Genomic DNA, 288358 nt, shown 5'->3' with positions numbered 1-288358 from the left:
CAGTGTGTGTGTGTGTTGGGTACAGTGTGTGTGTGGTGCAACGGTGTTCCGCTGGTGGTACCGTGCAAGAGGCTGGTACCACCAGCGGTTTCCATATTGAGACACCCATCACGTGAGTGTCCCAATATGGAGGTCGGTGAACTTCCGCCGCTTGGAATTCTGGGATCCGGACACATCTGGACGGAACAGGATGTGAAGACACTACAAGGTAAGTATATATTAAGATGTATTGTGAGTTAACTAAGCTCCCAGGTCCATTTACATTACTGTATCCTTGCACTCCTAGAAATGCTCATTTCACAATAATCGTGTGTTATAAGGCTATGTGCACACGTTGCGGATTTGCCTGTGGTATTTTCTGTGCGGATTCTTGGCAGAAAACGCAGGTCAAAATCTGCACGTTTTTTATGCGGATTTTGTGCATTTTACGGCAGATTCTGTGCGGATTGCATGCGTTTTTACCCCTGCGTTTTCCTATAATAGAATAGGTGCAGAAACGCTGCAGAAACGCACAAAGAATTGACATGGTCCTCTTTTTAAACCGCTGCAGATTCCGTGCAGAATTTTCAGCACCATTAGCACAGCATTTTTATTTTCCCATTGATTTACATTGTACTGTAAATCACTTGCGGTTCTGCAGCATTTCTGCACAGAAAAACGCTGCGGATCCGCAGTAAATCCGCAACGTGTGCACATACCCTAAACATGCTGCTGATCACCCGATGAACGAGCGCTTTGCACAAAAGATCATCATTCTAGGCATGAGGGTGGAGAAGGGGGAAGTAGCGCTGCAATAAATTTGCCATATTGAGCCTTCTTAAAGAGGTTTTCCAGGACTATTACACATTTTTGCTATGGGACTAAAAACTAACAGGCAAGTAGTTGCTAACTACCTGTATGTTGTGACCCGTGCCGATCACTGACGGCACAGAGCAGTCACAAACCGCTCCTGCCAGCGGCTTCCACTGACGTTACGTCGACAGAGCAGCAGTTTCTCTTCTGCTCTGTTGCCTGGGTGTGGTTGCCCTGCTGATTGACAGCCGACTCCCCACTACATAAGACCCCCTTCACACATCCTGATGATTCCTGCACAGGAAAAATCAGTGCTGGTGAGATCCGTGGTCTATGTGCCATCTGTATATATGTATGTGACATCTGTGTGACGTCTGTGTATCCGCTTGCTGTCTGTGTGTCACATCCATGTGCCATCCGTGTGGCACATGACCCTACATCATTTTTTTCTGGGTTGTCCCAGAGATTCACCAGTAAAGGCTAAGCAAACAGCTGTGAGCTTTTATTAATAACCTGGGAACCTTTTGGAATATTACCCCTTTTCCCAGATTATTAACATCAGTCCCCAGCCGTGGGTTTCCCTTTGCTGGTAATGTAAATTAAGTCATTTTTTAAATTTAATTCTTAATTTTACACAGGAGGAACACAGCAGGTGCTGAATACAGCTCCCATGATTGTCACCAGGTCACACTAATCTCAGGGAGACCAAGCAACAATGATGAGAGCTCCCTTCAGTAGCCGGCGCCTGGGAACAGCGTGAACTGTACTGCTTCTTACCAAGTGCCAGTACGGGTCACGCTGATGACACACGGATGTGCGCACGTGTCTGACAGTCATTTTGTCTGTACTGCTGATAAAAATCTGACATATCTGAGTGTTTTTCACAAGGACACAGGGTCTGACATGTGTGCACCACTACTGAATACAATGAGTGAGTGTGTCTGTATTTGTGGTCCTTAAAAATCCTTAAAAAATGGATCACATCCAGACACAAACAACAGATGTATGAAGGGGGCCTATCTGCGAGAAGACGACTGTCAATCAGCATGACTTTGGCAGTAGCGCTTTGTCGAAAAGCAGCCTGGAAGAAGAAGAGCTGCTCTTTTCACAAGGAGCAGCTGAATCGCTGGCAGGAGCGGTCAGTGATAGCTCTGAGTTGGTGCCGGGTACAATAAGCAGGTAGTAGTTGTCTCAGTTGGCAACTACCTGACTGCTAGTTTTCAGGCCCATATTAAAAACTAAAAAATAGTCCTTGACAACCACTTTAACTGCTTTTTTTTAACTTTTCTTTTCACTTTGCAGAATATACGACACACCCAGGTTTTGTCAACAGAAAACAAGAATTACTTAATTAAAATCTCCCTGCTGGTCTAAGGTAGAGAAGAGTTCAATGTCACTGACACTTGTGGCATTGGATACAGAGAGGTTAATGGTTAACAGTCAGCTGGTGTCGTCATCTTCTGACCTGTGGAACAAACTGCTATGATGCATATACAAGAGTTGTCCTGTTACATTTGGCTATGAACATAAACCTGTCCTGTCACGTGAGTATTCCGTATTCTTACTTCACTTGTTTTTCTACACCATTTTTGTTTTGCTACAAATTACTTTGAACATTTTTTATTGACGCATACAGATTTCCAATAAAATAAGCAAACACAGCTCTGCAACACTCACACAGCTCTACAGCATGTATATTATACACACACAACTCTGCAGCACACTCTTTCAGACAGACCGCTCTGCTGCATGCTCAAGGACAACATCTGCAAGAAGTTTGTGTGTTCTCCCCGTGTTTGCGTGGATTTCCTCAGGGTTCTCCGGTTTCCTCCCACATTCCAAAGACATACTGACAGGGAACTTGTATTGTGAGCCCCGATGTGGACAGTGATGATGATGTCGGTAAAGCGCTTTGGAATTAATGGCACTATATAAGTGAGTAAAAATATAATTAATAACACTGCAAGAATTGATTGAAGCTTTTGACCATATGTATAAAGCCACTATGTATACTCTACATCAAACAATGTATACAATATAACTGAATATCAAATATGGACGCTGTCATTTCAGCAAACCTTGCATAGATGAACATTATGGAGATAATAGGTTATATTACGAAGTTTCTTAATTAGAAAATCCTTTTTCTTTTCCTATTTATCTGCTCTCTCCCTGACCCTGGGCTTTCTACACCAATCACTTGTTCTTTATTGACAGATAAAATAAAGGAATAAAACAGATTTTCCGCTTCCCTGATCAGGTTACTGCTGCTGCCCTTAGAAATCAAAGAAGAGGGAATGGTTAAGAGGGAGCAGCTGCAGAGAGAGGGAGATAGACTCACAGAGATGCTACTGTTCTGTTTTTGCCTATCTGTTAAATTTTTTATTGCATTCAGTGCTGGATTCACAGCAGCACTGCTTATTACAGCTGTATAATGTCCTCCTTGCGGCTGCTGCTGCATCTGTGTTTGTGATAGAGAGAGGAAATCTGCATCTCCTCAGCTAGTTCTTCCTTGATGCAGTCTCCTAGCCATCATTTATTAATATTATTTATTTTAGAGCACCATTAAAGGGAACCTGTCACCTGAATTTGGCAGGACAGGTTTGCGGTCATATGGGCGGGGTTTTCGGGTGTTTGATTCACCCTTTCCTTACCCGCTGGCTGCATGCTGGCCGCAATATTGGGTTGAAGTTCATGCTGTGTCCTCTGAAGTACACACCTGCGCAAGGCAAGATTGCCTTGCGCAGGTGTGTACTTCGGAGGACACAGCATGAACTTCAACCCAATATTGCGGCCAGCATGCAGCCAGCGGGTAAGGAAAGGGTGAATCAAACACCCGAAAACTCTGCCAATATGACCGCAAACCTGTCCCGCCAAATTCAGGTGACAGGTTCCCTTTAACTCCAAGGTGCTGTGCATTCAAGAGGGTTTATATGCAAATATAAAATACAAGCAAGTATAAAAGTGACAGGGACTCTGCCCTTATGGGTTTACAATCTACAACGTATTTTGGAAAGAGGAGAGTAGCGAAGGGAGAGTTGGATTCATTGGGCAGCTGTGATAAGGTTAGATATTGCAAGAGTTGAGGTGGGAGATGATTAGGGCATGTATTAACATCTTTGTCAATTCGTGGTTGAGGAAAGGTTGGATTCTAAAAACGTTTTTTGAGTTGGAGGCATCAGGAGGTGTGAAAGGCATAGACGTGAGATTTAAAGGACAGAGCAAAAATTACACCTAGGAAGTGGACTTGTGATCTAAGGTGTGGAATTATTTAATGTTATAGATGGATCTGCTAAAGAGGCTTGAGTAAGATAGAGGAAAAATTATGAGTTCAGTTTTGTCCTCTTTCAGTTTTAGAAACCATGATGAGAAGCATACAGGTGGTGCCATAACCATGAAACTTTTTTAAGTTGTCCCGGGCCAAAAAGTGGAGCAGTGTAAAGGTTCCAGGACAGAGCCTTGAGGAGCACCAACAGGGAAAGGATGCGATGAGGAGGCAACATGGGAATGGTAGATGTTAAATGTGCAGCTAGTGAGGTATGAAGAGATCCTGGAAAGGGTCAGGTCTGTGATGCCAAGTAGTCATCTGTGTGGAAGGTGGAGGACAGGTCTAGGAGATGGAGCACAGAGCATGTCGTTTCTGACTTTAGTCAAGGCCTTATTAGTGAAGTGGTGGTGACAAAGTCAGATTGCAGTTGGTCAAAGAGGGTATTGGACGAGAGGTGGGAAGGGGGAGTTTAATGTGGACATGCTGTTCAACTAGTTTTGAGACAAATGGGAGTAGTGATATGGGTTGATCGTTGGATGGATAGAACAGGCCAAGGGATGGACTCTTCATGAGCAGCATCAAATTTTTTGATGTTACACTTTGTGACCTATAGTCAATAAAGGTGAGATATTCACTTGTGCAGTGAGATAGCATTTTGTAAATTTATCAGTTTTGCATTGTGTATGTTACTACTGTCCTCTCATCCAGCAGAAGGGTCTATGAGCTCCAGACATCAGGGCACATGTGTGACTATAACTTTTACAATCTTATACAGAAATGTTGTTGTGAATGTCTATGATTTTTGCATGGATAAACCATTTGCTACATTCATTATAGATGTCATGATGTAAGTAAAAGTCATGTTTTTATCTCGTATGAGGCAATAATTATTATTTTTTTATTAAACAAAAAATATTTCTGCACAGAAATTTAATTGTCCTTCATTTTTTCCCTGAAACTAATGAGGTTTGTGTTTAGCCCCGTTGACTGACTGCCTCTTGCTGTTAGAATGTTAATCTGTCTAAACCCATTCAACTCAAGTTGCCAGCAAGTCAATTACCCAAAGTTATATTTCAAAGCGAGGCCAGCTGATGTGCACAAAGGAGCGAGTCTACGCCATCTAATATGATGAAATGAAGAAATAACTGCCTTACTGCTGAGACTGAAATGCAAACGAAGAAAGAGCAGAACTTATTGGCAAATGCTGGAGCTCAACATCTGTATGTGGAGTTGGAAAGGATTTTTTCTCCTAATATTGGGCAATTATAATTTGCCCCATGAGGTTTTTTCCTTTGAATCATCATGTCAGGTTACAGGTTGAACGTAATCTACTTGTCTCTTTTTCAAACTTTAAGGTAACTTGTCATCTGAATTATGCTACCCAATCATGTCAGCTATCACACCCGTAGGTGTTGCGCGTGGTTTGTGGATCCACTGTGCGAAGGACTGGGCTTACACTGGAGATGCATAACTAACATAGTAACATAGTTAGTAAGGCCGAAAAAAGCCATTTGTCCATCCAATTCAGCCTTTATTCTGTCAGAATAAATCCTCAGATCTACGTCCTTCTAAAGAACCTAATATCTGTAAGATACAATATTGTTACTCTCCAGGAAGACATCCAGGCCTCTCTTGAACCCCTCGACTGAGTTCGTCATCACCACCTCCTCAGGCAAGGAATTCCAGATTCTCACTGCCCTAATAAGGCTGGGTTCCCATTACGTTATGGGACCGCGTTAAACGGACAGCGTTGCACGGCGAAATTAACGCCGTGCAACGTGGCCGTTAACGCGCCGGTGATTCCTGGCGCGCCGCGGACGCTGCTTGCAGCGTCCGTGGCGCGCCCGCGGTCCGTTCCCCGCTCTCGCAGATCGGGGATCTGCGAGAGGGGGGACGTTACCGCGACCCCAGCCCAATAAAAAACATTGCGTTAGCGCAATCCGCTAGCGCTAGCGCTAAACGGATTACACTAACGCAATGTGACCCTAGCCTAACAGTAAAGAATCCTTTTCTATGTTGGTGGAAAAACCTTCTGTCCTCCAGACGCAGAGAATGCCCCTTGTGACCATCACCTTTCTTGGACTAAATAATCCTAATTTTGCTAATCTAAGCATCTACCTTGATTTTCACTGAAGCATCTGATGGTGAGGTCAGGTTTGTGCGGCAGATATCTGCTAGGTGCCATTCCAGGGCAGCGTCCAATAGCAGCAGCTAACAATTCACAAATTGCCAAAGGCAAATAAATCCCAGCTAAGGACCCTAAAAATAACTTTCATTAATCACTTTAAAATGGAAATAATGATTAAAAATTCACACTATCAGTGTGCTTATGCTGGGCCAAGAGTGTACTAGTAGCAGAATTAATATCTCATAGATTTGCTCATAGCCCTAATCATGTCCACTGACAGTATTCAAGGGTATGGGATCAGGTGCGGCCGCTACCTTTATCCCATCTAATCCTACACATTCACTGATAATGCTATTAAAATTGCTCCTAAAGCCTCCCCAACATGTTTCACCAGCTATACTGGCTTCATCATTGCAGCCTCAATCCCTGATGAAGCCAGTATAGCTGGTGAAACATTAAAGGGAACCTGTCACCTGAATTTGGCGGACAGGTTTGCGGTCATATGGGCGGGGTTTTCGGGTGGTTGATTCACCCTTTCCTTACCCACTGGCTGCATGCTGGCCACAATATTGGGTTGAAGTTCATGCTGTGTCCTCCGTAGTACACGCCTGCGCAAGGCAAGATTGTGACCGCGACGTCATCACAGGCCCTGCGCTAGAAAGACCTGCCATGATGTCACGGTCATGTGACCGCGACGTCATCACAGGTCCTGCGCTCATACCAACCCTGGGACCGGAAGCTGCCGTGGACTACAAGGGGCCCGCGGAAAGGTGAGTATATGTTTATTTTTTATTTTTTAACCTGTGACAAACCTGGCTGGGCAATATACTACGTAGCTGGGCAATATACTACGTGACTGGGCAATATACTACGTGGCTCTGTGCTGTACACTACTTCGCTGTGCAATATGCTGCGTGGCTCTGTGCTGTATACTACGTCACTGGGCAATATACTACGTAACTGGGCAATATACTACGTGGCTGGGCAATATACTACGTAACTGGGCAATATACTACGTGGCTGGGCAATATACTACGTCACTGGGCAATATACTACGTGACTGTGCAATATACTACGTGGCTGGGCAATATACTACGTCACTGGGCAATATACTACGTGACTGTGCAATATACTACGTGGCTCTGTGCTGTATACTACGTCACTGGGCAATATACTACGTAACTTGGCAATATACTACGTGGCTCTGTGCTGTATACTACGTCACTGGGCAATATACTACGTCACTGGGCAATATTCTACGTGGCTGCGCAATATACTACCTCACTGGGCAATATACTACGTGGTTGGGCAATATACTATGTCACTGGACAATATACTACGTGGTTGGGCAATATACTACGTCGCTGGGCAATATACTACGTGGTTGGGCAATATACTACGTGGGCTGTGCAATATACTACGTGGACATGCATATTCTAGAATACCCGATGCGTTAGAATCGGGTCACCATCTAGTATAAAATGAATGTAGCAATATACGAAAATATATTGGGCATGAATAAGATCCTGCGTGATCGAAACGCGTTGCCTACATTCATGTAACCACCGGTGTCCTTAGTAACCTGTAAGGATGTCCTTTTAAATGAAGATGGACTAATAAAGATTTTCACCATTTTTTGAGCTGGAGTTTCCACGTTTTCGTATATTGCTGCTGCTTGGCGTCTCGGTCTGGACGCATCTCCGTGCTCAATCATCTATGGTCTGGTTGGTGAGCTGGCTACGGCTTTGTGCCGTTTTTTTCTCTTTATTATATAAAATGAATGTACATGTGCAATGGGGAAAATAAGTATTTGATACACTGCCGATTTTGGAAGTTTTCCCACCTACAAAGAATGGAGAGGTCTGTAATTTTTACAGTAAGTACACTTCACCTGTGAAAGACAGGATCTTAAAAAAATCCAGAAAATCACATTGTATGATTTTTACATAATTAATTAGCTCTTTATTGCATCAAATAAGTATTTGATTGTTTGGAGAAGTGCTGCCATGTGTGTGCAAACTTGGTCAAGAACTACAGGAAACGTCTGACCTCTGTAATTCCAAATAAAGGTTTCGCTACCACATATTAAATTCTGTTTTTCTATTGTATCAAATACTTATTTCATGCAATAAAATGCTAATTAACTATGCAAAAATGATACGATGTGATTTTCTTGACTTTTTTTTTTTTTTTTTTTTTTTAAGATTCTGTCTCTCACAGGTGAAGTGTACCTACGATAAAAATGACAGACCTCTCACATCACACATCACACATGTGCACTGCATCTCTCTTCTAACAGGGGTAAAAGTGCCCCATTCTGCTGAGCGGTGCAAGTCCCAGCAATCGGACCGTTAACAAGGTATCACCTATCCTGTGGATAGGAGATAACTTGTTTTCACAAGACAACCCCTTTAAGCTCAAATCTGTGTAACAAAATTACAGATGACAGTCAAGCAGTGATGAGCGAACACGTATATACATATACTGTAAAAAGTTTGGTTAGGATCCGAACTTGACCTTGAATGTGATCCGAACCCAATAGAAGACAAAGGGGATCCGAACTTCGAAGCTTTAAAATATCTGTAAAATGGTCATAGTTACGGCTAGGGTGGTGCAAAAAGAAGTAAAATGGGGGTAACAGCAGGATAAGTTCCCTGCAAACAAATGTGGATAGGGAAATTACTTAAAATAGAATCGAAAAAATAATCTTGAACTAGGAGGCGGTGGTCCAAGTGGAGGTGGAGGTGGACATGGCAGTGGAGGTGGAAGAGGCAAGGGAGGAGCTATCCAACCCTGTTTTGTGAGGATGGTTGTATTTGTTTTGGAATTGACTTAAAAGAACATAGAATTAAAAAAAAAAATCTAGAACTAGGAGTCGAAGGTCCAAGTGGAGAACGAGGTTGAGGAAGAGGAGGAGATTGAGGTGCAGGTGGAAGAGGTGTAGAAGGAGGAGGTAACCAACAATGTTTTTGAGTTTTGGGGGTTTTTTGCCATGAAAGGAGGCATTGTAATAATCTGCTATGCACTGTCTCTCCGAATTCAGGCCGTGTAATACTCTGCACTTTTTGGGGTTGAAAACAATGTGGAGAGCATCAAATAGGGGACTTGGCCATGCTGTTGCCTTTTGTTGGTGTAGCTGCTGCAGGGAGAGAGAGGATGTGGTCGATCTGTGACTGCTACACGCTCAAATGAAACTCTGGTTCACGAAGGAAACAGGACTTTCTGCGTAATTTTGTAGGCACGAGTATCGCTGAACGAAATCATGAGACCAGAACAAGTAGAGATGGTTTTAGATTGATTAGCTGAGAGTGCCTTCAGTTCCTTCTCTTTGTCTTCCATCTGGTTCCCTGCTGAAACTGCAGATTTTGCACCTGCATCACATGGCCATCTGTCTTCCACCTCACCCCCTTGCAAATCAGGCAAGCAGTCTGAGCCTTAAGTCATGCAGCAGTCACTTCTGCTTTTTGATGACTCTGCTTGCTGTGGTTCCATGGGCCATCCACCTGGCCCTGGCTAACAATTGTAAGAGATTGAGTGCACTGATGCCCAACCACTTGTTCTGTTGAAGTATGAATACGTGTGATAGGTAGTGCAGCGGACCACCGCAGAACATCTCTGCTGATGATGAAACATAGGTGCCAACTGTTGGAGCTTTCTGCTGTGTGTAGTCTGGCAAGGAGGACAAGGGTGAGAACAGGGTTGAATATTATGCGGAGAATTATTATTACTATTAATTTTTTTAGAGTACCATTGCTGTACGTGAGGAAACCGTATATATTCAAAACACAAATAGAAATTACAATGAACAAACTAATAGTGACAGACAGGTGCAGAGGGTTACATTCTACAGGATAATGGGGAAGGAGACAGTAGATTAGAGGGCTGCAGCAGCTCTGGTGTTGATGAGATGGCAGTGGGGTAATTGTAGGCTGTAAGCTGTTCTGAAGATATGGGTTTTCAAGTTCCGCTTGAAAGTTCCAAATATGGGGGATAATAGGATGTGTTGGGCCACAGAATTCTACAGCATGGAGGATACTTGGGAGAAGTCTTGCAGGCGATTGCATAAAGAATGTACAATTGTGGAGGAGAGAAGGAAATTTTGGGAGGACCAGAAATTACGTGGTGGGAGACATCGGGAGATTAGTTCAAAGATACATGGGGAAGACAGATTATAGAGGACTTTGTAGGTCAGTGTTATTAGCTTCAAGTGGATACGTTGTGGAATTGGGAAACAATGAGGGTACTTGCAGATGGGAGCAGCAGAGGAGTAGCGAGGACAGAAGTGGATTAGTATGGAATGCCCCGTCAGGGCAAGGGGGATACTCTGTACCTGGTCCTGTGGTTCACAGGGGGATGTCACGGTGGCTGACCCGGTCCGTGGCCCTGGGACGTCCGTATAAAAGGGGAAGGCCTTTAAAGGGATAAGGTTTATGTTTGTGACGCCGCCTGTGGTATTTGGTCAGGGTGACCGACGATCCTTTAAGGGGTCCGCTGGGGTAATGTTATGGCAGCTAGATGGTATACCTACCCACAGGTGAAGTCTATCCCCAGGGCTTCCCAGTATGTAGATGGTAGAATGGTGAGAGGTGCAGTGAAGAACGAGGACACAGTCTGCAGTCTCTTTACCTTGTTTATTGCTGGTTTCAGCAGCCACAGTCCAGGGCACCAGATCACAGGGCAGGTAGAGTCCGGCCGGTTTGGAGGCAATTCTATAGTCTCCTTGTCCAGGTGGAAATCAATAGCCTTCCCTTGCGCTGTAGTGGTGTAGTCCCTTACTGCATAAGCTTCAAATAAGGTCCTCACAGATGTTCTCTCTCTGTCCCCCGTAGTCGGATAGGACAAAACCCGTATGACTGGTGGCTTGAGGCGGTTTATAGGGACTCTAGCTTGCCCCAGCCTCTGAGGGGTGCCACTGTGCCTCCTGGGTGTAGATGGGGACAGGTAACGTGCAATTAGCTGTCCTGCCGGTCTCTGAAGTAAGGCGTAGAGGTCCTTACTACCTCGGTGTTCCGGCTACCGGTTATCTGTGCCTCAGAAGGAGGCAGCCTGCTTGGGGCTGGTCCCCTTCTGGTATCCTCTCCTGTGCTTTGCTTTCCTGCACGCTCACTGCAACATATTCTGCTTTCTGAAATGTCTCCTTCTGGAAGCTGCAGCTCTTAGGGCATGCACAGCTCTGTTGACCCTCTGTTCTCCTCAGACGGCTGTCTGGATCTTTCTAACTTTCCCTACAGACTACCAGTTTTATAGATATATGAGGAGTCACCTAGTAAATAGGATCAAAAGCTCCCCCTGGTGGCCTGGAGTGTGAATATGTTGCATGCTTGTGGTACCTGGATGCAGTTATCCTTCCTTGCCTCCAAATGTAGCATCACTCTCCCCGAGAGGAAAGCAATGCCACTGTGGCGACCAGGACCCTGGGGTGCCACAAGTATTGCAGCAATGGACAAACTGGAGATGATGTGATGGGAGATGATGAGGTCCTAGACCCCACATAGAGTCAAGGCCATCCGAGTGAAGTGGGCAGTTCAGAGGAAGAAGTGGTGGTCCCCCAGCTGCACATGAAATGAGGGAGCAATGTGTAAAAGCACTGAGGCCAGCCCCTAGCCATTACGTTGGCTCGAAGTGAGCAAAGCGGCCAGTCCCTAGCATTTTTTTTGTCTGATTGGGCCTCCATGTGGTAGGTGTGTGCTGTGTTGCGCTGCTACGAGTACTCCACAAACATGGCCAGTGCTGATGACGCCATCATCAGCAATACTATGCTTCCTTTAAAAAACACTTCAGGCGATGATGGATCAGCTAGTGGCACATGATGAAGAGAAGGAGGAGGAAGATTACTTCTGAGATACATGGGGGAGACAGATTATAGATGGCTTTGTAGGTCAGAGTTAGTAGCTTGAGGTGGATACTTTGTGGAATTGGTAGACAATAAAGGGATTTTCAGATGGGAGAAGCGCCGACAAACTGAGCACACTAAAGCCAGCTAAAAGGAGTTCCCTGACAAGATCTTGGTGGTTTGAACACTGAATCGTCAGAGACTGAAGCGAGGCATAAATGTTTTTAACCTGAGCACCACCTGCATGACGAGGCATCTGAATGCAAAGAACGAGCTGAAAACAAGCCTGAAAAACCAGGAAAGATTCTCTTGCTCCCTATTCTGCTGTACTCTTGGCCTTTTCTTCTGCCTCCAGAGCAACAGGGCCACCTGGCTCCCCTAAAAGAGAGGATGTGACAACACCACCACCAGCAGTGTCATCGAGCATCTCCACATCATCCCATTGAATCGTTCAGCTGAACATTCCCAAAACACTGGATCCCATATTCTCCATGTGGCCTCACAAGTGATTTCTAAAGGGTTAACAATACGTTGAGATCACAGGAACCACAGTACGTGGTTCCCAGCCACCACTACTTTGCCGGCGGACCATCCCTGCACTGCACGATCATGCTGCTTACAAAATCAGGTGTGCATCTCGCAACGCCATCAGTGTAAAGGTTCACATAACCACCGAAACATGGACCAGTAAGCATATGCAGGGACGTTATATCACTCTAAATGCCCACTGGTTAAATGTTGTGGCGGCTGGGCCTGAGGCCAAAAGCATTTTGGTGCATGTACAACCACCGCAGAGGATAGCTGAATGTATTTGGGATATTTCTCCGTCCATGTTGCCTCCTTCTCCTACTCCACTTCCTATAACGGCTCCTCATCCGGTCAGCGTAACATCTGCACCACCAACTTCATCACAGCAAGGAGTAAACTGCAGCAGGCTGTTCTGAAATTCATCTGTTTGTGAGAAAAATCCCACATTGCGCAGGAGCTGCTGATAAAACTGCAGGCCACCTGTGTGCGCTTTGTGCGTTCTCACCCTGATGCTGCCCGCCTGTCCGCGCTGTAGCTTCACTTCTGCCTTCACTCTCATCGCTTCATATGTCTTGTACCCACAAGGTGGAACTCCACCTTGCACATGTTGCAGAGACTGTGCGAGCAGCAGGAGATACTAGAGTTTGAGCTGGAGCACACACGGGTGAGCCGCTCTGCAGAACAACACCACTTCACGACCAACGAGGTGGCCTCCATGCGGGACGTGTGTGCCATGTTGCACTGCTTAGAGTACTCCACGAACATGGCCAGTGCTGATTATGCCATCATCAGCGTTACTATCCCACCTCTATGCTGACTTAGTATCTGCAGCAGCTGGGAGGCAGATGAATAAAAACGTAAGTCTGAGCTACATTGGCCGTAAACCCTTTGAGCAGAACATTATGTATGAGAAGGTGTGTGCTCTCCCCAGCTACGTATGATTGCACCTTTAAGTGTGTAAACAGAGGATGTTTGCGGAGTAGCAGGAACTAAAGCCATGTGACGTGTCAGGATTCATCTCTCACAGGGAACTGTGAATGGTGAAGCTTACACAATCATCTCTTGCTTCACATGAACTGCATTTTAGCATTCATGTCATAAACTAAAGGCATAAACATTTGATATATTAAAAATATCTAAATTATGCCTTAAGGCAGTTGAATGCTTTACAAAAAAAAGATGTCAGAGGGCGAGTGGCAGCGAGGGACATTCAGCAGACCCAAATCCAGGACTGCCCTGATGTATTCGGGATAGTTAGGACTAGAAAAGAGAAGATCGATTCAAGGGACTCAGGGCAGTGGTTCCTGGTAACTGGATGGGAGTCCTGCAAATCTCTTAACTTCTGGCATCATTTGTGCGCCATGCTCATTTCTAATTGGGACCTATGTATTTATTTTTTGTTCCTTGATTAACCCCTTTCTGCCATTAGACGTACTATTGCGTCCATGTAGGGTGGGCTTTACTTCCCAAGGACGCAATAGTACGTCATATGCGATCGGCAGCGCTCACGGGGGGAGCGCCGCCGATCGCGGCCGGGTGTCAGCTGTTTATCGCAGCTGACATCCGGCACTATGTGCCAGGAGCGGTCACGGACCGCCCCCGGCACATTAACCCCCGGCACACCGCGATCAAAGATGATCGCGATGTGCCGGCGGTACAGGGAAGCACCGCGCAGGGAGGGGGCTCCCTGCGGGCTTCCCTGAGCCCCCCGCAGCAACGCGATGTGATAGCGTTGCTGCGAGGGTCTCACCTCCCTCCCTGCTCCCTCCAGCCCCGGATCCAAGATGGCCGCGGATCCGGGTCCTGCAGGGAGGGAGGTGGCTTCACAGAGCCTGCTCAGAGCAGGCACTGTGAAGGCTGCAGCGCTGCATGTCAGATCAGTGATCTGACAGAGTGCTGTGCAAACTGTCAGATCACTGATCTGTGATGTCCCCCCCTGGGACAAAGTAAAAAAGTAAAAAAAAAAATTTCAAATGTGTAAAAAAAAATAAAAAAAAATATTCCAAAATAATGAAAAAAAAAAAAAATATTATTCCCATAAATACATTTCTTTATCTAAATAAAAAAAACAAACAATAAAAGTACACATATTTAGTATCGCCGCGTCCGTAACGGCCCGACCTATAAAACTGGCCCACTAGTTAACCCCTTCAGTAAACACCGTAAGAAAAAAAAAAAAAAAAACGAGGCAAAAAACGCTTTATTATCATACCGCCGAACAAAAAGTGGAATAACACGCGATCAAAAAGACAGATATAACTAACCATGGTACCGCTGAAAACGTCATCTTGTCCCGCAAAAAACGAGCCGCCATACAGCATCATCAGCAAAAAAATAAAAAGTTATAGTCCTGAGAATAAAGCGATGCAAAAATAATTATTTTTTCTATAAAATAGTTTTTATCGTATAAAAGCGCCAAAACATAAAAAAATGATATAAATGAGGTGTAGCTGTAATCGTACTGACCCGAAGAATAAAACTGCTTCATCAATTTTACCAAACGCGGAACGGTATAAACGCCTCCCCCAAAAGAAATTCATGAATAGCTGGTTTTTGGTCTTTCTGCCTCACAAAAATCACAATAAAAAGCGATCAAAAAATGTCACGTGCCCAAAAATGTTACCAATAAAAACATCAACTCGTCCCGCAAAAAACAAGACCTCACATGACTCTGTGGACCAAAATATAGAAAAATTATAGCTCTCAAAATGTGGTAACGCAAAAAATATTTTTTGCAATAAAAAGCGTCTTTCAGTGTGTGACGGCTGCCAATCATAAAAATCCGCTAAAAAACCCGCTATAAAAGTAAATCAAACCCTCCTTCATCACCCCCTTAGTTAGGGAAAAATTAAAAAAAAGTATTTATTTCCATTTTCCCATTAGGGCTAGGGTTAGAGTTAGGGCTAGGGTTAGGGCTAGAGTTAGGGCTAGGGTTAGGGTTAGGGCTAGGGTTAGGGCTAGGGTTAGGGCTAGGGTTAGGGTTAGGGCTAGGGTTAGGGTTAGGGCTAGGTTTAGGGCTAGGGTTAGGGCTAGGGTTAGGGCTAGGGCTAGGGCTAGGGTTAGGGTTAGGGCTAGGGCTAGGGTTAGGGCTAGGGTTAGGATTAGGGTTAGGGCTAGGGTTAGGGCTAGGGCTACAGTTTGGGTTGGGGCTAAAGTTACAGTTAGGGTTTAGATTACATTTACGGTTGGGAATAGGGTTGGGATTAGGGTTAGGGGTGTGTCAGGGTTAGAGGTGTGGTTAGGGTTACTGTTGGGATTAGGGTTAGGGATGTGTTTGGATTAGGGTTTCAGTTATAATTGGGGGGTTTCCACTGTTTAGGCACATCAGGGGCTCTCCAAACGCGACATGGCGTCCGATCTCAATTCCAGCCAATTCTGCGTTGAAAAAGTAAAACAGTGCTTCTTCCCTTCCGAGCTCTCCCGTGTGCCCAAACAGGGGTTTACCCCAACATATGGGGTATCAGCGTACTCAGGACAAATAGGACAACAACTTTTGGGGTCCAATTTCTCCTGCTACCCTTGGTAAAATACAAAACTCGGGGCTAAAACATATTTTTTGTGGGAAAAAAAAAGATTTTTTATTTTCACGGCTCTGCGTTATAAACTGTAGTGAAACACTTGGGGGTTCAAAGTTCTCACAACACATCTAGATTAGTTCCCTGGGGGGTCTAGTTTCCAATATGGGGTCACTTGTGGGGGGTTTCTACTGTTTAGGTACATTAGGGGTTCTGCAAACGCAATGTGACGTCTGCAGACCATTCCATCTAAGTCTGCATTCCAAATGGCGCTCCTTCCCTTCCGAGCCCTCCCATGCGCCCAAACAGTGGTTCCCCCCCCACATATGGGGTATCAGCGCACTCAGGACAAATTGGACAACAAATTGTGGGGTCGAATTTCTCCTGTTACCCTCGGGAAAATACAAAACTGGGGGCTAAAAAATAATTTTTGTGGGAAAAAATTTTTGTTTTATTTTTACGGCTCTCCATTATAAACTTCTGTGAAGCCCTTGGTGGGTCAAAGCGCTCAGCACACATCTAGATAAGTTCCTAAGGGGGTCTACTTTCCAAAATGGTGTCACTTGTGGGGGGTTTCTACTGTTTAGGTACATTAGGGGCTCTGCAAACGCAATGTGACACCTGCAGACCATTCCATCTAAGTCTGCATTCAAATGGCACTCCTTCCCTTCTGAGCCCTCCCATGTGCCCAAACAGTGGTTCCCCCCACATATGGTGTATCATCGCACTCAGGACAAATTGGGCAACAAATTTTGGGGTCCAATTTCTCCTGTTACCCTCAGGAAAATACAAAACAGGGGGCTAAAAAAATAATTTTTGTGGGAAAAAAATTTTGTTTTATTTTTACGGCTCTGCATTATAAACTTCTGTGAAGCACTTGGTGTGTCAAAGTGCTCACCACACCTCTAGATAAGTTCCTTAGGGGGTCTACTTTCCAAAATGGTGTCATTTGTGGGGGGTTTCAATGTTTAGGCACATCAGTGGCTCTTCAAACGCAACATGGCGTCCCATCTCAATTCCTGTCAATTTTGCTTTGAAAAGTCAAACGGCGCTCCTTCCCTTCCGAGCTCTCCCATCCACCCAAACAGTGGTTTACCCCCACATATGGGGTATCAGCGTACTCAGGACAAATTGTACAACAACTTTTGGGGTCCAATTTCTTCTCTTACCTTGGGAAAATAAAAAATTGGGGGCAAAAAGATAATTTTTGTGAAAAAATATGATTTTTTATTTTTACGGTTCTACATTATAAACTTCTGTGAAGCACTTGGTGGGTCAAAGTGCTCACCACACCTCTAGATAAGTTCCTTAGGGGGTCTACTTTCCAAAATGGTGTCACTTGTGGGGGGTTTCAATGTTTAGGCACATCAGTGGCTCTTCAAACGCAACATGACGTCCCATCTCAATTCCTGTCAATTTTGCATTGAAAAGTCAAACGGCGCTCCTTCCCTTCCGAGCTCTCCCATCCGCCCAAACAGTGGTTTACCCCCACATATGGGCTATCAGCGTACTCAGGACAAATTGTACAACAACTTTTGGGGTCCAATTTCTTCTCTTACCCTTGGGAAAATAAAAAATTGGGGGCGAAAAGATAATTTTTGTGAAAAAATATGATTTTTTATTTTTACGGTTCTACATTATAAACTTCTGTGAAGCACTTGTTGGGTCAAAGTGCTCACCACACCTCTAGATAAGTTCCTTAGGGGGTCTACTTTCCAAAATGGTGTCACTTGTGGGGGGTTTCAATGTTTAGCCACATCAGGGGCTCTCCAAACGAAACATGGCGTCCCATCTCAATTCCAGTCAATTTTGCATTGAAAAGTCAAATGGCACTCCTTCGCTTCCGAGCTCTGCCATGCGCCCAAACAGGGGTTTACCCCCACATGTGGGGTATTGGCATACTCAGGACAAATTGTACAACAATGTTTGGGGTCCATTTTCTCCTGTTACCCTTGGTAAAATAAAACAAATTGGAGCTGAATTAAATTTTTTGTGAAAAAAAGTTAAATGTTCATTTTTATTTAAACATTCAAAAAATTCCTGTGAAGCACCAGCAGGGTTAATAAACTTCTTGAATATGGTTTTGAGCACCTTGAGGGGTGTAGTTTTTAGAATGGTGTCACACTTGGGTATTTTCTATCATATAGACCCCTCAAAATGACTTCAAATGAGATGTGGTCCCTAAAATAAAATGGTGTTGTAGAAATGAGAAATTGCTGGTCAACTTTTAACCCTTATAACTCCCTAACAAAAAAAAATTTTGGTTCCAAAATTGTGCTGATGTAAAGTAGACATGTGGGAAATGTTACTTATTAAGTATTTTGTGTGACATATCTCTGTGATTTAATTGCATAAAAATTCAAAGTTGGAAAATTGCGAAATTTTCATAATTTTCGCCAAATTTCCGTTTTTTTCACAAATAAACGCAGGTACTATCAAATAATTTTTACCATTGTCATGAAGTACAATATGTCATGAGAAAACAATGTCAGAATCACCAGGATCCATTGAAGCATTCCAGAGTTATAACCTCATAAAGGGACAGTGGTCAGAATTGTAAAAATTGGCCTGGTCATTAACGTGCAAACCACCCTTGGGGGTAAAGGGGTTAATAGTCATAGCAGCCAGAAATGGCTGATTGGTGCCTGAAATGGCATGTTCACACATTGCATAAATACTGCGTTTTTTTTGTTTTCAACAAGTGTCTGCAGGCAGGGCCGGCTCCATGTTTTCGTGGGCCCTGCCTGCAGACACCTGTGGGAGTAGAGAAGGAGATCGTGTGAGGATCGGAGGTTGTGTGCAGGTAAGTACCGGAAGACGAGGTCACAGATGTATGGAGGACACAAGTTGTGGATGGCTTTGTACGTCATGGTTGTCATAATAAGCCCCATATATTGCTCCATACATAATGCGCCATAGAGTATAATGAGCCACATATATTGCTCCATGCAGTATAATGAGCCCCATATACAGTTGAAACCAGAACTTTACACATATGCATGTTTTTAATATGTAATAAAAATGCCTTAAAACATTCTATCATTATTCTGGCATTTGGCAAATATTAATAATTATGGTAATCCTAATTGACCTAAAATGGGAAACGTTTATTCTGATTTCATGTCAGATATTGAGAAAAACATGCATATGTGTCTTTTCATATAGTGTATGTAAACTTCTGGTTTCAACTACATTGCTCCATATAGAATAGTGAGCCCCATGCATTGCTTTATACAGAATAATGGACCCCATATAATGCTCCATACAGTATAACAAGCCACATATATTGCTCCATACAGTATGTTGAGCCCCATATAATGCACCATACAGTTTATGATGGACCCTATATATTGCTCCATACAGAATGGGCCTCATATAATGATCCATACAAAATAGGCTCCATATAAAGCTCTACACAGTTTATGATGGGACCCATATAATGTTCCATTATATGATGGGCCCCATAAGATGCTCCATATATAATGCTCCTAATAAGATGCTCCATATATGATGGGTCCCACATGATGATTTTTTGCTCCAAACAACAAAAAAATGAAATACCTCTCCTCCCTACTCTACTCCAGACTCCTCAGGGTCGGCATCTTCCGGCTCTCTGCACTGTGACTGTTCAGGTTAGAGGGCGCACACTAGTCATGTCATTGCGCCCTCTGACCTGAAACATCACAGTCAGAGGACGCGGAAGAAGCCACAGCGGAGGAACGTGGAAAGGTAAGTATCGCAAGTATCGGGGTCCTGAACAAGCGGGGGGAGGCCCACCCATGAGAGCTGGCACAGGCACCGAGCCCCCATAGAGCACCAGTGTCTCCGACAGTGAGTGGGGCTCCCCCCGCTCAGGGCCCCGACACTTGCCCGGGTGCCTGCACCAAACTACGCAATAACCATCTTTGGTTATTGCATTTTTGCTTCATTTTGTATGTATTTCCCCTTATTTGATGCACTTTTCGTGCAGATGTGAAGCAGCATTTTAATGTTTTTATAGTGCAAAAAAGCTTTGATTCTGCACTTAAAAGAGTAACTGCAGCTTTTTACATGTGATTTTTTAGACTCCACATAGAAGACTCTAGAGAAAAAAATCACCAAAATTGCACAGTTCAGCAGCATCCTTAGGGTATGTGCACACGTTGCGGATTTGCCTGTGGAATTTTCTGTGCGGATTCTGCATCTCTTGGCAGAAAATGCAGGTCAAAATCTGTGTTTTTTATGCAGATTTTGTGCGTTTTTACTGTGGATTTGCTGCGGTTTTCATGCGTTTTTACCCCTGAGTTTTCCTAGAATGGAATGAAACGCACAAAGAATTGACATGATTCTTTTTTTAATCAGCTGTGTTTTCCGTGTGGAATTTTCCGCACCATAGCACAGCATTTTTATTTTCCCATTGATTTACATTGTACTGTAAATCACTTGCGGTTCAGCACGGAAAAAGCGCTGCGGATCCGCAGTAAATCTGCAATGTGTGCACATAGCCTTAGACGCTCAATGGGCGCAGTTTTCATGAGCTCACATCCAATTTGCTTGGACAGTGAAACACAATAGAATTTCTGTACAAAAAAAAGCAATAGAAAAAAAGCAACATTTACACTACATGCAAACAAGACCTAAATGTCCAAGCAAAGTGGGTGCTATTTCATGAAAATTCCGCCCTTGGCTCGTCTACAGTAAGGACGCTGTTATGCTATGCGGTTTTGGTGCATTTTTACTTTATAGGCTTCTATGTGGAGTCTGAAAAAATGCATTGCATATTGTTGCATTTTAAGTGCATATTCCAAGCTTTTCTGTACTAATAAAAAAACGCGGTTCCACTTCTTCCCCAAAAATACATCAAATACGGAGGAAAAAGCATAAAAGAAACGCAGTAAACACGCAATAATTCAAGAAGATTGTTATTGCATTGTACATGCAGTTTTCCTATTCTCTTATTAGTCTTGTGAAGAAGCCTATAGGAAACACATCAGGCACTTTTTATTCCTGGTACAAAAGAACTACAAATATGTTCAGTGTAAAGGCCGATGCATAGGGCAATATCACAACTCTACTTTGTATGAAGCAATAATAATAGCGCTGCCATAAAGGAATGAAACGTTAATCCTAAAGTAGCAAAGAACTATAAAAAAAAATTAAAGCTATATGGTGAAATTATATTTTTTTTTTTATAAATTACAGTTTAGTGACTATGCAGATAATATTTTATTTTTATCTAGTTTAGCGCCACTTGGATGATGACCATTTATATGAATGGTAAAATGTTACAGCAACACTGCCATCTAGTGTCTCATTTGTAAAGTAGTTGTGCCTTGGTTGTAATTTTAGGGTACTGTGAGGCAGCAAATGTGGAAGGACTTAGAGCAGTCATAGACATGGAGGTAACCACGCTGATAGTAGCGCAAGATTTGTTTTTAATATATTCCATATAGAAAGGACTCAAGTATAAAGTGCATGCATTGCCAGCATCAGCCAGTAACTGCAGCGGGCAGAGTTTGCTCTAATCAGTGCAGTTTAACCATTTAAATGACGCTGTCAGAATCCGGCAAGTGAGGAGGATGTCAGTCATTCCTAGGGGGTGATATTGCAGCAGCAAAGACCAAACTGTCCTCCATGAATAGTCGCCCTGCAAGACGATCAATACAAGCGATACAGGTATTTTTGGCTGTCATGCCAGCAATTATCTGGGTCATCAAGGACTTACTTAAAATTCAGGGATAAAGCTCTAAATTATAATAGATCTGAAAAGTTCCCTGTAATTATAATTTTCTAGATTCTGGTTTACATGTTGCAGCCACATTGTCCATTGAGTCTGCTTAAAGGGGTTGTCCAGGCCAATAGAAAATATACCCATAGGTGGCACTGTGAAGCTGTAAAAAAATTAACTAGGTGATACACACCTATCGGCACCACCTGAATCCAGCGCAGGCTGCTATCAGATCTCCGCTGACACGGGAATAGGAGACATTACTGATCCAATAGGATCACTATGGTCTGCGATGGGCTACAGTGGTCAGGAGACTTGAGTAGCAAGTCATCAGAGAAATACCCAATAATGTTCTGCTCAAGTCTCCTGCCGCCGCAGCTCGTTACGAGCCACAGAGGTCCTGCTGCTGTTGGAATGGTGGTCTCCTCTTACTGTGTCAGCGCAGACCATGGAGCCGCCTGCCCTGGACTTGGGCAGGTGCTGACAGGTATCACTTAGTTTTTGGGGTTTTTTTAACACCTCGAAGCCCCTACGGAACTTTTATTTTTCTCGGGCAACTCCTTTAAAAACATTAATATTTAAGGATGCAGATTTTTATGTTTGCAAAGTGTGTATTCAGAAGTGAATATTGTGTGTGACGTCATATGTCATCATCAGCGCTCTAAGGAATTGTGATTATTGGGTGTGCAAAAGAAAGTTTTCTCTCAGTTGGCCCAGAATAGTTTATCTCATAGATGCTGAATCTACATATAAGTGAATTTCCATGAATTTTACACTAAGTTTTGTCACTGGTTTACCATGACAGAGAGGAGCCAGACGACCACAGCATCTGTCTTCTCTTACTCCTGCACTGATTAGAAGCACTTCACCTTTATATTAAATGGTGTAAATTTATTTTACCAGTGCAGGGGTTAATCTGCTCAGTGGAGCTGAGCTCCTGGAGTTAAGGCTCTCAGCTGTGCACTTTTAGCCACTTCCATCTCTTATATAATCTGGATCCTGGCTAGCACTCATTGTCAGAGCTAGCTTATGCTGCATGGCTTGAGGTTGGTTTCGGTTATTGCTGAAGAAGGCATTTTGTGGATTTATCTGTGACTGTTGCTAAGTTTTCAGTGTGTGATAATTCCCTTTGTTCTTCAGCTTTGGTTTCATCCCATCCTCCACTCTCCAGAGCATTCCTCTGTTATATATGCGTTGTATGATTGGTATTTTTCTTTATCCCTGTTTGTGTTACCTTGTTAGTCTGGTTGGTGTATTACAGTATTTTTCTACTCCCCTCTTCCCTGGGTGGGGGAAGGGTACAGACTGAGGGCGGATTCAGGAGCTAAGGCAAGGTGAGTGTGACACCCCAGGTTCCTGGTTGTTACAGCGGCATTGCTTTCCTCACGGGGAGAGTGATGTCACGCTTGGAAGCGATGAAAGATCTCTTTTTAACCCAAGCAGGGTCCCCAAACTTTTGCATTGGCCCATTTTCCTTTTTGTAATTTTAAAATGTAAAAAATTACTTTTTTTTTTTGCTTAAATAAAAAGTAAATGTGTCATATTTAACTTTAGGCCTTTGAGAGAGGCCTTTAACTTTTAGGCCTTTCTTCAACTTGCTCAACTATTCACATTAACAGTAATTTTGACCAAGGGCACCCAAACTTTTACATGCCACTGTACATGCGATTGCTGCTATTCGTAAGCTTATTGATGATTGAGCAATGTTCTGTCATTCTGAATGCACTTGGATATCATCAATATCCACTGCTGGCAGCTCCCTTTGAAATTAGCTACCAATGATGTCTCAGATGGGAGATACGTTCAGAGATCCTGCATGGTATGGTAGCACATTTTGCCCATGCAGGTTCTTCACAGTAGTATGAGCAACATGCAGCCTGGCATTGTTGAGTTTAAGGACAGCTTTTTGGTCACTTTGTAGAAGTCACAATACCACTGGTTTTGCTATTCTGACTCCATAACTAGGCTGAGAGTGTAGGGCACTTGAGATACTGTTTCTATGGATGTTTCTATGTACCATTACTCACATGAAGAAATTTCATCAGTAGCTTGACTCAACTGCAGAGGCACGTATGAAGATTCTAGAAGAAGGTTTATTTTTAAGCTGAATTCTTGTAGTTATACACAATTACAGTTGGCAATAAAGACTATTCTGAGCCAGAGCTGCAAGACATGAGGTTTTTTGAATGGCAGATGTACAGAGAATGACATCAGAGCTAGGGAGATAGACAAGGAGAAAGGGAGGTCAAACTTCTAAAAGGCAAACCTTATTGCATACTAACGCAACAGCAATTATTAGGTCTGTAGAAGGACGTAGATCTGGGGATTTATTATGATGGAATATAGGCTGAACTGGATGGACAAATGTCTTTTTTCGGCCTTACTAACTATGTTACTATGTTAGCAATGATAGAATACAATACTGTATGATTCCCATGTCGTGGTGCATGACATCTAGCATTGATCCATTCTGTACTGCAAGTGAAATAGGATGTTACATATCAGTCCTAAGGTGTCAAACAGCGTGTACACAAACCATTAGAAGGCGATCACATGACACTGGGTTACGAGCCAGAGTCCAGCTACAGATGTTCCACTGACCTCAGGCAACCACTCTCCGATCTCAATGAGTATAAGAGCAAGACTGGAATGGAGGCTGGAATGGTGGTTTATCCTCTTCAGAGATGAGTTCTGCTCTTGCTTTGGATGCGATAATAGCTGGAGATTCGTCTGGAGACCACATGGGCAACGCCATGGATAGCCTTTCACGAGGGAACATGAAAGTGTCTCATGAGTCATTTTTCAATAGTACAATGCCAGGCTGTAAGTTGAATATGCTGATGTGAGCAGCCTGCGTGGTCTAAATGTGGTACCTTGGCCTGAAACATCTCCAGACTTGTCTACCATTGAACAAATCTGGGACATCATTGTTCAGAAATTGCAAAGGGAGCTGCCACCTTACGATCTTGATGATTTGTGTGGCCAACTGCATTCGCGTGGCAGAACATTTCCCAGACCACCATTAACCCCTTTACCCCCAAGGGTGGTTTGCATGTTAATAACCGGGCCAATTTTTACAATTCTGACCACTGTCCTATTATGAGATTATAACTCTGGAACGCTTCAACAGATCCTGGTGATTCTGACAATGTTTTTTCGGGACATTTTGTACTTCATGTTAATGGTAAAATTTCCTTGACATTACTTGATTTTATTTGTGAAAAAAAACGGAAATTTGGTGAAAATTTTGAAAATTTTGCAATTTTCCAACTTTGTATTTTCATGCCCTTAAATTACAGAGATATGTCACAAAAATACTTAATAAGTAACATTTCCCACATGTCTACTTTACATCAGCACAATTTTGGAGGCAAATTTTTTTTTATTATGGAGTTATAAGGGTTAAAAGTTGACCAGCAATTTCTCATTTTTACACCATTTTTTAGGGACCACATCACATTTGAAGTCACTTTGAGGTGTCTATATGATAGAAAATACCCAAGTCTGACACCATTCTAAAAAAAATGGACCCCTCAAGGTGCTCAAAACCACATTCAAAAAGTTTATTAACCCTTCAGGAATTTTTGAAATGTTTAAAAAAAATGAACATTTAACTTTTTTTTCACAAAAATTCAATTCTGATCCAATTTGTTTTATTTTACCAAGGGTAACAGAAGAAAATGGACCCCAAAAGTTGTTGTATAATTTGTCCTGAGTACGCCGATACCCAGTATGTGGGGGTAAACAGGGGTGAACCTAGCCTCTCTGCTGCCTGAGGCGAACGGAAAAATGGCGCCCCCCCCACAGTCCCTGCCTCACTGCCTGTGCACAGACATCCCTCCACCGGACCCGGTAATCGCCGCTCGCAGTGGCATACCGGCAGAGGTGTATCTAGGGTTTCTGGCACCAGGAACAAGAATTCATTTTGGCGCCCCCCCCTCCACCAAGGACATATGTGATTTGCACACTCAGTCATGTACCCACGAGCCGCTCTCCCTAATGCTCTCAATGTTCAGTGAAAAACTGAGAGAAGCAGAAGAGAAGCTCGTTGTCACAGGACCATAAGTATGAAAATCGCATATGAGTGAAGTGTCCATGTGACGACTACTGGAACCTGCAGAGCTGAATACTGGCATCACCATCTTCTGAATTCTCACAACGCATGCACTGCACACTACTAGGATTCTCCCTTGCCGGTGGACGGTCATGTCAGCACAAGCATGTGATTTGTTTACTTCTGACCACATTCCGCCTAGACGTGCCCGGCCTCGCTCAGTTCATTTTCAATGACGGAGGCTACACATGTCTAGTCAGCACGTGACCGCGTGTATGTAAATCGCCAGCACGAGAGAATCCTGACAGCGTGCAGTTCACAAAGAATGACTGCAGACTCATTACAAACCTGGACATCCCCTTTAAAGCTCCTAACATAAATAAAAACATGAGAATTAGTTAGTATCACAAATAACATTTACATCCAGGTACCTTAGAGATGGCGTTGACTCTGGAGCCGTTCTTCTTTTCTTCATCTTGTCCAGACCCCATGATGAGTTTTCTCAGCCACAGCCGTCTCTGCAGACTTCCATCTTTTCCGCTCTTTTGCAGAAAATCTCCACAAGACGCCCTTAAAGATACAAGTGTCATTATAATGCTCCGGAATAAAAAATTGCCCCTCACTATATTGTCTGCACAAAATATGACCCCCACACTGTCCCTATTATGGTACATGCTCTTCACACTGACCTCTCCTTTCTATACCGGCCCCCTCTTCACACTGTCCTCTCACACTGTGTCCCCCCTATAGGGCCTAGTATTTATACTCCATATTTATACTCCATCCTCCCACCCTGTGTGCATGGCTCCCCCATCCTTCTCCCCTGCGTGCATGGCTCCTCTATCCTCCCACCCTGCGTGCATGGCTCCCCCATCCTTCTCCCCTGCGTTCATGGCTCCCCCATCCTTCTCCCCTGCGTTCATGGCTCCCCCATCCTTCTCCCCTGCATTCATGGCTCCCCCATCCTTCTCCCCTGCGTTCATGGCTCCCCTATCCTTCTCCCCTGCGTTCACAGCTCCCCCATCCTTCTTCCCTGCGTTCACAGCTCCCCCATCCTTCTCCCCTGCGTTCACGGCTCCCCCATCCTTCTTCCCTGCGTGCATGGGTCCCCCATCCTTCTCCCCTGCGTTCACGGCTCCCCCATCCTTCTCCCCTGCGTTCACGGCTCCCCCATCCTTCTCTCCTTCTCCCCTGCGTTCACGGCTCCCCCATCCCTCTCCCCTGAGTTCACGGCTCCCCCATCCTTCTCCCCTGCGTTCACGGCTCCCCCATCCTTCTCCCCTGAGTTCACGGCTCCCCCATCCTTCTCCCCTGCATTCACGGCTCCCCCATCCTTCTCCCCTGCGTTCACAGCTCCCCCATCCTTCTCCCCTGCGTTCACGGCTCCCCCATCCTTCTCCCCTGCGTTCATGGCTCCCCCATCCTTCTCCCCTGCGTTCACGGCTCCCCCATCCTTCTCCCCTGAGTTCACGGCTCCCCCATCCTTCTCCCCTGTGTTCACAGCTCCCCCATCCTTCTCCCCTGCGTTCACGGCTCCCCATCCTTCTCCCCTGCGTTTGCGGCTCCCCATCCTTCTCCCCTGCGTTCGCGGCTCCCCATCCTTCTCCCCTGCGTTCATTGCTCCCCCATCCTTCTCCCCTGCGTGCATGCCTTCCCTATCCTCCCACCCTGCGTGCATGGCTCCCCATCCTTTTTCCCTGTCATACTCACCTCTCACCGCGCGGCACAGAACAGAACTTCCTGGCATCTCTTCTGCATCGTGTTCCTTCCTGTCTTCAGCGGTCACATGATAGCGCTAATTACGGTCATGAATATGCGCATATTCATGACCTTAAATGAGCGGTACCATGTGACCGCTGAAGACAGGACGCGCTGCCGGCTCTGAGACACAGTTGCAGCCACCGCTGGAGGAAGGTGAGTATTACGTCTTCAGGGAGGGGGGGCGGGAAGGAGGGAGGGAGGAGGGAGGCGGGAAGGAGGGAGGGAGGAGGGGGGGGCGGGAAGGAGGGAGGGAGGAGGGGGGGCGGTCACTTGACCCCGGAGTTTTATAAAAAAAAAAAAAACCTAGCAGCGCAAATCCAGTTACTATGGAATCTGCCGCCCCCTCTCTTCTGCCGCCTGAGCCAAAGGGCTCAAATCACCTAATGGAAGCAGCGTCCCTGGGGGTAAAGCACTGTTTGGGTGCATCACACAGCTCAGAAGGGAAGGAGCACCATTTGACTTTTCAATGCAAAATTCGCTGGAATTGACATGTCGCGTTTGGAGAGCCCCTGATGTGCCTAAACAGTGGAAACCCCAAAAAGTAACACCATTTTGTAAAGTAGACCCCCTAACAAACTTATCTAGATGTGTGGTGAGCACTTTGAACCCCCAAGTGCTTCACAGAAGTTTATAATGTAAAGCCGTACAAATAAAAAAAATCTTATTTTTTTCACAAAAATGATTTTTCGCCCCCAATTTTGTATTTTCCCAAAGGTATCTGGAGAAATTGGACCCCAAAAGTTGTTGTGCAATTTGTCCTGAGTACACTGATACCCCATATGTGGGAGAAAACTACTATTTGGGCACATGGCAGAGCTCGGAAGGGAAGAAGTGGCGTTTTGGAATGCAGACTTTGATGGAATGGTCTGCGGGCGTCATGTTGCGTTTGCAAAGCCCCTGATGTACCTAAACAGTAGAAACCCCCAACAAGTGACCCCATATTGGAAACTAGACCCCCCCCAAGGAACTTATCTAGATTGTGGTGATCACTTTGAACCCCCAAGTGTTTCACTAAAGTTTATAACGCAGAGCCGTGAAAATAAAAACTTTTTCAGCGCAGAATTTTATGGAGTGAGATCGGACATCATGTTGAGTTTGCAGAGCCCCTGATGGAAACCTCCCAATTCTAACTCCAACCCTAACCGCAACACACCCCTAACCCCAACACACCCGTAACCCTAATCCCAACCCTAAACACACCCCTAACCCGAACACACCCCTAACCCTAATCCCAACCCTAACCATACCCCTAACCCAACCGTAAACGTAATCCAAACCCTAAAACCATCTCTAGCCCCAACCCTAACTTTAGCCCCAACCCTAACCCTAACACTAATGGGAAAATGGAAATAAATACTTTTTTATTTTAATATTTTTCTCTAACTAAGGCGGTGGATAATGGGAGGTTTGAATTACTATTTATAAGCGGGTTTTTATGTTTGGCAGCTGTAACACACTAAAAGACGCATTTTATTGCAAAAAATATTTTTTGCATTACCACATTCTGAGAGCTCTAATTTTTCCATATTTTGATCCACAGAGTCATGTGAGGTCTTGTTCTTTGCGGGACGAGTTGACGTTTTTATTGGTAACATTTTTGGGCACATGACATTTTTGATCACTTTTTATTGCGATTTTTGTAAGGCAGAATGAACAAAAACCAGCAATTCATGAATTTCTTTTGGGGGGGCGTTTATACTGTTCCGTGTTTGGTAAAATTGATAATGCAGTTTTATTCTTCGGGTCAGTACGATTAAAGGAATACCTCATTTATAACTTTTTTTATGTTTTGGTGCTTTTATACGATAAAAACTATTTTATAGAAAAAATAATTATTTTTGCATCGCTTTATTCTCAGGGCTATAACTTTTTTATCTTTTTGCTGATGATGCTGTATGGTGGCTCGTTTTTTGCGGGACAAGATGACGTTTTCGGTGGTACAAAGTTTATTTATATCCATTTTTTTGATCGCGTGTTATTCCACTTTTTGTTCGGCAGTATGATGATAAAGCATTGTTTTTTTGCCTAGTTTTTTTTTTAACGGTGTTCACTGAAGGGGTTAACTAATGTGACAGTTTTATAGGTCAGGTTGTTATGGTCACGGCAATACTAAATATGTGTACTTTTATTGTTTGTTTTTTTATTTACATAAAGAAATGTATTTATTGGAACAATTTTTTTATTATTATTTAGGATTTACTTTTTTTTTTACACATGTAAATATTTTTTTTTACTTTTTTTATCTGACACTTTGCAATGCACTGTGTCAGATCAGTGATCTGACAGGCACTGCAGGAGGCTTGCCGGCGCCTGCTCAGAGCAGTCGCTTGCAAGTCACCTCCCTGCAGGACCCGGAAGGAGCCACGCGGGGCCTGCAGGGAGGACGGAGGAGACGCTCGGAGGAACGTGATCACATTGGATTGCTCCGAGGGTCTCAGGAAAGCACGCAGGGAGCCCCCTCCCTGTGCGAACCTTCCCTAACGCTGCAATCATGTCCTGGCTGTGATAGTGCCGGATGTCAGCTGCGATAGTCAGCTCACATCTGGCCGCGATCGGCCGCGCTCCCCCCGTGAGGCGCGGCTGATCGTGTTAGACGTACTATCCCGTCGATGGTCATACGGGCCTATACCACCTCGACGGGATAGTACATCTAATTTCAGAAAGGGGTTAATAACCCCAACTGATAGCAGCAAAGGTGTGTAAGTGCGGGGATTTATGTATGTGGCGCTCATAATCAATACTGAATAAATCTAAATGTTTTGAAACTTTTGCTTCTATTTTTTTCATCATTTGCATATCATTAACATGTCTATCCAAACTTTGACTTTTATCATTCATGCCTTTCCTTCTTGGTGATGAGATTTCAATGTTTGGAATCATAAATGTTAAAGTCTGCTGTGATAAAATATAAAATAATTATATTTATACGTTAACCTGCAAAAATAAATAAATGTGAAAATACTTAAAAGAAATGTATCATCAAAAACATTTTTTTTAAATTATGGAAATTTAAGTATTAATGTTTATTGAAAATAAATAAGTAATCATATTTTTTTTATTGTAAAAATATTTAATATGTTCAATTTTTAAACACTAGGGGGAGCAACTGCTGACTTTTGCTATGAAACCTTAGCCTACTGTTTGATGAGTTACAACTGCTGTAATGCCTCGCTCCTATGTTATTAGGTTCTTCAGCGGCTGAAAGTCGTATCTGTTCCTGTCAAAGCTGTCTGTTGCCTGCCACCCAGCTTTCTCAGGAAGATACTGTAGGTTCTTCAGCTACTGTTAATTGCATCTGGGGAAGCTGCATCCTCATTATGAAGTCCTCATGACATTTCTACATTCTAGTGATAATTCCCAAGCCCCCACAAGAAATAACCCCAACCATGATCGCTTAAACAAATTGAGACCCCTAGTTTCCCTCCTACAAGATTAATTTCTAAATTCATATACCTCAGAGCAAAATGTTGCAATCGATGAGTCCTTGATGAGTTACAAGGGCCGTCTGTCGTCTGTCATTCCGCCAATTCGTACCCTCCAAGCGAGACAAATACGGCGTCAAACTGTACAAAATGTGCGAGAGTACATCAGGGTACACATCCAACTTCCTAATATATAAAGGTAGGTACCGCCAAATTAACCCACCAAACTGCCCCCAGACAATTGTCTGTGAGCTAATGACGCCATTTTTACATCAAGGCGTGTGTAGACAGACAACTACTACACAAATACAGGGGCCTGTGGGTCAGTCAGGAAAAAACGAGTAGGTTTTCAGTCAGTTAGTGTCCAGACATTGCAAGTGACCAACTTCTTGAAGTGAAGTGGAATTACAGGAAGGACGTGTACATGTTGACCATGTTGCATGCGGACACCACTGTTACGGTCAGAGACAGGGGCGCCACCAGGTGCAAACAAAAACAAAATCTGCATCACAGATTAGAATAAATTTATGGGTGGCATTGACCTGGCAGACAAGATGCTTCAACCATACCTGGTGAAGCGTAGGACCAGGTCCTGGTATAAAAAGGTCTACTTAATCCAAAGTGCTCCATATAACAGTTTTGTAATATACAAAAATCCCAAGGAGCCCTCACCTCCAGTTCCAAGAGAAAACTGTTGCGTATCCATATTTGATTCAATGGCACAGGAGGAAGCTTTCGAGTCCGAGAATGTCTGGAGACTTGCAGAACGCCATTTTCTTTGCCTCGTCCCTACCACTCCCACCCAAAAGTATGCCAAAAAAAGATGCTGGGTTTGTAGGAAGCACAGTAGAAGGAGTAATTCCCGGTACTATTGCCCCACGTGCCCACCACAACCAGGCCTTTGTATCTCCCCCAAGCATCTTACAATTGATAGGGATTTTTTTATGCTTAGTGGGCCTCAGTACAGTAAGTTTTATGGAACAAGTAATGAAGAAAATATTTTTCACAATTTATTCCAGGACTTGATCACTTACATACCAAACTATTATTCGGACAAATTCTCGTCCACATGCCCACTGCTGTATACCCCAAGTTGTGGACATTTTGACCAATCATCTTAGTTTGACTGTTTTTCGACTGTCTTGCTACACAAAATTTTTATATTAGTTATATATTCATGTTGGTGATACGGGCATGATCATTTTATTGGAGGATCTCTAATAATGAGGAAGTTCCGTACTTATACACTACGGACTTTACTGCATGGTTGTTGCCGAATATCCTGTACCAGACAATACTTTACGGATTCTGTAGGGGATTGGTTGTTTTGTACATATAGTGGTTTCTACCGTGGCACGCGGGAGCCTGCTATGGTGTACCACGTCCATTGCCACATTCGTTTTTCAGATAGGGATTGAAGGAGCTAAGACGTTGTACGACCAGTCTCTGAAAGTGTCTGCCATTCTAGCCCTGCTGGTGTTCTTTCATCTTTGGAACAAACTCCTCTTTGCCACATAGTTGGCTGCATTTTCCTCCACGTTTTGCCCTTCATTCCAGTACAGTTTATTCTTCGTGCTACAATAAGCGCAATAGTGGGATAAATGTTTTGTTAGCAAGACCAATTTTTATAATCGGCGAATGTGTTATTAGGGGCAAGCCTCACTTTGTGAGTAATAATTCCTGGAAGGATTTTTTTTTTGTTCAGTAGCTCAATGCCTCTGTAAGCTTTGAATGTATCCTGGAATTCTGTCAATTTTACCCTAAAGACCAAATGGTGTGTCCAGAACTCACATTGGTGCAATATTGTATGTATTTCTGAACACTGTAAAACTAGTGTAATAAAATTTGAGGTTTGTTCCTCAGAACTTACAAAAAAAGATTTAGAAAAGAGACAGTGAAAAAATAGCAAATTGTAAATTTTCAAACTAGTGTTGCATGAACTGCATAAAAAATGGTGGCATCAAACTACTCATTACCTCCCTAGATAAATACAATAGAGGGTATAATTTAAAAAAAAAAGACATTTATGGGGGATTTCTGTTGCTCTTGAACCACACAGGCTCTGCAAATATTCCAAAAAGAGCAAAATATTGCTCCGTCCTTTCCGAGCCCTGCCGTTTGTCCAAACGGAACTTTGTGACTGTGTGTTGGGTATCGCTGCGCTTATAAGATATTTGTGTCTAAAGCAAGATTTTAGGTAAATTTTACATTTTTTTTTTCATTCCACTTTGCATTAATTCCTTTGTAGCATCTGAAGGGTTAATAGACCTTTTGAATGTGGTTTGGGGGACTTTGAGAGGTGCCATTTTTAGAATGGTGTCACTATTGGGTATTTTCTGTCATATAGGCCCCTCAAAGTCACTTCAAATGTGATGTGGTCCCAAAAAAAAAATGGTCTCGTAAATGTTGGAAAAATGAGAAATCGCTGGTCAACTTTTAACTCTTCAAACTTCCTAACCCAAAAAAATGTATGTTTCAAAAATTGTGCTGATTTGTAAAATGATATTTATTACCTATTTAGTTACATACATAGGTTGAGAAAAGACCTTAGTCCATCAAGTTCAACCTTTCTCAACCAATTGTACATTTTGTCAATAAATTAGCTATAACCCGCAATGTTATGTGTAATGAGGAAATCATCCTGCCCTTGTATAAAAGCTGTTATAGTGTCGGCCATTACTACAGCTTGTGGTAAGACATTCCACAGTCTTACTGCTCTAACTGTAAAGAACCCTTTCCTGTTCATCTGCCAGAATTATCTTTCTTCCACCCGTAATGAGTGTCCCCTGGTCCTTAGTATGGTCTTTGGAAGGAACAAGTCATGCGCCAATCCTCTGTACTGACCACACATGTATTTATACATGTAAATGAGATCTCCTCTGAGGCGTCTTTTTTCTAAGCTAAACAAACCCAACTTTTCCAACCTCTCCTCATACAGTGGGGCAAAAAAGTATTTAGTCAGTCAGCAATAGTGCAAGTTCCACCACTTAAAAAGATGAGAGGCGTCTGTAATTTACATCATAGGTAGACCTCAACTATGGGAGACAAACGGAGAAAAAAAATCCAGAAAATCACATTGTCTGTTTTTTTATCATTTTTTTGCATATTATTGTGGAAAATAAGTATTTGGTCAGAAACAAACAATCAAGATTTCTGGCTCTCACAGACCTGTAACTTCTTCTTTAAGAGTCTCCTCTTTCCTCCACTCATTACCTGTAGTAATGGCACCTGTTTAAACTTGTTATCAGTATAAAAAGACACCGGTGCACACCCTCAAACAGTCTGACTCCAAACTCCACTATGGTGAAGACCAAAGAGCTGTCAAAGGACACCAGAAACAAAATTGTAGCCCTGCACCAGGCTGGGAAGACTGAGTCTGCAATAGCCAACCAGCTTGGAGTGAAGAAATCAACAGTGGGAGCAATAATTAGAAAATGGAAGACATACAAGACCACTGATAATCTCCCTCGATCTGGGGCTCCACGCAAAATCCCACCCCGTGGGGTCAGAATGATCACAAGAACGGTGAGCAAAAATCCCAGAACCACGCGGGGGGACCTAGTGAATGAACTGCAGAGAGCTGGGACCAATGTAACAAGGCCTACCATAAGTAACACACTACGCCACCATAGACTCAGATCCTGCAGTGCCAGACGTGTCCCACTGCTTAAGCCAGTACATGTCCGGGCCCGTCTGAAGTTTGCTAGAGAGCATTTGGATGATCCAGACGAGTTTTGGGAGAATGTCCTATGGTCTGATGAAACCAAACTGGAACTGTTTGGTAGAAACACAACTTGTCGTGTTTGGAGGAAAAAGAATACTGAGTTGCATCCATCAAACACCATACCTACTGTAAAGCATGGTGGTGGAAACATCATGCTTTGGGGCTGTTTCTCTGCAAAGGGGCCAGGACGACTGATCCGGGTGCATGAAAGAATGAATGGGGCCATGTATCGTGAGATTTTGAGTGCAAACCTCCTTCCATCAGCAAGGGCATTGAAGATGAAACGTGGCTGGGTCTTTCAATATGACAATGATCCAAAGCACACCGCCAGGGCAACGAAGGAGTGGCTTCGTAAGAAGCATTTAAAGGTCCTGGAGTGGCCTAGCCAGTCTCCAGATCTCAACCCTATAGAAAACCTTTGGAGGGAGTTGAAAGTCCGTGTTGCCAAGCAAAAAGCCAAAAACATCACTGCTCTAGAGGAGATCTGCATGGAGGAATGGGCCAACATACCAACAACAGTGTGTGGCAAACTTGTGAAGACTTACAGAAAACGTTTGACCTCTGTCATTGCCAACAAAGGATATATTACAAAGTATTGAGATGAAATTTTGTTTCTGACCAAATACTTATTTTCCACCATAATATGCAAATAAAATGCTAAAAAAACAGACAATGTGATTTTCTGGATTTTTTTTTCTCAGTTTGTCTCCCATAGTTGAGGTCTACCTATGATGTAAATTACAGACGCCTCTCATCTTTTTAAGTGGTGGAACTTGCACTATTGCTGACTGACTAAATACTTTTTTGCCCCACTGTATAAGAGGCGTTCCATCCCTTGTAATAGTCTAGTTTCCACCTTTGAGCTGATTCTAACTTCTGAATATCCTTTTTAAAATGTGGAGCTCAAAACTGGATCCCATATTCTAGATGTGGCCTCACCAGTGAGGGGTAATAATATGTTGGGATCGCAGGATTTTGTCTCTTTTTCTAAATCTTAAAATCTTGCTTTGCTTTTGCGGCTGCTGCTTGACATTGAGTACTGCTGCTCAGCTTACTTGTAACCAGAATACCCAAGTCCTTCTCCTGTTCTGTAGTCCCGAGTATACTGACATTTAATGTATATGCAGCAGTAGGATTACTCCGTCCTAGGTGCATTACTTTACATTATCTACATTAAATCTCATTTGCCAAGTGTTTGCCCATTCAGTCTTCTTATTCAGATCGTTTTGCAATATTGTAATGTCAAGGTCAGATTTTAATATCCTACATCGTGTGGTGTTGTCAGAAAAGACTGGCACTTTACTCTCAATCCCATCCACAAGGTCATTAATAAAGAGATTAATAAAGAGATCCCTGTGGTCCCCACTGCTGACTATATCCCATTTAGAGAATGTACCATTTATGACGACTCTTTGTTTCCTGGGGTCTAAGGGGTAACGTTTCTCCTTATGGAGTCCCCTTTTTCTCAGAAGAGGCAGTTTACATATTTGTTTCCTGTCATTTAGCCAATTCCTTACCCATCTGCATACAGTTTCCCCCAGTCCTTGCTTCTGTAGCTTCACTATAAGGCTGTTATGTGGTATAGTATCAAATGTCTTCACAAAATCCAGATAAATCACATCAGCCGCATTACCTACATCAAGATTTGCACTCACCTCCATTCCTCTACATGAATCCATGCAGGTTGTCATTTATTATATTATTATTTTTATTATTATTTCTTATTATTATAGCGCCATTTATTCCATGGCGCTTTACATGTGAGGATGGGTATACATAATAAAAACAAGTAGAATAATCTTAAACAATACAAGTCACAATTGGTACAGGAGGAGAGAGGACCCTGCCCGCGAGGGCTCACAATTATTCTCTGCAATATGTTTCTGCAGCTCATCTCATACAATGCCCGCAAAAATTTTGCATACTACTGATGTCAGGGTCACCTTTTGTGGCATAACTCTCTGATTTAAGGGCATAAAAATTAAAAGTTTGAAAGTTGCAAACATTTTTTGCCAAATTTCTGTTTTTTGCACAAATAAACGCAAGTCAAAACGAACAAATTTTACCACTACTACAAAGTACAATATGTCATGAAAGAAAACAATCTGAGAATCAGTGGGATCCCATGAAGCGTTCCAGAGTTATTACCACATAAAGAGGCACTGGTCAGATTTTTAAAAAAAAAAATGTCGTGACCTGGTCATTAAGGTCAAAATTGGCTCAGTCACTAACAGATTAATGTAGCTGTATGAAAATGGATCGCACACGGATATAAAAAATGGACGGAACATGATAAAATGCAATAAAAAAACGCAAGTAATCTAATTTAGGTAATAGGCGCAGACAATCTGCAACGTCAAAAACTCACTGAGGCTGGTTTCACATTTGCGTTTTTTGCCGCTGCGATTTAGCGCAAAAAAATGCTTTAGTTTTTTTTCCTATATTTAACATTAAAAACGCATGCGTTTTTTTTGTATGCGTTTTGCCGCGTTTGACGACGCATGCGTCGTTTCTATGCTTGCGTTTTGTTGCGGAAATGCAACACATAGTAATTTCTAGAGGCTTTTTTTGCTGCAAAAAAAGCATGCGTTTTTTTGCGGCAAAAAAACGTATTGCTGTCTATATAAACGCATGCGTTTTTAAGCACATGCGTTTGGTTGCGTTCTTTAACGCATGCGTTTCCATAGAAAAAAACAAGTCTACACACTGATAAGCCACCCCCCACCATCAAGGTGATAAAGGGATCCAAACCCTAACCCTAACCCTAACCCTAGGGATCCAAACCCTAACCCTAGCCATTTCTATTTATAGTGGGTTTTCTAGTTGATTTTTATGATTGGCAGCTGTCACACACTAAAGACGCTTTTTATTCCCAAAAATATTTTTTGCATTACCACATTTTGAGAGCTACAATTTTTCCATATTTTGGCCCACAGAGTCATGTCACACGCCCTCTGTAGTCCCATTGGCGGTGTCTGGATCTTGATTTTTCTCTTGTGAAATTTCTCATCATGCGTACCAAAAACGCAAACGCAGGAAAAATGCATGTAAACGCGTAAAAACGCCGCGTTTTTTTAACCGCATGCGAAAACGCATGCGTCTAAAAAACACAGCGTTTGCACGCGTTTACATGCGTTTTTTTCACCACCTGCGTTTGCGTTTTAAACGCTGCGTTTTTAAACGCAAATGTGAAACTAGCCTGAATCAGTAAAAACTTTTTAACTTGTTTTTTTTTCCCAGCACCTCACTTTTTGTTGCGTTACATCCTGGATTGTGCTGAAATGTGATAATTATTTCTCAATCTATCAAATCAGAACAATAATAAACACACTGGTGCTGAGCCACACCGAGAGGTATTATCGCAATTCCCCTTGTGTTCTGTAGTCAGGTAACCAGTCGTCATAAACACTCAGGGAGCATTGTACAAACACAATTAGCTCCTGCTGATGGTGGATGACTTCATGCGAGGAATACACGTAACACAATCCATGCCAGGTATTTCATACTTTGTTTATTGCATTGGTGAAACATTGAGAAATGTCTGTAATTCCTCAGGTTGTGTGCCTGCGGCATGAATGATGTATTGATAGACAAATGTAGTGGGCGTAACAGCGACTGTTAAAAAGTAGATTTTCATCCCTTTACTTTCTTCTCGTGCAAACCAATGATATGATGCATCTATTTGCCCTGTCCTGAAAAAAAAAAATATATATAAATTGCATTGGATTTTTAAGAATTTAAAAGAACTGTTCATTAAAAACTGAAATATTATGCAAGCCAAAATTACCAACACCAGGAAAAATTTACCAATCCACCCAGGAAGGACTGGGCGATTATCCCACTAAGAAACATCACAACAAAGGTATGATAGATTGGGAGGATGGCCGCGTGCTTCGCTCTTTTACACAAGTTTAAGTGAAACTGATCCAAAGTCTCCAATCTTTTTTCTTTCTGCTTTTTTTTTTTACTGCTATCCAATCAAATTCCTGAAAGCAGACCACCAAGCGCAACCATTTGGGAGAGGATTGAACCTGCTTGTGAAAATATATATATATAGTGAATATGAGAAAACCATAAAGACCCCCAAAGTAAATTTTTCCCTGAGAATTTTTTCGCATTTAATACAACAAGTCTATGGAGAAAATCTGCCCATAAAATTCGGTGTCCCCGCAGGGGAATTTGACAAAACGCGCGCCGCAGGTCAGTTTGCACTGCATAAAATAAAAGCAGTGATTCGATTGTCAAATCTGAATAGACGTTTATTCACATTAATGGACAGTACCCCACCAGCAAATTGTAGATAAGTGGGGATTGGGAAAAAAGTATTTAATGTTCATTAAATAATAACATATTAAGAACAATTGAATCTACATACACCCTAACAACGATGTATATTGGGTCATTGCTAAATAAGCTGTGTGGACATCACAGCTTTGTACCAATGAAGTCTTATCATGTGCTAGAATGTTGTGATATTATGAGTATAAATAACAGGATTCCTGACCATTATCCCTTATTAATTAATGGTTGTATTAATTGTGTATTGGGTCACGGATTTATAGAGCCACGTAGGAGATATCAGATAAACATCATTTTCTGTTCCCCCACCACCCCCATTATTGCCCTTTCCACCATCATTGTCCTTTCAACCACCACCATCATTGCATTCTCCCCCACCACCCCATCATTGTTCTTTCCACCACCTTCATCATTGCTTTTTCCCCCCAACACCCCATCATTGCCCTTTCCACCACCTCCATCATTGCTTTCTCCCCTACCAACCCATCATTGCCCTCTCCATCACCCCATCATTGCCCTTTCCACAACCTCCATCAAAGCCTTCTCCTCCACCACCCCCATCATTGCCTCCTTCCTTACCACTCCCACCATCATTGCCTTCTCCCCCACCTCCATCATTGCCTTCTCCCCACCACCCCATCATTGCCCATTCCACCACCTCCATCATTTCCTCCCCCCACCATCATTGCCCATTCCATCACTTCCATCATTTCCTCTTCCCCACCACCCCATCATTGGCCATTCCACCACCTCCATCATTTCCTCCTCCCCACCATCCCATCATTGCCCTCTCCATCACCTAATAATTGCCCTGATGAGGGGCAGTACCCCGAAACACAGTGTCTGCAAATTGAGATTCTGGTTTGGCTATTATCCTAAGTCATGTGACAAGGCTCGTTAAAGGGTCAACATTGACTTGTAGGATTGCTACCTTCCAATAGGTGGGACTAGAGTTCTAGCTCTCTTCCTCTCTGAAGAGACAATTTGCATAATCAGGAAAACAGAGTAACTGTAAGATAAAGTAATCAATATCTATTGACAGAATAATCTTATAGCTTACAGAGTGTTGTAATGTGTTCCCGGTCTCCTGGACAGGGTCCAGAATAAAGCTACAAAGAAAGGTATAATGAATTTAGATACCAACATGCGCTAACGCAGTGGTACAGCTTGACATGCAGCAGACAACCTGATAGTTTGTCTATAAGGCCGGGATCACACACAGCGAGATACGGCCGAGTCTCGCAGGTTAAAACTAAGTTCTGGCACCGGCACTCCAGAGCGGAGCGTGCGGCTGCATAGCAATACATGGAGCTGCATGCTCCGCTCCGGAGAGCCGGTGCCAGAACTTGGTTTTAACCTGCGAGACTCGGCCGTATCTCGCTGTGTGTGATCCCGGCCTATGTGTGCGCTGACTGCTTCTGAGCACCGGCGTCGTCAGTGAGCAAGGGAGACCGCACCTACAGCTGCTATACTCACGTGCGGTCTCTAGCAGCATATACAGTAGATGCGGCTCGTGTGTCAGATCGCAGTGCGACGTGCCTGCTACTAGAGCAGCAGCAGAGTTACACTACGTTATAGCAATTACACATTATACATCTATATCAGCCATTTATAGATCTGATATTTGATACAAGCAGACACTGTTTATCTGATATCTCCTACGCTGCTCTATAATTCCGTGACCCAATACACAATTAATATGGATGTTATTTAACCTAGCACTTAATTAATAAGGGTTAATGGTCAGGGATCCTATTATTTATACTCCTAATATCCCTACATTCTAGCACAATAATCAGTGGTCACAGCTGTGATGCTCACACAACTTATTTAGCAGTGACCCAATATACATTGTTATTTGGGTGTATGTAGATTGAATTCCTTTCCATATATTATTTAATGAAAGTAATAAAATTTATATTTTATTCACATACCTCTTTTCTCCTTACCCTTTCCCAGTTGTCTATAAAATAAAAGCAGTGGGCAGAAGATTTTTATAAATCCATCCACTCTGCTGAAACTAAGACGCTGCGTTTTTGATGCTCAACAAACTCACCAAAAACTCATCATGGGAACACAGCCTTATAATTCCACTAACACCCCAGCCATATGCATTAGACTAAAGTGTACTGAACCCACCTATATCGGTGGACATGGCTCACAGTCTAATGTGTCTGAGGGTCTGGGACTCAGGTCAGGATGGAGATAAAGGTTGGACACCTTGAATTTTCACACCTGACCCTTTTGTTATTCAGGAGATAAGTTGCTGCCAGAGCTGTGGATTTTTTTCTCAATTGGCCAAGGTGAATAGCTATGTGTATAGGTCAGTCAGGAGAGACAGCTGATGGCCGAATAAGTCACTACTTTATATACTGGAAATATATGGTCTTGGTGAAGCTGCATTATTCGTCCCTTAAGTAACATTAGTAGTAACTAGATGGGTATTTCCTGAAGGAACTACAGATAGTGCTTTGGAATGGTGCCCGGGCTGCCCCTGCAAGACTTTCACACTTGGGTGCCCTTCAGGCGCTGATTTGGTGGGTGCGGCCCCTCAGTGTCCGATTTGGTGGGCGGGGCCCCTCAGGGTCCGATTTGGTGGGCGGGGCCCCTCAGGGTCCGATTTGGTGGGCGGGGTCACTCAGGGTCCGATTTGGTGGACGGTGCCCCTCAGGGTCCGATTTGGTGGGCGGGGCCCCTCAGGGTCCGATTTGGTGGGCGGGGTCACTCTGGGTCCGATTTGGTGGGCGGGGTCACTCTGGGTCCGATTTGGTGGGCGGGGTCACTCTGGGTCCGATTTGGTGGGCGGGGTCACTCTGGGTCCGATTTGGTGGGCGGGGTCACTCTGGGTCCGATTTGGTGGGCGGGGTCACTCTGGGTCTGATTTGGTGGGCGGGGTCACTCTGGGTCCGATTTGGTGGGCGGGGTCACTCTGGGTCCGATTTGGTGGGCGGGGTCACTCTGGGTCCGATTTGGTGGGCGGGGTCACTCCGGGTCCGATTTGGTGGGCGGTCACTCCGGGTCCGATTTGGTGGGCGGGGCCACTCCGGGTCCGATTTGGTGGGCGGGGCCACTCCGGGTCCGATTTGGTGGGCGGGGTCACTCCGGGTCCGATTTGGTGGGCGGGGCCACTCCGGGTCCGATTTGGTGGGCGGGGTCACTCCGGGTCCGATTTGGTGGGCGGGGTCACTCCGGGTCCGATTTGGTGGGCGGGGTCACTCTGGGTCCTATTTGGTGGGCGGGGTCACTCTGGGTCCGATTTGGTGGGCGGGGTCACTCTGGGTCCGATTTGGTGGGCGGGGTCTCTCTGGGTCCGATTTGGTGGGCGGGGTCACTCTGGGTCCGATTTGGTGGGCGGGGTCACTCTGGGTCCGATTTGGTGGGCGGGGCCACTCTGGGTCAGATTTGGTGGGCGGGGCCACTCTGGGTCAGATTTGGTGGGCGGGGCCACTCTGGGTCAGATTTGGTGGGCGGGGCCACTCTGGGTCAGATTTGGTGGGCGGGGTTACTCTGGGTCAGATTTGGTGGGCGGGGTCACTCTGGGTCCAATTTGGGGGGCGGGGCCACTCGGGGTCCGATTCGGGGGTCCGGGTCACTCGGGGTCCGATTCGGGGGCGGGGTCACTCAGGGTCCGATTTGGGGGGCGGGGGCGCACTTACTTTTTCACACACGGGACCTGGGTGCACTTACTTTTCACCCACGGGACCAGGGGTGCACTTACTTTTCACCCACGGGATCGGGGGTGCACTTACTTTTCACCCACGGGATCGGGGGTGCACTTACTTTTCACCCATAGGACCGGGGGTGCACTTACTTTTCACACACGGGACCGGGGGTGCACTTACTTTTCACCCACGGGACCGGGGGTGCACTTACTTTTCACCCACAGGACCGGGGGTGCACTTACTTTTCACCCACGGGACCGGGGGTGCACTTACTTTTCACCCACGGGACCGGGTGTGCACTTACTTTTCACCCACGGGACCGGGGGTGCACTTACTTTTCACCCACGGGACCGGGGGTGCACTTACTTTTCACCCACGGGACCGGGGGTGCACTTACTTTTCACCCACGGGTACGGGGGTGCACTTACTTTTCACCCACGAGTCCGGGGGTGCACTTACTTTTCACCCACGGGACCGGGGGTGCACTTACTTTTCACCCACGGGAGCGGGGGTGCACTTACTTTTCACCCATGGGACTGGGGGTGCACTTACTTTTCACCCACGGGACCTGGGGTGCACTTACTTTTCACACCCGGGATCGGGGGTGCACTTACTTTTCACACACGGGAACGGGGGTGCACTTACTTTTCTCTCACGGGAACGGGGGTGCACTTACTTTTCACCCACGGGACCGGGGGTGCACTTACTTTTCACCCACGGGACCGGGGGTGCAATTACTTTTCACCCACGGGACCAGGGGTGCACTTACTTTTCACTCACGGGACCGGAGGTGCACTTACTTTTCACCCACGGGACCGGGGGTGCACTTACTTTTCACCCATGGACCGGGAGTGCACTTACTTTTCACACATGGGGGGGTGCACTTACTTTTCACCCACGGGACAGGGGGTGCACTTACTTTTCACCCATGGGACTGGGGTGCACTTATTTTTCACACACCGGACCGGGGGTGCACTTACTTTTCACCCACGGGACCGGGGGTGCACTTACTTTTCACACCCGGGACCAGGGATGCACTTACTTTTCACACACGGGATCGGGGTGCACTTACTTTTCACCCACGGGACCGAGGGTGCCCTTATTTTTCACACACGGGACCGGGGGTGCACTTACTTTTCAACCACGGGACCGGGGGTGCACTTACTTTTCACACCCGGGACCAGGGATGCACTTACTTTTCACACACGGGACCGGGGTGCACTTACTTTTCACCCACGGGACCGAGGGTGCACTTACTTTTCACTTACGGGACCTGGGGTGCGCTTACTTTTCACACTCAGGACCGGGGGTGCACTTACTTTTCACACACGGGACTGGGGTGCACTTAATTTTCACCCACGGGACTGGGGGTGCACTTACTTTTCACAAACGGGATCGGGGTGCACTTACTTTTCACACAAGGGACCGGGGGTGCACTTACTTTTCACACACATGGGACCGGGGTGCACTTACTTTTCACACCAGGAACGGGGGTGCACTTACTTTTCACACACGGGACTGGGGGTGCACTTACTTTTCACAGACGGGATCGGGGGTGCACTGGGCACCTCAGGGTCAGATTTGGTGTGCGGGTCACTTTAAGAGCTGATATTATCTGGCAAAACTGTGTCCTGGTGGGGTCATGTAGAGTTCGTAGGCGTTGGCATAGTAACTGGGTCTGGCTTCGCATATCAATGAGCTGATCAGCCAGGTGGCAGTTGGCAGTTATTTTTTAAATTGCCTCAGTAATCAGCCATTATACCTTATGGCAAAATTTCCCTATTGAAATGCATTGGCAATGCATTCCAATGAGAGAAAAACAATTTTCAAACGTTAATTGCGCCAAAACTACACATCCGATCGACACGAAAAATACTTAGCACACCTCTCATGGACGCTGGCTTCGAAATGACACCTCACTGGAGTCTGTGCGTGCAGCGGTTCGGGCCGCATTAATTGCGGAAAAAAGCCTAATAATAATAAGAATAAGAAGAACTAGATGGGTATTTCCTGAAGGAACTACAGATAGTGCTTTGGAATGGTGCCCGGGCTGCCCCTGCAAGACTTTCACACTTGGGTGCCCTTCAAGCGCTGATTTGGAGGGTGGGGCCCCTCAGTGTCCGATTTGGTGGGCGGGGCCCCTCAGGGTCCGATTTGGTGGGCGGGGCCCCTCAGGGTCCGATTTGGTGGACGGTGCCCCTCAGGGTCCGATTTGGTGGGCGGGGCCCCTCAGGGTCCGATTTGGTGGGCGTGGTCACTCTGGGTCCGATTTGGTGGGCGGGGTCACTCTGGGTCCGATTTGGTGGGCGGGGTCACTCTGGGTCCGATTTGGTGGGCGGGGTCACTCTGGGTTCGATTTGGTGGGCGGGGTCACTCTGGGTCCGATTTGGTGGGCGGGGTCACTCTGGGTCTGATTTGGTGGGCGGGGTCACTCTGGGTCCGATTTGGTGGGCGGGGTCACTCTGGGTCCGATTTGGTGGGCGGGGTCACTCTGGGTCCGATTTGGTGGGCGGGGTCACTCTGGGTCCGATTTGGTGGGCGGGGTCACTCCGGGTCCGATTTGGTGGGCGGTCACTCCGGGTCCGATTTGGTGGGCGGGGCCACTCTGGGTCAGATTTGGTGGGCGGGGCCACTCTGGGTCAGATTTGGTGGGCGGGGCCACTCTGGGTCAGATTTGGTGGGCGGGGCCACTCTGGGTCAGATTTGGTGGGCGGGGTTACTCTGGGTCAGATTTGGTGGGCGGGGTCACTCTGGGTCCAATTTGGGGGGCGGGGCCACTCGGGGTCCGATTCGGGGGTCCGGGTCACTCGGGGTCCGATTCGGGGGCGGGGTCACTCAGGGTCCGATTTGGGGGGCGGGGGCGCACTTACTTTTTCACACACGGGACCTGGGTGCACTTACTTTTCACCCACGGGACCAGGGGTGCACTTACTTTTCACCCACGGGATCGGGGGTGCACTTACTTTTCACCCACGGGATCGGGGGTGCACTTACTTTTCACCCATAGGACCGGGGGTGCACTTACTTTTCACACACGGGACCGGGGGTGCACTTACTTTTCACCCACGGGACCGGGGGTGCACTTACTTTTCACCCACAGGACCGGGGGTGCACTTACTTTTCACCCACGGGACCGGGGGTGCACTTACTTTTCACCCACGGGACCGGGTGTGCACTTACTTTTCACCCACGGGACCGGGGGTGCACTTACTTTTCACCCACGGGACCGGGGGTGCACTTACTTTTCACCCACGGGACCGGGGGTGCACTTACTTTTCACCCACGGGTACGGGGGTGCACTTACTTTTCACCCACGAGTCCGGGGGTGCACTTACTTTTCACCCACGGGACCGGGGGTGCACTTACTTTTCACCCACGGGAGCGGGGGTGCACTTACTTTTCACCCATGGGACTGGGGGTGCACTTACTTTTCACCCACGGGACCTGGGGTGCACTTACTTTTCACACCCGGGATCGGGGGTGCACTTACTTTTCACACACGGGAACGGGGGTGCACTTACTTTTCTCTCACGGGAACGGGGGTGCACTTACTTTTCACCCACGGGACCGGGGGTGCACTTACTTTTCACCCACGGGACCGGGGGTGCAATTACTTTTCACCCACGGGACCAGGGGTGCACTTACTTTTCACTCACGGGACCGGAGGTGCACTTACTTTTCACCCACGGGACCGGGGGTGCACTTACTTTTCACCCATGGACCGGGAGTGCACTTACTTTTCACACATGGGGGGGTGCACTTACTTTTCACCCACGGGACAGGGGGTGCACTTACTTTTCACCCATGGGACTGGGGTGCACTTATTTTTCACACACCGGACCGGGGGTGCACTTACTTTTCACCCACGGGACCGGGGGTGCACTTACTTTTCACACCCGGGACCAGGGATGCACTTACTTTTCACACACGGGATCGGGGTGCACTTACTTTTCACCCACGGGACCGAGGGTGCCCTTATTTTTCACACACGGGACCGGGGGTGCACTTACTTTTCAACCACGGGACCGGGGGTGCACTTACTTTTCACACCCGGGACCAGGGATGCACTTACTTTTCACACACGGGACCGGGGTGCACTTACTTTTCACCCACGGGACCGAGGGTGCACTTACTTTTCACTTACGGGACCTGGGGTGCGCTTACTTTTCACACTCAGGACCGGGGGTGCACTTACTTTTCACACACGGGACTGGGGTGCACTTAATTTTCACCCACGGGACTGGGGGTGCACTTACTTTTCACAAACGGGATCGGGGTGCACTTACTTTTCACACAAGGGACCGGGGGTGCACTTACTTTTCACACACATGGGACCGGGGTGCACTTACTTTTCACACCAGGAACGGGGGTGCACTTACTTTTCACACACGGGACTGGGGGTGCACTTACTTTTCACAGACGGGATCGGGGGTGCACTGGGCACCTCAGGGTCAGATTTGGTGTGCGGGTCACTTTAAGAGCTGATATTATCTGGCAAAACTGTGTCCTGGTGGGGTCATGTAGAGTTCGTAGGCGTTGGCATAGTAACTGGGTCTGGCTTCGCATATCAATGAGCTGATCAGCCAGGTGGCAGTTGGCAGTTATTTTTTAAATTGCCTCAGTAATCAGCCATTATACCTTATGGCAAAATTTCCCTATTGAAATGCATTGGCAATGCATTCCAATGAGAGAAAAACAATTTTCAAACGTTAATTGCGCCAAAACTACACATCCGATCGACACGAAAAATACTTAGCACACCTCTCATGGACGCTGGCTTCGAAATGACACCTCACTGGAGTCTGTGCGTGCAGCGGTTCGGGCCGCATTAATTGCGGAAAAAAGCCTAATAATAATAAGAATAAGAAGAACTAGATGGGTATTTCCTGAAGGAACTACAGATAGTGCTTTGGAATGGTGCCCGGGCTGCCCCTGCAAGACTTTCACACTTGGGTGCCCTTCAAGCGCTGATTTGGAGGGTGGGGCCCCTCAGTGTCCGATTTGGTGGGCGGGGCCCCTCAGGGTCCGATTTGGTGGGCGGGGCCCCTCAGGGTCCGATTTGGTGGACGGTGCCCCTCAGGGTCCGATTTGGTGGGCGGGGCCCCTCAGGGTCCGATTTGGTGGGCGTGGTCACTCTGGGTCCGATTTGGTGGGCGGGGTCACTCTGGGTCCGATTTGGTGGGCGGGGTCACTCTGGGTCCGATTTGGTGGGCGGGGTCACTCTGGGTTCGATTTGGTGGGCGGGGTCACTCTGGGTCCGATTTGGTGGGCGGGGTCACTCTGGGTCTGATTTGGTGGGCGGGGTCACTCTGGGTCCGATTTGGTGGGCGGGGTCACTCTGGGTCCGATTTGGTGGGCGGGGTCACTCTGGGTCCGATTTGGTGGGCGGGGTCACTCTGGGTCCGATTTGGTGGGCGGGGTCACTCCGGGTCCGATTTGGTGGGCGGTCACTCCGGGTCCGATTTGGTGGGCGGGGCCACTCCGGGTCCGATTTGGTGGGCGGGGCCACTCCGGGTCCGATTTGGTGGGCGGGGTCACTCCGGGTCCGATTTGGTGGGCGGGGCCACTCCGGGTCCGATTTGGTGGGCGGGGTCACTCCGGGTCCGATTTGGTGGGCGGGGTCACTCCGGGTCCGATTTGGTGGGCGGGGTCACTCTGGGTCCTATTTGGTGGGCGGGGTCACTCTGGGTCCGATTTGGTGGGCGGGGTCACTCTGGGTCCGATTTGGTGGGCGGGGTCTCTCTGGGTCCGATTTGGTGGGCGGGGTCACTCTGGGTCCGATTTGGTGGGCGGGGTCACTCTGGGTCCGATTTGGTGGGCGGGGCCACTCTGGGTCAGATTTGGTGGGCGGGGCCACTCTGGGTCAGATTTGGTGGGCGGGGCCACTCTGGGTCAGATTTGGTGGGCAGGGCCACTCTGGGTCAGATTTGGTGGGCGGGGTTACTCTGGGTCAGATTTGGTGGGCGGGGTCACTCTGGGTCCAATTTGGGGGGCGGGGCCACTCGGGGTCCGATTCGGGGGTCCGGGTCACTCGGGGTCCGATTCGGGGGCGGGGTCACTCAGGGTCCGATTTGGGGGGCGGGGGCGCACTTACTTTTTCACACACGGGACCTGGGTGCACTTACTTTTCACCCACGGGACCAGGGGTGCACTTACTTTTCACCCACGGGATCGGGGGTGCACTTACTTTTCACCCACGGGATCGGGGGTGCACTTACTTTTCACCCATAGGACCGGGGGTGCACTTACTTTTCACACACGGGACCGGGGGTGCACTTACTTTTCACCCACGGGACCGGGGGTGCACTTACTTTTCACCCACAGGACCGGGGGTGCACTTACTTTTCACCCACGGGACCGGGGGTGCACTTACTTTTCACCCACGGGACCGGGTGTGCACTTACTTTTCACCCACGGGACCGGGGGTGCACTTACTTTTCACCCACGGGACCGGGGGTGCACTTACTTTTCACCCACGGGACCGGGGGTGCACTTACTTTTCACCCACGGGTACGGGGGTGCACTTACTTTTCACCCACGAGTCCGGGGGTGCACTTACTTTTCACACACGGGATCGGGGTGCAATACTTTTCACCCACGGGAGCGGGGGTGCACTTACTTTTCACCCATGGGACCGGGGGTGCACTTACTTTTCACCCACGGGACCTGGGGTGCACTTACTTTTCACACCCGGGATCGGGGGTGCACTTACTTTTCACACACGGGAACGGGGGTGCACTTACTTTTCTCTCACGGGAACGGGGGTGCACTTACTTTTCACCCACGGGACCGGGGGTGCACTTACTTTTCACCCACGGGACCGGGGGTGCAATTACTTTTCACCCACGGGACCAGGGGTGCACTTACTTTTCACTCACGGGACCGGAGGTGCACTTACTTTTCACCCACGGGACCGGGGGTGCACTTACTTTTCACCCATGGACCGGGAGTGCACTTACTTTTCACACATGGGGGGGTGCACTTACTTTTCACCCACGGGACAGGGGGTGCACTTACTTTTCACCCATGGGACTGGGGTGCACTTATTTTTCACACACCGGACCGGGGGTGCACTTACTTTTCACCCACGGGACCGGGGGTGCACTTACTTTTCACACCCGGGACCAGGGATGCACTTACTTTTCACACACGGGATCGGGGTGCACTTACTTTTCACCCACGGGACCGAGGGTGCCCTTATTTTTCACACACGGGACCGGGGGTGCACTTACTTTTCAACCACGGGACCGGGGGTGCACTTACTTTTCACACCCGGGACCAGGGATGCACTTACTTTTCACACACGGGACCGGGGTGCACTTACTTTTCACCCACGGGACCGAGGGTGCACTTACTTTTCACTTACGGGACCTGGGGTGCGCTTACTTTTCACACTCAGGACCGGGGGTGCACTTACTTTTCACACACGGGACTGGGGTGCACTTAATTTTCACCCACGGGACTGGGGGTGCACTTACTTTTCACAAACGGGATCGGGGTGCACTTACTTTTCACACAAGGGACCGGGGGTGCACTTACTTTTCACACACATGGGACCGGGGTGCACTTACTTTTCACACCAGGAACGGGGGTGCACTTACTTTTCACACACGGGACTGGGGGTGCACTTACTTTTCACAGACGGGATCGGGGGTGCACTGGGCACCTCAGGGTCAGATTTGGTGTGCGGGTCACTTTAAGAGCTGATATTATCTGGCAAAACTGTGTCCTGGTGGGGTCATGTAGAGTTCGTAGGCGTTGTCATAGTAACTGGGTCTGGCTTCGCATATCAATGAGCTGATCAGCCAGGTGGCAGTTGGCAGTTATTTTTTAAATTGCCTCAGTAATCAGCCATTATACCTTATGGCTAAATTTCCCTATTGAAATGCATTGGCAATGCATTCCAATGAGAGAAAAACAATTTTCAAACGTTAATTGCGCCAAAACTACACATCCGATCGACACGAAAAATACTTAGCACACCTCTCATGGACGCTGGCTTCGAAATGACACCTCACTGGAGTCTGTGCGTGCAGCGGTTCGGGCCGCATTAATTGCGGAAAAAAGCCTAATAATAATAAGAATAAGAAGAAGAATAAGAAGTTGTCTACGGGGGAATAACAATATAGTGCTTTTTACAAAAGCACTATAACTAGATGGGTATTTCCTGAAGGAACTACAGATAGTGCTTTGTAATGGTGCCCGGGCTGCCCCTGCAAGACTTTCACACTTGGGTGCCCTTCAGGCGCTGGTTTGGTGGGCGGTGCCCCTCAGGGGATGATTTGGTGGGCGGGGCCACTCTGTGTCCGATTTGGTAGACGGGACCACTCTGGGTCCGATTTGGTGGGCGGGGCCACTCTGGGTCAGATTTGGTGGGCGGGGCCACTCTGGGTCAGATTTGGTGGGCAGAGCACCTCTGGGTCAGATTTGGTGGGTGGGGCACCTCGGTCAGATTTGGTGGGTGGGGCACCTCTGGGTCCGATTTGGTGGGCGGGGCACCTCTGGGTCAGATTTGGTGGGCGGGGCACCTCTGGGTCACATTTGGTGGGCGGGGTCACTCTGGGTCACATTTGGTGGGCGGGGTCACTCTGGGTCACATTTGGTGGGCGGGGTCACTCTGGGTCACATTTGGTGGGCGGGGTCACTCTGGGTCACATTTGGTGGGCGGGGTCACTCTGGGTCACATTTGGTGGGCGGGGTCACTCTGAGTCACATTTGGTGGGCGGGGTCACTCTGGGTCCGATTTGGTGGGCGGGGTCACTCTGGGTCACATTTGGTGGGCGGGGTCACTCTGGGTCACATTTGGTGGGCGGGGTCACTCTGGGTCACATTTGGTGGGCGGGGTCACTCTGGGTCACATTTGGTGGGCGGGGTCACTCTGGGTCACATTTGGTGGGCGGGGTCACTCTGGGTCACATTTGGTGGGCGGGGTCACTCTGGGTCACATTTGGTGGGCGGGGTCACATTTGGTGGGCGGGGTCACTCTGGGTCAAATTTGGAGGGCGGGGTCACTCTAGGTCACATTTGGTGGGCGGGGCCACTCGGGTCCGATTTGGTGGGCTGCGCACCTCAGGTGCCAATTTGGTGCGCGGGTCACTTTAAGAGCTGATATTATCTGGCAAAACTGTGTCCTGGTGGGGTCATGTAGAGTTCGTAGGCGTTGGCATAGTAACTGGATCTGACTTCGCATATCAATGAGCTAATGAGCCAGGTGGCAGTTGGCAGTTATTTTTAAATTGCCTCAGAAATCAGCCATTATACCTTATGGCAAAATTTCCCTATTGAAATGCATAGCGGCAATGCTTTCCAATGAGGGGGAAACAATTTTTAAACGCACATTGCGCCAAAACTACAAATCCGATCGACACGAAAAATACTTAGCACACCTCTCATGGACGCTGGCTTCGAAATGACACCTCACTGGAGTCTGTGCGTGCAGCGGTTCGGGCCGCATTAATTGCGGAAAAAAGCCTAAAAATATTAAGAAGTTAACCACGTTCGGATTACAATAATAATACTAGATGTGTATTTCCTGAAGGAACTACAGATAGTGCTTTGGAATGGTGCCCGAGCTACCCCTGCAAGACTTTCACACTTGGGTGCCCTTCAGGCGCTGGTTTGGTGGGCGGGGCCCCTCAGGGGATGATTTGGTGGGCGGGGCCACTCTGTGTCCGATTTGGTAGACGGGACCACTCTGGGTCCGATTTGGTGGGCGGGGCCACTCTGGGTCAGATTTGATGGGCGGGGCCACTCTGGGTCAGATTTGGTGGGCAGAGCACCTCTGGGTCAGATTTGGTGGGCAGGGCACCTCGGTCAGATTTGGTGGGCGGGGCACCTCTGGGTCAGATTTGGTGGGCGCGGCACCTCTGGGTCACATTTGGTGGGCGGGGCACCTCTGGGTCACATTTGGTGGGCGGGGTCACTCTGGGTCACATTTGGTGGGCGGGGTCACTCTGGGTCACATTTGGTGGGCGGGGTCACTCTGGGTCACATTTGGTGGGCGGGGTCACTCTGAGTCACATTTGGTGGGCGGAGTCACTCTGGGTCCGATTTGGTGGGCGGGGTCACTCTGGGTCACATTTGGTGGGCGGGGTCACTCTGGGTCACATTTGGTGGGCGGGGTCACTCTGGGTCACATTTGGTGGGCGGGGTCACTCTGGGTCACATTTGGTGGGCGGGGTCACTCTGGGTCACATTTGGTGGGCGGGGTCACTCTGGGTCACATTTGGTGGGCGGGGTCACTCTGGGTCACTTTTGGTGGGCGGGGTCACTCTGGGTCACATTTGGTGGGCGGGGTCACTCTGGGTCACATTTGGTGGGCGGGGTCACTCTGGGTCACATTTGGTGGGCGGGGTCACTCTGGGTCCGATTTGGTGGGCGGGGTCACTCTGGGTCCGATTTGGTGGGCGGGGTCACTCTGGGTCCGATTTGGTGGGCGGGGTCACTGGGTCCGATTTGGTGGGCGGGGCACCTCTGGGTCCGATTTGGTGGACGGGGCCACTCGCGGTCCGATTTAGTGGGCGGGGCCACGCGGGGTCACATTTGGTGGGCGGGGTCACATTTGGTGGGCGGGGTCACATTTGGTGGGCGGGGTCATTTTGGGTCACATTTGGTGGGCGGGGTCACTCTGGGTCACCTTTGGTGGGCGGGGTCACTCTGGGTCACATTTGGTGGGCGGGGTCACTCTGGGTCACATTTGGTGGGCGGGGTCACTCTGGGTCACATTTGGTGGGCGGGGTCACTCTGGGTCACATTTGGTGAGCGGGGTCACTCTGGGTCACATTTGGTGGGCGGGGTCACTCTGGGTCACATTTGGTGGGCGGGGTCACTCTGGGTCACATTTGGTGGGCGGGGTCACTCTGGGTCACATTTGGTGGGCGGGGTCACTCTGGGTCACATTTGGTGGGCGGGGTAACTCTGGGACACATTTGGTGGGCGGGGTCACTGGGTCACATTTGGTGGGCGGGGTCACTCTGGGTCACATTTCGTGGGCGGGGTCACGCTGGGTCACATTTGGTGGGGGCGGGGTCACTCTGGGTCCGATTTGGTGGGCGGGGTCACTCTGGGTCCGATTTGGTGGGCGGGGTCACTCTGGGTCACATTTGGTGGGCGGGGTCACTCTGGGTCACATTTGGTGGGCGGGGTCACTCTGGGTCACATTTGGTGGGCGGGGTCACTCTGGGTCACATTTGGTGGGCGGGGTCACTCTGGGTCACATTTGGTGGGCGGGGTCACTCTGGGTCACATTTGGTGGGCGGGGTCACTCTGGGTCACATTTGGTGGGCGGGGTCACTGAGTCACATTTGGTGGGCGGGATCACTGAGTCACATTTGGTGGGCAGGGTCACTCTGGGTCCGATTTGGTGGGCGGGGTCACTCTGGGTCCGATTTGGTGGGCGGGGTCACTCTGGGTCCGATTTGGTGGGCAGAGCCACTCTGGGTCCGATTTGGTGGGCGGGGAACCTCAGGGTCCGATTTGGTGGGCGGGGTCACTCTGGGTCCGATTTGGTGGGCTGGGCACTTCAGGGTCCTATTTGGTGGGCGGATTCATTCTGGGTCCGATTTGGTGGGCGGAGTCACTCTGGGTCTGATTTGGTGGGCGGGGCCACTCAGGGTCCGATATGGTGGGCGAGGCCACTCAGGGTCCGATTTGGTGGGCGGGGCCTCTCTGGGTCAGATTTGGGGGTCTTGGCCACTCGGTGCACTTACTTTTCACCCACGGGATTGGGGTGCACTTACTTTTCACCCACGGGATCAGGGGTGCACTTACTTTTCACACACGGGACGAGAAGGTGTCATAGTCACTTTATTCTAATGTTTGACTTTGATAAATGATCATGTCCTAACACCGTACATTTGCATAGCTGCCATCTTTGCAATGTCAAGTTTTGGGTAATGTACAGTTCGCCATTATTTCCTATGGGAATTTTTTTTTTTTTAAATGCAATTTTTTAAAAAACTACAAATCGGATCGACACGAAAAATACTTAACACACCTCTCGTGGACGCTGGCTTCGAAATGACGCCTCACTGGAGTCTGTGCGTGCAGCGGTTCGGGCCGTATTAATTGCGGAAAAAAACTGAATAAGTTTACCACCTTCGGATTACAAAAATAATACTAGATGGGTATTTCCTGAAGGAACTACAGATAGTGCTTTGGAATGGTGCCCGGGCTGCCCCTGCAAGACTTTCACATTTGGGTGCCCCTCAGGTGCTGATTTGGTGGGCGGGGCCACTCTGGGTCCGATTTGGTGGGCGGGGCCACTCTGGGTCCGATTTGGTGGGCGGGGTCACTCTGGGTCGATTTGGTGGGCGGGGTCACTCTGGGTCCGATTTGGTGGGCGGGGTCACTCTGGGTCCGATTTGGTGGACGGGGCCCCTCAGGGTCCGATTTGGTGGGCGGGGCACCTCAGGGTCCGATTTGGTGGGCGGGGCACCTCAGGGTCCGAATTGGTGGGCGGGGCCCCTCAGGGTCCGATTTGGTGGGCGGGGCCCCTCAGGGTCCGATTTGGTGGGCGGGGCCCCTCAGGATCCGATTTGGTGGGCTGGGCACCTCAGGGTCCAATTTGGTGGGCGGGGCACCTCAGGGTCCAATTTGGTGGGCGGGGCCCCTCAGGGTCCGATTTGGTGGGCGGGGCCCCTCAGGGTCCGATTTGGTGGGCGGTTCCCCTCAGGGTCCGATTTGGTGGACGGGGCCCCCCAGGGTCACATTTGGTGGGCGGGGTCACTCTGGGTCCGATTTGGTGGGCGGGGTCACTCTGGGTCACATTTGGTGGGTGGGGTCACTCTGGGTCACATTTGGTGGGCGGGGTCACTCTGGGTCACATTTGGTGGGCGGGGTCACTCTGGGTCACATTTGGTGGGCGGGGTCACTCTGGGTCACATTTGGTGGGCGGGGTCACTCTGGGTCACATTTGGTGGGCGGGGTCACTCTGGGTCACATTTGGTGGGCGGGGTCACTCTGGGTCACATTTGGTGGGCGGGGTCACTCTGGGTCACATTTGGTGGGCGGGGTCACTCTGGGTCACATTTGGTGGGCGGGGTCACTCTGGGTCACATTTGGTGGGCGGGGTCACTCTGGGTCACATTTGGTGGGCGGGGTCACTCTGGGTCACATTTGGTGGGCGGGGTCACTCTGGATCACATTTGGTGGGCGGGGTCACTCTGGGTCACATTTGGTGGGCGGGGTCACTCTGGGTCACATTTGGTGGGCGGGGTCACTCTGGGTCACATTTGGTGGGCGGGGTCACTCTGGGTCACATTTGGTGGGCGGGGTCACTCTGGGTCACATTTGGTGGGTGGGGTCACTGGGTCACATTTGGTGGGCGGGGTCACTCTGGATCACATTTGGTGGGCGGGGTCACTCTGGGTCCGATTTGGTGGGCGGGGTCACTCTGGGTCCGATTTGGTAGGCGGGGCCACTCTGGGTCCGATTTGGTGGGCGGGGCCACTCGGGTCCGATTTGGTGGGCTGCGCACCTCAGGTGCCAATTTGGTGCGCGGGTCACTTTAAGAGCTGATATTATCTGGCAAAACTGTGTCCTGGTGGGGTCATGTAGAGTTCGTACGCGTTGGCATAGTAACTGGATCTGACTTCGCATATCAATGAGCTGATCAGCCAGGTGGCAGTTGGCAGTTATTTTAAAATTGCCTCAGATATCAGCCATTATACCTTATGTCAAAATTTCTCTATTGAAATGCATAGCGGCAATGCTTTCCATTGAGGGGGAATCAATTTTTAAACGCACATTGCGCCAAAACTACAAATCCGATCGACACGAAAAATACTTAGCACACCTCTCATGGACGCTGGCTTCGAAATGACACCTCACTGGAGTCTGTGCGTGCAGCGGTTCGGGCCGCATTAATTGCGGAAAAAAGCCTAATAATAATAAGAATAATAAGAAGAACTAGATGTGTATTTCCTGAAGGAACTACAGATAGTGCTTTGGAATGGTGCCCGGGCTACCCCTGCAAGACTTTCACACTTGGGTGCCCCTCAGGGTCCGATTTGGTGGGCGGGGCCCCTCAGGGTCCGATTTGGTGGGCGGGGCCACTCTGGGTCCGATTTGGTGGGCGGGGCCACTCTGGGTCCGATTTGGTGGGCGGGGCCACTCTGGGTCCGATTTGGTGGGCGGGGCCACTCTGGGGCCGATTTGGTGGGCGGGGCCACTCTGGGTCCGATTTGGTGGGCGGGGCCACTCTGGGTCCGATTTGGTGGGCGGGGCCACTCTGGGTCCGATTTGGTGGGCGGGGCCACTCTGGGTCCGATTTGGTGGGCGGGGCCACTCTGGGTCAGATTTGGTGGGCGGGGTCACTCTGGGTCAGATTTGGTGGGCGGGGTCACTCTGGGTCAGATTTGGTGGGCGGGGTCACTCGGGGTCAGATTTGGTGGGCGGGGTCACTCAGGGGCCAGATTTGGTGGGCGGGGTCACTCAGGGGCCAGATTTGGTGGGCGGGGTCACTCTGGGTCCGATTTGGTGGGCGGGGTCACTCTGGGTCCGATTTGGTGGGCGGGGTCACTCTGGGTCCGATTTGGTGGGCGGGGTCACTCTGGGTCCGATTTGGTGGGCGGGGTCACTCTGGGTCCGATTTGGTGGGCGGGGTCACTGGGTCCGATTTGGTGGGCGGGGTCACTCTGGGTCCGATTTGGTGGGCGGGGTCACTCTGGGTCAGATTTGGTGGGCGGGGCCACTCTGGGTCAGATTTGGTGGGCGGGGCCACTCTGGGTCAGATTTGGTGGGCGGGGTCACTCTGGGTCCGATTTGGTGGGCGGGGTCACTCTGGGTCACATTTGGTGGGCGGGGTCACTCTGGGTCACATTTGGTGGGCAGGGTCCCTCTGGGTCCGATTTGGTGGGCGGGGTCACTCTGGGTCACATTTGGTGGGCGGGGTCACTCTGGGTCCGATTTGGTGGGCGGGGTCACTCTGGGTCACATTTGGTGGGCGGGGTCACTCTGGGTCACATTTGGTGGGCGGGGTCACTCTGGGTCACATTTGGTGGGCGGGGTCACTCTGGGTCCAATTTGGGGGGCGGGGCCACTCGGGGTCCGATTCGGGGGTCCGGGTCACTCTGGGTCACATTTGGGGGCGGGGTCACTCAGGGTCCGATTTGGGGGGCGGGGGCACACTTTTTCACACACGGGACCTGGGTGCACTTACTTTTCACCCACGGGACCAGGGGTGCACTTACTTTTCACACACGGGACCGGGGTGCACTTACTTTTCACCCACGGGACCGAGGGTGCACTTATTTTTCACACACGGGACCGGGGGTGCACTTACTTTTCAACCACGGGACCGGGGGTGCACTTACTTTTCACACCCGGGACCAGGGATGCACTTACTTTTCACACACGGGACCGGGGTGCACTTACTTTTCACCCACGGGACCGAGGGTGCACTTACTTTTCACTTACGGGACCTGGGGTGCGCTTACTTTTCACACTCAGGACCGGGGGTGCACTTACTTTTCACACACGGGACTGGGGTGCACTTAATTTTCACCCACGGGACTGGGGGTGCACTTAATTTTCACCCACGGGTCCGGGGGTGCACTTACTTTTCACAAACGGGATCGGGGTGCACTTACTTTTCACACACATGGGACCGGGGTGCACTTACTTTTCACACAAGGGACCGGGGGTGCACTTACTTTTCACACCAGGAACGGGGGTGCACTTACTTTTCACACACGGGACCAGGGGTGCACTTACTTTTCACACCAGGAACGGGGGTGCACTTACTTTTCACACACGGGACCAGGGGTGCACTTACTTTTCACCCACGGGACCGGGGGTGCACTTACTTTTCAACCACGGGACCGGGGGTGCACTTACTTTTCACACCCGGGACCAGGGATGCACTTACTTTTCACACACGGGATGGGGTGCACTTACTTTTCACCCACGGGACCGAGGGTGCACTTATTTTTCACACACGGGACCGGGGGTGCACTTACTTTTCACACCCGGGACCAGGGATGCACTTACTTTTCACACACGGGACCGGGGTGCACTTACTTTTCACCCACGGGACCGAGGGTGCACTTACTTTTCACTTACGGGACCTGGGGTGCGCTTACTTTTCACACTCGGGACCGGGGGTGCACTTACTTTTCACACACGGGACTGGGGTGCGCTTAATTTTCACCCACGGGACTGGGGGTGCACTTACTTTTCACAAACGGGATCGGGGTGCACTTACTTTTCACACACATGGGACCGGGGTGCACTTACTTTTCACACAAGGGACCGGGGGTGCACTTACTTTTCACACACATGGGACCGGGGTGCACTTACTTTTCACACCAGGAACGGGGGTGCACTTACTTTTCACACACGGGACCGGGGGTGCACTGGGCACCTCAGGGTCAGATTTGGTGTGCGGGTCACTTTAAGAGCTGATATTATCTGGCAAAACTGTGTCCTGGTGGGGTCATGTAGAGTTCGTAGGCGTTGTCATAGTAACTGGGTCTGACTGCACATCGCAGTGAGCTAATCAGCCAGGTGGCAGTTGGCAGTTAGTTTGAAATTGCCTCAGAAATCAGCCATTATAAGCTTATAGGAAAATTTACCCATAGAGAAATTGCATTCCAATCAGGGGAAAAACGCAAATTGCGCCAAAACTACAAATCCGATCGACACGAAAAATACTTAGCACACCTCTTGGGAACGCTGGCTTCGAAATGACACCTCACTGGAGTCTGTGCGTGCAGCGGTTCGGGCCGCATTAATCGCGGACTGAATAATAATAATAATAATAATAATAAGTTGTCTACGGGGGAATAACAATATAGTGCTTTTTACAAAAGCACTATAACTAGATGGGTATTTCCTGAAGGAACTACAGATAGTGCTTTGGAATGGTGCCCGGGCTGCCCCTGCAAGACTTTCACACTTGGGTAACCCTCAGGCGCTGGTTTGGTGGGCGGGGCTACTCAGGGGCCGATTTGGTGGGCGGGGCAACTCGGGGGCCGATTTGGTGGGGAGGCAATTCGGGGGCCGATTTGGTGGGCGGGGCTACTCGGGGGCCGACTTGGTGGGCGTGGCCACTTGGGGGCCGATTTGGTGGGCGGATCCACTTTGGGGCCCGATTTGGTGGGCGGGGCCTCTCTGGGCCCGATTTGGTGGGCGGGGTCACTCAAGGGCCGATTTGGTAGGCGGGGCCACTCTGGGTCCCATTTGGTGGGCGGGGCCACTCGGGGTCCGATTTGGTGGGCGGGGCCACTCTGGGTCCGATTTGGTGGGCGGGGTCACTCTGAGTCGATTTGGTGGGCGGGGTCACTCTGGGTCGATTTGGTGGGCGGGGTCACTCTGGATCTGATTTGGTGGGCGGGGTCACTCTGGGTCCGAATTGGTGGGCGGGGTCACTCTGGATCCAATTTGGTGGGCGGGGTCACTCTGGGTCACATTTGGTGGGCGGGGTCACTGGGTCACATTTGGTGGGCGGGGTCACTCTGGGTCACATTTGGTGGGCGGGGTCACTCTGGGTCACATTTGGTGGGCGGGGTCACTCTGGGTCACATTTGGTGGGCGGGGTCACTCTGGGTCACATTTGGTGGGCGGGGTCACTCTGGGTCACATTTGGTGGGCGGGGTCACTCTGGGTCACATTTGGTGGGCGGGGTCACTCTGGGTCACATTTGGTGGGCGGGGTCACTCTGGGTCACATTTGGTGGGCGGGGTCACTCTGGGTCACATTTGGTGGGCGGGGTCACTCTGGGTCACATTTGGTGGGCGGGGTCACTCTGGGTCACATTTGGTGGGCGGGGTCACTCTGGGTCACATTTGATGGGTGGGGTCTCTCTGGGTCACATTTGGAGGGCGGGGTCACTCTGGGTCCGATTTGGTGGCCGGGGTCACTCTGGGTCGGATTTGGTGGCCGGGGTCACTCTGGGTCCGATTTGGTGGCCGGGGTCACTCTGGGTCACATTTGGTGGCCGGGGTCACTCTGGGTCCGATTTGGTGGCCGGGGTCACTCTGGGTCTGATTTGGTGGCCGGGCTCACTCTGGGTCACATTTGGTGGGCGGGGTCACTCTGGATCCGATTTGGTGGGCGGGGCACCTCTGGGTCCGATATGGTGGGCGGGGCACCTCTCGGACCGATTTGGTGGGCGGGGCACCACTGGGTCCGATTTGGTGGGCATGGCACCTCTGGGTCCGATTTGGTGGGCGGGGTCACTCTGGGTCCGATTTGGTGGGCGGGGTCACTCTGGGTCCGATTTGGTGGGCGGGGTCACTCTGGGTCACATTTGGTGGGCGGGGTCATTCTGGGTCCGATTTGGTGGGCGGGGTCACTCTGGGTCACATTTGGTGGGCGGGGTCACTCTGGGTCACATTTGGTGGGCGGGGTCACTGAGTCACATTTGGTGGGCGGGGTCAATGAGTCACATTTGGTGGGCGGGGTCAATCTGGGTCCGATTTGGTGGGCGGGGTCACTCTGGGTCACATTTGGTGGGCGGGGTCACTCTGGGTCACATTTGGTGGGCGGGGTCACTGAGTCACATTTGGTGGGCGGGGTCACTCTGGGTCCGATTTGGTGGGCGGGGTCACTCTGGGTCACATTTGGTGGGTGGGGTCACTCTGGGTCACATTTGGTGGGCGGGGTCACTCTGAGTCCGATTTGGTGGGCGGGGTCACTCTGGGTCACATTTGGTGGGCGGGGTCACTCTGGGTCACATTTGGTGGGCGGGGTCACTCTGGGTCACATTTGGTGAGCGGGGTCACTCTGGGTCACATTTGGTGGGCGGGGTCACTCTGGGTCACATTTGGTGGGCGGGGTCACTCTGGGTCACATTTGGTGGGCGGGGTCACTCTGGGTCACATTTGGTGGGCGGGGTCACTCTGGGTCACATTTGGTGGGCGGGGTCACTCTGGGTCACATTTGGTGGGTGGGGTCACTCTGGGTCACATTTGGTGGGCGGGGTCACTCTGGGTCACATTTGGTGGGCAGGGGGCACTCTGGGTCACATTTGGTGGGCGGGGTCACTCTGGGTCACATTTGGTGGGCGGGGTCACTGGGTCACATTTGGTGGGCGGGGTCACTCTGGGTCACATTTGGTGGGCGGGGTCACTCTGGGTCACATTTGGTGGGCGGGGTCACTCTGGGTCACATTTGGTGGGCGGTGTCACTCTGGATCACATTTGGTGGGCGGTGTCACACTGGGTCACATTTGGTGGGCGGGGTCACTCTGGGTCACATTTGGTGGGCGGAGTCACTCTAGGTCACATTTGGTGGGCGAGGTCACTCTGGGTCACATTTGGTGGGCGGGGTCACTCTGCGTCACATTGGGTGGGCGGAGTCACTCTGGGTCCGATTTGGTGGGCGGGGTCACTCTGGGTCCGATTTGGTGGGCGGGGGTCACTCTGGGTCACATTTGGTGGACGGGGTCACTCTGGGTCACATTTGGTGGGCGGGGTCACTCTGGGTCACATTTGGTGGGCGGGGTCACTCTGGGTCACATTTGGAGGGCGGGGTCACTCTGGGTCACATTTGGTGGGCGGGGTCACTCTGGGTCACATTTGGTGGGCGCGGTCACTCTGGGTCCGATTTGGTGGGCGGGGTCACTCTGGGTCCGATTTGGTGGGCGGGGTCACTCTGGGTCCGAATTGGTGGGCGGGGTCACTCTGGGTCCGAATTGGTGGGCGGGGTCACTCTGGGTCCGAATTGGTGGGCGGGGTCACTCTGGGTCCGAATTGGTGGGCGGGGTCACTCGGTGCACTTACTTTTCACACATGGTATCGGGGGTGCACTTACTTTTCACACACGGGATGAGAGGGTGTCATAGTCACTTTATTCTGATGTTTGACTTTGATAAATGATCATGTCCTAAAATGGACACCATATATTTGCATAGCTGCCATCTTTGGAAGGTCAAGTTGGGGGTAATGGAAAGTTTGCCATTATTTCCTATGGGAATTTTTTTTTTTTTAAAAATGCCATTTTAAAAAAAAACTACACATCGGATCGACACGAAAAATACTTAGCACACCTCTCGTGGACGCTGGCTTCGAAATGACGCCTCACTGGAGTCTGTGCGTGCAGCAGTTCGGGCCGCATTAATTGCAGAAAAAAACGGAATAATAATAAGTTTACCACGTTCGGATTACAATAATAATACTAGATGGGTATTTCCTGAAGGAACTACAGATAGTGCTTTGGAATGGTGCCCGGGCTGCCCATGCAAGACTTTCACACTTGCGTGCCCCTCAGGCACTGGTTTGGTAGTTGTAGCCCCTCAGGGTTACACTTACTTTTCACCCACGGGACCTGGGGTGTACTGACTTTTCAAACCCGGGACCAGGGGTGCACTTACTTTTCACTCACAGGACAGGGGTGCACTTACTTTTCACACACGGGACCAGGGGTGCACTTACTTTGCACACACGGGACCGGGGGTGCACTTACTTTTCACCCACGGGACCCGGGGTGCACTTACTTTTCACCCATGGGACCGGAGTGCACTTACTTTTCACCCACGGGACCGGGGGTGCACTTAGTTTTCTCCCACGGGACCTGGGGTGCACTTACTTTTCACCCACGTTACCGGGGGTGCACTTACTTTTCACCCACGGGACCGGGGGTGCTCTTAATTTTCACCCACGGGACCAGGGGTGCTCTTACTTTTCACCCATGGGACCGGGGGTGCACTTACTTTTCACCCACGGGACCGAGGGTGCACTTACTTTTCACCCATGGGACCGGGGGTGCACTTACTTTTCACACCCGGGACAGGGGGTGCACTTACTTTTCACCCACGGGACGGGGGTGCACTTACTTTTCACCCATGGAACCGGGGTGCACTTACTTTTCACCCACGGGACCGGGGGTGCACTTACTTTTCACGCACGGGGCCAGGGGTGCACTTACTTTTCACCCACAGGATCGGGGTGCACTTTCTTTTTACCCACGGGACAGGAGTGTACTTACTTTTCACCCCTGGGACCGGGGGTGCACTTACTTTTCACCCACGGGAATGGGGGTGCACTTACTTTTCACACATGGGGAAGGGGGCGCACTTACTTTTTCACACCCGGGGCCAGGGGCGCACTTACTTTTGCACACCTGGGGCCGGAGTGCACTTACTTTTCACCCACAGGACCGGGGGTGCACTTACTTTTCACACACGGGATCGGGGGCGCACTTACTTTTCACCTACAGGACCGGGGGTGCACTTACTTTTCACACACGGGACCGGGGTGCACTTACTTTTCACCCATGGGAGCGGGGTGCACTTACTTTTCACCCATGGGACCCGGGGTGCACTTACTTTTCACCCAAGGGACCGGGGTGCACTTACTTTTCACCCACGGGACCGGGGGTGCACTTAGTTTTCTCCCACGGGACCTGGGGTGCACTTACTTTTCACCCACGGGACCGGGGGTGTACTTACTTTTCACCCACGGGACCGGGGGTGCTCTTACGTTTCACCCACGGGAACAGGGGTGCACTTACTTTTCACATATGGCAGCGGGGGCGCACTTACTTTTCATCCACGGGATCGGGGGTGCACTTACTTTTCACATATGGGAGCGGGGCTGCACTTACTTTTCACTCACGGGACCGAGGGTGCACTTACTTTTCACACCCGGGACCGGGGGTGCACTTACTTTTCACCCACGGGACCGGGGGTGCACTTACTTTTCACCCACGGGACCGGGGGTGCACTTACTTTTCACCCACGGGACCGGGGGTGCACTTAATTTTCACACACGGGACCGGGGTGCACTTACTTTTCATCCACGGGACCGAGGGGTGCACTTACTTTTCACACACGGGACGAGAGGGTGTCATAGTCACTTTATTCTGATTTTTGACTTTGATAAATGATCATGTTCTAAAATGGATACCGTACATTTGCATAGCTGCCATCTTTGGAAGGTCAAGTTGTGGGTAATGGAAAGTTTGCCATTATTTCCTATGGGAATTTTTTTTTAAAAAAATGCAATTTTTAAAAAAACTACAAATCGGATCGACGCGAAAAATACTTAGCACACCTCTCGTGGACGCTGGCTTCGAAATGACGCCTCACTGGAGTCTGTGCGTGCAGCGGCTCGGGCCGCATTAATTGCGGAAAAAAACTGAATAATAAGTTTACCACGTTCGGATTACAATAATAATACTAGATGGGTATTTCCTGAAGGAACTACAGATAGTGCTTTGTAATGGTGCCCGGGCTGCCCCTGCAAGACTTTCACACTTGGGTGCCCTTCAGGCGCTGGTTTGGTGGGCGGGGCCCCTCAGGGGATGATTTGGTGGGCGGGGCCACTCTGTGTCCGATTTGGTAGACGGGACCACTCTGGGTCCGATTTGGTGGGCGGGGCCACTCTGGGTCAGATTTGATGGGCGGGGCCACTCTGGGTCAGATTTGGTGGGCAGAGCACCTCTGGGTCAGATTTGGTGGGCAGGGCACCTCGGTCAGATTTGGTGGGCGGGGCACCTCTGGGTCAGATTTGGTGGGCGCGGCACCTCTGGGTCACATTTGGTGGGCGGGGCACCTCTGGGTCACATTTGGTGGGCGGGGTCACTCTGGGTCACATTTGGTGGGCGGGGTCACTTTGGGTCACATTTGGTGGGCGGGGTCACTCTGGGTCACATTTGGTGGGCGGGGTCACTCTGGGTCACATTTGGTGGGCGGGGTCACTGGGTCACATTTGGTGGGCGGGGTCACTCTGGGTCACTTTTGGTGGGCGGGGTCACTCTGGGTCACTTTTGGTGGGCGGGGTCACTCTGGGTCACATTTGGTGGGCGGGGTCACTCTGAGTCACATTTGGTGGGCGGGGTCACTCTGAGTCACATTTGGTGGGCGGGGTCACTCTGGGTCACATTTGGTGGGCGGGGTCACTCTGGGTTCGATTTGGTGGGCGGGGTCACTCTGGGTCCGATTTGGTGGGCGGGGTCACTGTGGGTCCGATTTGGTGGGCGGGGCACCTCTGGGTCCGATTTGGTGGGCGGGGCCACTCGCGGTCCGATTTAGTTGGCGGGGCCACTCGGGGTCACATTTGGTGGGCGGGGTCACATTTGGTGGGCGGGGTCACATTTGGTGGGCGGGGTCATTTTGGGTCACATTTGGTGGGCGGGGTCAGTCTGGGTCACCTTTGGTGGGCGGGGTCACTCTGGGTCACATTTGGTGGGCGGGGTCACTCTGGGTCACATTTGGTGGGCGGGGTCACTCTGGGTCACATTTGGTGGGCGGGGTCACTCTGGGTCACATTTGGTGGGCGGGGTCACTCTGGGTCACATTTGGTGGGCGGGGTCACTCTGGGTCACATTTGGTGGGCGGGGTCACTCTGGGTCACATTTGGTGGGCGGGGTCACTCTGGGTCACATTTGGTGGGCGGGGTCACTCTGAGTCACATTTGGTGGGCGGAGTCACTCTGGGTCCGATTTGGTGGGCGGGGTCACTCTGGGTCACATTTGGTGGGCGGGGTCACTCTGGGTCACATTTGGTGGGCGGGGTCACTCTGGGTCACATTTGGTGGGCGGGGTCACTCTGGGTCCGATTTGGTGGGCGGGGTCACTCTGGGTCCGATTTGGTGGGCGGGGTCACTCTGGGTCACATTTGGTGGGCGGGGCACCTCTGGGTCTGATTTGGTGGGCGGGGCCACTCGCGGTCCGATTTAGTGGGCGGGGCCACTCGGGGTCACATTTGGTGGGCGGGGTCACATTTGGTGGGCGGGGTCACTCTGGGTCACATTTGGTGGGCGGGGTCACTCTGGGTCACATTTGGTGGGCGGGGTCACTTTGGGTCACATTTGGTGGGCGGGGTCACTCTGGGTCACCTTTGGTGGGCGGGGTCACTCTGGGTCACATTTGGTGGGCGGGGTCACTCTGGGTCACATTTGGTGGGCGGGGTCACTCTGGGTCACATTTGGTGGGCGGGGTCACTCTGGGTCACATTTGGTGGGCGGGGTCACTCTGGGTCACATTTGGTGGGCGGGGTCACTCTGGGTCACATTTGGTGGGCGGGGTCACTCTGGGTCACATTTGGTGGGCGGGGTCACTCTGGGTCACATTTGGTGGGCGGGGTCACTCTGGGTCACATTTGGTGGGCGGGGTCACTCTGGGTCACATTTGGTGGGCGGGGTCACTCTGGGTCAAATTTGGTGGGCGGGGTCACATTTGGTGGGCGGGGTCACTTTGGGTCACATTTGGTGGGCGGGGTCACTCTGGGTCACATTTGGTGGGCGGGGTCACTCTGGGTCACATTTGGTGGGCGGGGTCACTCTGGGTCACATTTGGTGGGCGGGGTCACTCTGGGTCACATTTGGTGGGCGGGGCCACTCTAGGTCCGATTTGGTGGGCGGGGTCACTCTGGGTCACATTTGGTGGGCGGGGTCACTCTGGGTCACATTTGGTGGGCGGGTTCACTCTGGGTCACATTTGGTGGGCTGGGTCACTCTGGGTCACATTTGGTGGGCGGGGTCACTTTTGGTGGGCGGGGTCACTCTGGGTCACATTTGGTGGGCGGGGTCACTCTGGGTCACATTTGGTGGGCGGGGTCACTCTGGGTCACATTTGGTGGGCGGGGTCACTCTGGGTCACATTTGGTGGGCGGGGTCACTCTGGGTCACATTTGGTGGGCGAGATCACTCTGGGTCACATTTGGTGGGCGGGGTCACTCTGGGTCACATTTGGTGGGCGGGGTCACATTTGGTGGGCGGGGTCACATTTGGTGGGCGGGGTCACATTTGGTGGGCGGGGTCACTCTCGGTCACATTTGGTGGGCGGGGTCACTCTGGGTCACATTTGGTGGGCGGGGTCACTCTGGGTCACATTTGGTGGGCGGGGTCACTCTGGGTCACATTTGGTGGGCGGGGTCACTCTGGGTCACATTTGGTGGGCGGGGTCACTCTGGGTCACATTTGGTGGGCGGGGTCACTCTGGGTCACATTTGGTGGGCGGGGTCACTCTGGGTCACATTTGGTGGGCGGGGTCACTCTGGGTCACATTTGGTGGGCGGGGTCACTCTGGGTCACATTTGGTGGGCGGGGTCACTCTGGGTCACATTTGGTGGGCGGGGTCACTCTGGGTCACATTTGGTGGGCGGGGTCACTCTGGGTCCGATTTGGTGGGCGGGGTCACTCTGGGTCCGATTTGGCGGGCGGGGCCACTCGGGGTCCGATTTGGTGGGCGGGGCCACTCGGGTCCGATTTGGTGGGCTGCGCACCTCAGGTGCCAATTTGGTGCGCGGGTCACTTTAAGAGCTGATATTATCTGGCAAAACTGTGTCCTGGTGGGGTCATGTAGAGTTCGCAGGCGTTGGCATAGTAACTGGGTCTGACTGCACATCGCAATGAGCTAATCAGCCAGGTGGCAGTTGGCAGTTATTTTGAAATTGCCTCAGAAATCAGCCATTATCCCTTATTGTTGGAACAATTTCCCATTGAAATGCATTGAGACGAAATTTTCAAACGCCAATTGCGCCAAAACTACAAATCCGATCGACACGAAAAATACTTAGCACACCTGCCAGGAACGCTGGCTTCGAAATGACACCTCACTGGAGTCTGTGCGTGCAGCGGTTCGGGCCGCATTAATTGCGGACTGAATAATAATAAGAAGAATAAGTTGACTACGGTGGAATAACAATATAGTGCTTTGTCCCAAAGCACTATAACTAGATGGGTATTTCCTGAAGGAACTACAGATAGTGCTTTGTAATGGTGCCCGGGCTGCCCCTGCAAGACTTTCACACTTGGGTGCCCTTCAGGCGCTGGTTTGGTGGGCGGGGCCCCTCAGGGGATGATTTGGTGGGCGGGGCCACTCTGTGTCCGATTTGGTAGACGGGACCACTCTGGGTCCGATTTGGTGGTCGGGGCCCCTCAGGGTCCGATTTGGTGGTCGGGGCCCCTCAGGGTCCGATTTGGTGGTCGGGGCCCCTCAGGGTCCGATTTGGTGGTCGGGGCCCCTCAGGGTCCGATTTGGTGGTCGGGGCCCCTCAGGGTCCGATTTGGTGGTCGGGGCCCCTCAGGGTCCGATTTGGTGGTCGGGGCCCCTCAGGGTCCGATTTGGAGGTCGGGGCCCCTCAGGGTCCGATTTGGAGGTCGGGGCCCCTCAGGGTCCGATTTGGTGGTCGGTGCCCCTCAGGGTCCGATTTGGTGGTCGGGGCCCCTCAGGGTCCGATTTGGTGGTCGGGGCCCCTCAGGGTCCGATTTGGTGGTCGGGGCCCCTCAGGGTCCGATTTGGTGGTCGGGGCCCCTCAGGGTCCGATTTGGTGGTCGGGGCCCCTCAGGGTCCGATTTGGTGGTCGGGGCCCCTCAGGGTCCGATTTGGTGGTCGGGGCCCCTCAGGGTCCGATTTGGTGGTCGGGGCCCCTCAGGGTCCGATTTGGTGGTCGGGGCCCCTCAGGGTCCGATTTGGAGGTCGGGGCCCCTCAGGGTCCGATTTGGAGGTCGGGGCCCCTCAGGGTCCGATTTGGAGGTCGGGGCCCCTCAGGGTCCGATTTGGTGGTCGGGGCCCCTCAGGGTCCGATTTGGTGGTCGGGGCCCCTCAGGGTCCGATTTGGAGGTCGGGGCCCCTCAGGGTCCGATTTGGAGGTCGGGGCCCCTCAGGGTCCGATTTGGAGGTCGGGCCCCTCAGGGTCCGATTTGGAGGTCGGGCCCCTCAGGGTCCGATTTGGTGGTCGGGGCCCCTCAGGGTCCGATTTGGTGGTCGGGGCCCCTCAGGGCCCGATTTGGTGGTCGGGGCCCCTCAGGGCCCGATTTGGAGGTCGGGGCCCCTCAAGGTCCGATTTGGAGGTCGGGGCCCCTCATGGTCCGATTTGGTGGTCGGGGCCCCTCAGGGTCCGATTTGGTGGTCGGGGCCCCTCAGGGTCCGATTTGGTGGTCGGGGCCCCTCAGGGTCCGATTTGGTGGTCGGGGCCCCTCAGGGTCCGATTTGGAGGTCGGGGCCCCTCAGGGTCCGATTTGGAGGTCGGGGCCCCTCAGGGTTCGATTTGGAGGTCGGGGCCCCTCAGGGTCCGATTTGGTGGTCGGGGCCCCTCAGGGTCCGATTTGGTGGTCGGGGCCCCTCAGGGTCCGATTTGGTGGTCGGGGCCCCTCAGGGTCCGATTTGGTGGTCGGGGCCCCTCAGGGCCCGATTTGGTGGTCGGGGCCCCTCAGGGTCCGATTTGGAGGTCGGGGCACCTCAGGGTCCGATTTGGAGGTCGGGGCCCCTCGGCCTCCGATTTGGAGGTCGGGGCCCCTCGGCCTCCGATGTGGTGGTTGGGTCCCCTCGGCCTCCGATGTGGTGGTTGGGGCCCCTCGGCCTCCTATTTGGTGGGCTGGACACCTCAGGTAACAATTTGGTGGGCTGGCACCTCAGGGTCCGATTTGGTGCGCGGGTCACTTTAAGAGCTGATATTATCTGACAAACCTGTGTCCTAGTGGGGTCATGTAGAGTTCATAGGCGTTGGCATAGTAACTGGGTCTGACTTCGCATATCAATGAGCTAATCAGCCAGGTGGCAGTTGGGCTGATTTCTGAGGCAATTTCAAAATAACTGCCATTATAAGCTTATGGCAAGATTTCCCTATTGAAATGCATTGAGACAACATTTTCAAACGCAAATTGCGCCAAAACTACAAATCCGATCAACACGAAAAATACTTAGCACACCTGCCAGGAACGCTGGCTTCGAAATGACACCTCACTGGAGTCTGTGCGTGCAGCGGTTCGGGCCGCATTAATTGCGGACTGAATAATAATAAGAAGAAGAATAAGTTGACTACGGTGGAATAACAATATAGTGCTTTTTACAAAAGCACTATAACTAGATGGGTATTTCCTGAAGGAACTACAGATAGTGCTTTGGAATGGTGCCCGGGCTGCCCCTGGAAGACTTTCACACTTGGGTGCCCCTCAGGCGCTGGTTTGGTAGTTGTAGCCCCTCAGGGTTGAGGATTTAGTGGGCGGGGCCCCTGGGGGTCCGATTTGGTGGGCGGGGCCCCTGGGGGTCCGATTTGGTGGGCAGGGCCCCTGGGGGTCCGATTTGGTGGGCGGGGCACCTCTGGGTCAGATTTGATGGGCGGGGCACCTCTGGGTCAGATTTGGTGGGCAGGGCACCTCTGGGTCAGATTTGGTTGGCGGGGCACCTCTGGGTCAGATTTGGTGGGCGGGGCCCCTCTGGGTCAGATTTGGTGGGCGGGGCCCCTGGGGGTCCGATTTGGTGGGCGGGGCCCCTCTGGGTCAGATTTGGTGGGTGGGGCACCTCTGGGTCAGATTTGGTGGGCAGGGCCCCTGGGGGTCCGATTTGGTGGGCGGGGCACCTCTGGGTCAGGTTTGGTGGGCAGGGCACCTCTGGGTCAGATTTGGTGGGCGGGGCACCTCTGGGTCAGATTTGGTGTGCGGGGCACCTGTGGGTCAGATTTACTGGGCGGGGCACCTCTGGGTCAGATTTGGTGGGCGGGGCACCTCTGGGTCAGATTTGGTTGACGGGGCACCTCTGGGTCAGATTTGGTGGGCGGGGCACCTCTGGGTCAGATTTGGTGGGCGGGGCCCCTGGGGGTCCGATTTGGTGGGCAAGGCCCCTCTGGGTCAGATTTGGTGGGCGGGGCACCTCTGGGTCCGATTTGGTGGGCGGGGCACCTCTGGGTCAGATTTGGTTGGCGGGGCACCTCTGGGTCAGATTTGGTGGGCGGGGCCCCTCTGGGTCAGATTTGGTTGGCGGGGCAACTCTGGGTCAGATTTGGTGAGCGGGGCACCTCTGAGTCAGATTTGATGGGTGGGGCACCTCTGGGTCAGATTTGATGGGCGGGGCACGCCTGGGTCAGATTTGGTGGGCGGGGCACCTCTGGGTCAGATTTGGTGGGCGGGGCACCTCTGGGTCAGATTTAATGGGCGGGGCACCTCTGGGTCAGATTTGGTGGGCGGGGCACCTCTGGGTCAGATTTGGTTGGCGGGGCACCTCTGGGTCAGATTTGGTGGGCGGGGCACCTCTGGGTCAGATTTGGTGGGCGGGGCCCCTGGGGGTCCGATTTGGTGGGCGGGGCCCCTCTGGGTCAGATTTGGTGGGCGGGGCACCTCTGGGTCAGATTTGGTGGGCGGGGCACCTCTGGGTCAGATTTGGTGGGCGGGGCACCTCTGGGTCAGATTTGGGGGGCGGGGCACTTCTGGGTCAGATTTGGTGGGCGGGGCACCTCTGGGTCAGATTTAATGGGCGGGGCACCTCTGGGTCAGATTTGGTGGGCGAGGCACATCTGGGTCAGATTTGGTGGGCGGGGCACCTCTGGGTCAGATTTGGGGGGCGGGGCACTTCTGGGTCAGATTTGGTGGGCGGGGCACCTCTGGGTCAGATTTTGTGGGCGGGGCCCCTGGGGGTCCGATTTGGTGGGCGGGGCCCCTCTGGGTCAGATTTGGTGGGCGGGGCACCTCTGGGTCAGATTTGAGGGGCGGGGCACCTCTGGGTCAGATTTGGTGGGCGGGGCACCTCTGGGTCAGATTTAATGGCCGTGTCACCTCTGGGTCAGATTTGGTGGGCGGGGCACCTCTGGGTCAGATTTGGTGGGCGGGGCCACTCTGGGTCAGATTTGGTGGGCGGGGCCACTCTGGGTCAGATTTGGTGGGCGGGGCCACTCTGGGTCAGATTTGGTGGGCGGGGTCACTCTGGGTCCGATTTTGTGGGCGGGGTCACTTGGGGTCCGATTTGGTGGGCGGGGTCACTCGGGGTCCGATTTGGTGGGCGGGGTCACTCAGGGTAAGATTTGGGGGCCGGGGGCGCACTTACTTTTCACACAGGGGACCGGGGGTGCACTTACTTTTCACCCACGGGACGGGAGGGTGTCATAGTCACTTTATTCTGATGTTTGACTTTGATAAATGATCATGTCATAAAATGGACACTGTACATTTGCATAGCTGTCATCTTTGGAAGGTCAAGTTGGGGGTAATGGAAAGTTCGCCATTATTTCCTATGGGAAATTTTTTTTAAAAAATACGATTTTAAAAAAAACCTACAAATCGGATCAACATGAAAAATACTTAGCACACCTCTCGTGGACGCTGGCTTCAAAACGACACCTCAATGGAGTCTGTGCGTGCAGCGGTTCGGGCCGCATTAATTGCGGAAAAAAGCCTAAAAATAATAAGAAGTTAACCACGTTCGGATTACAATATTAATACTAGATGGGTATTTCCTGAAGGAACTACAGATAGTGCTTTGTAATGGTGCCCGGGCTGCCCCTGCAAGACTTTCACACTTGGGTGCCCTTCAGGCGCTGGTTTGGTGGGCGGGGCCCCTCAGGGGATGATTTGGTGGGCGGGGCCACTCTGTGTCCGATTTGGTGGGCGGGGCCACTCGGGGTCACATTTGGTGGGCGGGGCCACTCGCGGTCCGATTTGGTGGGCGGGGCCACTCGGGGTCACATTTGGTGGGCGGGGTCACATTTGGTGGGCGGGGTCACATTTGGTGGGCGGGGTCACATTTGGTGGGCGGGGTCACTCTGGGTCACATTTGGTGGGCGGGGTCACTCTGGGTCACCTTTGGTGGGCGGGGTCACTCTGGGTCACCTTTGGTGGGCGGGGTCACTCTGGGTCACATTTGGTGGGCGGGGTCACTCTGGGTCACATTTGGTGGGCGGGGTCACTCTGGGTCACATTTGGTGGGCGGGGTCACTCTGGGTCACATTTGGTGGGCGGGGTCACTGGGTCACATTTGGTGGGCGGGGTCACTGGGTCACATTTGGTGGGCGGGGTCACTCTGGGTCACATTTGGTGGGCGGGGTCACTCTGGGTCACATTTGGTGGGCGGGGTCACTCTGGGTCACATTTGGTGGGCGGGGTCACTCTGGGTCACATTTGGTGGGCGGGGTCACTCTGGGTCACATTTGGTGGGCGGGGTCACTCTGGGTCACATTGGGTCACATTTGGTGGGCGGGGCCACTCTGTGTCCGATTTGGTGGGCGGGGCCACTCGGGGTCACATTTGGTGGGCGGGGTCACATTTGGTGGGCGGGGTCACATTTGGTGGGCGGGGTCACATTTGGTGGGCGGGGTCACTCTGGGTCACATTTGGTGGGCGGGGTCACTCTGGGTCACCTTTGGTGGGCGGGGTCACTCTGGGTCACCTTTGGTGGGCGGGGTCACTCTGGGTCACATTTGGTGGGCGGGGTCACTCTGGGTCACATTTGGTGGGCGGGGTCACTCTGGGTCACATTTGGTGGGCGGGGTCACTGGGTCACATTTGGTGGGCGGGGTCACTGGGTCACATTTGGTGGGCGGGGTCACTCTGGGTCACATTTGGTGGGCGGGGTCACTCTGGGTCACATTTGGTGGGCGGGGTCACTCTGGGTCACATTTGGTGGGCGGGGTCACTCTGGGTCACATTTGGTGGGTGGGGTCACTCTGGGTCACATTTGGTGGGCGGGGTCACTCTGTGTCCGATTTGGTGGGCGGGGCCACTCGGGGTCACATTTGGTGGGCGGGGTCACATTTGGTGGGCGGGGTCACATTTGGTGGGCGGGGTCACTCTGGGTCACATTTGGTGGGCGGGGTCACTCTGGGTCACATTTGGTGGGCGGGGTCACTCTGGGTCACATTTGGTGGGCGGGGTCACTCTGGGTCACATTTGGTGGGCGGGGTCACTCTGGGTCACATTTGGTGGGCGGGGTCACTGGGTCACATTTGGTGGGCGGGGTCACTGGGTCACATTTGGTGGGCGGGGTCACTCTGGGTCACATTTGGTGGGCGGGGTCACTCTGGGTCACATTTGGTGGGCGGGGTCACTCTGGGTCACATTTGGTGGGCGGGGTCACTCTGGGTCACATTTGGTGGGCGGGGTCACTCTGGGTCACATTTGGTGGGCGGGGTCACTCTGGGTCACATTTGGTGGGCGGGGTCACTCTGGGTCACATTTGGTGGGCGGGGTCACTCTGGGTCACATTTGGTGGGCGGGGTCACTCTGGGTCACATTTGGTGGGCGGGGTCACTCTGGGTCACATTTGGTGGGCGGGGTCACTCTGGGTCACATTTGGTGGGCGGGGTCACTCTGGGTCACATTTGGTGGGCGGGGTCACTCTGGGTCACATTTGGTGGGCGGGGTCACTCTGGGTCACATTTGGTGGGCGGGGTCACTCTGGGTCACATTTGGTGGGCGGGGTCACTCTGGGTCACATTTGGTGGGCGGGGTCACTCTGGGTCACATTTGGTGGGCGGGGTCACATTTGGTGGGCGGGGTCACTCTGGGTCACATTTGGTGGGCGGGGTCACTCTGGGTCACATTTGGTGGGCGGGGTCACTCGGTCACATTTGGTGGGCGGGGTCACTGGGTCACATTTGGTGGGCGGGGTCACTCTGGGTCACATTTGGTGGGCGGGGTCACTCTGGGTCACATTTGGTGGGCGGGGTCACTCTGGGTCACATTTGGTGGGCGGGGTCACTCTGGGTCACATTTGGTGGGCGGGGTCACTCTGGGTCACATTTGGTGGGCGGGGCCACTCGCGGTCCGATTTAGTGGGCGGGGCCACTCGGGGTCACATTTGGTGGGCGGGGTCACATTTGGTGGGCGGGGTCACTCTGGGTCACATTTGGTGGGCGGGGTCACTCTGGGTCACATTTGGTGGGCGGGGTCACTCTGGGTCACATTTGGTGGGCGGGGTCACTCTGGGTCACATTTGGTGGGCGGGGTCACTCTGGGTCACATTTGGTGGGCGGGGTCACTCTGGGTCACATTTGGTGGGCGGGGTCACTCTGGGTCACATTTGGTGGGCGGGGTCACTCTGGGTCACATTTGGTGGGCGGGGTCACTCTGGGTCACATTTGGTGGGCGGGGTCACTCTGGGTCACATTTGGTGGGCGGGGTCACTCTGGGTCACATTTGGTGGGCGGGGTCACTCTGGGTCACATTTGGTGGGCGGGGTCACTCTGGGTCACATTTGGTGGGCGGGGTCACTCTGGGTCACATTTGGTGGGCGGGGTCACTCTGGGTCACATTTGGTGGGCGGGGTCACTCTGGGTCACATTTGGTGGGCGGGGTCACTCTGGGTCACATTTGGTGGGCGGGGTCACTCTGGGTCACATTTGGTGGGCGGGGTCACTCTGGGTCACATTTGGTGGGCGGGGTCACTCTGGGTCACATTTGGTGGGCGGGGTCACTCTGGGTCACATTTGGTGGGCGGGGTCACTCTGGGTCACATTTGGTGGGCGGGGTCACTCTGGGTCCGATTTGGCGGGCGGGGTCACTCGGGGTCCGATTTGGCGGGCGGGGCCACTCGGGGTCCGATTTGGTGGGCGGGGCCACTCGGGTCCGATTTGGTGGGCTGCGCACCTCAGGTGCCAATTTGGTGCGCGGGTCACTTTAAGAGCTGATATTATCTGGCAAAACTGTGTGCTGGTGGGGTCATGTAGAGTTCGTAGGCGTTGGCATAGTAACTGGGTCTGACTGCACATCGCAATGAGCTAATCAGCCAGGTGGCAGTTGGCAGTTATTTTGAAATTGCCTCAGAAATCAGCCATTATCCCTTATTGTTGGAACAATTTCCCATTGAAATGCATTGAGACGAAATTTTCAAACGCCAATTGCGCCAAAACTACAAATCCGATCGACACGAAAAATACTTAGCACACCTGCCAGGAACGCTGGCTTCGAAATGACACCTCACTGGAGTCTGTGCGTGCAGCGGTTCGGGCCGCATTAATTGCGGACTGAATAATAATAAGAAGAATAAGTTGACTACGGTGGAATAACAATATAGTGCTTTGTCCCAAAGCACTATAACTAGATGGGTATTTCCTGAAGGAACTACAGATAGTGCTTTGGAATGGTGCCCGGGCTGCCCCTGGAAGACTTTCACACTTGGATGCCCCTCAGGCGCTGGTTTGGTAGTTGTAGCCCCTCAGGGTTGAGGATTTAGTGGGCAGGGCCCCTGGGGGTCCGATTTGGTGGGCGGGGCCCTTGGGGGTCCGATTTGGTGGGCGGGCCCCTGGGGGTCCGATTTGGTGGGCGGGGCCCCTGGGGGTCCGATTTGGTGGGAGGGGCCCCTCTGGGTCAGATTTGGTTGGCGGGCACCTCTGGGTCAGATTTGGTGGGCGGGGCACCTCTGGGTCAGATTTGGTGGGCGGGGCCACTCTGGGTCAGATTTGGTGGGCGGGGCACCTCTGGGTCAGATTTAATGGGCGGGGCACCTCTGGGTCAGATTTGGTGGGCGGGGCACCTCTGGGTCAGATTTGGTGGGCGGGGCCACTCTGGGTCAGATTTGGTGGGCGGGGCACGCCTGGGTCAGATTTGGTGGGCGAGGCACCTCTCGGTCAGATTTGGTGGGCGGGGCACCTCTGGGTCAGATTTGGTGGGCGGGGCACCTCTGGGTCAGATTTGGTGGGCGGGGCACCTCTGGGTCAGATTTGGTGGGCGGGGCACCTCTGGGTCAGATTTGGTGGGCGGGGCACCTCTGGGTCAGATTTGGTGGGCGGGGCACCTCTGGGTCAGATTTAATGGGCGGGGCACCTCTGGGTCAGATTTGGTAGGCTGGGCACCTCTGGGTCAGATTTGATGGGCGGGGCGCCTCTGGGTCAGATTTGGTGGGCGGGGCACGCCTGGGTCAGATTTGGTGGGCGGGGCACCTCTCGGTCAGATTTGGTGGGCGGGGCACCTCTGGGTCAGATTTGGTGGGCGGGGCACCTCTGGGTCAGATTTGGTGGGCGGGGCACCTCTGGGTCAGATTTGGTGGGCGGGGCCACTCTGGGTCAGATTTGGTGGGCAGGGTCACACTGGGTCCGATTTGGTGGGCGGGGTCACTCTGGGTCCGATTTGGTGGGCGGGGTCACTCTGGGTCCGATTTGGTGGGCGGGGTCACTCTGGGTCCGATTTGGTGGGCGGGGTCACTCTGGGTCCGATTTGGTGGGCGGGGTCACTCTGGGTCCGATTTGGTGGGCGGGGTCACTCTGGGTCCGTTTTGGTGGGCGGGGTCACTCTGGGTCCGATTTGGTGGGCGGGGTCACTCTGGGTCCGATTTGGTGGGCGGGGTCACTCTGGGTCCGATTTGGTGGGCGGGGTCACTCTGGGTCCGATTTGGTGGGCGGGGTCACTCTGGGTCCGATTTGGTGGGCGGGGTCACTCTGGGTCCGTTTTGGTGGGCGGGGTCACTCTGGGTCCGATTTGGTGGGCGGGGTCACTCTGGGTCCGATTTGGTGGGCGGGGTCACTCTGGGTCCGATTTGGTGGGCGGGGTCACTCTGGGTCCGATTTGGTGGGCGGGGTCACTCTGGGTCAGATTTGGTGGGCGGGGTTACTCTGGGTCAGATTTGGTGGGCGGGGTCACTCTGGGTCCAATTTGGGGGACGGGGCCACTCGGGGTCCGATTCGGGGGTCCGGGTCACTCGGGGTCCGATTCGGGGGCGGGGTCAATCAGGGTCCGATTTGGGGGGCGGGGGCGCACTTACTTTTTCACACACGGGACCTGGGTGCACTTACTTTTCACCCACGGGACCAAGGGTGCACTTACTTTTCACCCACGGGACCAGGGGTGCACTTACTTTTCACCCACGGGATCGGGGGTGCACTTACTTTTCACCCATAGTTCCGGGGGTGCACTTACTTTTCACACACGGGACCGGGGGTGCACTTACTTTTCACCCACAGGACCGGGGTGCACTTACTTTTTACCCACGGGACCGGGGGTGCACTTACTTTTCACCCACGGGACCGGGGGTGCACTTACTTTTCACCCACGGGACCGGGGGTGCACTTACTTTTCACCCACGGGACCGGGGGTGCACTTACTTTTCACCCATGGTACAGTGGGTGCACTTACTTTTCACCCACGAGTCCGGGGGTGCACTTACTTTTCACCCACGGGACCTGGGGTGCACTTACTTTTCACACCCGGGATCGGGGGTGCACTTACTTTTCACACACGGGAACGGGGGTGCACTTACTTTTCACTCGCGGGAACGGGGGTGCACTTACTTTTCACCCACGGGACCGGGGTGCACTTACTTTTCACCCACGGGACCGGGGGTGCAATTACTTTTCACCCACGGGACCGGAGGTGCACTTACTTTTCACCCACGGGACCCGGGGTGCACTTACTTTTCACACATGGGGGGGTGCACTTACTTTTCACCCACGGGACAGGGGGTGCACTTACTTTTCACCCACGGGACTGGGGTGCACTTATTTTTCACACACGGGACCGGGGGTGCACTTACTTTTCACCCACGGGACCGGGGGTGCACTTACTTTTCACACCCTGGACCAGGGATGCACTTACTTTTCACACACGGGATCGGGGTGCACTTACTTTTCACCCACGGGACCGAGGGTGCACTTATTTTTCACACACGGGACCGGGGGTGCACTTACTTTTCAACCACGGGACCGGGGGTGCACTTACTTTTCACACCCGGGACCGGGGATGCACTTACTTTTCACACACGGGACCGGGGTGCACTTACTTTTCACCCACGGGACCGAGGGTGCACTTACTTTTCACTTACGGGACCTGGGGTGCGCTTACTTTTCACTTACGGGACCTGGGGTGCGCTTACTTTTCACACTCAGGACCGGGGGTGCACTTACTTTTCACACACGGGACTGGGGTGCACTTAATTTTCACCCACGGGACTGGGGGTGCACTTACTTTTCACAAACGGGATCGGGGTGCACTTACTTTTCACACACATGGGACCGGGGTGCACTTACTTTTCACACAAGGGACCGGGGGTGCACTTACTTTTTACACACATGGGACCGGGGTGCACTTACTTTTCACACCAGGAACGGGGGTGCACTTACTTTTCACACACGGGACCGGGGGTGCACTTACTTTTCACAGACGGGATCGGGGGTGCACTGGGCACCTCAGGGTCAGATTTGGTGTGCGGGTCACTTTAAGAGCTAATATTATCTGGCAAAACTGTGTCCTGGTGGGGTCATGTAGAGTTCGTAGGCGTTGGCATAGTAACTGGGTCTGGCTTCGCATATCAATGAGCTGATCAGCCAGGTGGCAGTTGGCAGTTATTTTTTAAATTGCCTCAGTAATCAGCCATTATACCTTATGGCAAAATTTCCCTATTGAAATGCATTGGCAATGCATTCCAATGAGAGAAAAACAATTTTCAAACGTTAATTGCGCCAAAACTACAAATCCGATCGACACGAAAAATACTTAGCACACCTCTCATGGACGCTGGCTTCGAAATGACACCTCACTGGAGTCTGTGCGTGCAGCGGTTCGGGCCGCATTAATTGCGGAAAAAAGCCTAATAATAATAAGAATAAGAAGAATAAGAAGTTGTCTACGGGGGAATAACAATATAGTGCTTTTTACAAAAGCACTATAACTAGATGGGTATTTCCTGAAGGAACTACAGATAGTGCTTTGTAATGGTGCCCGGGCTGCCCCTGCAAGACTTTGACACTTGGGTGCCCCTCAGGCGCTGGTTTGGTGGGCGGGGCCCCTCAGGGGATGATTTGGTGGGTGGGGCCACTCTGTGTCCGATTTGGTAGACGGGACCACTCTGGGTCCGATTTGGTGGGCGGGACCACTCTGGGTCCGATTTGGTGGGCGGGGCCACTCTGGGTCAGATTTGGTGGGCAGAGCACCTCTGGGTCAGATTTGGTGGGCGGGGCACCTCTGGGTCAGATTTGGTGGGCGGGGCACCTCTGGGTCAGATTTGGTGGGCGGGGCACCTCTGGGTCAGATTTGGTGGGCGGGGCACCTCTGGGTCACATTTGGTGGGCGGGGCACCTCTGGGTCACATTTGGTGGGCGGGGCACCTCTGGGTCACATTTGGTGGGCGGGGCACCTCTGGGTCACATTTGGTGGGCGGGGCACCTCTGGGTCACATTTGGTGGGCGGGGCACCTCTGGGTCACATTTGGTGGGCGGGGTCACTCTGGGTCACATTTGGTGGGCGGGGTCACTCGGTCACATTTGGTGGGCGGGGTCACTCTGGGTCACATTTGGTGGGCGGGGTCACTCTGGGTCACATTTGGTGGGCGGGGTCACTCTGGGTCACATTTGGTGGGCGGGGTCACTCTGGGTCACATTTGGTGGGCGGGGTCACTCTGGGTCACATTTGGTGGGCGGGGTCACTCTGGGTCACATTTGGTGGGCGGGGTCACTCTGGGTCACATATGGTGGGCGGGGTCACATTTGGTGGGCGGGGTCACATTTGGTGGGCGGGGTCACTCTGGGTCACATTTGGTGGGCGGGGTCACTCTGGGTCACATTTGGTGGGCGGGGTCACTCTGGGTCACATTTGGTGGGCGGGGTCACTCTGGGTCACATTTGGTGGGCGGGGTCACTCTGGGTCACATATGGTGGGCGGGGTCACATTTAGTGGGCGGGGTCACATTTGGTGGGTGGGGTCACTCTGGGTCACATTTGGTGGGCGGGGTCACTCTGGGTCACATTTGGTGGGCGGGGTCATTTTGGGTCACCTTTGGTGGGCGGGGTCACTCTGGGTCACATTTGGTGGGCGGGGTCACTCTGGGTCACATTTGGTGGGCGGGGTCACTCTGGGTCACATTTGGTGGGCGGGGTCACTCTGGGTCACATTTGGTGAGCGGGGTCACTCTGGGTCACATTTGGTGGGCGGGGTCACTCTGGGTCACATTTGGTGGGCGGGGTCACTCTGGGTCACATTTGGTGGGCGGGGTCACTCTGGGTCACATTTGGTGGGCGGGGTCACTCTGGGTCACATTTGGTGGGCGGGGTCACTCTGGGTCACATTTGGTGGGCGGGGTCACTCTGGGTCACATTTGGTGGGCGGGGCCACTCTGGGTCCGATTTGGTGGGCGGGGCCACTCTGGGTCGATTTGGTGGGCGGGGTCACTCTGGGTCTGATTTGGTGGGCGGGGTCACTCTGGGTCCGATTTGGTGGGCGGGGTCACTCTGGATCCGATTTGGTGGGCTGGGTTACTCTGGGTCACATTTGGTGGGCGGGGTCACTCTGGGTCACATTTAGTGGGCGGGGTCACTCTGGGTCACATTTGGTGGGCGGGGTCACTCTGGGTCACATTTGGTGGGCGGGGTCACTCTGGGTCACATTTGGTGGGCGGGGACACTCTGGGTCACATTTGGTGGGCGGGGTCACTCTGGGTCCGATTTGGTGGGCGGGGTCACTCTGGGTCGATTTGGTGGGCGGGGTCACTCTGGGTCGATTTGGTGGGCGGGGTCACTCTGGGTCTGATTTGGTGGGCGGGGTCACTCTGGGTCCGATTTGGTGGGCGGGGTCACTCTGGGTCCGATTTGGTGGGCGGGGTCACTCTGGGTCACATTTGGTGGGCGGGGCCCCTCAGGGGATGATTTGGTGGGCGGGGCCACTCTGTGTCCGATTTGGTAGACGGGACCACTCTGGGTCCGATTTGGTGGGCGGGGCCACTCTGGGTCAGATTTGGTGGGCGGGGTCACTCTGGGTCACATTTGGTGGGCGGGGTCACTCTGGGTCACATTTGGTGGGCGGGGTCACTCTGGGTCACATTTGGTGGGCGGGGTCACTCTGGGTCACATTTGGTGGGCGGGGTCACTCTGGGTCACATTTGGTGGGCGGGGTCACTCTGGGTCACTTTTGGTGGGCGGGGTCACTCTGGGTCACATTTGGTGGGCGGGGTCACTCTGGGTCACATTTGGTGGGCGGGGTCACTCTGAGTCACATTTGGTGGGCGGGGTCACTCTGGGTCACATTTGGTGGGCGGGGTCACTCTGGGTCCGATTTGGTGGGCGGGGTCACTCTGGGTCCGATTTGGTGGGCGGGGTCACTCTGGGTCCGATTTGGTGGGCGGGGCACCTCTGGGTCCGATTTGGTGGGCGGGGCCACTCGCGGTCCGATTTAGTGGGCGGGGCCACTCGGGGTCACATTTGGTGGGCGGGGTCACATTTGGTGGGCGGGGTCACATTTGGTGGGCGGGGTTATTTTGGGTCACATTTGGTGGGCGGGGTCACTCTGGGTCACCTTTGGTGGGCGGGGTCACTCTGGGTCACATTTGGTGGGCGGGGTCACTGGGTCACATTTGGTGGGCGGGGTCACTCTGGGTCACATTTGGTGGGCGGGGTCACTCTGGGTCACATTTGGTGAGCGGGGTCACTCTGGGTCACATTTGGTGGGCGGGGTCACTCTGGGTCACATTTGGTGGGCGGGGTCACTCTGGGTCACATTTGGTGGGCGGGGTCACTCTGGGTCACATTTGGTGGGCGGGGTCACTCTGAGTCACATTTGGTGGGCGGAGTCACTCTGGGTCCGATTTGGTGGGCGGGGTCACTCTGGGTCACATTTGGTGGGCGGGGTCACTCTGGGTCACATTTGGTGGGCGGGGTCACTCTGGGTCACATTTGGTGGGCGGGGTCACTCTGGGTCACATTTGGTGGGCGGGGTCACTCTGGGTCCGATTTGGTGGGCGGGGTCACTCTGGGTCACATTTGGTGGGCGGGGTCACTCTGGGTCACATTTGGTGGGCGGGGTCACTCTGAGTCACATTTGGTGGGCGGGGTCACTCTGGGTCACATTTGGTGGGCGGGGTCACTCTGGGTCCGATTTGGTGGGCGGGGTCACTCTGGGTCACATTTGGTGGGCGGGGTCACTCTGGGTCACATTTGGTGGGCGGGGTCACTCTGGGTCACATTTGGTGGGCGGGGTCACTCTGGGTCACATTTGGTGGGCGGGGTCACTCTGGGTCACATTTGGTGGGCGGGGTCACTCTGGGTCACATTTGGTGGGCGGGGGTCACTCTGGGTCACATTTGGTGGGCGGGGTCACTCTGGGTCACATTTTGTGGGCGGGGTCACTCTGGGTCACATTTGGTGGGCGGGGTCACTCTAGGTCACATTTGGTGGGTGGGGTCACTCTGGGTCACATTTGGTGGGCGGGGTCACTCTGGGTCACATTTGGTGGGCGGGGTCACTCTGGGTTACATTTGGTGGGCGGGGTCACTCTGGGTCACATTTGGTGGGCGGGGTCACATTTGGTGGGCGGGGTCACTTTGGGTCACATTTGGTGGGCGGGGTCACTCTGGGTCACATTTGGTGGGCGGGGTCACTCTGGGTCACATTTGGTGGGCGGGGCCACTCTAGGTCCGATTTGGTGGGCGGGGTCACTCTGGGTCACATTTGGTGGGCGGGGTCACTCTGGGTCACATTTGGTGGGCGGGTTCACTCTGGGTCACATTTGGTGGGCGGGGTCACTCTGGGTCACATTTGGTGGGCGGGGTCACATTTGGTGGGCGGGGTCACTCTGGGTCACATTTGGTGGGCGGGGTCACATTTGGTGGGCGGGGTCACTCTAGGTCACATTTGGTGGGCGGGGTCACTCTGGGTCACATTTGGTGGGCGGGGTCACTCTGGGTCACATTTGGTGGGCGGGGTCACTCTGGGTCACATTTGGTGGGCGGGGTCACTCTGGGTCACATTTGGTGGGCGGGGTCACTCTGGGTCACATTTGGTGGGCGGGGTCACTCTGGGTCACATTTGGTGGGCGGGGTCACATTTGGTGGGCGGGGTCACTTTGGGTCACATTTGGTGGGCGGGGTCACTCTGGGTCACATTTGGTGGGCGGGGTCACTCTGGGTCACATTTGGTGGGCGGGGCCACTCTAGGTCCGATTTGGTGGGCGGGGTCACTCTGGGTCACATTTGGTGGGCGGGGTCACTCTGGGTCACATATGGTGGGCGGGGTCACTCTGGGTCACATTTGGTGGGCGGGGTCACATTTGGTGGGCGGGGTCACTCTGGGTCACATTTGGTGGGCGGGGTCACTCTGGGTCACATTTGGTGGGCGGGGTCACTCTGGGTCACATTTGGTGGGCGGGGTCACTCTGGGTCACATTTGGTGGGTGGGGTCACTCTGGGTCACATTTGGTGGGCGGGGTCACTCTGGGTCACATTTGGTGGGCGGGGTCACTCTGGGTCACATTTGGTGGGCGGGGTCACTCTGGGTCACATTTGGTGGGCGAGATCACTCTGGGTCACATTTGGTGGGCGGGGTCACTCTGGGTCACATTTGGTGGGCGGGGTCACTCTGGGTCCGATTTGGTGGGCGGGGTCACATTTGGTGGGCGGGGTCACATTTTGTGGGCGGGGTCACTCTGGGTCACATTTGGTGGGCGGGGTCACTCTGGGTCACATTTTGTGGGCGGGGTCACTCTGGGTCACATTTGGTGGGCGGGGTCACATTTGGTGGGCGGGGTCACTCTGGGTCACATTTGGTGGGCGGGGTCACTCTGGGTCACATTTGGTGGGCGGGGTCACTCTGGGTCACATTTGGTGGGCGGGGTCACTCTGGGTCACATATGGTGGGCGGGGTCACATTTGGTGGGCGGGGTCACATTTGGTGGGTGGGGTCACTCTGGGTCACATTTGGTGGGCGGGGTCACTCTGGGTCACATTTGGTGGGCGGGGTCATTTTGGGTCACCTTTGGTGGGCGGGGTCACTCTGGGTCACATTTGGTGGGCGGGGTCACTCTGGGTCACATTTGGTGGGCGGGGTCACTCTGGGTCACATTTGGTGGGCGGGGTCACTCTGGGTCACATTTGGTGAGCGGGGTCACTCTGGGTCACATTTGGTGGGCGGGGTCACTCTGGGTCACATTTGGTGGGCGGGGTCACTCTGGGTCACATTTGGTGGGCGGGGTCACTCTGGGTCACATTTGGTGGGCGGGGTCACTCTGGGTCACATTTGGTGGGCGGGGTCACTCTGGGTCACATTTGGTGGGCGGGGTCACTCTGGGTCACATTTGGTGGGCGGGGCCACTCTGGGTCCGATTTGGTGGGCGGGGCCACTCTGGGTCGATTTGGTGGGCGGGGTCACTCTGGGTCTGATTTGGTGGGCGGGGTCACTCTGGGTCCGATTTGGTGGGCGGGGTCACTCTGGATCCGATTTGGTGGGCTGGGTTACTCTGGGTCACATTTGGTGGGCGGGGTCACTCTGGGTCACATTTGGTGGGCGGGGTCACTCTGGGTCACATTTGGTGGGCGGGGTCACTCTGGGTCACATTTGGTGGGCGGGGTCACTCTGGGTCACATTTGGTGGGCGGGGACACTCTGGGTCACATTTGGTGGGCGGGGTCACTCTGGGTCCGATTTGGTGGGCGGGGTCACTCTGGGTCGATTTGGTGGGCGGGGTCACTCTGGGTCGATTTGGTGGGCGGGGTCACTCTGGGTCTGATTTGGTGGGCGGGGTCACTCTGGGTCCGATTTGGTGGGCGGGGTCACTCTGGGTCCGATTTGGTGGGCGGGGTCACTCTGGGTCACATTTGGTGGGCGGGGCCCCTCAGGGGATGATTTGGTGGGCGGGGCCACTCTGTGTCCGATTTGGTAGACGGGACCACTCTGGGTCCGATTTGGTGGGCGGGGCCACTCTGGGTCAGATTTGGTGGGCGGGGTCACTCTGGGTCACATTTGGTGGGCGGGGTCACTCTGGGTCACATTTGGTGGGCGGGGTCACTCTGGGTCACATTTGGTGGGCGGGGTCACTCTGGGTCACATTTGGTGGGCGGGGTCACTCTGGGTCACATTTGGTGGGCGGGGTCACTCTGGGTCACATTTGGTGGGCGGGGTCACTCTGGGTCACATTTGGTGGGCGGGGTCACTCTGGGTCACTTTTGGTGGGCGGGGTCACTCTGGGTCACATTTGGTGGGCGGGGTCACTCTGGGTCACATTTGGTGGGCGGGGTCACTCTGAGTCACATTTGGTGGGCGGGGTCACTCTGGGTCACATTTGGTGGGCGGGGTCACTCTGGGTCCGATTTGGTGGGCGGGGTCACTCTGGGTCCGATTTGGTGGGCGGGGTCACTCTGGGTCCGATTTGGTGGGCGGGGCACCTCTGGGTCCGATTTGGTGGGCGGGGCCACTCGCGGTCCGATTTAGTGGGCGGGGCCACTCGGGGTCACATTTGGTGGGCGGGGTCACATTTGGTGGGCGGGGTCACATTTGGTGGGCGGGGTTATTTTGGGTCACATTTGGTGGGCGGGGTCACTCTGGGTCACCTTTGGTGGGCGGGGTCACTCTGGGTCACATTTGGTGGGCGGGGTCACTGGGTCACATTTGGTGGGCGGGGTCACTCTGGGTCACATTTGGTGGGCGGGGTCACTCTGGGTCACATTTGGTGAGCGGGGTCACTCTGGGTCACATTTGGTGGGCGGGGTCACTCTGGGTCACATTTGGTGGGCGGGGTCACTCTGGGTCACATTTGGTGGGCGGGGTCACTCTGGGTCACATTTGGTGGGCGGGGTCACTCTGAGTCACATTTGGTGGGCGGAGTCACTCTGGGTCCGATTTGGTGGGCGGGGTCACTCTGGGTCACATTTGGTGGGCGGGGTCACTCTGGGTCACATTTGGTGGGCGGGGTCACTCTGGGTCACATTTGGTGGGCGGGGTCACTCTGGGTCACATTTGGTGGGCGGGGTCACTCTGGGTCCGATTTGGTGGGCGGGGTCACTCTGGGTCACATTTGGTGGGCGGGGTCACTCTGGGTCACATTTGGTGGGCGGGGTCACTCTGAGTCACATTTGGTGGGCGGGGTCACTCTGGGTCACATTTGGTGGGCGGGGTCACTCTGGGTCCGATTTGGTGGGCGGGGTCACTCTGGGTCACATTTGGTGGGCGGGGTCACTCTGGGTCACATTTGGTGGGCGGGGTCACTCTGGGTCACATTTGGTGGGCGGGGTCACTCTGGGTCACATTTGGTGGGCGGGGTCACTCTGGGTCACATTTGGTGGGCGGGGTCACTCTGGGTCACATTTGGTGGGCGGGGGTCACTCTGGGTCACATTTGGTGGGCGGGGTCACTCTGGGTCACATTTTGTGGGCGGGGTCACTCTGGGTCACATTTGGTGGGCGGGGTCACTCTAGGTCACATTTGGTGGGTGGGGTCACTCTGGGTCACATTTGGTGGGCGGGGTCACTCTGGGTCACATTTGGTGGGCGGGGTCACTCTGGGTCACATTTGGTGGGCGGGGTCACTCTGGGTCACATTTGGTGGGCGGGGTCACATTTGGTGGGCGGGGTCACTTTGGGTCACATTTGGTGGGCGGGGTCACTCTGGGTCACATTTGGTGGGCGGGGTCACTCTGGGTCACATTTGGTGGGCGGGGCCACTCTAGGTCCGATTTGGTGGGCGGGGTCACTCTGGGTCACATTTGGTGGGCGGGGTCACTCTGGGTCACATTTGGTGGGCGGGTTCACTCTGGGTCACATTTGGTGGGCGGGGTCACTCTGGGTCACATTTGGTGGGCGGGGTCACATTTGGTGGGCGGGGTCACTCTGGGTCACATTTGGTGGGCGGGGTCACATTTGGTGGGCGGGGTCACTCTAGGTCACATTTGGTGGGCGGGGTCACTCTGGGTCACATTTGGTGGGCGGGGTCACTCTGGGTCACATTTGGTGGGCGGGGTCACTCTGGGTCACATTTGGTGGGCGGGGTCACTCTGGGTCACATTTGGTGGGCGGGGTCACTCTGGGTCACATTTGGTGGGCGGGGTCACTCTGGGTCACATTTGGTGGGCGGGGTCACATTTGGTGGGCGGGGTCACTTTGGGTCACATTTGGTGGGCGGGGTCACTCTGGGTCACATTTGGTGGGCGGGGTCACTCTGGGTCACATTTGGTGGGCGGGGCCACTCTAGGTCCGATTTGGTGGGCGGGGTCACTCTGGGTCACATTTGGTGGGCGGGGTCACTCTGGGTCACATATGGTGGGCGGGGTCACTCTGGGTCACATTTGGTGGGCGGGGTCACATTTGGTGGGCGGGGTCACTCTGGGTCACATTTGGTGGGCGGGGTCACTCTGGGTCACATTTGGTGGGCGGGGTCACTCTGGGTCACATTTGGTGGGCGGGGTCACTCTGGGTCACATTTGGTGGGTGGGGTCACTCTGGGTCACATTTGGTGGGCGGGGTCACTCTGGGTCACATTTGGTGGGCGGGGTCACTCTGGGTCACATTTGGTGGGCGGGGTCACTCTGGGTCACATTTGGTGGGCGAGATCACTCTGGGTCACATTTGGTGGGCGGGGTCACTCTGGGTCACATTTGGTGGGCGGGGTCACTCTGGGTCCGATTTGGTGGGCGGGGTCACATTTGGTGGGCGGGGTCACATTTTGTGGGCGGGGTCACTCTGGGTCACATTTGGTGGGCGGGGTCACTCTGGGTCACATTTTGTGGGCGGGGTCACTCTGGGTCACATTTGGTGGGCGGGGTCACATTTGGTGGGCGGGGTCACTCTGGGTCACATTTGGTGGGCGGGGTCACTCTGGGTCACATTTGGTGGGCGGGGTCACTCTGGGTCACATTTGGTGGGCGGGGTCACTCTGGGTCCGATTTGGTGGGCGGGGTCACTCTGGGTCACATTTGGTGGGCGGGGTCACTCTGGGTCACATTTGGTGGGCGGGGTCACTCTGAGTCACATTTGGTGGGCGGGGTCACTCTGGGTCACATTTGGTGGGCGGGGTCACTCTGGGTCCGATTTGGTGGGCGGGGTCACTCTGGGTCCGATTTGGTGGGCGGGGCACCTCTGGGTCTGATTTGGTGGGCGGGGCCACTCGCGGTCCGATTTAGTGGGCGGGGCCACTCGGGGTCACATTTGGTGGGCGGGGTCACATTTGGTGGGCGGGGTCACATTTGGTGGGCGGGGTCACTCTGGGTCACATTTGGTGGGCGGGGTCACTCTGGGTCACCTTTGGTGGGCGGGGTCACTCTGGGTCACATTTGGTGGGCGGGGTCACTCTGGGTCACATTTGGTGGGCGGGGTCACTCTGGGTCACATTTGGTGGGCGGGGTCACTCTGGGTCACATTTGGTGAGCGGGGTCACTCTGGGTCACATTTGGTGGGCGGGGTCACTCTGGGTCACATTTGGTGGGCGGGGTCACTCTGGGTCACATTTGGTGGGCGGGGTCACTCTGGGTCACATTTGGTGGGCGGGGTCACTCTGGGTCACATTTTGTGGGCGGGGTCACTCTGGGTCACATTTGGTGGGCGGGGTCACTCTAGGTCACATTTGGTGGGCGGGGTCACTCTGGGTCACATTTGGTGGGCGGGGTCACTCTGGGTCACATTTGGTGGGCGGGGTCACTCTGGGTCACATTTGGTGGGCGGGGTCACTCTGGGTCACATTTGGTGGGCGGGGTCACTCTGGGTCACATTTGGTGGGCGGGGTCACTCTGGGTCACATTTGGTGGGCGGGGTCACATTTCGTGGGCGGGGTCACTTTGGGTCACATTTGGTGGGCGGGGTCACTCTGGGTCACATTTGGTGGGCGGGGTCACTCTGGGTCACATTTGGTGGGCGGGGTCACTCTGGGTCACATTTGGTGGGCGGGGTCACTCTGGGTCACATTTGGTGGGCGGGGTCACTCTGGGTCACATTTGGTGGGCGGGGTCACTTTGGGTCACATTTGGTGGGCGGGGCCACTCTAGGTCCGATTTGGTGGGCGGGGTCACTCTGGGTCACATTTGGTGGGCGGGGTCACTCTGGGTCACATTTGGTGGGCGGGGTCACTCTGGGTCACATTTTGTGGGCGGGGTCACATTTGGTGGGCGGGGTCACTCTGGGTCACATTTGGTGGGCGGGGTCACTCTGGGTCACATTTGGTGGGCGGGGTCACATTTGGTGGGCGGGGTCACTCTGGGTCACATTTGGTGGGCGGGGTCACTCTGGGTCACATTTGGTGGGCGGGGTCACTCTGGGTCACATTTGGTGGGCGGGGTCACTCTGGGTCACATTTGGTGGGCGGGGTCACTCTGGGTCACATTTGGTGGGCGGGGTCACTCTGGGTCACATTTGGTGGGCGGGGTCACTCTGGGTCACATTTGGTGGGCGAGATCACTCTGGGTCACATTTGGTGGGCGGGGTCACTCTGGGTCACATTTGGTGGGCGGGGTCACTCTGGGTCCGATTTGGTGGGCGGGGTCACATTTGGTGAGCGGGGTCACATTTGGTGGGCGGGGTCACTCTGGGTCACATTTGGTGGGCGGGGTCACTCTGGGTCACATTTGGTGGGCGGGGTCACTCTGGGTCACATTTGGTGGGCGGGGTCACTCTGGGTCACATTTGGTGGGCGGGGTCACTCTGGGTCACATTTGGTGGGCGGGGTCACTCTGGGTCACATTTGGTGGGCGGGGTCACTCTGGGTCACATTTGGTGGGCGGGGTCACTCTGGGTCACATTTGGTGGGCGGGGTCACTCTGGGTCACATTTGGTGGGCGGGGTCACTCTGGGTCACATTTGGTGGGCGGGGTCACTCTGGGTCACATTTGGTGGGCGGGGTCACTCTGGGTCACATTTGGTGGGCGGGGTCACTCTGGGTCACATTTGGTGGGCGGGGTCACTCTGGGTCACATTTGATGGGCGGGGTCTCTCTGGGTCACATTTGGAGGGCGGGGTCACTCTGGGTCCGATTTGGTGGCCGGGGTCACTCTGGGTCGGATTTGGTGTGCGGGTCACTTTAAGAGCTGATATTATCTGGCAAAACTGTGTCCTGGTGGGGTCATGTAGAGTTCGTAGGCGTTGGCATAGTAACTGGGTCTGACTTCGCATATCAATGAGCTAATCAGCCAGGTGGCAGTTGGGCTGATTTCTGAGGCAATTTCCAAATAACTGCCATTATAAGCTTATGGCAAGATTTCCCTATTGAAATGCATTGAGACAACATTTTCAAACGCAAATTGCGCCAAAACTACAAATCCGATCGACACGAAAAATACTTAGCACACCTCCCAGGAACGCTGGCTTCGAAATGACACCTCACTGGAGTCTGTGCGTGCAGCGGTTCGGGCCGCATTAATTGCGGACTGAATAATAATAATAAGAAGAATAAGTTGTCTACGGGGGAATAACAATATAGTGCTTTTTTCAAAAGCACTATAACTAGATGGGTATTTCCTGAAGGAACTACAGATAGTGCTTTGGAATGGTGCCCGGGCTGCCCCTGCAAGACTTTCACACTTGGGTGCCCCTCAGGTGCTGATTTGGTGGGCGGGGCCACTCTGGGTCCGATTTGGTGGGCGGGGCCACTCTGGGTCGATTTGGTGGGCGGGGTCACTCTGGGTCTGATTTGGTGGGCGGGGTCACTCTGGATCCGATTTGGTGGGCGGGGTCACTCTGGATCCGATTTGGTGGGCTGGGTTACTCTGGGTCACATTTGGTGGGCGGGGTCACTCTGGGTCACATTTGGTGGGCGGGGTCACTCTGGGTCACATTTGGTGGGCGGGGTCACTCTGGGTCACATTTGGTGGGCGGGGTCACTCTGGGTCACATTTGGTGGGCGGGGTCACTCTGGGTCACATTTGGTGGGCGGGGTCACTCTGGGTCACATTTGGTGGGCGGGGTCACTCTGGGTCACATTTGGTGGGCGGGGACACTCTGGGTCACATTTGGTGGGCGGGGTCACTCTGGGTCCGATTTGGTGGGCGGGGTCACTCTGGGTCCGATTTGGTGGGCGGGGTCACTCTGGGTCGATTTGGTGGGCGGGGTCACTCTGGGTCGATTTGGTGGGCGGGGTCACTCTGGGTCTGATTTGGTGGGCGGGGTCACTCTGGGTCCGATTTGGTGGGCGGGGTCACTCTGGGTCCGATTTGGTGGGCGGGGTCACTCTGGGTCACATTTGGTGGGCGGGGCCCCTCAGGGGATGATTTGGTGGGCGGGGCCACTCTGTGTCCGATTTGGTAGACGGGACCACTCTGGGTCCGATTTGGTGGGCGGGGCCACTCTGGGTCAGATTTGGTGGGCGGGGTCACTCTGGGTCACATTTGGTGGGCGGGGTCACTCTGGGTCACATTTGGTGGGCGGGGTCACTCTGGGTCACATTTGGTGGGCGGGGTCACTCTGGGTCACATTTGGTGGGCGGGGTCACTCTGGGTCACATTTGGTGGGCGGGGTCACTCTGGGTCACTTTTGGTGGGCGGGGTCACTCTGGGTCACATTTTGTGGGCGGGGTCACTCTGGGTCACATTTGGTGGGCGGGGTCACTCTAGGTCACATTTGGTGGGCGGGGTCACTCTGGGTCACATTTGGTGGGCGGGGTCACTCTGGGTCACATTTGGTGGGCGGGGTCACTCTGGGTCACATTTGGTGGGCGGGGTCACTCTGGGTCACATTTGGTGGGCGGGGTCACTCTGGGTCACATTTGGTGGGCGGGGTCACTCTGGGTCACATTTGGTGGGCGGGGTCACATTTGGTGGGCGGGGTCACTTTGGGTCACATTTGGTGGGCGGGGTCACTCTGGGTCACATTTGGTGGGCGGGGTCACTCTGGGTCACATTTGGTGGGCGGGGTCACTCTGGGTCACATTTGGTGGGCGGGGTCACTCTGGGTCACATTTGGTGGGCGGGGTCACTCTGGGTCACATTTGGTGGGCGGGGTCACTCTGGGTCACATTTGGTGGGCGGGGCCACTCTGGGTCACATTTGGTGGGCGGGGTCACTCTGGGTCACATTTGGTGGGCGGGGTCACTCTGGGTCACATTTGGTGGGCGGGGTCACTCTGGGTCACATTTTGTGGGCGGGGTCACATTTGGTGGGCGGGGTCACTCTGGGTCACATTTGGTGGGCGGGGTCACTCTGGGTCCGATTTGGTGGGCGGGGTCACTCTGGATCCGATTTGGTGGGCTGGGTTACTCTGGGTCACATTTGGTGGGCGGGGTCACTCTGGGTCACATTTGGTGGGCGGGGTCACTCTGGGTCACATTTGGTGGGCGGGGTCACTCTGGGTCACATTTGGTGGGCGGGGTCACTCTGGGTCACATTTGGTGGGCGGGGACACTCTGGGTCACATTTGGTGGGCGGGGTCACTCTGGGTCCGATTTGGTGGGCGGGGTCACTCTGGGTTGATTTGGTGGGCGGGGTCACTCTGGGTCGATTTGGTGGGCGGGGTCACTCTGGGTCTGATTTGGTGGGCGGGGTCACTCTGGGTCCGATTTGGTGGGCGGGGTCACTCTGGGTCCGATTTGGTGGGCGGGGTCACTCTGGGTCACATTTGGTGGGCGGGGCCCCTCAGGGGATGATTTGGTGGGCGGGGCCACTCTGTGTCCGATTTGGTAGACGGGACCACTCTGGGTCCGATTTGGTGGGCGGGGCCACTCTGGGTCAGATTTGGTGGGCGGGGTCACTCTGGGTCACATTTGGTGGGCGGGGTCACTCTGGGTCACATTTGGTGGGCGGGGTCACTCTGGGTCACATTTGGTGGGCGGGGTCACTCTGGGTCACATTTGGTGGGCGGGGTCACTCTGGGTCACATTTGGTGGGCGGGGTCACTCTGGGTCACTTTTGGTGGGCGGGGTCACTCTGGGTCACATTTGGTGGGCGGGGTCACTCTGGGTCACATTTGGTGGGCGGGGTCACTCTGAGTCACATTTGGTGGGCGGGGTCACTCTGGGTCACATTTGGTGGGCAGGGTCACTCTGGGTCCGATTTGGTGGGCGGGGTCACTCTGGGTCCGATTTGGTGGGCGGGGTCACTCTGGGTCCGATTTGGTGGGCGGGGCACCTCTGGGTCCGATTTGGTGGGCGGGGCCACTCGCGGTCCGATTTAGTGGGCGGGGCCACTCGGGGTCACATTTGGTGGGCGGGGTCACATTTGGTGGGCGGGGTCACATTTGGTGGGCGGGGTTATTTTGGGTCACATTTGGTGGGCGGGGTCACTCTGGGTCACCTTTGGTGGGCGGGGTCACTCTGGGTCACATTTGGTGGGCGGGGTCACTGGGTCACATTTGGTGGGCGGGGTCACTCTGGGTCACATTTGGTGGGCGGGGTCACTCTGGGTCACATTTGGTGGGCGGGGTCACTCTGGGTCACATTTGGTGGGCGGGGTCACTCTGGGTCACATTTGGTGGGCGGGGTCACTCTGGGTCACATTTGGTGGGCGGGGTCACTCTGGGTCACATTTGGTGGGCGGGGTCACTCTGGGTCACATTTGGTGGGCGGGGTCACTCTGAGTCACATTTGGTGGGCGGAGTCACTCTGGGTCCGATTTGGTGGGCGGGGTCACTCTGGGTCACATTTGGTGGGCGGGGTCACTCTGGGTCACATTTGGTGGGCGGGGTCACTCTGGGTCACATTTGGTGGGCGGGGTCACTCTGGGTCACATTTGGTGGGCGGGGTCACTCTGGGTCACATTTGGTGGGCGGGGTCACTCTGGGTCACATTTGGTGGGCGGGGTCACTCTGGGTCACATTTGGTGGGCGGGGTCACTCTGAGTCACATTTGGTGGGCGGGGTCACTCTGGGTCACATTTGGTGGGCGGGGTCACTCTGGGTCCGATTTGGTGGGCGGGGTCACTCTGGGTCACATTTGGTGGGCGGGGTCACTCTGGGTCACATTTGGTGGGCGGGGTCACTCTGGGTCACATTTGGTGGGCGGGGTCACTCTGGGTCACATTTGGTGGGCGGGGTCACTCTGGGTCACATTTGGTGGGCGGGGTCACTCTGGGTCACATTTGGTGGGCGGGGTCACTCTGGGTCACATTTGGTGGGCGGGGTCACTCTGGGTCACATTTTGTGGGCGGGGTCACTCTGGGTCACATTTGGTGGGCGGGGTCACTCTAGGTCACATTTGGTGGGTGGGGTCACTCTGGGTCACATTTGGTGGGCGGGGTCACTCTGGGTCACATTTGGTGGGCGGGGTCACTCTGGGTCACATTTGGTGGGCGGGGTCACTCTGGGTCACATTTGGTGGGCGGGGTCACATTTGGTGGGCGGGGTCACTTTGGGTCACATTTGGTGGGCGGGGTCACTCTGGGTCACATTTGGTGGGCGGGGTCACTCTGGGTCACATTTGGTGGGCGGGGCCACTCTAGGTCCGATTTGGTGGGCGGGGTCACTCTGGGTCACATTTGGTGGGCGGGGTCACTCTGGGTCACATTTGGTGGGCGGGTTCACTCTGGGTCACATTTGGTGGGCGGGGTCACTCTGGGTCACATTTGGTGGGCGGGGTCACATTTGGTGGGCGGGGTCACTCTGGGTCACATTTGGTGGGCGGGGTCACATTTGGTGGGCGGGGTCACTCTAGGTCACATTTGGTGGGCGGGGTCACTCTGGGTCACATTTGGTGGGCGGGGTCACTCTGGGTCACATTTGGTGGGCGGGGTCACTCTGGGTCACATTTGGTGGGCGGGGTCACTCTGGGTCACATTTGGTGGGCGGGGTCACTCTGGGTCACATTTGGTGGGCGGGGTCACTCTGGGTCACATTTGGTGGGCGGGGTCACATTTGGTGGGCGGGGTCACTTTGGGTCACATTTGGTGGGCGGGGTCACTCTGGGTCACATTTGGTGGGCGGGGTCACTCTGGGTCACATTTGGTGGGCGGGGCCACTCTAGGTCCGATTTGGTGGGCGGGGTCACTCTGGGTCACATTTGGTGGGCGGGGTCACTCTGGGTCACATTTGGTGGGCGGGTTCACTCTGGGTCACATTTGGTGGGCGGGGTCACTCTGGGTCACATTTGGTGGGCGGGGTCACATTTGGTGGGCGGGGTCACTCTGGGTCACATTTGGTGGGCGGGGTCACTCTGGGTCACATTTGGTGGGCGGGGTCACTCTGGGTCACATTTGGTGGGCGGGGTCACTCTGGGTCACATTTGGTGGGCGGGGTCACTCTGGGTCACATTTGGTGGGCGGGGTCACTCTGGGTCACATTTGGTGGGCGGGGTCACTCTGGGTCACATTTGGTGGGCGGGGTCACTCTGGGTCACATTTGGTGGGCGGGGTCACTCTGGGTCACATTTGGTGGGCGAGATCACTCTGGGTCACATTTGGTGGGCGGGGTCACTCTGGGTCACATTTGGTGGGCGGGGTCACTCTGGGTCCGATTTGGTGGGCGGGGTCACATTTGGTGGGCGGGGTCACATTTTGTGGGCGGGGTCACTCTGGGTCACATTTGGTGGGCGGGGTCACTCTGGGTCACATTTTGTGGGCGGGGTCACTCTGGGTCACATTTGGTGGGCGGGGTCACATTTGGTGGGCGGGGTCACTCTGGGTCACATTTGGTGGGCGGGGTCACTCTGGGTCACATTTGGTGGGCGGGGTCACTCTGGGTCACATTTGGTGGGCGGGGTCACTCTGGGTCCGATTTGGTGGGCGGGGTCACTCTGGGTCACATTTGGTGGGCGGGGTCACTCTGGGTCACATTTGGTGGGCGGGGTCACTCTGAGTCACATTTGGTGGGCGGGGTCACTCTGGGTCACATTTGGTGGGCGGGGTCACTCTGGGTCCGATTTGGTGGGCGGGGTCACTCTGGGTCCGATTTGGTGGGCGGGGTCACTCTGGGTCCGATTTGGTGGGCGGGGCACCTCTGGGTCTGATTTGGTGGGCGGGGCCACTCGCGGTCCGATTTAGTGGGCGGGGCCACTCGGGGTCACATTTGGTGGGCGGGGTCACTCTGAGTCACATTTGGTGGGCGGAGTCACTCTGGGTCCGATTTGGTGGGCGGGGTCACTCTGGGTCACATTTGGTGGGCGGGGTCACTCTGGGTCACATTTGGTGGGCGGGGTCACTCTGGGTCACATTTGGTGGGCGGGGTCACTCTGGGTCACATTTGGTGGGCGGGGTCACTCTGGGTCCGATTTGGTGGGCGGGGTCACTCTGGGTCACATTTGGTGGGCGGGGTCACTCTGGGTCACATTTGGTGGGCGGGGTCACTCTGAGTCACATTTGGTGGGCGGGGTCACTCTGGGTCACATTTGGTGGGCGGGGTCACTCTGGGTCCGATTTGGTGGGCGGGGTCACTCTGGGTCACATTTGGTGGGCGGGGTCACTCTGGGTCACATTTGGTGGGCGGGGTCACTCTGGGTCACATTTGGTGGGCGGGGTCACTCTGGGTCACATTTGGTGGGCGGGGTCACTCTGGGTCACATTTGGTGGGCGGGGTCACTCTGGGTCACATTTTGTGGGCGGGGTCACTCTGGGTCACATTTGGTGGGCGGGGTCACTCTAGGTCACATTTGGTGGGTGGGGTCACTCTGGGTCACATTTGGTGTGCGGGGTCACTCTGGGTCACATTTGGTGGGCGGGGTCACTCTGGGTCACATTTGGTGGGCGGGGTCACTCTGGGTCACATTTGGTGGGCGGGGTCACATTTGGTGGGCGGGGTCACTTTGGGTCACATTTGGTGGGCGGGGTCACTCTGGGTCACATTTGGTGGGCGGGGTCACTCTGGGTCACATTTGGTGGGCGGGGCCACTCTAGGTCCGATTTGGTGGGCGGGGTCACTCTGGGTCACATTTGGTGGGCGGGGTCACTCTGGGTCACATTTGGTGGGCGGGTTCACTCTGGGTCACATTTGGTGGGCGGGGTCACTCTGGGTCACATTTGGTGGGCGGGGTCACATTTGGTGGGCGGGGTCACTCTGGGTCACATTTGGTGGGCGGGGTCACATTTGGTGGGCGGGGTCACTCTAGGTCACATTTGGTGGGCGGGGTCACTCTGGGTCACATTTGGTGGGCGGGGTCACTCTGGGTCACATTTGGTGGGCGGGGTCACTCTGGGTCACATTTGGTGGGCGGGGTCACTCTGGGTCACATTTGGTGGGCGGGGTCACTCTGGGTCACATTTGGTGGGCGGGGTCACTCTGGGTCACATTTGGTGGGCGGGGTCACATTTGGTGGGCGTGGTCACTTTGGGTCACATTTGGTGGGCGGGGTCACTCTGGGTCACATTTGGTGGGCGGGGTCACTCTGGGTCACATTTGGTGGGCGGGGCCACTCTAGGTCCGATTTGGTGGGCGGGGTCACATTTGGTGGGTGGGGTCACTCTAGGTCACATTTGGTGGGCGGGGTCACTCTGGGTCACATTTGGTGGGCGGGGTCACTCTGGGTCACATTTGGTGGGCGGGGTCACTCTGGGTCACATTTGGTGGGCGGGGTCACTCTGGGTCACATTTTGTGGGCGGGGTCACATTTGGTGGGCGGGGTCACTCTGGGTCACATTTGGTGGGCGGGGTCACTCTGGGTCACATTTGGTGGGCGGGGTCACATTTGGTGGGCGGGGTCACTCTGGGTCACATTTGGTGGGCGGGGTCACTCTGGGTCACATTTGGTGGGCGGGGTCACTCTGGGTCACATTTGGTGGGCGGGGTCACTCTGGGTCACATTTGGTGGGCGGGGTCACTCTGGGTCACATTTGGTGGGCGGGGTCACTCTGGGTCACATTTGGTGGGCGGGGTCACTCTGGGTCACATTTGGTGGGCGAGATCACTCTGGGTCACATTTGGTGGGCGGGGTCACTCTGGGTCACATTTGGTGGGCGGGGTCACTCTGGGTCCGATTTGGTGGGCGGGGTCACATTTGGTGAGCGGGGTCACATTTGGTGGGCGGGGTCACTCTGGGTCACATTTGGTGGGCGGGGTCACTCTGGGTCACATTTGGTGGGCGGGGTCACTCTGGGTCACATTTGGTGGGCGGGGTCACTCTGGGTCACATTTGGTTGGCGGGGTCACTCTGGGTCACATTTGGTGGGCGGGGTCACTCTGGGTCACATTTGGTGGGCGGGGTCACTCTGGGTCACATTTGGTGGGCGGGGTCACTCTGGGTCACATTTGGTGGGCGGGGTCACTCTGGGTCACATTTGGTGGGCGGGGTCACTCTGGGTCACATTTGGTGGGCGGGGTCACTCTGGGTCACATTTGGTGGGCGGGGTCACTCTGGGTCACATTTGGTGGGCGGGGTCACTCTGGGTCACATTTGGTGGGCGGGGTCACTCTGGGTCACATTTGGTGGGCGTGGTCACTCTGGGTCACACTTGATGGGCGGGGTCTCTCTGGGTCACATTTGGAGGGCGGGGTCACTCTGGGTCCGATTTGGTGGCCGGGGTCACTCTGGGTCGGATTTGGTGTGCGGGTCACTTTAAGAGCTGATATTATCTGGCAAAACTGTGTCCTGGTGGGGTCATGTAGAGTTCGTAGGCGTTGGCATAGTAACTGGGTCTGACTTCGCATATCAATGAGCTAATCAGCCAGGTGGCAGTTGGGCTGATTTCTGAGGCAATTTCCAAATAACTGCCATTATAAGCTTATGGCAAGATTTCCCTATTGAAATGCATTGAGACAACATTTTCAAACGCAAATTGCGCCAAAACTACAAATCCGATCGACACGAAAAATACTTAGCACACCTCCCAGGAACGCTGGCTTCGAAATGACACCTCACTGGAGTCTGTGCGTGCAGCGGTTCGGGCCGCATTAATTGCGGACTGAATAATAATAATAAGAAGAATAAGTTGTCTACGGGGGAATAACAATATAGTGCTTTTTTCAAAAGCACTATAACTAGATGGGTATTTCCTGAAGGAACTACAGATAGTGCTTTGGAATGGTGCCCGGGCTGCCCCTGCAAGACTTTCACACTTGGGTGCCCCTCAGGTGCTGATTTGGTGGGCGGGGCCACTCTGGGTCCGATTTGGTGGGCGGGGTCACTCTGGGTCACATTTGGTGGGCGGGGTCACTCTGGGTCACATTTGGTGGGCGGGGTCACTCTGGGTCACATTTGGTGGGCGGGGTCACTCTGGGTCACATTTGGTGGGCGGGGTCACTCTGGGTCACATTTGGTGGGCGGGGTCACTCTGGGTCACATTTGGTGGGCGGGGGTCACTCTGGGTCACATTTGGTGGGCGGGGTCACTCTGGGTCACATTTTGTGGGCGGGGTCACTCTGGGTCACATTTGGTGGGCGGGGTCACTCTAGGTCACATTTGGTGGGTGGGGTCACTCTGGGTCACATTTGGTGGGCGGGGTCACTCTGGGTCACATTTGGTGGGCGGGGTCACTCTGGGTCACATTTGGTGGGCGGGGTCACTCTGGGTCACATTTGGTGGGCGGGGTCACATTTGGTGGGCGGGGTCACTTTGGGTCACATTTGGTGGGCGGGGTCACTCTGGGTCACATTTGGTGGGCGGGGTCACTCTGGGTCACATTTGGTGGGCGGGGCCACTCTAGGTCCGATTTGGTGGGCGGGGTCACTCTGGGTCACATTTGGTGGGCGGGGTCACTCTGGGTCACATTTGGTGGGCGGGGTCACTCTGGGTCACATTTGGTGGGCGGGGTCACTCTGGGTCACATTTGGTGGGCGGGGTCACATTTGGTGGGCGGGGTCACTCTGGGTCACATTTGGTGGGCGGGGTCACATTTGGTGGGCGGGGTCACTCTAGGTCACATTTGGTGGGCGGGGTCACTCTGGGTCACATTTGGTGGGCGGGGTCACTCTGGGTCACATTTGGTGGGCGGGGTCACTCTGGGTCACATTTGGTGGGCGGGGTCACTCTGGGTCACATTTGGTGGGCGGGGTCACTCTGGGTCACATTTGGTGGGCGGGGTCACTCTGGGTCACATTTGGTGGGCGGGGTCACATTTGGTGGGCGGGGTCACTTTGGGTCACATTTGGTGGGCGGGGTCACTCTGGGTCACATTTGGTGGGCGGGGTCACTCTGGGTCACATTTGGTGGGCGGGGCCACTCTAGGTCCGATTTGGTGGGCGGGGTCACTCTGGGTCACATTTGGTGGGCGGGGTCACTCTGGGTCACATATGGTGGGCGGGGTCACTCTGGGTCACATTTGGTGGGCGGGGTCACATTTGGTGGGCGGGGTCACTCTGGGTCACATTTGGTGGGCGGGGTCACTCTGGGTCACATTTGGTGGGCGGGGTCACTCTGGGTCACATTTGGTGGGCGGGGTCACTCTGGGTCACATTTGGTGGGTGGGGTCACTCTGGGTCACATTTGGTGGGCGGGGTCACTCTGGGTCACATTTGGTGGGCGGGGTCACTCTGGGTCACATTTGGTGGGCGGGGTCACTCTGGGTCACATTTGGTGGGCGAGATCACTCTGGGTCACATTTGGTGGGCGGGGTCACTCTGGGTCACATTTGGTGGGCGGGGTCACTCTGGGTCCGATTTGGTGGGCGGGGTCACATTTGGTGGGCGGGGTCACATTTTGTGGGCGGGGTCACTCTGGGTCACATTTGGTGGGCGGGGTCACTCTGGGTCACATTTTGTGGGCGGGGTCACTCTGGGTCACATTTGGTGGGCGGGGTCACATTTGGTGGGCGGGGTCACTCTGGGTCACATTTGGTGGGCGGGGTCACTCTGGGTCACATTTGGTGGGCGGGGTCACTCTGGGTCACATTTGGTGGGCGGGGTCACTCTGGGTCCGATTTGGTGGGCGGGGTCACTCTGGGTCACATTTGGTGGGCGGGGTCACTCTGGGTCACATTTGGTGGGCGGGGTCACTCTGAGTCACATTTGGTGGGCGGGGTCACTCTGGGTCACATTTGGTGGGCGGGGTCACTCTGGGTCCGATTTGGTGGGCGGGGTCACTCTGGGTCCGATTTGGTGGGCGGGGCACCTCTGGGTCTGATTTGGTGGGCGGGGCCACTCGCGGTCCGATTTAGTGGGCGGGGCCACTCGGGGTCACATTTGGTGGGCGGGGTCACATTTGGTGGGCGGGGTCACATTTGGTGGGCGGGGTCACTCTGGGTCACATTTGGTGGGCGGGGTCACTCTGGGTCACCTTTGGTGGGCGGGGTCACTCTGGGTCACATTTGGTGGGCGGGGTCACTCTGGGTCACATTTGGTGGGCGGGGTCACTCTGGGTCACATTTGGTGGGCGGGGTCACTCTGGGTCACATTTGGTGAGCGGGGTCACTCTGGGTCACATTTGGTGGGCGGGGTCACTCTGGGTCACATTTGGTGGGCGGGGTCACTCTGGGTCACATTTGGTGGGCGGGGTCACTCTGGGTCACATTTGGTGGGCGGGGTCACTCTGGGTCACATTTTGTGGGCGGGGTCACTCTGGGTCACATTTGGTGGGCGGGGTCACTCTAGGTCACATTTGGTGGGCGGGGTCACTCTGGGTCACATTTGGTGGGCGGGGTCACTCTGGGTCACATTTGGTGGGCGGGGTCACTCTGGGTCACATTTGGTGGGCGGGGTCACTCTGGGTCACATTTGGTGGGCGGGGTCACTCTGGGTCACATTTGGTGGGCGGGGTCACTCTGGGTCACATTTGGTGGGCGGGGTCACATTTCGTGGGCGGGGTCACTTTGGGTCACATTTGGTGGGCGGGGTCACTCTGGGTCACATTTGGTGGGCGGGGTCACTCTGGGTCACATTTGGTGGGCGGGGTCACTCTGGGTCACATTTGGTGGGCGGGGTCACTCTGGGTCACATTTGGTGGGCGGGGTCACTCTGGGTCACATTTGGTGGGCGGGGTCACTTTGGGTCACATTTGGTGGGCGGGGCCACTCTAGGTCCGATTTGGTGGGCGGGGTCACTCTGGGTCACATTTGGTGGGCGGGGTCACTCTGGGTCACATTTGGTGGGCGGGGTCACTCTGGGTCACATTTTGTGGGCGGGGTCACATTTGGTGGGCGGGGTCACTCTGGGTCACATTTGGTGGGCGGGGTCACTCTGGGTCACATTTGGTGGGCGGGGTCACATTTGGTGGGCGGGGTCACTCTGGGTCACATTTGGTGGGCGGGGTCACTCTGGGTCACATTTGGTGGGCGGGGTCACTCTGGGTCACATTTGGTGGGCGGGGTCACTCTGGGTCACATTTGGTGGGCGGGGTCACTCTGGGTCACATTTGGTGGGCGGGGTCACTCTGGGTCACATTTGGTGGGCGGGGTCACTCTGGGTCACATTTGGTGGGCGAGATCACTCTGGGTCACATTTGGTGGGCGGGGTCACTCTGGGTCACATTTGGTGGGCGGGGTCACTCTGGGTCCGATTTGGTGGGCGGGGTCACATTTGGTGAGCGGGGTCACATTTGGTGGGCGGGGTCACTCTGGGTCACATTTGGTGGGCGGGGTCACTCTGGGTCACATTTGGTGGGCGGGGTCACTCTGGGTCACATTTGGTGGGCGGGGTCACTCTGGGTCACATTTGGTGGGCGGGGTCACTCTGGGTCACATTTGGTGGGCGGGGTCACTCTGGGTCACATTTGGTGGGCGGGGTCACTCTGGGTCACATTTGGTGGGCGGGGTCACTCTGGGTCACATTTGGTGGGCGGGGTCACTCTGGGTCACATTTGGTGGGCGGGGTCACTCTGGGTCACATTTGGTGGGCGGGGTCACTCTGGGTCACATTTGGTGGGCGGGGTCACTCTGGGTCACATTTGGTGGGCGGGGTCACTCTGGGTCACATTTGGTGGGCGGGGTCACTCTGGGTCACATTTGATGGGCGGGGTCTCTCTGGGTCACATTTGGAGGGCGGGGTCACTCTGGGTCCGATTTGGTGGCCGGGGTCACTCTGGGTCGGATTTGGTGTGCGGGTCACTTTAAGAGCTGATATTATCTGGCAAAACTGTGTCCTGGTGGGGTCATGTAGAGTTCGTAGGCGTTGGCATAGTAACTGGGTCTGACTTCGCATATCAATGAGCTAATCAGCCAGGTGGCAGTTGGGCTGATTTCTGAGGCAATTTCCAAATAACTGCCATTATAAGCTTATGGCAAGATTTCCCTATTGAAATGCATTGAGACAACATTTTCAAACGCAAATTGCGCCAAAACTACAAATCCGATCGACACGAAAAATACTTAGCACACCTCCCAGGAACGCTGGCTTCGAAATGACACCTCACTGGAGTCTGTGCGTGCAGCGGTTCGGGCCGCATTAATTGCGGACTGAATAATAATAATAAGAAGAATAAGTTGTCTACGGGGGAATAACAATATAGTGCTTTTTTCAAAAGCACTATAACTAGATGGGTATTTCCTGAAGGAACTACAGATAGTGCTTTGGAATGGTGCCCGGGCTGCCCCTGCAAGACTTTCACACTTGGGTGCCCCTCAGGTGCTGATTTGGTGGGCGGGGCCACTCTGGGTCCGATTTGGTGGGCGGGGCCACTCTGGGTCGATTTGGTGGGCGGGGTCACTCTGGGTCTGATTTGGTGGGCGGGGTCACTCTGGATCCGATTTGGTGGGCGGGGTCACTCTGGATCCGATTTGGTGGGCTGGGTTACTCTGGGTCACATTTGGTGGGCGGGGTCACTCTGGGTCACATTTGGTGGGCGGGGTCACTCTGGGTCACATTTGGTGGGCGGGGTCACTCTGGGTCACATTTGGTGGGCGGGGTCACTCTGGGTCACATTTGGTGGGCGGGGTCACTCTGGGTCACATTTGGTGGGCGGGGTCACTCTGGGTCACATTTGGTGGGCGGGGTCACTCTGGGTCACATTTGGTGGGCGGGGACACTCTGGGTCACATTTGGTGGGCGGGGTCACTCTGGGTCCGATTTGGTGGGCGGGGTCACTCTGGGTCGATTTGGTGGGCGGGGTCACTCTGGGTCGATTTGGTGGGCGGGGTCACTCTGGGTCTGATTTGGTGGGCGGGGTCACTCTGGGTCCGATTTGGTGGGCGGGGTCACTCTGGGTCCGATTTGGTGGGCGGGGTCACTCTGGGTCACATTTGGTGGGCGGGGCCCCTCAGGGGATGATTTGGTGGGCGGGGCCACTCTGTGTCCGATTTGGTAGACGGGACCACTCTGGGTCCGATTTGGTGGGCGGGGCCACTCTGGGTCAGATTTGGTGGGCGGGGTCACTCTGGGTCACATTTGGTGGGCGGGGTCACTCTGGGTCACATTTGGTGGGCGGGGTCACTCTGGGTCACATTTGGTGGGCGGGGTCACTCTGGGTCACATTTGGTGGGCGGGGTCACTCTGGGTCACATTTGGTGGGCGGGGTCACTCTGGGTCACTTTTGGTGGGCGGGGTCACTCTGGGTCACATTTTGTGGGCGGGGTCACTCTGGGTCACATTTGGTGGGCGGGGTCACTCTAGGTCACATTTGGTGGGCGGGGTCACTCTGGGTCACATTTGGTGGGCGGGGTCACTCTGGGTCACATTTGGTGGGCGGGGTCACTCTGGGTCACATTTGGTGGGCGGGGTCACTCTGGGTCACATTTGGTGGGCGGGGTCACTCTGGGTCACATTTGGTGGGCGGGGTCACTCTGGGTCACATTTGGTGGGCGGGGTCACATTTGGTGGGCGGGGTCACTTTGGGTCACATTTGGTGGGCGGGGTCACTCTGGGTCACATTTGGTGGGCGGGGTCACTCTGGGTCACATTTGGTGGGCGGGGTCACTCTGGGTCACATTTGGTGGGCGGGGTCACTCTGGGTCACATTTGGTGGGCGGGGTCACTCTGGGTCACATTTGGTGGGCGGGGTCACTCTGGGTCACATTTGGTGGGCGGGGCCACTCTGGGTCACATTTGGTGGGCGGGGTCACTCTGGGTCACATTTGGTGGGCGGGGTCACTCTGGGTCACATTTGGTGGGCGGGGTCACTCTGGGTCACATTTTGTGGGCGGGGTCACATTTGGTGGGCGGGGTCACTCTGGGTCACATTTGGTGGGCGGGGTCACTCTGGGTCCGATTTGGTGGGCGGGGTCACTCTGGATCCGATTTGGTGGGCTGGGTTACTCTGGGTCACATTTGGTGGGCGGGGTCACTCTGGGTCACATTTGGTGGGCGGGGTCACTCTGGGTCACATTTGGTGGGCGGGGTCACTCTGGGTCACATTTGGTGGGCGGGGTCACTCTGGGTCACATTTGGTGGGCGGGGACACTCTGGGTCACATTTGGTGGGCGGGGTCACTCTGGGTCCGATTTGGTGGGCGGGGTCACTCTGGGTTGATTTGGTGGGCGGGGTCACTCTGGGTCGATTTGGTGGGCGGGGTCACTCTGGGTCTGATTTGGTGGGCGGGGTCACTCTGGGTCCGATTTGGTGGGCGGGGTCACTCTGGGTCCGATTTGGTGGGCGGGGTCACTCTGGGTCACATTTGGTGGGCGGGGCCCCTCAGGGGATGATTTGGTGGGCGGGGCCACTCTGTGTCCGATTTGGTAGACGGGACCACTCTGGGTCCGATTTGGTGGGCGGGGCCACTCTGGGTCAGATTTGGTGGGCGGGGTCACTCTGGGTCACATTTGGTGGGCGGGGTCACTCTGGGTCACATTTGGTGGGCGGGGTCACTCTGGGTCACATTTGGTGGGCGGGGTCACTCTGGGTCACATTTGGTGGGCGGGGTCACTCTGGGTCACATTTGGTGGGCGGGGTCACTCTGGGTCACTTTTGGTGGGCGGGGTCACTCTGGGTCACATTTGGTGGGCGGGGTCACTCTGGGTCACATTTGGTGGGCGGGGTCACTCTGAGTCACATTTGGTGGGCGGGGTCACTCTGGGTCACATTTGGTGGGCGGGGTCACTCTGGGTCCGATTTGGTGGGCGGGGTCACTCTGGGTCCGATTTGGTGGGCGGGGTCACTCTGGGTCCGATTTGGTGGGCGGGGCACCTCTGGGTCCGATTTGGTGGGCGGGGCCACTCGCGGTCCGATTTAGTGGGCGGGGCCACTCGGGGTCACATTTGGTGGGCGGGGTCACATTTGGTGGGCGGGGTCACATTTGGTGGGCGGGGTTATTTTGGGTCACATTTGGTGGGCGGGGTCACTCTGGGTCACCTTTGGTGGGCGGGGTCACTCTGGGTCACATTTGGTGGGCGGGGTCACTGGGTCACATTTGGTGGGCGGGGTCACTCTGGGTCACATTTGGTGGGCGGGGTCACTCTGGGTCACATTTGGTGGGCGGGGTCACTCTGGGTCACATTTGGTGGGCGGGGTCACTCTGGGTCACATTTGGTGGGCGGGGTCACTCTGGGTCACATTTGGTGGGCGGGGTCACTCTGGGTCACATTTGGTGGGCGGGGTCACTCTGGGTCACATTTGGTGGGCGGGGTCACTCTGGGTCACATTTGGTGGGCGGGGTCACTCTGAGTCACATTTGGTGGGCGGAGTCACTCTGGGTCCGATTTGGTGGGCGGGGTCACTCTGGGTCACATTTGGTGGGCGGGGTCACTCTGGGTCACATTTGGTGGGCGGGGTCACTCTGGGTCACATTTGGTGGGCGGGGTCACTCTGGGTCACATTTGGTGGGCGGGGTCACTCTGGGTCACATTTGGTGGGCGGGGTCACTCTGGGTCACATTTGGTGGGCGGGGTCACTCTGGGTCACATTTGGTGGGCGGGGTCACTCTGAGTCACATTTGGTGGGCGGGGTCACTCTGGGTCACATTTGGTGGGCGGGGTCACTCTGGGTCCGATTTGGTGGGCGGGGTCACTCTGGGTCACATTTGGTGGGCGGGGTCACTCTGGGTCACATTTGGTGGGCGGGGTCACTCTGGGTCACATTTGGTGGGCGGGGTCACTCTGGGTCACATTTGGTGGGCGGGGTCACTCTGGGTCACATTTGGTGGGCGGGGTCACTCTGGGTCACATTTGGTGGGCGGGGTCACTCTGGGTCACATTTGGTGGGCGGGGTCACTCTGGGTCACATTTTGTGGGCGGGGTCACTCTGGGTCACATTTGGTGGGCGGGGTCACTCTAGGTCACATTTGGTGGGTGGGGTCACTCTGGGTCACATTTGGTGGGCGGGGTCACTCTGGGTCACATTTGGTGGGCGGGGTCACTCTGGGTCACATTTGGTGGGCGGGGTCACTCTGGGTCACATTTGGTGGGCGGGGTCACATTTGGTGGGCGGGGTCACTTTGGGTCACATTTGGTGGGCGGGGTCACTCTGGGTCACATTTGGTGGGCGGGGTCACTCTGGGTCACATTTGGTGGGCGGGGCCACTCTAGGTCCGATTTGGTGGGCGGGGTCACTCTGGGTCACATTTGGTGGGCGGGGTCACTCTGGGTCACATTTGGTGGGCGGGTTCACTCTGGGTCACATTTGGTGGGCGGGGTCACTCTGGGTCACATTTGGTGGGCGGGGTCACATTTGGTGGGCGGGGTCACTCTGGGTCACATTTGGTGGGCGGGGTCACATTTGGTGGGCGGGGTCACTCTAGGTCACATTTGGTGGGCGGGGTCACTCTGGGTCACATTTGGTGGGCGGGGTCACTCTGGGTCACATTTGGTGGGCGGGGTCACTCTGGGTCACATTTGGTGGGCGGGGTCACTCTGGGTCACATTTGGTGGGCGGGGTCACTCTGGGTCACATTTGGTGGGCGGGGTCACTCTGGGTCACATTTGGTGGGCGGGGTCACATTTGGTGGGCGGGGTCACTTTGGGTCACATTTGGTGGGCGGGGTCACTCTGGGTCACATTTGGTGGGCGGGGTCACTCTGGGTCACATTTGGTGGGCGGGGCCACTCTAGGTCCGATTTGGTGGGCGGGGTCACTCTGGGTCACATTTGGTGGGCGGGGTCACTCTGGGTCACATTTGGTGGGCGGGTTCACTCTGGGTCACATTTGGTGGGCGGGGTCACTCTGGGTCACATTTGGTGGGCGGGGTCACATTTGGTGGGCGGGGTCACTCTGGGTCACATTTGGTGGGCGGGGTCACTCTGGGTCACATTTGGTGGGCGGGGTCACTCTGGGTCACATTTGGTGGGCGGGGTCACTCTGGGTCACATTTGGTGGGCGGGGTCACTCTGGGTCACATTTGGTGGGCGGGGTCACTCTGGGTCACATTTGGTGGGCGGGGTCACTCTGGGTCACATTTGGTGGGCGGGGTCACTCTGGGTCACATTTGGTGGGCGGGGTCACTCTGGGTCACATTTGGTGGGCGAGATCACTCTGGGTCACATTTGGTGGGCGGGGTCACTCTGGGTCACATTTGGTGGGCGGGGTCACTCTGGGTCCGATTTGGTGGGCGGGGTCACATTTGGTGGGCGGGGTCACATTTTGTGGGCGGGGTCACTCTGGGTCACATTTGGTGGGCGGGGTCACTCTGGGTCACATTTTGTGGGCGGGGTCACTCTGGGTCACATTTGGTGGGCGGGGTCACATTTGGTGGGCGGGGTCACTCTGGGTCACATTTGGTGGGCGGGGTCACTCTGGGTCACATTTGGTGGGCGGGGTCACTCTGGGTCACATTTGGTGGGCGGGGTCACTCTGGGTCCGATTTGGTGGGCGGGGTCACTCTGGGTCACATTTGGTGGGCGGGGTCACTCTGGGTCACATTTGGTGGGCGGGGTCACTCTGAGTCACATTTGGTGGGCGGGGTCACTCTGGGTCACATTTGGTGGGCGGGGTCACTCTGGGTCCGATTTGGTGGGCGGGGTCACTCTGGGTCCGATTTGGTGGGCGGGGTCACTCTGGGTCCGATTTGGTGGGCGGGGCACCTCTGGGTCTGATTTGGTGGGCGGGGCCACTCGCGGTCCGATTTAGTGGGCGGGGCCACTCGGGGTCACATTTGGTGGGCGGGGTCACTCTGAGTCACATTTGGTGGGCGGAGTCACTCTGGGTCCGATTTGGTGGGCGGGGTCACTCTGGGTCACATTTGGTGGGCGGGGTCACTCTGGGTCACATTTGGTGGGCGGGGTCACTCTGGGTCACATTTGGTGGGCGGGGTCACTCTGGGTCACATTTGGTGGGCGGGGTCACTCTGGGTCCGATTTGGTGGGCGGGGTCACTCTGGGTCACATTTGGTGGGCGGGGTCACTCTGGGTCACATTTGGTGGGCGGGGTCACTCTGAGTCACATTTGGTGGGCGGGGTCACTCTGGGTCACATTTGGTGGGCGGGGTCACTCTGGGTCCGATTTGGTGGGCGGGGTCACTCTGGGTCACATTTGGTGGGCGGGGTCACTCTGGGTCACATTTGGTGGGCGGGGTCACTCTGGGTCACATTTGGTGGGCGGGGTCACTCTGGGTCACATTTGGTGGGCGGGGTCACTCTGGGTCACATTTGGTGGGCGGGGTCACTCTGGGTCACATTTTGTGGGCGGGGTCACTCTGGGTCACATTTGGTGGGCGGGGTCACTCTAGGTCACATTTGGTGGGTGGGGTCACTCTGGGTCACATTTGGTGTGCGGGGTCACTCTGGGTCACATTTGGTGGGCGGGGTCACTCTGGGTCACATTTGGTGGGCGGGGTCACTCTGGGTCACATTTGGTGGGCGGGGTCACATTTGGTGGGCGGGGTCACTTTGGGTCACATTTGGTGGGCGGGGTCACTCTGGGTCACATTTGGTGGGCGGGGTCACTCTGGGTCACATTTGGTGGGCGGGGCCACTCTAGGTCCGATTTGGTGGGCGGGGTCACTCTGGGTCACATTTGGTGGGCGGGGTCACTCTGGGTCACATTTGGTGGGCGGGTTCACTCTGGGTCACATTTGGTGGGCGGGGTCACTCTGGGTCACATTTGGTGGGCGGGGTCACATTTGGTGGGCGGGGTCACTCTGGGTCACATTTGGTGGGCGGGGTCACATTTGGTGGGCGGGGTCACTCTAGGTCACATTTGGTGGGCGGGGTCACTCTGGGTCACATTTGGTGGGCGGGGTCACTCTGGGTCACATTTGGTGGGCGGGGTCACTCTGGGTCACATTTGGTGGGCGGGGTCACTCTGGGTCACATTTGGTGGGCGGGGTCACTCTGGGTCACATTTGGTGGGCGGGGTCACTCTGGGTCACATTTGGTGGGCGGGGTCACATTTGGTGGGCGTGGTCACTTTGGGTCACATTTGGTGGGCGGGGTCACTCTGGGTCACATTTGGTGGGCGGGGTCACTCTGGGTCACATTTGGTGGGCGGGGCCACTCTAGGTCCGATTTGGTGGGCGGGGTCACATTTGGTGGGTGGGGTCACTCTAGGTCACATTTGGTGGGCGGGGTCACTCTGGGTCACATTTGGTGGGCGGGGTCACTCTGGGTCACATTTGGTGGGCGGGGTCACTCTGGGTCACATTTGGTGGGCGGGGTCACTCTGGGTCACATTTTGTGGGCGGGGTCACATTTGGTGGGCGGGGTCACTCTGGGTCACATTTGGTGGGCGGGGTCACTCTGGGTCACATTTGGTGGGCGGGGTCACATTTGGTGGGCGGGGTCACTCTGGGTCACATTTGGTGGGCGGGGTCACTCTGGGTCACATTTGGTGGGCGGGGTCACTCTGGGTCACATTTGGTGGGCGGGGTCACTCTGGGTCACATTTGGTGGGCGGGGTCACTCTGGGTCACATTTGGTGGGCGGGGTCACTCTGGGTCACATTTGGTGGGCGGGGTCACTCTGGGTCACATTTGGTGGGCGAGATCACTCTGGGTCACATTTGGTGGGCGGGGTCACTCTGGGTCACATTTGGTGGGCGGGGTCACTCTGGGTCCGATTTGGTGGGCGGGGTCACATTTGGTGAGCGGGGTCACATTTGGTGGGCGGGGTCACTCTGGGTCACATTTGGTGGGCGGGGTCACTCTGGGTCACATTTGGTGGGCGGGGTCACTCTGGGTCACATTTGGTGGGCGGGGTCACTCTGGGTCACATTTGGTTGGCGGGGTCACTCTGGGTCACATTTGGTGGGCGGGGTCACTCTGGGTCACATTTGGTGGGCGGGGTCACTCTGGGTCACATTTGGTGGGCGGGGTCACTCTGGGTCACATTTGGTGGGCGGGGTCACTCTGGGTCACATTTGGTGGGCGGGGTCACTCTGGGTCACATTTGGTGGGCGGGGTCACTCTGGGTCACATTTGGTGGGCGGGGTCACTCTGGGTCACATTTGGTGGGCGGGGTCACTCTGGGTCACATTTGGTGGGCGGGGTCACTCTGGGTCACATTTGGTGGGCGTGGTCACTCTGGGTCACACTTGATGGGCGGGGTCTCTCTGGGTCACATTTGGAGGGCGGGGTCACTCTGGGTCCGATTTGGTGGCCGGGGTCACTCTGGGTCGGATTTGGTGTGCGGGTCACTTTAAGAGCTGATATTATCTGGCAAAACTGTGTCCTGGTGGGGTCATGTAGAGTTCGTAGGCGTTGGCATAGTAACTGGGTCTGACTTCGCATATCAATGAGCTAATCAGCCAGGTGGCAGTTGGGCTGATTTCTGAGGCAATTTCCAAATAACTGCCATTATAAGCTTATGGCAAGATTTCCCTATTGAAATGCATTGAGACAACATTTTCAAACGCAAATTGCGCCAAAACTACAAATCCGATCGACACGAAAAATACTTAGCACACCTCCCAGGAACGCTGGCTTCGAAATGACACCTCACTGGAGTCTGTGCGTGCAGCGGTTCGGGCCGCATTAATTGCGGACTGAATAATAATAATAAGAAGAATAAGTTGTCTACGGGGGAATAACAATATAGTGCTTTTTACAAAAGCACTATAACTAGATGGGTATTTCCTGAAGGAACTACAGATAGTGCTTTGGAATGGTGCCCGGGCTGCCCCTGCAAGACTTTCACACTTGGGTGCCCCTCAGGTGCTGATTTGGTGGGCGGGGCCACTCTGGGTCCGATTTGGTGGGCGGGGCCACTCTGGGTCGATTTGGTGGGCGGGGTCACTCTGGGTCTGATTTGGTGGGCGGGGTCACTCTGGGTCCGATTTGGTGGGCGGGGTCACTCTGGATCCGATTTGGTGGGCTGGGTTACTCTGGGTCACATTTGGTGGGCGGGGTCACTCTGGGTCACATTTGGTGGGCGGGGTCACTCTGGGTCACATTTGGTGGGCGGGGTCACTCTGGGTCACATTTGGTGGGCGGGGTCACTCTGGGTCACATTTGGTGGGCGGGGACACTCTGGGTCACATTTGGTGGGCGGGGTCACTCTGGGTCCGATTTGGTGGGCGGGGTCACTCTGGGTCGATTTGGTGGGCGGGGTCACTCTGGGTCGATTTGGTGGGCGGGGTCACTCTGGGTCTGATTTGGTGGGCGGGGTCACTCTGGGTCCGATTTGGTGGGCGGGGTCACTCTGGGTCCGATTTGGTGGGCGGGGTCACTCTGGGTCACATTTGGTGGGCGGGGCCCCTCAGGGGATGATTTGGTGGGCGGGGCCACTCTGTGTCCGATTTGGTAGACGGGACCACTCTGGGTCCGATTTGGTGGGCGGGGCCACTCTGGGTCCGATTTGGTGGGCGGGGTCACTCTGGGTCACATTTGGTGGGCGGGGTCACTCTGGGTCACATTTGGTGGGCGGGGTCACTCTGGGTCACATTTGGTGGGCGGGGTCACTCTGGGTCACATTTGGTGGGCGGGGTCACTCTGGGTCACATTTGGTGGGCGGGGTCACTCTGGGTCACATTTGGTGGGCGGGGTCACTCTGGGTCACTTTTGGTGGGCGGGGTCACTCTGGGTCACATTTGGTGGGCGGGGTCACTCTGGGTCACATTTGGTGGGCGGGGTCACTCTGAGTCACATTTGGTGGGCGGGGTCACTCTGGGTCACATTTGGTGGGCGGGGTCACTCTGGGTCCGAATTGGTGGGCGGGGTCACTCTGGGTCCGATTTGGTGGGCGGGGTCACTCTGGGTCCGATTTGGTGGGCGGGGCACCTCTGGGTCCGATTTGGTGGGCGGGGCCACTCGCGGTCCGATTTAGTGGGCGGGGCCACTCGGGGTCACATTTGGTGGGCGGGGTCACATTTGGTGGGCGGGGTCACATTTGGTGGGCGGGGTTATTTTGGGTCACATTTGGTGGGCGGGGTCACTCTGGGTCACCTTTGGTGGGCGGGGTCACTCTGGGTCACATTTGGTGGGCGGGGTCACTGGGTCACATTTGGTGGGCGGGGTCACTCTGGGTCACATTTGGTGGGCGGGGTCACTCTGGGTCACATTTGGTGAGCGGGGTCACTCTGGGTCACATTTGGTGGGCGGGGTCACTCTGGGTCACATTTGGTGGGCGGGGTCACTCTGGGTCACATTTGGTGGGCGGGGTCACTCTGGGTCACATTTGGTGGGCGGGGTCACTCTGGGTCACATTTGGTGGGCGGGGTCACTCTGGGTCACATTTGGTGGGCGGGGTCACTCTGGGTCACATTTGGTGGGCGGGGTCACTCTGAGTCACATTTGGTGGGCGGAGTCACTCTGGGTCCGATTTGGTGGGCGGGGTCACTCTGGGTCACATTTGGTGGGCGGGGTCACTCTGGGTCACATTTGGTGGGCGGGGTCACTCTGGGTCACATTTGGTGGGCGGGGTCACTCTGGGTCACATTTGGTGGGCGGGGTCACTCTGGGTCCGATTTGGTGGGCGGGGTCACTCTGGGTCACATTTGGTGGGCGGGGTCACTCTGGGTCACATTTGGTGGGCGGGGTCACTCTGAGTCACATTTGGTGGGCGGGGTCACTCTGGGTCACATTTGGTGGGCGGGGTCACTCTGGGTCCGATTTGGTGGGCGGGGTCACTCTGGGTCACATTTGGTGGGCGGGGTCACTCTGAGTCACATTTGGTGGGCGGAGTCACTCTGGGTCACATTTGGTGGGCGGGGTCACTCTGGGTCACATTTGGTGGGCGGGGTCACTCTGGGTCACATTTGGTGGGCGGGGTCACTCTGGGTCACATTTGGTGGGCGGGGTCACATTTGGTGGGCGGGGTCACTTTGGGTCACATTTGGTGGGCGGGGTCACTCTGGGTCACATTTGGTGGGCGGGGTCACTCTGGGTCACATTTGGTGGGCGGGGCCACTCTAGGTCCGATTTGGTGGGCGGGGTCACATTTGGTGGGTGGGGTCACTCTAGGTCACATTTGGTGGGCGGGGTCACTCTGGGTCACATTTGGTGGGCGGGGTCACTCTGGGTCACATTTGGTGGGCGGGGTCACTCTGGGTCACATTTGGTGGGCGGGGTCACTCTGGGTCACATTTTGTGGGCGGGGTCACATTTGGTGGGCGGGGTCACTCTGGGTCACATTTGGTGGGCGGGGTCACTCTGGGTCACATTTGGTGGGCGGGGTCACATTTGGTGGGCGGGGTCACTCTGGGTCACATTTGGTGGGCGGGGTCACTCTGGGTCACATTTGGTGGGCGGGGTCACTCTGGGTCACATTTGGTGGGCGGGGTCACTCTGGGTCACATTTGGTGGGCGGGGTCACTCTGGGTCACATTTGGTGGGCGGGGTCACTCTGGGTCACATTTGGTGGGCGGGGTCACTCTGGGTCACATTTGGTGGGCGAGATCACTCTGGGTCACATTTGGTGGGCGGGGTCACTCTGGGTCACATTTGGTGGGCGGGGTCACTCTGGGTCCGATTTGGTGGGCGGGGTCACATTTGGTGAGCGGGGTCACATTTGGTGGGCGGGGTCACTCTGGGTCACATTTGGTGGGCGGGGTCACTCTGGGTCACATTTGGTGGGCGGGGTCACTCTGGGTCACATTTGGTGGGCGGGGTCACTCTGGGTCACATTTGGTGGGCGGGGTCACTCTGGGTCACATTTGGTGGGCGGGGTCACTCTGGGTCACATTTGGTGGGCGGGGTCACTCTGGGTCACATTTGGTGGGCGGGGTCACTCTGGGTCACATTTGGTGGGCGGGGTCACTCTGGGTCACATTTGGTGGGCGGGGTCACTCTGGGTCACATTTGGTGGGCGGGGTCACTCTGGGTCACATTTGGTGGGCGGGGTCACTCTGGGTCACATTTGGTGGGCGGGGTCACTCTGGGTCACATTTGGTGGGCGGGGTCACTCTGGGTCACATTTGGTGGGCGGGGTCACTCTGGGTCACATTTGATGGGCGGGGTCTCTCTGGGTCACATTTGGAGGGCGGGGTCACTCTGGGTCCGATTTGGTGGCCGGGGTCACTCTGGGTCGGATTTGGTGTGCGGGTCACTTTAAGAGCTGATATTATCTGGCAAAACTGTGTCCTGGTGGGGTCATGTAGAGTTCGTAGGCGTTGGCATAGTAACTGGGTCTGACTTCGCATATCAATGAGCTAATCAGCCAGGTGGCAGTTGGGCTGATTTCTGAGGCAATTTCCAAATAACTGCCATTATAAGCTTATGGCAAGATTTCCCTATTGAAATGCATTGAGACAACATTTTCAAACGCAAATTGCGCCAAAACTACAAATCCGATCGACACGAAAAATACTTAGCACACCTCCCAGGAACGCTGGCTTCGAAATGACACCTCACTGGAGTCTGTGCGTGCAGCGGTTCGGGCCGCATTAATTGCGGACTGAATAATAATAATAAGAAGAATAAGTTGTCTACGGGGGAATAACAATATAGTGCTTTTTACAAAAGCACTATAACTAGATGGGTATTTCCTGAAGGAACTACAGATAGTGCTTTGGAATGGTGCCCGGGCTGCCCCTGCAAGACTTTCACACTTGGGTGCCCCTCAGGTGCTGATTTGGTGGGCGGGGCCACTCTGGGTCCGATTTGGTGGGCGGGGCCACTCTGGGTCGATTTGGTGGGCGGGGTCACTCTGGGTCTGATTTGGTGGGCGGGGTCACTCTGGGTCCGATTTGGTGGGCGGGGTCACTCTGGATCCGATTTGGTGGGCTGGGTTACTCTGGGTCACATTTGGTGGGCGGGGTCACTCTGGGTCACATTTGGTGGGCGGGGTCACTCTGGGTCACATTTGGTGGGCGGGGTCACTCTGGGTCACATTTGGTGGGCGGGGTCACTCTGGGTCACATTTGGTGGGCGGGGACACTCTGGGTCACATTTGGTGGGCGGGGTCACTCTGGGTCCGATTTGGTGGGCGGGGTCACTCTGGGTCGATTTGGTGGGCGGGGTCACTCTGGGTCGATTTGGTGGGCGGGGTCACTCTGGGTCTGATTTGGTGGGCGGGGTCACTCTGGGTCCGATTTGGTGGGCGGGGTCACTCTGGGTCCGATTTGGTGGGCGGGGTCACTCTGGGTCACATTTGGTGGGCGGGGCCCCTCAGGGGATGATTTGGTGGGCGGGGCCACTCTGTGTCCGATTTGGTAGACGGGACCACTCTGGGTCCGATTTGGTGGGCGGGGCCACTCTGGGTCCGATTTGGTGGGCGGGGTCACTCTGGGTCACATTTGGTGGGCGGGGTCACTCTGGGTCACATTTGGTGGGCGGGGTCACTCTGGGTCACATTTGGTGGGCGGGGTCACTCTGGGTCACATTTGGTGGGCGGGGTCACTCTGGGTCACATTTGGTGGGCGGGGTCACTCTGGGTCACATTTGGTGGGCGGGGTCACTCTGGGTCACTTTTGGTGGGCGGGGTCACTCTGGGTCACATTTGGTGGGCGGGGTCACTCTGGGTCACATTTGGTGGGCGGGGTCACTCTGAGTCACATTTGGTGGGCGGGGTCACTCTGGGTCACATTTGGTGGGCGGGGTCACTCTGGGTCCGATTTGGTGGGCGGGGTCACTCTGGGTCCGATTTGGTGGGCGGGGTCACTCTGGGTCCGATTTGGTGGGCGGGGCACCTCTGGGTCCGATTTGGTGGGCGGGGCCACTCGCGGTCCGATTTAGTGGGCGGGGCCACTCGGGGTCACATTTGGTGGGCGGGGTCACATTTGGTGGGCGGGGTCACATTTGGTGGGCGGGGTTATTTTGGGTCACATTTGGTGGGCGGGGTCACTCTGGGTCACCTTTGGTGGGCGGGGTCACTCTGGGTCACATTTGGTGGGCGGGGTCACTGGGTCACATTTGGTGGGCGGGGTCACTCTGGGTCACATTTGGTGGGCGGGGTCACTCTGGGTCACATTTGGTGAGCGGGGTCACTCTGGGTCACATTTGGTGGGCGGGGTCACTCTGGGTCACATTTGGTGGGCGGGGTCACTCTGGGTCACATTTGGTGGGCGGGGTCACTCTGGGTCACATTTGGTGGGCGGGGTCACTCTGGGTCACATTTGGTGGGCGGGGTCACTCTGGGTCACATTTGGTGGGCGGGGTCACTCTGGGTCACATTTGGTGGGCGGGGTCACTCTGAGTCACATTTGGTGGGCGGAGTCACTCTGGGTCCGATTTGGTGGGCGGGGTCACTCTGGGTCACATTTGGTGGGCGGGGTCACTCTGGGTCACATTTGGTGGGCGGGGTCACTCTGGGTCACATTTGGTGGGCGGGGTCACTCTGGGTCACATTTGGTGGGCGGGGTCACTCTGGGTCCGATTTGGTGGGCGGGGTCACTCTGGGTCACATTTGGTGGGCGGGGTCACTCTGGGTCACATTTGGTGGGCGGGGTCACTCTGAGTCACATTTGGTGGGCGGGGTCACTCTGGGTCACATTTGGTGGGCGGGGTCACTCTGGGTCCGATTTGGTGGGCGGGGTCACTCTGGGTCACATTTGGTGGGCGGGGTCACTCTGGGTCACATTTGGTGGGCGGGGTCACTCTGGGTCACATTTGGTGGGCGGGGTCACTCTGGGTCACATTTGGTGGGCGGGGTCACTCTGGGTCACATTTGGTGGGCGGGGTCACTCTGGGTCACATTTGGTGGGCGGGGTCACTCTGGGTCACATTTGGTGGGCGGGGTCACTCTGGGTCACATTTTGTGGGCGGGGTCACTCTGGGTCACATTTGGTGGGCGGGGTCACTCTAGGTCACATTTGGTGGGTGGGGTCACTCTGGGTCACATTTGGTGGGCGGGGTCACTCTGGGTCACATTTGGTGGGCGGGGTCACTCTGGGTCACATTTGGTGGGCGGGGTCACTCTGGGTCACATTTGGTGGGCGGGGTCACATTTGGTGGGCGGGGTCACTTTGGGTCACATTTGGTGGGCGGGGTCACTCTGGGTCACATTTGGTGGGCGGGGTCACTCTGGGTCACATTTGGTGGGCGGGGCCACTCTAGGTCCGATTTGGTGGGCGGGGTCACTCTGGGTCACATTTGGTGGGCGGGGTCACTCTGGGTCACATTTGGTGGGCGGGTTCACTCTGGGTCACATTTGGTGGGCGGGGTCACTCTGGGTCACATTTGGTGGGTGGGGTCACATTTGGTGGGCGGGGTCACTCTGGGTCACATTTGGTGGGCGGGGTCACATTTGGTGGGCGGGGTCACTCTAGGTCACATTTGGTGGGCGGGGTCACTCTGGGTCACATTTGGTGGGCGGGGTCACTCTGGGTCACATTTGGTGGGCGGGGTCACTCTGGGTCACATTTGGTGGGCGGGGTCACTCTGGGTCACATTTGGTGGGCGGGGTCACTCTGGGTCACATTTGGTGGGCGGGGTCACTCTGGGTCACATTTGGTGGGCGGGGTCACATTTGGTGGGCGGGGTCACTTTGGGTCACATTTGGTGGGCGGGGTCACTCTGGGTCACATTTGGTGGGCGGGGTCACTCTGGGTCACATTTGGTGGGCGGGGCCACTCTAGGTCCGATTTGGTGGGCGGGGTCACTCTGGGTCACATTTGGTGGGCGGGGTCACTCTGGGTCACATTTGGTGGGCGGGTTCACTCTGGGTCACATTTGGTGGGCGGGGTCACTCTGGGTCACATTTGGTGGGCGGGGTCACATTTGGTGGGCGGGGTCACTCTGGGTCACATTTGGTGGGCGGGGTCACTCTGGGTCACATTTGGTGGGCGGGGTCACTCTGGGTCACATTTGGTGGGCGGGGTCACTCTGGGTCACATTTGGTGGGCGGGGTCACTCTGGGTCACATTTGGTGGGCGGGGTCACTCTGGGTCACATTTGGTGGGCGGGGTCACTCTGGGTCACATTTGGTGGGCGGGGTCACTCTGGGTCACATTTGGTGGGCGAGATCACTCTGGGTCACATTTGGTGGGCGGGGTCACTCTGGGTCACATTTGGTGGGCGGGGTCACTCTGGGTCCGATTTGGTGGGCGGGGTCACATTTGGTGGGCGGGGTCACATTTTGTGGGCGGGGTCACTCTGGGTCACATTTGGTGGGCGGGGTCACTCTGGGTCACATTTTGTGGGCGGGGTCACTCTGGGTCACATTTGGTGGGCGGGGTCACATTTGGTGGGCGGGGTCACTCTGGGTCACATTTGGTGGGCGGGGTCACTCTGGGTCACATTTGGTGGGCGGGGTCACTCTGGGTCCGATTTGGTGGGCGGGGTCACTCTGGGTCCGATTTGGTGGGCGGGGTCACTCTGGGTCACATTTGGTGGGCGGGGTCACTCTGGGTCACATTTGGTGGGCGGGGTCACTCTGAGTCACATTTGGTGGGCGGGGTCACTCTGGGTCACATTTGGTGGGCGGGGTCACTCTGGGTCCGATTTGGTGGGCGGGGTCACTCTGGGTCACATTTGGTGGGCGGGGTCACTCTGGGTCACATTTGGTGGGCGGGGTCACTCTGGGTCACATTTGGTGGGCGGGGTCACTCTGGGTCACATTTGGTGGGCGGGGTCACTCTGGGTCACATTTGGTGGGCGGGGTCACTCTGGGTCACATTTGGTGGGCGGGGTCACTCTGGGTCACATTTTGTGGGCGGGGTCACTCTGGGTCACATTTGGTGGGCGGGGTCACTCTAGGTCACATTTGGTGGGTGGGGTCACTCTGGGTCACATTTGGTGGGCGGGGTCACTCTGGGTCACATTTGGTGGGCGGGGTCACTCTGGGTCACATTTGGTGGGCGGGGTCACTCTGGGTCACATTTGGTGGGCGGGGTCACATTTGGTGGGCGGGGTCACTTTGGGTCACATTTGGTGGGCGGGGTCACTCTGGGTCACATTTGGTGGGCGGGGTCACTCTGGGTCACATTTGGTGGGCGGGGCCACTCTAGGTCCGATTTGGTGGGCGGGGTCACTCTGGGTCACATTTGGTGGGCGGGGTCACTCTGGGTCACATTTGGTGGGCGGGTTCACTCTGGGTCACATTTGGTGGGCGGGGTCACTCTGGGTCACATTTGGTGGGCGGGGTCACATTTGGTGGGCGGGGTCACTCTGGGTCACATTTGGTGGGCGGGGTCACATTTGGTGGGCGGGGTCACTCTAGGTCACATTTGGTGGGCGGGGTCACTCTGGGTCACATTTGGTGGGCGGGGTCACTCTGGGTCACATTTGGTGGGCGGGGTCACTCTGGGTCACATTTGGTGGGCGGGGTCACTCTGGGTCACATTTGGTGGGCGGGGTCACTCTGGGTCACATTTGGTGGGCGGGGTCACTCTGGGTCACATTTGGTGGGCGGGGTCACATTTGGTGGGCGGGGTCACTTTGGGTCACATTTGGTGGGCGGGGTCACTCTGGGTCACATTTGGTGGGCGGGGTCACTCTGGGTCACATTTGGTGGGCGGGGCCACTCTAGGTCCGATTTGGTGGGCGGGGTCACTCTGGGTCACATTTGGTGGGCGGGGTCACTCTGGGTCACATTTGGTGGGCGGGTTCACTCTGGGTCACATTTGGTGGGCGGGGTCACTCTGGGTCACATTTGGTGGGCGGGGTCACATTTGGTGGGCGGGGTCACTCTGGGTCACATTTGGTGGGCGGGGTCACTCTGGGTCACATTTGGTGGGCGGGGTCACTCTGGGTCACATTTGGTGGGCGGGGTCACTCTGGGTCACATTTGGTGGGCGGGGTCACTCTGGGTCACATTTGGTGGGCGGGGTCACTCTGGGTCACATTTGGTGGGCGGGGTCACTCTGGGTCACATTTGGTGGGCGGGGTCACTCTGGGTCACATTTGGTGGGCGAGATCACTCTGGGTCACATTTGGTGGGCGGGGTCACTCTGGGTCACATTTGGTGGGCGGGGTCACTCTGGGTCCGATTTGGTGGGCGGGGTCACATTTGGTGGGCGGGGTCACATTTTGTGGGCGGGGTCACTCTGGGTCACATTTGGTGGGCGGGGTCACTCTGGGTCACATTTTGTGGGCGGGGTCACTCTGGGTCACATTTGGTGGGCGGGGTCACATTTGGTGGGCGGGGTCACTCTGGGTCACATTTGGTGGGCGGGGTCACTCTGGGTCACATTTGGTGGGCGGGGTCACTCTGGGTCACATTTGGTGGGCGGGGTCACTCTGGGTCCGATTTGGTGGGCGGGGTCACTCTGGGTCACATTTGGTGGGCGGGGTCACTCTGGGTCACATTTGGTGGGCGGGGTCACTCTGAGTCACATTTGGTGGGCGGGGTCACTCTGGGTCACATTTGGTGGGCGGGGTCACTCTGGGTCCGATTTGGTGGGCGGGGTCACTCTGGGTCCGATTTGGTGGGCGGGGCACCTCTGGGTCTGATTTGGTGGGCGGGGCCACTCGCGGTCCGATTTAGTGGGCGGGGCCACTCGGGGTCACATTTGGTGGGCGGGGTCACATTTGGTGGGCGGGGTCACATTTGGTGGGCGGGGTCACTCTGGGTCACATTTGGTGGGCGGGGTCACTCTGGGTCACATTTGGTGGGCGGGGTCATTTTGGGTCACATTTGGTGGGCGGGGTCACTCTGGGTCACATTTGGTGGGCGGGGTCACTCTGGGTCACATTTGGTGGGCGGGGTCACTCTGGGTCACATTTGGTGGGCGGGGTCACTCTGGGTCACATTTGGTGAGCTGGGTCACTCTGGGTCACATTTGGTGGGCGGGGTCACTCTGGGTCACATTTGGTGGGCGGGGTCACTCTGGGTCACATTTGGTGGGCGGGGTCACTCTGGGTCACATTTGGTGGGCGGGGTCACTCTGGGTCACATTTTGTGGGCGGGGTCACTCTGGGTCACATTTGGTGGGCGGGGTCACTCTAGGTCACATTTGGTGGGCGGGGTCACTCTGGGTCACATTTGGTGGGCGGGGTCACTCTGGGTCACATTTGGTGGGCGGGGTCACTCTGGGTCACATTTGGTGGGCGGGGTCACTCTGGGTCACATTTGGTGGGCGGGGTCACTCTGGGTCACATTTGGTGGGCGGGGTCACTCTGGGTCACATTTGGTGGGCGGGGTCACATTTGGTGGGCGGGGTCACTTTGGGTCACATTTGGTGGGCGGGGTCACTCTGGGTCACATTTGGTGGGCGGGGTCACTCTGGGTCACATTTGGTGGGCGGGGTCACTCTGGGTCACATTTGGTGGGCGGGGTCACTCTGGGTCACATTTGGTGGGCGGGGTCACTCTGGGTCACATTTGGTGGGCGGGGTCACTCTGGGTCACATTTGGTGGGCGGGGCCACTCTAGGTCCGATTTGGTGGGCGGGGTCACTCTGGGTCACATTTGGTGGGCGGGGTCACTCTGGGTCACATTTGGTGGGCGGGGTCACTCTGGGTCACATTTTGTGGGCGGGGTCACATTTGGTGGGCGGGGTCACTCTGGGTCACATTTGGTGGGCGGGGTCACTCTGGGTCACATTTGGTGGGCGGGGTCACATTTGGTGGGCGGGGTCACTCTGGGTCACATTTGGTGGGCGGGGTCACTCTGGGTCACATTTGGTGGGCGGGGTCACTCTGGGTCACATTTGGTGGGCGGGGTCACTCTGGGTCACATTTGGTGGGCGGGGTCACTCTGGGTCACATTTGGTGGGCGGGGTCACTCTGGGTCACATTTGGTGGGCGGGGTCACTCTGGGTCACATTTGGTGGGCGGGGTCACTCTGGGTCACATTTGGTGGGCGGGGTCACTCTGGGTCACATTTGGTGGGCGAGATCACTCTGGGTCACATTTGGTGGGCGGGGTCACTCTGGGTCACATTTGGTGGGCGGGGTCACTCTGGGTCCGATTTGGTGGGCGGGGTCACATTTGGTGAGCGGGGTCACATTTGGTGGGCGGGGTCACTCTGGGTCACATTTGGTGGGCGGGGTCACTCTGGGTCACATTTGGTGGGCGGGGTCACTCTGGGTCACATTTGGTGGGCGGGGTCACTCTGGGTCACATTTGGTGGGCGGGGTCACTCTGGGTCACATTTGGTGGGCGGGGTCACTCTGGGTCACATTTGGTGGGCGGGGTCACTCTGGGTCACATTTGGTGGGCGGGGTCACTCTGGGTCACATTTGGTGGGCGGGGTCACTCTGGGTCACATTTGGTGGGCGGGGTCACTCTGGGTCACATTTGGTGGGCGGGGTCACTCTGGGTCACATTTGGTGGGCGGGGTCACTCTGGGTCACATTTGGTGGGCGGGGTCACTCTGGGTCACATTTGGTGGGCGGGGTCACATTTGGTGGGCGGGGTCACTTTGGGTCACATTTGGTGGGCGGGGTCACTCTGGGTCACATTTGGTGGGCGGGGTCACTCTGGGTCACATTTGGTGGGCGGGGCCACTCTAGGTCCGATTTGGTGGGCGGGGTCACTCTGGGTCACATTTGGTGGGCGGGGTCACTCTGGGTCACATTTGGTGGGCGGGTTCACTCTGGGTCACATTTGGTGGGCGGGGTCACTCTGGGTCACATTTGGTGGGCGGGGTCACATTTGGTGGGCGGGGTCACTCTGGGTCACATTTGGTGGGCGGGGTCACTCTGGGTCACATTTGGTGGGCGGGGTCACTCTGGGTCACATTTGGTGGGCGGGGTCACTCTGGGTCACATTTGGTGGGCGGGGTCACTCTGGGTCACATTTGGTGGGCGGGGTCACTCTGGGTCACATTTGGTGGGCGGGGTCACTCTGGGTCACATTTGGTGGGCGGGGTCACTCTGGGTCACATTTGGTGGGCGAGATCACTCTGGGTCACATTTGGTGGGCGGGGTCACTCTGGGTCACATTTGGTGGGCGGGGTCACTCTGGGTCCGATTTGGTGGGCGGGGTCACATTTGGTGGGCGGGGTCACATTTTGTGGGCGGGGTCACTCTGGGTCACATTTGGTGGGCGGGGTCACTCTGGGTCACATTTTGTGGGCGGGGTCACTCTGGGTCACATTTGGTGGGCGGGGTCACATTTGGTGGGCGGGGTCACTCTGGGTCACATTTGGTGGGCGGGGTCACTCTGGGTCACATTTGGTGGGCGGGGTCACTCTGGGTCACATTTGGTGGGCGGGGTCACTCTGGGTCACATTTGGTGGGCGGGGTCACTCTGGGTCACATGTGGTGGGCGGGGTCACTCTGGGTCACATTTGGTGGGCGGCGTCACTCTGAGTCACATTTGGTGGGCGGGGTCACTCTGGGTCACATTTGGTGGGCGGGGTCACTCTGGGTCCGATTTGGTGGGCGGGGTCACTCTGGGTCCGATTTGGTGGGCGGGGCACCTCTGGGTCTGATTTGGTGGGCGGGGCCACTCGCGGTCCGATTTAGTGGGCGGGGCCACTCGGGGTCACATTTGGTGGGCGGGGTCACATTTGGTGGGCGGGGTCACATTTGGTGGGCGGGGTCACTCTGGGTCACATTTGGTGGGCGGGGTCACTCTGGGTCACATTTGGTGGGCGGGGTCATTTTGGGTCACATTTGGTGGGCGGGGTCACTCTGGGTCACCTTTGGTGGGCGGGGTCACTCTGGGTCACATTTGGTGGGCGGGGTCACTCTGGGTCACATTTGGTGGGCGGGGTCACTCTGGGTCACATTTGGTGGGCGGGGTCACTCTGGGTCACATTTGGTGAGCTGGGTCACTCTGGGTCACATTTGGTGGGCGGGGTCACTCTGGGTCACATTTGGTGGGCGGGGTCACTCTGGGTCACATTTGGTGGGCGGGGTCACTCTGGGTCACATTTTGTGGGCGGGGTCACTCTGGGTCACATTTGGTGGGCGGGGTCACTCTAGGTCACATTTGGTGGGCGGGGTCACTCTGGGTCACATTTGGTGGGCGGGGTCACTCTGGGTCACATTTGGTGGGCGGGGTCACTCTGGGTCACATTTGGTGGGCGGGGTCACTCTGGGTCACATTTGGTGGGCGGGGTCACTCTGGGTCACATTTGGTGGGCGGGGTCACTCTGGGTCACATTTGGTGGGCGGGGTCACATTTGGTGGGCGGGGTCACTTTGGGTCACATTTGGTGGGCGGGGTCACTCTGGGTCACATTTGGTGGGCGGGGTCACTCTGGGTCACATTTGGTGGGCGGGGTCACTCTGGGTCACATTTGGTGGGCGGGGTCACTCTGGGTCACATTTGGTGGGCGGGGTCACTCTGGGTCACATTTGGTGGGCGGGGTCACTCTGGGTCACATTTGGTGGGCGGGGCCACTCTAGGTCCGATTTGGTGGGCAGGGTCACTCTGGGTCACATTTGGTGGGCGGGGTCACTCTGGGTCACATTTGGTGGGCGGGGTCACTCTGGGTCACATTTTGTGGGCGGGGTCACATTTGGTGGGCGGGGTCACTCTGGGTCACATTTGGTGGGCGGGGTCACTCTGGGTCACATTTGGTGGGCGGGGTCACATTTGGTGGGCGGGGTCACTCTGGGTCACATTTGGTGGGCGGGGTCACTCTGGGTCACATTTGGTGGGCGGGGTCACTCTGGGTCACATTTGGTGGGCGGGGTCACTCTGGGTCACATTTGGTGGGCGGGGTCACTCTGGGTCACATTTGGTGGGCGGGGTCACTCTGGGTCACATTTGGTGGGCGGGGTCACTCTGGGTCACATTTGGTGGGCGGGGTCACTCTGGGTCACATTTGGTGGGCGGGGTCACTCTGGGTCACATTTGGTGGGCGGGGTCACTCTGGGTCACATTTGGTGGGCGAGATCACTCTGGGTCACATTTGGTGGGCGGGGTCACTCTGGGTCACATTTGGTGGGCGGGGTCACTCTGGGTCCGATTTGGTGGGCGGGGTCACATTTGGTGAGCGGGGTCACATTTGGTGGGCGGGGTCACTCTGGGTCACATTTGGTGGGCGGGGTCACTCTGGGTCACATTTGGTGGGCGGGGTCACTCTGGGTCACATTTGGTGGGCGGGGTCACTCTGGGTCACATTTGGTGGGCGGGGTCACTCTGGGTCACATTTGGTGGGCGGGGTCACTCTGGGTCACATTTGGTGGGCGGGGTCACTCTGGGTCACATTTGGTGGGCGGGGTCACTCTGGGTCACATTTGGTGGGCGGGGTCACTCTGGGTCACATTTGGTGGGCGGGGTCACTCTGGGTCACATTTGGTGGGCGGGGTCACTCTGGGTCACATTTGGTGGGCGGGGTCACTCTGGGTCACATTTGGTGGGCGGGGTCACTCTGGGTCACATTTGGTGGGCGGGGTCACTCTGGGTCACATTTGGTGGGCAGGGTCACTCTGGGTCACATTTGGTGGGCGGGGTCACTCTGGGTCACATTTGGTGGGCGGGGTCACTCTGGGTCACATTTTGTGGGCGGGGTCACTCTGGGTCACATTTGGTGGGCGGGGTCACATTTGGTGGGCGGGGTCACTCTGGGTCACATTTGGTGGGCGGGGTCACTCTGGGTCACATTTGGTGGGCGGGGTCACTCTGGGTCACATTTGGTGGGCGGGGTCACTCTGGGTCACATTTGGTGGGCGGGGTCACTCTGGGTCACATTTGGTGGGCGGGGTCACTCTGGGTCACATTTGGTGGGCGGGGTCACTCTGGGTCACATTTGGTGGGCGGGGTCACTCTGAGTCACATTTGGTGGGCGGGGTCACTCTGGGTCACATTTGGTGGGCGGGGTCACTCTGGGTCCGATTTGGTGGGCGGGGTCACTCTGGGTCCGATTTGGTGAGCGGGGTCACTCTGGGTCCGATTTGGTGGGCGGGGCACCTCTGGGTCTGATTTGGTGGGCGGGGCCACTCGCGGTCCGATTTAGTGAGCGGGGCCACTCGGGGTCACATTTGGTGGGCGGGGTCACATTTGGTGGGCGGGGTCACATTTGGTGGGCGGGGTCACTCTGGGTCACATTTGGTGGGCGGGGTCACTCTGGGTCACATTTGGTGGGCGGGGTCATTTTGGGTCACCTTTGGTGGGCGGGGTCACTCTGGGTCACCTTTGGTGGGCGGGGTCACTCTGGGTCACATTTGGTGGGCGGGGTCACTCTGGGTCACATTTGGTGGGCGGGGTCACTCTGGGTCACATTTGGTGAGCGGGGTCACTCTGGGTCACATTTGGTGGGCGGGGTCACTCTGGGTCACATTTGGTGGGCGGGGTCACTCTGGGTCACATTTGGTGGGCGGGGTCACTCTGGGTCACATTTGGTGGGCGGGGTCACTCTGGGTCACATTTGGTGGGCGGGGTCACTCTGGGTCACATTTTGTGGGCGGGGTCACTCTGGGTCACATTTGGTGGGCGGGGTCACTCTAGGTCACATTTGGTGGGCGGGGTCACTCTGGGTCACATTTGGTGGGCGGGGTCACTCTGGGTCACATTTGGTGGGCGGGGTCACTCTGGGTCACATTTGGTGGGCGGGGTCACTCTGGGTCACATTTGGTGGGCGGGGTCACTCTGGGTCACATTTGGTGGGCGGGGTCACTCTGGGTCACATTTGGTGGACGGGGTCACATTTGGTGGGCGGGGTCACTTTGGGTCACATTTGGTGGGCGGGGTCACTCTGGGTCACATTTGGTGGGCGGGGTCACTCTGGGTCACATTTGGTGGGCGGGGTCACTCTGGGTCACATTTGGTGGGCGGGGTCACTCTGGGTCACATTTGGTGGGCGGGGTCACTCTGGGTCACATTTGGTGGGCGGGGTCACTCTGGGTCACATTTGGTGGGCGGGGTCACTCTGGGTCACATTTGGTGGGCGGGGCCACTCTAGGTCCGATTTGGTGGGCGGGGTCACTCTGGGTCACATTTGGTGGGCGGGGTCACTCTGGGTCACATTTGGTGGGCGGGGTCACTCTGGGTCACATTTGGTGGGCGGGGTCACATTTGGTGGGCGGGGTCACTCTGGGTCACATTTGGTGGGCGGGGTCACTCTGGGTCACATTTGGTGGGCGGGGTCACTCTGGGTCACATTTGGTGGGCGGGGTCACTCTGGGTCACATTTGGTGGGCGGGGTCACTCTGGGTCACATTTGGTGGGCGGGGTCACTCTGGGTCACATTTGGTGGGCGGGGTCACTCTGGGTCACATTTGGTGGGCGGGGTCACTCTGGGTCACATTTGGTGGGCGGGGTCACTCTGGGTCACATTTGGTGGGCGGGGTCACTCTGGGTCACATTTGGTGGGCGGGGTCACTCTGGGTCACATTTGGTGGGCGAGATCACTCTGGGTCACATTTGGTGGGCGGGGTCACTCTGGGTCACATTTGGTGGGCGGGGTCACTCTGGGTCCGATTTGGTGGGCGGGGTCACATTTGGTGGGCGGGGTCACATTTGGTGGGCGGGGTCACTCTGGGTCACATTTGGTGGGCGGGGTCACTCTGGGTCACATTTGGTGGGCGGGGTCACTCTGGGTCACATTTGGTGGGCGGGGTCACTCTGGGTCACATTTGGTGGGCGGGGTCACTCTGGGTCACATTTGGTGGGCGGGGTCACTCTGGGTCACATTTGGTGGGCGGGGTCACTCTGGGTCACATTTGGTGGGCGGGGTCACTCTGGGTCCGATTTGGTGGGCGGGGTCACTCTGGGTCCGATTTGGTGGGCGGGGTCACTCTGGGTCCGATTTGGCGGGCGGGGCCACTCGGGGTCCGATTTGGTGGGCGGGGCCACTCGGGTCCGATTTGGTGGGCTGCGCACCTCAGGTGCCAATTTGGTGCGCGGGTCACTTTAAGAGCTGATATTATCTGGCAAAACTGTGTCCTGGTGGGGTCATGTAGAGTTCGTAGGCGTTGGCATAGTAACTGGGTCTGACTGCACATATCAACTAGATGTGTATTTCCTGAAGGAACTACAGATAGTGCTTTGGAATGGTGCCCGGGCTACCCCTGCAAGACTTTCACACTTGGGTGCCCTTCAGGTGCTGATTTGGTGGGCGGGGCCCCTCAGGGTCCAATTTGGTGGGCGGGGCCCCTCAGGGTCCGATTTGGTGGACGGTGCCCCTCAGGGTCCGATTTGGTGGAGGGGGTCCCTCAGGGTCCGATTTGGTGGACGGGGTCCCTCAGGGTCCGATTTGGTAGAAGGGGTCCCTCAGGGTCCGATTTGGTGGACGGGGCCCCACAGGGTCCGATTTGGTGGGCGGGGTCACTCAGGGTCCGATTTGGTGGGCGGGGTCACTCTGGGTCCGATTTGGTGGGCGGGGTCACTCTGGGTCCGATTTGGTGGGCGGGGTCACTCTGGGTCCGATTTGGTGGGCGGGGTCACTCTGGGTCCGATTTGGTAGAAGGGGTCCCTCAGGGTCCGATTTGGTGGACGGGGCCCCACAGGGTCTGATTTGGTGGGCGGGGTCACTCTGGGTCCGATTTGATGGGCGGGGTCACTCTGGGTCCGATTTGGTGGGCGGGGTCACTCTGGGTCCGATTTGGTAGAAGGGGTCCCTCAGAGTCCGATTTGGTGGACGGGGCCCCACAGGGTCCGATTTGGTGGGCGGGGTCACTCAGGGTCCGATTTGGTGGGCGGGGTCACTCTGGGTCCGATTTGGTGGGCGGGGTCACTCTGGGTCCGACTTGGTGGGCGGGGTCCCTCAGGGTCCGATTTGGTGGATGGGGCCCCACAGGGTCCGATTTGGTGGGCGGGGTCACTCAGGGTCCGATTTGGTGGGCGGGGTCACTCTGGGTCCGATTTGGTGGGCGGGGTCACACTGGGTCCGATTTGGTGGGCGGGGTCACTCTGGGTCGGATTTGGTGGGCGGGGTCACTCTGGGTCCGATTTGGTGGGCGGGGTCACTCTGGGTCCGATTTGGTGGGCGGGGTCACTCTGGGTCCGATTTGGTGGGCGGGGTCACTCTGGGTCCGATTTGGTGGGCGGGTTCACTCTGGGTCCGATTTGGTGGGCGGGGTCACTCTGGGTCCGATTTGGTGGGCGGGGTCACTCTGGGTCCGATTTGGTGGGCGGGGCCCCTCCGGGTCCGATTTGGTGGGCGGGGCCCCTCCGGGTCCGATTTGGTGGGCGGGGCCCCTCCGGGTCCGATTTGGTGGGCGGGGCCCCTCAGGGTCCGATTTGGTGGGCGGGGCACCTCTGGGTCCGATTTGGTGGGCGGGGCACATCTGGGTCCGATTTGGTGGGCGGGGCACCTCTGGGTCCGATTCGGTGGGCGGGGCACCTCTGGGTCCGATTCGGTGGGCGGGGCACCTCTGGGTCCGATTCGGTGGGCGGGGCACCTCTGGGTCCGATTCGGTGGGCGGGGTCACTCTGGGTCCGATTCGGTGGGCGGGGTCACTCTGGGTCCGATTTGGTGGGCGGGGTCACTCTGGGTCCGATTTGGTGGGCGGGGTCACTCTGGGTGCGATTTGGTGGGCGGGGTCACTCTGGGTCCGATTTGGTGGGCGGGGTCACTCTGGGTCCGATTTGGTGGGCGGGGTCACTCTGGGTCCGATTTGGTGGGCGGGGACACTCTGGGTCCGATTTGGTGGGCGGGGTCACTCTGGGTCCGATTTGGTGGGCGGGGCACCTCTGGGTCCGATTTGGTGGGCGGGGCACCTCTGGGTCCGATTTGGTGGGCGGGGCACCTCTGGGTCCGATTTGGTGGGCGGGGCACCTCTGGGTCCGATTTGGTGGGCGGGGTCACTCTGGGTCCGATTTGGTGGGCGGGGTCACTCTGGGTCCGATTTGGTGGGCGGGGTCACTCTGGGTCCGATTTGGTGGGCGGGGTCACTCTGGGTCCGATTTGGTGGGCGGGGTCACTCTGGGTCAGATTTGGTGGGCGGGGTCACTCTGGGTCCAATTTGGGGGGCGGGGCCACTCGGGGTCCGATTCGGGGGTCCGGGTCACTCGGGGTCCGATTTGGGGGCGGGGTCACTCAGGGTCCGATTTGGGGGGCGGGGGCACACTTACTTTTTCACACACGGGACCTGGGTGCACTTACTTTTCACCCACGGGACCAGGGGTGCACTTACTTTTCACACTTGGGACCGGGGTGCACTTACTTTTCACCCACGGGACCGAGGGTGCACTTACTTTTCACTTACGGGACCTGGGGTGCGCTTACTTTTCACACTCAGGACCGGGGGTGCACTTACTTTTCACACACGGGACTGGGGTGCACTTAATTTTCACCCACGGGACTGGGGGTGCACTTAATTTTCACCCACGGGACCGGGGGTGCACTTACTTTTCACAAACGGGATCGGGGTGCACTTACTTTTCACACACATGGGACCGGGGTGCACTTACTTTTCACACAAGGGACCGGGGGTGCACTTACTTTTCACACCAGGAACGGGGGTGCACTTACTTTTCACACACGGGACCAGGGGTGCACTTACTTTTCACTCACGGGACCGGGGGTGCACTTACTTTTCACCCACGGGACCGGGGGTGCACTTACTTTTCAACCACGGGACCGGGGGTGCACTTACTTTTCACACCCGGGACCAGGGATGCACTTACTTGTCACACACGGGACCGGGGTGCACTTACTTTTCACCCACGGGACCGAGGGTGCACTTATTTTTCACACACGGGACCAGGGATGCACTTACTTTTCACACACGGGACCGGGGTGCACTTACTTTTCACCCACAGGACCGAGGGTGCACTTACTTTTCACTTACGGGACCTGGGGTGCGCTTACTTTTCACACTCAGGACCGGGGGTGCACTTACTTTTCACACACGGGACCGGGGTGCACTTAATTTTCACCCACGGGACTGGGGGTGCACTTACTTTTCACAAACGGGATCGGGGTGCACTTACTTTTCACACACATGGGACCGGGGTGCACTTACTTTTCACACAAGGGACCTGGGGTGCACTTACTTTTCACACACATGGGACCGGGGTGCACTTACTTTTCACACCAGGAACGGGGGTGCACTTACTTTTCACACACGGGACCGGGGGTGCACTGGGCACCTCAGGGTCAGATTTGGTGTGCGGGTCACTTTAAGAGCTGATATTATCTGGCAAAACTGTGTCCTAGTGAGGTCATGTAGAGTTCGTACTCGTTGGCATAGTAACTGGGTCTGACTGCACATAGCAGTGAGCTAATCAGCCAGGTGGCAGTTGGCAGTTAGTTTGAAATTGCCTCAGAAATCAGCCCATTATAAGCTTATAGGAAAATTTACCCATAGAGAAATTGCATTCCAATCAGGGGAAAAACGCAAATTGCGCCAAAACTACAAATCCGATCGACACGAAAAATACTTAGCACACCTCTTGGGAACGCTGGCTTCGAAATGACACCTCACTGGAGTCTGTGCGTGCAGCGGTTCGGGCCGCATTAATCGCGGACTGAATAATAATAATAATAATAATAACTAGATGGGTATTTCCTGAAGGAACTACAGATAGTGCTTTGGAATGGTGCCCGGGCTGCCCCTGCAAGACTTTCACATTTGGGGGCCCCTCAGGAGCTGGTTTGGTTTGCGGGGTCACTATAGGGCCGGTTTGGTTTGCGGGGTCACTCTGGGGCCGATTTGGTGGGCGGGGTCACTCTGGGTCCGATTGAGAGGTCGGGGCCCCTCGGCCTCCGATTTGGTGGGTGGGGCCCCTCAGGGTCCGATTTGGTGGGCGGGGCCCCTCAGGGTCCGATTTGGTGGGCGGGGCCCCTCAGGGTCCTATTTGGAGGGCGGGGCCCCTCAGGGTCCGATTTGGTGGGTGGGGCCCCTCAGGGTCCGATTTGGTGGGTGGGGCCCCTCAGGGACCGATTTGGTGGGCGGGGCCCCTCAGGGTCCGATTTGGTGGGCGGGGCCCCTCAGGGTCCGATATGGTGGGCGGGGCCACTCTGGGTCCGATTTGGGAGGCAGGGCCACTCGGTGCACTTACTTTTCACACACGGGATCGGGGGTGCACTTACTTTTCACACACGGGATGAGAGGGTGTCATAGTCACTTTAATCTGTTTGATTTTGATAAATGATCATGTCCTAAAATGGACACCGTACATTTGCATAGCTGCCATCTTTAGAAGGTCAAGTTGGGGGTAATGGAAAGTTTGCCATTATTTCCTATGGGAATTTTTTTTTTTTAAATTCAATTTTTTTAAAAAAAAACTACAAATCGGATCAGCACAAAATATACTTAGCACACCTCTCGTGGACGCTGGCTTCGAAATGACGCCTCACTGGAGTCTGTGCGTGCAGTGGTTCGGGCCGCATTAATTGCAGAAAAAAACTGAATAAGTTTACCACGTTCGGATTACAATAATAATACTAGATGGGTATTTCCTGAAGGAACTACAGATAGTGCTTTGTAAAGGTGCCCGGGCTGCCCCTGCAAGACTTTCACACTTGGGTGCCCTTCAGGCGCTGGTTTGGTGGGCGGGGCCCCTCAGGGGATGATTTGGTGGGCGGGGCCACTCTGTGTCCGATTTGGTAGACGGGACCACTCTGGGTCCGATTTGGTGGGCGGGGCCACTCTGGGTCAGATTTGGTGGGCGGGGCCACTCTGGGTCAGATTTGGCGGGCGGGGCACCTCGGTCAGATTTGGTGGGCGGGGCACCTCTGGGTCAGATTTGGTGGGCGGGGCACCTCTGGGTCACATTTGGTGGGCGGGGTCACTCTGGGTCACATTTGGTGGGCGGGGCCACTCGGGGTCACATTTGGTGGGCGAGGTCACATTTGGTGGGCGGGGTCACTCTGGGTCACATTTGGTGGGCGGGGTCACTCTGGGTCACATTTGGTGGGCGGGGTCACTTTGGGTCACATTTGGTGGGCGGGGTCACTCTGGGTCACCTTTGGTGGGCGGGGACACTCTGGGTCACATTTGGTGGGCGGGGTCACTCTGGGTCACATTTGGTGGGCGGGGTCACTCTGGGTCACATTTGGTGGGCGGAGTCACTCTGGGTCACATTTGGTGGGCGGAGTCACTCTGGGTCACATTTGGTGGGCGGGGTCACTCTGGGTCACATTTGGTTGGCGGGGTCACTCTGGGTCACATTTGGTTGGCGGGGTCACTCTGGGTCACATTTGGTGGGCGGGGTCACTCTGGGTCACATTTGGTGGGCGGGGTCACTCTGGGTCACATTTGGTGGGCGGGGTCACTCTGGGTCACATTTGGTGGGCGGGGTCACTCTGGGTCACATTTGGTGGGCGGGGTCACATTTGGTGGGCGGGGTCACTCTGGGTCACATTTGGTGGGCGGGGTCACTCTGGGTCACATTTGGTGGGCGGGGTCACTCTGGGTCACATTTGGTGGGCGGGGTCACTCTGGGTCACATTTGGTGGGCGGGGTCACTCTGGGTCACATTTGGTGGGCGGGGTCACTCTGGGTCACATTTGGTGGGCGGGGTCACTCTGGGTCACATTTGGTGGGCGGGGTCACTCTGGGTCACATTTGGTGGGCGGGGTCACTCTGGGTCACATTTGGTGGGCGGGGTCACTCTGGGTCACATTTGGTGGGCGGGGTCACTCTGGGTCACATTTGGTGGGCGGGGTCACATTTGGTGGGCGGGGTCACATTTGGTGGGCGGGGTCACATTTGGTGGGCGGGGTCACATTTGGTGGGCGGGGTCACTCTGGGTCACATTTGGTGGGCGGGGTCACTCTGGGTCACATTTGGTGGGCGGGGTCACTCTGGGTCACATTTGGTGGGCGGGGTCACTCTGGGTCACATTTGGTGGGCGGGGTCACTCTGGGTCACATTTGGTGGGCGGGGTCACTCTGGGTCACATTTGGTGGGCGGGGTCACTCTGGGTCACATTTGGTGGGCGGGGTCACTCTGGGTCCCATTTGGTGGGCGGGGTCACTCTGGGTCCCATTTGGTGGGCGGGGTCACTCTGGGTCCCATTTGGTGGGCGGGGTCACTCTGGGTCCCATTTGGTGGGCGGGGTCACTCTGGGTCGGATTTGGTGGGCGGAGTCACTCTGGGTCGGATTTGGTGGGCGGGGTCACTCTGGGTCCGATTTGGTGGGCGGGGTCACTCTGGGTCCGATTTGGTGGGCGGGGTCACTCTGGGTCCGATTTGGTGGGCGGGGTCACTCTGGGTCCGATTTGGTGGGCGGGGTCACTCTGGGTCACATTTGGTGGGCGGGGTCACTCTGGGTCACATTTGGTGGGCGGGGTCACTCTGGGTCCCATTTGGTGGGCGGGGTCACTCTGGGTCCCATTTGGTGGGCGGGGTCACTCTGGGTCCCATTTGGTGGGCGGGGTCACTCTGGGTCCCATTTGGTGGGCGGGGTCACTCTGGATCCCATTTGGTGGGCGGGGTCACTCTGGGTCCCATTTGGTGGGCGGGGTCACTCTGGGTCCGATTTGGCGGGCGGGGTCACTCTGGGTCGGATTTGGCGGGCGGGGTCACTCTGGGTCCGATTTGGCGGGCGGGGTCACTCTGGGTCCGATTTGGCGGGCGGGGTCACTCTGGGTCCGATTTGGCGGGCGGGGTCACTCTGGGTCCGATTTGGCGGGCGGGGTCACTCTGGGTCCGATTTGGTGGGCGGGGTCACTCTGGGTCCGATTTGGTGGGCGGGGTCACTCTGGGTCACATTTGGTGGGCGGGGTCACTCTGGGTCACATTTGGTGGTCGGGGCCCCTCAGGGTCCGATTTGGTGGTCGTGGCCCCTCAGGGTCCGATTTGGTGGTCGGGGCCCCTCAGGGTCCGATTTGGTGGTCGGGGCCCCTCAGGGTCCGATTTGGTGGTCGGGGCCCCTCAGGGTCCGATTTGGTGGTCGGGGCCCCTCAGGGTCCGATTTGGTGGTCGGGGCCCCTCAGGGTCCGATTTGGTGGTCGGGGCCCCTCGGCCTCCGATTTGGTGGTCGGGGCCCCTCTGCCTCCTATTTGGTGGGCTGGACACCTCAGGTAACAATTTAACAATTTGGTGGGTTGGTCACTTTAAGAGCTGATATTATCTGGCAAAACTGTGTCCTGGTGGGGTCATGTAGAGTTCGTAGGCGTTGCCATAGTAACTGGGTGTGACTGCACACAGCACTGAGCTAATCAGCCAGGTGGCAGTTGGCAGTTAGTTTGAAATTGCCTCAGAAAACAGCCATTTTACCTTATGGGAAAATTTACCCATTGAGAAATTGCATTCCAATCAGGGGAAAAACGCAAATTGCGCCAAAGCTACAAATCCGATCGACACGAAAAATACTTAGCACACCTCTTGGGGACGCTGGCTTCGAAATGACACCTCACTGGAGTCTGTGCGTGCAGCGGTTTGGGCCGCATTAATCGCGGACTGAATAATAATAATAATAATAATAATAAGTTGTCTACGGGGGAATAACAATATAGTGCTTTTTACAAAAGCACTATAACTAGATGGGTATTTCCTGAAGGAACTACAGATAGTGCTTTGGAATGGTGCCCGGGCTGCCCCTGCAAGACTCACACTTGGGTGTCCCTCAGGCGCTGGTTTTGTGGGTGGAGCCCCTCAGGGTCCGGTTTTGTGGGCGGGGTCACTCTGGGTCCGATTTGGTGGGCGGGGTCACTCTGGGTCAGATTTGGCGGGCGGGGCCACTCGGGGTCCGATTTGGTGGTCGGGGCCCCTCAGGGTCCGATTTGGTGGTCGGGGCCCCTCAGGGTCCGATTTGGTGGTCGGGGCCCCTCAGGGTCCGATTTGGTGGACGGGGCCCCTCAGGGTCCGATTTGGTGGTCGGGGCCCCTCAGGGTCCGATTTGGTGGTCGGGGCCCCTCAGGGTCCGATTTGGTGGTCGGGGCCCCTCAGGGTCCGATTTGGTGGTCGGGGCCCCTCAGGGTCCGATTTGGTGGTCGGGGCCCCTCAGGGTCCGATTTGGTGGTCGGGGCCCCTCAGGGTCCGATTTGGTGGTCGGGGCCCCTCAGGGTCCGATTTGGTGGTCGGGGCCCCTCAGGGTCCGATTTGGTGGTCGGGGCCCCTCAGGGTCCGATTTGGTGGTCGGGGCCCCTCAGGGTCCGATTTGGTGGTCGGGGCCCCTCAGGGTCCGATTTGGTGGTCGGGGCCCCTCAGGGTCCGATTTGGTGGTCGGGGCCCCTCAGGGTCCGATTTGGTGGTCGGGGCCCCTCAGGGTCCGATTTGGAGGTCGGGGCCCCTCAGGGTCCGATTTGGAGGTCGGGGCCCCTCAGGGTCCGATTTGGTGGTCGGGGCCCCTCAGGGTCCGATTTGGTGGTCGGGGCCCCTCAGGGTCCGATTTGGTGGTCGGGGCCCCTCAGGGTCCGATTTGGTGGTCGGGGCCCCTCAGGGTCCGATTTGGTGGTCGGGGCCCCTCAGGGTCCGATTTGGTGGTCGGGGCCCCTCAGGGTCCGATTTGGTGGTCGGGGCCCCTCAGGGTCCGATTTGGTGGTCGGGGCCCCTCAGGGTCCGTTTTGGAGGTCGGGGCCCCTCAGGGTCCGATTTGGTGGTCGGGGCCCCTCAGGGTCCGATTTGGTGGTCGGGGCCCCTCAGGGTCCGATTTGGTGGTCGGGGCCCCTCAGGGTCCGATTTGGTGGTCGGGGCCCCTCAGGGTCCGATTTGGTGGTCGGGGCCCCTCAGGGTCCGATTTGGTGGTCGGGGCCCCTCAGGGTCCGATTTGGTGGTCGGGGCCCCTCAGGGTCCGATTTGGTGGTCGGGGCCCCTCAGGGTCCGATTTGGTGGTCGGGGCCCCTCGGCCTCCGATTTGGTGGTCGGGGCCCCTCGGCCTCCGATTTGGTGGGCTGGACACCTCAGGTAACAATTTAACAATTTGGTGGGTTGGTCACTTTAAGAGCTGATATTATCTGGCAAAACTGTGTCCTGGTGGGGTCATGTAGAGTTCGTAGGCGTTGCCATAGTAACTGGGTGTGACTGCACACAGCACTGAGCTAATCAGCCAGGTGGCAGTTGGCAGTTAGTTTGAAATTGCCTCAGAAAACAGCCATTTTACCTTATGGGAAAATTTACCCATTGAGAAATTGCATTCCAATCAGGGGAAAAACGCAAATTGCGCCAAAGCTACAAATCCGATCGACACGAAAAATACTTAGCACACCTCTTGGGGACGCTGGCTTCGAAATGACACCTCACTGGAGTCTGTGCGTGCAGCGGTTCGGGCCGCATTAATCGCGGACTGAATAATAATAATAATAATAATAATAAGTTGTCTACGGGGGAATAACAATATAGTGCTTTTTACAAAAGCACTATAATAAGTTGTCTACGGGGGAATAACAATATAGTGCTTTTTACAAAAGCACTATAATGAGCTAATCAGCCAGGTGGCAGTTGGCAGTTATTTTGAAATTGCCTCAGAAATCAGCCATTATCCCTTATTGTTGGAACAATTTCCCATTGAAATGCATTGAGACGAAATTTTCAAACGCCAATTGCGCCAAAACTACAAATCCGATCGACACGAAAAATACTTAGCACACCTGCCAGGAACGCTGGCTTCGAAATGACACCTCACTGGAGTCTGTGCGTGCAGCGGTTCGGGCCGCATTAATTGCGGACTGAATAATAATAAGAAGAAGAATAAGTTGACTACGGTGGAATAACAATATAGTGCTTTGTCCCAAAGCACTATAATAATAATAAGTTGTCTACGGGGGAATAACAATATAGTGCTTTTTACAAAAGCACTATAATAAGAAGAATAAGAAGTTGTCTACGGGGGAATAACAATATAGTGCTTTTTACAAAAGCACTATAATAAGAAGTTGTCTACGGGGGAATAACAATATAGTGCTTTTTACAAAAGCACTATAATAATCTTTATCTTCTTTTACTTAGTTTTGTTCAGCATCAGTATAGTGATAATATTTGTTACTTGTATAGAGGTAGCATTGATATATTGGTCTTGGTATACTATATTTTCTTCAGTAACAGTATAGGGGTAATTAATGATACTGGAGGTAGAGTTACGGAAACAGTGGAGACCAGCTGAGCTACGGAAACAGTGGAGACCAGCTGAGCTACGGAAACAGTGGAGACCAGCTGAGCTACGGAAACAGTGGAGACCAGCTGAGCTACGGAAACAGTGGAGACCAGCTGAGCTACGGAAACAGTGGAGACCAGCTGAGCTACGGAAACAGTGGAGACCAGCTGAGCTACGGATACAGTGGAGACCAGCTGAGCTACGGAAACAGTGGAGACCAGCTGAGCTACGGAAACAGTGGAGGCCAGCTGAGCTACGGAAACAGTGGAGACCAGCTGAGCTACGGAAACAGTGGAGGCCAGCTGAGCTACGGAAACAGTGGAGACCAGCTGAGCTACAGAAACAGTGGAGGCCAGCTGAGCTACGGAAACAGTGGAGGCCAGCTGAGCTACGGAAACAGAGGAGACCAGCTGAGCTACGGAAACAGTGGAGGCCAGCTGAGCTACGGAAACAGTGGAGACCAGCTGAGCTACGGAAACAGTGGAGGCCAGCTGAGCTACGGAAACAGTGGAGACCAGCTGAGCTACAGAAACAGTGGAGGCCAGCTGAGCTACGGAAACAGTGGAGGCCAGCTGAGCTACGGAAACAGTGGAGGCCAGCTGAGCTACGGAAACAGTGGAGACCAGCTGAGCTACGGAAACAGTGGAGGCCAGCTGAGCTACGGAAACAGTGGAGACCAGCTGAGCTACAGAAACAGTGGAGGCCAGCTGAGCTACGGAAACAGTGGAGGCCAGCTGAGCTACGGAAACAGAGGAGACCAGCTGAGCTACAGAAACAGTGGAGGCCAGCTGAGCTACGGAAACAGTGGAGGCCAGCTGAGCTACGGAAACAGTGGAGGCCAGCTGAGCTACGGAAACAGTGGAGGCCAGCTGAGCTACGGAAACAGTGGAGGCCAGCTGAGCTACGGAAACAGAGGAGACCAGCTGAGCTACGGAAACAGTGGAGACCAGCTGAGCTACGGAAACAGTGGAGACCAGCTGAGCTACGGAAACAGTGGAGACCAGCTGAGCTACGGATACAGTGGAGACCAGCTGAGCTACGGAAACAGTGGAGACCAGCTGAGCTACGGAAACAGTGGAGACCAGCTGAGCTACGGAAACAGTGGAGACCAGCTGAGCTACGGATACAGTGGAGACCAGCTGAGCTACGGAAACAGTGGAGACCAGCTGAGCTACGGAAACAGTGGAGACCAGCTGAGCTACGGAAACAGTGGAGACCAGCTGAGCTACGGAAACAGTGGAGACCAGCTGAGCTACGGAAACAGTGGAGAGCAGCTGAGCTACGCCGTTTCTGTACATCCTATACAACTGCCTGGGAGAAACAGCATGGCACATCCTGCGCACGCTCATCTAGCACTCCATTCATTGTTTGTGTGACTCCAAAAAACAGCTGAGCAATTTTCTTGGCCTTCTCTGAATGAATGGCACAGAGATTGAGCATGTGCAACTCAGCATTTGAGATGGTGCCAGACCTTACAAAGAGCTCTGTTTTGGGGATCCTAATAGTTGGTCCTCCTGCAATCAAGCAAGATATCTCCTATCCTCAGGATAGGGGATAATTTTCTCATTTTAGAATAACACTTTAAAACTTTTAAATCACCAAAAGCGCATATGAGCCCTATCATCAGACTATAAGTTAATTTTCATGGCAAGGAACAACTTTGCAACTCACCTGATGACTCTTCATAACAATCTAGAGTTAATACAAAATGACACTTTAAAAACTGAAGCAGAAAACTTTGTGAAAGCCTCAAAACATTTAATCATGGCAGTCTTGATGTTTACATGAGATAATTGTATGAAATGAAATGCATATAGTACATTCTGTTAAAAGGGCAGATACATAGAACATAGCATTCCTCTTCATCAAAACTGGCCTGACTGAGCACATCCTGAAACCGACCTGTGATTTCTAGATTGTTCTAAGTGACTTGCGTGCAGGAAATCACCTTATTCACACAGGTAAAGTACTGTATCTATGTACAAAGTACTGTATCTATATACACGACAAGCAAACAATAAAATACAGAAATTATTACACAACCAGAAGTAATGTAAGTAACCAGATCCCCCAGATCAGTTTACACGGCAATCTAATTATAACACCTAATAATCATAAATAAGCATTAATCTTATCATCACTGCACATTCCTGCACGCAAATCAAAGAAAAGGCCTAATAATGCAATGCTGTATATTGTGATGGATTGTGAGCAATCTATGTTGTTGTATACTTGGATACATCACTCTGTGAGCAGCCAGCTTCTTTAGGAATTACCTTTTGTGGCTTACCCTCCTTGTGGAGTGTGTCAATGATTGCCTTCTCGACATCTGTCAAGTCAGCAGTCTTCCCCATGATTGTGGAGCCTACTGAAGCAGACCATGGGACATTATTAAACACTTAGGAAGCCTTTGAAGGTGTTTTTTGTTAATTATTCTAATTTACTGAGATAATGACTTTTGGGTTTGCATTGGCTGTAAGCCATAATCATCAACATTAACAGAAATAAACACCTGAAATAGATCACTCTGTTTGTAATGACTCTATATAATATATGAGTTTCACTTTTTGTAGTGAAGAACTGAAATAAATTAATTTTTGATGATATTCTAATTTAGTGAGAAGCACTTGTACATCCTCAATAATCAAAACCTCCCACTGCCATCTCCAAGACTTCTCGGAGGCTGTGTCAGTTCTCTGTAATGCAATCCTGGTGCCAAGATGTGGAAAGCTCATAGAGACTTATCCAAAGCTACTTGCAGCTGTAATTGCAGCAAAAGGAGGATCTACAAAGTACTGACTTTAGGGGGGTGAATAGTTATGGACACTGAAGTTCTCAGTTATTTTGTCCTATTTGTTATAAAAAGAAGACCAAATGTTCACAGTTGTAGGCATGTTCTTTCCATGAAAAAAACCCAGTAAAATTCCAGGTTGCGAGGTAGCAAAACATGAAAAATGCTAAGGAGGAAGGGGGGAATTCTTTCGGAAGCCACTGTAACTATTCCAGTTTTGACCTACAAGCACTTTTCATTCACCTTTCGTGTCCCCTCTATTTCCTCCTAGAGTGTAAGCTTGCGAGCGGGGTCCTCACTCCTCTGGGTATCGGATTTATGTGTTACTCTATTATGTCTTTGTCTGTACAAGCACCCTCTGTAATGTAAAGTGCTGCGGAATACGATGGCGCCATAGAAATACAGATTGGTATTATTATTATTATTAATAATATTATTGCGGTGTACTATACATAGGTTCTGCTTTTGCAGGATTCAGGGAAAATGTGCCATGTATAGCCCCTGTTACGCACAGGTCTGTCCTTCAGGGCTCTGCTCTCTTCCCATATAGCCGTCGCTCTTTGTTGTGCTCCACATCAGGTTTTATTAGTGGCCCTGCATTCCACAATCACATGATCTCTCATGTCTGATGAGGCCCACTTGGACACAGCCCTGTTTCTGAGTTTTGAGACTATAATGTATTCAGTTGCTGTTGGTTTGGATATTGCCATCATCCAGTTTCTGCTATTGCCATCATGTCCTCAGACTGTATCATGCGACAGCCACCGCCAGCGCCGGCATGATGAATGTAATTTTTTTTTCAAACAATAAGATATTGAGTATGTAAAATAGGGGACAGATCAGTGAGGGATCAGTGATCTGTCAGAAGCCATACTGGTGAATATCTAATCAGAGGCCCACAGGCCGCCCTGGAGCACGGACAACAACCACAAGACGGATTTCATCACCCAGGCATCATTGTAATCAGTATAACAGCGCTGACCTGACACTGCCTGAGGTTACTGAGCACAATCCTGCTGACAGGTTCCCTTTAAAGCACTTTGAGACTCCTTCTTTGTAACTCTTTATTGCCATTATACCTTGGCACTTGTTGTCTGCCAGTGCATATTATTATCTATACTATGGGTGTATTATACATAAATATGTATTTACACATATGTATTTCTCACTTCAGGAGTTTACTGATCTCTTTGCAGATCATAATCCAATACTAACATAATGCATGTATTTTAGCAGTCCAGTCCCTACCTATATGTAATTGTTGCAATTATTTAATAAACATTATATATTAAATATTATATTTTTTGGTTATATATACTATTGGCTGCCACTATGTCCTTTTTCGTCTATTGGGTCTACGATTTATTTCTGTGCTTACATGATAATTCGCATTGGAAAACTTTTTCCGGTCCGACTCGCTTGTAACTTGTCTGCAACTTGGCGGTTTTATTTACAACAAAATCAGAGCTCTAAAATAGTTGCAGTCAAGTTGCACAGAGGTTTTTGTAAAGCAACTTTTCTGAGAATTACTGTGGTGCATCAAATATCACCAAATATAGCCCCTGTAGTGTTTTATATTCAATACTGCAAAGGATTGTGGGAGTTTCCATGTGTATAATTGGTCATAGTTAACAGCAACCAGTGGTGAATAATTGTGGAGTCTTGTTCTACAAGCATGATTTTATCTGGAACTACAACAGTTTGCTATAAAAGGTTTGCTTTGTGCAAAATAAATAAAATCTTTGGAATTATTTGCATCTATCAAGGCGGCTCTGGCAATGCATTTATATTAGAAGCTTGCTTCTGGTAACATTTATGTCATGAGCTTGGTTATGTATTTATGTAGCAATTTTTAGTTTTGGTGCTGTATTTATGTTATGAACTTTTTTCTGGTACCATATTTATATAATGAGTTTTGTTCTGGCACTGTATTTATGCTATATACTTGGCTCTGGTTCTGTATTTATGCTATGTACTTGGCTCTGGTGCTGTATTTATGCTATATATTTGGCTCTGGTGCTGTATTTATGCTATGTGTTTGGCTCTGGTGCTGTATTATGCTATCAGTTTGGCTCTGGTGCTGTATTTATGCTATGTACTTGGCTCTGGTGCTGTATTTATGCTATATACTTGGCTCTGGTGCTGTATTTATGCTATGTGTTTGGCTCTGGTGCTGTATTTATGCTATGAGTTTGGCTCTGGTGCTGTATTTATGCTATGTGTTTGGCTCTGGTGCTGTATTTATGCTATGAGTTTGGCTCTGGTGCTGTATTTATGCTATGTGTTTGGCTCTGGTGCTGTATTTATGCTATGAGTTTGGCTCTGGTGCTGTATTTATGCTATATACTTGGCTCTGGTGAGGCATTTATGCTATCAATTTGGCTCTGGTGCTGTATTTATGCTATATATTTGCCTCTGGTGCTGTATTTATGCTATGAGTTTGGCTCTGGTGCTGTATTTATGCTATCAGTTTGGCTCTGGTGCTGTATTTATGCTATATATTTGGCTCTGGTGCTGTATTTATGCTATGAGTTTGGCTCTGGTGCTGTATTTATGCTATATATTTGGCTCTGGTGCTGTATTTATGCTATGAGTTTGGCTCTGGTGCTGTATTTATGCTATATATTTGGCTCTGGTGCTGTATTTATGCTATATATTTGGCTCTGGTGCTGTATTATGCTATGAGTTTGGCTCTGGTGTTGTGTTTATGCTATGTACTTGGCTCTGGTGCTGTATTTATGCTATATACTTGGCTCTGGTGCTGTATTTATGCTATGTGTTTGGCTCTGGTGCTGTATTTATGCTATGTACTTGGCTCTGGTGCTGTATTTATGCTATGTACTTGGCTCTGGTGCTGTATTTATGCTATGTGTTTGGCTCTGATGCTGTATTATGCTATCAGTTTGGCTCTGGTGCTGTATTTATGCTATCAGTTTGGCTCTGGTGCTGTATTTATCTTAGAAGTTCGGTTCTGGTGCTGTATTTCCATAATGAGTTTCACCCTGGTGCTGTATTTATGTTATGAGCTTGGTTCTGGTTCTATATTTATTTTATGACCATATGCATTTATTTGATGAGTATGGCTCTGGTGTTGTATTTATCTTATGAGTTTGGTGCTCGTTCCATATTTATGTTATGAGCTTGATTCTGTTTCTGTATTTATTTTGTGAGCTTATCTCCTTTGCTGTATTTATGCTATGAATCTTGTTCTATATTTATGTTATGAGGTTGGTTTTGGTGCTGTATTTATGATGCGAACATGATCCTCGTGCTGTATTCATGTTATAAACTTGTTTTTGGTGCTATATTTATATTATGAGCTTGTTTCTAACTCTGTATTTCCATCTTATATTATGAACTTGGTTCTGATGGCGTACAGTTACTAACCGTGTGTATACGAGTATAATGATCTTGGTTTTGATGCTGTATTTATATTATGAGTTTAGTTCTGGTACATATGCTTGCTTTATTTAGATTCTATATTTAAATTGCTCTGCACAAAAACTAAAGTTGTGTATGTCATGCAATTAAAAAGTGAATGCATTGAAAATACCAATAATGGGCCCATTTTGTATCTAACCTGCTCTTAAGGTACCGTCACACATAACGATATCGTTAACTATATCGTTGCTTTTTGTGACGTAGCAACGATATCGTTAAGGAAATCGTTATGTGTGACAGCGACCAACGATCAGGCCCCTGCTGGGAGATCGTTGGTCGCTGAACAAAGTCCAGAACTTTATTTCGTTGCTGGACTTCCCGCTGACATCGCTGGATCGGCGTGTGTGACGCCGATCCAGCGATGTCTTCACTGGTAACCAGGGTAAACATCGGGTTACTAAGCGCAGGGCCGCGCTTAGTAACCCGATGTTTACCCTGGTTACCAGCGTAAATGTTAAAAAAACAAACACTACATATTTACCTTCAGCTGTCTGTCCCTGGCGCTCTGCTTCTCTGCACTCCTCCTGCATCCTGTGTCAGCGCCGGCCAGCCGGAAAGCACAGCGGTGACGTCACCGCTCTGCTTTCCGGCTGACCGGCACTGACAGTGCAGAAGAAATCAGAGCGTCGGAGGACAGACAGCGGAAGTTAAGTATGTAGTGTTTGTTTTTTTAACGTTTATGCTGGTAACCAGGGTAAACATCGGGTTACTAAGCGCGGCCCTGCGCGGTGAGGACTGTTCAGCAAGCCTTTAATATTGAATTCCCATCGCCTCTGTTTCCTGGTGTGCCAGTCAGCTAATCTCTATGATAGATAAGAGTTATGGTGTTGGAGTAATGTGGTCTCTCTACAAGTCACTAGTACAGTCCCACTTGGAATATTGTGTACAGTTTTAGGCTCGAGTGTATAAGAAGGATATAGCTGAACTAGAGTGGGTGCAGAGAAAAGCGAGCAAGGTTTTAAAGAGAATGGGCGGACTTCGGAACCAAGACGGATTATTAAACATGGGGTTATTTGGTTTGGAAATATGAAGGCTTAAGGTAACTTCACACTCAGCAACTTTACAACGAGAATGACAACGATCTGTGACGTTGCAGCGTCCTGGATAGCGATCTCGTTGTGTTTGACACACAGCAGCGATCTGGATCCCGCTGTGACATCGCTGGTCGGAGCTAGAAGTCCAGAACTTTACTTGGTCGTCAGGTCGGCGTGTATCGTCATGTTTGACATCAAAGGCAACGATGCCAGCAATGTTTTACATGGAGCTAACAACCAGCGAGAACGATAAGTGAGTCGCCGTTACGTCACAGGATCGATCCTGCATCGTTCTGGAGTTGCTGTGTTTGACGTCTCTACAGCGACCTAAACAGCGACGCTCCAGCGATCGGCTCGTTGTCTATATCGCTGCAGCGTCGCTGAGTGTGACGGTACCTTTAGGAGTGATCTTTTAACAATGAACAAATATATAAATGGAAAGTAAAAAGAACTGTTTAACGCATTTTTCACACCTAGGTCTATGTGTCTTTTTTTGCCCAAAAAATATTTTAAGAGCACAATAATCACAAAGGAATTTCTTCCACATCTAGAGGAAAGAAGATTTCACCATCATCACCAATGGAGATTCTTTACTGTAAGAGCACTGAGATCGTGGAACTCTCTGACATTTGATATGATAGTTATTTCATTGCACAAATTCAAGGAAGGCTTGGATGTCTATCTTGAAAAATATATTTTTCCAGATTTTGGATACTGATTTTAAAGATGGGACCCTATTCTAGTGGCCGTATTTGGAATCAAGAAGAAATTTCTTTCCCTCATATGGGGCCACTGACATCTGCCTCGTGGGGTTTTCTCTTCCTCTGGACGAACAGTTACAAATGGACCTGGTCGCTGGATCATGGTCCTGTGAATCAATCCACTCATCTCTACATAACCAATAGATAAAAAAACTTTAACATCCTTTTCTTTACAGCAAAGCACAGACACAGACCACAGTGGAGACAATACATGGCCATAAACTATCACTCACTCGCTGCAATGACTGTGCTATGCTATGAATAATGATCAAGCAGACTTTCCACAAAATGCCAATAGTGCAAAACTCTAAGGTTTCATGCAGACGACCGTATTTTCGGAGAGAGTGCAATCCAACAGAACACTGGATCGCTCTCGGACCAATGTTATTCTATGGGATTGTGCACAATTTTTTATTCTGACCAAGTCTGTCTGAGGAAAAAAATAAATAAATAATAATAAATAAAAAAAATAAAAAAATAAAAAAAATAAAAAAAAATCGCACTATACACAATTGGCATCCGTAAATCAGATCACATTCGGATGACATCTGAGTGCAGTCCGATTTCCATAGACTGACACAATGGAGAAAAGGGAGACATTTTTTTTTCCATCTTCTCCACATCTGAGAAAATAGGATCACACTATGATCACACTTTGATCAGGCTCTGATTAGAGTGTAATTAGCGTAATCGGCCTGATTCGCTCGGATGAAAGAAAATACGGTCATGTGACCCAGGCCTTTGGTTAGGATGTAGCCCCAACTTAAAGCAAATGTAATGGGGCTTTATTTCAATACTAGACACAACTCATGGAAAAGAGTAGTACTGATTCTGGAGAATGGCAGCCATGTTTTACTAATCTAGCATACCCCTTTACAATGCATTAACTGCTGTGGGACTAATACTGATGCCAAAATTGGTTAGGGCACTTTCCTTTGGATTCTAAAAATTGCCAAGGGTGACGGAATTACCCTGCGCTGCTGAATAAATGACAAGCTACGATGAAGAAGGTTGGGTTATTGTCATTGTGTTTCAGAGTCACTCCGACTCCTTCTTCAGACAAACGCAAATGAAACCTTCTTTTGGATTCTGTCTATATGTACAGATCAGATTGTCAGTTAGGCCATGTTCACACATTCAGTATTTGGTCAGGATTTTTCCTCAGTATTTGTAACCCAAAATCAGGAGTGTAAGAATCAGAGGAAAAGTATAAAAGAAACACATCACTGCTTCTGTATTTATCACCCACTCCTGGTGATAAAGGGAACCTGTCAGCAGGATTGTGCACAGTAACCTACAGACAGGGTCAGGTCGGCGCCGTTATACTGAATAAAACAGTACCTTGGTTGATATATATAGAATCTATTTGAATTGACAATGAAAGGATAATATCTTATACGTGGCAGCAACAAATTCTGGAACGCAATCAAACCTGCGCTGAGATCTCATCTCCCAGATCTCCATGCCGAGATCTCCATCTGCGCATGCAATGGCCCCGGCAGCCATTTTCCCGGAGTCCACTGCATAGTAAACCATGGAACTGCAGGGGCTCTGGCGTTTCACAAAATGTCGGCAGAGCTCCCGCAGCACCAGAGACACCCACAGCAGCATTGCACCCCTCCGCAGCCCCGTCGGACACACCCGCAGCACCGCCGGGCACCTGCAGCTCTGACAGATACCCCCTCATCCCAGCCTACGGCCTGCAGCAATGGTAGCGGTAAGGTATATCCGCATTATAAAACACATCCTCATTTCCCCCCAAATTTGGGGGAAAAAGTGCGTCTTATAATCCGAAAAATCCGGTAAGTTTTATTATACTCACCCGGGGGGGGGGGGGGGGGGGGGCTGGTCTGATGGGCGTCGCAGGTCTGGGTCTGCCGCCCCCCATCTTCTTGTGATGCCGCCCTCCTGCTTTGCTTCATGGCTCCCCAGCATTGCGCTCCTGCGCAGGCGTAATTATCTGCCCTATTGAGGCGCCGGGAAAGGTCAGAGAGGCCCGGCGCCTGCGCACTGCAGTACTTTGCTCTGCCATCAGCAGGGCAGATTAGTATGCCTGCGCCGGAGAGCCATGAAGCAATCAGGAGGGCGGCGATCATAAGAAGATGGGAGGCGCCGGACCCGGACCTGCAGTATAATAAAACTTAGTTTTCTTATCTTTCAGGATTGGGGGCTTATATACCACATTATGGAATGCTGTAGATAAGCCCTGAAAGGCGGCGGCCGTATCTCATATCGGCCAAATATGGTGACAGGTTCCTAAAGGTTCAAATCTGAAAAGAAAAAAGAAGCAGCATGTGCATGGGATTTCAAAAATATCATATACTTTGCTGATACTGTAAAACGCTGCATTGTTTTTTTTCAGCAGAAAAAAGTGTGATAAAGACACATCATGCAACATCCGACCAAACCCAAACTCTCCGTTTGGAACCTGTGTAAAGAGGTGCCCAGAGCTAAAGAGCATCCTGTAAGTGAAAAGGGTAAATATAAGAGTCTGGTCTGGGGGATGAATATTTCTTCATTATTTGGTCTAGGGTGTGAATTTATTTAGGCTAGTAGTCCATATGGTTGAATTTATTCAGGGGTTTTACCTCTGAAAAAAATCTTCAAACTTTATTTCATATCAAAAGGGGGGAATAAAATTTCCACATGTTGGCAGTAAAACACTGACAACTTTCTAGCACTTGGTGTGCCCTTAGTCATAGAGTATATGACTGGTCTAAAGTCTGAATTTATTTTGGGGTTTGGTCTGGGGTCTAAATCAATTTAGAAGTCTGCACTAGGTTGTACTTTTATTTTGTAGGTCTGGTCCGGGGTCTGAATTTAGTGCCGTACTCTGGAATCTGAATTTATTTGGGGTGACCGGCATGTGTCTAAAGGATGCAAGTGCAAGGGGCCAGATATTTTACCTGCCTAATATGTGGGACAAAATTTCTTAGATTGTTAGACGTAACATAGTAACATAGTTATTAAGGTTCAAGGAAGACTTTAAGGCCGGGGTCACACTTGCGAGTGCAATGCAAGAAACTCACACGAGTCTCTCACATCAATACCCGGCACTGCCGCCGACACTCGGGACCGGAGTGTGCGGCTCCATGTATTTCTAAGCAGCTGGACGCTCCGGTCCCAAGTGCCGGCGGCAGTGACGAGTATTGATGCGAGAGACTCGCACGATTTTTTCACATTTAACTCGCAAGTGTGACCCTGGCCGTAGTCATATCATCTGAGTCAGCTGAAAAAGAAACGGAAGGAGGTCACAAGTAGTATAAGGTATGTGATCACTGTAGCCAAAGGAAACAGATGACCAGAGGGGAGGAGAAAGGAAGAGGCACTGGAACAGAGAGACATAAATCGGTAAGTATTCTTTACTTGTCTTATTTGTATTTGCTGTGGGAAAAAAGTCAAACATTTTAGAAATCCCTTTTAAACCCACTTGTGATGACACTGCAACTTACCTGCTAGAATGAGCATTATAATTTATTTAACTGAAATCCACTTGTGTTTTCATAAAAGATTACCTGGTGTTAAAAACTTGTTGTGTTAAAGGGAACCTGTCACCTCCAAAATCGAAGATGAGCTAAGCCCACCGGCATCAGGGGCTTATCTACAGCATTCTGTAATACTGTAGATAAGCCACCGATGTAACCTGAAAGATGAGAAAGAGGTTAGATTATACTCACCCAGGGGCGGTCCCACTGTGGTCTGGTCCGATGGGCGTCGCGGCCCGGGGCCTCCCATCTTCATAGGATGACGTCCTCTTCTTGTCTTCACGCTCCGGCGCAGGTGTATTTTGTCTGCCCTGTTGAAGGCAGGGCAAAGTACTGCAGTGCGCAGGCGCTGGGCCTCTCTGACCTTTCCCGGCTCCTGCACACTGCAGTACTTTGCTCTGCTCTTAACAGGGAAAACAAAGTACGCCTGCGCTGGAGCCGCAGCATGAAGACAGGAAGAGGACGTCATCGTAAGAAAATAGGAGGCCCCAAACCAGACCGCGACACCCATCTTCCCGGACATCCTGCCCCGGTGAGTATAATATAACCTCTTTTTCTCATCTTTCAGGTTACATCGGGGGCTTATCTACAGCATTCCAGAATGCTGTAGATAAGCCCCTGATGCTGGTGGGCTTAGCTCATCATCGATTTTGGGGGTGACGGGTTCCCTTTAAAGAGCTGGGACGAAACTAAAATTGATTTAATCCTACATGTCTGTTTATTGTAATAATACAATCTCTTTTCTAATATACTTTAAAAAGTCCCTATCATTCCCTCTCTAATCTGGCTATGAGGACTAGAGAAGTGGACCCTCTGGGTCACGGCTTCAGAGCCTCCGAGGGCGAGCGGACCACATGGAGCCACCCTCTGTACAGGGAGCATTAGGGACAGACCCAAGGAGGGTGAAGCCGCAACTGCCGGAGCCAAAGGGACGACTGAGGATAGGACTGAGGGAGAACAGAAGATGGGGGAAGGTCAGAGCTAAAGAGGAGACCAATATGGCAGAGGCACAAGACGGACGGCGGCAGCAAAGATAAAGTACTGACCGGTAAGATGAAAGCACACGTTAGACAGAACACGACAGGATACAGGACTGGTAGGTATGGCGGGAACACAGGACTGGTGAGCACGGCAGGAAACACAGGACTGGCTGGAACGGCAGGAACACAGGACTGGAAGGCACGGCAGGAACGGCAGGACTGACAGGATTGGCAGGAACACTGGACTGGAAGGCACGGCAGGACTGACAGGATTGGCAGGAACACTGGACTGGAAGGCACGGCAGGACTGACAGGATTGGCTGGAACACTGGACTGGAAGGCACGGCAGGAACGGCAGGACTGACAGGAATGGCAGGAACACTGGACTGGAAGACACGGCAGGAACGGCAGGAACACAGGACTGGTGGGCACGGCAGGAAACACAGGACTGGCTAGAACAGCAAGAACACAGGACTGGGATTAATAAGAGTCACAGCAAGGATGCAAGGACTGGAGCAAAAGAACCTACAGAGATGCTGGCAAAAAAACAGCAAACGCAATAGACTCAAAGGCGTCTGAGCAGGGCAGGCGCTGGGAAGAAGTACCCGACGGGCGCTGCCATATTGGAGGCGGAGCCGCTGGGTCACGACCTTCCAGAAGCCCCAGCGATGAAAGGAGCGCGTCTGTGCATGCGCGGACCGCAGAATGGACGAGCGCCGGAGAAGCTGGAAGACAGAGAGCAGGAAGGAGCATCGGGAACGCACTGGCCAGACAGGTAAGTATGAGATAGCGGCGTAACACTGGCTTCTTTATTTTTTTTTTTTACCTACTTCCGTTTTGATTACATTATAGTTGAGTATGCCAGCGTGCAATGAGGATTCTCAAATGGGACATCATTAGGATGCAGAGGCTGTAGTCACTGCCGTAACATCACCACCACCCTAAACTGAAGGACCATCAGTGATGAACATTTCAGGGGCTGGGCTAGTCCCTGCAGTATTTAGCATGCTTCAGTTCTCAATTACAGTGGCTTGCGAAAGTATTCACCCCCTTGGCTTTTAACCTATTTTGCTACATTACAACCTGTGTTTAAATATTTTGTAATCTAATTTGTGTGTGATGCATCAGCAGTAAATAGTCTAAGTTGCAGTGAAGTGAGAAACAGGCATAAATTACATTTATGGGATCAAATAACTAGTTGTCATGTGCATATGTATTCACCCCTTTTGCGATGACGCCCCCAAAAATGTCTGATGCAAGTAATTATTTTCATAAGTCACATGCTTAGTGACAGGACGTCCCACTGTGTGCAATCTAAGTGTCACATGGTCTGTCAGTATATACACACACCTTTTCTGAAAGGCCACAGAGGCAGCAACACTATTAAAGCAAACCTGTCAGCAGTTTTGGGCAATATAAGATACGGCCACCGCCTTTCAGGGCTTATCTACAGCATTCTATAATGCCCCGGTCCAACCTAAAAGATAATAGCGGGGGGAAGGCGGTCCGGGGCGGTCCGATAGATGGTCCGGGTCCGGTGCCTCCCATCTTCTTGCGATGCCATCCTCCTGCTTGCATCATGGCTTCCCAGCACTGCGCTCCTGCGCAGGTGTACTTACAGTAAATGGCTCCCCACTCTCCCCAGTCCCACAAGCTCGCTGCCTCGGGGTAATCCTTGACGCTGATCTCTCCTTCAAACCACATATCCAAGCCTTTTCCACTTCCTGCTGACTTCAACTCAAAAATATTTCACGAATCCGTACATTCCTGAACCAAGAATCTGCAAAAACCCTAGTGCATGCCCTCATCATCTCTCGCCTTGACTACTGCAACCTCCTTCTGCTTTTGAGCGAGCGCCTAAAACTATGCAAATTGTGGATGGTCCTAATATCTTGGGGTAGAGCATTCCAGGGGATTGGCGCAGCGCGGGAGAAGTCTTGGAGTCGGGAGTGGGAGGTACGGATTAGTGCAGAGGTTAGTCGAAAGTCATTTGCAGAGCGCAGCGGTCGGCTAGGCCGATAGACCGAAATGAAGGAGGAGATGTATGGGGGTGCCGCACTGTGGAGAGCTTTGTGGGTGAGAACAAGTACTTAGAATTGTATCCTGTAATGAATGGGCAGCCAGTGTAACGACTGGCGAAGAGCGGACGCGTCCGAGTAATGACTAGCCAGATGGACGACCCTGGCTGCTGCATTAAGGATAGACTGGCTGGAGAGGGGAAAGTCGAGTAAGGGGGAGGCCAATTAGTAGAGCATTACAGTAGTCCAGGCGGAAGTGGATCAGGGTGACTGTGAGGGTTTTTGTTGTTTCCATGTTGAGAAAAGGGCGGATTCTAGAGATGTTCTTTAGGTGTAAGCGGCATGAGCGGGCAAAAGATTGTATATGGGAGGTGAAGGAGAGATCGGAGTCAAACATAACACCCAGACAGCGCGCCTGCTGCCGGGGTGTTATTATGGTGCCAGCCACAGAGAGGGAAATGTCAGACTTATGGTGGTTAGTAGATGGCGGGAGCAGAAGAAGTTCAGTTTTGGAGAGGTTGAATTTCAGATAGAGAGCGGACATGATGTCGGAGACTGCGGACAGACAGTCAGTGGTGTTCTGTAGTACAGCGGGGGTAAGGTCAGGGGAGGATGTGTAAAGTTGTGTATCATCGGCATAAAGATGGTACTGAAAGCCAAATCTGCAGATGGTCTGTCCAATTGGGGCCATGTAGAGAGAGAAGAGAAGGGGGCCAAGGACTGAGCCCTGAGGTTCCCCGACTGTGAGAGGAAGAGGAGATGAAGTGGAGCCAGAGAACAGAACACTGAAGGAGCGGTCAGAAAGATAGGAGGAGAACCAGGAGAGAGCCTTGTCCTTAATGCCAAGTGACTGGAGCCTAGAGAGTAGAGATGGTGGTCAACAGTGTTGAAAGCTGCAGAAAGGTCGAGAAGAATGAGCAGAGAGTGGTCACAGTTACGTTTTGCTGTCAGAAGGTCATTGGTCACTTTGATGAGTGCAGTTTCTGTTGAATGTAGGGGGCGGAAACCGGCCTGTGAAGGGTCTAGGAGGGAGTGAGTGGAGAGGTAAAGGGTAAGGCGGGAGTATATCAGGCGCTCCAAGAGTTTAGAGATGAAGGGGAGATGGGAGATTGGAGACTGGTCTGTAGTTGTTTGTGCAGGATGGGTCGAGGGTGGGTTTCTTTAGTAATGGAGTAATGATAGAGTGTTTGAAGGAGGAGGGGAAAATGCCAGAAGAGAGGGAGAGATTAAAGATTGTAGTTAGGTGAGTTGTGACGACTGGAGAGAGAGACTGGAGGAGATGTGAGGGAATGGGGTCGGTGGTGCATGTAGTCAGACGAGAAGAGGAGAGGAGCCTGGAGACTTCTTCTTCTGTGATGGGATCGAATGTGGAGAGTGAGCCAGGGGAAATGCAAGGAGGGATGGGAGTCACTGAACTTGGTGATTGGGAGCTGATTTCCTGACGGATATTGTCTATTTTCTCTATAAAGTGGGAGGCCAGGTCATCAGCACAAATGTCTGTGATAGGGGCTTGTGCTTTTGGCCTGAGGAGGGAGTGAAAGGTGTCAAAAAGTTTCTTGGGGTTGTTGGATAGTGAGGAGATCAGGGTGGTGAAGTAGGTCTGTTTGGCGAGGTGAAGGGCAGAATTATAGGTCCTTAACAGAAATTTGAAGTGTATGAAGTCTTCTGGTGTGCGTGTTTTCCTCCATAAGCGTTCAGCACACCTAGAGCATCGCTGGAGAAATCGGGTTTGCGATGTGAGCCAGGGCTGTTTCACTTTGTGTTTGGAGGTTCTGAGGGTGAGAGGAGCTACTTGGTCAAGGGTGCTTCTAAGAGTGTAATTGAAGTGATGTACAGCCAGATCAGGACAGGAAAAAGAAGAGATTGGGGACAATGATGAGTGTAGGGAGTCTGAAAATGTATGAGGGTTAATGGCATGTAGATTTCTGACTGAATGGTAGGTAAGAGGGTGCTGGGGTGAGCGAGGATTTGTGAGTGTGAAGGAGAGAATGTTGTGGTCAGAGAGTGGAATCGGTGAGTTACCTAGGTAGGAGATTGAGCAGAGCCGGGCGAAAACCAGGTCCAGGGTGTTACCGTCTTTGTGTGTTTCAGAGGTTGAGAGCTGTGAGAGGCCTAGAGAAGTGGTTAGTGATAGAAGCTGGGATGAGGATGTGGAAGTGGGGCTGTTAATGGGGATGTTGAAGTCTCCCAGGATAAGAGATGGTAGCTCTGAGGACATAAAGTGCGGCAGCCAGGCAGAGAAATGGTCCAGGAAGTGGGTGGGTGAGCCTGGGGGCCGGTATATGACTGCTACTCTGAGGGAGAGTGGACGGAAGAGCCTGATGGTGTGGACTTCAAAAGAAGGGAATGAGAGTGATGGAACTGGGGGTTTGACCTGGAAAGTGCATTGTGGGGACAGGAGTATGCCGACTCCACCACCAGGTCTGTGGGTCTCGGGGAATGGGAGAATTGTAAGCCACCATGGGAAATGGCAGCAGGAGAGACAGTGTCAGAATCCTGAATCCAGGTTTCTGTGAGGGCCAACAGATTCAGAGAGTTTTTCAGAAAGTAATTGTGAAGGAAAGGAAGCTTGTTGCAAACAGACCGTGGATTCCAAAGGGCACAATTAAAAGGAGATGAAGGAGTGCAATTAATATTAGTAAGATTATTAAGGTTTCGATGTGAGGTAGGGTAGGGGTTGAGGTTGGTGGATGGTGCACCGGGGTTGGGGGAGATGTCCCCTGAAATCAGTAGGAGCAGGAAGATAAAGAGCAAGTAGTTTTTGGAATTGTATGAAATTTTTTTGTGCAGTGTGTTTGGGTGAGATGGACTGAGGTTTCTCAAGAAGGTGAGAAGTGCATGGGAGCTGTACATGGGAGAGGGACCCACTCTGGAACCCTCTTCCCTACTCTGGAACCCTCTACCACAACACATCAGACTCTCGCCTACCATCGAAACCTCCAAAAAGAACCTGAAGACCCACCTCTTCCGACAAGCCTACCTGCAGTAACCACCGATCTACCAAACCACTGCATGACCAGCTCTACCCTCGCCTACTGTATTCTCACCCATCCCTTGTAGATTGTGAGCCCTCGCAGGCAGGGTCCTCTCTCCTCCTGTACCAGTTATGACTTGTATTGTTTAAGATTATTGTACTTGTTTTTATTATGTATACCCCTCCTTACATGTAAAGCGCCATGGAATAAATGGCGCTATAACAATAAATAATAATAATACTTATCTGCCCTTTTGAGGGCAGTGTAAAGTACTGCAGTGTGCACGCGCTGGGCCTCTCTGACCTTTCCCAGAGCCTGCGAACTACAGTACTTTGATCTGCCCTCAACAGGGCAGATAAGTACTCCTGCGCAGGAGCGTAATGCCGGGGAGCCATGAAGCAACAGGAGGCCGGCACCGCAAGTCCTGCGACACCCATCGGACCAGACCGCGCCGCGGGTGAGTATAATAAAACTTATTTTTCTTATCTTTTAGGTTAGACCGGGGGCTTATCTACAGCTTTATAGAATGAAAGGTCCTGCAAGGCGGTGGCCGTATCTTATATCAGCCAAAACTGCTGACATATTCCCTTTAAGCAAGAGGCACCACTAACCAAATCATCACTATAAAGACCAAGGAGCTCTCCAAACAAGTCAGGGACAAAGTTTTTGAGAAGTACAAGTTTGGGTTGGGTTATAAAAAAAAATCCCAATCTCTGATGATCCCCCTGAGCACCATCAAAGCCATTATCATCAAATGGAAAGAAGGTACCACAACAAACCTGCTAAGAGACGGCCGCCCACCAAAACTTAGCCCGGGCAAGGAGGGCATTAATCAGAGTGGCAGCACAGATGCAGTGCCCCAGAGTCCTGGTTCGTTGCAGTAATGTTATTCTTCCACCAGGGGGAGTGATGCTACGTCTGAAGGCAATGAAGGAGATCTTCTGTCCCGGTATCACAACCACAAAACACACCTCACACTCCAGTCCGCCAGGGGGAGCCATGCTTCTATCTATTAGGGCACTCCTCACACTTAGGTAAAACTGGTGGGTTGGTTAGGAAGTTAGGCAGAAACTGACTGGGCATCGACCTAGACAGAAGCTGTCTGGGCTTCACCCAGACAGACGCTGACTGGAGGGAGTAGGAGATAGTCAGTGAGTCCCGACCGAGTTTGGCAGAGGCTGGTTGGAGTGGGTTCCAGCCAGCTCCAGACTGCGGCCCGTGGAAGACGAGGGTACACGGAGCTGCACCTGCATCCCATGCAAGGACACGAAAGGAATTGTGTTGCAGTGAGTGAGCAACAAAGTCATAGCAAAAGGAGAGGAACATCAGTGGGAGACCAGCTAGAAGCAGGCTGCCTCCTTCTGAAGCGCAGTACCGGTAGCCAGAACACCGAGGGAGTAAGGATCTCTATGCCGTTACTTCAGAGACTGGCAGGACAGTTAATTCCACGTTAGCTGCCCGACCATTTACCCAGGAGGCAGGGTGGCAACTTGTGGGGGCCGGGGCGTCTCTAGGGTCCCTGTTCTGCCCATCTTAATGTGCAGAGAGTTAATTATCATGTTATTCAAGTTGTGGCCACTGGAGGTCATCAGTTGCCTACTTTTCATGTTGTTTACCAACCTTTCCCTCCTAAGAGCAATGTCTTATGGGTTAGTTCCGCCCACATTCTTCTTGTGAAGACAAGCTTCAGTAGCCATTTTTCCTCAGATCTGCAGAGAGGCACACGTGCTCCTGTCTCGCTTACTTTCTTACCCCTGTCCTAACGGATCTCGGTACGTTTATAAAGATTTAAAGCATCTTATGTTTGTGTTAGTATTTAAGCCTTATTTGGTTATCATCACCCTAATAAATAAGACTTAAGCATCAACACAGTCTGTTTACTGGGATGTGGAAGAAGGTTTAGCCGTATGTTGGAATCCACACAGCATCCTACGTGGAGGAAGACAGAACAGTGAAAAACGAGACCGCCAGTCGCAGGCGGTGATTGTAAAGTAAGAACAGATTAGCTGCCTTCAGTGAAACTGATAGCCGGTCGCGGGCTGTAGTTGTTCAGACTGTACGGAACCGCTAACACCCACACTGCTCCGCATTCGGGTATCACAGCAGCCGCCATACAGCCGCGGGACTATACTGCAGCCCGCCAAGAGGAGCTACATCATTCCCGCCACGCGGAAGCTCACCGCACCTAGACTCAGTTTCCCGCCAAAACACTCAGCAGTACGCAGCTAAGCGCACAATGTCTCGAAACAGCACATCCTCACTCAAGACGAGGTCACGAGCAAGCTCTAACAGGTCATCATTAGCAGAGCTGGCTGCTGTCGCTCGTGCTGAAGCTGAAGCAGCCAAAGCGAAGTCCTCCTTTGCCGAGAAAGAAATGCATCTAAAGCTGAGACAAGCAGAGCATGAGGCAGAAAAGGTACGTTTGCAGGCAGAACAAACTGCACGTTTGCAGGCTGAAACCGCACATTTGCGGGCAGAGCAAGAAGCAGAAGGTGCGCGCCTTCAAGTGTCTCTAGAAAGACTTATGGTAGACAAAGAGGCAGCAGCTGCAATAGCTAAGGCAGAGTACTTGGAAGCCATGAAGGATCCTGATTATGAGAGACGCAGAAACGTTCTTGGAACAGATCTAGAGCAGCAAGATCCAGCTCAGCGCGTCGCAGAGTACGTTCATCGACACTCCAGCATGGACAACACCCTCGACAGACTACAACGATCAGCCTACGCCGATTATCATCGATCCAACCCCGAACTTCACTACTACAAACAAGAAGACGTCCAACACAGAGGAGTCGACCACAGCTACCGTTCCACTGAGAAGGTACAGCTCCCACCTCACCTTAAAGAGACATCTTCTTCACCAGAAAGGTACTATGCAGACTGTCCAAAGCCAAGAGCGTCTCACAGGTATGGTGACGCACCACACACTAGACATGGCTATAACATACCGGCTCGTACCAACACTGATCAAGCCACCATAGACTTGGCAAAGTTCTTTGCCCGCCGAGAACTGGTAACAAAAGGACTTGTAAAGTTCACTGACAAAGCCGAAAACTACAGGTCGTGGCGAGCTTCGTTCCAGAACGCCATTCAGGGACTGGACCTTTCTAGTAGTGAGGAGTTAGATCTCCTGGTAAAGTGGCTTGGAACTGAATCGGTCGAGCATGCTAAAAGACTAAGAGACATTAACATAGAATACCCACACATAGGTTTACGTAAAGTGTGGGAAAGACTTGACGAATGCTATGGGTCCGTAGAAGTAATAGAGAATGCTTTATTCAAAAGAATTGATGATTTCCCTAAGATAGGGCCCAAGGGTTATCAAAGACTTAGAGAATTGAATGATTTATTGATAGAGTTACAGGTCGCCCAGAAGGAAGGTCACTTGGCTGGATTGGCATTCTTAGACACTGCTAGGGGTGTCAATCCAATAGTACAAAAACTTCCTTACAATCTTCAAGAAAGGTGGACTATACATGGTTCACGGTATAAACAAATTCATAACGTACCATTCCCTCCTTTTACTGTATTTGTTGAGTTTGTCACCCAGCAAGCCAAGATCAGAAATGACCCTAGTTTTGATTTCACTCTGTCATGTTCCACTACCCCTGGTGTCAAACCCAGTAAGACAGCCGTGGCAGTCCATAAAACTGATATTGATTCCACAGGTCCTCCACACAAGACAACTAAGCCCCCTACGGAAGAGAGCAAACCTCAGGATGTCAGTAAGCAGTGTCCTCTACACAGGAAACCACATTCTCTACTAAAGTGCAGAGCCTTCAGGGAGAAGACTTTAGAGGATCGCAAAGGTTTCCTCAAGGAAAACAACATCTGCTTCAAATGCTGTGCTACGACCTCTCACTTCGCCAGGAACTGTGGAGCTAGCGTGAAATGTGCAGAATGCAGCAGCACGGATCACAATACAGCCTTGCATCCTGGACCACGTCCAGGAGTGTGGTCACAAGCAGAAGAGCACGATGAGAAACAGAAGAACACCGACGAAGACACCCCTGTGGTCACCTCTCAATGTACGGAGATCTGTAAGGGACTCAAGGGAGGAAGATCCTGCTCAAAAATCTGCCTTGTCCGAGTCTATCCAACATGCCACAGAGACAAAGCGCTCAAGATATATGCAATCCTAGATGACCAAAGTAATAGGTCTTTAGCCAGGTCCATCTTCTTTGACAACTTCAGCATTGTAGGCCCCAGTTCTCCCTACTCCCTTAGGACATGTTCAGGTACCGTCGAGACGGCGGGGAGGAAAGCAACCGGATACAAAGTGGAGTCCATGGATGGCCAGACCTGTCTGTCACTACCGACCATCCTGGAGTGCAACCAGATTCCTGACAACAGGTCTGAGATACCTTCACCAGAGGTGGCAACGTATCACCCCCACCTGAAGCGTATAGCCCACCTGATACCCAAGTTGGAACCAGAATCGCCAATAGCTTTACTTCTGGGAAGAGATATACTACGAGTCCACAAGACTAGAGAATATATCAACGGCTCACTGAATGCTCCATACGCGCAGAGGCAAGACCTTGGATGGGTCATTGTAGGAGATGTCTGTCTAGGAGGAGCACACAAGCCGGTCTCAGTCAACAGTATGCTTACCAGCACACTAGAAAATGGACGTCCATCTCTCTTCCAGCCGTGTCACAATAGTCTGCTGGTAAAGGAACTACCGAGCAGCACTCCCCTACCTTGCCCTTTCTCAGTTCCTATCAACGAAGACCACGCCTGTGAAGGTGAACAAGACCACATAGGATGTACAGTCTTCCACAGGACGAAGGAAGACAACAAGGTAGCGATGTCTATAGAAGTCAAGATATTCCTGGACATCATGGAAGAACAAATAGTCAAGGATACGGCGAATAGTTGGGTCGCACCTCTACCATTTCGACCTCAGAGGAGACGCCTACCCAACAACAAGGAATTGGTCTACAGCAGATTCATCTCCCTAAGACACAAGCTTCAGAAGTCACCTGAGACGAAGGAACATTTCTTTACCTTCATGGGAAAGATATTCCAGAACAACCACGCAGAGATTGCACCTGCACTTCGACACGGAGAGGAGTGTTGGTACCTGCCCATCTTCGGAGTGTACCATCCTAAGAAGCCAGGTCAAATTAGAGTGGTATTCGACTCAAGTGCCAAATGCGAAGACGTGTCATTGAATGATGTCTTACTGTCGGGCTCAGACCTCAACAACAGACTTCTGGAAGTATTACTCTGTTTCCGTAGAGATTCAGTGGCATTTATGGCCGACATACAACAGATGTTCCAGTGTTTTCTCGTCAAAGAGGAACACAGAAACTACCTGAGGTTCTTCTGGTACCGTGACAATGACCCGGACGAAGACATCGCAGAGTACCGGATGCGGGTACACATCTTTGGGAACAGTCCTTCCCCAGCGGTCGCAATCTACGGCCTCCGACATTCTGCCAAAAAGGGTGAATAAGAGTATGGCTCGGACGTCAGGTCCTTTGTGGAAAAGGATTTTTACGAGGATGACTGTTTGAAGTCCACACCGACAAGTGAGGCCGCAATCAGTCTACTAAAGAGGACTCGTGACATGCTCGCTCAGTCTAACCTAAGGTTACACAAGATTTCTTCCAACAGCTGAGAGTTGATGGAAGCCTTTCCCTGTGAAGACTATTCCAGCGATCTAAAGGATTTAGACCTCAGCATCGACCCCCTTCCTATGCAGCGGAGCCTTGGATTGCTGTGGGACCTGAAGACAGATACCTTCACCTTTCAGATCAGCAAGGATGAGAAACCCTTCACGCGCAGATGAGTTCTTTCCTTCGTGAATAGTTTATACGACCCCTTGGGGTTCGTAGCTCCAGTAACCATCCAAGGAAAGCTGATGCTCAGGGACTTCACCCAAGACACTACTGATTGGGATGATCCACTTCCAGCGGGAAAGGCTGACCTGTGGGCAGAGTGGAGGAAGTCTCTTGAAGCCCTGACCAACCTTCGTGTGAAACGACCGTATGCTCCTGTGCCATCCACAGAGGTCAAAACGCAAACACTTTGTATTTTCTGTGATGCATCAGTCAAAGCGATTGCAGCAGTAGCGTACCTCAAATCCACAGACGTAAGCGGACAATGCCATATCGGGTTCGTTATGAGCCGGACGAAATTGGCGCCACTTCTTGAACACACGATACCCAGACAGGAACTCTGTGCTGCTGTCCTCGCAGTTGAGTTGGCCGAGCTGGTCTCGGATGCGATGAGCCTGAAGATCGGGGATGCAGAGTTCTACACCGATAGCAAGGTGGTACTGGGGTACATCTGTAACGAGACACGACGCTTCTACGTCTACGTCAGCAACCGGGTACTTCGGGTAAGAAGATCCACCGACCCTAATCAGTGGCACTACGTACCTACTCATCACAATCCTGCGGACCACGCGACTAGATCCGTTGCACCCAGTCATCTGAAGGACACTTCATGGTTCACAGGTCCTACCTCTTTGTACCGTTCGATGTCCCACATCAGCAGGCCTGAAACTTTCGAACTAGTGGGTCCAGACACAGACAAAGAGATCCGACCTCAAGTGTCTGCTCTACATACAGAGATTTCAAGCTGCCACCTCGAATCTCACCGGTTCAGCAGGTTCTCCACATGGAAGTCACTTGTTCGAGCTATAGCTTGTCTATTTCATGTAACCCAGTCCTACAAGTCAGCACTACCTGATAGCCAGAGACGTTGTAAAGGTTGGCACCACTGCAGGCTTGCGTTTACTGCTCCCGACCTGGAAAGAGCCAAGGTTATAATACTTCGTGCCGTACAAAGAGAAACCTATGGCAGAGAAATAGACAACCTCAACAAGGGACAACCCATTCCTGAGGTCAGTGGGCTGAGGAAGCTCGATCCGATTGTCGATCAAGAAGGGCTGCTGAGAGTCGGTGGTCGTCTTCAAGAAGCTGAGGTAGAAGTTTCAGAGAAGCACCCGGTGATAATTCCTGGACGTCATCACGTAACAACCCTGCTGATTCAACACCATCATGTCTTGGTGAGACACCAAGGCCGTTTGTTCACTGAAGGAAACCTAAGGGCAGCTGGACTATGGATAGTTGGAGCTAAGAGAAGAGTGAGCAAACTCATCTTCGACTGTGTTACGTGTCGCAAACTCCGGGGCACATTCCAAAATCCGAAGATGGCCAATCTTCCACCAGACAGACTCAGTTCTGAACCTCCCTTCACCAACGTTGGACTAGATGTATTCGGTCCTTGGTCTGTGGCTACACGACGGACTAGAAAAATACTTACGGAAGCAAAGTGTTGGGCGGTTCTATTCACGTGTCTGTCCGTCAGAGCCGTTCATATCGAAGTAATCGAATCGATGGACACATCAAGTTTTATAAACGCATTTCGATGCTTCATCGCCATCAAAGGACCTGTGAAGCATATTCGTTCTGACCGAGGTACGAATTTCGTCGGAGCGGCAAGAGAACTCCAAATCCCTTTCAATCTGGACATCGATAATGTGGAAAGGTATCTAGGTGAGCAAGGATGTACCTGGACCTTCAATCCACCACACTCTTCGCACATGGGAGGTGCGTGGGAAAGGATGATAGGGATAGCACGCAGAATATTAGACTCTATCTTCTTGCAAGCTAACACCAGACTTACACAAGAGAGTTTATCCACGTTCTTGGCAGAGGTCTCAGCCATCATGAATGCCAGGCCACTGACAGCACTTTCTAGTGATTCTGGAGATCCATCCTGTTGTGAATTCTGTGGCAGAGCTCCCTCCTGTGGTCACAAGTGGTACTTCGGCTGATTCTCTCTGTGAGCTTCCGTTGGTGGAGGAAAGTGGTACTGCGGCTTCTGAGTTTCCTTCCTCAGGTGATGTGGTGAAGTCGTTAGGTGCTGCTCTATTTAACTCCACCTAGTGCTTTGATCCTGGCCTCCAGTCAATGTTCTAGTATTGGACCTGTTTCTTCCTGGATCGTTCCTGTGGCCTGCTGCTCTGCATAGCTAAGTTCCGCTTTGCTATTTTGTTTTCTGTTTTTTTTTCTGTCCAGCTTGTCTATTTGTTTTTTCCTGCTTTCTGGAAGCTCTGGGACGCAGAGGGTGTACCTCCGTGCCGTTAGTTCGGTACGGAGGGTCTTTTTGCCCCCTTTGCGTGGTTTTTGTAGGGTTTTGTGTTGACCGCAAAGTTACCTTTCCTATCCTCGCTCTGTTCAGAAAGTCGGGCCTCACTTTGCTAAATCTATTTCATCTCTACGTTTGTCTTTTTCATCTTAACTCACAGTCATTATATGTGGGGGCTGCCTTTTCCTTTGGGGTATTTCTCTGAGGCAAGGTAGGCTTATTTTCTTTCTTCAGGCTAGCTAGTTTCTCAGGCTGTGCCGAGTTGCATAGGGAGCGTTAGGCGCAATCCACGGCTGCCTCTAGTGTGGTTGGAGAGGATTAGGGATTGCGGTCAGCAGAGTTCCCACGTCTCAGAGCTCGTTCAATGTTTTTGGGTTATTGTCAGGTCACTGTATGTGTTCTGACCTCTATGTCCATTGTGGTACTGAATTACCGTATCATAACACCATCCATCCTTACTCCTGCAATGTTACTCACACAGAAAACCTGTGTCCCGAAAGCTCCACTTGGAGAATTCAATGACAAAGACCTCTACAGACGACAATGGAGGCAGGTACAAAGCGTGTCCAACGTCTTCTGGAATAGATGGAGGAAACAGTATCTTTCCACTCTGCAAAGCAGGACAAAGTGGCAGAAAGACCGCCCAAACATTCAATCTGGCGATGTTGTACTCGTCAAAGACAGTCAGTCACATCGGAACGAGTGGCCACTCGGCCTAGTCATTAAGACCCTGCCCAGTAAAGATGGGAAAGTGCGGAAAGTAGAGGTCAGAGTGTGCAAGCTTGGAGAAAACAAACTGTTCCTCAGACCCGTTACCGAGCTTGTATTATTATTTTTCCCAAAAGAACCTAATTGTGGCATCTGTTGACGCCAAGCGGGGAGTGTTCTGCCCATCTTAATGTGCAGAGAGTTAATTATCATGTTATTCAAGTTGTGGCCACTGGAGGTCATCAGTTGCCTACTTTTCATGTTGTTTACCAACCTTTCCCTCCTAAGAGCAATGTCTCATGGGTTAGTTCCGCCCACATTCTTCTTGTGAAGACAAGCTTCAGTAGCCATTTTTCCTCAGATCTGCAGAGAGGCACACGTGCTCCTGTCTTGCATACTTTCTTACCCCTGTCCTAACGGATCTCGGTACGTTTATAAAGGTTTAATGCATCTTATGTTTGTGTTAGTATTTAAGCCTTATGCAGCTCCTATAGTCAGATATAGTTAGGCAGATGTGCTTTGCAGCTTGCAGTTAGGTTAATGTGTACTCTGCATTTAGATAGATGCATTCTTGTATAGAATAGGGCAGTGCTGTTAGAATTACTGTGTAATGCACTCTGTATAATTCTTGCTGTTATGTCCCAGTTATTTATGTGATTGCACCCTGTATGTGCATATACTGAAATGCTGTTATTCTTTACAGTTTTTCACAGAGGGACAGAGAGAAGAGACTTAACATCTGAAATAGTTGTGAGGACCTTACCGAGTTGCTCAGCAGGGAGGTACTACAACGCCCAGGCGCTAGAGGAAGGCTATTGAATTCCACCTGGATAAGGGGACTCTGGATTTGCCTTTAGACCGGCCCTGTGGTCCCTACCCTGGAGTGTGGATGCTGAAGCCTTCAGTAAAGGTAAAGAGACTGCAACCTTGTGTCCTCGTTATTCACTGCGCCTTACATCATCCACCATCTACACTCTGGGAAGCCCTGGGGACACACTTCACCTGTGGGAAGGTATACCATCTAGCTGCCATAACATCACCCCAGCGGACCCCTAATCACCGTCGGTCACCCTGACCGAATACCACAGGTGGCGTCACGAACATTATCCCTTTAACCCCTTTCTGACCTCGGACGGGATAGTACGTCCGAGGTCAGATCCCCTGCTTTGATGCAGGGCTCCGCTGACATGTGCCCGTAATAGGCGCGGGCAGAATCGCGATCTGCCCGCACCTATTAACTAGTTAAATGCCGCTGTCAAACGCAGACTGCGGCATTTAACTACCGCTTCCGGCCGGGCGGCCGGAAATGACGTCATCGCCGACCCCCGTCACATGATCGGGGGTCGGCGATGCGTCAGGATGGTAACCATAGAGGTCCTAGAGACCTCTATGGTTACTGATCACCGGTGGCTGTGAGCGCCACCCTGTGGTCGGCGCTCACAGCACACCTCCATTTCTGCTACATAGCAGCGATCAGCAGATCGCTGCTATGTAGCAGAGGCGATCGCGTTGTGCCTGCTTCTAGCCTCCCATGGAGGCTATTGAAGCATGGCAAAAGTAAAAAAAAAAAGTTAAAAAAAAGGTGAAAAAAATAAAAAAAATATAAAAGTTTAAATCACCCCCCTTTCACCCCAATCAAAATAAATCAATAAAAAAAAAAAATCAAATCTACACATATTTGGTATCGCCGCGCTCAGAATCGCCCGATCTATCAATTAAAAAAAAGCATTAACCTGATCGCTAAACGGCGTAGCGAGAAAAAAATTCGAAACGCCAGAATTACGTTTTTTAGGTCGCCGTGACATTGCATTAAAATGCAATAACGGGCGATCAAAAGACCGTATCTGCACCAAAATGCTATCATTAAAAACGTCATCTCGGCCCGCAAAAAATAAACCCTCAACCGACCACAGATCACGAAAAATGGAGACGCTACGAGTATCGGAAAATGGCGCAATTTTTTTTTTTTTTTTTTTTTTTGCAAAGTTTGGAATTTTTTTTCACCACTTCGATAAAAAATAACCTAGTCATGTTAGGTGTCTATGAACTCGTACTGACCTGGAGAATCATAATGGCAGCTTAGTTTTATCATTTAGTGAACCTAGCAAAAAAGCCATACAAAAAACAAGTGTGGGATTGCACTTTTTTTGCAATTTCACCGCACTTGGAATTTTTTTCCCGTTTTCTAGTACAAGACATGCTAAAACCAATGATGTCGTTCAAAAGTACAACTCGTCCCGCAAAAAAATAAGCCCTCACATGGCCATAATGACGGAAAAATAAAAATGTTATGGCTCTGGGAAGGAGGGGAGTGAAAAATGAACACGGAAAAACAAAAAATCCCAAGGTCATGAAGGGGTTAAAGACCTTTCCTCATTTCATCAACAGACCTCTCGAGGGCCACGGACCGGGTCAGCCACTGTAACATCCCCACTGAGAACCGAAGGACCCGGTACCGAGTAACCCCATTGCCCTGACGTGGGGGCGCCCCACAGCGACCAAAGGTAACACTGAAGGAGCTGCAGAATTTCCAAGCACAGACTGGAGTATCTGTTTACACTAATGTGTGATGTGTGTGCTGATACTGGCAGGAGCTGGGGGGCTTGGAAGCAACTGGTGGGGCTTGGCAGGGACTGGGGGGCTAGGCATGAGCTGGCAGGGTTTGGCAGGAGCTGGGGGGGGCTAGATAGGAGCTGGCGGCTTGGCAGGAGCTGGGGGGTTTGGCATGGACTGGCAGGAGCTGGGGGCTTAGCAGGAGCTGGAGGGGCTTGGCAGGGACGGGCAGGAGCTGGAGGGGGCTTGGCAGAAACCCGCAGGAGCTGGGGGCCGGTGGGGCTAGGCAAGGACTGGCAGGAGCTGGGGGGCTTGGCAGGGACGGGCAGGAGCTGGAGGGGGCTTGGCAGAAACCCGCAGGAGCTGGGGGCCGGTGGGGCTAGGCAAGGACTGGCAGGAGCTGGGGGCCGGTGGGGCTAGGCAAGGACTGGCAGGAGCTGGGGGCCGGTGGGGCTAGGCAAGGACTGGCAGGAGCTGGGGGGCTTGGCAGGGACGGGCAGGAGCTGGAGGGGGCTTGGCAGAAACCCGCAGGAGCTGGGGGCCGGTGGGGCTAGGCAAGGACTGGCAGGAGCTGGGGGCCGGTGGGGCTAGGCAAGGACTGGCAGGAGCTGGGGGGCTTGGCAGGGACGGGCAGGAGCTGGAGGGGGCTTGGCAGAAACCCGCAGGAGCTGGGGGCCGGTGGGGCTAGGCAAGGACTGGCAGGAGCTGGGGGCCGGTGGGGCTAGGCAAGGACTGGCAGGAGCTGGGGGCCGGTGGGGCTAGGCAAGGACTGGCAGGAGCTGGGGGCCGGTGGGGCTAGGCAAGGACTGGCAGGAGCTGGGGGCCGGTGGGGCTAGGCAAGGACTGGCAGGAGCTGGGGGGCTTGGCAGGAACCCGCAGGAGCTGGGGGCCGGTGGGGCTAGGCAAGGACTGGCAGGAGATGGGGGCCGGTGGGGCTAGGCAAGGTCTGGCAGGAGCTGGGGGGCCTGGCAGGAACCCGCAGGAGCTGGGGGCCGGTGGTGCTAGGCAAGGACTGGCAGGAGCTGGGGGCCGGTGGGGCTAGGCAAGGACTGGCAGGAGCTGGGGGCCGGTGGGGCTAGGCAAGGACTGGCAGGAGCTGGGGGCCGGTGGGGCTAGGCAAGGACTGGCAGGAGCTGGGGGGCTTGGCAGGGACTGGCAGGAGCTGGGGGCCGGTGGGGCTAGGCAAGGACTGGCAGGAGCTGGGGGCCGGTGGGGCTAGGCAAGGACTGGCAGGAGCTGGGGGCCGGTGGGGCTAGGCAAGGACTGGCAGGAGCTGGGGGCCGGTGGGGCTAGGCAAGGACTGGCAGGAGCTGGGGGGCTTGGCAGGGACTGGCAGGAGCTGGGGGCCGGTGGGGCTCGGCAAGGACTGGCAGGAGCTGGGGGCCGGTGGGGCTCGGCAGGGACTGGCAGGAGCTGGGGGCCGGTGGGGCTCGGCAGGGACTGGCAGGAGCTGGGGGGCTCGGCAGAGACTAGCAATAGCTGGCGGGAGCTGCCAGCTCCATTTCCAGTCACCAGAGCGGTGTCTCAGGCCACGCCCACAGCAATCTCAGCGCCGCCCCGCCCACTGTGATAAATCCTGGGACGCACAGCTGGTTGCCATGGCGATACATCAGCGTTTACCAGCGCAGACCCCGCCTCGTCCAACTCCGGTGTGGCAGCGGCGGGATGTTGTGCCGTGGTCCTGGCTGCTCCCCTGCTCGGTACTGACACCGTCCGGCTGCCCGGCAACAATCAGGCGGCACAGCTGGATCTGACAGGTACTGGGGCTGTTGGGGCCGGAGCCTGGGACTTGTGGGAAACTACAGACTGTGTGATGAGTGCGCTGATATCATGTGTGATGTGTGTGCGCTGATATCATGTGTGATGTGTGTGCGCTGATATACTGTAATGTATGTGTGCGCTGATATCATGTGTGATGTGTGCGCTGATATCATGTGTGATGTGTGCGCTGATATCATGTGTGATGAGTGCGCTGATATCATGTGTGACGAGTGCGCTGATATCATGTGTGATGTGTGTGCTGATATCATGTGTGATGTGTGCGCTGATATCATGTGTGATGTGTGCGCTGATATCATGTGTGACGAGTGCGCTGATATCATGTGTGACGAGTGCGCTGATATCATGTGTGATGTGTGCGCTGATATCATGTGTGATGTGTGCGCTGATATCATGTGTGATGAGTGCGCTGATATCATGTGTGATGTGTGTGCTGATATCATGTGTGATGAGTGCGCTGATATCATGTGTGATGAGTGCGCTGATATCATGTGTGATGTGTGTGCTGATATACTGTAATGTATGTGTGCGCTGATATCATGTGTGATGAGTGCGCTGATATCATGTGTGATGTGTGTGCGCTGATATACTGTAATGTATGTGTGCGCTGATATCATGTGTGATGTGTGCGCTGATATCATGTGTGATGTGTGCGCTGATATCATGTGTGATGTGTGCGCTGATATCATGTGTGATGTGTGCGCTGATATCATGTGTGATGTGTGCGCTGATATCATGTGTGATGTGTGCGCTGATATCATGTGTGATGTGTGCGCTGATATCATGTGTGATGTGTGCGCTGATATCATGTGTGATGTGTGCGCTGTTATCATGTGTGATGTGTGCGCTGATATCATGTGTGATGAGTGTGCGCTGATATCATGTGTGATGTGTGTGCGCTGATATCATGTGTGATGTGTGTGCGCTGATATACTGTAATGTATGTGTGCGCTGATATCATGTGTGATGTGTGCGCTGATATCATGTGTGATGTGTGCGCTGATATCATGTGTGACGAGTGCGCTGATATCATGTGTGACGAGTGCGCTGATATCATGTGTGATGTGTGTGCTGATATCATGTGTGATGAGTGCGCTGATATCATGTGTGATGTGTGTGCTGATATCATGTGTGATGAGTGCGCTGATATCATGTGTGATGAGTGCGCTGATATCATGTGTGATGTGTGTGCTGATATACTGTAATGTATGTGTGCGCTGATATCATGTGTGATGTGTGCGCTGATATCATGTGTGATGTGTGCGCTGATATCATGTGTGATGAGTGCGCTGATATCATGTGTGATGAGTGCGCTGATATCATGTGTGATGTGTGTGCGCTGATATACTGTAATGTATGTGTGCGCTGATATCATGTGTGATGTGTGCGCTGATATCATGTGTGATGTGTGCGCTGATATCATGTGTGATGTGTGCGCTGATATCATGTGTGATGTGTGCGCTGATATCATGTGTGATGTGTGCGCTGATATCATGTGTGATGTGTGCGCTGATATCATGTGTGATGTGTGCGCTGATATCATGTGTGATGTGTGCGCTGATATCATGTGTGATGTGTGCGCTGATATCATGTGTGATGTGTGCGCTGTTATCATGTGTGATGTGTGCGCTGATATCATGTGTGATGAGTGCGCTGATATCATGTGTGATGTGTGCGCTGATATCATGTGTGATGTGTGCGCTGATATCATGTGTGATGTGTGTGCGCTGATATCATGTGTGATGTGTGCGCTGATATCATGTGTGATGTGTGCGCTGATATCATGTGTGATGTGTGCGCTGTTATCATGTGTGATGTGTGCGCTGATATCATGTGTGATGAGTGCGCTGATATCATGTGTGATGTGTGTGCGCTGATATCATGTGTGACGTGTGCGCTGATATCATGTGTGACGTGTGCGCTGATATCATGTGTGATGTGTGCGCTGTTATCATGTGTGATGTGTGCGCTGATATCATGTGTGATGAGTGCGCTGATATCATGTGTGATGTGTGCGCTGATATCATGTGTGATGTGTGCGCTGATATCATGTGTGATGTGTGTGCGCTGATATCATGTGTGATGTGTGCGCTGATATCATGTGTGATGTGTGCGCTGATATCATGTGTGATGTGTGTGCGCTGATATACTGTAATGTATGTGTGCGCTGATATCATGTGTGATGTGTGCGCTGTTATCATGTGTGATGTGTGCGCTGATATCATGTGTGATGAGTGCGCTGATATCATGTGTGATGAGTGCGCTGATATCATGTGTGATGTGTGCGCTGATATCATGTGTGATGTGTGCGCTGATATCATGTGTGATGTGTGCGCTGATATCATGTGTGATGTGTGCGCTGATATCATGTGTGATGTGTGCGCTGATATCATGTGTGATGTGTGCGCTGATATCATGTGTGATGTATGTGCGCTGATATCATGTGTGATGTGTGTGCGCTGATATCATGTGTGATGTGTGTGCGCTGATATCATGTGTGATGTGTGCGCTGATATCATGTGTGATGTGTGTGCGCTGATATACTGTAATGTATGTGTGCGCTGATATCATGTGTGATGTGTGCGCTGTTATCATGTGTGATGTGTGCGCTGATATCATGTGTGATGAGTGCGCTGATATCATGTGTGATGAGTGCGCTGATATCATGTGTGATGTGTGCGCTGATATCATGTGTGATGTGTGCGCTGATATCATGTGTGATGTGTGCGCTGATATCATGTGTGATGTGTGCGCTGATATCATGTGTGATGTGTGCGCTGATATCATGTGTGATGTGTGCGCTGATATCATGTGTGATGTGTGCGCTGATATCATGTGTGATGTGTGTGCGCTGATATCATGTGTGATGTGTGCGCTGATATCATGTGTGATGTGTGCGCTGATGTGATGTGTGATGTGTGCGCTGATATCATGTGTGATGTGTGTGCGCTGATATCATGTGTGATGTGTGCGCTGATATCATGTGTGATGTGTGCGCTGATATCATGTGTGATGAGTGCGCTGATATCATGTGTGATGAGTGCGCTGATATCATGTGTGATGAGTGCGCTGATATCATGTGTGATGTGTGTGCGCTGATATCATGTGTGATGAGTGCGCTGATATCATGTGTGATGTGTGCGCTGATGTGATGTGTGCGCTGATATCATGTGTGATGTGTGTGCGCTGATATCATGTGTGATGAGTGCGCTGATATCATGTGTGATGAGTGCGCTGATATCATGTGTGATGAGTGCGCTGATATCATGTGTGATGAGTGCGCTGATATCATGTGTGATGAGTGCGCTGATATCATGTGTGATGTGTGCGCTGATATCATGTGTGATGTGTGTGCGCTGATATCATGTGTGATGTGTGTGCGCTGATATCATGTGTGATGTGTGCGCTGATATCATGTGTGATGTGTGCGCTGATATCATGTGTGATGTGTGTGCGCTGATATCATGTGTGATGAGTGCGCTGATATCATGTGTGATGTGTGCGCTGATGTGATGTGTGCGCTGATATCATGTGTGATGTGTGTGCGCTGATATCATGTGTGATGAGTGCGCTGATATCATGTGTGATGAGTGCGCTGATATCATGTGTGATGAGTGCGCTGATATCATGTGTGATGAGTGCGCTGATATCATGTGTGATGAGTGCGCTGATATCATGTGTGATGTGTGCGCTGATATCATGTGTGATGTGTGTGCGCTGATATCATGTGTGATGTGTGTGCGCTGATATCATGTGTGATGTGTGCGCTGATATCATGTGTGATGTGTGCGCTGATATCATGTGTGATGTGTGTACGCTGGTATGTGTGATGAGTGCGCTGATATCATGTGTGATGTGTGTGCGCTGATATCATGTGTGATGTGTGTGCGCTGATATCATGTGTGATGTGTGCGCTGATATCATGTGTGATGTGTGCGCTGATATCATGTGTGATGAGTGCGCTGATATCATGTGTGATGTGTGTGCGCTGGTATCATGTGTGATGAGTGCACTGATATCATGTGTGATGTGTGTGCGCTGATATCATGTGTGATGTGTGTGCGCTGATATCATGTGTGATGTGTGCGCTGATATCATGTGTGATGAGTGCGCTGATATCATGTGTGATGTGTGTGCGCTGATATCATGTGTGATGTGTGCGCTGATATCATGTGTGATGAGTGCGCTGATATCATGTGTGATGAGTGCGCTGATATCATGTGTGATGTGTGTGCGCTGATATCATGTGTGATGTGTGTGCGCTGATATCATGTGTGATGTGTGCGCTGATATCATGTGTGATGTGTGCGCTGATATCATGTGTGACGAGTGCGCTGATATCATGTGTGATGTGTGTGCGCTGATATCATGTGTGATGTGTGTGCGCTGATATGTGTGATGTGTGTGCGCTGATATCATGTGTGACGTGTGCGCTGATATCATGTGTGACGTGTGCGCTGATATCATGTGTGACGTGTGCGCTGATATCATGTGTGACGTGTGCGCTGATATCATGTGTGATGTGTGCGCTGTTATCATGTGTGATGTGTGCGCTGTTATCATGTGTGATGTGTGCGCTGATATCATGTGTGATGTGTGTGCGCTGATATCATGTGTGATGTGTGTGCGCTGATATCATGTGTGATGTGTGCGCTGATATCATGTGTGATGTGTGTGCGCTGATATCATGTGTGACGAGTGCGCTGATATCATGTGTGACGTGTGCGCTGATATCATGTGTGATGTGTGCGCTGATATCATGTGTGACGTGTGCGCTGATATCATGTGTGACGTGTGCGCTGATATCATGTGTGATGTGTGCGCTGTTATCATGTGTGATGTGTGCGCTGTTATCATGTGTGATGTGTGCGCTGATATCATGTGTGATGTGTGTGCGCTGATATCATGTGTGATGTGTGCGCTGATATCATGTGTGATGTGTGTGCGCTGATATCATGTGTGATGTGTGCGCTGTTATCATGTGTGACGTGTGCGCTGATATCATGTGTGATGTGTGCGCTGATATCATGTGTGACGTGTGCGCTGTTATCATGTGTGATGTGTGTGCGCTGATATCATGTGTGATGTGTGTGCGCTGATATCATGTGTGATGTGTGTGCGCTGATATCATGTGTGATGTGTGTGCGCTGATATACTGTAATGTATGTGTGCGCTGATACAATTTGTGTGCTGATACAATTTGTGTGCTGATATAATGTAATGTATGTGTGTGGTGATATAATGTGTGATGTGTGTGTGCTGATATAATGTAATGTATGTGTGTGGTGATGTAATGTGTGACATAATGTGTGATGTGCGGTGTTATTCTGTGCGTTTTTTACAGTCGAGTCTCCTTTGCAGATAATCACCAACTTTGTGATTTGAAATAAAATGTAACCAAACAAAACCATGTCGTCTGCCAGGAGGGAGGACACATCACACATATCACACATATCAGTCTGTCTTATGGTTCATTCCCCTTTGGCTGAAGAAACTGCACCAAAGCCTGTGTGTGAATCTGTGTCCATCACTCAGACCCCCCTCCCGATAATGCTGCACCCATACAGTAGATCAGTGGCACACAGCCACTTTTAACCATTTCACACCTGGTTAATCTTCCAGTGACTTCATGGAAACAGTTCAAGTAATGAGGGTTCTGTGAGGTGGAAGTTTTGTTTATTCTCTGCTGTCTACATAGCAGCACCCTACTCCACAGCGATGTACGCCGCGTCCCTCAGCGCTGTACAGAGGTGATACCGGCTCTCCTATTTGTGACTTTGTGTTCACTGCCCCGTTACCTGTAATTCTGGGAACACTGTGGCCAATCCCCACTTATTAGGATTTGGGTGCATGGCTGTCATGATTCCAATGGCAGGGAATCACAAAAGGACAAGCACCAACGAGCTCTAGGGTGATGGAACCTGAGCTGACCGCGACCCTAAACCTGAACACACAAATAACAATAGCCGGGGAACGTGCCTACGTTGATCCTAGACGTCTCGCACTAGCCGAAGATCTAACTTCCCCTATTAGAAGAAACACAGACCTCTCTTGCCTCCAGAGAAATACCCCACAGAAATAGCAGCCCCCCACATATAATGACGGTGAAATGAGAGGAAGGCACATACACAGTATGAAATCAGATTCAGCAAAATGAGGCCCGCTAAAACTAGATAGCAGAGGATACAAAAGTAAACTGCGCGGTCAGCAAAAAACCCTTCTAAAAACCATCCTGTAATTACTTGAACTCATGTTCCAACTCATGGAACATGAGGAGCAATTACAGCCCGCTAGAGCAACCAGCAGCAAAGAAACAATTATATGCAAGCTGGACAAGACAAAAATAAATCAAAACGTGGAACAAGAAAATCAAAAACTTAGCTTGTCCTGAAGATTACTGAAGCCAGAAGCTGAGGTAACAAAACACTCTGATAACCATGATAGCCGGCGGGGAAATGACAAGAAAGCCCGGTTAAATAGGAAACTCCCAAATCCTAATAGAACAGGTGGACACCAGAGACAGCAGAACACAAATCACCCAGTACCATCAGTAACCACCAGAGGGAGCCCAAAAACAGAACTCACAACACATGGCGTCCTATAGACGAGTACAAACCTGCAGAGTCTTTCAGAAGGAAGACTTCCCTGGACCCTCCGGCATCTTTTGTACCCAAGGGTCTGTCCTCTTTTGCCCCCCCCCCCCACACCCTCTTTTTAGCACCCGATAGTGTGGTTTCAGGGTGTTATGGCGCCGACCTGCCTGCGAACAGCATTTTGTGCACATCCCCACATCCGGAGTGCTGCGTGCAGGTCAATCCGCAGCCGAGTGGCCACATCTCACGGGCAAATAAAGACCTACCTGAGCAACGCCCACTCAGATCAAAATCTGTCCACGAAAAATCACGCTTGTCAGTGACCCCATTCACTATTACTGGTGCGAGTGCTATGTGTGAAAAACTCGGATTTAACTCATTTGTGAAAAATGGACGTCTGAGGCTTTAGGCTGACCAGCAATGCAACATAAAATTATGCCAGAGCCACAAATTTCATCAGTGTCACTCGTACCTATGATATTCTATGGGGCTTTGCACATGTCCAATTTTTTTTTCTTCTTCCCCTTGGATCGAGTGGTCCCCGGAAGATATGGAAGACGTCCAATTTTGATCAGAGGTTCAGATCAAAATCTGCAATGCAAGTTTGTGTATCTGTGACAAAACATCGGATCATACTCGGATGACATCAGAGTGCCGTCCGATTTTCATGGACTGTCAAAGAGGAGAAGGCAGAGAATTTTTTTAAAATTTTATTTCTCCACATACGAGGAAGACTGATGTAACTCGGACAACACTTTTATTAGTCTGATCAGAATGATCTGTCAATTTCACCCGAAATATCGAACGTGTGAACAAACCTTAAACCAATTCATAACCTGAACCCTAACCCAATCCATAGCCTGAACTATAAACCAATCCATAACCTGAACCCTAACCCTAAACCAATCCATTACCTGAACCCTAAACCAATCCATAGCCTGAACCATAAACCAATCCATAGCCTGAACCATAAACCAATCCATAGCCTGAACCTTAAACCAATCCATAACCTGAACCCTAACCCTAAACCAATCCATAGCCTGAACCATAAACCAATCCATAGCCTGAACCATAAAACAATCTATAGCCTGAACCATAAACCAATCCATAGCCTGAACCATAAACCAATCCATAGCCTGAACCATAAACCGATCCATAGCCTGAACCCTAACCCTAAATCAATCCATAACCTGAACCATAAACCAATCCATAGCCTGAACTATAAACCAATCCATAGCCTGAACCATAAACCAATCCATAGCCTGAACCATAAACCAATCCATAACTTGAACCCTAAACCAATCCATAGCCTGAACTATAAACCAATCCATAGCCTGAACCATAAACCAATCCATAGCCTGAACTATAAACCGATCCATAGCCTGAGCCATAAACCAATCCATAACCTGAACCCTAACCCTAAACCAATCCATAGCCTGAACCCACAAACTAATCCATAACCCTAACCCAATCCATTGCCTGAACCCTAACCATAAACCAATCCATAAATCCATAACCTGAACCCTAACCCTTAACCAATCCATAACCTGAACCCTAATCCTAAACCAATTCATAGCCTGAAATCTAACCCTAGAACAATCCATAGCCTGCACCCTAACCATAAACCAATCTATAGCCTGAACCCTAAACCAATCAATAACCTGAACCGTAAACAAATCCATAACCTGCACCATAACCCTAAACCAGTCCATAACCTGAACCCTAAACCAATCCATAGCCTGAACCCTAAACCAATCCCTAACCCTAAACCAATCCATAGCCTGAACCCTAACCCTAAACCAATCCATAGCCTGAACCCTAAACCAGTCCATTACCTGAACCCTAACCTTAAACCAATCCATAGCCCTAACCCAATCCATAGCCTGAACCCTAAACCAGTCCATAACCTGAACCCTAACCCAACCCATAACCCTAACCCAATCCATAGCCTGAACCCTAACCATAAACCAATCCATAGCCTGAACCCTAACCCAATCCATAACCTGAACCCTAACCCTTAACCAATCCATAACCTGAACCCTAAACCTGAACCCTTAACCAATCCATAACCTGAACACTATCCCTAAACCAATCCATAGCCTGAACCCTAAACCAATCCATAACCCTAAATCAATTCATAACCCTAAAGCAATCCATAGCCTGAACCCTAACCATAATCCAATCCATAGCTTGAACCCTAACCCTATTTAGGCTTAGAAAAAGTGTGAAAATCTAAAATCAAAGTAATGAATTACAACAGTATTGAATTATTTATGTGCGCTTGATTTGATGTCTTCATTCATTAGCTGCTCATCGTCTGTCATCTTGGTCGCTGCTTATGTAGCAGTGGAGATGATTTTAGAGTCGGCTTCTGCGCTTTAGATTAGCAGCGACCGAGATAAGAAAGCTCTCTACATTCTGCTGAGCTTTGTCATTTTGGTTGCTGAGATCAGGTTTGTCATCAGTGTTACAGGAGAAAGCTTGTTTTTCTGACCTCTTGGGGGCATGTTCTTTTGTTTTTTTTTCCTTTCATGATGCCTCAGTATGATTGGTCAACATCATACAAGAAAAATGTACATGCCCCCCAAAGAAGAATCTCTGCTAACACTTACCTGGACTTATCATAAATGATAGCTCGAAAAGTTTAGGCTAACATCGCTGCAATGATTTTACGAGGAATTAAAAACTAAAAGCGACATTTTGTTTATTTTTTTTATTTTGAGGGTTTGCACCAGTTCATGTAAAGAACATGCCTACAACTGTGAACATTTGGCTTTTTTTGGGAAGCAAACAACAATTAGGACAAAATGGCTGAAAACTTCAGTGTGTGTATCTATTCACCCCTCTAAAGTCAGTACTTTGTAGAACGTTCTTTTCCGGCAAATACAGCTGCAAGTCACTTTGGATAAGTCTCTATGAGCTTTCCACATCTTGCCACTGGGATTTTTTCTCATTTCTCAAGGCAAAATTGCTCCAGCTCCTTCATGTTATATGGTTTCCTTTGGTAAACAGCAATCTTCATGTCTGACCACAGATTCTCAATTGGATTAAGATTTGGACTTTTACCAGGCCACTCCAAAACATTTAGGCTATGTGCACACGTCAGGATTTTCTTGCAGAAATTTCCTGACAAAATCAGGACATTTCTGCCAGAAATCCGCATGCGTTTTTTGTGCAGATTTTTTGCGGATTTTTTGCGGATTTTTCCAGACACTCCATTTTAATGGGAAATCCGCAAAAAATCCGCAAAAATAATGAACATGCTACTTTTTTTTGCGGAATGCGTTTTTTTTGCGGAAAAAAACGCAAACATTTGCACAAAACATGCAGAATGCATTCTAAATGATAGGATGCATGTTGTTTGCGGTTTTTTTTAGCAATTTTATAGCGTTTTTATCGGGAAAATCTGCAAAAAAAAACACAAAAAATCCTGACGTGTGCACATACCCTTACACATTTCCCCTGTGAGATTGCACTCACTAACGGGTAATGGTACCGTCACACATAACGATATCGTTGCTTTTTGTGACGTAGCAATGATATCGTTAACAAAATCGTTATGCGTGACAGCGACCAACGATCAGGCCCCTGCTGGGAGATCGTTGGTCGCTGGGGAATGATCAGGACTTTATTTTGTCGCTGGATCTCCCGCTGACATCGCTGAATCAGCGTGTGTCTTCACTGGTAACCAGGGTAAATATCGGGTTACTAAGCGCAGGGCCGATTTGTCGTATCGCTGGTCGTGATCGTTGGTAAATCGTTAAGTGTAACGGTACCTTAAGGGATTACTCGCTTGGCACGGGATTAACACACAAGACCGTATTTTCTTCTAAAAGTTCAACTGGGTTTATTACTCCATAAAAGCCAGTGGCAGAAAACACAAAACAACAATCTTCATAGCATGGCATGGCATAATACGGTAACAATGTTCGCAGCGTGACTCTGTTCCATCAGGACTGTGACCATACACTCTTGGTCGAGTCCAATGTTCAGGCTTGCTCTGGAGCCAAACACACAGTCTGGTATTACCTGCTTGTCAGTGCTGCAGGCTTTCCACTGGCAGTACCACACGGGACCTGTTTCTGGCTCTGCAGATCCCTGTCCTCACCTCGTGCTGTTCAGGGATACAGTCCTCCTCCCAGGACCTCCCAACACCCAGGTTACTCGGGATCACACAGGTGGCCTGTCCTGGTACAATCAGGATGTCCAACCCCAGCTGGGTCCATCCAATACCCAGGTCACCAGAAGCAAAGTCCCACCATGTGCTCTTCAGGGCTTAGCACACCCAACACTGAGGTATCTGCCAGGACCTTGCGCATAGATCATTCAGGTCCCCTCACTCAGACCATGTGACCCACACCCTGGTCACATTACATACCTTAAACCACTCCCCTGTGTGGGTGTGTGGCTAGTTTGTCCCGCCCATCTCACACAACTAGCCCTGCCAGCCACCCATGATAAGCATACCAAACACTTGTGGGACTATAGGTCCCAGAACACCACATTGCTTCAGGCTGGCAGCGCAGAGTCTTCTGCTCTGCGACACACGTATCGGCCATTCACAATACTGCCGGATTTTATCACATTACCACAGTCATGCCTGCGATTGCCATGTATTCCTATGGTCTCAATACGCCTCTATGGAGTGTACGGCTTATTGTGGTCGTATAGACAGATACTCTAGTCTCTGATTGGTAACTCTGCAGCTCCTTCAGGATTACCTTTGGTCTCTGTGCTGTCTCTCTGATTACTGACCTCCTTTCCCAGGCTGAGAGTTTTGGTGGGCGGCCCTTTCTTGACAGGTTTGTTGTTAGATACCAGTTTCGTTCCATTCGTTTACAATGGATTTGATGGTCCTCTGGGGGATCATCAGAGATTGGGATATTTTGTTTATAACCCAACCCTGACTTGTTCTTCTCAACAACTTTGTCCCTGATTGTTTGGAGATCTCCTTGGTCTTCATGCTGTTGTTGGGTTAGTGGTGCCTCTTGCTTAACCCCTTAGTAATGGAGCTCATTTTGACCTTAATAACAAGGCCAAATTTTTTGCATCTGACCAGTGTCAATTTATATGCTAATAACTCTGGAACACTTCAACGGATCACAGTGATTCTGAGATAGTTTTTCATTTATTTTTTTTCGTGACATATTGTACTTCATGTTATTGGTACATTTTGATCAACCTGATTTGTGTATATTTATGAAAAAATTGAAATGTCATAATTTTCAAACATTAAATTTTTATGCCTTTAAATCAAGTAGTTATACCACACAAAATAATTAATGAGTAACATTTCCCACATGTCTACTTTGCATCAGCACAGTTTTTGAAACACTTTTTTTTTGTTAGGATGCTAGAAGGATTCAAAATTGATCAGCGATTTCTCAATTTTCCCCCAAAAATGTAGGGATCACATCATATTTGAAGTTACTTTGTATCACCTATATGACAAATAATATCCGAAAGTGACACCATTCTAAAAACTGCACCCCTTAAAACCACATTAAAGAAGTTTATTAACTCTTCTGGTGCCTCACAGGGCTTAATGGAATGTAGAAGGAAAAAAATGAACCGGAAACTTTTTTTTTTTTCCCTTCACAAATTTTAATTTAACCCCAATCTTTTTATTTTCTCAAGGGCAATAGGAAAAATTGGAACCCAAAGTTTGTTGTGCAAATTCTCCTGAGTACACCAATACCCCATATGTGGGGAAAAACTACTGTTTCGTCACACGGCAGGGCTCGGAAGGGAAGGAGCACCGTCTGACTTTTTGAAACCAAAAATAGCTGGAATCGATAGTGGACACCATGTCGTGTTTGGAGAGCCACTGACAGTGGAAACCCCCCCCAAAAGTGACCCCATTTTGAGAACTACACCCCTCAAGGATTTTATCCAGGGCTATAGTGAGGATTGTTAACCCAAAGGTACTACACAGAATTTGATAAAATTAGGTTGTCATACTGAATATGTCGTCATTAGTGTTGAGCGCAAGTGCTCGCTACTCGAGTTTGCATTGGGGTGCTCCGGTATGCAAAAAATGACGCGGGTGCTCGAGCGACCCCTTCTCAAACTCGAGTAGTGAGCGGTAGCGCTCAATACTAGTCGTCTTATCGTTTTAGTGTGCATAAGCTGCCATTGTTCTGAGCAGCGCAAGTGTTAACACTGGTTGATGTGCTGCCAAGAACTATGATCTCCAGTGCAAAAGATCCGTTAACCCTATGAAAAAGTGTTTTGGTAATTTGTTCTGTTTAAACTGCAAGCTTACAATAAAAAGCCATTATTAGAAACACCTGGTCAGAATAATCGTACACTGCACATGGACTTTAATATCCGGACAGGAATCATAGGTTCTTCTCCTGTCCCTACAGTTTTACTCTTCCCTCACGGATCACTTCAGCTTGCTCTGTCTCGGTTTGGAAGGCAGCAGATGTTTGGTAATTTTTATACTAAGAGTCTAGGCTTTCAGACAAAATCTGGAAACATTCCTCTAGCTTCCTTCCTGGCCGAGATGGCACCCAGGGAAGGCCAAGCAGCCAGTGCCGTAGCGTGACTATGCTCTGTGCGGGTGGCCATTGTCTAGCTCTCAGGGAGCGGTACAGTCATCCTGCTGCATGAAGATTGTGCTGCCCGCACAGAACATCGGAACACTGCAGCTGGCTAGATTCAGAAGCAGGAGGACTGTGCTGCCATCTGAGATATACCACAGATCACCTCCTGAGATGAGATGCTCTATCTGTACTACATGTACTATTCTGCTCTCTACCTTTACTGCATTTACTAGACTACTCTCTACCTCTACTACCTGTACTATTCTGCTCTCTACCTGCACTACATGTAGTATTCTGCTCTCTACCTTTACTGCATTTACTAGACTACTCTCTACCTCCACTACCTATATACTATTCTGTTCTATACCTGTACTACATGTGCTATTCTGCTCTCTACCTTTACTGCATTTACTAGACTACTCTTTACCTCTACTACCTGTACTATTCTGCTCTCTACCTTGTTATGACCTGGTGGTTAGGAGCACCCGGAACGACCTGATGGTTAAACTCACACAGGACAAGCTCTGGGAAGTGGGAGCTCTGCCGACTGCAACCCCTAATCCTATCACACAGCTAGAAATAGCCGTGGAGCGTACCTAACACGACCTAGATGCCTCTTCACAGCCTAAGAGTTAACTAGCCCTAAAGATAGAAAATAAAGCCTACCTTGCCTCAGAGAAATTCCCCAAAGGAAAAGGCAGCCCCCCACATATATTGACTGTGAGTTAAGATGAAGTCACAAACACAGAAATGAAACAGGTTACAGCAAAGGGAGGCCTGACTTACTAAACAGACAGATAGGAAAGGTATCTTTGCGGTCAGCACAAAACCCTACAAAAAGACCACGCAGAGTGTGCAAAAAGACCTCCGCACCGACTCACGGTGCGGAGGTGCCACTCTGCATCCCAGAGCTTCCAGCTAGCAGGGCAAGATCATGAAAGCCAGCTGGACAAGGAAACAATGAACAAATAAATAACTAGCAGGAACTTAGCTTCTGCTGGAGTAGACAGGTCACCAGAAAGATCCAAGAGCGGACTGAACCAGTACAAGAACATTGACAGCTGGCATGGAGTAACGATCTGAGTGGAGTTAAATAGAACAGCCAGCCAAAGAATAAACTACGTCACCTGTGGAAGGAACCTCAGAAGCAGCAGCTCCACTCACAGCCACCAGAGGGAGTCCATGGACAGAACTCGCCGAAGTACCATTCATGACCACAGGAGGGAGTTCGATAATAGAATTCACAACACTACCTGCACTACATGTACTATTCTGCTCTCTACCTTTACTGCGTTTACTAGACTACTCACTACCTCCACTACCTATACTATTCTGTTCTATACCTGTACTACATGTGCTATTCTGCTCTCTACCTTTACTGCATTTACTAGACTACTCTCTACCTCTACTACCTGTACTATTCTGCTCTCTACCTGTATTACATGTACTATTCTGCTCTCTACCTTTACTGCATTTACTAGACTACTCTCTACCTCTACTACCTGTACTATTCTGTTCTCTACCCGTACTACATGTGCTATTCTGCTCTATACCTCTACTGCATTTACTATACTACTCTCTACCTCTACTACCTGTACTATTCTGCTCTCTACCTGCACTACATGTGCTATTCTGCTCTCTACCTTTACTGCATTTACTAGACTACTCTCTACCTCTACTACCTGTACTATTCTGTTCTCTACCTGTACTACATGTACTATTCTGCTCTCTACCTGTACTGTTCTCTACCTGTACTACATGTATTATTCTGCTCTCTACCTTTACTGCACTTACTAGACTACTCTCTACCTCTACTACCTGTACTATTCTGCTCTCTACCTGCACTACATGTACTATTCTGCTCTCTACCTTTACTGCATTTACTAGACTACTCTCTACCTCTACTACCTGTACTATTCTGCTCTCTACCTGCACTACATGTACTATTCTGCTCTCTACCGTTACTGCATTTACTAGACTACTCTCTACGTCTACTACCTGTACTATTCTGTTCTCTACCCGTACTACATGTGCTATTCTGCTCTATACCTCTACTGCATTTACTATACTACTCTCTACCTCTACTACCTGTACTATTCTGCTCTCTACCTGCACTACATGTGCTATTCTGCTCTCTACCTTTACTGCATTTACTAGACTACTCTCTACCTCTACTACCTGTACTATTCTGCTCTCTACCTGCACTACATGTACTATTCTGCTCTCTACCTTTACTGCATTTACTAGACTACTCTCTACCTCTACTACCTGTACTATTCTGCTCTCTACCTGCACTACATGTACTATTCTGCTCTCTACCGTTACTGCATTTACTAGACTACTCTCTACCTCTACTACCTGTACTATTCTGTTCTCTACCTGTACTACATGTACTATTCTGCTCTCTACCTTTACTGCATTTACTAGACTACCCTCTACCTCTACTACCTGTACTATACTGTTCTCTACCTTTTACTACATGTACTATTCAGCGCTCTACCTGTACTGCATTTACTATACTACTCTCTACCTCTCTAGCCTACAACCTGCAGTAACCACCGATCCACCAAACTGCTGCACAACCAACCCTATCCTCGCCTGCTGTATCCTCACCCATCCCTAGCAGACTGTGAGCCCTCGTGGGCAGGGTCCTCTCTCCTTCTGTACCAGTCGTGACTTTTTTATTATTTAAGTTTACTGTACACCTTCATCACATGTAATGCGCCATGGAATAAATGACACTATAATAATAAATTATAATACCTCTACTACCTTTACTCTACTGTTCTCTACCTGTACTGCATTTACTATACTACTCTTTACCTCTCCTACCTGTACGTACTTTTCTGCTGTCTACCTGTACTGAAGTTACTAGACTACTTTCTACCTCTACTACATATACTATAATGCTCTCAACCTGTACTATAGTAATCTATACCTATACTGCTCTCTACCTGTGCCACCTTTACTATACTGCTCTGCCTATATTACACTGCTCTCTACCTGTATTACATGTACTATACTACTACTCTCTGCCTGTACTATACTGTTCAAAACCTGTACAACATGTTCTATCCTGATCTCTACCTGTACTACATGCACCATACTGCTCTCTGCCTGTACTACCTAAACCATACTGCTCCCTACATGCACTACGTGCACGCTACTGCTCCCTACATGCACTACGTGCACAGGGGTGAACCTAGCCTCTCTGCTGCCTGAGGCGAACGGAAAAATGGTGCCCCCCCCCCCACACAGTCCCTGCTGGAGGGGGGCCGGAAGGAGGGAGGGAGGAGGGGGGCGGGCACTTGACCCTGGAGTTTTATAAAAAAAAACAAAAAAAACCTAGCAGCACAAATCCAGTTCCCGTATATACTCGAGTATAAGCCGACCCCCTTAATTTTGCCACAAAAAACTGGGAAAACTTAATGACTCGAGTATAAGCCTAGGGTGGAAAATGCAGCAGCTACTAGTAAATTTCAAAAGTAAAAATAGATACCAATAAAAGTAAAATTAATTGAGACATCAGTAGGTTTAGTGTTTTTGAATATCCATAGTGAATCAGGAGCCTCATATAAAGCTCCATAAAGTTTGATGGGCCCCATTAGATGCTCCATATTAACATATGCCCCATATAATCCTGCATAAAAGGGTAATAAGGGCCCTATAAGATGCTCCATAGAGATATTTGCCCTATATAGTGCTGCACAAGTGTTATGGCCCCATAAGATGCTCCGTACAGTCACTTGCCCCATATGCTTTTGCTGTGATAAAAAAAAAATCACATACTCACCTCTCTTCGCTCAGGACCCCGGTACTGGCAATATTTACCTGCTCCTCGTGCGGCTCCGTCTTCGGCACTGACGTTCAGCAGAGGGCGCGCACTGACTACGTCACCGCGCCCTCTGACCTGAGCGTCACTGCCAGAGGACGCTGAAGACGGAGCCGCACTGGAACAAGGAGAGGCTCTATGGGAGGTGGAGCCGCATATTCATTTCTGTAATGAGCGGTACCATGTGACCGCTCAGTACAGGAAGAATCTGCAGCGCTGGATGAAGCAGGGACGTGCAGGGACCGCGCCGGGAGTAGGTGAGTATAATTACACCCCCCCGCCCCCCCTCCCCTGCCAACCCCCGGGTATGACTCGAGTATATGCCAAGAGGGGGACTTTCAGCCCCCAAAAATGGGCTGAAAATCTCGGCTTATACTCAACTATATACGGGTACTACAGAATCTGCCGCCCCTCTCTTCTGCCGCCTGAGCCAAAGAGCTCAAATCGCCTAATGGTAGCAGCGTCACTGTACGTGCACTCTACTGCTCCCTACATGCACTACGTGCAGTCTACTGCTCACTACATGCACTACGTGCACTCTACTGCTCACTACATGCACTACGTGCACTCTACTGCTCACTACATGCACTACGTGCACTCTACTGCTCACTACATGCACTACGTGCACTCTACTGCTCACTACATGCACTACGTGCACTCTACTGCTCCCTACATGCACTATGTGCACTCTGCTGCTCCCTACATGCACTACGTGCACTCTGCTGCTCCCTACATGCACTACGTGCACTCTACATGCACTACGTGCACTCTACTGCTCACTACATGCACTACGTGCACTCTACTGCTCACTACATGCACTACGTGCACTCTACTGCTCACTACATGCACTACGTGCACTCTACTGCTCACTACGTGCACTCTACTGCTCACTACGTGCACTCTAATGCTCACTACGTGCACTCTACTGCTCACTACATGCACTACGTGCACTCTACTGCTCACTACATGCACTACGTGCACTCTACTGCTCACTACATGCACTACGTGCACTCTACTGCTCCCTACATGCACTCTACTGCTCCCTACATGCACTACGTGCACTCTACTGCTCACTACATGCACTACGTGCACTCTACTGCTCACTACATGCACTACGTGCACTCTACTGCTCACTACGTGCACTCTACTGCTCACTACATGCACTACGTGCACTCTACTGCTCACTACATGCACTACGTGCACTCTGTTCTGTCCCCACATGAGGCGAATGAAGGTGTCGCAGATTAATAAGAGTTGTGAGAGAAAGAGTCGTACCTTCGTATTTCCTCGATATGAGGCAGACAGGACCAATGCTGCTCAGCGTCAGAAGAGATGATGCACTCCAGGGATTGTGTAATCCAGACTTGTTTATTTTGTAGATCTGGACATACAGCCGATAACTGGTAATACAGAACTTCTCCATAAATGCAGGGTAGACAGGGTACAGTAAGATGTAGCACCAAGTGTGTCTGCAAGTGTGAGCAGCATGAGAGAGTGTGGTCGAAAGACTGATGCCTTCCTAAGCCCAGTTCAAAAGCACGTCCTCTCACAACAGAAAGTAAACTGGAAATGGCTGCCAGAGGAAGAGAAGATTTGACCCCTGAACCGGATGTAAGACATGCCCACAAGAAATACATGAAAAACAAGCTGCCATACAGAAAAAAGGCCATTGGGTGGCAGCAGAGTAAAATATAACAACATACATGGAAACTGAGGAATATACATGGAACAGCACACTCCCCGTCTGAAATTCCGTAAGGGATTTCACTATATCAATGTCCTTAAAAAGTCCAACAACCTAGAAAGTGAAACCAAACATGCATGTAATGCAATAACTTTAAACAAGACATTAAGTCAGTTCCTGAGATAATCCAATGAAAAACCCATCTTCGGATCAGAGAAGCCGCACTAGGCCAAACTATCTCTGACCCACTGTAATCCAATGGACAAATAGTAGTGCAGTGTTCTGTTCATAGTTTATCCTACCGGAATGTCCTCGATTTGGTAGTACCAGTACGAGCTCGTGGATAGGCCTCTGAAATGACTTAGGTTCACCTTTCCTAAGGACTTTCAGCTCCACCTTCCGGACCTTACCGTCTTCACTAAGGAAAGTCTTTTTAATGATTCCCATAGGCCAGTCAATCCTTTGAGCTTGTTGTTCCTTCATTAACACAATATCTCCTTCCTTCAAGTTCGGTTTACTCTGTCGCCATTTTCTTCTTCCTTGCAGAACCACAAGATACTCCTTTCTCCATCGGTTCCAGAAGTAATTGGCGAGGTACTGTACGCGTTTCCACTGCTTCTGGTAGGAGTTTGCGTGAGTAAACTCTCCACTGACTGTTAGCGGGTTCCCGATCTTTTGGGTAAGAAGAGTAGCCGGCGTAAGAATAGTTGGCGTTTCAGGATCCATTGACACTGGGACAAGGGGTCTTGAGTTGATTATGGCAGAAACTTCAGCCAGAAGAGTAACCAAGGTCTCATGCGTAAGTCTTGAAGAGTTTATGTCCATAAGCATAGAGTTCAAGATGTTGCGTGAGATCCCGATCATCCTTTCCCAGGAACCTCCCATGTGAGAACTATGCGGAGGATTGAAGATCCAGGTGCAACCTTTTTCTGCCAGTTGATCCTGAATTGGCTTGATGTCAATATCCAGCTCTCGACATGCACCGATGAAGTTGCTTCCGCGGTCGGACCTTAACTGTTTCACTGGTCCTCTGATCGCTAGAAACCGCCGAAGAGCGTTAATCAGGCTGGATGTGTCCATAGATTCTATCACTTCTATGTGAACGGCACGGACACTCATGCAAGTGAATAGTACGGCCTAACGTTTGCTGTTGGCATGACCTCCACGAGTCCTGCGTGCAGATACCATCCATGGCCCAAAGACGTCTAGGCCAACGTAGGTAAAAGGCGGTTCGGTGCTCAGTCTGTCGAAGGGTAGGTCAGCCATTTGTTGATGTACCTGTTTTCCTCTAGTTTTGCGACATTGCACACAGCGATGTATTGATCCCGCTACACGTCTTTTCATGCCTACGATCCAAAGTCCCGCAGACCGTATCTTGCCCTCTGTGATCTGCCTGCCTTGGTGTTCAGTTTTTTCATGAAAGTGCCGAATCAGTAGATCGGTGATGTGATGTCTACTGGGAATGATGCAAGGATGTTGCTCTGAAAACTCTAGCTTGGCTCGACTTAATCGACCTCCGACTCTCAGCAAACCGAAGCTGTCCATTAGTGGATTCAAATGGGCAATGGGGCTTTTCGGAGGGATCTGCTGTTTGTGGTATAAGCATTCCCATTCGGTACTGAATACACTCTGCTGGACATAAAGTATTATAAGAGACTCACAGTGAGAAATGTCCTCAGCAGAGAGTGGTTTTTGACAGACGTGCCAACCATGACAGTCTTTGTCTCCATGTGAATTGTGATAAGATCTCGCAATGTGGACTAACCTTGCAATAGTCCTGACGAGTTTCATCCAATTGGAGAAGCGTTCGAAGCGCTGACAACCGAGGGTGGAGGTTGGTTTTGCATTCGTGGCCAGAGCACTGACCTCGTAGCGGACTTCTGGATCATCGTCCGGATCCTGGATGCTGAAGAATTCCTGAACACATTCACTTCCCTTCTGTTCCAGCAGAAACTTTGGACCTGAAAGCCAAGAAGAGTTAGCAAAGGAATTTATAGACATAGGTCTAGTGGCATGGTCGGCTGGATTAAGTTCAGATGAGATATAGTGCCACTGTTCAGGTTTGGAAGACCTTCTTATTCTCTCAATGCGGTTACTGACGTACACGTAGAAGCGCCTTGTTTGGTTGTAGATGTAACCTAAGACAACTTTACTGTCACTGTAGTATTGTACGTCATCTATGTGAGTGTCCAGCTCATGCTGAATAAAGTCTGCGAGTTCTACTGCAAGCACAGCCCCACAGAGTTCCAGCCTGGGAATAGTGTGGTCAGGCTTGGGAGCCAACTTAGCTTTGCCGAAAACGAACCCAACATGATCTTGATTGTCAGATCCCGTTACCTTCAGGTAGACAACAGCTGCAATGGCCTCCGTGGATGCATCCGAGAACACATGGAGTTCCGTCCTAGTGCTAGCAGCAAGTGAGATTCCAGCGTAGCATCTCGTTATATGGATTTTATCCAAGGCACACAAAGACTGCTTCCAGGTTTCCCATTTTATTTCCTTATCAGGAGGTAGTGGGGCATCCCAGTCCTTGACAGTTTCGGACAGCTGTCTCAGAAGGGATTTACCTTGTATGGTAATTGGTGCTACGAATCCCAGTGGGTCATACAGGCTATTTACCACTGACAGGACACCACGTTTAGTGAATGGTTTGTCTGCACAGTTGATTTGGAATCCGAAGGTGTCGGCTGACAGGTTCCACCTCAGGCCTAAGCTTCTCTGCACAGGCGGACGGTCTGGTCCCAGGTCTATGTCCTTGAATCCAGGTGCGTGGTCGCTTGACTCAAAGGCTCTCATGACAGCTGGGCTGTTTGAGGCAATTTTGTGCAGTCTAAGCTTAGCTCGGTACAGCATATGTTGGGTCCTTTTGAGTAGGTCGATTGCAACTTCTTCTGTAGGTAGAGATTTTAGTCCATCATCTACGTAGAAGTCTTTCTCTACAAAGTCTCTGGCGTCTGTTCCATACTCGGACTCTCCTTGTGCGGTTCTCCGCAGGCCATATGTTGCCACAGCGGGTGAAGGGCTGTTCCCGAATACGTGCACCCGCATGCGATACTCCACCATCTCTTTGCTGGGGTCATTGTCCTTGTACCACAGGAACCTGAGGAAATTCCTGTGGTCCTCTCTGACTATGAAACAGTGGAACATCTGTTCAATGTCGGCGGTGATGGCAATGGGCTCTTTCCTGAACCTCATCAACACTCCTACTAGGTTGTTTGTCAGATTAGGACCTGTGAGGAGGACATCATTGAGAGATACGCCTTGATGTTTGGCGCTTGAATCAAAGACAACTCTAATTTGTTTAGGTTTCTTCGGGTGATATACTCCAAATGAGGGTAGGTACCAGCACTCCTCGTTTTCCTTTAAGGGAGACGCTGGCTCCGCATGGTTGTTATGGAATATTTTGCCCATAAAGGTGACAATGTGTTCTTTCATCTCCGGTTTATTGCTTAGCGTGCGCTGGAGAGAGTTAAATCTGGACAAGGCTTGTTCACGATTGTTCGGGAGCCTTACCCTGGTAGCTCGGAAGGGCAAGGGGAAAACCCAGTGATTGGTTTCGTCCTTAAGGAACTCATTGTCCATTATCCTGACAAATTCCTTGTCTTCCATAGATGGGGCTACTTTGTTGTCATCCTTAGTGGTATGAAACACCAATTTTCCCAAGTCGTCTGCATAGGGAGAAGGGATAACATCAGGCAGCTGTACAGAATCTGGAAGCTTTTCCTTCACCTCATAGTGATGAGGACATGGTTTGCAGAAGGTAGTGCGCCCGTCTCGGCGTACGTACGTCTTAAAGGAATGGACTCCTGTTTGGTCCAAGCATACATTTCCTATGACTACCCACCCCAAGTCAAGTCTCTGGGCGTAGGGGGCGTAGTCAGGACCATTACACTGTTGGCGGACCTTATGTATCCTCAAATTGTCTCTGCCGAGCAGAAGTAGGATTTCAGCATCTGTGTCCAAAGGTGGGATAACGCTGGCTAGGTGCCTTAAGTGTGGTTGGTGGAAAGCAGCTTCCGGGGTAGGGATCTCATCCCTTTGGTCTGGTATTTGATCGCATTCAATTAGCGTAGGTAGGGGTATTTCTACGTCTTCATTGACAGGAGAAGCGATGAAACCTTGTGCTCTTCTGCCGCTAGTCTCTATGCGCCCCGAGCAAGTATTCAGAGTGTAGGGCGTTGCTGGTCCCTTGATTCTAAAGGCTTCAAAGAACTTAGGTCCAGCTAGGGATCGATTGCTCTGATCGTCAATGATGGCATACATTTTTACAGCCTTCTCTGGTTGCCCTTCTGGATAGACTCTGATTAGGCATATCCTGGCACAGCATTTAGCACTTTGATTCTCCCCACATACCTCTGAGCATGAGCAGGACACAGCTGTGGTGGACTTGGCGTGATTCTGTGGCTCCCCGCCATGGTTTGTAGCGGGACCAGAGGTAACTGCGACTGCTGGATCGCTGGTGACTGAGCCTGGGTGCAAGGCTGATGGGTGTCTGTCGCTATGACACTCTTCACACTTAATGGCAGATTTACAGTCCTTGGCCATGTGTTCTGATGAAGCGCAGCATTTGAAACATATCCCAAGTTCGCTGAGGATTTTCTTGCGCTCCTGCATGGTTTTGGACCTGAAGCCTCTACATTTGTTCAGTGAGTGTGGTCTTTTATGAATGGGACACTCACGATTGAAAGACTTATCCCTCGACGGAATAGTGTACTGCTTGTCGGCAGGTATTGCAGGCGATGGCAGGTTAGTCTTTCTGACGCTTACACTGTTCCTTGAGTCCTTGCGTCTATGTGCGACGCTTTCATACCTCGATGAAGGTGTTGCTGGAGCTGCAGTGTTAGACTCCAGGAAGTCGAGGCTAGGGTCGTTCCTCATTTGGGCTTGTTCGTCAATGAACTTGCAGAACTGAATGAACGGAGGAAAGGTGACGTCATGTGACCTTTTATACCTGGAGACGCACACTGCCCACTTCTCTTGCAGACTGTGTGGCAGCTTTGAGATGATCGGGTTCACCCCGTGGGCAGTGTCCAGGTAGCACAGTCCAGACAGACGAGGGTCTCTTTTAGCAAGTTCCAGCTCCATAAGCAGATCACTTAAGTCCAGAAGCTTGTGGGCTTCCTTAAGGTTGATCCTTGGAACGTTCTGCAGTCTCTTGAATAGGGACTTTTCTATGGCTTCAGCGCTGCCGTAGGTTCTTTCGAGTCTCTGCCAGGCAGCAGCGAGACCTGCTTCAGCTTGCCCCACATAGACGGTCCTAAGACTCTTGATATGGTTTGTGGATTCAGGACCCAACCATTTTACCATGAGGTCGAGCTCCTGCTCCACGGATAGGTTGAGATCAGCAATGGCGGCCTTGAAGGTTGCTTTCCAGGCTCTGTAGTTCTCTGCACAGTCGTCGAATTTTGAGAGGCTAGTGCTGATTAGCTCCCTGCTCACCATGAACCTGGCAAACTCGGACATGTCTGATCCTTCACTCCTTGTTACCATATTAGCTTGTGGTGCCCCTCGGGCGTATAAGCCGTGTGGCGTGGAAGGGTGAATTGTTCCTGGGTAGAATGATGTCGCTGCAGGGTTGAGCTGTGGTTTAACCTCTAGAGATTCCGATGACTGCTGCTTGAACTGTGGAGGCGGGCTGGAGTGTGCCTTGTGGTCGTCTTGCGATGATGATTGTTCCTGAGGGGGTACATCACGGCGTTGGTCTTGGGTCTCTGTAGGGGCTGTGGGCGATACTGGCACAATAGGTTGGGCTGACTTGGACGTTTCCGCAATGTTGGGTTGAACGTCACTGGAGAAGGTGTGCGCTGCAGGTATCTGTTTCTGCACGTAGTCTCTGGTACGAACAGCTGGGTCGTCTTCTTCCTGTGGTGGCAGGCAAATTGGGTCGAGGTTTTGCTTCAATGCTTGCTCGAGTATTTTTACTTCGGCTAATGCAATTTCTTCCTCCATTTCTGTTTGAAGAATCTTTGCTCTAGCCTCTGCTTCTGCTCTCTTTTCGGTGTATGAACGTCTTAGTTTGGACCGCTCTGCATTTAAACGGGCCTCTAGGATTCTGTCGCTGAGGGCTGAAGTTCTTGAGCAGGATGATTTGTATGACCGAGCAGAGTGTTTAGACGAGGCTGACCTGTGCGATCTAGTTTCTTGCAGATGGGTGATACGAAGCTCCGCTTTATCTTTGGCGTCTTGCACGGCGGCGTCCCTTTCTCTGTCTGTGGAATCTGCCTTGCTAAACTCTGATAGGGCTTCGTCGATTTTAGATTCTTTTAGGAAGGCAGCATACTTCGCGGACAGTCTCTTGTATCTGCCGTGGGCCACGTCTAGCTGTCTTATAGTGTCCTGTAAACCCGCTGCATCATTTTTATGGCGTTGGACGCTTGACATAAGGGAGGCGACTCGTTCCCATAGGTCGTCCAAGTTGTCATTGAACTCATCCCTTGTGGAACAGTAATTCTCGAGGACCTTTAATGTTGGCTTGATGGAACGTACTGGTCGTGCATCTGGGTCTGCTGTGGAAGCGGGCTCTGCTTCCTGGTCTTCATAATGGACAGTATCAGGTTGTATTTGCTCTGTTTCAGCATTGGGGAACTGTGGAAGGTCCTTTTCGGCCATTTTGATTTAAGGTGCGCTGTCCCTTTAAGAAACTGAACCTTTGAATTGGGGGCTGGAAATTGCGGTGCAGCTTAGTTGCGACCCCCTGATAAGATTCCCAAGGTGTTGTTGGAGAATTGTGGGGTTCTGCGGTCCGACGATCTGCAGCAGTGTGGTATAATACACAGAGAGTCTTTATGTACAATGCAGTCTGAGGTGATGCTGCAGGAGATTTCTTAGCAGAGCAGGGCTGCAGTATGTGAGCGGGCAGAGAGCGGGCACGTGAATAGTGATATAAGGGTGATTCTGGCCGGGCTTCAAGGCAGTCTTTCGACTGTTCTGTCCCCACATGAGGCGAATGAAGGTGTCGCAGATTAATAAGAGTTGTGAGAGAAAGAGTCGTACCTTCGTATTTCCTCGATATGAGGCAGACAGGACCAATGCTGCTCAGCGTCAGAAGAGATGATGCACTCCAGGGATTGTGTAATCCAGACTTGTTTATTTTGTAGATCTGGACATACAGCCGATAACTGGTAATACAGAACTTCTCCAGAAATGCAGGGTAGACAGGGTACAGTAAGATGTAGCACCAAGTGTGTCTGCAAGTGTGAGCAGCATGAGAGAGTGGTCGAAAGACTGATGCCTTCCTAAGCCCAGTTCAAAAGCACGTCCTCTCACAACAGAAAGTAAACTGGAAATGGCTGCCAGAGGAAGAGAAGATTTGACCCCTGAACCGGATGTAAGACATGCCCACAAGAAATACATGAAAAACAAGCTGCCATACAGAAAAAAGGCCATTGGGTGGCAGCAGAGTAAAATATAACAACATACATGGAAACTGAGGAATATACATGGAACAGCACACACTCTACTGCTCACTACATGCACTACGTGCACGCTACTGCTCACTACATGCACTACGTGCACTCTACTGCTCACTACATGCACTACGTGCACTCTACTGCTCACTACGTGCACTCTACTGCTCACTACATGCACTACGTGCACTCTACTGCTCACTACATGCACTACGTGCACTCTACTGCTCACTACATGCACTACGTGTACTCTACTGCTCACTACATGCACTACGTGCACTCTATTGCTCCCTACATGCACTCTACTGCTCCCTACATGCACTACGTGCACTCTACTGCCCCCTACATGCACTACGTGCACTCTACTGCTCCCTACATGCACTACGTGCACTCTACTGCCCCCTACATGCACTACGTGCACTCTACTGCTCCCTACGTGCACTCTACTGCTCCCTACATGCACTACGTGCACTCTACTGCTCTCTACATGCACTACGTGCACTCTACTGCTCCCTACATGCACTACGTGCACCCTACTGCTCCCTACATGCACTACGTGCACTCTACTGCCCCCTACATGCACTACGTGCACTCTACTGCTCCCTACGTGCACTCTACTGCTCCCTACATGCACTACGTGCACCCTACTGCTCCCTACATGCACTACGTGCACTCTACTGCTCCCTACATGCACTACGTGCACTCTACTGCTCCCTACATGCACTACGTGCACTCTACTGCCCCCTACATGCACTACGTGCACTCTACTGCTCCCTACGTGCACTCTACTGCTCCCTACATGCACTACGTGCACCCTACTGCTCCCTACATGCACTACGTGCTCTCTACTGCTCCCTACATGCACTACGTGCACTCTACTGCTCCCTACATGCACTACGTGCACTCTACTGCTCCCTACATGCACTATGTGCACTCTGCTGCTCCCTACATGCACTACGTGCACTCTGCTGCTCCCTACATGCACTACGTGCACTCTACTGCTCCCTACATGCACTACGTGCACTCTACTGCTCCCTACATGCACTACGTGCACTCTACTGCTCCCTACATGCACTACGTGCACCCTACTGCTCCCTACATGCACTACGTGCACTCTACTGCTCCCTACATGCACTACGTGCACTCTACTGCTCCCCACATACACTACGTGCACTCTACTGCTCCCTACATGCACTACGTGCACTCTACTTCTCTCTACCTGTGCTGCATACAACATAATGCTCTGATTGCTATCTTTGTTGTACTATGCTCTACCTTTGCCAGGATGAGCTGCACCTTTTATTTTTTCTGTGCACTCCTTCCTCAGGTTCCAGCAGCTACTTCTGTTGCTTACATGTAAGAACTTGCTTTCTGTGTATTAGTTTTCTGAATAATTTTCTTTTAATCTTTTTTATTTTGTGTTTTCATTTTTCTATCTTCAGAAACAATTAATAGTTACGGTCTCAAGGTACAATGTTTTCAATTTGCAAGGTCGTCCCCTATTAAATTACTATTGTAACCTTAGAGACCACTCTATATGCATCACAAAAGGCTGAGATTTGCTTAGAATTACAAGTGTACACTTTGTTAGCCAGTCAGGAATTTCTTTCTTTACTATTTTAAGCTTTTTGGAGCAGAAGTAGGAATCTGTTTCTCTCCATGCCATGATGCCAATGGTATCTGGCAAGATTATAAATGTATGTGCCATGACATTTATGGGCCCTCAATTCATTTGAAATCCCAATTGCAGCTGGTGTGGCGAAGCTGGAAGTACCATCGTCAGGATGAGCTGTAAATCATTGTGACCTCCCAGCAATCCTGCAAGTCTAAATCAGGGTTCTTCGCTGCGGATTTCACATAATTCCAGTGCTTTTTATTAGACCAGTCACCACTGCATTTCTGAAAGAGTAGGCTGTAGCTGAATATACTGATGCAATTTTTCTAAAGCTTACCTGTAACGACACAGCATTTTATCTTAATTATCCAGACGTCTATTTTCAGTAAGCCTGGAAGCACAGGCTGTTATCTATATTTTGACTTTAGAATTTGTGTTTCTTTATTCAGTTGGTCAAGTGTCCGAAATGTTGACTCTTCTTGTAGGTTAAATTGATATTTGTAAATTGATGAATGGTTGTTCTTTACTTCAAGGGAACCTGTCACCCCGTTTTTTCAGTACGAGATAAAAATACTGTTAAATAGGGCCTGAGCTGTGCGTTACTATAGTGTATTTTGTGTACCCTGATTCCACCCCTAAGCTGCCGAAATAACTTACCAAAGTCGCCGTTTTCGCCTGTCAACCAGGCTGGTCAGGTCAGATGGGCGTGACGACATCGCTGTATCTTCCCCCAGATCTTGCATATATTTCCGTTGGTGGCGTAGTGGTTTGCGCATGCCCATCTTCTGAATCCACTGGGCAGGAGAAAAAAAAACGCGCGATCGGCACTATTTCCCTGGTAATTTGTGGGGGCGGCCATCTTCCTGAGGCTGCGCATGCGCATATGGAGTCCTCTGCTGCCCGGGGCTTCAGGAAAATGGCCGCGGGATGCCGCGCGTGCGCAGATGGAGATCGCGGCGGCCATTTTCCTGAAGTCGAGTTCGCATCTCAACTTCAGGAAAATGGCCGCCGTGATCTCCATCTGCGCATGCGCGGCATCCCGCGGCCATTTTCCTGAAGCCCCGGGCAGCAGAGGACTCCATATGCGCACGCGTGGCCTCAGGAGGATGGCCGCCTCCACAGATCACCAGGGAAATAGCGCCGATCGCGCGTTTTTTCTTCTCCTGCCCAGTGGATTCAGAAGATGGGCATGCGCAAACCACTATGCCACCAACGGAAATATATGCAAGATCTGGGGGAAGATACAGCGATGTCGCCACGCCCATCTGACCTGACCAGCCTGATTGACAGGCGAAAACGGCGACTTTGGTAAGTTATTTCGGCAGCTTAGGGGTGGAATCAGGGTACACAAAATACACTATAGTAACGCACAGCTCAGGCCCTATTTAACAGTATTTTTATCTCGTACTGAAAAACCGGGGTGACAGGTTCCCTTTCATATCAGCACCTACACTTTTTCGTACTGTTATCTTTGCAAAACAGAGATGCAGGAGTACTGAACAATGATGTTTGCCGATATGTTGATTACACATTATATCAGGCCATGCAGTTTGTTGCAAACATTGAAGAATAAACTAAATAATGAAACAATGCTTGTTAACCTCTTCACCCCTTCCCCTTGACTATGTGAATAATGGCTTGAAGAACAGTTGTGAACTATAAAAAGGGGATATGCTTCTGTGACCAGATCTATCCAAAAGATCCAGAGACTCTTTACAAAACCACTGCCAGGAACACTCCACAGTCTTTGACTGGAGTTAGATTTCTAATGTACAGAATGCCACAACTCATCATGCCCTCCACCACGCCCCTGGGCTACCCCAGCTCTGCCCATTTTTATGGAACTAGGAGAAACTGTTGTGAAATCGACAACTCTCAACATTTTTTGATTTGCAACTTTTCAAAGTAATTTACACTAGAATTTTCGCGAAATCTGATGAATTAGCCCCTATATGTCTGTGATTTACCAGTCCAAGGCAGGTCGACCCGGACTTCTCTTTGCCCCACTCCCCATACCCGACAGGTCGGTCTTCCCTCTTCACCCAGAGGCAGAATCTTATCAGCCAACGAGAGCAATGCGTGGGCAAGCTGTCAGGGATCTGCCTTGGACTAGTCATCCAAGAGTAATGAAGTTTCATTGTAAACCAGCACTTGAGAAATCTTCATAAAAATTCTCCTTTATCTAATTTTGTATTTAATCTAAAAAGATAACGTAAAATGTAAGTTAAATATGATTAAATACAGTCCTAAAATATTGACCTGTTCTTATTGAGGATCTAAAACTAGAAATGATTATGAGAGTGGATGCAAGATTGTGTTATGACGAGCGGTTACTATAGATGACAATTTACCTTTTAGTCTATATAATCCAAGCAGAGTGAAAAAAGCATGGCTTCCAAAGAGCGGGTTCCTTAGATAAAAATCCAGGCTAGATGTGTAAATATACCAAAAAATACAATGGATTTTCTAGCACTACATTAATTGTAACATATATGTAATTTGTTACACATGAGATGTACAACTCACCCCTTTAAAGAGAAGAATCCCAGATAATTGCAAATACATCAGATAATAAATATAATATTTTCAGTGCCACAAAACCTTTCATAGATGTCCATCATGGCAGAGTTGGAAACTTTTGTACGTATGGCATAGAAATTGTTTAAAAAAAGCCTTATCTGCGGTGAGGATAATAGAAAAGTCTAACTAAATCATGTAGCGCATATTTTTCTTTTTTACTAAATGTACACAGGGAACTTATGCATTATTATTATTATTATTAAACTAGATGGTGGCCCGATTCAAAAGCATCGGGTATTCTAGAATATGTATGTATGTATGTACATTGCGCTGCGAGTGGGGGTTAAATTCCACGCCAATATCGCTGATTGGTCGTGCCCGGCTGGCCGCGACCAATCAGCGAAACGTGGTTGAAATCCAGCACCAGTTCGCGGTCGGACTGCGTTTCGCTGATTGGTCGCGTTTGGCCGGGCACGACTAATCACTGAAGCAGTGTTTAAATCCCGCGGCAATATCACTGATAGGTCACGGCCAGCCACGTAGTATATAGCACAGCCACGTAGTAAATAGCACAGCCACGTAGTATATAGCACAGCCCATGTAGTATATAGCACAGCCCACGTAGTATATAGCACAGCCACGTAGTATATAGCAGCCATGTAGTATATAGCATAGCCCATGTAGTATATAGCACAGCCCATGTAGTATATAGCACAGCCACGTAGTATATAGCACAGCCACGTAGCATATACCACAGCCACGTAGCATATAGCACAGCCACATAGGATATAGCAGCCACATAGTATATAGCACAGCCACGTAGTATGTAACAGACAGCCACGTAGTATATAGCAGCCACGTAGTATATAGCAGCCACGTAGTATATAACAGCCACGTAGTATATAGCCGCCACGTAGTATATAACACAGGCCATGTAGTATATAACACAGGCCATGTAGTATATAACACAGCCCACATAGTATACAGCAGTGTGGGCAACATATCCCTGTGAAAAAATAATTAAAATAAAAAAGTTATATACTCCCCTTCCGTCGTCCACCGAAGCTGTCCCGTCATGAACCTGGTCCCTAGCTGTCACCTCACTTAACCCTGGCTAGTGCACTGGCCGGCAAGGAAGCTAGCCACACCATTGCAAATGATACAAACACAGGGGATAGTAACAAGCACGAGACAGGGAAAATGTCAAGCTCCACACCTCAGAGGACATGGAAACAGGACTCCGAACTCCAGAAGTAGCTGATACAAAGCTGACACCAGAGAGCTGCACACTCCAGGGCTGGTCTACATAGAATAACTCTATCGCCAACAGTCAGCTGATGCATCATGTGACTATTTAACCCCTTTACCCCCAAGGGTGGTTTGCACGTTAATGACCAGGCCAATTTTTACAATTCTGACCACTGTCCCTTTATGAGGTTATAACTCCGAAACGCTTCAACGGATCCTGGTGATTCTGACATTGTTTTCTCGTGACATATTGTACTTCATGATAGTGGTAAAATTTCTTTGATAGTACCTGCGTTTATTTGTGAAAAAAACGGAAATTTGGCGAAAATTTTGAAAATTTCGCAATTTTCAAACTTTGAATTTTTATGCAATTAAATCACAGAGATATGTCACACAAAATACTTAATAAGTAACATTTCCCACATGTCTACTTTACATCAGCATAATTTTGGAACCAATTTTTTTTTTTGTTAGGGTGTTATAAGGGTTAAAAGTTGACCAGCAATTTCTCATTTTTACAACACCATTTTTTTTTAGGGACCACGTCTCATTTGAAGTCATTTTGAGGGGTCTATATGATAGAAAATGCCCAAGTGTGACACCATTCTAAAAACTGCACCCCTCAAGGTGCTCAAAACCACATTCAAGAAGTTTATTAACCCTTCAGGTGTTTAATAGGAATTTTTGGAATGTTTAAATAAAAATGAACATTTAACTTTTTTACACAAAAAATTTACTTCAGCTCCAATTTGTTTTATTTTACCAAGGGTAACAGGAGAAATTGGACCCAAAAAGTTGTTGTCCAATTTGTCCTGAGTACGCTGATACCCCATATGTCGCAGTAAACCACTGTTTGGGCGCATGGGAGAGCTCGGAAGGGAAGGAGCGCTATTTGACTTTTCAATGCAAAATTGACAGGAATTGAGATGGGACGCCATGTTGCGTTTGGAGAGCCACTGATGTGCCTAAACATTGAAACCCCCCACAAGTGACACCATTTTGGAAAGTAGACCCCCTAAGGAACTTATCTGGATGTGTGGTGAGCACTTTGACCCACCAAGTGCTTCACAGAAGTTTATAATGCAGAACCGTAAAAATAAAAAATCATATTTTTTCACAAAAATTATATTTTTGCCCCCAATTTTTTATTTTTCCAAGGGTAAGAGAAGAAATTGGACCTCAAAAGTTGTTGTCCAATTTGTCCTGAGTACGCTGATACCCCATATGTGGCAGTAAACCACTGTTTGGGCGCATGGGAGAGCTCGGAAGGGAAGGAGCGCAGTTTGACTTTTCAATGCAAAATTGACAGAAATTGAGATGGGACGCCATGTTGCGTTTGGAGAGCCACTGATGTGCCTAAACATTGAAACCCCCCACAAGTGACACCATTTTGGAAAGTAGACCCCCTAAGGAACTTATCTAGAGGTGTGGTGAGCACTTTGACCCACCAAGTGCTTCACAGAAGTTTATAATGCAGAACCGTAAAAATAAAAAATCATATTTTTTCACAAAAATTATATTTTTGCCCCCAATTTTTTATTTTTCCAAGGGTAAGAGAAGAAATTGGACCTCAAAAGTTGTTGTCCAATTTGTCCTGAGTACGCTGATACCCCATATGTGGCAGTAAACCACTGTTTGGGCGCATGGGAGAGCTCGGAAGGGAAGGAGCGCAGTTTGACTTTTCAATGCAAAATTGACAGAAATTGAGATGGGACGCCATGTTGCGTTTGGAGAGCCACTGATGTGCCTAAACATTGAAACCCCCCACAAGTGACACCATTTTGGAAAGTAGACCCCCTAAGGAACTTATCTAGAGGTGTGGTGAGCACTTTGACCCACCAAGTGCTTCACAGAAGTTTATAATGCAGAACCGTAAAAATAAAAAATCATATTTTTTCACAAAAATTATATTTTTGCCCCCAATTTTTTATTTTTCCAAGGGTAAGAGAAGAAATTGGACCTCAAAAGTTGTTGTCCAATTTGTCCCGAGTACGCTGATACCCCATATGTGGCAGTAAACCACTGTTTGGGCGCATGGGAGAGCTCGGAAGGGAAGGAGCGCCGTTTGACTTTTCAATGCAAAATTGACAGGAATTGAGATGGGACGCCATGTTGCGTTTGGAGAGCCACTGATGTGCCTAAACATTGAAACCCCCCACAAGTGACACCATTTTGGAAAGTAGACCCCCTAAGGAACTTATCTGGATGTGTGGTGAGCACTTTGACCCACCAAGGGCTTCACAGAAGTTTATAATGCAGAGCCATAAAAATAAAACAAAATTTTTTTCCCACAAAAATTATTTTTTAGCCCCCAGTTTTGTATTTTCCCTAGGGTAACAGGAGAAATTGGACCCTAAATGTTGTTGTCCAATTTGTCCTGAGTACGCTGATACCCGATATGTGGGGGGGAACCACCGTTTGGGCGCATGGGAGGGCTCGGAAGGGAAGGAGCATCATTTGGAATGCAGACTTAGATGGATTGGTCTGCAGGCGTCACATTGCGTTTGCAGAGCCCCTAATGTACCTAAACAGTAGAAACCCCCCACAAGTGACCCCATATTGGAAACTAGACCCCTCAATGAACTTATCTAGATGTGTTGTGAGAACTTTGAACCCCCAAGTGTTTCACTACAGTTTATAACGCAGAGCCGTGAAAATAAAAAATCTTTTTGTTTTCCCACAAAAATTATTTTTTAGCCCCCAGTTTTGTATTTTCCCAAGGGTAACAGGAGAAATTGGTCCACAAAAGTTGTTGTCCAATTTGTCCTGAGTACGCTGATACCCCATATGTTGGGGTAAACCCCTGTTTGGGCACACAGGAGAGCTCGGAAGGGAAGGAGCACTGTTTTACTTTTTCAACGCAGAATTGGCTGGAATTGAGATCGGACGCCATGTCGTGTTTGGAGAGCCCCTGATGTGCCGAAACAGTGGAAACCCCCCAATTATAACTGAAACCCTAATCTAAACACACCCCTAACCCTAATTCCAACGGTAACCCTAACCACACCTCTAACCCTGACACACCCCTAACCCTAATCCCAACCCTATTCCCAACTGTAAATGTAATCTAAACCCTAACCCTAACTTTAGCCCCAACCCTAACTGTAGCCCCAACCCTAACCCTAACCCTAACCCTAGCCCTAACCCTAGCCCTAACCCTAGCCCTAACCCTAACCCTAGCCCTAACCCTAGCCCTAACCCTAACCCTAGCCCTAACCCTAACCCTAGCCCTAGCCCTAACCCTAGCCCTAACCCTAGCCCTAACCCTAGCCCTAGCCCTAACCCTAGCCCTAACCCTAGCCCTAATGGGAAAATGGAAATAAATACATTTTTTTTTATTTTTCCCTAACTAAGGGGGTGATGAAGGGGGGTTTGATTTACTTTTATAGCGAGTTTTTTAGCGGATTTTTATGATTGGCAGCCGTCACACACTGAAAGACCCTTTTTATTGCAAAAAATATTTTTTGCAATACCACATTTTGAGAGCTATAATTTTTCCATATTTTGGTCCACAGAGTCATGTGAGGTCTTGTTTTTTGCGGGACGAGTTGACGTTTTTATTGAAAACATTTTTGGGCACGTGACTTTTTTTATCGCTTTTTATTCCGATTTTTGTGAGGAAGAATGACCAAAAGCCAGCTATTCATGAATTTCTATTGGGGGAGGCGTTTATACCGTTCCGCGTTTGGTAAAATTGATAAATCAGTTTTATTCTTCGGGTCAGTACGATTACAGCGATACCTCATTTATATCATTTTTTTATGGTTTGGTGCTTTTATACGATAAAAACTATTTTACAGAAAAAATAATTATTTTTGCATCGCTTTATTCTCAGGACTATAACTTTTTTATTTTTTTGCTGATGATGCTGTATGGCGGCTCTTTTTTTGCGGGACAATATGACGCTTTCAGCGGTACCATGTTTATTTATATCTGTCCTTTTGATCGCGTGTTATTCCACTTTTTGTTCGGCGGTATGATAATAAAGCGTTGTTTTTTGCCTCGTTTTTTTTTTTTTTTTCTTACGGTGTTTACTGAAGGGGTTAACTAGTGGGACAGTTTTATAGGTCGGGTTGTTACGGACGCGGCGATACTAAATATGTGTACTTTTATTGGTTTTTTTTTTTATTTAGATGAAGAAATGTATTTATGGGAATAATATATATATATTTTTTTCATTATTTTGGAATATTTTTTTTTATTTTTTTTACACATTTGGAAAATTTTTTTTTTACTTTTTTACTTTGTCCCAGGGGGGGACATCACAGATCAGTGATCTGACAGTTTGCACAGCACTCTGTCAGATCACTGATCTGACATGCAGCGCTGCAGCCTTCACAGTGCCTGCTCTAAGCAGGCTCTGTGAAGCCACCTCCCTCCCTGCAGGACCCGGATCCGCGGCCATCTTGGATCCGGGGCTCGAGCAGGGAGGGAGGTGAGGAGACCCTCGCAGCAACGCGATCACATCGCGTTGCTGCGGGGGGCTCAGGGAAGCCCGCAGGGAGCCCCCTCCCTGCGCGGTGCTTCCCTGCACCGCCGGCACATCGCGATCATCTTTGATCGCGGTGTGCCAGGGGTTAATGTGCCGGGGGCGGTCCGTGACCGCTCCTGGCACATAGTGCCGGATGTCAGCTGCGATAAGCAGCTGACACCCGGCCGCGATCGGCCGCGCTCCCCCCGTGAGCGCGGCCGATCGGCTATGACGTACTATCCCGTCCAGGGTCAGATAAGCCCAGGGCACCTCGACGGGATAGTACGTCTAAGGTCACAGAGGGGTTAAAGGATAGTGGGAGTGGTCACCACCCACATTAGCTGACCTAGCAACTTAGCAGCTTGCCGCAAGGAAAACTGACATTAACCCTTGCTGGCATGAAAGCAAAAAACAACGTTTAAACTAAAGCAGAGTCAGAGCTGTCACAAATCCAAAAATGGATCGTGACAACATTGCAGTGCTACTGCATTGCTATGTACAGTACAGTCAGTCAAATGATCGCAAGTTCAGTAAAAGTAAAAATAAAATAAAATAAATATGGAAAAACAAACACGTCAAATCACCCTCCTTTTACCCTTAAAAATAAAACAAAAAAACTACACATTTGACATCGCTGCATTTGTAAAAGTCCAATCTATCAAAATATAAAATTAATCCAATCGATAAATGGCGTAACGAGAAAAAAATCTAAACTCCAGAAATACTTTTTTTGGCCTCTTCAACATTGGGATAAGAGGCGATCAAAACATGAAATCTACCACAAAACAGTATCAGTACAAACATCACCACGGGTCGCAAAAAATAAACCATCACCCAGCCCCAGATTCTGAAAACTGAAAACGCTTTGTGTCTCAGACAATGGTGACAGAAGCTACATTTTTTTATTTTATTTTTTTACAAATCTACAGAAAAAAATTAAAAATATGCATGTTTGGTATCTGTGGACTTGTACTGACCTGGAGAATCATATTGCCAGGTCTGTTTTACGGAATAGTGAACATGGTAAATAAAAAAACAATTGCGAAATTGCACTTTTTTTGCCATTTGAAAACGCACTTGGAATGCTTTCCCCGGTTTCCAGTATACCACATGATAAAATGAGTGATGTCATTACAAAAGTACATCTCGTCCTGCTAAAAACAAGACCCCATGTGGCCATATTGACCAAAAAATAAAATACGATAGCTCTTGGAGGAAAAAGAGGGGGGAAAAACGTAAATGTTCATTATGAAAAGACCTTCATAGTACAGTATATACTCCTCTAAGGCCGTGGTCGCAAACCTTGGGTCTCTTTAGCCATTTTGTTTGCAGTGAGTTGCAGTTTCACAATAGCTGGATAGCTGTAGATTGATGTTGAGGTTATTTTAACCTTTTGATTATATTTTTAGGCACTTGCTAAACAAACATACTAAACCTCCGAAATACGTTTGACCTGAACATGTCAAGTTCAGTTTCCGTGAAGATGCCGGAGTTCAACCCTACAGACTCCATAACTAAAACCATGAACTATCCTGATGGGGTATTTATCAACGCCGGCAAGATCTTCCAAGGTATTTATCGAAAGAAACCCCCTGACCGAATCCTGATTAACTATGGTTCTGACAAAGAGCGAGCTGCACCAGAATTCAAGGATGAAAAATCTCAAAGGTGGTCCTATGAACTGGCCTTCAATGCTCTGAAATGTAAGTGTCCCATGTAATAGTTCAGCTGTATTACTGTATGTACTACTATATGGAAATGTCATTTTGAGACCTGGCTGGACCAGGTTTGTACCTTTTGTAGACATGCCAGCACAACCGAAGATTTTATAGTTACCGTAAGTGGATGGATTGGGCAAAGTTCTGGTACCATTAACCATGCCAGTCTACATAAACTGAGCAATCTAGTTTGCTTTGGTCTACCAAAATTACCTCCTCTGGTCAAACCATCTAGTCACTAAATGTTTGCTACAGTGCATGACTCCATCATTTGTCCATTATTAATAACAAAAACTACAGTTCACTTCAGTAAACTAGAGACCGAAAACTGGAGGCACCATTAAAATAAGGATATTCTGTGAAGCCTATTATCAAGTGACTCATCCGAGATCTAAGCTTTTTATATAGAGGAACTCAAAGGGTTAAGCTAGTAAGCGCTAAGCATGCCCACTATACACTGTTCCTGCTGAATTGAACGACTGGGTAGCACATGGTGGCCAATTGTCACCACAATCGCGAGTGCTGAAGGTCCACATTCACATGACTACTGTCTAAAAGCCACAAATCCAGGCCTACTCAGTCCAGAGCTACTCTGACTATGTCCTTCATCAGGCTGAAAATATGAAGGTTTGCAGAAAAAGAGTCCACTGCTGGAGTAATGTCCTTATAGGGGCAGTCCATTACTGGACAACCCCTAATTAATGAACCCGAGAAAGTCAGAAAATCGATAGTAACCCCCTGAAAGAGAACCGCTCTTCCAAAGTCAGTGCTCCTTCCTCTGCCAGTCTGCTGGCATCAACATCCAGAGGGGGCATCATGTGAGCTCTTTTAGTGTTCCAATTTTGTTCACTTTTTTTTTCTTTTTTCTGGCTGAGCTTGGACAAGATATAAATGCTGCTGCTGATTGGCTGCAGTGCTGACTTTGGAGTTGCGCCGATGATCTAGGATGTATTTTTCATTTATTTTTTTTCACTTCCTTTGGCTCATTAATAATGATTTCCCCAACAGGAGATATAGTGGCTTGTGTTTTTTTTTTTATTGTTTGCATCAGTTCATGTAAAGAACATGCCTACAACTGTGAGCATTTGGTTTCCTTTTTATTTTGTGACGCAAACAATAAATAGGACAATAGAGTAGAAGTGTGTAGGCACCAGTCTTTAGATGCTCAGGCTCGTGTTTTATCTCGTCAAACTGTAGCTACTTCATAAGGATTAATTGCGGTGATGCATATGCGGAGATTTGATATACATGATATTCAAAGGGGAAAAGAAAAGCAGCACTCACCAAATCCTTACAGCTTAAGGCCGCTTATCTCTAGCCCTGTCTCCTGCATGCTCCGTGTGGTACCCAGTCGGCACACGTGTGCCGCACGTGTGCCACGCTGATGTACCACGGGAGCACACGGACACATGGATACGGATAATTCCGGTACCGATTTTTCCGGTACCGGAATTATCTGGACGCGTGAGACTGGCCTGACAGTCCTTTATTCCTTTTTGTGCTGACGGTATTCAGGTGAGTTGTGGAGATGTGTGGTGTGCGTCCCCACAAAATGGAATAAAGGATTTTAAAGCTGTAAGGATTTGGTTAGTGCTGCTTTTCTTTTTGCCGCTGAATATAACAAATAGGACAAAATAGCTGAAAACTTTAGTGTGCATATCTATTCACATCCATAAAGTCAGTACTTTGTAGAGCCTCCCTTTGCGGCAATTAGAGCTGCCAGTCGCTTTGAATAAGTCTCTATGAGCTTTCCACACCTTGCCACTGCGATTTTTTTTTCCCTTTCCTCAGGGCAAAACTGCTCCAGCTACTTCATGTTAGATGGTTTCCTCTAAGGAACAGCAATGTTAAAGTCTGACCACAGATTCTCAGTTGAATTAAGGTCTGGGTTTTGACTAGGCCACTCCAAAATTATTTCGAGTGTTACTTTAGCAGTGTGCTTTGGGTCATTATCTTGTTGGAAGGTAAATCTCTGTCCCAGTCTCAAATCATTGACAGACTGAAACATGTTTGGCTCCAGAATATCCCTGTATTTCACAATGTCCATCTTCCCCTTAACTCAGACTATTTTCCCTGCCACTGCATCCACACAGAATGATGCTGCCACCACCATGTTTCTCTATGGGGATGTTGTTCTTAGGGTGATAAGCTGTGTTGGTTTGACGCCAGACATAGAGATTACATTGGTTGCCAAAAATTAAATTTTGGTCCCATTTGACCACAGCGCCTTCCTCAATACATTTGGGGAGTCTCCCACATGTCTTTTGGCAAACAAAATGAGCCTTACAGTTGTTGTGTCTAAGTAAAGGCTTTTTTCTGCCCACTCTTCCATAAATGCCACCTCTATGGCGTGTACGGCTTATTGTGGTCGTATCGACTGATACTCCAGTCTGTGCTTGGGAACACTGCAGCTCCTTCAGGGTTACCTTTGGTCTCTGTGCTGCCTCTCTGATTAATGACCTCCCTGCCCAGGCTGAGCGTTTTGGTGGGCGGCCCTCTCTTGGCAGGTTTGTTGTGGTATATTGTTCTTTCTATTTGATGATAATGGATTTGATGGTGCTCCGGAGGAGAATCAAAGATTAGGATATTTTTTTTTTATAACCCAAATCTGACTTGTGCTTTTCAACCACTTTGCCCCTGACTTGTTAGGAGATCTCCTCGGTCTTCATGGTGTTTGGTTAGTGGTGCCGCTTGTTAATGGTGTTGCAGCCTCTGTGGCCTTTCAGAAAAGGTAAAGTATATACTGACAGACATGTGACACCTAGATTGCACACAGGTGGACGTCCTGTCACTAAGGCTAGGTTCAAATTAGCGTTTCTATGCGCAGCGTATCATCTGCATGCGCAAATGCATGCCAAAACGCATGCAAACGCATGTTTACGCAGCATTTTTCATCTGCATCAGCTTACGCATGACGGCAAAAAAAATGCTTCGTTTGTATGCGTTTTTGCCTGCGTTTGCGTTGATTATGCGCATGCGTCTGATATTACCAGGAGAGCGTGTCTCAAAGGCCGTGTCTCAAAACAGTTCCTGGACATGGGCAGTCCAAAGTACGCAAGCGCATTGAACGCATGCGTACGCATGTCCTTGCATATGCATGCGTTCCCATAGACAGTAATGCATTGTTTTCCCGCACTCATCCGCATGCGCATGCCTGCGCATATTTGACAGATTTTTGACGCCTCCAAAAATGCAACATGTTGCGAATGCATGCAAACCCATATCCATGCGTACACCATGTTAAATATACTGTATGTATGCATGACGCATGAGGATCTATGTGGATCAAACGCTGCGCACAAAGACGCAAATGTGAAACCAGCCTAGCATGTGACTTATAAAGGTACACTAGAAATGTTTAGGGGCTTCATCACAAAAGAGGTCAATACATATTCACATGATAATTTTTAGTTATTTGGTCCTATAAATGTAATTTCTGCCTATATTTCTCTCACTTCCTTTCAATAACTTTGACTATTTAGTGCTGATGCATCACACACAAATCAGATTACAAAAATGTTTAACCACAGGTTGTAATGTAAGAAAATAGGTGAACAGCCAAGGGGGTGAATACTTTCACAAGCCACTGTAAACCCCTTAAGAGTGCTCTGAGGAACACAGTTGTGTAAGCAGAGGGGGTCCATGTAATACTCCTTTACAATTAAAAACGGACCTGAAAACCAAAGATGGGCATTCAACTCTGGATTACCTGAGATGGTGACAGAATTTCCACTTCACAAAACGCAAAAGAGCATGCATGCATAAAATCACAAAACTAAAAACAACAGAAAAATATTTAAAAAGACATAGGTTTGTGTTACAACTAGCCCTTACCTCCAGTCTCAGCTGAACAGGTGGCCTATGCGAACCTGCTAATGTTGTGATAAAGCCTGTCCTTCTACAAGAGACCTAAGATAAGTCATAAAGCGCAAACATCTTATTTCAGAATACAAAATTAAGAGTTTCCTGTATAATACAGCCACAACGCAAGAATAAGCAAACTATACATCCCTAGGTGTGAAACATGTAGGTGAGGAGTCCTAAGGGCTGGCCACTAAGCCACGTGGTCAACACTTACGATCAATCACCAAAATCCTACTAGGATATCAGTGGATACATAGGTGTCCTTGTGGATAGGTGCGTTGGCTCTGATGGTTATTGTACTGAGCTAATTAAAGTTAATATTTAATATCAGTGGTATTTTTTTGGATTGGCACTGTTGAGCTGAAATTCTGTATATTACCTAATTGGGATAGGACAGAGGTATATTTTGTTTGGTCATAACTGTGGCCACAGTTGTCAGTGGTTAGCGATAGGTGGTGTATTTGTTATAGACTTAGCCCAGCTCTGGAACCCAAAGCCCCTCATTGTACATTAGACTAATGTCACCCACACCTGCCGATGGTGACAGGACTGGCCAACAGTCTAATGTGTATGGGGGCCTCAGACATGCTATTGTTGGTGGAGATAAGCATCCATCCGGGAGAAGGTCGAGATGGCTTCTGGCCAAATGTTCAGCCAAACCATCCTTCATCTGACAGCTATTTAAGCTTGGTGGGCTTAAAGGCTCCAAAAGATCATAGATGTTAAGCAGGACTTGTTAAAGATTATGACTCTTGGACTTCTTAGGAGAGATGTCATCTGCTTAGGACCTCTTCTATGAATCGGAATAGAGAACTGCTCTATGGGGACAATTTGTTGGCGCCGTTATTGTATTACATGGATGATCATTCATCTCAGGGGTCTCCATGCAGCATTGCATTTTCCTGCAGCAGCTGGCCTGGCTTTCCTCCATAAAATCAGTAATGGTGTTGAAAGGGAACTTCAGAACAATTATATAATCGCCTTGGTGGACACATTTTATTACGTGTCTCTTGTTAGACAAGTCCTCTTGGCATTGAGGTCTAAGAAATTCATGTTACGCCCCTTGTTAACATGAATGCTACTTGGTTCGTTGTTTGTTGGGTAAGCGCCATCCATCAGATGCTTGTACTTGTGTATATATAGTTCACATTCATCTGGTGATTTTTCTGTGACATCAAGAAGCTGTGTCAACAGTGTCCCCGGAAAAAAAGCGGCTGCTCACATTGTTGAAGCAAGTATGTGATGTTGTGCAATGTTTTGTGTCCATGTTTGTGTGGGCATTACATTATCTCATGGCTTTGCTGGGATTAGTTTGTTCTTCTGCTCTGATGTCAGTCCTGGAGGTTGTAGTTGTAGGAACTTGTGATGTAAAAGTCTCTGAAGCTTTGTTGCAGCACTAATGGCATGTGGAAGTTGTCACCGTCTTTGGTAGCCATCTTACTGTTACACGGGGCTGTGATGTTCCTATTTTTTGTGTGGCAATATTTGCTTTTAAAGGGAACCTGTTATTAGGTTTCGAGCCACCATAACGTTATGCAGGTGGGATTTAGGTTTCTAAACCTGCTCTTGTCAAATCAAGGCGTTTCGTCATTAGGAAGCTCAAGGGCTCAATTCGAACTTGATTAACAAGTCACATTACAATATGTGGCAACATTCATGCCTATGATTCTCTGCCAATTTTGTTTCTTTATATAGTTAGAGAACTTAGTGCTAGGTTTTCCAAGTGGTTCACGGAAAATATCAAGGGAAAGTTGTTTGTTTGTTTTTCTCCACGTAGAGAAAAATGGATGGTACACAAACCAATCTCTGATCAGAATAAATCGGTTTGTTTCTCTTCACGTGGAAAAATCAGACGTGTGAATGAGCCATTAGGCTTTGACAAGTTGCAGTGCTTGACGAAACTTCCCCTGGCCTGAACAACCACCTTTCACAAATTGTAGCTAAATCTGTGAATTACTGCACATACAGTAGTAGCAGGAATGTAGATCAAAACATTTTTTGCCTTTTTATTTTTTCCAGTCCGTTATGGAGAAACAGGCAACTGAAATTACTGGCGCCCAATATGTTAATTTCCTTATTATTCAACTGAGCGTTTTGTTTCTTTCACCCTTGCGGGTTTTACTGTTGGCCCACTATGATATTGTACAATCATAAAAGGCAGCGACATAGAGAGAAAAAAGGTAGATTCCCCCAGTCATGACCAAAAATGAAAAGCCAAAGAGAAGGTTAGAACTTTGCCAGCGTGGTCACGTGAGGCTTTTATCTGTCTGACGTGACTACGCTGCCAACACCTCCGCCCCCGCACTTCTTGTTAGTAAAGTCCTTGGAGATGAGGCAGACCGCAGCATCACAATGTCGGAGCAACTGGAAGTGTATACAGCATCTCAGAAGCAGCAGAGGACGGCAGACCTACTGTCACGGGAATACCGTAACAGAGTGGGGTCAGACGATCGCAGCGTCTGGTGGACACATATGTTATGACCTGGTGGTCAGGACAATAATGGACCTGGTGGTTAAGAGCACACGGAATGACCTGATAGTTACTGATAATAAAGGACGAGCTCTGGGACGTGGGAACTCTGCTGACCGCAATCCCTAATCCTATCAAACACACTAGAAATAGCCGTGGATTGCGCCTAACGCTCCCTATGCAACTCGGCACAGCCTAAGGAACTAGCTAGCCCTGAAGATAGAAAAATAAAGCCTACCTTGCCTCAGAGAAATTCCCCAAAGGAAAAGGCAGCCCCCCACATATAATGACTGTGAGTAAAGATGAAAATACAAACACAGAGATGAAATAGATTTAGCAAAGTGAGGCCCGACTTACTGAACAGACAGAGGATAGGAAAGGTTACTTTGCGGTCAGCACAAAAACCTACAAAAGGACCACGCAGAGGACGCAAAAAAGACCCTCCGCACCGACTCACGGTGCGGAGGCGCTCCCTCTGCGTCCCAGAGCTTCCAGCAAGCAAGACAACAATAAAAATAGCAAGCTGGACAGAAAAATAGCAAACCAAAGAAATACAAGCTGGAACTTAGCTTCTGCTGGGAAGACAGGTCACAAGAACGATCCAGGAGTGAACTAGACCAATACTGGAACATTGACAGGTGGCATGGAGCAAAGATCTAAGTGGAGTTAAATAGAGCAGCCCGCTAACGAATTAACCTCGTCACCTGTAGAAGGAAACTCAGAAACACCCACCAGAGGAAGTCCATGGACAGAACCAGCCGAAGTACCATTCATGACCACAGGAGGGAGCCCGACAACAGAATTCACAACACACATACACCTGCGGTTGTTAGAACGGTTTTCCTATTGGCAGTTCTGTTTAATTTAAGGAGGATGTGGTCTAAATATAAGAGTACTAGATGGTAGCCCGATTGTAACGCATCGGGTATTCTAGAATATATATGTAGTTTATTTATGAAGATTTTAGAATAATACATTGAATACATAGGACTGCGCCTGTCGCTGATTGTTCGCGGCCGGCCACGTAGTACAGTATATAGCACAGCCACGTAGTATATAACAGCCCACGTAGTAAATGGCACAGCCACGTAGTATATAGCAGAGCCACATAGTATATAGCAGAGCCACGTAGTATATAGCACAGCCATGTAGTATATAGCAGAGCCACATAGTATATAGCAGAGCCACGTAGTATATAGCACAGCCATGTAGTATATAGCACAGCCCACAGAGTATATAGCACAGCCCACGGAGTATATAGCACAGCCACGTAGTATATAGCACTGCCACGTAGTATATAACACAGCCCATGGAGTATATAGCACAGCCACGTAGTATAGAGCACAGCCCACGGAGTGTATAACAGCCCACATAGCATATAGCACAGCTCAGGTAGTATATATCAGCCCACGCACGCAGTATATAACACAGCCCACGTAGTGTATAACACAAGCCACGTAGTGTATAACACAGGCCACCTAGCATATAGCATAGCCCATGTAGTGTATAGCACAGCCCATGTAGTATATTGCACAGCCCAAGTAGTACATTGCACAGCCCACGTAGTATATTGCACAGCCCACGTAGTACATTGCACAGCCCACGTAGTACATTGCACAGCCCACGTAGTACATTGCACAGCCCACGCAGTATATAGCACAGCCCAAGCAGTATATTGCACAGCCCGCGCAGTATATTGCACAGCCCGCGCAGTATATTGCACAGCCCGCGCAGTATATTGCACAGCCCGCGTAGTATATTGCACAGCCCGCGTAGTATATTGCACAGCCCGCGTAGTATATTGCACAGGCCGCGTAGTATATTGCACAGCCCGCGTAGTACATTGCCCAGCCCGCGTAGTACATTGCCCAGCCCGCGTAGTACATTGCCCAGCCCGCGTAGTATATTGCACAGCCCACATAGTATATAGCAATGTGGGCATCATATCCCTGTTAAAAAAAAAAAAGAATTAAAATGTGCCCCCCTGCCGGCTGCGCCCAGGGCACATGCACCGGCTGCCCCCTCCTAGATACGCCACTGCATACACTTCTGTCCCATACCTCCCTGGCTGGTGGAGCAAACAGTTAAGCGTGCATATAGGAGCATGGCAAGGTACGAGACCCCGGCATCCCCACCATCAGGGGTAATTTAGGGACAGGAATAGCCTAGGGTCCTACTAGCTTGATTTACAGAGTAGCAGTCCATTGTCCCTGGAAATCCTACTGCAATATCGGGGCAGTTAAATATTACTGTCAAGCATGGTCACAGCAGATAAAGTCCTTCATGACCTCGCTGGCACAGTTCTGACCTTCTCTATGATCATTTTATGTTGGTCAGAACTGTGGGCGCCTACTTTTTCCTGCCTTTTTATGATTGGTCAATGTCATAGTGGTATGAAAGATTAATTAAATGAAACGTCCAGTTGAAAGATAATAAAAGTTGCATAATGTAGGGATTCACGCTCTCTTGTATAATACTAGAGTTTTCCGAGCATGCTCGGGTGTTCTCCGATTATCTTGTGCTTGTAGACTGGGTCCCTTTGCTTTGTAGGCATTAGGTAGCATTCACACAGGCAAAGCGGTTTTGTCAAAATGTGCAGTTTTATTGTTTTCTTAAGACTCCAAATTAAAAACCAAAACTGCCTCTTCTGAGCACAAAGATATGGCAGCAAATAAACAGTAAATCAGTCAGTTCAGCAGGCACATATACTGTATGTCAGTGCAGGCTCACCTGCTCAGATTAGTCCTCTCCCTCTGTTTCTGGCTGAGACTGCCAACACTGGGTGTCTTTTCTTCCTCCCAGACACAATAAGATGATCCTATACAGGCCAGTCTCCCAGAGCAAACTATACAAAGAAGAGGTATGGTGCTACCAATCTCTGTGTCACCTTCAGCCTGAGCTTCAGCACCAAACAAATGTTTAACTCCTTGCAAAGTTCACCCTGAGCAGGCAATAGCTTCCACACGTTACTCTCCAGCTCCAACACACAGACTGCTCAGCTCTCCTAGCTGACTCATGTAGTATCCATTCAGAAAGCTTGGATTGTCTCTCTCTCAGCTACAGCTCACATTGCGGCTCGTCAATTACCATCTTCAACATACTCCACTCTTCTCAACACCCCCAGCAGACTGAGAGCTCCCAGGTGAAGACATACTCTGATTCTTAGTCAAAGCTAGCTAGGTGCATCTAATCAAGACCTGCAGTGCTAGGATTTAGCCCAGTCTTACCTGGCTTTCCAAAACTACATTAATACTTTTATGTATACAGTTGATAAAGTCATAATTTGTAGAAGGTTCACTTTAAGAGCTTGGCGCATACAGTTTTATTATTGATGTTAATATATAACTAGTATACAGTAAGCTCTTGATCCCCCTCTAGTGGTGGCTGATGGCACTGAATCTTTGCAATACATTTGGAGCTCTGTAGAATCCGCACAGAATATCTGAGCCCTCCTATTAATTACGGTATATTATTTAAAAACAATTTGGCCAATTCAAAGAAACTGAAACATTAGTAATAACATCTTATGGAAAGAGATAGTTGACTGCACATACCTGTTATCTTTCCTGTTACTTCCCATTTTTTGTTCTATTTGTGAAGCTACAAATTGACAATAGATTTTAATATAAATGTTTAGGCAATTTCACCTAGTCCGCTGCTGAGTTCTGTCTATTACTCCATGCGAATGGCTCTGAGTGACAGAATAATATTCCCTTTCTACTTCTGACATATGCAGAATGAGAAATAATAAAAAATAAGATTTATTTTTCATTTCACATATCCGATTTGATGACAACTTATGCTTCCCTAGGGACATCTGTCTGTGCTGCTCCCTAACTATCCTCTGTCTATGACTTCTGGCCTCGTTTCATTCACATATTGTACTTTTATACAGGTCATAATTCAGTCACCAGACTTTCATCATTTTAAAGTAAAGGTAAAACTACGACAACCATATGGCTCTAAGACTTTTTACTTCAAGGATGAAGGACAGCAGAACATTCCCTCGTTCTTTTGTCCTTCTCCATCTGACTCTGTTACGCAGTCACATGCATCATTAGGTTGGCCATAGATATAACGTTTTCTCTCTTATATGACCTATTATCAGTGGCGTAACGCTAATGAAGCCGGTCCGTTGAATAATAATAATAATAATAATTTTTATTTATATAGCGCCAACATATTCCGCAGCGCTTTACAAATTATAGAGGGGACTTGTACATACAATAGACATTACAGCATAACAGAAATACAGTTCAAAACAGATACCAAGAGGAGTGAGGGCCCTGCTCGTAAGCTTACAAACTATGAGGAAAAGGGGAGACACGAGAGGTGGATGGTAACAATTGCTATAGTTATTCGGACCAGCCATAGTGTAAGGCTTGGGTGTTCATGTAAAGCTGCATGAACCAGTTAATTAATTTTTTTTTTTTTTTTTAATATAGGCCACACAGGGATCGTTAGGTTAATGCATTGAGGCGGTAGGCCAGTCTGAACAAATGAGTTTTTAGGGCACGCTTAAAACTGTGGGGATTGGGGATTAATCGTATTATCCTAGGTAGTGCATTCCAAAGAATCGGCGCAGCACGTGTAAAGTCTTGGAGACGGGAGTGGGAGGTTCTGATTATTGAGGATGCTAACCTGAGGTCATCAGCGGAGCGGAGGGCACGGGTAGGGTGGTAGACTGAGACCAGAGAGGAGATGTAGGGTGGTGCTGAGCCATGGAGTGCTTTGTGGATGAGGGTAGTAGTTTTGTACTGGATTCTTGAGTGGATGGGTAACCAGTGTAATGACTGGCACAAGGTAGAGGCATCGGTGTAACGGTTGGTGAGGAATATGATCCTGGCAGCAGCATTCAGGACAGATTGGAGCGGGGAGAGTTTGGTAAGAGGGAGGCCGATTAGTAGAGAGTTACAATAGTCCAGACGAGAATGAATAAGTGAAACAGTAAGAGTTTTTGCAGAGTCGAAAGTAAGAAAAGGGCGAATTCTAGAAATGTTTTTGAGATGCAGGTAAGAAGAGCGAGCCAGTGATCGGATGTGGGGGGTGAATGAAAGGTCAGAATCAAGGATGACCCCAAGGCAGCGGGCATGTTGCTTTGGAGTAATGGTGGAACCGCAAACGGAGATGGCAATGTCAGGCAAAGGTAGGTTAGTAGAGGGAGAAAACACGAGGAGTTCAGTTTTTGACAGGTTTAGTTTCAGATAGAGGGAGGACATGATGCTAGAGACAGCGGTAAGACAATCACTGGTGTTTTCTAATAAGGCAGGCGTGAGATCAGGAGAAGAAGTGTATAGTTGGGTGTCGTCAGCATAGAGATGGTACTGGAAGCCAAATCTACTGATTGTTTGTCCAATAGGGGCAGTATACAAAGAGAAGAGGAGGGGGCCTAGGACTGATCCTTGAGGAACCCCAACAGTAAGGGGAAGGTGAGAGGAGGAGGAACCAGCGAAACATACAGTGAAGGATCGGTCAGAGAGATAGGAGGAGAACCAGGAGAGAACGGTGTCCTTGAGGCCGATGGAGCGGAGCATAGTGAGGAGGAGCTGATGATCCACAGTATCAAATGCTGCAGAGAGATCCAAGAGAATTAGCATGGAGTAGTGACCATTAGATTTAGCTGTTAGTAGGTCATTAGAGACTTTAGTGAGGGCAGTTTCAGTAGAGTGTAAAGAGCGGAAACCAGATTGAAGAGGGTCGAGAAGAGAGTTATCTGAGAGATAGCGGGTAAGACGGGAGTGGACCAGGCGTTCGAGGAGTTTAGAGATGAAGGGAAGATTAGAGACAGGTCTATAATTAGCGGCACAGTTTTGGTCGAGGGATGGTTTTTTAAGTAATGGATGTATGATGGCATGCTTAAATGAGGAGGGAAAAATACCGGAAGTGAGGGAAAGGTTGAATATTTTAGTTAGGTGAGAGGTGACAGCCGGGGAAAGGGACTGGAGGAAGTGTGACGGAATGGGGTCACTGGTGCAAGTGGTCGGGCGAGAAGATGCAAGGAGCCTGCTTACTTCTTCTTCTGTAACTGGTTCAAAGTCAGAGAGTGAACTAGATGCAGTGGGGGAGGGAGGACAGTGCATGGTATGAAGAGATTGGGAGATGATTTCCTGTCGAATATGGTCAATTTTTTCTTTGAAGTAATTGGCCAGATTGTCAGCACGGAGATCCGTGGTTGGGGCCTGCGCTCTTGGGTTGAGTAGGGACTGGAACGTGTCAAAGAGACGTTTAGGGTTATTGGACAGGGAGGTGATGAGGGTGTTGAAGTAGGTTTGTTTGGAGAGGTGAAGGGCAGAATTGTATGTCTTTAGCATGAACTTATAATGGATGAAATCTTCGGGTAGAATAGATTTTCTCCACAGACGTTCTGCGCACCTGGAGCACCGCTGCAGGAAACGTGTTTGCAGCGTGTGCCACGGTTGTTGCCGTCTGTGCCGAGTTGTTTTATGTATAGGAGGAGCAGCTTCATCCAGGGCACTTTGCAGGGTTTCATTGTAATGCTTCAGAGCAGAATCAGGACATGAGATGGAGGAGATTGGGGCCAATGAGGACTGCAAGTTCTTCATAAGTTCCTGGGTGTTAATGGCCTGTATGTTTCTATAAGTGTGGAAAGTGGGGGTGACCTGAGCGGGATGGCAGTTCTTGATAGAGAATGAAAGAAGGTGGTGGTCAGAGAGTGGGAGAGGGGAGTTTGTGAAATCATCCACTGAGCAAAGCCGGGAGAAGACCAAGTCAAGGGAGTTTCCATCTTCATGTGTTGGCGAGTTAGTATGCTGCGAGAGGCCGAAAGAGGAGGTTAGAGCCAAAAGGTGAGAAGCAGATGGGGAGAGGGGAGAGGCAATAGGGATGTTGAAATCACCCATGATAAGGGTGGGGGTGTCACAGGAAAGAAAGTGTGGAAGCCAGGTGGCAAAGTGATCCAGGAACTGATGAGAGGGGCCGGGAGGACGATACACCACCACCACTCGCATGGAGAAGGGGACGTAGAGTCTGACCACATGGACCTCAAAGGAAGGGAAGACAAGTGAGGGTACTTGGGGGATAACTTGGAAAGTACATTTTGGTGAAAGGAGCAGACCAACGCCTCCACCTGCTCTGTTGTCCGATCTTGGGGTATGAGAAAAGTGTAGTGCACCATATGAAAGAGCAGCAGCAGCGGTGGTGTCTGACTGCTGGATCCAGGTTTCAGTAAGAGCCAGGAGGTTAAGAGAATTAGAAAGGAAGAAGTCATGGATGAAGGAGAGTTTATTACACACAGAGCGAGAATTCCAAAGGGCACAATTCAAAGAGACAGAAGGCATGCAGGGAATATTAATAAGGTTAGAGGGGTTTCTGGGTGTAGCAATTGGGAGGTTTGACTGGCTATAACATGGGGGGCCGGGGTTTGGAGAGATGTCTCCAGCAACTAGGAGGAGGAGGATCGAAAGAGTGAGCAGATGGTTAAGTGATTTGTGAGAGCGTCTCTTGTGTTGGATGGTGGGACTGAATGGATCTGCGCTGCTAAGCAATGTGAACAGAGCATGAGTGCTATACATAGGAGAGGCAAGGACAGAGGGGCCGATATGGATGGAGTGTAGAGAGTTAATGCAAGGGCGGTGAATGTGAGTGAATGCAGCAGCCAGGATATAGAATATGCAAATAAATATGGTGAGTATTTGTGTTGTTTCAAGTGAATATGGATTAGATTTAGATTGTCTTACCTGTCTCCTGCCCTGTCTAACTGCCATGTTATAACTGCCGAGTACTTAGAAAAAAAAGTACTTTGAATAAAAATACACGAATACAAGTGCACGAATGCACCCCTGCATGAATGCTTCCCCAAGCTAAGTCTACATTTATAGAAGGCTAGCCCTTAGATCTTCCTATTTTTTTTTTTTTTTTGTGTTAAAGCTCGTTAGCAATCAATCAAACTCAGTTGAGACAACAGGACACAATAAATGTAGTGATCAGATAAACAAATGTCCAGGTCTACATGGATCATAGACCACTTTGAAACAGTTATGTGATCTCGCTGAGTAAGGACATGCAAAGTCAGATTAAATATCTATAAACACAAAAAATGCATAATAGTATGACTAACATATATAGATATATGCAGGATTCAATGCCGAAGATGGAATGACTCAGATACCATTCAAGCTGCTTGCTGTCAGGGACTGGAGCAATAGACATGCAGGATATTTCAGCTCAGAGAATGAATGATCTGTTTACCATTCAAGCTGCTTGCTGTCAGGGACTGGAGCAATAGACATGCAGGATATTTCAGCTCAGAGAATGAATGATCTGTTTACCATTCAAGCTGCTTGCTGTCAGGGACTGGAGCAATAGACATGCAGGATATTTCAGCTCAGAGAATGAATGATCTGTTTACCATTCAAGCTGCTTGCTGTCAGGGACTGGAGCAATAGACATGCAGGATATTTCAGCTCAGAGAATGAATGATCTGTTTACCATTCAAGCTGCTTGCTGTCAGGGACTGGAGCAATAGACATGCAGGATATTTCAGCTCAGAGAATGAATGATCTGTTTACCATTCAAGCTGCTTGCTGTCAGGGACTGGAGCAATAGACATGCAGGATATTTCAGCTCAGAGAATGAATGATCTGTTTACCATTCAAGCTGCTTGCTGTCAGGGACTGGAGCAATAGACATGCAGGATATTTCAGCTCAGAGAATGAATGATCTGTTTACCATTCAAGCTGCTTGCTGTCAGGGACTGGAGCAATAGACATGCAGGATATTTCAGCTCAGAGAATGAATGATCTGTTTACCATTCAAGCTGCTTGCTGTCAGGGACTGGAGCAATAGACATGCAGGATATTTCAGCTCAGAGAATGAATGATCTGTTTACCATTCAAGCTGCTTGCTGTCAGGGACTGGAGCAATAGACATGCAGGATATTTCAGCTCAGAGAATGAATGATCTGTTTACCATTCAAGCTGCTTGCTGTCAGGGACTGGATGCTGTGGACTTGTGAGCTTGGGTGCTCAGTGCCGAATGCTCCCGCTCTGTCCTTGGCATCTGCTAACTTCTCCCAACATAAGCCATTTTGTTTTGAACGTGCTCAAGTGCTGAGCCTGCTCCATGATGGGTGGGTTATGGTTGACTTACACAGCAGACACCCGCTGGTGAGAGCTAGCTCTGATAGCACGATTGTAAATTGTTAGACCAGCGACCATGGCGTCTTAGTGATTAGACAGTGGAGGAGACCATCATTGTGCCCTGGTGGCTTACTGGAATCAATTATGTCAGCTGAGGGCCAATGGTTGGCCTAATTTGGAAATGGGCTGACTAGGTGATGGAGGAGATAAATGTCTAACAAATCAAACAGCCCCCAAATAAAATATACTCTATTAATACTGGTTAAAAAGCACAGAAAACAACTACCAGGAATAAGAACAACTTACCGGTATTTTTTTTAAAAAAGGTATTGTCCTCATGAGAAGGTCCTGTACTGGAGGGAAACGGCAGATGACTTTCCCCATTTATGGCTCAGACATATGACTCGGGTGTAAGTCGTACAGATTGATTCACATGAAATCTGCAACATGTAGTTGTGATATAACCATATTCCGATGAACATTGTAGGTGGTGGAAACTATATACGGTATCACAAAACTTCACTGTATTAATTGTATTAATCCACCACCATAATATGGATATAATTTGGACAACTGCAAACCACGTATTATAGCATATAAAGAAACACAAGCAGTCACAGAATCCATTAACATCATCTCCTTTATTAAACATATATTCTAAAAAAAAATTATACAGATAAACGGACATATGGGGCTAAAAGATGGTAACATGATCAAAAATTGCCCAAGGTTGGGTGTCTCCCTGGATGCAAGGTATACAAATATATAGAAAACATAGTATGCACACAATGAACAAATATGTATTACCATGTGGTAGTTGTGGTAGAGTAGCTCAGCAGCGGATCGGTTACATTATCTCAGGTCGCCGGCCGCCCTTTCACTGTAGTGGAAACGTTACCACAAGGTGGGACTTTCGTGAGGAGGCTATCTGGTGGTAACAGTGCTTGTTGCTAGCTACCTGTTCATGTGCGTATTTGATCAGTGTGATAACACTTTGCAAATACTGATAATACTGAATGCTTGTAGAGTTCGACTGGCTTCAGATATATCTTAGTGTTTCCAACAAACCATTTCATTCCAGCACAGAGACATAAGAATGACGAACACACATTGAGATTCAGTGTAAGCAGAAAATCTGTTTGGCCAAACGAACCTGTATTCTGAATAGGGAGGGTGATGGCAGCTTATGTTCCTTGAGAACGAAGGACTGGACATGTTGAAATCCGACATGCCTGACGCTTCTCATTTCATCCACATTTGCCAACAAAGTAGGGTCGGGACACCCCAAATACCCATAAGATTTTCAGAAAGTCCTGCTGCAACTGCTCTGTGTACAATGTGAGTGGCCGGAGTGGACATCACAAAGATCAGTCTAATTTGCATTGAACTCATGAGTTTACCACATTGTTGAAAAGAATAAGCATTATTTAGCTAATAGTAGTAACGCTACTACTAGGGAGCTATCAAGTATTCCCCAACATTTTTTTTTGATGTGATGATAAATAGATTTGTGATATACTAGTCATTCTATTTTTTGGAAAGATTCAGACCCCAGCAGCATTGTTAGGACCTAGGGTGTCTGAAGCGGCAATATGATGGATGGATGGATAGATGGATAGATCCTGTGATGGTAGATAAGAATCAGAAGGCAGCAATGATAATAGATGTGGCAGTGTCAAGTGACAGTAACATCAGAAAGGAGGAATATGAGAAGCTGGAGAAATACCAGGGCCTCAAAGGAGAACTGGAGAAGATGTGGAAGGTAAAGGCAACAGTGATTCCAGTGACGATAGGAGGACTTCGAGCAGTGACCCCCTAAGTTGGAAGAATGGCTACAACAGATCCCAGGAGCAACATCTGAACTCTGTCTAGAAAAACGCAGTACTAAGACAACCGCCCAGCGGAGGGGTGGAAAGTAATTTATTATGTATAATATATATTAGCATTACTTTTTGAGCATTTTTACCATATGGCACATGGCTAACAAACATCTGAGAAGGTGCTGCTTTCCTGAAAATACAGGATAGAATTGGCCTAGTAAGGATAGGATCAGAAGATGCATCTGGCTGCGCGGAAAAAAAAACGCCACCCACGTGCAGTGGCCGATGGGCACACAATTGTTTTTTCACATTTGTGCGGCCATTGGTAACTGCAGTTGGATAGTTTTTTTGGACGCATGGTCAGACGCACTGTCTGATTACAACCTTAGGCTACTTTCACACTAGCATCAACGGGGCCGTCGCCATGCGTCGGCCCGACGTACCAACGCAAACTGCAAAAAAAAATGAACAACAGGGGCAGCGGATGCAGTTTTACAATGCATCCGCTGCTCCATTGTAGGGTCCGGGGAGAAGGGGGCGGAGTTCCGGCCACGCATGCACGGTCAGAAATGGCGGACTCATGTAACTTTCTTTGTGCCGACAGTCTGCCAAAACAAGACGCATCCGTTGCACGACGGATGCGACGTGTGGCAATATGTCGCAATGCGTCGCTAATGCAAGTCTATGGAGAAATAACGCATCCTGCGGGCAACTTTGCAGGATACGTTTTTTCTCCAAAACGACGCATTGCGACGTCCGTAACATGACTCTAGTGTGAAAGTAGCCTTAGTGTGCAGTGGAAAGTTTTCACACACATGCCAACATGTACAAAGGTGAGAGACAAGTATTTTGTTTGACCATCAAAATTCTCTATTTGTATCAAAGTTTTTTTTTTTTCATACACGCATTCCTTGAATGGCTGAAATGTCTTATTTTTCATTTATAGATCAAGATCTTCTTGAGACAATATTACTGGCCAGTGGCTTCTATCATTCCCAACCTCTAGTGAGTACCATTTACTGGTGAAAAATCCGAGCATATTATGTATTTTAATGTTAGAGATGAGTGGATCGCATTTACCATGAATTATTCAGAATTTGCTGAACACAACAAATTCAAGCAATTTCAGACTCTTTGTTAAACGCATAAGATTGACTCCATCATTTTACACATTACAAAACATTGCTTCAGCCAAGGAAGGTTCACATGGTTTTGGCCAGACTTCTAAATAATGTCTTGCAGCCATCACATAACATGGCGTAGCACAGATAATCAGGAGGGACAATAATAGCCTGTATAAAAGCGGAGGCCGGGAATGCAGTAGCCATTTTGGGGGGTGAATCTGTATAGTCAGAGGAACTCACATCTTAGCAATCATCCTTAGCAGCTGTCACTTTAAGTCCACGTTCTGCACAGTCCTCCTCCTTCACCGCCATAACAGCTAGTTATTCTTTTCTGTTCCTTAGTCCTCTAAACCAAAATATTAAGGAAGATATTTAACAGCAACAACTTCATCCAGTTGATATATTGGATTAGATGAACAATCAGTGCTTGGACTTTGATAAGGCATGTAGAGGAGGTGGGTAACATAATTTAGATACCTGTCAGCAATGGTGGCCGGGGCAGTGGCAGCCAAGCTGGTAGTGGAGTCAGAATGGGAATCCGGAGGGGTATATAGAACATTTCCCACACTGAGACAACTATCTGCCAAGTTGGGAACAACGACATGTCTGCCAAGCAGGCTTCTAAAAAGTCCTTGGTCTAAACCTTAAAATTGCACTTACTATGTTGTCATAATCACGGTTATACAACGACGGAGAGGGTCCAGGAGATGGCGGCATCTTGTTACGTATTAGATCTGCTTCACCTTCCTATTAGCAGTGCAGGTTTCCTTGCTCTGTCATTATAAGGGTTGATCAGTTCTGTCTGTCCCCTGGAGCTCTGTCGTGAATTGTCTCAACGTTTCTGTTTGCCACTCTTCTCAGGTATTTAGGCTCACCTCGTGCACTAGGGAATTGCTGGTGATCGTTACAAAATCCTGGTTTGGTGGTGAGGGAGACTTCCGAATTAGTAGCAGTTGGTTGCAGTAGTTCACAGGACATATCTGCATGGATTTGGTATTGTGTATTTATCCTAACCTTTTTTTCCATTTTGTTTGTCCCTCCTACTGTTCCCTTGATTTTCACTCTGTTCTTTTGTGAGTGTTCGTATGATTGTAGTTTTCTTTTATCCCTGTTTATTTTACCCTGTCTGTCAGATTTGTATCATCCTATACACTTCTGTCCCATATCTCCCTGGGTGGGAGAGGAAACAGATCAGCGTGCATATAGGAGGATAGCAAGGTACGAGACCCCAGCATCATGAGTGGACCACAGGCATAGGCAGCTGAATTTTTAGAAGGCCACGTTACTAGAAGTTGCAATCATTCTCCTGGTCGGGACTTACACGCAGCGACAGGACGCTCTACATGACCATCATAAGAGATTATAAGGGATAATTATTTTTTTTTAAGTCTGACAGTGCAGTCTGTTATTAGGCTGTTGAGTCCCACAAGTTATGGTTACCATCTGATTATATGGTGAGGTCACTTTGACATAAAGCTGTGTTTGCATTAAAGAGTTTGAAAGGCACTGGATACAGTCCTAGGAGACTTCAGAGTGTTACAAATTGCTGCAAATCAAATTTCTGAGAAAAATTTGGCAAAACTGTCAGTTTTTAATTTGAATAGCCTCTTTCATCTCTAATATATAAATACACTTTTATAGATGCAGTATACCGGTGATAATTCTTACATTTTGAAGAAACAAAACCTTTTTTATTAATGCCTTTTAATCAACTAATTAGTTATTTTATGGTCTACGAATTCAGGTAATGCTTAAGAAGTAAATAAAATAAATATTTCATATTCATCTATGTCTGCGTATATTTGGTATATAGAGGCTGCATAGTCACATCCCGTCCTTTAGGCTATGTGCACACTTTGCAGATTCCACTGCGGATTTTTCCGCAGCGGAATTCCCAAATCCACAGTGAAAACCCGTCGCGGTTTTTACTACGGATTTATCGCGGTTTTTACTGCGGTTTCTTATGCGGATTTTCATCTGCAGTTTCCTATTGGAGCAGGTGAAAATCCACAGAAAAGAAGTGACATGCTGCGGAATGTAATCCGCAGCGTTTCCGCTCGGTTTTTTCCGCAGCATGTGCACAGCGTTTTTTGTTTCCCATAGGTTTACATTGTACTGTAAACTCATGGGAAACTGCTGCTGATCCGCAGCAAAATCCGCAAAGTGTGAACATAGCCTTAAAATTCTGACTTGTTATTGCCTAATTCAAAGCCCACTGATCAGCAGTAGGGAGGGAATACGGGGCTTGCTGTAGTGCCGCAGTAACTGCTCTTCAGTACCCAGCTGTGTCTGTTTCTGCAGTGGGGCTGAGCTGCAATACCGGAGACGCTCCATGGAAGAGGGAGGTTCTGTGTCTAGCAATGTATTTATGGTGATCGAGAAAGTGTCAGGTGTCAAGATTTTAAATATATATAGGTATTCATGTATAATAGCTACATCAAGTATTTCACAATTTCCTCTTTCTTTAGCCTGATGAAATGACGAGTCTGGTTGTTGTTATGTTATATGACTTCCAGTATCGTAAGTTTCAGCCGCGGGATTTGTCCAATAAAGGTGATATAATAGAGGAAGTACAAGAAGTGGAAAAGCTCCTTAACAGGTAAGTCAAAGATCACAAATCTGGGTGTATAGGTTTATGTATTTTATTCTGTTTCTCAAATACATACTAGTAAGATAGTGGCAATAAAATGAGTTTATGCACAAACGTGCGGCTACCGTATGTACCTATGTCATCTGGGCTGGAGTTCCCACATAGCGCTGTAATACACCAAGGTGAATGAGCCGGGCTCCCCCTACAGTGGCCATGTTGAAGGGGGAGGTTTCTTGTTGAGGTGATCTTAGAGCGCTGCCCGTGAATGTCCAGTCTAGGTCGAGAAAATTAGGTTTTAAAAATGTTATTTGCAGTTCCTGCTCCTTCAGGCCATCACAACCACTAAAGGTGAGCCATTGACTAACCCTTATCATTGTGGTCTTGGTTGATGTGCACATGTTGCGCTTTCTTGTTTTCGTTGATATTGCCCCTACAGTGACAATGGGCGACATGGCGGGGGCCCAATAGAGGCAACTGGAGGAAAAGGACTGGAGCCCTGCTCTGACCACTAGTGAAAAGGGGGATTCCTGCTGTGACCACTAGGGAGAGAGGGGGTAGTGTGAAAAAGTGGAATGAAATGGATGAACATTGCTGTGCTACTGAGGGAAAGGATAGACTGTTGTGACTCTGGGAAGATGAGAAGGAAAAGATGTGCTGTGACCAATGGGGAATGGGCAGATGTCCGATCAATGTGGTGTGCAATGTCTGCGATACAAGTGGCTCAGCAAATAAGGCAAAATACTCGGTCAACTCGTATGTAACATGGGTTTTCTGCAACCATAATATTGATTTCTTACATGTAGAATTCACTTGACCTGAATTTAGCTGCATTACCCATCACATTCATGATCAAAATATAGAGCTGTGCTTCAGAAACTGAGGGGGACGCAGCACTCGCTGGAGCGCCACAGCCTCTTCAGTCAGCTGAGTTGGGGTTTTTTCAGGTTAAAAGACTCAGACCAATCTAATATTGATGATATATTCTAAGAATATATTGAATTTCCTTAAAACCCTCTTTAACCCCTTAACCCCCAAGGGAGGTTTGCACGTTAATGATCGGGCCAATTTTTACAATTCTGACCACTGTCCCTTTATGAGGTTATAACTCTGGAACGCTTCAACGGATCCTGATGATTCTCACTGTAAGTATTCGGACAGAAATCCGAGAGTGGACCCTCTGGGTCGTGACTCTAGAGCCCCCGGGGTCGAGCGGACCAGATGGAATCACCCCCTATACAGGGAGTGTTAGGAGCAGGACCTCGGGGGAATGGAGACACAACAGCTAGAGCCAAAGGGACGACCCAAAATAAAGAAGGAAACCACAGGCTATAAGGATGGCAGGGAATAATAGGAAAACAAGACTTAACTGAAAGAATGTCTGGAACACGGAACGGCAGGACTCAGCAGGAACACGGACCGGCAGGATACAACAGGAACACGGACTGGCGGGATACAGCAGGAACACGGACAGGCAGGATACAGCAGGAACACGGGCTGGCAGGACACAGCAGGAACACGGACTGGCAGGATACAGCAGGAACACGGACTGGCAGAATACAGCAGGAACACGGACTGGCGGGACACAGCAGGAACACGGACAGGCAGGATACAGCAGGAACATGGGCTGACAGGACACAGCAGGAACACGGACTGGCAGGATACAGAGACAAAGCAAGGACTGGGCTGAGAAAAGACACTGGTACAGGGGAGCCTAGGGCATAGGGGCACTGACGGCAGACAGTGCACCTACAAAGCAAAGGCGTCTTACCTAGGAAGACGCCGGGAAGAAATACCCGATGGGCGCCGCCATGTTGGGGCGGAGCCACCGGGTCGCGACCTCCCAGAAGGCTCAGCGACGGGGGAGACGCGACCGCGCATGCGCGAAGAGACCAGACGCCGAGAGCCGGCGAAGGAGAAGGCAGAGCGGCGCGGGACAGGATCGTGAGCGCGCCGAGGGATGGGAGAAGCCGGGTAAGTATGTGCGGGCGTGACAGTACCCCCCTCCTTAGTCCCCCTCCTTTTAAGGTTAGAAAGGAATCTTTTCATGATAAGGGGAGCGTTGATGTTCTCTCGGGGCTCCCAGGACCTCTCCTCAGGGCCAAATCCCTCCCAATCAATCAAAAAATAAGTTTTACCCCTAACTACTTTTTTGGCAAGAATATCTTTAACATTAAAGATTCCATCAGAAGTACAGAGCTGAGGAGAGGAAGAGGTAGCGGAGTGAAAACAATTAAAGACTGCGGGTTTAAGAAGAGACACATGGAAGGCATTGGGGATGCGCAAAGAGGCAGGTAGCTTCAACTTATAAGAGACATCATTAATGCGACTCAAGATAGGAAAAGGACCAATGTAGCGAGGACCCAGTTTGTAAGAGGGAATTTTAAGCTTGATATAGCGAGAGGAGAGCCAAACTTTATCACCCGGAGAATATGGCGGAGCATCCAAACGCTTCTTGTCAGCAAACCTTTTCATATTAAGGCTAGCTTTCTCAAGAGCCACTTTGGTCTCATTCCAAATCGTAGAGAATTCCCGGGACAAGAAATCCGCTGCCGGTACCCCTGAGGAAAGAGAAACAGGAAGAGGAATGTTCGGATGTTGACCATAGACTACGAAAAAGGGAGATTTGGAGGAAGACTCGCTGGGAAGATTGTTGTAAGAGAATTCAGCCCAAGGGAGAAGAGAGACCCAGTCATCTTGGTGTGCATTGGTGAAGTGTCGCAGATATGTAGTCAGAACTTGATTAACTCGCTCCACTTGTCCGTTGGACTGAGGGTGATAGGCGGAAGAGAAGTCCAAGTTAACCTTTAATAGACTGCAGAGAGCTCTCCAAAAACGTGAGGTAAATTGTACTCCACGGTCTGAGACAATATGATGTGGAAAACCATGAAGACGGAAGACTTGGTGTAAAAAGATCTTTGCCAACTCAGGAGCGGAAGGCAGACCAGGCAAAGCGATGAAGTGAGCCATTTTAGAGAACCGATCTACAACAACAAGATGACAGAGCAATTCAAGGAAGAAGGTAGATCAGTGATGAAGTCCATAGCGATATGACTCCATGGAACGGAAGGCACAGGCAGAGGATGCAGGAGACCGGAGGGAAGCTGCCTAGGGACTTTATTTTTAGCACAAGAAGGACAAGAAGCGATGAATTTGGTGACGTCTTGACGGAGAGATGGCCACCAGTAGTGCCGAGAGATAAGAGACAGTGTCTTCTTGACTCCTACATGTCCTGCAATTTTGGAGGAGTGACCCCAACGTAAAACTCTCTCCTTGTCTTGATTAGCCACAAGAGTCTTGCCAGGAGGAGTAGGAATCACTCTTAGAGGAGCAAGAGTGACGATCCTCGCAGGATCAATGATGTGAGCCGGAGAATCCTCCATGTCCTGAGGTTGAAAGGATCTCGAAAGAGCATCTGCTTTGACATTCTTATTTCCAGGTCGGAAATGAAGTTCAAACTCAAATCGTCCGAAGAATAAAGACCATCTGGCTTGTCGTGGATTTAGTCTTTGGGCAGACTGAATATAGGCCAGATTCTTGTGGTCAGTGTAAATGATGAATGGATGAAGAGACCCTTCAAGAAGATAACGCCATTCTTCCAAGGCTAGCTTGATAGCCAATAGCTCCTTATCCCCAATAGAGTAGTTACGCTCAGGAGCGGAAAAAGTTTTAGAAAAGAAACCACAGGTCACCAAACGTCCGGACGAAGATCTTTGCAAAAGTACTGCTCCAGCTCCAATAGAAGATGCGTCGACCTCAAGGACAAACGGTCTATTAGCATCAGGACGATGAAGCACAGGGGCCGTAGCGAAACTTTGTTTAAGGGACAAAAAAGACTCTTCAGCCTCAGGGGTCCAAAAGCTGGAATTGACTCCCTTGCGAACTAGGGCAGAGATAGGCTTGGTCCTGGAAGAAAAATGAGGAATAAATTGTCTATAGTAGTTGGCAAAGCCAAGAAAACGTTGGATTGCTTTTGTTCCAAGAGGACGAGGCCAATTCAGGACAGCAGAAACCTTCTCTGGATCCATCTCTAAGCCAGATCTTGAGACAATATACCCAAGGAAGGGAAGAGAGGACTGTTCAAAGACGCACTTTTCAATCTTAGCGAACAGATGATTCTCTCTTAGCCTTTGCAGGACTCGGCGGACATCTCGCCTGTGAGTGGAGAGATCCGGAGAGAAGATGAGGATGTCGTCAAGGTAAACCACGACTGAGGAGTAGAGAAGATCCCGAAATACATCGTTCACAAATTCCTGGAAAACCGCGGGGGCGTTGCAGAGACCAAACGGCATAACCAAGTATTCGTAGTGACCGTCACGAGTATTGAAGGCGGTCTTCCACTCATCGCCTGCACGAATACGAACCAGATTGTATGCGCCACGTAGATCTAATTTGGTAAAGATTTGCGCACCACGAAGACGGTCGAAGAGTTCCGGAATGAGTGGCAGAGGATATTTGTTCTTCACCGTGATGTTGTTTAGGCCTCGATAATCAATACAGGGACGGAGGGAACCGTCTTTCTTCTTCACGAAAAAAACCCTGCTCCGGCCGGAGAAGAAGACTTGCGGATGAAACCTTTAGCAAGATTTTCTTGAATGTTCTCAGACATAGCTTGAGTCTCAGCAGGAGAGAGAGGATAGATTCTGCCCCTGGGCGGGTTAGTTCCAGGCACGAGATCTATGGGACAATCATAGAGACGGTGAGGGGGAAGCTCCTCAGCCTCCTTCTTGTTGAAGACATCAGAAAAAGCGCTGTAGACAGAGGGTAAGGCGGGAAAGGAGGAAGAAGGAGAAGAATTAGAGGAAAATCCCACAGGACGCATCGGCAGCAGACAACGTTCCCGACAAAGCTCACCCCAGCGCAAGATATTACCATTGCGCCAATCTAAAATGGGCTCGTGGCTCCGTAACCAAGGAAGACCTAAGAGCAAAGGATGAGACAGACCCGCTAAAACATAAAATGCAATTCTCTCCTTGTGCAGAGCCCCAACCTGAAGTTCCACCTCAAGTGTCACTTGAGTAATGGTCTCCTGTAAAGGTTTACCATCCACAGATGCTAGAATCACAGGAGCCTCTAAGGTTCTGACTGGAACGGAGAATTTCAAAACCTCTTCCAACCTAATAAAATTCCCTGCAGCGCCCGAATCCACATACGCATCCAGAGAAACGCCCTTGCCCGCAATATGCAAAAGAACGGACAAAGTAAGGGGTTGAGAGGAATCACACACACCTAGGGAGGCCTCTCTTACCTGACCTAGGCGGAGGAGTTTTCCGGACGTTCAGGGCAAGAGCGCAATAAATGAGCAGCACTTCCGCAGTAAAAACATAACCCCTGAGTGCGCCTCTCTTTACGACGTTGTTCGGACATTTTAAGACGGTCCACTTGCATAGGTTCCGGTGCGGACGCCTGAGAGGAGGTTCTAGGCTGTGGACTGAGTGGCTTACGGGTGGCAGAAGAAGGACGAAGAGACCTCCGCTCGCGAGCGCGTTCTTGGAACCGAAGGTCAATACGGGTCGCTAAGGAAATTAATTCCTCCAAAACCGTAGGGGTGTCCCGACCAGCTAACTCATCCTTTATGCGCCCAGAGAAACCCCGCCAGAAAGCACCCACCAACGCCTCATTGTTCCAGCCCAAGTCAGAGGAGAGGGTGCGGAACTGAATAGCGTACTGGCCTACGGATAACGATCCCTGATGGAGAGAGAATAGGGCTTCAGTTGTAGAGGCCAGTCGTCCAGGTTCGTCAAAGACAAGACGGAAAGTCTCCAAAAATTCAGACAACCGGGAGACTAGGGGATCGTCTCGCTCCCAGAGTGGATTAACCCATGCCAAGGCGTCACCCTCTAGATGGGAAATCAAAAACGCAACTTTGGACCGATCCGTCGGGTAATGCTGGGGCAGAAGCTCAAAGTGAAGACGGCATTGGTTTAGAAATCCTCGGCAGGACTTAGGATCCCCATTGTACCGAGGCGGTTTAGCCAAGCGGGGTGGAGGGTGGGAAGCAGGAGCAGACGTAGAAGCGGCTGTCTGGATGGAAAGCAGCCGATCGTCAATAGAAGACATATAACTAAGTATATGGGCCTGGGTGTCATGCTGCTGAGCTAACTCTTGCTGTAAGCCAATGAGTAGAGCGGGGTTGCCAGGATCGGAGGACTGGAGCGTGGACAAACGAGAATCCATAGCCTTCATAAAGGACATCATACGGGACTGATTCTCCCGCAAAAAGAGTAGCTCTTTTTGCGTAGCAGAGGCCCCAGCGGGGTCCATGGCCTTTGCTTCCTGTAAGTATTCGGACAGAAATCCGAGAGTGGACCCTCTGGGTCGTGACTCTAGAGCCCCCGGGGTCGAGCGGACCAGATGGAATCACCCCCTATACAGGGAGTGTTAGGAGCAGGACCTCGGGGGAATGGAGACACAACAGCTAGAGCCAAAGGGACGACCCAAAATAAAGAAGGAAACCACAGGCTATAAGGATGGCAGGGAATAATAGGAAAACAAGACTTAACTGAAAGAATGTCTGGAACACGGAACGGCAGGACTCAGCAGGAACACGGACCGGCAGGATACAACAGGAACACGGACTGGCGGGATACAGCAGGAACACGGACAGGCAGGATACAGCAGGAAGACGGGCTGGCAGGACACAGCAGGAACACGGACTGGCAGGATACAGCAGGAACACGGACTGGCAGAATACAGCAGGAACATGGACAGGCAGGATACAGCAGGAACACGGACTGGCAGAATACAGCAGGAACACGGACTGGCGGGACACAGCAGGAACACGGACAGGCAGGATACAGCAGGAACACGGGCTGACAGGATACAGCAGGAACACGGACTGGCAGGATACAGAGACAAAGCAAGGACTGGGCTGAGAAAAGACACTGGTACAGGGGAGCCTAGGGCATAGGGACACTGACGGCAGACAGTGCACCTACAAAGCAAAGGCATCTTACCTAGGAAGACGCCGGGAATAAATACCCGATGGGCGCCGCCATGTTGGGGCGGAGCCACCGGGTCGCGACCTCCCAGAAGGCTCAGCGACGGGGGAGACGCGACCGAGCATGCGCGAAGAGACCAGACGCCGAGAGCCGGCGAAGGAGGAGGCAGAGCGGCACGGGACAGGATCGTGAGCGCGCCGAGGGATGGGAGAAGCCGGGTAAGTATGTGCGGGCGTGACACTCACATTGCTTTCTCGTGACATATTGTACTTCATGAGAGTGGTAAAATTTCTTTGATATTACCTGCGTTTATTTGTGAAAAAAACGGAAATTTGGCAAATATTTTTGACAATTTTGCAATTTTCCAACTTTGAATTTTTATGCCCTTAAATCACTGAGATATGTCACACAAAATACTTAATAAGTAACATTGCCCACATGTCTACTTTACATTAGCACAATTTTGGAACCAAAATTTTTTTTTGTTAGGGAGTTATAAGGGTTAAAAATTGACCAGCAGTTTCTCATTTTTACAACACCTTTTTTTTAGGGACCACATCTCATTTGAAGTCATTTTGAGGGGTCTATATGATAGAAAATACCCAAATGTGACACCATTCTAAAAACTGCACCATTCAAGGTGCTCAAAACCACATTCAAGAAGTTTATTAACCCTTCAGGTGTTTCACAGGATTTTTTGGAATGTTTAAAAAAAAACGAATATTTAACTTTTTTTCACAAAAAATTTCAGCTCCAATTTGTTTTATTTTACCAAGGGTATCAGGAAAAAATGGACCCCAAAAGTTATTGTGCAATTTGTCCTGAGTACGCTGATACCCAATATGTGGGGGTAAACTACTGTTTGGGCGCATGGCAGAGCTTGGAAGCGAAGGAGCGCCATTTGACTTTTCAATGCAAAATTGACTGAAATTGAGATGGGACGCTATGTTGCATTTGGAGAGCCCCTGATGTGCCTAAACATTGAAATCCTCCACAAGTGATACCATTTTGGAAAGTAGACCCCCTAAGGAACTTATCTAGATGTGTGGTGAGCACTTTGACCCACCAAGTGCTTCACAGAAGTTTATAATGTAGAGCCGTAAAAATAAAAAATCATATTTTTTCACAAAAATAATATTTTCGCCCCCAACTTTTTATTTTCCCAAGGGTAAGAGAAGAAATTGGACCCGAAAAGTTGTTGTGCAATTTGTCCTGAGTACGCTGATACCTCATATGTGGGGGTAAACCACAGTTTGGGCGCATGGCAGAGCTCGGAAGGGAAGGAGCGCTGTTTGACTTTTCAATGCAAAATTGACTGGAATTGAGAAGAGACACTATGTTGCGTTTGGAGAGCCCCTGATGTGCCTAAACATTGAAACCCTCCACAAGTGACACCATTTTAGAAAGTAGACCCCCTAAGGAACTTATCTAGATGTGTTGTGAGAGCTTTGAACCCCCAAGTGTTTCACTACAGTTTATAACGCAGAGTCGTGAAAATAAAAATTATTTTTTAGCCCCCAGTTTTGTTTTTTCCCAAGGATAACAGGAGAAATTGGACCTCAAAAGTTGTTGTCCAATTTGTCCTGAGTACGCTGATACCCCATATGTGGGGGGCAACCACTGTTTGGGCGCATGGCAGAGCTCAGAAGGGAAGGAGCACCGTTTGGAATACAGACTTAGATGGATTGGTCTGCAGGCGTTATATTGCATTTGCAGAGCCCCTGACTAAAGGGGTGATGAAGGGGGTTTTATTTACTTTTATAGCGGGTTTTTAAGCAGATTTTTATGATTGGCAGCCATCACACACTAAAAGACGCTTTAAAAAAGTTTTTGTGTCTTCACATTTTCAGAGCTATAATTTTTCAATATTTTGGTCCACAGAGTCATGTGAGGTCTTGTTTTTTTGCGGGACGAGTTGACGTTTTTATCGGTACAATTTTTGGGCATGTGACATTTTTTGATCGCTTTTTATTCTGATTTTTGTGAGGCAGAATGACCAAAAACCAGCTATTCATGAATTTCTTTTTGGGGGGTGCGTTTATACTGTTCCACGTTAGGTAAAATTGATAAAGCAGTTTTATTCTTTGGGTCAGTACGATTACAGCGATACCGCATTTATATTTTTTTTATGTTTTGGTGCTTTTATACGATAAAAACTATTTTGTTGAAAAAATAATTATTTTTGCATCTCTTTATTCTAAGGGCTATAACTTTTTTATTTTTTTGCTGATGATGCTGTATGGTGGGTCGTTTTTTGCGGGACAAGATGACGTCTTCAGCGGTACCATGGTTATTTATATCTGTCTTTTTGATCGCGTGTTATTCCACTTTTTGTTCGGCAGTATGATAATAAAGCGGTTTTTGCCTCTGACAGGCACTGCAGGGACGCTTGCTTGCTAGCGCTTGTTCTGACAAGCCACCTCCCTGCAGGACCCGGAAGGCACACACTCTTCCCCCCCCCCCTGCCGTGCCTGCAGGAAGGAGGAGGTAGGAGACCCTCGGAGCACGCAGGGTGCCCCCTTCCTGCGCGATGCTTCCCTATACCGCCAAAACACTGCGATCATCTTTGATCGCAGTGTGCCGGGGGTTAATGTGCCAGGAGTGGTCCGTGACCGCTCCTGGCCCATAGTGCCAGATGTCAGCTGCGGGTCAGCTGACACCCAGCCGCGATCGGCCGCACTCCCCCCGTGAGCGCGGCCGATCGCATATGATGTACTATCCCGTCACTGGGAATTAAGTCCCAGGTCACCTCAACGGGATAGTACGTCATATGGGATTAAGGGGTTAAGGCTACATTTCCACAATGAGTTTTTGGTGAGTATTTGATGTAAATTAGGTTTCTTGCAATTTTTTTACATCCATTTTTGACGCTACCTTTTTGTCTCTTTTTGAGGTGTCATGATTTAAATAAATCTGCTTTTCTTTTGATACTTCCTGTTATTTGGCTTTGGCAAAACTTAATTGATATACTTAGGTGTTGATTACATGCATTTTTTTATGCATTTCCACAGGGGAAGCGTACTAAAATAGCATGTGCACTTTTTACTTGCGGCTTTTCCACATCTAATACACGTCTAAGGCTACGTTCACATTGGCGTTCCGCCAATGTGCGTCGCTGTTGCGCCGGCGACGCAGCGGCGACGCGCCCCTATGTTTAACATAGGGGACGCGTGCGTTTTTAGGGTGGCGTTTTTCGACACTTGCGTCGTTTCCGACGCTAGCGTCGGACGCAAGAAAATGCAACAAGTTGCATTTTCTGTGCGTCCGATTTTGGTCAAAAAACGACGCACGCGTCGCAAAACGCGCTTTTGCGCGCGTTTTTTCGTGCGTCGCGTCACCGACGCAGGGCGGCGCAACGCTAGTGTGAACGTAGCCTAAGGGGAAAATCTCCACTAAAAACTCAGCGTACCTGCATGAGAAGTTGACATTGGGCATGAGGTTTCTATAAATGCCATCCAGTTTGATGGAACTGTAAAACTCTGCAGTTTCAACACAGTGAAAATACGTAACATCTCGCCAGAAAATCTTCAAGAGAACGTAGCCTTATGGTCAAAATCTACTTAATACAATTTGGGTTAGTTTCATATAACTGCTCCTATGTATGAAGTGCATAACGGGTTATAGAACTCTAATACCATGTTATATGCCTGAGATTATTTCATTCTTTATTTTTTGTATTAAAGAGCACCTGTAATGTAAAAAAAACGCTAAGTTAAGCTGCAGTTTAATAGCGTTCTAACGTTGCCTGGCCGCCTGCTGTCAGTCATTGCCGGGATGTGCAGCCACTCTGCACAGAAGGAAATGCCAAAAGTAACAAAAACTAATGAATGCCTAGGAACATACAAGATGCAAACCTATAAATATTGTTAAAAAAATAGGCAAAATTGGTCAAATCCATAAAAGATTAAATATAATTTGTACAATAAAAAAATGTCAAAACACATAATAAAAAAGGGAAACAAGGAAAAAGCGTAGGAAAGGTTAAAAAAGGGGGTAGGGGATGGATGTGCAGCATGGTAAATATGTTGACGTTAATTCAATATAGCATAAGATAACACTGTTTATATATTTAGCTGCCGGAATCATCTTCCTTCCATCCGTAAAGAGTGCCCCTGGTCCTTGGAAGGAATAAGTCATGTGCCAGTCGTTTGTACTGACCACACATACAGGTGCTTCTCACAAAATTAGAATAACATCACAAAGTTAATTTATTTCAGTTCTTCAATACAAAAATTGAAACTCATATGTTACCGGTATATAGAGTCATTACAGAGTGATCTATTTCACATGTTTATTTCTGTTAATGTTGATGATTATGGCTTACAGCCAATAAAAACCCACAAGTCATTATCTCAGTAAATTAGATTACTTTATAAACCAGCTTGAAAAATGAATTTAAAATCTGAAATTTTGGCCTACTGAAATGTATGTTCAGCAATTACACTCAATAATTGGACGAGGCTCTTTTTGTATCAATTACTACATCAATGTGGCGTGGCATGGAGGCAATCAGCCTGTGGTGCTGCTGAGGTGCTATGGAAGCCCAGGTTGCTTTGATAGCAGCCTTCAGCTCATCTGCATGTTGGGTCTGGTGTCTTATCTTCCTCTTGACAGTACCCCATAGATTCTCTGTGGGGTTAAGGTCAGGCGAGTTTGCTGGCCAATCAAGCACAGTGATGCTGTTGTTTTAAAACCAGGTATTGGTACTTTTGGCAGAGTGGACAGGTGCCAAGTCCTGCTGGAGAATGAAATTTCCATCTCCAAAAAGCTTGTTGGCAGAGGGAAGCATGAAGTTTTCTAAAATTTCCTGGTAGACGGCAGCGCTGAATTTGGTCTTGATAAAACACAGTGGACCTACACCAGCAGATGACATGGCTCCCCAAACCATCACTGATTGTGGAAACTTCACACTAGACCTCAAGCAGCTTGGATTGTGGCCTCTCCACGCTTCCTCCAGACTCTGGACCTTGATTTCCAAATAAAATGCAAAATTTACTTTTATCTGAAAACACCTTGGACCTCCGAGCAACAGTCCAGTTTTTTTTTCTCCTTGGCCCAGGTAAGACGCTTCTGGCGTTGTCTATTGGTCATGAGTGGCTTGACACAAGGAATGCGACACTTGTAGCCCATGTCCTGGATATGTCTGTGTGTGGTGGCTCTTGAAGCAATGACTCCAGCAGCAGTCCACTCCTTGTGAATCCTCCTCAAATTTTTGAATGGCCTTTTCTTAACAATCCTTTCAAGGCTGTGGTTATTCCGGTTGCTTGTGCACCTTATTCTACCACACTTTTTCTTTTCACTCAACTTTCCATTAATATGCTTGGATACAGCACTCTGTGAGCAGCCAGCTTCTTTAGCAATGACCTTTTGTGGTTTACCCTCCTTGTGGAGTGTGTCAATGACTGCCTTCTGGACATCTGTCAAGTCAGCGGTCTTCCCCATGATTGTGGAGACTACTGAAACAGACTAAGGGACTTTACTTACTTATGAAGCCTTTGCAGGTGTTTTTTGTTAATTATTCTAATTTGCTGATATAATGTCTTTTGGGTTTTCATTGGCTGTAAGCCATAATCATCAACATTAACAGAAATAAACACTTTAAATAGATCACTCTGTTTGTAATGACTCTATAATGAGTTTCACTTTTTGTTTTGAAGAACTGAAATGAATTAACTTTTTGATGATAGTCTATTTTTTGTGAGAAGCACCTGTATATATAATACATATACATATATACATTTACATAATACATTTATATACATATAAATGATATTCCCCCCTGACGCGTCTAAGCTAAACAAGCCCAACGTTTCCAGCCTCTCCTCATATGAGACCTTTCTTCCCTTTTAATAATCTAGTTGCCTGCCTTTGAACTAATTCTAACTTCTGAATATCCTTTTTAAAATATAGAGTCAAAACCTGGATCCCATATTCTAGATGTGGCCTCACAAATGTTTTATAAAGGGGTAACCATACGTTGGGATCGCGGGATTTTATCTCTCTTTTTATACACCCTAAAATATTTGTAGCTTTTGCTGCTGCTTGAGATTGAGTACTGCTGTTGAGCTTTCTTGTAACGAGAATACCCAAGTCCTTTTCCTGTTCTGTAGTCTCCAGTATACTCCCATTTAAAGGGAACCTGTCAGCAGTTTTGCCCGCTATAAGATGGGGCCATTGCCTTTCAGGGCTTATCTACAGCATTCTATAATGCTGTATATAAGCCCCTGGACCGACCTGAAAGAAAATAAAAAAGCTTTATTATACTCACCCAGGGGGCGATCCGGTCCGATGGGTGTCTTGGGTCTGGGGCCTCCTATCTTCTTGCGATGCCGCCCTCCTGCTTCTTCGTCACTCCCTGACATCGCGCTCCTGCGCAGGGGTACTTATCTGCCCTGTTGAGGGCAGAGCAAAATACTGCTGTGCGCAGGCGCCGGTAAAAGTTAGAGAGGCATTTTTTGGTTTTCGCGTAAACATACTGACCTGAGGAATCATATTGCTAGATCAGTTTTACTGTATAGTGAACATAGTAAATAAAAAAAAAAGATAAAAACACTTTTTGTGAAATTGTATAACAATGTCACTTGATCTCCTGGAGCCCCGACACCGATGCCGCTGGAATGGCGCTAGGACTGGAGATGTGTATAGACTGTTTTAATCTTTCATTTGGAAATATAGTGGTTGAGAAGGGGTTGTTCGAGCAATGAAGAACTCTTTTAACCCCTTAGTGACCGCCGATACGCCTTTTAACGGCGGCTGCTAAGGGTACTTAAACCACAGCGCCGTTAATTAACGGCGCTGTGGAAAAAGTAAATAGCTACCGAGGGTAGCCGAGACCCCAAAGAGCATGATCGGGGTCGGTTTTACTGACCCCTGTTTTGCGATCGCAGGTAATTAACTGTTTACCGGCGACCGCAAAAAAAAAAAAAAGCAAAGTGTAATTCTTGGTCCTCTGATGTGATCGCACATCAGAGGACAGAGAAATAGGGGGATTCGGGGACCCTATTATACTTACCGGTGTCCCTGGGTCCTCCTGCTGCTCCTCCTGGCCGCCGGCGTCCTCTGGGGAAAAGAAAATGGCAGGCGCATGCGCAGTGCGCCCGCCATCTGTCTCCATCTGCAGGCCGGCAGGAGAAGAGCAGTTGGGGCTAAAATTAGGGTTAGGGTTAGGGCTAGGGTTAGGGCTAAATTTAGGGTTAGAGTTGGGGCTAAATTTAGGGTTAGGGTTGGGGCTAAATTTAGGGTTAGGGTTGGCGCTAAATTTAGGGTTAGGCTTCTTTCACACTTACGTCAGTACGGGGCCGTCGCAATGCATCGGCCCGACATACTGACGCACGTTGTGAAAATTGTGCACAACGTGGGCAGCGGATGTAGTTTTTCAACGCATCCGCTGCCCAATCTATGTCCTGGGGAGGAGGGGGCGGAGTTTCGGCCACGCATGTGCGGTCAGACATGGCGGATGCGACATACAAAAAAACGTTACATTGAACTTTTTTTGTGCTGACTGTCCGCCAAAACACTGATCCAGTGCACGACGGACGCGACATGTGGCCATCCGTCACGATCCGTCGGCAATACAAGTCTATGGGCAAAAAACGCATCCTGCGGGCACATTTGCAGGATCCGTTTCTTGTCCAAAATGACGGATTGCGACGGATGCCAAACGACGCAAGTGTGAAAGTAGCCTTAGGGTTAGGGTTGGGGCTAAAGTTAGGGTTAGAGTTGGGATTAGGGTTAGGGTTTGGATTATGGTTGGCATTAGGGTTAGGTTTGGCATTAGGGTTACGCTTGGGATTAGGGCTAGGTTTGGGATTAGGGTTAAGGATAGGGTTGTGATTAGGGGTGTATTGGGATTAGGGTTAGGTTTGAGGTTAGGGTTGAGATTAGGATTAGGGGTGTGTTGGATTTAGGGTTTTGATTAGGGTTATGGTTAGGGTTGACATTAGGGTTGTTTTGGGGTAAGGGTTGTGATTATCGTTAGGGTTAGTGATTAGGATTATGGATCGGGTGGGGATTAGGGTTAGGGGTGTGTTGGGGTTAGGGTTGGAGCTAGAATTGGGGGGTTTCCACTGTTTAGGTACATCAGGGGGTCTCCAAACACGACAGCCAATTTTGCGCTCAAAAAGTCAAATGGTGCTCCCTCCCTTCTGAGCTCTGCCGTGCGCCCAAACAGTGGGTTACCCCCACATATGGGGCATCAGCGTACTCGGGATAAATTGGACAACAACTTCTGGGGTCCAATTTCTCCTGTTACCCTTGTGAAAATAAAACTTGGGGGCTACAAAATCTTTTTTGTGGAAAATTTTTTTTTTTTTAATTTTATGACTCTGCATTATAAACTTCTGTGAAGCACTTGGGCATTCAAAGTTCTCACCACACATCTATATAAGTTCCTTGGGGGGTCTAGTTTCCAAAACGGGGTCACTTGTGGGGGGTTATGTTATAGCTGTTTTCGTTCTGACCAACGTCAGCTGACAGATCACCAGTGAGACCAAATTGTGGAGTTACGCCCGTCATTTTACAAGCGCGCTTGGAGACAAAAAGACACCTCACACATATCCTGTGAGCAAGTCACTTTTATCTGAAGTAATAGAGCAAGAGGCAATATTTTATACCATTTACAACATTAATGCAATTCATGTAGCCCCCACCATCACCCAGTGTCATACTGTCCTTTATTCTCTAACGTACCCAGAGCATGTTGTGGCTGACTATTGAGAACATACATTGATAAGAAGTATGGTCTCCTTGAAAGGAGGCCATCAGACTACTGCATCAACAGATTCTAGTAATTCTAACAATTAAAGGCAAAAGGCACTTAAAGACAAACTATTAACCCTTCTATATCAATTTCACCCTTTTGTAAATGGTATAACCTCTGCTACGGGGTCAGCTGATGTCCACGAAGGAGCTACTGTCTCATGGGTCTAGTACCCACAAGGGGACTTCCTACCTGCTTCGCCCATCCACCCTCAGTGTGGACACTCACCTCCCCCGTCAGCAGTGGCTACACGGGGCCTATGATACACTACAGAAGGTTCAGCCTTAGATTTTTTTCTACACCTACATTATTCCATAGCTTAGGTAATATATATATTAGCGCTTTTACGGCTACATAAAACAATAAGCAAAGCAACAAAATTTGCATATAAGTCTGTAAAATACCAAAAATAATCCATCCCGCTAGGCCGCTAAGCCAATTGGCTGGATTTAAAAAGGAGTCTCTATATTGTATTAGTCTCATTAAGAGCCTTAAGGCCCCTTCTGTTGTGAATTCACTTCTGTGGTCACAAGTGGTATTGCAGTCTCTGGGCTTCCTCCCTCAGGTGTTTTGGTGAGCTCGTTGGCTGCCTTGCTATTTAGCTCCACCTGAGTCTGTCTTCCTTGCTCCTTGTCAATGTTCCAGTGTTGGATCTGAGCTACTGCATCTTTCCTTGGGCCTGCTGCTCTGCTAGATAAGTGCTTCTAGTTTGTTTTCTGTTTTTTCTGTCCAGCTTGCTTTTAACTTTTGCTGGAAGCTCTGAGAAGCAAAGGGGTGCACCGCCGTGCTGTTAGTTCGGCACGGTGGGTCTTTTTGCCCCTTTGCGTGGTTTTCGTTTTAGGGTTTTTTGTAGACTGCATAGTTCTCTTTGCTATCCTCGCTCTGTCTAGAATATCGGGCCTCACTTTGCTGAATCTATTTCATTCCTACGTTTGTCTTTTCATCTTGCTAACAGTCATTATATGTGGGGGGCTGCCTATTCCTTTGGGGTATTTCTCTGAGGTAAGTCAGGCTTGTATTTCTATCTTCAGGCTAGTCAGCTCCTCAGGCAGTGCCGAGTTGCATAGGTAGTGATAGGCGCAATCCACTGCTGCTTATAGTTGTGTGAGGATAGATCAGGTACTGCAGTCTACAGAGATTCCACGTCTCAGAGCTCGTCCTATTGTTTTTGGTTATTGCCAGATCTCTGTAGGTGCGCTGATTACTGCACGCTGTGTTGCCTGATTGCCAGCCATAACACCCTTCACATTAAGCGACGCTCCAGCGATACCGACAACGATCCGGATCGCTGCAGCGTCGCTGTTTGGTCGCTGGAGAGCTGTCACACAGACCGCTCTCCAGCGACCAACGATGACGGTAACCAGGGTAAACATCGGGTAACTAAGCGCAGGGCCGCGCTTAGTAACCCGATGTTTACCCTGGTTACCATGCTAAAAGTAAAAAAAAACAAACACTAGATACTTGCCTACCGCTGTCTGTCCTCCAGCGCTGCGCTCTGCTTCTCTGCTCTCCTCCTGTACTGGCTGTGAGCCGGAAAGCAGAGCGGTGACATCACCGCTCTGCTTTCCGGCTCACAGCCAGTACAGGAGGAGTGCAGAGCACAGCGCTGGAGGACAGACGGCTGTAGGTAAGTATGTACTGTTTGTTTTTTTTTACTTTTAGCATGGTAACCAGGGTAAACATCGGGTTACTAAGCGCGGCCCTGCGCTTAGTTACCCGATGTTTACCCTGGTTACCAGTGAAGACATCGCTGGATCGGTGTCACACACGCCGATCCAGCGATGTCAGCAGGAGTCCAGCGACGAAATAAAGTTCTGGACTTTCTTCAGCGACCAACGATCTCCCAGCAGGGGCCTGATCGTTGGTCGCTGTCACACATAACGATTTCATTAACGATATCGTTGCTACGTCACAAATAGCAACGATATCGTTAACAATATCGTTATGTGTGAAGGTACCTTTAAGGAACCAAGAAAATTCTGAGTCCAAGTCTCATTGTATATGTGGTGTGGTGTTAATACCTTTCTTGGCTCCAGGGGTAAGTCTATGTACAGCATAGTCCTTGCAGATACTGGGCTGTGTATGCAGATCCAACAGTCCAGCAGTTTTTGTCCTTCCGCGTCTTCTATAAGAAAAGCAATATGTTGAATAAGTTTGTTTATCCAGTGTCTCTGTAAGGTGCAAACATCCTACCACTGCCAGCAAGGTGATTAGGACAACAGTCATTCTGCTGGTGAAAAGATCTTTTTGCAGTGACTGGCATGGATCCAGGTGGGCTTTCCCTCAAGTTTCCCTGAGGTGAATGTGGTCAGCTAGACTTTAAAACGGGCCGTCAAACCGTGGGCCTAGGCTCCTTCTCACGTGTCTGTGTATGACCACCCAATCACCTGGATTCAGCTGATGTACGTCTGCAGTGGCATTAGGATCTGGAATGGATGAAAACACATGTTTATGCAGCACATTGTCTTTTCTGCAAGGCCTGGACATGGGCTGTCATAGCACCGTGCTGCATTTGTAGCACCTGTGGGAAGTACAGACCAGCCTCTGGCAAACTACTAAACAGGACTTCAAAAGGACACAAGCCTGTCTTTCTATTTGGAGTGTGTCTGACTGACATGAGTGCAAGAGACAAGCACTCTACCCCGCTCTTTCCTGTGTCTGCCGTGGCCTTTGATTTTTCAGTTTGTGTCCCGTTTAGTCTCTCCACTTTCCCACTACTTTGTGGTCTATATGATGCATGATATGCTTGCTGTACTCCCAGGACCTGCATGACTTCCCTCATTATTTCTCCCGTGAAGTGTATACCCCTATCGCTGTCTATGGTTTCTAGGACACCATACCTGCAGATCAGTTCTTTCATCAGTTTGTCTGCAGTCGCTTTAGTATTTGCACATTTTACCAGATAGGCTTCCAGCCAACCAGAGAAGAGATCTACACATACTAGGATATTTTTCACACACTCCTACCTTGCGTAGCTGTATGTAGCCAGTCTGCAGTCTCTGAAACGGGTAGAGAGGCCTGGGTGTCGCTTTCTTAGGGATTCCTACTGTTTTACCTGAGTTGTGCTGTGCACAGATGAGGCATGACTGTAAGAGCTTTGCGGCTGCGTAACTGAAACCAGGAGCGATCCAGAAGGCATCTTGTGTTGCTTGCGCCATGATTGGGAGCAGGGATCTTGGTATATACGATTTATCCTTATTCTCCCATACTCTTTCTGAGTTCAGCTCAGCTCCCATTCTCCCAGTGTTCCTTCTCTGTTTGGGCAGCTGGAGGGATTTCAGGACATCTAGGCACAGTGTGGCTGGAATACTCTGACTCCCCGCCACCGTCCACTGCTCCCTAGGCCGCCTTGCTGCTACTTTAGCAGCCTCGTCCATCCTTCTGTTGCCTTTTTCCTCCACAGAGTCACCGTCCGTGTGTGCTTTTTACCTTGACGATGCCAACCTGGACTGATAACGTCAATGCCTCCACTAATTGTTTCACCAGCTCTGCGTTTTTAATGGGCTTACCGGCTGATGTAAGAAACGTTCTGCTTCTTCAGATAGGGCAATAATCATGGGATATTCCCCATGCACAATTTGAATCTGTAACTGTTAGCGACTTTACCTGCAGCAGCTCTACACCCCTCAGTGAGTGCCTTCAACTCTGCCTCCTGCACCGACATGTGAGGAGGGAGTGGTTCAGCTCGGATTACCTCATGTGAGGATACTACTGCATATCCAATGTAGAGTCGCCCATTCTGGTGGTATCTGGAGCCATCTACAAAAATAAAAAACCTCAAAATATGCATTAGGAACAGGTTTTTTTCTTCCCACAAACATATGTAAAACAGACAGTGGTCTCCTGACTCATCAGTTCCTATGCAGTCATGTTCGTGCGTCATGTCAACGTCATGTCATGTTCTCTTTCCCACCTGTCAATGCTGTCACCAATTCCCCCTTTTCTGAATCCACAGGCAAATGAGTGGCTGGATTCAGAACATTATGTCTTTTGAGGGTGACATATTCAGGAATTAGTATTAGAGCACATTCAAGTCTGATCTGTCTCTCCTTAGGCAGGTGTTTTGGCTGAACTTGTACGAGTATGGCATTAATGTCACGTGGGGAACAAATTGTCAAAAAGAAAAAGTCAGTGTGAGCTCACATTCCTTTCAGTAATACAGCAGCTCTTACAGCACGTACACATGTAGAAGACCCTCTAATCACGGGGTCTAATTGTGCTAAGTAGTAAGCTATCGGTCTCTGTTTCTTTCCATGTTGTTGTGTCAGTACTGCGTTAGCATGTCCACCCTGCTCTGTGAAAAATAAGAAAAATGGCTGATCATAGTTTGGAATGTCTGACACAATGAGCAGCTTGAGAGAGTGGAAGGAGTCAATTGCTTCTTGAGTGAGATTGTAGGGGTCTGATGGCAAACAGTCATAGAGTGGGTGCATCATAGCTTCATTTGTGAAGCAGACCTTATCCAAGGCCTACAGTAGGTCACCAAACCTAGAAAAGTGCGTAGATGCTGGTGTGACCTGGGTAAAGGGAGATTTGTATTGCCTGTTTTCTGTCTTCAGTCAGGTGTCTCGTACCTTCAGCAATACAATGTCCTAAAAATGTCACCTTTTGTTTGCAATCACGTGAGACTCTGCAACCCTTTTCTGCCAAAAAACACAGCAAGGAAACTGTAGCTTCCTTGCAGGACGTCTGGTCCGGGCAGCAGAGCAAGAGGTCATCCACGTACTGTAGTAGTACAATCTGTGGATGAGGTGGTTGCCACTGCTCAAGAATCCCTGCCATCGCTGTTGAATAGATGGTTGGGGAGTTCTTTCCCCCTTTGTGGGAGGACCTTCGTGAGTGAAAGAAAAAAAAATACTGACAGTCAGAGTGCAGTGGTACAGAGAAGAATGCATTTGCCAAATCAATAACCGTAAAACATTTTGACGTCGCTGGGATCTGTGACCGTACGGTGTGTATATTAGGGACAGTTGAGGTCACACTCACTGTAACATCATTAATAGCTCGTTAGTCATGAACTATTCTGTAAGTGTCAGGGGAACCCTTGGGTCCTTTTTTTTTCTTAATGGGATACAAAGGGGTGTTGCAGGGGGAATATCTCTGCACTAGAACCCCTGCCTTAACATACTCTTTAATATTCCTGCTCAGGGCCATTGATTTGACTAGACTTAAGGGGTATTGCCTTAACCAAAGAGGAGTGATTACTTCTCTTGATTTATCATGACAGGGGGAATGGGCAGCCGACCCACATCAGATTTTCCCCTTGCCCAAACGGTGTCTGGTACCTGACTCTTTTCCCTGTCCTCAGACATTCTGGTGTCAGGTGTTACTTTCACTACTCTTGCCATATACACCATTTCTGCAATATTACACAAGTGTTCATATAAGTCACACATTAATGTCCAAATATTTATACCCGTATTTGATTGGCTAGAGTATCCCTTAAAAAAAACTAAATTTGATTCACAAAATGTTACCAAAAGAAAATTATATATATGATTAAGAAAGATACTGAATCATAAAATGGGGGAGCACAATGCCATAGGTCACAGCAAAGCACAAGCTTATTCTAAGAAAGTAGCAGCCCTATATAAATCCATAACTAACAGTTCTAAATACAAAAAGAGGGATTTGAAAAATACCAAATATCAATACCAGTTGCTTGCGATAAGGTATAAGAAGTGGAAAAGGCGAATAAACAGTGACTATGGTTTGAGCCAATATAATGAATGGCTAAAAAACTATATATCATATGAAGACAACCTAGAAATACATGGTAACTCTACCATCTTGTGTAAGGAAACTACTAAACTGGTAAATTAATGGAATTAAGTGTAACTATAATAGGGCATGATTTACCTGTGGTATAATGTTCACATGGAAGACCCTGGCGTCCCTCTGCCACAAGTGTTTATATGAAAAGGGCACTTGTGACTGTTATACCCTCAGGAGAGTACTGTATAGTGGCCTAGACAGCACTCAACTCTGCTCCCAGCAAATTCATAGGGGTATTGTCACTAACAATAAGTTTGTAAGCACCTCTTGGCTGTCTCGTGACTCTAGTCTTAGTTGTTTAGTCATAGGGGCTTCAGTCGCTTGTCCCTCTACCCTCACACATTCCACAGTCTCGTCAGTAATCATGTCTGGCAGTATCAAGTCTTTGTGTACTAGTCCCAGCTGCCCCAGTGTCGGTCAAGAATTCTGTCTATTTCCCTCCCAGCATTGGTATGGTGATCATCAAGGCAGGACCAGGTCCGGAGGGGACAAGAACAGGGCACACATTTGTCACTGGGTTGTCAGTTTCCTAGTCTGAAGGTGAAGGAGGTGGAAGATTGGTCTGAGTGTCCATTTTCTCCATAATTCCAGCACTTCACTGTTTCTAAGTCCTTAGGTCCCTTAATATGTCTCTACTGTTTTCCTCGTGTTCCAGCATACATGACACGTCGTCTTATTGTCCTAGTTTGTTCAACTCCTTTAGCAACCTTTAGGAGGTCTTTGGATCTACATTTCTCCATTTAGGTCTGGCTGCCTGTACTGCATCTCATAAGACTTTTGTCATACCGTCAATGAATGTATTTACCAATATTTTAACATCGAGTGGGTTTACTGGACTGTACCCCATGTCTGCCCATTTCAGCTGTAACCGTCCAGAGTACATCTCTACTCTCTCTCCTTTTGTCACTTCTGTAAAAGTCTTAATTTGCGTCATAGTACGTCACCTGCTTTTGTGCTCACCAACTCTCTAGGTCTGCTCAGGTGCACTTATACGTCCATCATATTGTCTTTGTCTGTAAAATGGGAAAGGTTTGTTCTCAGGGTCAGCCAATTATTTTAGCGTAGCTAGCTAGTCAGAGGGCTTCCAGGGATAATACTCCTGTATCTGTCTTACACTACCTGATGTGGTTGGTTCTCTGGTGGTGGGGGTGACTTGATGACCGGTTGGGGGTGACATGACATGCTGGTCTACAGCTCCTTCCCAAAAGGATTACTGTCAGCTTACTCCCAAAAGTTAATGTCCCCACTACCCACTAACCACAATCCTGTGTCAGCTTCTTATGTCACTACATGTGATCTTGTCTGGACAGGATTCAGTGTAATTCACTTAGGTTGGGTTACATCACAGATCATACAAGTATTTCTCCAGTCTGGGTTTGTCTCACCGCAATGTTTACAAGTCCATCTGTCTTGTCTTGGTCTCTGGTTATACAAAGGTATAACGGTAACAGTAATGTGTCAGTCATAGTCGGACTTGTAAGCATGAAAACATTCATAATACACCTTACTTCCGTCCTGCTGCACTCTCTCAGATGCCATTTATTCACATGCTATTTTCCTCATTTGTCTGTGCCTTTTTGAACATCCATCCACTCACTGGCATTTTTGCGTTTTTCAATATTGGTCTCACATCTTTCACTGCTTCCTTTTTCCAATCTGTACAGCAGTTTTTGGATCCCATTGGGGGCCCTGACTGCACACAGAATAAGTTGCCCATGGCTTCAACTTATCTGCAGACAACTCACCTCTAAAAATGCCCTTTTTTAGTGTGCCTTGCCTTAAACCAGGGTTGCAACACGTGACAAGTCAGAGCGAGTGTCAAGGTTTAGCGAGCAGGTTAAACCACCTACCACTCGGTAGACCTAAAGGATTCTAGCAGGCAGCTCCATGGAACGGCAAGGTCACACCACCTATGTGCCGTAGGCTGACTGTAGCAGGTTACACCACCTATTACATCAGCCATGCAGTTGGCTACCTCCTCAGTTGATCCTCAATTTGCTATATATCAATCACTCAACTTGAAGCAGGTGAATCTTTTACCAATCTTTCAATCACTTACAAGTTTCCTCTAAAATATGCACAATTCTTTCACTTTCAAATTCCAACTTGAACTTACGATATTTCTTTCTACTTCAATACATACCGTACTATTGCTTTAAACACAAATCTCTCAGCGCGTACTGAACCAAGGACAGAATATGCACAGCTCCATATTCTTCAGCGCAGCTCCATGTCCCCCCCTTTCTCTGGCCCGCAGCACAAGGAGGAGAAATCACAAACAATTCGCGCAGGGGTTCGCCCCTCCCATCAGGTATAAACACAAATAAGAGCTTGTCTTACACACAGATACAGAATGCAGCAGTTTTCAGTCTTAATCTCTACAAAACATTCATCCTCTCGGAATTAAAAACAGTTTCTCCATACAGGCAGATCACTGCACAACTTGAATAAGCTGATTCTGACCGCGTCCGGCCAAAACACATATAGAAACCTATCCAATGTCAAACCACACATAACACGGGTTTCACTGAATCTCAGATGTAAATTAAATGTACATTAAAAATATCCACAACTCATTCATCCTGGACAATTAACAACAGTAAGATAAGTAATGATACTTATGTGATCACTCATTCATACGTGCTCATTCAGGGATTGTTGTTTCTTTTCCTTATAAATAATCTTTAATAATAATCTTTAATTTTATATAGCGCTAACATATTCCGCAGCGCTTTACAGTTTTGCACACATTATCATCACTGTTCCTGATGGGGCTCACAATCTAGATTCCCTATCTGTATGTCTTTGGAATGTGGGAGGAAACCGGAGTACCCGGAGGAAACCCATGCAAACACGGAGAGAACATACAAACTCTTTGCAGATGTTGTCCTGGGTGGGATTCGAACCCAGGACCCAGCGCTGCAAGGCTGCAGTGCTATCCACTGAGCCACCGTGCTGCCCATTTCACTTTTCAGTTGATTTTTACAAGAAGAAAATCCCTTATCTCAATCACTCCACCTAATTCAGCTCAAACTGCGTTGAATAATGTTTTCTGTCATATACAGAGGACCACACCTAACGAAACCCCTCATCAATCAGGGATTTATGTTTATTCCTTATACTCATTTACTCACCTCTTATCTCATTCAGAGTTCTCATAGACATACAAGGTTCACACAGCCTGCCTATTTTGCACTTTGGAATTAACACAACTCTATATAACAAAAACTGCAGCAGTGTCCACTGACACTCTGAAAGCACTTTAAGGCCAAACAACAAAAACCATGGCCAAAATACAAAATACAGCTTCATATAATGTACTGCCAATTCAAAATGACCAAAATAACAACACTGCACAGAGTCTATCCCAGCTCTGTACTACACACTACACAAATACACAACCAATTAGGATACTGACAAATAATACAGATAACAATTATCATCTTATAACTCTATTATTCAACTCTCATACGGACATAAATAGACAAAACACAAAACTCACTGGTGATGTGGATTCTTTGAACCATGTTCGCAGCCTTTTACCCAGAGGTATGGAGAGATCCAGATGAGAGATTGCAAGTGCAAAACAGATTGTAAGAATAATATTTCTCACCTTGCTGCAGCTGGTGTTTTGCATGTCCAATTTCTCAGAAAGCTCCCACATACGGATTCCGAATAGGCTGGATACACGGCCCCATGTTGGGCGCCAAAACTGTTATAGCTGTTTTCGTTCTGACCAACGTCAGCTGACAGATCACCAGTGAGACCAAATTGTGGAGTTACGCCTGTCATTTTACAAGCGCGCTTGGAGACAAAAAGACACCTCACACATATCCTGTGAGCAAGTCACTTTTATCTGAAGTAATAGAGCAAGAGGCAATATTTTATACCATTTACAACATTAATGCAATTCATGTAGCCCCCACCATCACCCAGGGTCATACTGACCTTTATTCTCTAACGTACCCAGAGCATGTTGTGACTGACTATTGAGAACATACATTGATAAGAAGTATGGTCTCCTTGAAAGGAGGCCATCAGACTACTGCATCAACAGATTCTAGTAATTCTAACAATTAAAGGCAAAAGGCACTTAAAGGCAAACTATTAACCCTTCTATATCAGTTACTACTGTTTAGGTACATCAGGGGCTCTGCAAACTCAACATAATGCCCACAGGCCATTCTATCTAAGTCTGCATTCCAAAACAGTGCTCCTTCCTTCCGAGCTCTGCCGTGCGCCCAAACAGTGGTTTACCCCCACATATGGGGTACCAGCATACTGAGGACAAATTGGACAACAACTTTTGGGGTCCAATTTCTCTTGTTACCCTTGTGAAAATAAAAACTTGGGGGCTACAAAATCTTTTTTGTGGAAAAAAATTTTTTATTTTATTTTCATGACTTTGCATTCTAAACTTCTGTGAAGCACTTGGGCATTCAAAGTTCTCATCACACATCTAGATAAGTTCCATGGGGGGTCTAGTTTCCAAAATGGGGTCACTTGTGGGGGATTTCTACTGTTTAGGCACATCAGGGGCTCTCCAAACGCGACATGGCGTCCGATCTCAATTCCAGACAATTCTACATTGAAAAAGTAAAACGGCACTCCTTCTCTTCCAAGCTCTGCGGTGCGCCCAAACAGTGGTTTACCCCCACATATTGAGTATCGACGTACTCAGGAGAAATTGCACAACAACTTTTGTGGTCTAATTTCTCCTGTTACCCTTGTGAAAATAAAAATTTGGGGGCAAAAAGATCATTTTTGTAGAAAAAATGCGATTTTTTTTATTTTCACGGCTCTACATTATAAACTTCTGTGAAGCACATGGGGGTTCAAAGTGCTCACCACACATCTAGATAAGTTCCTTAAGGGGTCTAGTTTCCAAAATGGTGTCACTTGTGGGGGGTTTCCACTGTTTAGGTACATCAGGGGCTCTCTAAACCTGACATGGCATCCGATCTCAATTCCAGCCAATTCTGCATTGAAAAAGACAAACGGCGCTCCTTCACTTCCAAGTTCTGCGGTGCGCCCAAAAAGTGGTTTACCCCCACATATGGGGTATTGGCGTATTCAGGAGAAATTGCATAACAAAATTTATGGTTACATTTCTGTTTCTACACATGTGAAAATAAAAAAAATGGTTCTGAATTAAGATGTTTGCAAAAAAAAGTTAAATGTTCATTTTTTCCTTCCACATTGTTTCAGTTCCTGTGAAGCACATAAAGGGTTAATAAACTTCTTGAATGTGGTTTTGAGAACCTTGAGGGGTGTAGTTTTTAGAATGGTGTCACACTTCGCTATTTTCTATCATATAGACCCCTCAAAATGACTTCAAATGTGATGTGGTCCCTAAAAAAAAAATGGTGTTGTAAAAATGAGAAATTGCTGGTCAACTTTTAACCCTTATAACTCCCTAACAAAAAAAAATTTTGTTTCCAAAATTGTGCTGATGTAAAGTAGACATGTGGGAAATGTTATTTATTAACTATTTTTCATGGCATATCTCTCTGATTTAAGGGCATAAAAATACAAAGTTTGAAAATTGCAAAATTTTAAAAATTTTCGTCCTATTTCCGTTTTTTTTCATAAATAATCGCAAGTAATATCGAAGAAATGTTACCACTAACATGAAGAACAATATGTCACGAAAAAACAATCTCAGAATCAGCGGGATCCGTTGAAGCGTTCCAGAGTTCTAACCTCATAAAGTGACAGTGGTCAGAATTGTAAAAATTGGCTCGGTCATTAAGTACCAAATTGGCTCTGTCACTAAGGGGTTAATATAATTGGAAAGGATGACCTCATGCTGTGTCTTGGCATCTCTCAGAATTTACTTATCTGTGCAGCCTGGGGCATAATGTACAGAGTATGTGTATGTTCAGGTTGTGCAAGTAGAACTAACATCAAGCCGGATGTTTCATGTCTTAAGTGCTTTCCTGTTTTGTGTGATAAAACCATGAACACGTGCTTTGTTTCAACGGTGTATAATGCTCCTTTGTTAAAATATATGTTGGTACAACGCCTCCATGCTTTTATTTTTTTAGGGCTTAATGGTTTTATGTTGTTTCATTTAGCTATAAAACCAAGCTGGCTGCAGCACTGGCAAAATGTCGAATTAAGTATGCAGCTCCAACCATTGAGTATATATTACCTGAGACGGTCCGGAAACAGGAACAAAGAGCTTCTACGTTGCCAATTTATGCTTGGATTAACACCGCCAAAGTCAGGTAACCATAATAAAAATAAAGTTTGGAATTTTGGGCTGGTTTATTTGAGACATAAATCATTGAAAAATCAACATTTTATAGTAGCCAAGGGCAGGAAACTGTGAAGTTTACGGGGTTATGAGGAGCTGGGTGAGGTTCTGCAATTCTAGGAGTCGCAAGAGGACAGTAACTGTTCCTGGCAAAAAGATGATATTTGACCAGCAAACACCTGAACTCAATATGACATTGTATTTTTTTTTTAACCCTTTTGGGGTTTTAATTCTTTATGCTTTTGATTCCAGTTTTACAGATGTTTTTAACACCTTAAAGCGAGAAGGATTCACCCAGATTAACTGTTCCTCAGAACTTGATGGTTTTACCTATTGTTTGGACCAACATTGCCCAGATTTGCTCATTTTTCCACCTCATCTTAAGGAGAAAATTGGCAACATGGAGATGGTTTTTAAGTATCAGCTGATATTACAGGTAGAATTTTCTGTTCAGTCTTTGCTATAAAATTCTCTAGTTCAGTCCTTGATATTATTTTGCCTTTCTGGATGGATTATATTCTCCGTGGCACCAAGTCACAGTAGGTATCTCGTTAGCTTCAGTTTCAGCATGGCAAGTATAAAAACTATTTCTTTATAAAGAATGAAAAGAGTCTCTGTTATTTTGTCCTTTTTTGTTTGAAAGTTTTGTAAGGATAAATCTATGAGTCTTACGAACCGGCCCCCGGTGTCTTACTGACTTTCTCTGATCCAGAGCGAAGACGAGACTTATTACCGTGACCGTATTCTTCATATTAAACACCTAAATCGTAAGAAGAACTGGTTTTGGACACTGTACATTTATTTCATATTACTTATATAAAGCCAACACATTTCACCACACTTTACAGAAATTGTCATCACTCACACGCCTGAATTTAATGAAGTTTACGGGAGTTACAAAAATAGTTGATAAAGCCGGATTTATTTATCTTTTTCATAACCTAGAACAGCTAAACACAATGCCGGACAGAAAGTATTACAAATGGATAGTTTTACTGATTAATAAAGATATCTATGACAAACTCAATATATACCAACTTTTATGTAAAAATAAAAAAACGTAATGGCTATTATGGCGAAAGTGAAAATCTAAAATGTCTTTTAAATGAGTGCATCACCCAAAACTTTAAGTAAAGGATTAAAATACAAATTTAGCGACATGGAACTACCTCTTTGCTTTTCAGGAATTCAGGCATGGGGCTTTTTTGGCCTTCTTTAGTAGAAATTATATTTATGCCATTTTTATATATCTGCATGATTTCTATAAGATTATGCATATTTCATATTTGAGGGTGTATACAATATAAGACAAATATAATCTGCACTTGTACGTTCCTCCGGGTTCTCTGCAGTTTGTGATCATCTGTTACTATAGAATAAAAGTAATCCAGCACATCCAGTTGGTGAAAAAAAATATACATTGCGCATTTCAAACAGTAGTTCTTTCTCAAGGCTTTTGAAAGAACTGAGACGAAAATAAGGAAAAATACTTCTCAGCTCTCCCAAAGTCAGATGTAACTCCTGGATCCACAAGTTCAAGGAGGGATGCACAGATGGAGACTTCTCAGCTGGTTATTGGGTGCAGTGCTTGAAAACAAAATGAATCCAGCAATCCTAAAAAAAAGGATTAAAAATTCATTTATTTTAAAAACGGAATTAAAATGAAATAAAACCATGTAATTGACGCGTTTTGAACTGCACTGGTTCTTAATTATAGCCTTTTGAAGAACTGCTGTTCGAAACTCGTTGCCTTTGTGCGAATGCAAGTGATTATGATTTTATGTTGCTGCACATAAGAATTAAGGAGGATATCTGTTTTTTTACCAACTGGACTTGCTGGACTACATACTCTTCTATGAGAGTATGCATTTACTAGAGTTGGTGCAAATTTATTCGTAGAATACAATATCCTCAAACCAGAAACCATAACAGCTCAATATTGAAAACACAGTCCTATGCCTACATATCAGGACTGTTATGGACAGTGAGTATGGACAGTCCTATCAAGGATGAATACAGAAAAAAATGAAGCATATAGTGCAAAATAGCGTAGAAAAAAGACTTGAATACATGATTGTATATGCAAGGCAATAGATAGTAAAAACGCATCAGTGGCAAATGTATCCAAAACAGAGACCGGGTACAGAAAAAAGAGAGGGGCGTAGCGCCACAAATATAGTGCGATCAGGGAGAGCATAATAATAAAATGAATCTCTATATAAAGTGACAGTCCTACATATTCTGAATATAATGCAGCAGATAAGTGAGATCTTATCAAACGAGATACAGTAATATATTACATGTGGTGAAATCCTGAATCACATTACCAACATTAATAATGGCAACATTCACCTGACAGGTAATAGCTGTTATCCATGTTCTTATCCGTGGTGCCTCGCGCAAAGCCCCAACGCGCGTTTCGCGTTGGCTTCCTCAGTGAAGGCGGGAGGTAGGAATATCATGTGATGTTCAGCATATGGTACTGGCAAACGTCATATGATTGATGGAAGGATAAATAGACAAATGTACCCAGACATTCTTGAGGAAAAAAAAAATATTATAATGTGATGGAGGGCAGACACACTCTGCATGCCGCATCTAAATGTCACACGTTAGTCCATGGACAATTATGAAACACAATCTAAACATTTTATTTATTTTTTCTTAAAGCGCAGAATGGATTTTTCAGCTTTTTTCATTATAGTAAAAAAAAAGACTTAAGCACATGAAAATATACATACCGTAAATCTTTTTTTCTATTGTGTATTGCAGAGCATGTAGGATGTTATATGACCAAAAATCATAACAAACACAACTATTAAAAAACAAATTTAATTTCATAGTGGTTTTTACAAGCCAAGAAAAAGCTGCAAAAAAAAAAACATGTAAAGGATGACTAAATCAATTTTCCCATAATATTAAAGATACCCTTACATGTCCTGGAGAAACTGAATAAAAAAAACAATGGGTTGCTGGCACCAAATGACAATTTTTTTACAGGGCTTCTTTCATATTGTATCCCCACATGCACAAAGGGTTTACCTAGGCAGCTGCATCTACACTATAGGAACATCCACACTAATTTGACCAGAAATGCTTATTTTTATGAAACCTCCCCCCCCAGAGGAGCTTATATGGTCAATTGTCCAGTGAATTTAATAGGGAAGTGACCATACAGAATCCACAAATGATGTCACTTATGCCTATTCATCCATAAGGTGAAAGTCTTCACAGTGAAATCTGTAATGCATTTATGACATATCCTGCATCCTATGTTTTGAAAAGTGTTTGCATGGTGCAGGCTCGGAGAGAAATGGGCCCCTGTGCAAGAACACTGTGTGCTTTGCAGTCCAATGTAATGCAGCCTTTTTTGCCCGTGGCAGAAGCTATTTGATGCTTTGGAAATGGAAGCGGACCCCCGTACCTCCTGGGCCTCTCTGCAGGTGCACCATCAGTATGTCCGCCCCTGGTGCCTGCACATGGTTGATTATTTTGTCACTTGTATAGCACCAATTAGTGAAGAGCAGATCGCTTTGCGCAACCTTGGTCCAGAGTCTAGATCAGTGCTCTGTGCCCGTGGACAGGAGCTGCTCGAATTTCCTTACCCACCAGGATCTCAGGCTCGGCTTACAATTAGCCGGGTGGGTGAGACATCGCCTGCACACCACACACAACACAGTTGGTGCCACACCAGACTGGCAAATCAAATACTGAGCTGATAACCAAGAAGCTCAGGAAATTTACGCAGCTCCCGTCCAAGGCCAGAGACTGCTAACCTGTACCGTGGACAAGAGTTGCGAGAAGCGATCTGCTCATCTCTAGCGCCAATATATTATGCAGAGCTGTAAAGAGCTTGTCATCACTCACATCAATCCCTGTGTCCTGTAGGGTACACTGTGTCATTTCTCTATCCCAGAGGCATACACGTGGACCGATCCCCCAGGACGCTGATCCACTTATCCGTATGTTTTTGAGTACGCACCATCGATTGGAAGATCATACAAAGTCTGTATGGATGACGTCCATGGTCAGACTGGAGCATACATAAACATCAAGTAGATTTTCTACCGGTGGGACCCATTGTGCTGGCAATAAAGTATAGTAATAAAGTATAGTAGTGTGACTACTTAATGGGAATGGTCAGTGATCGTGGTGCTGCTACTTAGTGACACCATGATTAACAAGTCTTGGGGGTTTTACGTCATTCTTCTTTGCATCTTACAAGTAATATTTGTCTTGGAAGCATTTTTGTTTTCTGCTTTGGGAAACCAAACATAAAGGGAGATGTGGAGGATCTGAGTGTGATTTATATCTCCATTGTGCGCTCTCTCCAGACTTGGAAGCACCATGAACGCTGAGAACAATATCATTGCAGGAGTGAGAGGGTTGCGCGGCAACATGTTTATGTCAGGCAGTTTATCATTGCCAGCAGAATCTGCCCGCTTTAGGAGATTGATCTTTTAATCCCTAGAAGGACAATGCCAACATGAAATATTGCACCTTTTTCTGGGCAGTTTGACTGCTGCATGGACACAGATAATGAAGAAGCACAATAAATTGCCATGGAAACTGGTGGAAAGTCATAGATCAGCAGGGATGTATTCGCCATGTACCGCATTGTCTGAGGACACATTAAAGGGTTTAGGCTCTGGGAGAACGTGTAATACCTCGAGTGCATGTGAAGTCTGCTATCTACTTGTTGCAGGTTTGAGTTTGCTTGTAAAGACGAGTAGTTTAGCGGATTACATTCTATAAATTGCACAAATGACTCTAGTGCAAATAGGAAACTCTTATTAGATGTATTGGGTTCAGGCTTCCAGCTTGGCAGAGATGGCACTTCTACCCACTTCAAGGAGTTGTCAAGTGCAAAAAGTTATCTCCAAACCTACATAAATGGGTAAGCTATAAAACTAGCTGCCCCAAATTTCAGGTATAAGCAGCTCTGGTCCCAGCAGGTCCTCTTCTGGTTTGTTCTTGACAAATGTGTATAAAGGGGGCTGGTGGACTGCTCATATCAATAGCTAAGTTAGCCCCCTACATACAGTCAAAGTTGCCAATTTCATTTTTTTTTCTAGGCAGCTAATCAAAAATCAGTCTGCCACAGGCCTATTTTTTATGAACACCTTAGAAAACCATAATAAAACAGGGGTCTAAGGGCTAAGGTTTCTCCTTGTGGAGAGTGATATACCAGCTCCGGTTGATAAGGAGACTTATTTGCTGTGCAATGCTCCTCTGGGAAATTTAATATGCAAATTGCCTGTTCAGAGAAAAAGAAGACTTGAACTCTATAGCGCCACCTGTTGGAAGTAGCGATCCTACAAGTCAAAATCAACCCTTTAACGAGTCGTGCTATATGACTTAGGATGAAAGCCAAATCAGTATCTCAATTCGCAGACACTGTGTTTTGGGCTGTTGGCCCTCGTCAGTGCGAAGCATGAGAACTGATTTGGCTTCGCACTGGTGAGGGCCAACAGCCCGAAACACTATGTCTGCGAATTGAGATTCTGATTTGGCTCTTATCCTAAGTCATATTGCACGACTCGTTAAAGGGTTAATAGTGACTTGTATGATCGCTACTTCCAGCAGGTGGCGCTATAGAGTTCAAGTCCTCTTTTTCTCTGAAGAGGCAATTTGCATACATAATAAAATAGTAAGATTTTAACTGGTGTATGTCTCCAACCCATAATTCTGATATGAAAAAAATAGCTGCACACATTGAGAATTGTAAAATGATAATTACTGTTGCAGATGAAAAGTACACTCACATTTTTTTGCCAGTGGGAAAGATATTGCCATATTTTTATGGAATGTCCTGGAATTTCTGGATGGTTACCAATCCTTCATACACTGGCAACACTCATGACATGCCCGGACTGGCCCACCGGAGAACAGGTGAATCGACTGGTGGGCCCCCCACATGAGCAGTGCTGAGCACCGTACTTGATGATGAACTATGGTATATGCAGGCAAAAGCAGCAGACGACATCTAATTTATTTAACAAACTACCCATTTTATTATTTTATGGTGGCATAGACTAACATTACATAAGAGCAGTAGCAATACACATCGTATCTTCCATCCACAGCCAATAATATTTGCACATACATGAAATCTGTGTCCTCAGAATCAATGTTAATGGTGGGCCCTTCATACCCCAGTCCAGGTCTGCTCATGAACCTCATTCACCAACTCTATTAAGAGGTGAGAGAGCCATCTTACTTCTGTTCTCAACAAAAAGGAGACTACACTTGTGTGTTGTGAAGTCTATAGGATTTACAGGAAAGGACATTATTTGTTTATTGACTTCTACGAGCAATACTTTCCACTGTTAATGAGAGAATGGAGGTTTATGAGATGCTTACTGATCAGGAATTTGTGGCGTATATCTGTGTCCTATGGAAAAGCATTGATAACACTTCATTTATTATGAACCCCAGATAAGTGAATAGGGCGAGGTGCAGTTCTTTGTATGGCCAAGTGTCTAAGAATGCTGCTGTGCAGGGAAAACTTAGAAGATTCAGCCTCCCGGAAAGGCTGCATCCCTTTCATTCTCGGGATTTCAGGATTGGTGGGGTCCCAGTGGTCAGACCCTTACCTAATGACTTATGTGATATTATGTACTGATCCCTCCTCCTCTGTATATTGCCTCTAATCTGCTCTTCTCATTTACAGGACAAGTCACACAGCCTAGCAGCGCACTCAGTAAAGGCCTTGCTCAATGAGGACGACGATATCATAGTGGCCAACCCCTGTCCAGACTACACTATAGCTCACATTGCTGTGCTGGCCAGTCAGTTTTATAGTAATATATATGTGTGCGGAGTTCAATCTGAATCCAGAAGAGAAGATATGATGAACTTGTTTCACTACATGGAATGTAGAAGTAAGTTACTCAAGTTGTGTTCCCACCATTAACCCAACAGACACCAAACCAGTGCACTGTTGGTGGACTGGTATATATTGTAACACCCTTTTATCTGTACTGTATCATGTAATAGCTCAGTCTGCATCTCTGCCAGATTAATCACTGCAGATGCAGCATGAGTTTATCCTCATCTGGTTAAACCTTAGCCTGGCCATTTATCGAGAAGAAAAGAGTAGTAGATTGCACTGTGCTGTCAAAAATGCCAGAACTCCTGCTGGAGAGGAGAAAGCAAAAGTTTCAACAATAGACCCTTAAGCCCTTGAAAATACAGATTATGCAATTATTACATTGATTTCTAGTAGACCTGACCAAATTGATTCATAGCTAAATAAATTGACTACGATTTTTCCCATAAATTTTTGATTTGCTGAAATCCCAAATTTTGGCGATTTAGATCGCATGAATCCAGCAAAATCGCAGTCAGCTGAAGGCCATTTTGCTATAATCTTTTGAGGGCCATGAAGGGGTGTATATTCGCCTGTCTTGTGCTCGCCCCTGACCTGATCTACCTCCCCATCTGGTCTTTCTCTTGCCATGAATCGGTTTTCCTCCAGATCTTCAGGTGCTAAGCTTCTTGTGGTCATGTAGGGCTCAATGCACATCATCGAAGTCAACAAGATACATAGTACCCTACATGACTACATGGCACTTAGCCAGCCAGGGAAGATCTGAACCAAAGATTGATCCTAAAAAATATGGGATAACTTGCTGATCGGTGGGTGTCCCACCCCTGGGACCCACACTTATTGGCACATCGGGGAAATGTTATCACCATTACAAGATGGTGTGACCGGTCACACACCTGACTGCGCCTCCATTAATTCCCTATGAGGCTGCTGGAAAAACTGAGTTAAGCATTCTTACCGGGAAAACCTCTTTTAAGATTGTTTTTGAAGTGGTCAGAAGATCGGACAGTGAGCTTCGTCAGCAGGACAGGTGAAGAATGAGTCTAGGACAGGTGAGTATAGTTTCTTTTTATTTTTTAACCTCTTCCCAGCATTCCATGTATTTTGATTTGGAATCTAGAGAGACATCAAAACATAATAAATATATTTTCAGGCAGATTCCATTTGGAAATTTTATTCTGCCTGAAACAAATTTTGTGAATTCCAATTCTTAGCCAGTGTGTATTATGTTAGCCTCACAAATTTTTCACTTTTCAGATATTAAAATACTTAAGGAGAATTTCACCCACATCGAGTCCTCCGATCCTAGGCTGCAGAAAGCAAAACTCATCCTCCTCCTCCCTCAATGTTCGGGGTCAGGAATCAGTGACCCAGTGGAGTTTATTATACATGAACATGGAGGTAGCTATTGTTATAGATTACATTGTTATTTTATTTATCTGTTTATAGTTGTTGTGCTGTTTGTGTTACACAGATGATATAGGCCTGAATCCATATTATGTTCCTGGGCGGTCTCTAAGGCTACGTTCAGACTAGCGTTGCGCGCCGCTGCGTCGGCGACGCAATGCACAACGCACGCAAAAACGCGGCAAAACGCACGCAAAAACGCTGCGTTTTGCGACGCGTGCGTCGTTTTTTGCCGAAAATCGGACGCAAGAAAAATGCAACTTGTTGCGTTTTCTTGGTCCGACGCTTGCGGCAAAAAAGACGCATGCGTCGCAAAATGCAACAAACAAAAACGCATGCGTCCCCCATGTTAAACATAGGGGCGCATGACGCGTGCGTCGCCGCTGCGTCGCCCGACGCACACTAGCACAACGCTAGTCTGAACGTAGCCTAAATGATATCTCTGGTTAAAAAAAAAACTATCCTGACGCTTTTCACCTGATAATATTTTCCAACCTCCAACGGTCAAAAGCAGAATTTCATCCCAGCATGCAAAATCTTATGGGTATAATAATAATAATTTTGTATACTGTAGTCCCAACATATTACACAGTTTATTTAAGCTGGGACATGTACAAACAATAAGGAAATCACAAAGTAACACATAGATCACCAGTTCCAGGAGTAATGAGGGTCCTGGTCCCAAGCTATAAGGTAATGGGGAGGGGGCACAATAGGTAAAACGTGCTTGTCATTTACGGTCCAGCCGTTATTCTAATTTATGGGACATTGCAGATGAGCTGCATTATCTGGTCACCAGCCGATATCTCTTTAGGTACAGTTACCAACTGGGTGCATGGAGGAAGTGGACAAAGATCAACAGGAGGAACTAGGTTCTGAATACAATTCTGAGTAACATTTAGAAAGGGGGAACAGCGGAGAGTCAAATTAGTGAATTGAGGTGATAGGCCTGTCTAAAAATGTTTTTTAAAGCACAACTTCTGTCTGCTCTTTCAATAACTTACCACCACGTGGGGTCTCCTTGGAGCGTGCTAGAAATATCAAACATGGCAGCTTCACAGAGCTGGCAGATGGTTTGTAGAATATTTCCTATTGTCTGTAGATGGAGAGAAAGGAGGGAGGACACAGGGTATTTGAAATGCCACAGCTTAGCCCATCTTCCATTCACAAACAGCATCTTTGTGGGCCAATCCAGGTCATCCAGGATGAGATGCAGGTAACATGTTCGAGTAAGCAATGGGATATAAGAAATAAAGGAAAGTTGTGTGTCAAATATGACCCCAAGACAGCGAGCATGCTGCTTGGGAGTTATAGTTGAACCATCCAAGGAAATTGCAATGTCAGAAGTCATTTTATTAGAGGGAGGAAACATGAGAAGTTCAGTTTTTAACAGACTCCGTTTTTGAGTGAGGACATGTTAGAGACAGCGGGCAGAAAATCCCTGGTATTTTTGTATTAAGAGGTGTATAATTGAGTGTCATCGGCATAGAGATGATACTGGGAACCAAATCTGCTGGTTTGTTCAATAGCGGAAGTGTATAATGAGCCTAGGACTGAACCTTGAGAAACCCCAACAGTAAGCGGGAGGAGCAAGAGACGGTGAAGGATACAATGAAGGGTCAGAAAAGTAGGAGGAGAACCAAGAGAACAGTGTCTTTGAGGCCAAAAAGTGGAGCAGTGAGGAGGAGGTGATGATCCACAGTGTTGAATGCTGCAGAAAGATCCAGGAGAATCAGCAGGGAGCAGTGGCCATTATAAATTTTGAGCATGAACTTATAGTAGATGAAGTCTTCTGTCGAAAGTGATGCTCTCCACTGAGGCTCAGCACACCTTGAGTAACGCTGGAGAAAACGTGTTTACAGCGTGTGACAGGGTTGGTGTTGTCTGTCAGGTCGTTCTGCATATAGCAGGTGCTGCTCTATCCAGGGTACTAAGCAATGTATTATTATAACGTATAATGTATTATTATTATATTTTAATGCTGACTTTAGATTGTTCATCAGCTGTTGGGTATTGATGGCAAGTAGATTTCTGTATGAGTGATAAGTGGGGGTGTCCTTAGTGTGAAGAAAGTTCTTAACAGAGAAGGAAACATGGTTGTGGTCAGAGTCGGAGAGAGGAGTTAGTAAAGTTGTACACTGAGCCGATCCGGGAGAAAACCAGGTCCTGAGTATTCCCAACTTCAAGTGTAGGAGAATTGGTAAACTGTAAAGGGCCAAAGGAGGAGGTTAGAGAAAGAAGATGAGTGGCAGTTGTGGAGAGCGGATCATCAGTGAGGATGTTAAAGTCCTGCTTGATGAGAGTTGGAATGTCACAGGATATAAAGTGTGGAAGCCAGATGACAAAGTAATCAAGGAATTGGTTGGCTTTGCCTGGAAGGCGATACTCAAGCGCCACTCGCAGGTAGAAGGGGTTGAAGAATCTAAAGGTGTGGACTTAAGAGGAAGGAAACATAAGCAAGGGAACTGCAGGGATAACCTGGAAAACACATTGTGATGAAAGGAGCAGGACAACACCTCCACCTTGTCTGCTCTAAAGTCTGGAAATAAGGGGAAAAATCTTTGAGCGAGCAACAGTCAGTGGTGTCAGACTGCTGGATCCAGGTTGAGAGCCAAAAGCTTAAGGGAATTAGAAAGGGAGAAGTCATGAATGTATGGGAGTTTGTTCCATGCTGACCATGGGTTCCAGAGGACACATTTAAGAGAGGGAAGAAGGTTAGCACTGAATGTTAATAAGATTAGCAGGAATCATATGCAGCAGGAACAGTTATAAATACTAGTGGAAGGATGGCTGGGGTTATAGGAGATGTCGCCAGCGACTAGATGTAGAAAAAAGAGAGCGAGCAAGTGGTTCATTGATTTATGGGAGCATTTTGTGCGCTGTATAGTGGTAGTGGATGGTTTGCAGTGATTGAGAAATGCCACTAGAGCCTGAGAGCTGTACATGGTAGAAGGGAGGAGAGAGGGACTGATGTGTAGAGAGTGCGCAGAATGTGTAAAACGGCGGTAGATGTGAAAAAAAGTAGCAGCTAGAATGAAGATGAAGCAAATAGATGTGGAAAATAAATAATGTAATACAACTGAACAAGAAGCACGTTTGAATATCTGGCATTGCTTACCTGTCTCCTGCTCTGTTCTAGTTTTCTGCAGAACAGAGTATAAAGGCAGCATGGTGGCTCAGTGGTTAGCATTGTTTTCCTTGCAGTGCTTGGGTCCTGAGTTCAAATCCCACCAAAGCAACATCTGCAAGGCGTTTGCATGTTCTCCCCTTGTTTGTGTCGGTTTCTTCTGGATTTTCCAGTTTCCTCCCACACTCCAAAATCATACTGATAGAGAATTTAGATTGTGAGCCCCAGTGGGGACAGTGATGATATTGTCTGTAAAGTGCTGTGGAATAAGATAGCACAGTATAAGTAATGAATAATAATTATTGTCATAAGCGCCTCACTACTCAAATCTCTTGTAAGAGAGAAGGGTACCCAGTGTGATTGGCACTGATCGTGGCAGGTACCACAAGGCATCTATCACACAGATGTCATTTGCAGATGTGGCATAGCAGTAGGTAGTAAGGGGTAGTATGTAGATAGTGGGGGCATGGGTTACAGTTACACCTGGCCAGAAACGTCTATTTGGTGCAATAAACAAAATTAATACCATGAATTTCAAGTGGTAGTAAAGGACCCCAAAGATAGCTAGATCCATTTATAGATGGACCGATATGAGATCGATATTAGGTAAAGGAAAATGATGAATTGATTTTAAGGTAAGAGAAGGATCACAAGTAGTATATTGCTGGTTGTATACCTTCAGAGAATTACCAAAGACCCCATAAATAACTAACCAAGAAAAGCAGGGCACCACTCTAAGATTAATGTGCGAAAAAGATGGATAAAGTGCAATACAACATAAAGTGCAATACAACGTTTTGCCTCATTCCCTCTGTTCCTTTATCAGGCTTGTGTCTGAGCCCAGACTGATGTATTGCACTTTATGGATTAATAGAGCCCTCCTTATGCTTCCCACCTTTTTTGTATAGATAGATATCAGAAAAAAAGATGATTTATATATTAGTCCAGAATAAAGAGAAAAAAATGCAATCGCACAGCCGCTATACGCTAGACCCTTACTGCTCCAGGGGCAGAAAAATGCACTATTAAAGCCTTTTGTCAGAAAACAAACTAAACAAAAAAAACGCTAAAAAGATTATACCTTGGTGCTGCTTAAGAAAAACAGATCCAACATGATACATAAGAAGAGACTGAAAGCGCACTCACCGGTATATGAACAATCAAAGCGGTTTATTCACATGAGATCATGCGGTGCAAGGAGGGTATGTGAATACAAAAAAGGATGACAGCTGTTTCGTGCTATGTGAGCACTTCAACAGATCCAATCAAGTGTTTGGATCTGTTGAAGTGCTCACATAGCACGAAACAGCTGTCATCCTTTTTTGTATTCACATACCCTCCTTGCACCGCATGATCTCATGTGAATAAACCGCTTTGATTGTTCATATACCGGTGAGTGCGCTTTCAGTCTCTTCTTATGTATCATGATTTATATATTAGTTAGGGTGGTTTCACACTTGCATTTTTGTCTGCAGCGTTTTTTTTCAAAAAAACGCATGCGTTTTTTTTCCTATCTTTAACATTGAAAACGCATGCGTTTTTTTGTGTACGCGTTTGGTCGCGTTTTTTGACGCATGCGTTTTTTTACTGCATGCGTTCATTTTCTGAAATGCTACTTGTAGTATTTTTAGAAGCGTTTTTTGGACCAAAAAAAACCGCATGCGTTTTCATGCGTTTTTTTTGGGTCAAAAAATACATTGGAGTCAATGGGGACGCATGCGTTTTTTTATTAAAAAAACAGAAAACACACTGATATGCCACCCCCCAACATAAAGGTGATAAAGGGAACCTAACCCTACCCCTAACCCTACCCCTAACCCTAAGGGATCCTAACCCTACCCCTAACACTAACCCTAAGGGATCCTACCCCTAACCCTACCCCTAACCCTACCCCTAATCCCTTTATGGTTAGGGTTAGGGGTAGGGTTAGGGGTAGGGTTAGGATCCCTTAGGGTTAGGGGTAGGGTTAGGGTTAGGATCCCTTAGGGTTAGGGGTAGGGTTAGGGGTAGGGTTAGGGTTAGGGGTAGGGTTAGGATCCCTTAGGGTTAGGGGTAGGGTTAGGGTTAGGATCCCTTAGGGTTAGGGGTAGGGGTAGGGTTAGGGGTAGGATCCCTTTAGGGTTAGGGTTAGGGTTATGATCCCTACCCCTAACCCTAACTGTTTCTGTTTATAATGGGTTTTTTACTTTATTTTGATGATTGGCAGCTCTCACACATTTCTCAGCATGCATTTAAAAAACGCAAACGCATGTAAAAACGCATGTAAACGCGTCAAAACGCCGCGTTTTTTTCACCACATGCAAAAACGCATGCGTCAAAAAAACGCAGCGTTTACACGCGTTTACATGCGTTTTTTCACCATGCGTTTTTTACCACAAAAACGCACCCCAAAAAACGCCAATGTGAAACCAGCCTTAGAATGATGGATACATGTTTGATAAATAGATACCATATGAGATAGTATACATTAATAGATATCATAACCCATATTTGCTCTTCGTTCCTTGTAGTACTTTCTTCCTTCCTCCAAGTGTCACCCTTGTAACTGGATTCTCCGGCCGGTGATTAGTCTGCCTTTTTATTATGGTGTTAGACTTGCCGGCGGTAAGCGCTGAGAAATTTACCCATAATGTCAAGAAAAGAATCAGATTCCATCATCTTCTTGCCTTTTCTATGCATTTGCTATCTCATAGTGTAAAGCACAATTAACTGTACTATAGACAGCATGAGGACTTTCTGAAAAAATCCGTTTTGCTCCTTTGGGAACCAGTCAGTTGATTTATGTTCCCTGCATTCCTAGCATCCATGATGTAGTATGAAATGCTGCGGCATTTCAGATAAAAACATATTTGAAAGCGGGGATGGGTCCGAGAGGACAGTTCTCGGGGCTTTCTTCCTGCCGCTCAGGCTGATGGACAGGTCTCTTCATCCTTATTTTCTGATTTCTGTTTCTACAATGGAACCGGAATATGAAATAAAGAACGGAGGAGTGAGCAAAGCCTGAGGCTTCTTGTCTGTGGAGCTTAGGAGCGTGTAACCTTAATGACCATGTCTTTCCTTTCTCATCCAGACACATCTCTGCTCCAGGATCTCTCCCAGGGATACATGGCCACTGAAAAACGCAACGAATTGGCCAAACAGCAGCTCTCAAACCTCAACCACGCCATTAAATGTGAGTGCTTAAGGGGATTCTGTCACTGATCATACTGTCCAAACCACGGGTAGCATGAATCCCACTCACGATTGCAATCAGGTATAGTATTCTCTAAAACACCATATACTTTGAAGATCCAGCCTAAGACTGCAGGGAGAGATCAGACTAGTCCCGCGTCGCCCCGGCCGACTTGTCCCAGCGCCGCTCCAGGTGATAGACAGGACTCTTTGATTTATATACATAGGGAGAGACCCATCAATCAACTGCACCAGCATAAGGAGACTCATCAAAGTACATTTTCTCTGAAACCCCAGAGCATTTCAGAGTAAAACATACCGGTCTGCAATCGTGCAGCCACGATCTGACTCATATTGTCTGTAGTTTGGGCAGTATGATTCAAGTGACAGGATTGCTGTAGAACTAGCCTGTCTGCAGAATATCTTCCAATAAATCTAATAGTAGTGATGGGTAATACAGTAAAAAATATGAAAAATCGTGCCGAACTTGTTTGTGGTACATTTTTTAAGAAATCAACCTGTTCGCAGTTCACAGCCAGTTTAGTACTTTGTCCTTTTGAAAATCGTCTGCAAGGCATCTCCCTATTGTACTGATTAATGGCACCAGTCATGCCTACCTGGCATCATCATACCCATCTCTAATATACACTTCTTGGCACACTTCATTCTAGAGTTGGTGCTATGAGGGGGTTAATGGGCCAGCGCCGTTGCTCAGGATTTCAGGGGAGAGTGTGACAATATCGCCAAGTTCTGACAAAACAGGAGGTGTCAGGACTACTTTAGTGTGGAACCGCTCTCTGGGTGCTATCTTTTCTCACTAATAACTCCCCTATCTTTAACAAAAAAGGGTGCCTTTATTATGTGACTGCAATGTGCTATTAGTTTTATATCAAGAAATGTGCTGACAGCCTCCCTTTACCATGTACTTTGGAAGAAATCCTTCTTGTGGTTCTTGTGTAATCAGTGCTAGAAGTTTTCAGTTAATGAGATGTTCTTGCTCCTGGACGGGACTGTAGGCAGAGTCTTATGTTCATTCTCTAAGTCAGCGAAACCAAAGAAAGACCTGTCCACAGGCCGTCCGAAGCACAAACAATCTGTCTCTATAAGGAGGAACATGTTTGTGCTTCGGGACGACAAGGTCTTTCCTTGTTATCTCTGGCTTAGAGCAGGAAGATCAGAATCTGACTACAGTCCGCCCCAAAGCACGAGCATCTCATTAAATCAAAACTTCTATCACTTATCACACAAGAACCACGTGACGGATTTCTTCACCCCTGGTATCATTTTACTCAATTTAACACTGCCAACCTGACAGTGTCTGTAGTTTACTTAAAAAAAATCCTGCTGACAGGTTTGCTTTAAGGATAGTTTGTGCCCTGCACTACAATCCCATGACATTCTCATTTTGCTTTCTTTTTATTTCAGTCAGTAAAGTGCAGGCAATTGTATACTGCACATGCTCAGTTTATCCAGAGGAAAATGAAAATGTGATAAGTCAAGCTCTTCAAATCAAGCCGCAAGGAGCCAAAGAGCTGCCGTATAGGTAGGTTTACATAATGGACATTTTGCTGCCTCGTGTACAAGAATGTTCTTGCTCTTAAAGTGGTTGTACGGAGAAAAATAGTTATCACCTATTCTCAGGATACTGATTGGTGGGGGTCCGACCCCTGGGACCTGGGAAATTTTTTCTTCTGATGGGGCATTTTTTATAGTCATTATCGAATGGAGTTGTTGGTCGGAAGCCCAACTGCTGATCCATTCACTCTGTATGGGGCCGACAGAAAATACTGAGCTCAGCGCCTGGCAGCTCCATAAGTTATAAATGGGGTGGCAGACAAGCATGTGATCTACTGCTCAATTCTGTAATAGTCATAACATTTCCGACATGGACCCTAAATGTTACTGCAGTGCTTGTAAAAATAATGTGTAATCCCGGTACCCAGGCTCGTCTGAGAATGTCCTTCCTCATCTTTGCAGTTCACTGGTATCACATCCATGGCGGGTGCAGAGAGAAGTCCCTCATCTTCTCCTAGTAATAGTCAATCATCTCGCTGTGGATGTGACACCAGTGAACTGCAGATATGGGTGACCGCACTCTCTTACTAGGTCAGCTACACACAAGCCAGGATCAAACTTTATTTTTAAATGACTGCAGTTAGTCGTAATACAGGTTTTATTATTAGGAGTCTGATCCAAGCCTAATTAGACATCGGTCAATGAAATTTACCCCTATAACTTCTTTCCTGGAGATGATGAGAGAACTCTGCTCATTTCTCCCAGTCTATACAGTAAAGCTGCAAAGTGATCTACAGAGACAAAAAATTTCATCACACTGACGTCTCTTGTGGCCACTGTTAGCGCTGAAATATTTATTTTCTTCTATGGATAATCATACACTAATAATGTCACCAACAACAATGGATCAGTTTTAGGTTGTATGGAGACATAATATGTGTCTGAGTACTTCAGAATGTGTTCCCATCTAGTAAGGTTTTGTCATATCGTTAGATATAATCATGGGAATCTGACCTGTCGGACCCCCTAAATTTTCATTCTCAAAAATCATTAAGGAGATGAGATTAAATATTAGCTGACATATCACTTGTTGTACTTCTACGTTGCCTAAACCCTTCATGTTCATACATGCATCCATGTTATGGCTCTAAACATCCCATATTGAGATGTTCTATGCCGACCATTGTAGTCTGTTGGGTCCTTCTGTACCTCCACATGCTTCTGACTTATGAAGCAAAAATGTGGCACACTTCTGACACAATTGCCCCAAAATCTCATTCATGACTTGGGCCATATTTGTTATGTTTTAGACCTTTTCTAGGCCTTGTCCAAAAAAGACCTTGGTGAAAAGGACATGGCCTAAGTCCGACAAGGTGTGCTAAAAGTTTGGCCATTTTTTTTTGGCGCACTTTGTCATGTTTAAATGCCTGTTTACATAGGCAGATCAAAGTACACGATGCAGACTGAGCGATCTGTAAGAAATGCCTTGGTGCCCTTGTGCTGCCATGAGTATCTGTAGTGTGAGTCCTGTTTACACCGGACAATGCGCCACTGAGAACGATGATCTTTTGTGCTGCACAAAAGAAAATTTCACCCAATGAACAAGTCGTCTGTTTATAGGGCAAGATAATTGTGAACCAAGTGTTAAGAACGCTCATTCACGATTACCTTGCAGTGTAAATGCAGCTTTAGTTTGTTCTGTGTAAGGATTAGACAGTATGGATAAATATTCCCAATAGTCATAGAAGTATAACAATTCCGTGTAGTCCGCAACTTCACTAATGTACTGGAGCAACCTAACAGCAACGTTTTAGTCACAGATAAGACAAACTGGTAAAGCTTATGGTTGTTGGTTGGAAACTAAACAACTAGTGGTGCCATGCATGGTGGTGTTCATCGCTACTAAGGTATGAACTGGGTACATCTCTACTCCTCTATGAGATGCCCCTCGAATTGTGTAGCTTCAGACTGAAGGATGTTTTGACTCTTAGTGTAGTAAGTTTTGCTCTCAGTTCTATTGCATTTCTGTGTCGTGAATGTTACATTTCAGCCACTGATGATCTATATTACATTTTAGGATCAGCCCTCCTCTTATACCTCTTTGCTCTTCAAAAGAAGTTGAATCGGCCTCTGAGAACTTTTTTAAAGTGGAACCATCAAAAACTTCCAATGGTTGTTTTGTTGCAGTCTTAACAAGAGAGGTAATGCATATGGAACGGTCAATAAATGGCCAATGAATAGTGTATAACTGGGCTGTTCAAATGAAAAAAATCTTTTAAACAGGTTAGCCAGGACTTCCTGTTCTACACGGGGTTGATCTTTGCTGCTCAGTCGGCGATTCCCCTGCTTCATTTCACTCCTTGTCAACAGATCAGCATCTTTTCTTCTGATCTCCTTTGTCTATGGGGGTGTTACTGCAGACATCACACTGATTGACAGCTGTCTCCCCGCAGTTAGGTAGCGGGGAGCCAGCTGTCCATCAGCATGACATTGGCAGAGACGTCAACAGAACAGAATGGAAGTGAAGACCCTGCTCTGTCAACGTGCCCTCAGCAGAAGTCACAGAATCTTCCAACAGGAGCAGTCTGTGACCGCTCTGAGCCGGCAGAGTTCAGGCCGGGCACAACAGGTAGTTTGTTGGCAACCGCCTACTTTACACAAAAGGAATAGTTCTGGAGAAGACATGGGGTCAATCAGAATTAGTTGAAGGGTTGTTTCATGAAGGCAAGTTTTACCATCAAAGGACATTAATATCATATGCAGGAAATATTCCTCATGATCCCACTGTATGAGCCACAGTTGAAAGCCATTAAAGAGGTTATCCTCTACTTTATCATTGTTGAGCTATCCTTAGGATAGGTAATCAATGTCTTATCAGCCGGGCTCTGACACCTGGAACCCCCATTCAATTAGCTGTTGTGAGATAGTGGTAGCTGGAAATGTTTAATTCTAGAGCTACTCCGACTTCTGTTATTGGCTACGGCACAAAATGTTTTAAAAATTATAAGAAGACCTAAAAGCTTAAATCACCCACCTTTCACCAATTCCAAAATAAAGATATATATGTATATATATATATATATATATATATATATGTATATATTTTGTAAAAAAAATATAAACATATTTGATATTGCGACATCTGTAAAAGTGCAATCTATGAAAATATAAAATTATTTGTTTGTTTTTTTTGCTGTTGTTTAACCATATCCCCTCACCCCTCCAAAAAAATGTAATACGAGTGATCAAATGTGTTGTATGTTCCCCAAATTGTAAATAAAAACGTCAACTTGCCACGCAAGCATTATGCCCTCAAAGTTCTATTGAAAAAAATATAATGGCAAATTAAGGGGCTTTATCTGACCGTTTGGGCCTTGGGGTCCCCTGGGAGGGTTATTGGAACGTCATCTTCATTTTTGCATGATGCTATAAATTGTGGCGGCTCACTTCAGGTCTCTAAAGGTTCGGAAGGGACGGGGGGTTGGAGTTTGGGCTGGGGTTAAACGTTCTTAAAAATTTATACATGTTTAATAGGAACAGGAATGTAATATAATTGTATTATCCTTGCTGTTTAATAAAAATTATCTGATTTAAAAAAAAAAAATATATATATATATACATATATATATATATATATATATATATATATATATATATATATATATATATATATATATATATATATATATATATATATATATATATATATAGATATAGAGAGAGAAAAAAAAAGAGAAGTTCACATTGGGAGTGCTGGTTGGTTTTTTTTTTTCTTTGTTTAGTGTATGGATGTGGCTGCATCCAGACTGATCTTGCACTCCTCCCATTGACCTTGCAGGTGGCAGTAATCATCTCTACTTGCCCATAAATTGTAGGTTTAGCCCAGAGTGACATGTTTGTCCTAAGTTGTAGGCTGGTGGCCCAAGAGTGGCATGTACAGTAGAGTAGGACCCATCAGAGGGAGATCACCTTGCCGTGGTTGATGGGCACACATGAATTGGCCAATTTATGCGCTAAGAAGCTTCATTTTATCTATAACTGTAAGTTTTATGAAAAAAAAATTTTTGAAAAATTTTTTATGAAAAAATATTTTTGAGTAGTATGATTCATATCGAATATTTGTCTGTGTTTTCACATGGCCTAGATTCATATACATGTGCTGCTGTGTTTCTTTATATATATATATATATATATATATATATATATATATATATATATATATATATGCATAAATAATTTTTTTTTTAACCACTGGATTGATATGAGCATAATAGTACTCACCTGAAGAACCATTTTGGACAGGTCATTTTTACCAAACAATGAACACTGAGAAATCAAAACCCCTAAAAAAATAATGGTGACATTTGATTTGATTTCACAAACTTGTAATGAAAAATGGGAAAAGAAATGGCATTATATGGTAATGTTTATGATGCCATACAAACTGCAACTTGTAAAGCAAAAAACAAGCCCTCACAAAGCTACGATAAAGGCAAAATAAAAAAAGATCTGGCTCTTGGAAAAACAGTAAGCAAAAAGGAAAAGTCATTATGAGCAGATTAAATAAAAGACATTCCTAATTAAAACAAAAAAAAAAGTGGTTTCATTTTTAAGTTTTGTGAAAGTAATGGAAGAAATAATCCGGAATTATTAACAACCACACTGGTCGGACAAGTAATACCAAAGATCAATCATTTCGGTGTCCGGGAAAGGTAAGCTTGAAAAAATAAATGCAAGTGTAGTAAAATGATTCTGAACAAACTTAGCACATCAGGTTCTCATACCGTGTGATATAGTATATGTAGGAGACATTTTGCCGCAACTACATAATGGGGATGTGTGGCTGCAATGACTGTCTGCTTCCATTGATGAGCTCCCTCTTGTCAGCATTACCCCACACATCCATTCAGATTCCAGCTCACATTTATTTCCCAGAGGAGGATTGATAATAATCTCACTATTTTAGGCAACAGTCTCTATGCATGACCCCACCTTGTCCTGAATTATTACCATGATATCACAGATTTTATTTTTTTTTGTATCTATCTTAGAAGAACCCAACAGAATCCATCTCTTCTAAAGATGTGTTGGCTCGAGCTGCTTCTAAGGGACTTCTTGATGGTATCGAAGCTCCAAAATCATCAAAAAAAGAGAAGAAAAAGTCAAAAGTAAAAGCTCAGAAAAGTATTCATGGCGCATCAGTAACTCAGACAAAAATCAATGAGTTCCTGAACAGGGAAAATAATCTGATCAGCCCAAGAATACAACAAGATCCAAAGAACAGTGTTCTGATGAGAAAGCCAACTAAGCTTGGAGCAATTCCTACAAACAGCTCAACAGTGAGAACTACAAATGGACAAGCTGCCATCTCCATAATGTTAGAAAGACAACCAAGCATCGTCAGGCCAAAACCAGGAGATAAGATTGTGCTGAAGCCAGTGCAGATTTTGTTGCCTCCTGTAACGCCGCCTCCATTATCCATGACTCCGATCCAGAGTCCAGGCCGCCATTTGTATCAGCGCTGGTATCCAGGAGCCAGGATCACCCACTCCACACAAAGCTCCTATATACCAACGTTGCCACAGACTGGCAAACCCAAGCAGATGCCACCTTCCACTGCAGTGCGACATCCTAAGCCGTGGCATTGAGAAGTTTATATTATTAATGTAACGTTTGGTTGTATTCTGTAGTAACGCTGAGATAATTTTTACTAAAATTACTAATTTCTATTGCCGAGTTGTTATTTTTTGTATCTCATACTTATGTGAAATCACAACACATTAACCCTATTGGTCTATTACACATTATTATTACCTATGAGTGTAAATGTCGTGAAATAGGTACTGGTTCATGATACTAAAGACCTTTTTTATTGCAAGAATTGTGCTAAAGACTATGCACGTGAAAAACACCAAAACCCCTCGGAACAGGTAAATATCCAGGTGAGCGAGCTTAGTCAGTATCACAGCTATAAGGGGTCGCAGCAGTCACAATTGTGACCGGGCCATGAAGCCACTGACGCCCTCACATCACATTTACGTGAGAAATCCCACTCAGTGGTCCGGTGCTTCCATCCTATTTCACATTTATTCCCTATCCTCTCTTGTTAGGATAGGGCTAATTTTTATTTATTTTTTTTTCAATTTTTATCACATTTTTGCTACAATTTTTGTAATATTTATAACTGCAGGATTAACAAAAAGTAAAATAAAATGTCTAGTACACAACCTTTGTTTGTTAATGTTAGACTATACTCAGACAGTGCAGTCATACAGCATTTATGGTGCTTTTTTATCAGGAGTGTAAGGGAGGTCAGAGCCCACACATCCTTAGGGCATCAGTTTGAGGCATGACACAATATACAAGATCTTTTAACTGATCTGTCATAATCAGTGAGGTGATGATCATATTACTCAATGCTTCTATCACTTACCAGTGCCTTCATCAGAGGTGAAGCTAGATTTTCCTGTACCTCAAGCAAAAATGCAGTTTACTGCCCCCTCCTGTACTTGGCATAAGAGCGGTAATATGACGACTACTCAAACCACTAAAGCTATTTGCACACTTAGGCTATGTGCCCACGTTGCGGATTTCTGTGCTGATTTTTCTGCTCAGTTTTTGAAAAATCCACAGGTAAAATGCACTGCGGATTACCCGCGGATTTACTGTGGATTTCCAGCGTTTTTTGTGCAGATTTCACCTGCGTTTTAACACCTGTGGATTCCTATTGAGGTGCAGGTGTAAAACGCTGTGGAATCCGCACAAAGAATTGACATGCTGCGGAAAATATAGCGCAGCGTTTCCACCCGGTATTTTCCGCAGCATGTGCACTGCGGATTTTGTTTTCCATAGGTTTACACGGTACTGTACAATGCATGGAAAACAGCTGCGAATCCGCAGCGTCTAATCTGCAGGCAAATCCGCAACTAACTGCTCTTCCTCATTCTCTCTCTCAGGCTGTGTGTGCCCACGTTGCTTTTTTATGTGGTTTTGCCGCAACGGAAACGCTTAAACGCATTCCCATGCAATCCTATGGGATTCCGCAGTTGCTGTGCCCATGCTGCGGATTTTCCCCCTGCGGAATCGCATAGCGGTAAAATCCGCAGTATATTCATTATTTCTGCGGAATCACGGCGATTCAACCTCCATAGGATTGCACTGAAATGCTCACTTTACGCATGTGGCTATGGTACCCAGGGTTTGGAGGAGAGGAGACTCTCCTTCAGGCCCTGGGATCCATATTCATGTAAAAAAAAAAAAAATCCTCCCGCCTCTCAGCAGTGCACGCGGCGGCTTCCGATCCCAGGGATGCATTGCGCCAAGGACCTGGGATGACGTTGCGGTCACGCGACAGTGACGTCACACAGGTCCTTCACGCAAAGCATCCCTGGGAACGGAACGTACTGGGAGCGCCGCTGAGGAGATCGGGGGCCGTCAGAAGGTGAGAATAACCATATTTTTTTATTTTTTTAATTATTTTTAACATTCTATCTTTTACATTCTATGCATAGGCAGCATCAATAGTAAAAAGTTGGTCACACTTGTCAAGTACTATGCTTGACAAGTGTGACCAACCTGTCAATCACTTTTCCAAGTGAAGCTTCAAAATGCTTGGAAAACGCTAGCATTCTGCACGCTAAAAACGCTTGTGTATTGCGGGAAAACGCATGCGAATTCCGCATGCGTTTTACCCGCAGTAGGGAGTCTCGGAAATGCTGCAGACATTTCCGCAGCATTTCTGCAACATGGGCACATGGCCTCAAGTGAATAACTATAGCACCTGCATCACCGACATTAAGAGAAGTTAGTGCGCTATGAACATAAGGCCGGAGTCACACATATCGTATGAGAAATCGGTCCGTTTTGCACAACCGAGAATCGCACAAAAGTTCCCTGAACAGTGATCCGTATGTCATCCGTGTGCAGTGCGAGGATGCGATTTTCTCGCAACTAAGCATCCGCGTGACATCTGTATGGCGAGATTTTCTCGCTGGCTTGCAAAATGGACATATAATGGATCCATGGGCTCAAATATTCGTGAAAACATGTATACACACTCTCTCTTCTCTCTATCGATCTATCTATATATAGAGAGAGAGAGAGAAAAAAGGGTGGCACTCTGTTTCTAAAATCCAATCTTTATTGTGACGATTTAAAACATCTTCAGCAGGGGGAAGAAAAAAATCGGTCGATGGTCGTTTCGTGCTTTCTTGCGCTTCTACGGGTCCTGTAGAAGCGCAAGGGAGCACAAAACGGCCGTCGCCCAATTTTTTTCTTCTTCCCATTCTACACCCCCCCCCTCGCTGAAGATGTTTTAAATCGTCACAATAAAGATTGGATTTTAGAAACCGTGAATTCCACCCTTTTTTCTCTTCAGTATATGGATTTATGCAATTATTTACAGGGTTTGGCACCCGTGAATCAGAAAGGGTGGTGTAATTGACGTGGTAATCACACGCAGTGGATATTTGGGCTCAGGTGTTGCAGCGGGGCAGGATTCTTTCTTCTATAGTATTGAGATATATATACAGTTATAAGAAAAAGGTTGGGCACCCCTATTAATCTTAAAGGGACTCTGTCACCTGAATTTGGCGGGACTGGTTTTGGGTCATATGGGCGGAGTTTTCGGGTGTTTGATTCACCCTTTCCTTACCCGCTGGCTGCATGCTGGCTGCAATATTGGATTGAAGTTCATTCTCTGTCTTCCATAGTACACGCCTGCGCAAAGCAATCTTGCCTTGTGCAGGCATGTACTATGGAGGACAGAGAATGAACTTCAATCCAATATTGCAGCCAGCATGCAGCCAGCGGGTAAGGAAAGGGTGAATCAAACACCCAAAAACTCCGCCCATATGACCCAAAACCAGTCCCGCCAAATTCAGGTGACAGGTTCCCTTTAAGCTTAAAGTTTTATAAAAATTGTTTTTTTTGCAACAGCTATTTCAGTTTCATATATCTAATAACTGTTGGACACAGTAATGTTCCTGCCTTGAAATGAGGTTCATTGTACTAACAGAAAATGTGCAATCTGCATTTAAACAAAATTTGACAGGTGCATAATTATGGGCACCCCACCAGAAAAGTTACATTAATATTTAGTAGATCCTCCTTTTGCAAAAATAACAGCCTCTAGTCGCTTCCTGTAGCTTTTAATGCGTTCCTGGATCCTGGATGAAGGTATTTTGATTAGGGGCGGCACGGTGGCGTAGTGGTTAGTACTGCAGCCTTGCAGCGCTGGAGTCCTGGGATCAAACCCCACCAAGGACAACATCTGCAAAGAGTTTGTATGTTCTCTCCGTGTTTGCGTGGGTTTCCTCCGGGCACTCCGGTTTCCTTCCACATTCCAAAGACATACTGATAAGGAATTTAGATTGTGAGCCCCATTGGGGACAGTGATGATAATGTGTGCAAAATGTAAAGCGCTGCGGAATATGTTAGCGCTATATAAAAATAAAGATTTTTATTATTATTATTGACCATTCCTCTTTACAAAACAATTCCAGTTCAGTTAAGTTTGATGGTCGCCGAGCATGGACAGCCCTCTTCAAATGATCCCACAGATGTTCAATGATATTCAGGTCTGGGGACTGGGATGGCCATTCCAGAACAGTGTAATTGTTCCTCTGCATGTATGCCTGAGTAGATTTGGAGCGGTGTTTTGGATCATTGTCTTGCTGAAAGATCCATCCCCTGCGTAACTTCAACTTTGTCACTGATTCATGAACATTATTGTCAAGACTCTGCTGATACTGACAGGAATCCATGCGTCCCTCAACTTTAACAAGATTCCCGGTGCCGGCATTGGCCACACAGCCCCAAAGCATGATGGACCCTCCACTAAATTTTACTGTGGGTAGCAAGTGTTTTTCTTGGAATGCTGTGTTTTTTGGCCGCCATGCATAACGCCTTTTTGTATGACCAAACAACTCAATCTTGGTTTCATCAGTCCACAGGACCTTCTTCCAAAAAGAAATTGGCTTCTCCAAATGTGCTTTTGCATACCTCAGACAACTCTTTTTGTGGCGTGCTTGCAGAAACGGCTTCTTTCACATCACTCTCCGATACAGCTTCTCCTTGTGCAAAGTCCGTTGTATAGTTGAACGATGCACAGTGACACCATCTGCAGCAAGTTGATGCTGCAGCTCTCTGGAGGTGGTCTGAGGATTGTCCTTGACTGATCTCACCATTCTTCTTCTCTGCCTTTCTGATGTTTTTCTTGGCCTGCCACTTCTGGCCTTAACAAGAACTGTACCGGTGTTCTTCCGGTGTTTCTAAACATTTTCCCACGCTGTCAAGTTCACCGTGTCAGGTGGGGAGTCAGCGCAGCCTAAGTGACGTCAGCGGTAGTCACTGGAGGGGCCAATAACCATAGTCCCTCTCTAAGCTATTAATATCTGCCCTCTGTCACTGGCTTTCCCTCTCTGGCGGACAAAATTGCACAGGAGCCAACGCCAGTTTTTTCCGGGAATGAATCCTTTAACACCTACAGCTCCAAAATTTTACACACACACACACACACACACACACACACACACACACACACACACACACACACACACACACACACACATTACTAACATTATTGGTCAGGGACATATATAAATCTAATGGATATGCAATGGTTTACTGTATTTAAACCATGTCTCATATCCTGTCGGGTTCTGCAATGATTTTACAGAACCCGACAATTGAATTATCAGCTATTCTGCTATCTAAATTTATGAAATATATAGATATATATATGTGTGTGTCAATGACATACATATAATATATATATATATATATATATATATATATATATACACACCTATTCTATGTGTAGACATTTATTTTATCAACTAGATGGTGGCCCGATTCTAACGCATTGTGTATTCTAGAATATGTATGTATGCACGTTGCGCTTAGCACAGCCACGTAGTATATAACACAGCCACATAGTATATAGCACAGACAGCCACATAGTATATAGCAGAGCCATGTAGTATATAGTACAGCCACATAGTATATAGCACAGCCACGTAGTATATAGTACAGCCACATGGTATATAGCACAGCCCACGTAACACAGACAGCCACATAGTATATAGCAGCCACGTAGTATATAGCGCAGCCATCTAGTATATAGCACAGTGCGGGAAGGTGACGGTGAGGGACGTGACAGACACCGGAATGTGAGTATGTTGTGTTTTTTTTTTTTTACTTTTACAATGGTAACCAGGGTAAATATCGGGTTACTAAGCGCGGCCCTGCGCTTAGTAACCCGATGTTTACCCTGGTTACCCGGGGACTTCAGCATCGTTGGTCGCTGGAGAGCTGTCTGTGACAGCTCTCCAGCCACCACACAACGACTAAACAGCGACGCTGCAGCGATCGGCATCGTTGTCTATATCGCTGCAGCTTCCCTAAATGTGACGGTACCTTAACACCTCAAGTTCTTGTCTGCACTCGTTTTCATAAAGGTGTACCATATGGTTAAGTTATCACTCTGCATACCACAGCTTGTAATCAGGTGAATGTCCACTTTAAGCTCTTCGGCCTTTGCCAAAAATATTAAGCAGTCTGGGTCAAGGCTACATGAAGACCCTACAGCATAAGAGCCAAGCAAAAATTAAGGGCCCAATTAATTAAGGCTGGCATTTTGCATGACTGTCTTAATGAATGGGACCGCTGGAGCTCGGAGTGCCCCATTCATTAAGAGGCGTACGCCACTTAATGAAATAGGCACACCTTACTACTGACGTGCACCACTGCTTGAAATATACTCCAGTCACTGACTAAAGTAACATTTCTGGTGAAATATATTCCATTATTGTGGCATAAATGGACAGGGCTTAGCTATGCAAATGTCCCTTCCAGAACTGGGGTGATAAAAGAGCAAAAAGCATCTTTTGGAATGAGTTATTTGTTAGTGGCATAATTTTGATGTACATAGATCTACAACAGTCTATATAAATTAAATTTATATATTTTTATGTTTTTCTTTTGGGCAAAAAAAAATAACTTTTTAAAATCTTTTTTTTTCTTGGGGGGTGGTCACCATATTTTGATACCCCTCTTGTATCACTTCTTGCTGTGCAGCAATTGGCTGTAGCTTCCCCCCTACAGACTTCCTGCTCTTCAGCTATTGGCTGTAGTTGCTCCCCACAGACTTCCTGCTCTACAGCTATTGGCTATAGCTGCCCCCCACAGACTTGCTGTTCTGCAGCTATTAGTTATAGCTTCCCCTTTGCAGCTATTGGCTGTAGTTGCTCCCCACAGACTTCCTGCTCTGGAGCTATTGGCTATAGCTACCCCCCACAGACTTGCTGTTCTGCAGCTATTAGCTGTAGCTGCCCCCCACAGGCTTCATGCTCTGCAGCTATTGGCTGTTGCTGCCCCCCACAGACTTCCTGCTCTACAGCTATTGGCTGTAGCTGCCCCCCACAGACTTCCTGCTCTGCAGCTATTGGCTGTAGCTGCCCCCGCAGACTTCCTGCTCTGCAGCTATTGGCTGTAGATGCCCCCCATAGACTTCCTGCTCTGCAGCTATTGGCTGCAGCTGCTCCCCACAGACTTCCTGCTCTGCAGCTATTGGCTGTAGCTGCCCACCACAGACTTCTTGCTCTGCAGCTATTGGCTGTAGCTGCCCCCCACAGACTTCTTGCTCTACAGCTATTGGCTGTAGCTGACCCCCACAGACTTCCTGCTCTGCAGCTATTGGCTGTAGCTGCCCCCCAAAGACTTCTTGCTCTGCAGCTATTGGCTGTAACTGCCCCCCATAGACTTCCTGCTCTACAGCTATTGGCTGTAGCTGCCCCCCACAGACTTCTTGCTCTGCGGCTATTGGCAGTAGCTGCCCCCCATAGACTTCCTGCTTTACCGCTATTGGCTGTAGCTGCCCCCCCACAGACTTCCTGCTCTGCAGCTATTGGCTGTAGCTGCCCTCCCATAGACTTCCTGCTCTACAGCTATTGGCTGTAGCTGCCACCCACAGACTTCCTGCTCTACAGCTATTGGCTGTAGCTGCCCCCCCACAGACTTCTTGCTCTGCAGCTATTGGCTGTAGCTGCCCCCCATAGACTTCCTGCTCTACAGCTATTGGCTGTAGCTGCCCCCCACAGACTTCCTGCTCTGCAGTTATTGGCTGTAGGTGCCCCCCCCCCACAGACTTCTTGCTCTGCAGCTCTTGGCTGTAGCTGCGCCCCCACAGACTTCTTGCTCTGCAGCTATTGGCTGTAGCTGCCCTCCCATAGACTTCCTGCTCTGCAGCTATTGGCTTTAGCTGCCCCCCCATAAACTTCCTGCTCTACAGCTATTGGCTGTAGCTGCCCCCCACAGACTTCCTGCTCTACAGCTATTGGCTGTAGCTACCCCCCCCCCCCCCCCACACACACACACACACAGACTTCCTGCTACATACACTTTACCCACAATACAGGGAGTACTGAAAGCTCTTAAGGACTCAGAAAATTACTTCTGCCTTTGCTCAATCTCTGGTGCTTTTATTTTTTGCTGATTTACACCTTAAAGACAAATTATGGTTTTTATTAAATGAATTAGAAGCTGCCGCCTCCTCGCTTTTATCGCCTCTATTATAGGCAGCATGTCATGTAAACAATGTACATTTTATTTTGTACTTTGTCAAATTACTTAAAAGTAATGAATGCATTTATTTTTATTTTACTATTTTGTTTTCAAGGATGATAATAAGAATGAAATATAATTAGTTGATATTCTGTGTGAGCAATTTCCAGCCTGTTTAATTTATTGTTCTCATTAGTACCTGTCCTCCAGGCACGCAGGCAATCAGCAGCGAATTACTGCAGCTAATAACCCAAATCTACGCTCTGTCGGAGTATTCCTTGCAAGCCAGTAATGTCACAATCACGGCGGGGGGCGACTACCACCAAGTTTCGTCTGCTATCTTGTGCAAGGCGGCACATTGCACTCAGAGGCTGCGGACTGATCAGTACCATGGTGTCTCGCAGTAGAGATCAATTACTTTTTATGTATTAGTCATCTGTACAGCATGGATCCATGCAGTGTGAATGAGCCCTTAAGGTCCATTTACAAAATCAAGAACGAGCGGATCATTAGCTTGTGTAAACAGGCCAGTAATCGCCTGACTAATTAGCAAAATGCTCATTCATCCTGTGATTGTGACATTCATGGTGGCATTAAAATCATTGTTCTCGACAGCACATCGTTCTGAGTAAAAAGATGTGCTGCCACTAACGATGCTACTTTATATACACGAAAAACACCAAAAAAGGACACATTCAAGAAAAAACACCAAAAACAGGCAAAGATGCTTACCTGTCTAAACAGGCCTCAATACAAATGCACAAGCAGGGTGCACCGGACCCAAACAAAATAGCAAATGCACAGGTGCAATACCTAATGAAACAGCCAGCCTTCAATAAGGGTTTGGCCGTGTGGTACACCAATGCACTAAGATAAAATACTCTGTATGTGGCGTGTTCACACAAGGAATACAAAGCATCTGGCTACAGCCTATTAATAACGCCCTATGGCGGGCTGCCCAGTGCTAAAAAGCATCCTGTGCGAACAGAGGCCACAGTGTACAGAACAATTCGGGCCCAGCTGCACCCTGCAAAAAATATACGTGCAAAAAAACATATAAATATATGTAAGGTCTTAGTTGATATTAGGGCCATAATATGGAAGCTGGCAACCCACGCCAAGGGTCCTTACGTATTGCCAGTCCTACTCTAACATGAAAAACACCAAAAAAGGACACATTCAAGAAAAAACACCAAAAACAGGCAAAGATGCTTACCTGTCTAAACATGCACTAAGATAAAATACTCTGTATGTGGCGTGTTCACACAAGGAATACGCCACATACAGAGTATTTTATCTTAGTGCATTGGTGTACCACACGGCCAAACCCTTATTGAAGGCTGGCTGTTTCATTAGGTATTGCACCTGTGCATTTGCTATTTTGTTTGGGTCCGCTGCACCCTGCTTGTGCATTTGTATTGAGGCCTGTTTAGACAGGTAAGCATCTTTGCCTGTTTTTGGTACTTTATATACACGTATAGATCAGATTAACGAATGATCTATGAGCATGGAATTCTGGTCGGCCACTGTAAACAGGCCATCAAGCGCTGACCGGCGTGTACATAGCAGATCAGTGGTCATTTAGTGGTTGGGAATGGATAGTCCTTAGTTGAGTTCGGTCGTTTAGGCTTCCATGAACATTAAACTAACTTTTAATGACTCTGTCAATATTGGCCGACTCATACAGCAGTCTAATGTTTTTGGGGGGATGCCGGGGAAGATAAGGTTGCGGAACATCCAGTTTTGGTCTGATGATCCTTTTATTATCTGAGAGACTGGCTGCCAGCAGAAGAGTCTGAGAGTGGTTATCATTAGGGTTGAGCGAAACGGATCGTTCATTTTCAAAAGTCGCCGACTTTTGGCACAGTCGGGTTTCATGAAACCCGACCCGATCCCTGTGTGGGGTCGGCCATGCGGTACGCGACTTTCGCTCCAAAGTCGCGTTTCAATGACGCGAAAAGCGCCATTTCTCAGCCAATGAAGGTGGACGCAGAGTGTGGCAGCGTGATGACATAGGTCTCAGTCCCCACCATCTTAGAGAAGGGCATTGCAGTGATTG

The 288358-nt window shown here is 49.7% G+C and overlaps 2 protein-coding genes across 4 annotated transcripts; both read left to right on the top strand.

Annotated features, from left to right (window-relative positions):
* Positions 1 to 13153: 13153 nt before the first annotated feature.
* On the top strand, positions 13154 to 141101 carry LOC138656954 (uncharacterized). Its single transcript, XM_069744341.1, has 2 exons — positions 13154 to 13213; positions 139707 to 141101. The coding sequence occupies exons 1-2, from the start codon at positions 13154 to 13156 to the stop codon at positions 141099 to 141101; spliced, it is 1455 nt and encodes a 484-aa protein (XP_069600442.1).
* Positions 141102 to 166724: 25623 nt separating this feature from the next.
* NSUN7 (NOP2/Sun RNA methyltransferase family member 7) lies at positions 166725 to 278506 on the top strand. Of its 3 annotated transcripts, none has more exons than XM_069744558.1 (12): positions 166725 to 166931; positions 207680 to 207973; positions 226187 to 226245; positions 228833 to 228963; positions 256503 to 256655; positions 256937 to 257120; positions 263358 to 263568; positions 264774 to 264917; positions 271121 to 271222; positions 272647 to 272764; positions 274814 to 274937; positions 277788 to 278506. In XM_069744558.1, exons 2-12 carry the CDS (start codon positions 207730 to 207732, stop codon positions 278382 to 278384), a joined length of 2067 nt encoding a protein of 688 aa, XP_069600659.1. In that variant the 5' UTR covers positions 166725 to 166931; positions 207680 to 207729; the 3' UTR covers positions 278385 to 278506. The 3 variants fall into 3 exon arrangements, with proteins under 3 accessions (XP_069600659.1, XP_069600658.1, XP_069600657.1); XM_069744557.1 differs by lacking the exon at positions 166725 to 166931 and adding an exon at positions 170201 to 170331; XM_069744556.1 differs by lacking the exon at positions 166725 to 166931 and adding an exon at positions 182748 to 182870.
* The last annotated feature ends 9852 nt before the right edge of the window (positions 278507 to 288358 follow it).

Source organism: Ranitomeya imitator, chromosome 1 (assembly GCF_032444005.1).
Source record: "Ranitomeya imitator isolate aRanImi1 chromosome 1, aRanImi1.pri, whole genome shotgun sequence".
Classification (NCBI taxonomy): domain Eukaryota; kingdom Metazoa; phylum Chordata; class Amphibia; order Anura; family Dendrobatidae; genus Ranitomeya; species Ranitomeya imitator.
Note: the sequence above shows the minus strand (reverse complement) of the source record. Positions and strands in the feature narration are given on the sequence as shown.

What these genes read in the sequence shown, in the direction of transcription:
- LOC138656954 (XM_069744341.1), top strand. Translation starts at nt 13,154, where the DNA reads ATGTTGCAGAGACTGTGCGAGCAGCAGGAGATACTAGAGTTTGAGCTG. An exon ending in TTGAGCTGGAGCACACACGG is followed by an intron (nt 13,214 to 139,706) that starts GTGAGCCGCTCT and finishes TACTGGAGGTAG; the next exon opens with AGTTACGGAAACAGTGGAGA.
- NSUN7 (XM_069744558.1), top strand. Translation starts at nt 207,730, where the DNA reads ATGTCAAGTTCAGTTTCCGTGAAGATGCCGGAGTTCAACCCTACAGAC. An exon ending in GTGGAAAAGCTCCTTAACAG is followed by an intron (nt 228,964 to 256,502) that starts GTAAGTCAAAGA and finishes TGTTTCATTTAG; the next exon opens with CTATAAAACCAAGCTGGCTG. An exon ending in AGTATCAGCTGATATTACAG is followed by an intron (nt 257,121 to 263,357) that starts GTAGAATTTTCT and finishes TCTCATTTACAG; the next exon opens with GACAAGTCACACAGCCTAGC.